This window comes from Pantherophis guttatus, chromosome 1 (genome assembly GCF_059756535.1).
Source record: "Pantherophis guttatus breed Tessera chromosome 1, ASM5975653v1, whole genome shotgun sequence".
Lineage (NCBI taxonomy): Eukaryota > Metazoa > Chordata > Lepidosauria > Squamata > Colubridae > Pantherophis > Pantherophis guttatus.
This window is the reverse complement of record NC_142063.1, coordinates 284,261,354-284,549,711: the sequence shown is the minus strand read 5'-3', so window position 1 is coordinate 284,549,711 and position 288,358 is coordinate 284,261,354. Positions and strand designations below refer to the sequence as shown.

The window sequence follows — 288,358 nt, the reverse complement described above, 5'->3', positions numbered from 1 at the left end:
CAGCATTTTGAGCTCCCTGATCTCAGTTCGAAGAAAAAACTCAGACATAATAAATATTTGCAGCAGGGAGACAATTCTGTCATATTTTTCAAAACTGAATGAATGAGTTTCCCCACACCTACTGTCAAATTGAGGAGTTGGTGGGCAAACTTATACTGCTATTAGTATAAACCTCCGATAGTAAATATTGCCTTATCTGTCCATTGTTTTGGTTTTCCACCCAACACAATATAAGACATTTTTTTTCATATAAAGACAAATGCAAAAAAATACGTTCATACATTCTCTTTAACCATACTCATGATAAATTGCCTTTTATTTATTTGTATCCTGCCTTTATTGTTTTTACAAAGAATAAAGCAGCAAATATATACAACACACCTTCCTCCTCCTATTTTCCTCACAACAACCCTGCGAGGCGAGTTGGTCTGAGAGAGAGTGACTGGCCCAGGTGGCTTTCATGGGTAAGGCAGGACTGGAACTCATGGCCTCTCGCTTTTACTCAATTAAAAACTTTGAATAAATGCTTTAACCTCATTGACAAAAAGCTATTCAATAGTTTAGGATATTTCATTTGCAGAAGAAAAGAAATCACCATGTTCTGCAGATTTCAAGTATGGGTAATTAATGGCAATCTTTCAATAAATTATTTTGCCTCTTTAATGGCTTGTTATTAGGATTAAATTACATCATGAAGGAATGTCATATACATTCAATTAAATTCATTTTGTGGGTCAATTTCTTCACCAATACTCTTTTGTACAACTACTTTTATTCATGGATGTCTTTTTAAAATATAAACATAAAATTTTAAAAAAAAGGTCAATGCCATTATTTTTGCACATTTTTCCACTTCCTCTTTCAAACATGTAAGATAATTTTTGAGCATCAAAGCCCTGCCAACTATCTATCATGCTCAATGTCTATTCTTGGCAGAGATGTGAAAGATTTAAAACCATTATATCACAATAAAGAGGAAATGATCCTACTTCCTTTGTAGACTTGTGTAACACATATTTCTATTGTTGGAACTTTACTAAAAATGAGTTCACCAATGATAATGTAACATAATCACTCTTGCAAACAATATCAGGAATGTTCGCACACTGGGCCCAGCCTAACATTATCTAAAGGTGAATGATTTATCAAGAGATCCATGACCAGATAACAAAGAAAACTAAGGTAGCTCCATTGAAAAGGGGACCATTCACCTCCTTTCTCACACCTTGTGACTTTATTTCCTTGTTCTCTGTTATCTGGAAGCCAAAAGAGTCAGTCACATTAAAAGAAAATGCAGTTCAGACAATTCAGGATTTTAACCAGAGAAGTAATTTTGCTGTTAATATTGAGTATAAAAAATATTTCAAATACTTTGTCTCAATTGTATTCTATTGTATTATTTTTCCGGTCACCTGCTAATGCTTAGACTACTGTTTTATTTAACAAAAAGTTTCAAAAGTTTTAGGAAACCTAATCTACCTTTCTAAGAATTAACAACTAAAAAGATGCCCATTTGGCATCCTATTCAACGAACTAAATTATAGAAATATTTGCTCAAAATCTGAATTGAACAATTATGATTAGCCCTATAGAATAGGTGCTGAATGAAAAATAGAATTATAGTATTTCTAACTTTTTATTAGTATCATCAGGAATGATTAGCAAAAATGTTTCTATAGTGAGTAAGCATTTGAATCATGCCTGAATTTCTTGTTGATTGAAGTAGCTATTTATATATCATTCTAAGTATTTATGGAGAAGGTTTCCTATATTGTATAGTATGACAGCTTGGGCTGTTTGATTTCAGCTATTCAAATTTTATAGTACTTGTTTAAATTCTTCATTTAAGGGGAAGAGCATAAAGCGAAGAATATTCTATGTATTTTCTACTAGTTTTCATTAAAAGTAAGACAAGTCTCCATTATATGCTGAGTACCACACTCTGGCCAGCCAATCTCCACTAAGATGAAGCTGGAGAAGATACAAATGAACAATTCAGTACTGTAATCAATAAAAATTGTGGGCTTTGATCTATGAAAGAAAAAAGCAACTGAGCTGGAATATCTGGACAGGATATGAATACAAAATTTGGAACAAACAGTAAATTTAGGACGAATACAAAAATTACTTATTTGTACAATGTAAATCCAAGTTACAGAATTGATCACACAAATGCCAATATATTTTTGTAAACAAAGAGGTTACATTAATGGCTGTTAATTACAATAGCATAAAGTTTTCACATTCGGCAGCACTATAGTTAGAAGATCAATTGTTAGAAATAAACAAATAGAATCATTGTATCATGCCAAGCAAGGAAAAGCTTTTTGTACCAAGCCAGAGAGGCAGAAATGACAGCTTATGGGATGTATGCAGCCTGACTCTAGTCTAAACCCCTTTTACTACTCCCACAGATTTCCAGATCAGATTTGTTTTTTGGCATGGGGCAAGATTTTGCCCTTAAAATAGCTACTAGCTATCAGCTCTGACCCAATCCACTTTTGAGAGAAGTTGCACATTTCTGGACTAATCAAAATGTACTCATCTTTTGTTATGTAAGTCACAATTGGTTTGGTACATACCACATATTAAGCTAACCCATGGCAACTATATTAAGGCTGAGTGTGGTGGACCAATCTAACAAAGGAGACCTTATCTTCCATTTTTAGATGACTGAAGATACAAAGCTAGTATTCAATTCCAGCCCAGGCAAAGCTGCCGATATTGGTGTTGCTAGGTCCGTGCTTGTGTTCTCTCTCTCACACACACAAATACACACATACACATACACACACCTAGTTTATGGAAATGAAGCTATAAGTGGTCTTGTACAGGTAGTCCTCAACTTACAATAGTTCATTTAGTGACTGTTCAAAGTTACATCAGCACTGAAAAAAGTGACTTATAACCGTTTTTCACACTTACGACCAGTGCAGCATCCCATGGTCACGTGAACAAAATTCAGATTCACATGATCAAAATCCAGATGCTTGGCAACTGACTCATTTTTATCATGGTTGCAGTGATCACCTTTTGCAACCTTCTGACAAGCTAACTCAATGGTGAAGCCAGATTCACTTAACAAACTTCTTACTAACTTAATAACTGCAATGATTCACTTAACAAATGTGGCAAGAGAGGTCGTAAAATGGAGCAACACTCACTTAAGAAATGTCTCACTTAGCAACATAGATTTTGAGCTCAATTGTGGCCATAAATTGAAGATGATTAGCACTAACTTTCTTGGCAAGTGTTACTTTGTGTGTGAATACTTGTATTTGAAAAGCATAAGCTAAAGAAAATACAACTGGGTTCTCTTGCTTTAAAAATCCCAGAAGACAGTTGTTTCCATTTTTTATTCCCCCTTCCCTATTTCCAGGTTCCTGTTGACACAATCAGATCAAATAGCCCTTTCCTTCCCAATTCCACCACGAACAGAACTCTCCAATTGTTCATAGCCATAAAGTGCACAACTATGGACAGAAGCCAATTACTTTTGCAGAGGGGCAGATCTAATCTTAAAGAAAAAAGGATCCTAAATAAAAAAGCAGGCACAAATTGTTCCATAAAATCCAAGCCAATGCAAATCACACATAACTGAGAAAGAACAAATATAACCAGAAAAACTTGTTGGCAAATAGTAATGGTTGTATGGTATGGAGAAATATTTATTTAAAAGATGCTTTTGAGTCTTTGATTTACTGAATGCTCATCAGTATAAGCTAAAACTGGTGAAGCGTGCCAGCCGTGCCCTTCCGTCTTTCCAAGAAATCGGATCTTCTTTTTCTCAAGTCTGATTCCTTAGCTGGTTGCTAACTTCTTGCAATTCCATCATCAAATTCTCCATTGCTGCCATTTCTTCAGCGAGGTCACTGGAAACTTCATCACTTACAGCATCTGCAAAATTTTGCTACACAAGAAAGTTAAAAGCAATTTTTACGGGAAACCTTAGTCTAAGTAAAGCACAAGATTAAAAAAAAAAATTCTAACCACAATCGTTTCCATAATTTCTGTGATCTCATTTCTTTATGGCATCTACACAAGATTACTTCCATTCCAAAGGCAGCATGCTGGAGTTCCTCTGTGCATAACAGATGAGGAATATTTCCCTATCCAATGTTAACCTGTTAGTTTTCAATCTGCAACCCAAATGAAGCGGATTCTAACATTTGTGTCAAAATTCTAAAAAAAAATGGGAAAAAGAGCAAAACTCTATTGCAAGGCACAGTTTGAACCAGCTTTCAAAACAGATTGAGAGGTTTCAGTGCTAAGCTTTGAGCAAGAAAATCTACTTGATGCACTTTGGGTAAAATTCAGGATTTTTATTGCCCAGCAATCTGTTTCATAAAGGAGAGTGCAAAACTGCTTTCCAGGCTTAAGGTCTCACATAGCTTTGAAGTGCTTATCATGGGCTTTGCTATAAAAACAATAGCAAGGCCAGGGCAAACATTAACATTCAAAATTAAATTACCATTTACTCTCTATAGTTAATAAGATTTGTTCTACAGCAAATTAATAATTAGTTCACTCCTACTATCAATTACACATTGCTGACAACTTTAGGAGAACTCTGAGGACCTTACCAAAGCCACTGGAGGCTAGATATATAGTCCTGGGTCTATACATTTTTATAAAGTCCTTGGGTATGTAATAGATGTTTTTGTCAACTGTTCAGTAACCATGCTCTGAACACTGACATCAATGAAAGACAACAAAAATTTAAAAATAACAGAACTGGGCATCAAAAGATCCCAATAATGGAAATGCTGGACTAGAAGTAAACCTTATCAATGGCAGAGAAATATCTCATCCACTTGGGATTGAAGTGAGAATCAGGCATTTTCTTGGATCGGTAGATAAAAAGGAACATGGGCAACAGTGAAGAGCAGAAACTATGACAAGCTTCAGAGGTATCATTTCTCTTCTGTTGTAATTTTAGTTTGCAGGTCACCTGTATCTACTGCTGATAAAATTTGAAAGGTAGGCAAGAATGGATGGGATGAATGTACAATGAGATGACCAATGAACAAATGGAAGGATGCTGCACTCATGATTTTTTTTCTCATGGAAGACCACAGTAAGAAATATGCTCCTAAGGGAGCAGTGCCAGAAGTTCTTCCAACTCCTGATCTTCTCTTTAAAACTGTCGAATACTGCATTCCTACTCTACTGTATCACTGGAATAAAATATCATCATGCAGATGTCATTCAAAACTGCTTTCTTAAGAAGTAATCTGTTCTTTAAAGATGTACAATAGAAAGGCTTTTGAGTCCAATACAATTCTCCCAACTAATTCCATATTACAAACTGGGATACCTCTCCACCCAACCTTTCAGTGTAAAGAAGAGGTAATAAAATTCCTCCCATCCTAATGCCTTCCAGATGTGCTGTAATGCAGCTCCAATTTCCTAGCCATCTAGCCAGTCATTGGCCATCTGATTAGAAATCCTGGGATTCATATTCTTAAAATATCTGGGGTGCAAGAGGTTGAGAAAAGTTGAATTAACAAAACCAATAGCTCTTGAAAACATCAGCTGTAGCTCCTGGATCAATCGCTCTCTCTGTTCCAGAGAACCTTTTAATGAAGTCTATCAGCCTTACCTTTGCTTTGGCAACCAAACCACGCAAGTTGAGTCGGGCAGAAGACAGTATTGGCAAGGCTTCTTGGTAATTAGTTTTCATTTTGCTGCATTTCATAGCGACTGGAGTTTTAAAAGGCAAAACAAAGTTGAGTGAGTTCCACAATAATAGCATGGTTGTTATAAATTACTACTCAGCTCTCAGTTAACTTTGATCTGGGGAGAAAAAGCTTCCTAATTCATTAAAAGGATAAACATTAAGCATAAGGCAATAGTCTGCAATGGTTATTACAAAAGCAATTACTGCCACTAGAGCAATAATTTTATTCCCTCTAAAATACGTTGACTTTACATGTAGTCCAGAAGTATTACTGGAATGTAGAATTTTGTGATGTCATTTAAGGTTGCAGCCTAAATTGCTGACTTGCCAGAATTATTTTTAATATCTCTTATTTAATAATGCATACAAGTAGATTGCTTGCAACGAAACTTTGCAATGGTCCTATTCAGAATTCCAGCTAGCCCTGTCCTCTTCTGTGATCTATCAGCCAACATTGATTGCTCTCAAAATGTGTTTCCTGTCTTTTAACAAAATCTGCCAATTATCATGCCAGTTAATACTTCTCTGTTGTTTGTAAATGATGCTATTTTGACTACCTAAGTGTCAGTGTCACAGTATTGGAATCTGCAAGCAAATGTTACTGTGTGGAATAATCAATTTTATTCTTCCAGTCAGCCATGTCCTCTTTCACAATACTTCCTTCTCACCCCATGTTTGTTTTTACTCTTAGCTAGTTAAAACTTACAATCAAATGTCAAATGTGTTCAAGGCCTGAGATTATTTATATCTAGCTCTGCTATAGTGTAAAACTAACCTCTCTTCCTTTCCCTTTCCTTCCTCCATCCATCCACTGCGGATGGATGGATCAATAGAGCTTGGAAGTGCACATTTCCGTGCTCTCTCTTCTAGGAGGTGTTTGGGATTTTTTATTGTTTGATTTTTGTACACACCCATGCAAATGCAGAATATAAAATAAAATGCAAGCAATGTGCTTTCTTTCTATTTTCCATTTCATGGGGTTAAGGACATTTTGATTATTGCAAGACCTCTGGTATCTTGAACCAAGAAAAGAGGTTGTTTCATTTTGTTCTCAATATTTTGAAGTTAGAAAGGCTGAAGATGATGGCACCCAATTCTAAGTAGCATGACTATCCAATTTTTTATGGCTGCTCTATTCCATCTACCATTTCATTCACTGTAGGGTAGTTCAATGTTTTGTGCTTCTGCATTCTTAATGAACATCAATGGCTTTCGATGGTTGGAAGTGTCATCAGAGACATCTGTAATCATGATGTCCTCCACTTATTTGCTTTATCAGGACTCATGACTATCATGTTGCATCATGGCATTATGTTTTATATAAAGTCTTATAAATGAGAAGAGAAAACCAAATGTAATGCAATCATTTTCAGAATCAGATGGCCATTTAAATGTCTGGCTTGTGCCCTAGAAACACTAGAATCTTCTAAATTCATTGTCATTTCCCCATTTTTAAAAAATGAGATTTGAAACTAATGTTGAAACATGCACATATCAAAATCTCTATGCTGTGATGTCAATATCCCAACATTTAGCTCTGTGATCACACTAGATTTCAATGTCTAAAACCTCATTAAACTCTAGAAAGTGTGAAGGCCCTAATTTAAAAAAATGAAAAAAAGTTAAAAAAAAATATAAAGATTCAATGCCTTGATTCAGTATGCTAGAATAAAAATATATTTTATGCATCCCATCCCCACTCCCCACTGTATCTTCTGTTCCTAATAACAAGAAAGGACCAAGAACTGTGCTGCTTTCTCAACTTTTTGAGGCCTGGAGTCAACTTTTAATTTCAACCTTTTCATTATTGCTTACTTTCTGAAGTGGTAGAAGAAAAGCAGGTAACTCTGCCCTTGAATCCAGTACAACTTATGATGACTACAGAGAGAAAATAACGTGGTTTTTGTGGCAATATAACAAAAGGTTTAGCAGATCTGCTAAGCTTCCAATCACTGACATGGCTGGCCAATTTTTTTTTTTTTTTTTACTTCAGATAGTTGCTACATCTCACTTCCCCTTCCCTCAACTATTTCCCTGGAAATTATATTCAGGTGTATGGTCTGCTATGTCCACTGCTTATTGTTTCGATAAAAAGTACTTCAGAAATAGGTAATCAGCCATGATTTATGTCAACATTTTCATATAGGACATACCGTGTGCAAGTTCTAGAGCATCTCTGGCTACTTTCTTAAAAGAGGAAGTATCTCTGTCCCAGTCTCCTGATTGGATTTCACATTTGTATGCTTTGGTGAGATACTGCAATGCCTGCAATGATAGAGATACTGTGAACCTAAATGTAAAGTTGCTTTATTTTTATGCATACATGCAAATTCCCCCTCTATAAAGCATACTGACTGATAATATTTTATTAGTTCCTCAGTTTTAAAGCAGTCTCTTTCTTTGCAGCTGTAACACAGATGTTTTAGTTGTTTTTTTTCTCTCAAGTATGACAGACATATAAGTAGCATATGGTTAAGAGACAATTTTTAAGTTAAAAAAAATCTGTCTAGACAGATGCATGTGACCCATATTTTGCTGGGTCATCGTATTTAAATGTATCTGAAAGTAAAAAAGCACTTGTATTTTCATAATTAGAGCTATTGTGCGCCTAAATAAGGTGCCAATTTTATTCTGAATTAATTTTGCAATTTGGAAAGAGCAATTCGGACTCTAAGGATAAGTAGAAATTTAAGAGAAAAGTCTAAAACTAAGCAGAAACACAAATGAAGAAAGTTGCCATTTGGCAAGATGGGCAGCATATAAGTTAAATAAATAAAATAATAAATAAAAGAACAGCAATAAAATAAGTCTAGCAATTTTCTAAATCTAAACATTTAGTCTGTATGCTAAAAAAAATTTCAAATCCTTCTCGATAATGTTTTCAATTTTGGCAATCTATTTTATTTGATTTTTGAATTTGGTATTTGATATCACTGCTGGTTTATGTTAGTTTTCTCATAATTAATTGAACAGCATGCTGTTCCGATTACTCTGCTTCACAAATTGAAAAAAAAAATGTTTACAGCAAAAGGTTGTATCGGCTGAGGCGATTAACTTAGAAAGAAAGTGGGCAAAGGGGAGATCAGAAAAAGACATATATATATCACACAAGATGCAGAAAGTGTGAACAGAGATAATTTTATTTACCCTCAATATTAGACCTCCTACTCATTCATCTAAGTTAAATATGAGGAATTTCAGTACAAATAAAAGGAACTTAATTTTTATACCTGGTGCTCAGGTGGTGTTAGCTGATGACACAGATAGCGATCACTATTAATTTAATTATGAAAAAAGGGATGGACTAGGGCACTAATAACCTTGGAAAAAGGCTCTAATCTCTCCATAACTGAAAACATGACATGAATTTGAGGGAAATTGACCTGGTTCTGCACATTAGACATTAAACTATGAACTGGTAAGTAGTTTTTGTGCTGTTGTTATCTGGTTTGCACACTTTAAAGCACGGGTGTCAAACTTGATCGCATCATGTGACGTATCGTAACATTTTTTGCCTCACAACATTTTGTGGCCTGCACATGACACATCCAGCCCGTGGGCCGCCAGTTTGACACCTGGGCTTTAAAGTATACAAATATGTTACATTTTTCAGAAACCTAGTTAAGTTCTTGATTCCTGCTCATAGGGACATTTAAAAATTCCTGTGGCTCCCCAGAAAATTCCTGCGAAGGAATTTTCCACTGTGAAATGACTTCATGTTCTTCACACTGGGGGTTAAGAATACCAACTTGTTCAGTTTTAGCCTGGCAGTTCCCATCTGGAATGTGACTGCTGAATACCCAAATGAGTCTCTTATTTTATTTCTTTAGCCTTAAGTATGAACAGAAAACTATGGCTTGTATCTTTCCTAACAAGAAGTTTCATAAACCAAGATGAAGTCACAACGTATGGCTTTGACTTGTTAAGAAAGAAACAAGTCAAGAGTTCCCACTTCATGCATAGTGCTAAACATACCATGGTTGGAACATGTCAGCTGTATCTGCTGGCAGGAAGAGCCAAGTGGGAGCAACTGGGCAATGTGCACGAACAGCTTATTCATTAGAAATGTCGCACATTGTGATAACTTAATGTAGCCTACAAATTCCATTTCCTGATGTTCTACATGCCATCAATATTTGAGAGATGGAGATGATGGCAATCAGGATACAGACATTGGAAAAGCAAACAGTGACACACTCTTGCATCAAAGCAAAACAGAATAAAATCAAACAAAACAAGAACTTACAGTATTATGATGTAAGCCACACAGCTATTTCACACTTTCAATTGACACATTTTGATGCTCAACTAAATACAGAAACAGTCCGAGTGGCAAAAATAAACCAACCATTCTTCAACAAAAATAGCTTGGTTCCAGATGCTTCCCTGACTTAAGAAACATAAAATGACATATGACTTTGACTCTTGGGAAATGGTTCCCTGAAATGGAATTCACAAATCACCACGGAGGATGTCATTTGGGGGAGGATTAGGCAGGCTGGCATGGATCTCTACAAGGAACAGCCGCATAGTGTGATATAGATGAGAAGAGTTATGTTACCAACATGAAGCTAGCTGACAGAAGATTTGAATTCAGGTAAAAGATTCAAAATGTATATAAACAAACATCCATCAGAGCTCATTACTTTGGTGACACAAGGGTTTCTCCTCCCCTTCTTATTGCATAATATCTTGATGAGCAATTCAGAAATTTTTGCAATTGGATCTAGGGAACGATTCATGGAATCTTTGATATCTCATTGCGACATGTTTGCAAGTCACTCAGTTCCTCTCTGAAAATAACAGTGATAGCAGAGATCTCCAGAACAATGTCCACTCCTGTTTTATTACATGTTTTCACTCATTGGTGCTTGAAGATATGGTCAAGGGGATTTCTGAATGACTACTTATCTCTTCCTGTCTTTCCTCTTGTGCCTTATATTACCGAGGGGATGAGAAACTGATTTTAGAAAGTTATAAATGTCTCTGGGAAAAAATGGAAATAGTCCAGAGAATGTATCTATTACAAAATATAGCTGCATGATTATTAATGGATATGGAAAATGAGATCAGATTATGGCAGTAAAATTATGCCCTTTCTGGGTTCAATGCAAAGCACTGGCTTTAATCCTTAAAACCTCTTGCAGTTTGGGACCAAGTTACCTGCAAAACCAATCCACCCCCATAGATCTATTGAAACCTTAAGAATCTCCGCTGAGATCTTCATCCAGGCCATCTCATAAATATATAAGGTGGTTGAGTCCTTCATATTCCCTCACACTTTTAAAAATTATGATTTTAGGGCTGTAAATTTAATCTACTTTTTAAAACCTGCCATTAAAATAAAATAATGATATGTAACGAGGGAATGGGAGAAATCTACAGCCCTCAAGCTCTTCTTTATGATCACCATGGCTGAAAATTGATAGAATTATATCTCATTATGTTAATGAAGGAAGCAATATGAAAACTGCAGCAAAGGATCTGCAATAGATTTAACTAAGGTTTAAAAACATGTCTAAAACAAGGAAAAAGGCCACATTTGCATCCTTGTCCTGCCTTGTGGCCCTTCTGATCTTAAAAATGTTAAGTATGCCCCTGACTATCAAATGCTGTTCAAGCTCTCTTTATTATTTGGCTATTATGTTTTCCTTAATGTTGCATGCTGCAATGTATTGTTTTTATTGTTTATTTTATTTTGATGGACTCTATTGCCCATCAGTCCTATATGGCCAAACAAAAGAAGAATGATACTTCATTATCTGTTGGTACAGGTATTTCTTTTCCCTGTTCTATTGTAATGGAATCAGATAACTTAGGGTAAGCAGTGTTTCTCAACCTTGGCACTTTAAGCAGTGTGGACTTCAATTCCCAGAATTCCTCAGCCACCGCAGCACAATTCTGGCAGTTAAAGTCCATATTGCTTAAAAGGTTGAGAAAGGAGTTAAGTTCCACAATATTTTGAATGCTGCAAACATCACTTTCCATTCAGTTTAATGCTTCTTTTATATCAAAACCGCGAGGGAGTAACACCTCCCCCCTCCCACAAGACTAAAGGAGAAATTTGAACATGTCCTGTCAATTTGGATACTGGGCAGAGTCTATTAGAACTCAGGAAAATCAGATGTTCAAGGCTCAACTCTCTTTCTCAGGTGGTCTTTGAAAAAGAGAGGAGGGAAATTCAGATTTTGCTTTTGATGTTTTGTCTTTCATTCCAAGAATAAAAAGGCTCCTCTCTTCTCAGTCTAATTTCTGCCAAGTAAGAAAAGCAGCCCAGCCCAGAGGAAAGTTGGAGAATCATCAGAAAATAGTTACTTAGGAAAATGTGGAGCTAATTCAGATTATGATAATTTTCTTTATGTTACAGATTGATCTGAGCTGTTTCTCTGCATCCTTATTTCTATCTGAATTTTGTGCATGTATGGATGTATATTTCTGCCAGGAAGATTAACCATTGAGTTAAGGTCTGTAGAAGTAATGATAATTTGTCACTTTTCTCCATTGTCTTTAACACTTATTTAGTTCCTTAATCTTAATACTGTACAGGTAATAAAGAAATCTGACTCTACTCAACTAACTCATTCATTCTGAAAGGTCTTTAACTTTAGGAATACTGTCAAATTTTCCTGAGAAAAAGAAGTGGGGATGTTTTCCTACTCTGCTCTCTGCAATTCAAACCAAAACAAAGGGGACTTGGACTTGTATAAGATGGATGATGGCAACAAACCAAAATGGTTCTCCATTTGAAAAAATAGGGAAAAAAAGAAGGAAAAAAAATAGATCGAGGAAACTACAGACCCATCACCCTGACCTCAAACCAGGGAAGATTCTGGAAAAGATAATCAAGCAACAAATCAGCGAACACCTAAAAGCAAACAAAGTAATAACCAAAAACCAATATGGGTTTCTCAAAAACAGATCATGCCAGACTAATCTTATTTCATTATTTGACAAAGTGACAAACTAGTGGACCAGAGGAATGTGTCGATATAATTTACTTGGACTTCAGTAAGGCATTTGACAAAGTAGACTATAACCTACTAGTTGATAAAATAGAAAAGTGTGGGTTAGACAGCATCACACCAGATGAATTCGTAACTGGTTGACCAGCTGCAATCAACGTGTAGTCCTCAATGGAACTGGATCTACATGAAGGGAGGTATGCAGTGCAGTACCCCAGGATTCTGTTTTAGGCCCAGTACTCTTCAACATATTCATCAATGATTTGGACGAGGGGATAGATGGGGAACTCATCAAATTTGCAGACGACACCAAGTTAGCAGGAATAGCCAACACTCCGGAAGATAGGCTTAAGATACAGAAGGATCTTGACAGACTTGAACATTGAGTGCTATCTAACAAAATGAAATTCAATGGTGGAAAAAGTAAGGTTCTACATTTAGGGAAGAAAAACAAAATGCACAGGTACAGTATATGTGGTATTTGCTCAATAATGGAGACTGTGAAAGGGATCTTGGAGTCCTAGTGGACAATGACTTAAATAGGAGCCAGCAGTGTGCTGCAGCTGCCAAAAAAGCCAACACAGTTCTAGGCTGCATAAACAGAGGGATAGAATCAAGATCATGTGAAGTGTTAATACCACTTTATAATGCTTTGGTAAGGCCACACTTGGAATACTGCATCCAATTTTGGTCGCCACGATGTAAAAAAGATGTTGAGACTCTAGAAAGAGTGCAGAGAAGAGCAACAAAGTTGATTAGGGGACTCAAGGATAAAACATATAAAGAACGATTGCTGGAACTGGATGTGTCTAGTCTTATGAAAAGAAGGACTAGGGGTGACATGATAGCAGTGTTTCGATATCTCAAGGGTTGCCACAAAGAAGAGGGAGTCAAACTATTCCCCAAAGCATCTGAGGGAAGAACAAGGAGCAATGGATGGAAATTAATCAAGGAGAGAAGCAACTTAGAACTAAGGAAAAATTTCCTAACAGTTAGAACAATTCCTTCCAACACTGGAAGTTTTTAAGAAGAGATTAGATAACCATTTGTCTGAAGTGGTGTAGGGTTTCCTGCATAAGCAGGGTGTTGGACTAGAAGACTTTCAAGGTCCCTTCCAACTCTGTTATTCTATTCTATTCTATTACATAATTTAAAGTCATCCTTTCTCTATCTTAATACTATGCTGCAGCCAGCGCCATTTAAAGGCTATTCTTCAATACTAAGTGAAGGACTGATAACCCTGGCCTGTATTTCATGTCACTCTGGGATCTAATGTCCAGTATCTATGAGAATGGAGATTTCTGCATACTTTTAAATATGATGCACTTATTATTTTTAAGAAGTTTTGTTATTCCCCTAGATATTTTAGCAAACCTAGTTTCAGTGTCAAAAAAATAAGGGATGGTGTGAGGGGTTCTCAAATTGTTTAGCAGATTTTATGAGTATATAGTGTAATTTTGAAGTTTTGTATTATTCTATACTAAACTGGGGAACTGTTTATATTTGAGTCTGACAAGCTCTCTTTGGTCATCATGAATTAGCAATAATATTAATTTATATTTTGTTGCTGGGATACTAGAACTCAACAGTTTAAAACAAGAAAGCTGAAGTCACATCAAGGAAACGATTCATCTTGAATTCTGAAGTGAGAAATTGGTGTTATTTATGTGAGATTTATGAAATCTGGGGAAAAAAAACTGAGAATAATTTAGCCAAAATAGATAGCCTCAGTGGAAAGCACATGGTTTAGCTATTGGTTTCCTTTGGCAGTGGATATAGATGCTACAATATTTAATCAACATCACATCACAGGAACAAATGTACATTTTTAACTTTTTCACTATTTCTTCATCTTGCTTTCTTGATTATTGCTTTAGAAAGCCTTCTAACTTTTTTATGGGCAATGTAAGGGCTACAACAAAAAGAAAACTAAAATTTAAAAAAACTTTATTCAGTGAATGGAGGTACTGTAGGGAACCAAGTTTGTGATTTACTAATTTGAGGATCTCTATTTCTGAAATAAATAGAAATGACTTTTTTTAAATTACTAAACTAAATTAATAATTATCTTGGTTTTATTTCACAGAATATATGTATGAAAAGAATACCGGAATGGGGTTACATGACTGCATCACTTAACAAAGACAATTTTAGCAGTTCTGGATGCCACCATTAAGCATTGACTCTGTGGGTCGTTAAGTAAAGACATCACATGATCGTGACTTCTGACTTCCTAACACATTTCTCATTGACTTTGCTTGTGGGAAGCTGGAAGGGAATGTCGGAAATCGCAATCAGACAACCACAGATCATTGTGATATCATAATCACAAGATGGGTGCCAGGATGGCGATCATGTGACCACAGGGATGCTCCAATAGTTGGAACTCCAAGGACCAGTGAAGTCTTTGTCCAGCACCAATGCAAACTGGAATAGTTGCTGAATTATAGTCACTGAATATAACCCGACTACCACCTTAAAGTCTATTATAGTATTTTTTTATTGCTGTATCCAAAGCTGGGCTTTATGGTAATACTGAAAGCTAATCATATTGTCAGTAGCTTCAGTAAAGCAATGGCATTATTGAATGCTCGCAAACACAAAGACAGGGAGACAACTCAATTGATAGAACATTAAAACATAATGTAGTTTCTATGCAAGAAATCAAGAATAAAACTTTCCTCTGTTATTATAAAACACACCTTCAATAGATTCAAGCTCACTATCTGATGTACTACTGAATATTTCCAGGTGACTTATATTTATACAAGATGGAAATGAACTTTGTTTCCATCCCCAATCTCAGTTTCTGACCCAGGTAATATAGCAAGAATGGATAAAGAAAAATAAAGAAGAATTTACAAATGTCATTCTCTAATGGTAATTTTGAGAATTCATGCTCAAGATTGCAACCTGTTATTTTTATGTATTGGGCACATGGCCAATGTCAACTTTTAAGATGTCCACTCTTTGTTATGGTAGAGCCTACATTTTCACTGCAGATTATGGGGGTTTACTACTAGTCCTGTTCTTTGTGTTCTGTGCCTCCTTGCACAAATGTCAAAATAATCCTAAATACAATAAAACATTTTCACGAATCAAGGGTGAACTCTTTTGTTGTTGTCCATAATGGGCCCCCAAGAATTCACAAAAATGATTGAATGATATACATTTAGGGAAGTATTGCCCAGTATAAACCCATGATCATGAAACAATATTTTGACAGTGTTGCAGTTCTAAAATTATACATCTGAAGGAAGAGGTTTTTTGGAACCCAAGAGTTGAAATAGGCCATTTAGTCCATCAAATTTCAATGCAAAAATACAAATTAATTTACAAATAAAACATCTTACAAATCCCTATCAAGCCTCTGATTGCACATCTCTCACTAAGAGAACCCATTAGCCCATAAAATGAATATTAATCAGTTATAGGAAAGATAAAACTATAAACCATTATGTCTGTCCACTGCAGGAACAACATCTGCCAACAAAATGGATGACTTCTCCTGCTGTTTGCACATATACCTAAATCTTCTCCAGATGGTTGGGAGATTTCTGGAGTTGATTTAATGGATATTGGAGGATACAGTGGTTGGGTAGAGAGAGAACAATGGAAAAATTATTTTATCAGTAGAAGTTCACTTGTGTAACATTGGATACAGGCCACAAGCAGAAACACTCCTTGTTTTAAAAGAATATTTATTATTTCCTCTCTTATATGGGGAAGTCTCTTCCAATGGCAATCCTGCTGTCTCAAATGTAGCCTAGGAATGCATTTAAAATGGAAGGGAAAGTGAAATTACAGAGAAAATATAATGAATTTCTAGATTAAGACTTGGTGCAAAAAATACCACCTACTAACTTTATTTACTAGGTTATGAACAGGGAAAAGCTCTACAGTTTGAAAGGGAAACTAATTGGAATAGTGAACAATTTTATTTTGCCTCTTTCAGATGTTTGCCTAAAATCAGGACAATACATTTGCATGATTGCCACCAGGAGATAAGAACTTACATGGGGAGAAAAAAAATTATTTCCTCGTGGAAAGTATGTACTCCACTACCCCCGCAAGAAAAGAACAGAACAGAACAGAAAAGACAAAGGAAATATAAATATATGATTGTAAGGGAGACAAAGTAATACAAGTAAAGAAAGAACTGAAAATTGTATAGTAAAACACATACAAACCTTTCTTGTCTTTCCTGATTAATCTCTTGTCCATCTCCCACACAGGACTCTCATGTCTACCTAGCATTTCTAATGTTATTTATTATATGTTTCCTTTCCATTTTCTGCATTCTGCTAAGTCTCTCGTTCTACTCACATATCTGTTTCTCACTCATCTTTCTTATCTTTGTTCTTTTTTTTTCTATGGTTTTCTCAGTCCTCTCCATACATGGAGGAAAGGTGTCTCACACAGTAATCAGAGAAAAGTACAGCTGCAGTACAATAGTTATGTGTCGGTGATGCTAAAGGATCAGACTGACCTCATCAAACAGCTTAATAAATGATCCCATACGTGGGACTTCTATTCCATTTATACTAAATGGTAACAGTTTAATAATTGGAAACATTCTCTTCCGCCAAAGGCTGCTGCATTGAAATAATGATTCAGCTATTGGAATTCCAAAGGAAGCCCGAAATGTATAAATCATTCTGCAGAAGACATATTGCTTAAAAGTAATATTTATCACTTAGGTAGAAACCCTAGAATGAAACTGGATAGACCATTCCCTATGTCTAATAAATTCTGTGATTAGTACATCTAAATAAATAATTATCTTAAGCAAGTCTGGAATCACAAGAAATTATTAAATTCATCTCTGCCTGAATGTGTATTTTTCATGCAAGAGGGAAAAGTCTATTATTTTATCTTGCTGCTCCCGTAATTGTTTTTCCTTTTTATCAATCTTTAAAATAAATAGCCTTGCTAATCAAGTTACCAAACAAAGAGCTTCTTAATGGAATGTGAAATTCAAGCAAAGGATATTTCACGAACCAATCATATTCTCACAAAGGATACATCCAAAACCTTAATATCACCATGAAAACACACGTGTGTCTTTTCTGATACGAGAAGCATATTCTGCCATTAAGGTTTACCTTTTCTATGTCTTCGCAGTTCTCATTCTGCCCATTTTCGTAAAGCTTGGCATATAATCTCCAGATTTCTCCATCACTTGTCACTCGAGAAGTCACTCTGCCAAAGAGGGCCTGCAGTTTTCCTTTTAATCCTTTGGCTGTCTCCCCATTTCGGTCACTTACGCCATCCATGACTACTTTTACCAGAATCTTAAGCACCTTAAAGAGAAGTAAAGTCGAGTGGAGTTTCCAAAATGTTTGCTAATACTTCATTCAATTGATCAGAGCTGGAATTAATATCTGAAATGACTGGATTAATGTATTAACATAGTAATCTATTTGAAGATGGCACAAGATGTTATAATTGCATAAGAGCATTATCTACCGAATTTTTCGGAGTATAAGATGCACCTTTTTCCTCCCTAAAAGGGGGTGAAAATTTAGGTGCATCTTATACACCGAATGTAGCCCCGCCAACCCACTGGCCCCCACCCTTTGGCCTGTGCCTCCCAGCAGTTTACCTCCTTGCAGCAAGCAGCAAGAAGAAACAGCTCCTTTCAGCTTCACCACAGCCTAATTAGCACAAGTTGATTGGATTGGCCTCTCGACTCTCAGCTGTTTTGCTCTCAGCTGTTTTGCGTGGGCCTCTGCTGCTTGCTGCAACAAGGTAAATTGCTGGAGCAGATTTTTTTTTTCTTGTGCTAATCAAGCTATGCCGAAAACGAAAATGAAAGTAAAGTAGGCTATTTGCTGCTTGCTGCAACGAGGCAAAATTGTTGGGAGGCAAAGGCAGATTTCTTTTTCTTGTTTTCCTCACCAAAAAAGGTAGGTGCATCTTATAGTTCGGTGCATCTTATACTCCAAAAAATACGGTAATTAATTCCTCTGAAGATATTTGATGAATATTAAACCAATATAATTATAAAACAAAGGAGCTATCTCCTTAGCTGCTGCATTTAACAATATTTAAACCTGAATTCCATGTGTCTCTTTGAAGTAATATCAACATCACAAAAATATTGAACTGTATGACAGCACAATTGCTCCTTCCTTTGACTTTCCAACATATTACTACAGAATTGTTTCTGTAATATTAACATCCCACACTCCCCACACAAACATACTTTTACCCCACCAGTAAAGGCAAAATCAGTATGGAAGCTAGAATGCTACCTATCCATTATGAATGGAGGTGGGAAGACCAAGTACTGGCTTGGCTGATTTCCATCCCCTCCAATGCCTGTACTGTCTAAAGCTGTGATGGCAAACCTATGGCACACGGGCCGGAAGTGGCACGCAGAACCATCTCTCTGGGCACGCGAGCTGTCACCCGTTGCTCTTCTGGGTTCTGGAGCACCATCCAGCTGGTCTTCTTGTGTACGGGAGCGACAGAAACCAAAAGAGCAACTTCCTAGTGTGCATGTGCGCACCGGGAAGGTGATCTTCCGGTTTCTGGCACGCATGAAGACCAGCTGGCCAGTCGGTGCTGAAAAGGTTTGCCTTCCTGGGAATACATTCTCACTCTCTCTCTGTCTCTGTCTCTGTCTCTCTCTCTGTCTCTGTCTCTGTCTCTGTCTCTCTCTCTCTCTCTCTCTCTCTCTGGGTGCTGTAAAAACATGCACCTCACATCTGGTTCCTCAGAAGCCACTGCATTGGCTTGCCTCTTCAGGGGTACAGAGGGAAAGTGCATGATGCTACGAAGATAGAAGCTGAGGACATCATGTGCATTTGAGGTGACAGCTGAGAGGAATTCTTGGGTAGTACACTGTTAATTTTCAGATCATAGGGCTAAAGGCTCCCCAAGGAAGGCAAATGCTAAGAAAAGTAAAAAGAAAGTACAAGAAAAAGAAAGAAATTTTGCAACTGAGGTAGTTAGTACAGAGCTCAGAAGTATATGTGTTTTCTGGGGAAAGCCAGGCTAAACTGGGTAAGGCTGCTACTTCCTCCCATCAGAACTGAGGGGAAAGAGGTATCCACTGCTTATGCTGTAGAAAAGAGTCATTTTTACTAGGTCTTGATACAGCTTGAAAGTTATGGCAGCAGAAAAGTTATATTTGTAATTACTTTCTAAGAAATTCTAAAACAGGCAACTTAAGATACTTACCATGCTTTGAGTTATTATTCTTTGCCATGAATCACATTATTTAAAATTAGACACATGAATAAAAATGATGGGCATTGTACCTGGACATCTTTATATTTTTCTTTTAAGTCCATAAGCCTGTGATAAGCTTTAATGGCTTCTGAAAATTCTCCAATATCTGTACTGGTTAGAATGTAATTTTCCCAAATCTGCCAATGCTCATAATTACACTTGAGAGCTTCCTGAAGAGTCCGGAATGCTTTAATTCTAGTTTAAAAAAAACAAAGAAAAAATAGCAAGAATTAATTAATTATAAAATGGACATACTTTGTTTTTCCAGTAAAACAAATTTGCTCATTTAGAATCTTTTCATTTTCTTGTCATATTGAAAAGAAAAGTGGTGAAAAAAATTTCTTACTTTGCCACAAAGCCATCATTAACTGGGAGGGGGGACTATTATATATAATTTTATATATAATCACAGTGATGTGAGAAATACTTCCTCTAGTGGAATCCAATACAATTGATGAAGCATATCGACAAAATCATTTAGAAGGTGTCTAAAGCGGAAGACACAATAATTGGATGTCCTCGTATGGTGGGATCATTCATATTAAGAACAGGTGACTCACACCTGCCTTTAGCTGTGAAGGCTCTAACACCCTCAGAGGAAAACAACATGATATCAAATTTATCCTTTGCCAAATGGAATTTATCCTTTGCCAAATGGAATTTATCCTTTGCCAAACATTGAATAGAAATGGAAACCAGACTCCTAGCCCAAAAGAGACGACCACCTCAGCAAGATGTTCTGTATAATTTGGGGGAGAGAAAAAGGCACAAAGGCATGAACATTGATTTCACTAATACATAGTCACTGAAATTCTTTCACAATGGCTTAAACTTTTCTAAGATGAATATTTGTCAGAACTTCCTGGGTTATTGTGCATCAATTTAATTTGTTCCTCCTCACTTAGCAAAGAGAAACCCAACAGCAGAACCAATTCATTTTTGCTGTCCTAAAATCTCAATAAGGTACACCTGCCAAAAAGGAAACCAACCAAGCAACCAAATATAGTTACAAAGCTAGAAAAAAATACTGTCCCAAATCATGCCATCCTGGAATTTGAGACTGATAGGGAGCTAATTTGGTTATGGTAGTTATGATACTCACCAAAACAGGAGACTATGAGTTCTAGGCCTGACTAGGTGGCTCAGTGGCTAAGTCACTGAGCTTGTCGATCAGAAAGATTGGCAGGTCAGTGGTTCGAATCCCTAGTACAGGTCTCCTGCCTGAGCAGGGGGTTGGACTAGATGACCTCCAAGGTTCCTTCCAACTTTGTTACTGTTACAGTTCATTTGAATATAGGCTTCCTTAGGCATGAAATCCAGGTGGATGATTTTGAGCCAGTCATACTCACTCAAACCAACCCACCTCACGGGGTTGCTAGAATGCGGAAAATAGGAGGTAGGTTTGCTGCCTTGAGTTAACCAAATATTATTTTTAAGGCAGGAAATAAAATAGTGACAATGATGAAGATGAGATGATCATCATAACCATAGTCTTTTGAAACACACTGTCATTGAGCCATGGTCTTGTGGCATCTGAAGTTTTGGAGCTGCAGCCAATGAACTTTTATCCTAACAACTGAGCTGAATATCAGATGCTCTCTAGTCATATTCTCAAAGACTATCATAACTGGTTTGGACTGAGCAAATAAAGGCATCGGTTCAAAGATATCTAATGATTACTTCTAAAGAGGCGATTAACTGGAAAGTTTCTTTAGGGTATTTCTATATTAACATTGAAAGTTGCTGAAAAGGACATTTGTTTCAAGAGGACACTTGAGCATCTTGGAATCTCTTTGCATCTATTTTCTGTTCCTTGCAATCTCTGAGGCAACTGCATCTTTCAGTCTGCTTATTCCATAAATACGTCTAAAGACCTCTTGAACTTATTTATGGCTTTTGGTTCAATGCACCCTCTTAGCAATTTGTTTCCTGTGTATACAATACTTTGTAAGATCCCTACTGGTTTTCTCATTTTTAGTTTCTTTTGAGAAAGCTGATAAATTGTTTTTCATGATGTAAAGAAAAAAAAGAAAGATAAAAATACCCTTTAGATTGTTTTTTGAAGATGCATTCCTTTGAGCAGAAGATTAATGGAACACAGTCTAAGCAGCAAAAATTATCTTGACAAGTGAGTTATGTTTCTGAAAAACTGAAAGCCGTTTTATCAAGAAGATATCCAACCAAATTATTGTTACATAAATGAAACAACCATACAGAATTAAGGTATCAAGCCCACTCATAAGATTTATGAAAGGTACATTTCTAGGAAAATGAAAAGATAACTTAATATTGAACAGCCAATTTTCACAATGAATATCTGAACAACACTGCAATGCAAATCATTAGCTATATCACCTGTTGAAAACAAGATACAGTTTTGTTTTAGGACAGGATTCTGGTTTACATAAGAATGGTGCTATGCATTTAAATATCAGTAGCCACCTTCTCTTGCCAGCTGCGCATTATTTGAACTATTTCATAACAAAAATAGGACCCTGAAGTACACATTAAACCTCATTAGCAAATAGTCAGATTAATTAGCTAACATGAAATGTACAGATAGACTTCGACTTACAACGGTTCATTTAAGTGACTGTTTGAAGTTACAACAGCGCTGAAAAAAGTGACTTAAGACCAGGGGTGAAATGTAAAATTTGTTGCTACCGGTTCTGTGGGCATGGCTTGGCGGAGAAGGGTGTTTAATGTGACCGGGTGGGCGTGGCCAACTTTTTTTTTTTTTTAACTTTCAAAGCATTTTTTTCTAATGCTTTGAAAAGCCTCTGCCAATCAGGCAACTCAGCTGGGATCGTCAGAGAGGCATTTTAAAAAATACCTCTCTGCTGATCAGGCAACTCAGCTGGGAGTTGCCAGAGACTTTTCAAAGCATTTTTTTTACCACCTCTTCGGCCAAGAGGTTGCAGAAAAAAATGCTTTGAAAAGTCTCTGATGATCCCAGCTGAGCCGCGCGATCATCAGAGGCTTTTTTTTTTAACTTTTAAAAGCATTTTTTCTTCGGAATAGGTTGTAGAAAAAAATGCTTTTAAAAGTAAAAAAAAAAAAAAGCCTCTGATGATTGTGCAGCTCAGCTGGACATGGAGGGACGGGGGTGGGGGGGCCCGCGCGGGGATTTTTGCTACTGATTCTCTGAACCACCCGCCATCGCTACCGGATCAGGCGATCCAGTCCAAACCGAGAGCATTTCACCCCTGCTTAAGACCAGTTTTCACACTTATGACCATTGCCACATCCCCATGATCATATGATCAAAATTCAGATGCTTGGCAACTTGTTCATATTTATTATGATGGTTGCAGTGTCCGGGGTGTGTGTGTGTGTGTCATGTGATCATCTTTTGTGACCTTCTGACAAACTTAACAACCGTAGTGATTCACTTAACAACTGTGGCAAGAAAGGTTGCAAAATGGGGAAAAATTGACATAATTGTCTTGCTTAGCAACATAAATTTTGGGCTCAATTGTGATCGTAAGTCGATGACTACCTGGAATGACAATGGTAATGTTGTACAGTACAACTAGAAGAGGCATTGGCTCCAGATATGCTGATATGACAAAACATTACTTCCAAATTGGTTATGGGTTGGACCTATGGGAAGTTTAGTGCAACAAATCTGGAAGACACTATAAGGGGTACAGTCCTGAATGTGGATGCTTCTATAATGCTTTGCTTCCTGGTCCTTTTTCCAGATTTGTTGCACTAGAATTCCCATAGTTCCTACCCATAACCAATTTGGAAGTAATGTTTTGTCATATCAGCACATCTGGAGCTAATGCCTCTTCTAGTTGTATTGTATGTGTGTAATGTATGTACGTATGTGTATATGTATGTATATGTATATGTATATGAAAAATATATGCCACGTACAGATAGCCCTCCCACTACGAGCTTCACTGTGAACCTGAAATCCTAATTAATTGTACACCATGCAATAAATTTTTTACTAACATTCGTGAGCGCGGTAAGATCTAAAGAGCTGCCTTTCTTTCCAAAAGTTTTTTTTCATGATATAATCTCTGACATTCTAATGATATTTATAGTGGGAGGCCAAATGAGAGAGCTTGGGTTTGTGGTGATAAAGAGGATCCTGAAGGCAGTATGTTCAGAAGCTGAATGTTATTCCGGAAAGGCCAGTGTGAGAGGAAACCAGGGCTGTTTACTTTGGATGGAAAAATTACAAAACCGCTTTGATGCACTTACTTCTGTTTCAATCTGATATATGCCGTAGATAGATTGTTCCAAGCCTCCGCATTCTACAATCAGAATACACACAAAAGTGTTAGCATTAAACTTTCACAGAAGGGATAAACATTTATAAGCAAATACATAAACACGCTTTTCTCCACAAGCAATGCTGTGCTAATAGCTGATATTTATGCAAACACAAATATTGAATTTATACCCTCCATCAATGTGCGCAAACCAACCATTTATAAGAGGAGAGTTTCAAACATGTACCACTGACACCTGCTAGGATATGCAAAGCTCAAGTACCCTGAAGGAGTTCCCGATGCAAGCAACAGATGATGATAGAAGAACAACAGATCAGCATAAACAATGGCAATGTGGCCACAGAATATTTTATCATTGTTTCTCAAATAATGATTTTGGGAAGTCTTTTTACAACCGATACCTGGCAAAATGAGGTGGGGGGGAGGGGGAGAGTATTACCTAGGACTTATGGTGCAATATCGTATTTCTTATTTAGAAAGAAAAAAAGTTACTTAAAACCAAGGAGGAGCAAGCTTTCAAATAGTGAGCACCATCATGGAATTTCTAGAACACCGTAGGCACCAAAATGTAAGAATAAAAAGTTAGGAATTTTTAAGTATGTTTTTCAGTTTTAATTGACAAGATCCCATATGAGAACACGGAGTTTTAGTTTTGGCTACCCTGTGAGCATTTGGCACTTTTAAATTTGTCCATTACATAGGTGTATGTGTATAACTGGTGCATTGTAATGTATGTTGTGCATGCATATACAGTGCATCTGCACATAATTAGGGCACAGGTAATACATTCTGTAACATATATGCACTATGTAGTTGGATTGGTACAGTGAAACCTGAAGAACTCAACTGATCTCTACAGATAGTCCTTGACTTATGACCACAATTGAGCCCCAAAGTGAATTTTGTCCGATTTTACGACCTTTCTTGCTACATCTGTTAAGTGAATCACTGCAGTTGTTAAGTTAGTAACACTTGTTAAGTGAATCTGGCTTCCCCACTGACTCTGTTGGTCAGAAAGTTACAAAATGTAATAACTCGACCCCAGGAGGCTACAAACATCATAAACATGAGCCAGTTGCCAAGCATCTGAAGTGAGCGCAGGGATGCTGCAATGATTGTAAGTGTGAAAAATGGTCATAAGTCACTATTTTCACTGCCATTGTAACTTCAAATGGTCACTAAACGAATGGATGCAAGTTGAGGACTATCTCTATAACAATTTCTCCATGGTTGTTAACTGCTGCTTTTTTTTCTGCAATGAACCTTTTTCTGACTCTCAAACATAAACTCATAGAGAGATCCACTAACTTTACATATTCCATAAAATGTAGGAAATGATAACAAAAGGCTATTTAATCAAAGCACACCCGAGTGCTGCTTTTCCTTCATTTACTTACATCAGGTTCCAACATCACACAGCGCTGAAAAGCCCGGGAAGCACCTTCATAGTCTTCCAATGCTAAATAGGCACAACCTAAGGAAAACCACACCCCCAACTGAAAGAAAAATAAAACGAAATGGATCAAAGAAGCATTTTTCAACTTAACATCTCCCTGCCTCATGCATAGACTACAAGATAGCTAGAACCATATTGACTGAGAATTATGGAAGTGAAATGGGGAGGATTGAGAAACTATAGGACGGTTTTTCTCAACCACCTTAAAGTCAATTCCCAGAATTCCCCATGCTGCCAAGATTGAGATAGACTGCTGTAGGATAACAGTGGCAACTAAATTTTGACATAAACCAAGCAGGGACATGTTCTAAAGAGGGCACTGGATCTCTTTCCTGTTCTCTTCTCCCAGATCATTACCCTGATGAAAAGATAGTGAAACTCAAGAGCACCACAATGATTAAGTAAACTTCAGCTGGCTCTAGGAGTTTAGGTTTGTTTTCTCTTCATAACCAATAGCAAATGTTTATACAAGCAAGATGAGGCTGATATTGTCTGGGCTCTCAAGCTAAAAGGACAAAAACTGAGGAGGAGGAATTCTATAATTTTCATGACAAAGTCATTTATTTGTAAGTAAGGGATGGATGGCATAAACCTTCAAGGCAAGTCAGTAGCTACGTAACTATTCAAACCTACAAGGAAATCAGCAGCTACATAACTGTTGAAACAAACAGGTGGGAAAAAGGTGACTAGCATTTAAACCTGGGGGCCAATATACACAGCAGGCAGGATTTCAGATGCTTTTCAAAGGAGAATTTCTGTAATTCTCTAAAATAAACCTACTTATCTTACTTTGTTGTGCCTAATTTGGAATGAGGAGGAGCCACAAAGTTTAATGCTATACTTGGTGCAAAGTCTTGACAACTGAACCTGGTTAATTCTTGAATGGGCAACTATTCAAGCAATACTAAGGCTAGAGTAAGAAGTGACAAAATATGCCAGAAGAGGCCCTACACTACCAAGAAAATTGCTTGGAATTATCCATGAAGTCACCAGGGGTTGACCATGACTCAAGGAGACATTACCTTGCTTTTCTGTAAACATAAATTCAAACAGTCCCTGTATTTTTTATTTTTCTTAATTTATATACTTTCATGTTTATATTTTATCTTTGTTATAATCTACTAAAATTTATATATATCATGTATAATGTATATGATATCATAGCATGGTTGGAAATAAAATGGAACCTGTAAATCAGATATAAACAAATTGAGGACATTTAATTTTGTAACTTCAAAGGAATTTGTAGTCTCACTAACTATCCAATTTTTTTTGAAGTCACATACTTGGGCACAAATAGGTCCAATAAAAAGACAGCCCCTGCACTTCCTCATTCCTTGATATGGATTTTCCCATTGGACAAAAACTCCCTATTTGAAGCATTAATTTCTAGGTGCAGAGTTGGGTTCCCCAAAAGGGAACATTACATATATATTCTATTTCAAGTTACATAATGAAAAGCCTAACATTTTATATGCAGAATGGCCTGGTTCAGATATAACAACTGGGGTCTAATAAACTAGGAAAAGGCAGGTTTCAGGTTAGTTGGATCTACTTTGTTCTTTTTCTAGAATATCTAGATGATTCTTGAGTCAAATGCAAAAATATTTATTTAAAATTAAAAGTACTCTGATTCCAGAGGTTTGCTCTAAAAAACCAGAACTTCAATGGCACGAACACTTTTAGGGAAAGCATTATATTTTTCTTCAGCAATTTAATTTAGAACAAAGTGATGTTATCTTGTCATTATTGTGAAGCTATTTAGAATTTTTAAAAAGACCCTTTACGGTACTATCTATTGGAAATCATACAGAAATAAACCAGAAATTTCCAGTCTACTCTCTGCAATAAATCTTCACATTTAAGCGATGAAACAAGTGTGTGTTAGCTGGTTCCCTCTCCATCCCTCTTTTCATCTTCCTACTGGCTATGTCAGTTTTTTAAGTCATTGCTTCTTATAATCTCCACACTGTAAGATTATGGCATCTTTTCACATCAAGAAATTAAACATTGAAATCCTAAAGTAATTCTTGGTAATGATCATGGAGTTGGACTGATGCCCTAGGGCAGTGATGGCTAACCTTTTTCCTGTCACGTGCCAAAAGTGGGGGCAGCACTGGGGGGGGGTGTCACACGCGTGCGTGCCCACACCCATAATTCGATGTGCCTCCCCTCCCCCTGTGCTCCCCTTGCTTTTGGCACGCGATGGCATGGTGGGCCCAGTGGGCCCATTTTTAGCCCTCCCCAGGCTCCAGAGGCTTTCTAGGAGACTGGGAAGGGCAAAAACAGCCTTCCCCATCCCCCCAGAGGCCCTCTGGAGGCAGGAAATGGCCTATTTGCCAACTTCTGTGGGACCGGAAGGCTCTAGGCTCCTAGAAAGCCTCTGGATCCAGTGGGCCCGGAGGGTCCGAAAATAAGCTGGCTGGTGCACACATGTGCACTGAAGCTAGCTAGGGCAACGCTCGTGTGCCCACAGCTATGGCTCCGCGTGCCACCTGTGGCACACGTGCCATAGGTTCGCCATCCCGGCCCTAGGGTATGCACCCTTATCTTTGCATATAGTAATGTGAATCTCAAAAATAAATTTCTTGAGATGTACGAAATTATACCACTGAAAATTTAAGAGAGAGAGAGAGAGAGAGAGAGAGAGAGAGAGAGAGAGAGAGAGAGAGAGAGAGAGAGAATGTGTGTGTGTATATGAGTGTGTACAGTATAGCTACAGGTATCATTGATGATTTAATCACTCCATAGAACCTAACTGTTCTTTTTAAAGGATTGGGTCATATATGGAGTGCATCATCCCAGATTACTAGCCATGCCACATAGCACTGATGTAAACTGTAATGCAGTAACGTTTGTAGGTTTTATCCCATTGTACAATATAGGACTTGAAGTGGTTCTAGTTCCTAGATTTATGCCACTTGTTTTTACTCCTGAACTGATCTCAGAAGGGAGCTTGCTTCAATCACCTTAATTATGAAACAGACAACTGACTTTTCTCAGGCTGTTTTATTTGGAAATGGAATCCAGATTAAAGGACAATGCTTTTCTTTTTTTTGCACTTTCTATCTTCTTAGAAGCAGCAGGATTAGAGTAATTTTATAGAAATATGGGCATTTTTCCCATGATAAAAAGGGTATGCCACAGAACTGCAGGAAATGTGTTTAAGTTATCTTTGCACATTTCAGAAGGAGGCCTTAGAGAGGGCCAACAGAGAGAAAATTGCAGAAGAATATCAGAGTGAGAGAAGCCATAACTTCCAGAGGCAATTATGGAATGGAATCTGGTAAATCACTCAAGAGCTGTGAAAAACCAGAGGCCTTTCATAACCACAACTTTTAGAGAAAGGGTTCTGATAGGAAGCTGTTTCCCTGAATCTATTTTATTTTATTAATTTTTATTTTATTATAATTTTATAATTATATTATTTTTATAATTTATATTTTTATTAATATTATATTATAGTACTATAATTTTATTATAATTTTATTAATTTCCCTGAAGCCAGCATGATATTTTATTTCCAATAAAATCCTCTTCCCAAAGCAAGCATCTTAATGTGTTTGTGAAAAAATTGGCTTAATACTAAGATCCTCATAAAGATAGAATCATTAATTAAAGCTTTCTCCCAAGAATCCTGTTCCTGCCTTTCAGACTGGGAGCTACTTTAAGAAGATGGCATTAACAGCTTGCTTGCTTGCTTGTTTGTTTGTTTATACTGCTGCCTACTCACTCACGGAGACTCAAAGAGATTTACAGGACATAAAAACACAATTTAAAATAAAATAAAATAATAACCCACCAATCCCCTCACCCTGGCAACAACCTACACACCAGCCATTTAATGGGCTCCATCCCACTCTGCATTCCCCAGGCCCACTGGCAGAACCACATCTTCAGAGCCTTCCAAAAGGGTGTCAGAGGGGGGGGGGGCTGTCTAATTTCCGGAGGGATGATGTTCCAGAGGGAGGGAGCCACCATGGAGAAAACCCTTTTTTCTGGGTCCCGCCAGATGTATCTCCTTAGGGAACAAGACTTGCAACATTCCTTGCCTCCCCCGCTCAGAACATCTGCCCACAAAGGCAAATGGCAGCTGTATTCTCAACATACTTTTCTGTATTTTCAGTCTTAAAATGCTGTCAAGGCACACCTGTCTCTCACCCTCAAGAACGTACAGGGAAGAAGGAAGAACTAGAGGCTGCCCTTTCCTAAATGGTCCCTCAGGGGACACTGAGGAAATAAAGGCTGAGAACAAGATATTCAGCTGCTACAGTGTAAGAGAACGGCAAACTTTGAACTGAAAGCTTTGAGTTCAGAACTGAAGGGACAGCATCAAAATTTAATTTTTTCATTAACGTTCAAAAAATTTTCAGGATGTTATCTACTGAAAAGGGGACGATGACCCTGGCACTTATGCTTTTTTTTTTCTTTACAAAATGTATGACACCTGATCTCCATGAACCAAAGAAATTCTGTGTTATGGAACTTCAGTTATCAGGCAGAGTATTTACAAAACCAAGTTACAAATTGTTTTAAGGAGCTGAAGTTGCTTACCTGCATTGGGTTAATCTTCACAGAATGCTCAAAGCACTCTATGCATTCTCTGAAATTCCGGTTGCGAAGGTAAAGGAGGCCCTTTGAGCGCTGAGCCCTGGCACTGCGGTGATTGGACAGTTCCCAAGCTTTGTCATAATATGAATGGTCTTTAAGAACATCTCCAAGCAGGCAGTATAATCCTACTGTCTCTTTCTTCTCTAGCTCCTGTCTTAAAATTTCTTCTGCCTATGGAGAGAAAAAGAAAACAGGGAATGGAAGAAGAAATGGAAGAAGGAACCTAGAATCCAGGCACTGCTAGCATTCTACCGTTAGCCACAAATGTAATTTATTTCAATTTTCTGCAAGCTCTTAGGCTGGAAATGCCTAAGACACTGCTTATCTTACCCTTCCTAGCATCCATTTAAGGTTGCTGACACTGTTTAGTAATCGTTCCACTTTCAAGTCACTACTGAAAATCTAACCAAGCACTGAATTGATGTTACAAATAAAAGAGTCTTACTAGGAGGAATTGGGGCAGCAGCTTCAGAAACATGACTTCCTCTCCCTTAGCAGCTATCAACAGTACTTCGTACTAGCTTTGAATTCATAACAGTATCTGTAACTGTTAGACTATCTTTGGTATATTGTCCCTTAATAAGATGGTTGCAGAAATGTGCTGGCCCTAAAATACATTTTACAACTAAGACAACTATGGAAGAAAAACAAGCAGAAAATGGGATGCAAAGCTTACAAAATAAACAGGAGGATTATTAAAGATGAAAACTGCACAATATGCACCAGACTTACTTGTCAGGAAGTATTATTAAGCTTTGCAATCAGAAAGAAAGAAACAAACCCCAGCATGCTAGTACTGTGAAGAATTTAAAAACCTACAGATACTCTTTTTTTTCTTGTTTTCTCTTCTGCTTCAGAGCCATAGTCTGCACTGTAAATAAACATTTCAGAGGTAAAAAGTACACTGGGAGCTGCTTCTTTATCCCATCTTTGCAAAACACTCTCAAATTTAGGTCAGGGTATTTTAGAAGAGCCAGCCAACACAGTAATAACGTTTTATGTTCAGGTTCACAAAACTACATTTTCAAAGCTGACCTGGAACTAAAGCTCTGTAAATTCATTACCAATTCCAAAGGAAAGAAAATAGGACATAGTTCAGTGGTACAGCTAACAGGGATTAAGAAAATGTCATCCTTTGTCTTGGCATCGCCAAGCAGAAGGTGATGAAAGCCAGAGTGAGCCCAACCAGAAAGAAGAGGAAATTTACAAGATTATTTGGCAAGAGAAATAATCATTCTTTGGTAATATATTTGTTCAATACAACACAGGAACACATTCTCAAGTGGCTCAAAACCTTGCTGAGCTTGACTTGTTGAATGATATGAAAGAAGGTAACTAAGCACTTGGGAAAATATAATTCTTCCTATATACATTTACATTTTGGATGGCACTAATTCAGCAGCTTCTCACTCATCTCCCTCAGTTTGCCACCCTCCTCTCTTCCCTGATGCTGCTTGTAACTTAGAATCAAGAAGGCCACCTTTAAAGCCCCACATAGCTTGGTACTAGAATACTTGCTGGAACATCTCCCCCCAAGTTCTGATTTGTCCAACCTAGACATACTTTGGGAACCTACTTATGATACCCCATTCTCCCCTCATACTTCTGTAGGGTAAGGAGCTTATAGGCATATATGGATGCACCTATGTTTTGGAACAGCATCTCTAGAAATTCAGAAATTCAGTTTGCCTCCTATGTGTTGGATTTGTAAACCTACCATGTTTCTCCGAAAATAAGACCCTGTCTTATATTTTTTTGAACCCTGAAATAAGCTCCATGCGCTTAAAAGCCCTTATTATCAGGAGATGTTTTATTTTGGGGGAAACAGGGTATTAAAAACAGAATTGCTTCAGTGCCTTTGGGGGAAGGGATTGACATCATTAGACTGACTGATTATTGTGTTGCTTTTGACTGCTTTTTTTTTTACCATGAACGATTTACTCTATTCTTATTGATATATATCAATTGCTGTGTGTCTTTTTGGCTGTGACAGAATATAAATCAAGTCAATCAGTTAAATAACTGTTGTGAGAATACTTAAATGAATTTAACAACTGCTTAGCAGTTTGCCATTTTTTTTTTCTTCTTGAGAATATTAATTTAAGATAGCTGAAAACACTTCTTGGATGAGAAGCGAAACGTCTTCGAAGAAAAAAAGTCCAGTTGCCTCTTGAAAAAGGGACAACCATGACCTGGATGACTGAGAATCTCCACAGACATTATGAATACAAGGCTCTGCAACAGCATCCACATGCCTATCTCACCTTATCTATGCCTTTTGGATACCCTGCATAGCAGCTCTTGTCCTGGCAGTGCCAGGGCTGAGGTGTAATGGATGCCCCAGAAGCTGGCTTGGACAAGGAGGAAAAGCTGGCTTTAGGAACTTTGGACCAGGGCACCGAGGAGCATCTGGATTCTGAATCAAGTAGGGTCAGGCAAGAGGAGGAGGAGAGGCCAGGAACCTCAGAAAGGCTGGAGGACGATCAGATGAGCGTCTAGCTGATACAGAGAGGGTAGAGCAGAGTTACATCCAAGAGGCTTGGAAGACCAACCAGAAGCAAAGAGCGGAGAAGGGGCTCAGCTGCAGCCATTCAGCAGGAATGAGGAGGAACTGCCTTCCCCACCGGATCCAAGGGTATGCAGAATTGAGAGGACAGAGATGCAATGGAGGTCAGCAAGGCTACTCACAGGGAGGCAGCCTTATTCCTCCTAATGAGCTCCACTGGCCGGTGGCTATTTTAGCCCAGCATGTGGAGCAAAGTGATGCTGGAAACAATTCATCCATTTCTTGCCATGTGTCTGAAATGCAATCGTGCCTCTTGCCTTTGGAATTAAGCCTTGTCCCTGTGACTGGACTTTGGATTTTGCTTCTCAAACTTGGACTTTGGTTCCGTAATTTGTGCTCAGACCGTGGACTTGGCTTGAGACTCTGAACCTGGTGGGTGACTTTAAGGATTTGCTCTGTGTTCTCAGACTTGAGGATTGGACTCATTGGTTTTTACGCTGATTCCTGCATGGGGTGAATCCTGGGGAATACTATCCAAGGCTGGTGAAGCCTCAATAAAGACTTCAAGCCCTCGTGGTGTATGTGTGTATGAGTCAAACCAGACATGGGACTATAGAATCATCAGGCCATCTATAGTCTCATCCAGCTGCCACTGCCTCCACGTCTATTTCTAAGCAGTACATATTGAATTTATCCAAATAAAAAGAATTCATGGCCTTCATGTTGACAGGATTTCAGTGTTGGCATTTTAACCCTTTCACAAAATTTTTGATGAAAGAACACCATAATTTTGCATTGACATGGATTCTTTGGTTTGTAATTACCATACTTAGGAATTGCAAATAATGGCTACAGTATGTTAGGCAGACTTATATGGCTGTCAATAAGTATGTTCTTAAAACCAACAAGAATCACCCAATGTCTGAAGTACGAAAATGCACACTTTGTTGCTCCACATACCCAGTTGTTTGGAAAGCAAATTGGGTGGATATAGATGACATTGGATGGGTGCCCATGACATCCTGTCTGGTTTCCAAAGAATCTACAGTTCCTGCATTTGGGGATTGTTGGGATGGGATGGGGTGTATTTTTCTGTAATGTTTTAAACATCACAGAATTTGGGTTTCTTGTTTTGGTGGTCTGCAACAGTCAGGATGTTACATCCTAAATATTTATTAATTTCTCACCCAGCACAGTCTAGAAGGTTGGTAAAAGATGCTGGAGGAAGTGCTGTGTCTGGCAGCCCACACTAAACGAAGTGGTTTTGAGATTACTGTGGCAGCCACAGCATGGTCTAACTCTGATCAAATACCAGGGACAACATGGAGCACGTATGGTTCTATGGTACGCCTTCCAACCATAGCACTGTTTAGAAATGGAATTTGAATCAGCAGTCCATTGGGAGCAATTGGACAGGAGCATTTTTCATATCCAGACTGCCTTTTTCATTTCAGCGTTCCTTTCTATAAGAAACTTGGAAATACTGCAAATATATATCTCGAGCTTCTAATTCTTGCAGTGATTTTGTTAAAAAACCTATGAGGTTTAGAGCTGTGCAATAAAAACACTGTTTAAAATATTAACTCTCTAGGCACTTTTAAAAATATAGCATAACTGAGGTTCCTATGGATTAATATCAGTGCCAGCCTTCTTCTCATATCTTGACAATGGCAGTAATATAATTCAATGTTGGTGAGAAATTGAAATTATCATGAGCCTAGAATTAATAGCAATAGCACTTAGACTTATATACTGCTTCACAGAGCTTTACAGTCCTCTCTAAGCCGTTTACACAGTCAGCATATTGCCCCCAACAACAATCTGGCTCCTCATTTTACCCACCTCGGAAGGATGGAAGGCTGAATCAACCTTGAGCCAGTAAGAATCGAACTACGAAACTGCTGGCAACAGTCAGTCAGCAGAAGTAGCCTGCAGTACTGCATTCTAACCACTGCATCACAGTGGGTCATTAACCATCTAATTCTGAATATTGGTCTAACATGTGATATCCTATCAAAACATACAGATTGCTAAGGGAACACCGATTATCAAAGATAACTAGGACAAAAGTACAGAATTAAGTGGAAAACAAGGGATAATATCAGAGAAAAATAGCAAGATGACACCTGCAAACCAATCTGGAAATGATTTACATACACACACCCCAAATCCATCAAATTACTTTAAGGAATCATATCAGAATATTTATGTAGCTCTCTCTTCTCTCTTAGTTCTCCATTTCTTTGCCTTGACCCACAGAATCACAGAACTGGATAGGGCCAATTAAATGAGCCGTCCCTTGTTCAGTGCTACATTTTGATTTAAAGCAACCCTGAGAGACAGCTCTATACTTCTGAACGAAGAAAAATCTGTTACGTCCCTTGAACTGCTTCTGCATTAGGAAGCTATACCTGCTATTCACCCAGAACCTATTTTCCCATGACCTATTCTCTGTTCTGTGTTCTGGAACAACAGAAGACAGGCCTTGCCTTTATTCTGTGGGAGTCCCTTCCCTGCCCCAAAATTTGAAATGGGCTATAATATTATCCCCTCCAGTGTCTTTTCTGAATTCTTCCAAATTGTCTTTTAAAACTTAGTTTCCTATGTCCTGATTCTCTAAGTTGTCTTTTTTAGTATCCATCTGAATTTTTTTTAAAGACTGGTGTTCAGAACTAGACACAGTATTTTAAGGTGGAGGCTGTTCAATGCAAAAAAGAATATTTCATGGGGCCCATGAGAGAAATGAAGCACATGCACAGACACACAAAGGCACAGCCTTCAAAGGCACCATGTTGGCCTTCCAAACAACATAGTGCCTTTAATGTTGTGTGAAGGAGTGCTTTGCTCATCCTGGCATTAATTGTGGAGTTCCCCTTTTAAATACTTTGCTCAGCCTTGGATTGAAGCTTCCCAGATCCTCCTTTTTTTCTCTCACATAAAGGAGGAGAAACATTATTCCTTCTCTAGCCATCTGGTACCTCATTATCTAGGATTTTTCAAAGACAGTGAGTAGAAGTTTGGCAAAACCATTAGTAAGCTTTTTCAGTAAGGTAGGAGGCAAACCCCCTTTTCCTGGAGATACGAACCCTGACTATGTTTCTATCAAGCTAATATTAGGATCCTGCTTCTCCAACCTGCTCTTAAATTTGTTTGAGATGGAGCAAAAATAGGATTTGAATGCTTTTTCTCTGGAATTTATTGCCATTTTCAAATTTATTGCCATTTTCAAATGTTCACTGAGCAGATGTTATTTCCTTTGCTTCTTTTTCTTATATTGAAATATATTTGAAGAAAGCAGTTTTGTTCTTACATACCTGAGCAAATTTCTAATACCCGATCTACCCCTTCCACAATTTTCCTCGACAACATCTCCCCTTTTTCATCATCTGTATACATCCTTTCTGATCTTCAAGACTCTGTTGTGTGTGTTTTTTTTTTATGAAGCCACATTAGCTTCATTTGCTCCCAGCCCCCCTTTGCTGTTAGTGTCTCCTTTTTTTAGGAACTCCCACCCAATTTCTGCTCATTTTCTCAAGAATGTCTCACCCCATGGAATCCTACTTATCACCAAGTTAATTATACTTTTTTTCTTGAAGACTAATGTAAACATGTAGCTACATTCAGTTTTGGTTCCCTCAAAATCAAGAGATGTAATTTAAAAATACCTGTCCTCATTTCTCTGTCCCCCCCTTCATTTTCTTTGATCATCTTTTTTGTCTTAAATGCTACTGCGTTATTTTTAGTGTAAGTAACATATACAACTTTAAATAGTTTTGAAGTGGTAGATGTTGATGGGAAGAAAGACATATATGTACAAAAGGTACAGCATGTTAAAAACATAAAAACAGTAATCAGAGTAGAAGTACTCTACCTTCCCATGCTGGCCTGCTCTTTCATAACAGATAACAGCATCTTCCCACATTTCAAGCATTTTGAAGAGCTGCAGAGCTGAAGTGGTACATCCAAGGTCAAAGAGTAAGCTTGCAAGTTGACGCTTCAAAGTAGAATATTGAAAAATTCAGTTACGTATTTTTCTTTAGAGCAACATTTAGCAGTGCTTACATGAATTTAGATTATAAAATAATTCAAAATGCTCAAGACATTTCCCAAAGGTATGGAAAGCTTTCTTTCTTTCTTCCTTTCTTCCTTTCTTCCTTTCTTTCTTTCTTTCTTCCTTTCTTTCTTTCTTTCTTTCAAATCTAGAAAAGTCTATTAATTTTTCACTTGTAAAAATTAGTAAAATTGGCTGTGGATTTTAAAAACTTTACTCATTCAAAATTACCCTAAACATGGAAGTAATGGCTCTTTCTCCATTTCCAGGTACTGGAACAGAAAGAAGAAATCAGGATATGCACACAAATAACCAACAATAAGGCCCATTGATGCTGGCCAATATTGACTTTATCTGTCTAGAGTCTGGGTCACACTGACATTCTGTGATACAATCCAAAGACAATTAAGAAGGCTAACTGGGGACAGAGGGAAGAAAGACTGGCCAATTCGTGTACATAAACCAGCTATCAGTTAATGAAACAATTGAAATTAAATCCTGGACAACACATTCGAGGGGATTAATTCCAAGTTTATGTAGTAGTTACTCCACTTCCATATCCAGCCTTAAAAAGCAAAGGAAATCTGATTAAGAGACAGGCAAATTAAAGCAAAAGAGCAGATAGGATATGGGCTCATGGTGCATTTTGTTTTAACAATTACAAAATATGCTCTTAAAGAAACCTAATAACTAGTAAAGATTTACATCTGTCTTCCCCTAACAGATGTACTTCAGATATACTGAGTTGATAGAGCCAATATATTTAGATAGGCTAATTTATCCAATTGCTCATTGCTGGCATGAGGCATGATGAGAATGAAAAATATCTACCATTTGAGCTGCCTGATAAGCCCGCCTCTCAGCAATGTCATTCAAATGGGGACCCAATTGGGTAATTCCATGCAGAAGGTGGCTGCTGGATTGATGGCAGACTCCCCCTGCCCCTCCTTGCTCTCTGCTCTCCACCCTTCCATCTTTTTCTTATCCTATTGCTGTTTTCTTGTTGTTTTCTTTTCCATAGTTTATTTTACTGTTCTATTATTGTACTTTGGTTTTGTTTACGCTCCTTTCATATCTTCCTTTTCATTGCTGTAAACTGCCAAGAGTAGCCCCATGGTGAGATACGCATTAACAAATAAGTAAACAAAATAAAATGACATCACCTTCCTACAATCTCTCACCCATTCTGGGCAAAATGCTGCAAGAGACAAATTTCACCAGTTATGACTATGTGCAGGCTAGCTTCAGTGCTACTCCAAAGCTTGACAGACTTGGACACCTCAATCCACAACCGAATATAGCTGAAATTGATCTAGCTGCTGTATACTGTACACTTGAGTTCATCTCTGTGGGAAAACTGTTGCCAAGTTTTCCCACAGCAACCTCTAGTTATTTGAAACAGATTAGTACTGAAGCATCTTAAGAATCTCCCCAGAGTCTTAAATGCTTTTTAAATGCCAAATCTTTCCATTTCAACTTAATCAACTTTCATCTTTTACCATAATCTCATTTCATTACTGATTCAGTGGCCATGAGAAGCCTGAAGTTTCAAGGCCTACCTCTCCAAAGTATTTGACATTACCTGTGTTTTGTTGAACTATGGGTTATTTAGTACCCATAGAACCCGTAGGAGAATTGTCCTCCATTCACAAGTAGGGAACAAAAAAGTGCACATTGGCCTATAAAGATCCTTTTCTCTCAGAATCCTTATATGTTTCTTTTCCCTCTTACAACTCTCTCTATGGGGCTTTGATTCCACTTTCTGAGCCTGCCCTTGCACCTCTAAGGTTTATTCATTCTTAAGACTTTTTCTCTCTCCAAAAAACCAGACAGAACACAAAAACAAAATTTGGAATCTTTCCAGAAATCTGGAAACTTCTAAATTAGAAAATGCAAATTAGTATGATTCAAATTAGCATATTTGCCTCAGTATTCATAGTCTATGCAATTATGCTGTATTATTTACTGTGAAAAAATTAGATCTAACTTTTTTATGACATCTGCAAACTCAAAAAAATTCTGATGTGTAGTGAAACACTGTTTGAAACGATGTTGGGCAATATGTAATAAAATAATAAAGAATGAATGTTTTCAATGTCTTCAATGAATGTTTAGCTTATACCTGGAATAAATACCTGGAAAGCAAACAACTTTGAAACTGCCAGGCCAGCTGGAATTCACATTTTTCAACAAAAATGTTGAGTCCATAAAATTAGGCTCTCATGGCAATGGTTCACTTCTGTCTTTTTCTACATTATCCTGCAATGTCTTCTTCCCTTTCTCTCACTCTCAAAGCTCAGATTATCTTGAAGAATTACACACCCACACAAACACCCACCCACCCCAAGACTAATTTCTCTCCTTCTCAATTTTTCTCCTGGGAGATGACTGCATACAATGAAATTAAACTGTTTAATTTTACTTGCTTGATAAATACTTCAGTTTTAAAATGAACATTTCTTCTTTTTGGTGACCTTTTGGGGACTTTATATAGTACAGGGTATAAAATTTAACCTGCCTTGCCCCAACTTTGCTAGCCCTTTCCCTCAGTTGGTGACTAAATGGACATTGTTGTTTGGAAATGGTGCAGCAGTGATTGGACACTGTCTTCTTATAGGATGTTTTTTTCAAGTTTCCATCCTAGCTTCAAGCTTGGAGGTTTCATCTCAGTCTCTCATGACATATTACCCAGATTCAAGCGTGATTAGCTTTTTTGAAATCAGCCAAATTTGATTAGGAGCTGCCATCTGCTATGACTTCATCGCAACCTTCACCCCTACCCCAACATACACTGTGTGTGTGCGCATGCACACAGGCACAAAATCTGTTCTGGAAATAGTGGAGAAAAAAATCTATACCAAAAATAGATAGCTCAACTGGACATAGCTCAGAGATTTTAAGATGTATTAAACGTTTGAGGAGAAATTAACATTTTATCCAGGCCCATAAAACAACAACAAATGAATTGTTTTCCAAAGAGAAAGGGGCCACATTTCAAGGTAAATGCCCCCCAAAAATCACTGACAACTCTAATTGTAGTTTATTTATAGCAACACTATATTCTAGCCTCTATTGCCAGATTGCAAATCTCCATCTGTTTGAGGACCATGCTAGCTCTGAGCTACCCATCCAGGACTAAATTCTAAAACAGGCTAGGCCAAGAATGATTTTGTGCACTTTTGAGGGTGGGATAGGGATTTAGATAACTAAAGTGAATTGTGACTGAATAATTTTCTAAACAGTTTCCAAAGCTTTTAGCTTCACCCATCTAGGTAAATACTTGCAGATGAGCAGATTCTAGATGAAGAAGAGACAAATATAAATTATATAAATGCATTTTAGCAAGCTGACCATTTTTACTTTAACATTATTTTCAGCTGCTCTCTTTTAGTACATGAATGACATCTACAAACAATATAGTTGATCTAGGATTTACCCAAGATTTACCCAAGATCAAGGAAAAACTATGGGCTGACAAGTAGGAAACAAGCAGACTGACAAGACAGGATTTCTGGAGACAAAAGACACACCAAGATGAGTAAGATAATTGGATCGCAGCCAAAAGTCCTAATGGATGCTGCTGACAAGATTTTGCTAGTCCTTTTCTGTGTTTTTTTGTTTGTTTTGTTTTTCCCACTTTGGGCTTCTGGCTACAAGAAGAGACAGAGAAGAGCCTGCTTACCAAGGTCAGCATGAGAAGACATGGTCCTTCACAGCAGCAATTCATATCTGAGATTTATATGTAACAGTTTTGAGGGTAAGTATAAGAGAAATAAAAGCAAGGACTGTGCTACTTAAGACAGCACTTCAACCATTGTCAATAATAGATCACCAACAGAGCTCAGAAAATTGGTTTGGCTTGGAGGAAAAAAAATCAAAGTGAAAACCACACTGGGTTTTGCGAACTGGAAAGATTTCTGAAGGATTTTAAAGCAAAAAGAATGCAAAAATGGTTTCTCCTGCGTCAAAGACAGACAAATGTGTTGGAAAAATTATGGTCAAATTTCAAGGAATTCTCTTGGCCAATCTCTTGACAACTGACCAAGATTTTGAGCAATTATAATTGTAATTGGTGTGGTGACATTTGGTAATGTGGTTAATGCACAGTTTAAAAACACTGCCAGCTGGAATGCACCATATTAATACAAAGCCTACTATTTTTTATATAATAACCAAGGTAAATAGATTTGTTATAGTACTTCATATAAAAATACAACAGGAGAAATTTTCCCACTTTAGCATCTCAGGTTTCATGCTTCATAAAAATGACATCTACAAATCAGTTATTTTATACCTGAATGGCCCAGTGTGGAGGAACCTGGCAACTGTAAAATATTTTCATACGTTCACAAACTGATGTTTTCTTCTCTTCAAATTGGTCTGCAAGTGCCTGAAAATCCAAAACATTTAAATATGTAATGCAATATAAGATTTTAGTAGGATCTGGCTAACACAGCAGCTGAATAAAATAGCATTATCTGCTTAAAGCTACTAACATAGAAAACCTAAACACATCAGTGTTTCCAAACCAGTATAAGAACAATAGACTGAACAAATTAAAGGGCTGGTTTGGTATAGTGTTAAGTGCTGGCCTGGAAACCAGGAGATTATGAGTTCTAGATCTACTTTAGAAATAAAAGCCAGCTGGATGACTCTGGGCCAGTCACCATCTCTTTCAGTCCAATCCGCCTCATAAAATTGTTATGGGGAAAGTAGGAGGAGGAAGGAGTTTTATCTATGTTTGCTGCCTTGAGTTATTTACAAATAATAAAGATGGAATAAAAATCTAATAAATCTAAATAAATTTATAATGTATAATTATAAATATAATATATAAATATAATGTATAATTTAATGTATAAATTTATAATATATAAGATGTCACTGTAAATGTCAAAATTTCAAAAGACCTATGAAATAACAGACCACTTCATAGACAGAAAGTTAGATAGCATATGTACAGTAATCCTTCATAGATCACTTCATAGACAGAAAGTTAGATAGCATATGTACAGTAATCCTTGACTTTTTACAGTTCATATAGTGACTATTCAAAGTTACAATGGCACTGGAAAAAGTGACTTATGACTGTTTTTCACACTTATGACCATTTCAGCACCCCCACGGTCATGTGATTGTTGCTGTGTTCCAACAATCTTTTGCAACCTTCTGACAAGCAAAGTTAATGGGGAAGCCAGATTCTCTTAACAACTGTGTTACTAACTTAACTATGGCAAGAAAGGTTGTAAAATGGGTTAAAATTCACTTAACAACTGTGAGGCCTGCACGTTGCATCCAGATCGCCTGCCTTTCCCCCCACCCCATGCCTCTACCTCCATCTGCTGCTGGTGCCGCCGGGCAAAGACAAGCCTCCTATGGCCAGCCGGCCGCTTGAGCCCACCAATTCTTGGCTTTCCCACGGCCCACACGGCATGTCCAGATCGCCTGCCTCCCCTCACCCCTCTGTCTGCTGCTTGGACAGGTAATCAATTTACCTGTAGCGCATGGGCTCCAGCTGCTGCTGGACATTGTCGGCCTCCATGCCCTCACACCTCTGGTGCTTGCCCCGCCCCCCTGACTGATGATGATCTTAACTGTGGCTTATTTTGGTGTATATATTAGGAGCATGCTAAAAAGTCAGGCTAGGGCTTATTTTCTGGTTGAGTCTTATTTTCGGGGAAACACAGTATGTTTAATTTTAATTTAATTCAGTAGTGGCAGGCTCCTTGTATCCCTCAGATTTTTGGATTTCAATGTCTACTCAATGTAGGCAGCATGGGAAACACCAAGTAGCTATGGAGCCATGATATAAAATTCTGAAAAGACTTCAGCTATTGCTATGTCCTTCTAATTTAATTTTCATATTTCACTTTATTTTTAAGCCAATGCTACTCATCTCCAAATCCTTTCTTGGTATATTCAACTGTAATTCCTAATTTTAGGATGATGGAAACTGTAACTCAATATTTATTGAAGGCATCTTCAAGGGGATGGAAGTCTAGTCTAGAAAGTATAGATCAAGGATAATTTCTAATTGTTAATATATATAAAGCAATCAGGTAATAAATAATAGTGATGCATAGTAACATGCTGTCTTTTATCCTAAGGATATTAGTGTTTATTCCTGGTGAAGAGCAGTACTGTGAGACCATCTGACAAATCGTTTTAATGAAAGCATTTCTCATCTTAAGTTTATCATCTTAAAATAATTCTTTTATGTTTCTTTTAGTGTGTAATATATCAACTATTACAGCCATTCCTAACCTGACACTACCAGATGCATTTGTGGGAATTGTAATCCAATAAATCTAGTGGACATTAAGTAGAAAACCGGGTTAATAAACCTAGCATCAGAGGAAATTACATTAAGTATTTTAGAATATTTTAGAATTCCACATGGATATGACAAATTAATGCACCTTATAGAGACATCTTGGTTTACATAGAAAGTTTTATCAATTGAATATTCTTCCTGCAAAAAAAGTTCCTTTTCTTATTTGCAAACCTTCTCAAAGATTTTCCTGGGGATCCCAGAGAAAAACAGGCAGAAACAGTTTGATATGTTTAATCTCTAATAAAATTGGTTGGGGAACATGGTTGAAAATTAGTTAGCAACAGGATCATTTAAATGTATCAATTAGTAAGTTTTAACTGTTAAATCTCAAGAAAACTTGACAACAATTTAAATTTAAATTTAAATGATTCCTCCTGCCTCATAGAATGTTAGTATTTGAGAAATAACAAACGTTCTCTTAAGCTCTCTGAACTAATTTTTAACAATGTTCTCAAACCTGGACATTGAAACAGAGAAAATTTTGCTCAACTAAATGTACAAATATGAGTAAAACTAAAAGATAAAGAAGGCAAAGATTAATTGGAGAAAGATATAAAGAAGGAATGATGCAAATATATGCAAGAACTGCAGAAAAATGATCCCCAAATTGATGATATAGTACTTATAAAGGTTTTGATTAATGGCCACATATTTTGGGAATTAAAGTTAAATCGTCCCTAAAAAATATTGCTAAAAAAAGCACCAGGAATTGCTGAAATGCTAACAGAACTTTTTAACACTTACTAAATGATACAATTAAAATAATACATGCCGCATGTAAGCAGCTGTAAAAACACAGAAATAATCAAAGGATTGGAAAAAGTCAATTACTATTCCAATACCAAAAATGAGCAGTACAAACAAATGCCTAAAGTATCAAATAGTTGCACTTATCTCTTATACTAATAAGATAATGCTCTATATTGTGTACTTCAGATTTCAATAAAAAGAACTGCCGGACAAAGAAGATGGATTTAGAAGAGCAAGCACACCCCAGATAACGATGCTAACATTCAGTATATGATGGAAAATGCAAAAGGATTCAAAAGAAACATCTACTTTTGCTTTATTGATTATGCTAAAGCTTCTGATTGTCGAGATCACAACACATAGCATTTAAAATATGGCTGTAGCAGATCAATTCATCTACCTATTGAAGAATATGCCTGATGACCAGGAAGCAGCAGAGAACAGAAGATGTAGCAACTAAACTGCTTAACAACTGGAAAAGAAGTCCAGCAAATCCACAAGATTGTATAATGACACCTATTTAACTTACATGCTGAATCTATCATGAGCAATTCTGAACTAGGAGAAAAAGAAATAGGAAATAAAATTGCTGTGAGGATCATCAACAACTTCAGATATGTTATAATACCATTCTCCTGGTGGGAAGTGAGGAATCTCTTGCTGAAGGTGAAAGAATGGGAATGTAAAAACCAATGTGCTACTCAGTACTAAAAACATCCAAAGATTATGTCAACAGATCATTTCCATCCAATACAAATATGAGGAGAAGAAGCTAAAAGCAGAGTTTATCCCTCTGGGCTCAGTAATTCATAGGGATAGTGACTACATCTCTATTTGCAAAGAACGACTGAGACAGAAGAGCCCGACAGTTATTCTTAATCATTGCTTCTAGCAACCTGGATTAGAAATGGCTAGTCCCAAAGGACAAATTATTAACATGCATCAAGAAGATATTTAGGTAATAATAGAAAAATTCCATCAAGTACTGTATTTTCCAATTAGAAAACTGTATATAGGCATATTAAGACAGCAAGTTTCTAATTTTTCTCTAGTTTTTCTTTTACAATAAAGTGGGGAAAACATTCTTTTTTATTAAGATGGGGAAGTCTACACCTATTAATTTAGAAAAGTCTATTACACTTTTCGTGAGAACCATCTCTCACAGTTATACACTTACAATGTTCTTTATGGTCCTGCTTTTGGGGCATTCTTCCATATATATATTTCAACATATTACTATACTGAAATTAAACAAACCTGAAAAATCTGTCTTTTGCTCAAGTTTGATGACTGCTCACTCCCCAAGTTCCCCTTCAGGTGCAACTATTATGCAAAGACACATATAAAGTAAAGGAGACAATTCTGCTTTTAGATTGTAAAGCAAGAAACTGTCATTAAAATGGTATATCCAATTACCAGCTCTCTAACAGTTTTACTTGGCAGCCAGTTTGAATATTGCCCTGCAATTTAAGCACTCAATAAATCTCCTTGGATTCAGACAGTTTAATTATCCAGCTCCTTGTATAAAAGTTTGCTCCTGATAACTAGAAACAGCTTTCTGAAACAAACTCTGTAGCAGAAGATGAGCTATTACAAAAGAAAACAAAAAAAATAAACCCTGTTTTTCCAAAAGGGGCAACAATATTCTGCTTTACCCAAAAATAATAAATTACAATACATGTAAGCAAAAAGAGATTAAAAGCCAGTCTGATATATGTAATTGTAATGGACCAGACTGGCTTCTGCAAATACAGATGAAATTCTTCCAAGGGTATCTGGGATTAACAACCTTATCACAAATATTAGCAATCTGAGAATAACGCTGCCTAGCTAGACTGCAAGTTCCTAACAAATCCCAATTAATTCAAAGTATGGCTGAATGTGTGCCTGGAAAATGGAGCTTCATATCCCATACTGTGTAAAGTTCTCTAATTTGAATGCAATGCGGATACTACCTAGGGTTCAGATTAGCAATATAGAATATTAAATAATGAAGTTATAATGACCAAAAAAAAAAAAAATCTGCTGGAACGACTGGCTGAGATTGAAATCCTTCAATTATATGCTTAAAGGGCATGGAAGAAGATACACAATTTTTCTTCTGCCTATCAATACATCAATTCTATTCTGAATAAAATTACAATAAATTTAACCTCTGATCACTAAACATCTGTATTGCATGGAGAGGCTCCAAAAATTCAGAATATTGTAGGGCTTAAGGGAATATTGCCTTCCTATTCCCAACTCTAGCTGTTGTTTTGAAAACTTTACTAGACTTTTTATTGAAAAAAATCATATTCAGAAATTATCTTTCATTTGTATTTCTTCAACTGATTTCTCCTAGTAAAAGCTATATAAGAACTGCAATCAGCTTTAGCTTCTTCCTTCCATGTTGGTCTTAACATGGCCTAGGACATATTGAAGGACCAGGCACAGGAGATTCTTAAGTCAACAGTTGTGATTAAGAAGCATGCCTTGTTTAAAAATACTATAGTGGTGGAATTAAAAAGTACAGTGGAATCCTCTGCCATGTGCACAGGATGAAAAAGCACTGCCTAAGGCATAAGAATTGAATCAAACTATATACAAATGAATAGCCACAGTCACATTAGTCATGGCTTAGAAAGTTATCAAGACTTTTATGGACAATCTTGAAGGAGCAAAGAGAACGTTGATTAACTTTCCAGTTCAAGAAACCCTACGTTCCTCAGTATTAATCACAGAATAAGCTGCATATGATACTTTATTTGGTATCGTGTCTGCTGATGTCAACCCTGTTCACATTTTAAAAGCAACAGATTCCTGATGTCTGAAGGAATCGTTTAGCCTAAAGTTCTTAACCCCAGAGGTCTTCTAATCAAGGCTGTCAAGAAAAAGACAAAATTGAGCTTTCAAAAATTTCCTGGAGGCCAAAATATTGGCATTATCTGCCTCTCCTCCACTAAAAAGAACAAGAACACGATAATAAAGAGAATACAAGAATGATTTTGTTAAAGGATATGATTTAATTATTGGCTAACAATATGTGGATAAAATAGAAAGGATAAGGAAAACTACTTAAAATAAAGTACATATTCAAATTATGAAGAGTAATATTTCATGGGGACTTCTCTAGTAAAAACAGCATGCAAGTTTATTACGTAAAAAAACAGCTCTCTTCCTGTTCTTATTGTCCCATGCACTACATACTAAATCTTTACACCTTTAGGAAAGCTACCTTATAAAGCACAATTGCTAATTAAAATGTATATCCATATTAAAGAGTAAGGGAGAAGCTAGTATGATGAAAACTTATGATAATTATGGACAATCATGTTAGTGGATGAATTAATGTGAAGTGTAAGATAGCCAAAACAAGGCAGGGAAGAATGACTGGTAAAAAGAGAGCAACTAAAAAAGGCAAATAAAATCCATGGTCAAAAACGAGCCAGGGCTGGGAAGAAGATGGAATGGAATGGAATGGCATAGAATACAGAATAGAATAGAATAGAACAGAACAGAACAGAACAGAACAGAACAGAACAGAATTCTTTATTGACCAAGTGTGATTAGACACGCAAGGAATTTGTCTTTGGTGCATATGCTTTCAGTGTACATAAAAGGAAAAAAAGAAAAAAATACATTAATCAAGAATCATAAGATACAACACTTAGTGATAGTCATAGGTTACTCAAATCATACTAGGAAATAAACAGAACAATATAAATCGTAAAAATACAAACAACATGGTTATAGTCATAAGTGGGAGGAGATAGGTAATAGGAAGGATGAGAAGAATAATAGTAATACAGTCTTAGTAAATAGTTTGATAGTGGGAATTAGTTGTTTAGCAGAGTGATGGCATTTGGGAAAAAACTGTCCTTGTGTCTAGTTGTTCAGGTGTGCAGTGCCCTATAGTGTCGTTTTGAGAGTAGAAGTTGAAACAATTTATGTCCAGGATCTGAGGGGTCTGTAGATATTTTCTCAGCCCTCTTTTTGACTTGTGTAGTATATAGGTCCTCAATGGAAGGCCGGTTGGTAGCAATTGTTTTTTTCTGCAGTTCTAATTATCCGTTGAAGTCTGTGTCTGGTTGCAAAATGTGAAGATTAAACTAATGATGAAACCTTGGATCAGTTCTGACAAGCAAAAGAGCCAATTTTAAACAAAAAGGCCCACACAGGCTGAATACGAGACCATAGAATAGAAGAGATAGTCAGTTTCAGATTGTTGTAGGAAAAGATGACACTAAAACTTTACTCAACTAGGGTAAAAATAGGAGGTGGTGATAAAAGTCCAAAATGAGTACAGGGCCACATACTGAAACTCAAAGTACAGGAGACAAACAGAGAATCAAGAGAGTGAAGAGATTTAGAGAGTTAAGAGTTTGGTGGGATGGGGATTGCATTAATATACGTGAAGAGGATTTGGGTTTTTGAGTATAGTGTTTCTCAACCTTGACAATTTAGGATTCTTGGAGTTAAAGTCCACACATCCTAAAGTGTCAGTGTGAGAAACATTGTTCCAGTACATCACTAAGTGAACATGAGACAACCTTGTGATGCAGCTACTTAAAAGACAAATGCTACTTTGGGATGTATGAACAAAAGCTGAGCGTTCACAGGGAATAATTATCTCATACTTTCTGTCTTAGTTAGGCCCCACTTGGAATACTGTGTCCAGTTCTGAACACCACAGTCTGGACTAACTGGAACGAGGAAGCTGCCAAGATGTAAGAAGTCTAGAAACCAAGTCCTATGGAGAACAGTTAAAAAAACTGAGTATGTTTAGCTAGGATTTTTTATTCCAGCCTAAATACAAATGTTATCTTCAGTCAAATACACATTTCAAATGACTCATTTAAACGATACATTGAAGATAAATTATGACATAAGTCAGCTTAACCACAACATCACTTCTCCTTTGAAGAAGCCACAAGAAAGAGCCAGCTGCGGCCAATTCAAAAGAAAAACTGGCTAGCATAGGTTGCAAATGTTAAATTACTGGCACCCTCTCAAAATTATCCATTAAGAGTTTTTCATTCAGCAACAGGAATCAGATGGTGGCTCAGGTATTTGTCAATGAAGGATTTCTCAGTGGTTAATTTTACTTCATTGAAGCACTGGAAAAACATCAATGGGGATCCAAACCTAGCTCATTTCTTCTCTTGTACTTTGCAATATTCACTATGACTTTTTTGGTCCCGTTTCCTCTGCAGATTAGGCCCTCTGCAGCTTCAGAAGTAGTCCCTCTTCTGAAGTGGGTTCATGAAAAAAATAAGTTGCTCTGATCAGAAGATGAGGATCTATTAAAACATTCTAGCAATTTTCCTTACTCCAAAGTAAAACCACAAAGAGAATCAGCAAAACTGTGCCCATCAGTTCAATGTTCTACAACTATATTGAACTGAAACTTCCATTAGTGCTGATTGGCAAAGCTGGTGATGAATCTGAATAAATTGAATACTAAGATTAACATTTTGGAGGAGAAGGAGAAGAGAAACCAAGAAAAATGATACCTGGGTCTGCTTCACTGCCCGTTCCATTCGACGAATACTTCCCTTCTCAAGTTTTGTTCGTAGAAGAAGAGCAGAGGTTTGGATTGCCCAGAACTTTGGTTGTGAGAGCAGATACTGAGAAAAAGGAAAGAAAAAGTATTTACTTATTCATTTTTTTGAAAAGAAAACATTTTTCAGCATAGTACTACAATCCTATTATAATATATTATTATTTTTGATAAACAGTTAAAGAATTGAAAGACGTATATCAATGCTATCAATTCAGTTTACAGCAACGTAACAACCATCCATTTGTATGAGAACGAGGAGGATGAACTGGCTACGATGCCAAAAATGTCACCAGTTTTTACACGAGCTTTCCTATATAAATTACTAAAAGAAAAATTAGAATATTGGATTCCATGTATTATTTAAAAAGAAGCAAACCAAATGTTCAAACAAATGTTTCAGAATTACACTGGTTTGGACCGAGCAGGATTCTACAGAAATGGAAAGACATTTCTGTTCCAGCAAGGTTCCATTCTCTCAATCTCAAAATTTTTGGTGAACTTCTTTTTACATGGCATCAAAGTCTTGATATAAAGATCCAAATAGGAAAGGCAAGAAAAGCCACAATGCACAAGAGGCATTTGGTTCATACTTTTTGACATTCTAGTGATTTTCTCAAAAGCACTTTAACTCTCCCATGAAATATGACTTTAAAATCTGACTGAGGATAGATGGTTTGGTGTTTTTATTGACCGAGAACTATGATAGCTGCTGTACCACAGAGAGATCTATTATATTGTAAAAAGTTTCAAATAAAAGTCTATCCAATATTTATTGCATTTACTGAATTATACTATTATAGCCTTCATCTAATATTTAAAACATTATAGCAATCAACAGTAGCCACAGACAGCATCCTTTCACATATTCCTTGCTAGTCTTATTCTGATATATGTTTTATGGTCAGAGTAAGTCTGGAGGATAATGTGCACTATATTTGATTGTCATCAGAATGCCTAGGATTCTGATGGATGGAACAGGAAAGTCTTGAAAAATTATTTCAAACTTTTCAACTTTTTAAAAACGGAAAATATATGATCATGTATCTAGACTGGTTAGGCCTTTTAATTATCTTTTAATAGACTTTGTAAGAGGAAGAGAAGTATTAATCTAGGCAGCAGGATGACAGCCTAGTTAACATATCAAGTAGAGGCAGAGACCTCTATTAATGAATAAGAGAAGATTATTATGAATTATTTCATTTGGGAAACAAATTCTATTAATCTTAACATGCATCTGTACTGGGGAAGAATTTACTGGCCAAAACCATCAGTCACAAAGAAACTAATCCTACAAGTTCCAGATTGTCCTGTTTCTCAAACAATTGTTAAAACTAGGAAAGATATTTTGTATTTTAAATCTTGTAGGATCCCAGGAGGCATTCCAGGATGTGTCCAAGTTCTCTGCCACTGCCAGATTCAAAGTAGATCAAGACTTCCCAGCTTTATCACAAAAATGGTGATCTGGAGTTGAGGTATCTATACTGTGATGCAACTAGCTGATTTTGGAATCAAACTCAATGGATGTATCGTTAGTCCAACTTCAATAACGTTATACTATATTTGGAATTAAGCACCTTTTTTTTAGAAAAATAAAGAGTTTTTAAAATAGACCATCTTCTATACATCATAAATGTTCTGCTTCTTTATCTCTCTTTCTCTCTGTAAACAGAAAGGATTGTGTGCTGGACCATAGAATGATCTCAACAATCCATGTATCAATGGCTGGTTGTTTGTTGCTGCTTGCTGCTCCCTAGTGGTCAAGATCGGTCCAGGGATTTAACTGAAGTTGCACCATTATATCATCCTATTATGGCTGTATGACTTTCTACCAACTTTTAAGTCTTCCAGCAGTGCTTATCTTCTTCAACTGACTATTTAAATGCTTCGCAGACTAAACCAGAAAACATAACTGGAATTCTGAGAGCAGGTTTTGGCTTCATTCATAAAATAGTAGCCATAGTTGCTATGAGCAGTCACTAAACAATAACCGTTCAAAAGTCGAACAAATAAAAGAGCTCTCCATAAGCCTCTCTGGATTCCCAGGATATTTCCCACTTCCCTAGCCCTTTTATTTTGTCCTGAGCAAGTTGTTGTGCTTCTAAATTATCTAAAGAACATTTATAATTGGATAGTATACAAATCCTGAAAAACATACACGCAGTTCTTCTATTACTTTAACTATCTTTAGGTTAAGAGTTAACTATTTTTAAAATTTAATTTACATCTTTGAACAACTCACATGTAAGAGCTTTGGAAATAGACATTAAGAAGAATACGGGAATTCGGTATTTCCACTAGATATTCAGATTTTATATATTCCACAGAAATGAATGCAGTAATTTGCCATTGGTTAAAGATTGATGTCTTCAGAGCTATTTTATGAATACATAGCAATATACTATTTCATAAGATACATTTGGAAATAAAGTAGAAGGAAACAAATATTAAAATACTGTAATTTGGGCTTTTGTATTATGAACAGATATAATTTAATGTAATAAGAAAATTAGACATTTTAAAAGATGGAATCAAGTGAGAATCTAAGCTCCATTCAGTACCGATGATGTTAACTAGTTTGGGTAATTAAGTGTCTGCAAGAAAACAATCAGGGATCACCCAGGACCTTCATGTCAATCCTGAGCCTCAAATATTCTCCTTTTATTGATTCCATTCAGATAATTAACAGAAATATAATAGAACTATGGAGAAAATATGTAATTAGCCACAGTTCTGACTTCTTCGAGACTGAGGCAATTTAACTAAATTAAGTCGCCTAAGGTCCATGTTTATTAGAAAATATCACAGATGCAATTTTATCATTTTCCCTGCAAAGGATTATAAATCAGAGCAGCTCTTTTCAGTGAGTTCTCCTAGAATGCAAGAATTTTGTAGTGTAGCAGGGGAAGTCTTAATGATATCAGTGCTGGAAGAAAAAGGGTATTCGTCAACTTTATTTTCCCCCCAAGACAAATGCGACTAACATCCAATCAGACTATGCTGCCATTTCTGCCTCTTGAAGCCATGCTCCTGCACTATTGAAACAGCTTTTTTATGCAGCAGGAGCAGCGTGCAACTTGCTACAACTAGCTTGCTCGATGTTAAAAAGCAAACCCAAGCTAAGTCTCCAGCCTAATCTGCACAAAGGGACAGTTTAATTAGAAACAGTGCTTTTCCAGATTCTGCTTTATCTAATCTTATAGCCACTGTGCCAGACTTCTAACATTACATCATTAAAAATAAATCATAAGAATTGCCTCACTGGATTAGACTAAAGGGTCTTGCTATTCCAGGACTGCAAAAAAAAAAAAAAAAACCGTTCAAGAGGAACTTTTTAAAAATATCTCTATCTATATAGATAGAAAATACATATTTCTAATATTTTCAGGTTAGCGACCTATTTGGGTTTTTTTTAAGCAATTTTTTTTCAGCAAACGGTTCCATTTGTAAATTTATCCAAATGAAAATGATGTGTACATATATACAGTTTTCCTGACTCTATGGCTGATAAATATAGACTTGACCTCATTATTTACAACATTCAGTTCCACGTATCTGGGGGTTTTGACCTGATGTTTTGAGCACATTTTGCCACATTTCCCAAATATGCAGATCTGATACTGATCCCACTCAATTTCCCAGTGACCTGCAACTTTCTTACCCTATATGGTCATCCTCTCCCTGCCTGTTACTCTCTCCAGTGTGAAGATGAGGAAGCACATAGTTTGGGCCAGGGGTCTCCAATCTTTAAGACTTGTGGACTTCAACTCCCAGAATTCTGGGAGTTGAAGTCCCAGAATTCTGAGAATTCTCCCAGAATTCTGGGAGTTGAAGTCCACAAGTCTTAAAATTGCCAAGGTTGGAGACCTCTGGTCTGGGCTCAGTATATCCGATCAATCTTTGGGCATTCTGCAACTGTCTTTAGAAATAATGAACCAAGCTGAGGATATGTAGGAGAGGGCTCTGCTGAGTAAAACGGCACATTTGTGAAAACAATTATCCTTGTGCGAGACATATTGCCTTGTGGTGACAGTCCAGTATCTATTGCATGATATTACACAATTAAGAAATCTGCTCTCCACTCTGTACAGAAACAAGACCAGGTCTCTCTGCAAGTGTGAGAATCTCAAGGTAATTTTCCATCCACGCAAACCCCACCTGCATTGGGTGGAAAAGACTCAAACTCCAAGGAATGTACCATTGATTAGAACCATAATCTGTAAGAAAAGACTGTGGCTTGATAGATGGTGGAGTGACAGAAGGGGCTAAGAAATATAAATACTGATTTAAATATGGGGATTTTCTGCTTTTAATCTTATGGGAAAACGAGCAAATAAACCCAAGCCTTCTGTGATGGCTTTCTATTGCTATCATTTTTAAATGGCTATGAGCAAGCCATGATGGACTTAACCCAGAGGTGCTATTCAGCAGGTTCTGGAGAACCAGTAGTGGAAATTTTGAGTCATTTGGAGAACCGGCAAATACCATCTCTGGCTGGCCTCAGAGTGGGGTGGGAATGGAGATTTTGCAATATCCTTCCCCCAGGAGTGAAGAGGGAATGGGGATTTTGCGGTATCCTTCCCCTGGAGTGGGGTGGGAATGGAGATTTTGCATTATCCTTCCCCTGCCACTGCTACCAAGCCACGCCCACAGAACCGGTAGTAAAAAAAAATGAATTCCACCACTGGCTTAACCTATATGCATCTTAAATTTATGGCAGCCAAGTATTTTTCATTATAATTCACTGCCTAAGTATGTGGATCTTCCCACTCCACATACATAGGATATCCCACTCCGACACAGGAACTTTTCAAAATGATCCTGAATTCCTCCTAGTTCATAAGTAGATAGATGCCTCTGTTCTTATATACAGATTGTACAGATTCATTATTCGGTTCGCTATGTAAAACAACCGAGGGAGGAGGCAATGGCCAAAATTTCTCTACTGTTGTCAAGACAAATCAATGGAGGTGGCCATGAACTCAGCAGAAGTCAAGCTCAACTAAACAGAAACATTTATTGTTAACTCTTGACAATATCTGAAATAATCATTGCTTATTTCGATAATCAGTAGGAGGTTTTCTTTCAAGGACTTCTAAAATCCTTCCTAGGCAGCCAGACCCATACCCAGTTTATGGGCATTGACAGAAGCTAAAGAGGCACTGCACATATTTTTATTTTATTTCTCAGCTGACTAGTATAGAAACTAGACTATTAAGAATGGACAGATATGAGCAGTTTTCAACATTTACTTACCGTGTTTTCCCGAAAATAATACCCTGGCTTATATTTTTTGAACCCCGAAATAAACGCTTGGCCTTATTTTTGGGGAGATCTTATTGTTTTGGGGCACATGGAGCAAGATGGGGCTCCTCTTGCCGTCTTATCTGATTTCCAGCTCTGCATTTAAATATTTTTGGGGAGGGCTTATTTTCGGGGGGAGGCTTATTTTAGCGCATGCACTCAAAAGCCCGATTGAGCTTATTATCAGGGGATGTTTTATTTTCGGGAAAACAGGGTATCTATTTAATCAAATATCAAAAGAGATATACAATTAGTCATTTTTACATTTAAAAAAGAGCCTGCTTTACTATTTCGTTTTAAAAATGGGTTTTAGTAATGAATTAAGTATAAAACAGGACTTTCCCTTTTCACTTCAACTGGAAGAGAGTCATGCTGTTCACATGTATCTTATTCCAAACGTATCATTTATTCTGTGGGGTGCTGAAAACGGTTTCAATTGTGTTTGATTGAAACACTGTCCTTATACACAATTAGGTGTTTAGATTGGACCAAGTCCTAAAACCAGGGACGTATATAACATTCCATACCACATAATAATACATTAGTATGTATTTCTGAGGGCCTCATCTCAATATCCATAAATCAGGAATTTGGAATATTATGAAAAGGGCTTAGCTTCTCAGTGTCAGTGTTCAGGGAATTTCAGATAATAGCTGGCAGCACAGCAACAATGTCTGATAGAACGCCATTCAAGAACTAATGTAAGATTTATTCCTTGGTGAATTTACTGATAAAATAATGAAGCTATGGATTTAGAAAGAAAATGCTATCATATTAAAACTATTAAAATTAAGTGGTATTTTCTGAAATATAGACAGAAGGTTCTTGTTGTGTGTCTTGTAGACAGTCAACTGGAAAAATCTACATGCATATGCATTCCAAGAAAATTAGCCATATTTCATGTTCAACCTCTACTTGTAAACTTTTGGTGCAAGCCGTATCTCCTCCTTGCATTTATCATTATTTATCATAATTTTATCCCATTCTCTCATCAAAAGGGGACTTGCATGATAGGAACTTATGAGTTTCTAATAGGGAAGATTGTCAGTTTATTTAAACGGGTGGGAAACATATTTGAGATAAGCTGGCAGTAGCACCTAAGGAAATCGTGAGACCAAGGAACAGAACTAGAGGGAGATCATGGGAATAACAAAGGAATTTTAGGCCTTCCCAGCTATACTTTTCTAATAGCACATTATGGGCAACAACACAAACTGGTGTTCACAAAATACAATTTATCAGAAGGCAACCTGATGAGGTGTTTTGCTGCTAGACTCTTCAGATTCTAGTTTCTATTTTACCTACCTTAATTATGTCTTATTTAAATTCTGGGTGGGTTAGCCTTACAAATGAAACCTATTTTCTAAGAATAACTCTAGAGGCATACTTAATGTCCAGGTCTGCAATTACGATTTATAACATGCTGGTTTCCATATAAGTTTTTATTTTTTTATTTTATTTTTTTATTGTGAAAAGTAAAGTTTCCCTTTAACTCAAGCACCGCTTCTTATGAATCCATGATTAAATCCAAGTAGTTTTCTTGGTTACAACACATAAATACTAAATGGGTCTATAAATTCAGGGGAAAACACTTTCTTCCTTAGTAAGGCATGAACTGAATACAATGACTAGTTCCACACAAAACACATTCTCCTTATAGTATATAATTCTACTGTCTTGTAGGTTACTATGACCTACATTTAAGAGATGCTAGTTTCCAAGCCAATAGCAGTGGAATTTGCATAGGAAATTCAGGGCTGTTCAGGAAACTGCCAAGAAAAGCCCTCAAACTAAGCATAATAATGTGGTCACTATTTAAATCTAATTTCATACTAGAACATTGTGGCTTTAGGCTTCCTAATATAACTAACTGTTATAACTGTTCAGTCTTCCCATCACTACCACAAGAATCTATTAAATTCAAATAGTACCTGGATATTATCCTTCCAACACTAATTTCAAGAGGCTTAAGTCTTTTCTCCCCCCGCCCCCCAAGTATGAAGCTAGAAACACCTGTGTTTATAGTATTTTACAAACTGTCCATAACCAACGGAGTTTTGCTAACATAAAGCAAATTTTATCTTTTCATTTTCATAGCTTCTATCACTAAGACTTAACAGTGATTTGATGGCCCATAATCAATCAATTCCTTACCTAGCATATCCTGTTTTCCCCACATTTGACATTTTCTGTCTCTATTATTTGAAGGACTGGAAACGTATGCGATAATGGAAATTCAAGCTAACAACCTTTTTCTTCCTTCGTTTGCTTACGCTTGTGATAAAGTCCTTGATTTTAATTTTGCGCTAATTATTCCCCAAGTTGAAAGCAGTCATTGTCCACTCACTGAAGTATAATACACAAATCTGCTATTTCACACAGTAGTTCCAGCAAAATATTCCTGCACAGTAATTATACAGATAATGGAATTAAAAAGTTAGGAAGATGAATTGATACATTGTGGGCCCATCATTACATTCATTTGTCAGTTTAAAAAAAATCTCAATATGAAGAAATATATTCCTCTACATGAACTTTATGTACATTTTGCTCAATTACTGAAATAATTGACTATTTGATGGATGATAGACCACCAATGGTAATTTGGTAAAATAATAAATATGTGACTCAGCTTCATGTATCCCAGTAAGATGTCAATTTTCAAGACAGGACATATAAGCTTATGGTTTCACAGCAGGCTAGGTAAACTAAGATGAAACATTGAAAAACAGACATTTTATAGAACAAACTGTTTCAGTATTCTAAAATCATATGCCAGATCAAACACCAATCTGTTGTAATCCTGCTTTTGTGCCATAAAAAACTCAGCCCTCATGACTCACAGAAGATACAGCTGGCCAAAGACAAGCAAGGGAGACAATCTCTTTGGGCACTCACCACCCAGTTGTTAACAAGGCTGCCAGAAAAAATAGCACTGAGATAGAAAGAAAGAAAAAAAGAGGGAGGAAACTAAAAGTTTCATCTGAGGAGCTCTTATTTCACATACCAAAATGTTCTACTGCTAAGGTTTGTAAAGTACAAAACTGCCACTTTTTTTTTTTTAACTGGCACAGCATGTAGAACAAAATATAACAAAGATGAAGGAAATAAAGCATAAACCAACAGAATACAAAGGTGATAGATAAGGTTCACTATTTACTATAATAGAACACTTTATATTAACAATCCGTATTATATCAACTTTGCAGGGAATAGATTGTTATATTTTCTGAATAACTTTTAATTCAGGGTACCTTGACCATGATGGTAAAGTACACAAAGAAATATAATAATATATACTTTATCTTGCCGACCTAGAAGAATCGGCTAATTCATATCTGAATTTTATTGCAAAAGAACTTTTACAGATTATTCTATTTTAAATAGTATTAATATCTCCTTTTACTCGAGCTTGATTCATGGACATATAATTTTCTCTGCAAGGATACAAAAATGATTGTCATCATCTTTTTTTAGCAACTATCTTACTTGTCTACAGATTGGTATTTCCTAGTCATGTCCTGCTTGAGGAATAACAAAGTTCAATTATTTTTTTTTATATAAAGTTTGATTTTTCAAAATCAAGCCAACTTGCCTAGATGCTACTACTTAGGCAATATACTTATGTCAGGGTAAATAAAGTGCTTATGCAAGCTCTTTCACAACAGCACTAAAAACTAATTTGTTCATGGTTCTTTGGAGTCAACCCTAAACCATTTTCCTTCTATCTTGCCTATAATAAATAATTCCAAGCTTCAAAGCCAGAGCCACGGGGGAAATTATGAGATGTGTTAGATCAGTTGAGGTGCAGAGGTGAGAAAAAGGATGAAATGACCTTTCTCCTTTCTTTACGCCAACATGTTCTGAGCACTTATAAGAAATAAGGATAAACAAGAGTGGAATGCAGAGCATGCTTTACCATCTGGTTCACCTTCAAACCAGACAGTATTCTTTCATTTTTGACAGTATGCCACTTCCTTGATCAAATTAATCCTGTTTTTCTGATTTTGTAATGTTTTCTTACTTTGCTCCAAACAAATGAAGGAAAGCAGCAAAAGATGAACAGAAAAATTATTTCAGTGGAGGATGATTACATGTTTCTTCTATAACTTGAAAATATTTAAGGAGCAAATATTTGCAACTTGTAATATGAAAAGAGAATTTATCCAAAACAACAGCTTTCATCCCCTCTAATGCTTTAGAAACTGCAGAAAAGGCTAATATTAATTATTAATTAATCTGCATTTCTGCATTTTCACTTATAGCCGCTTTGAGCTAACCTCTTTATTAGCTCAGAGGTTCCCAAAACAAGCTATTTTTGAAGTGAAGGGCAACTGTAAAAGCAGCTGTGATGGTGATAGTAATATTCTAGTGTTGTCAAAAGTCCATCTGTTAAGCCTGTTCTTGAATGTGCCTTAGGTTGGTTTTAAACTGTGGCCAAAGGAAGAATCCTGTATAGTCCAAGAATTTGTACTCAGCATCTTTCAGAAAAGTCAGGTAGGTGGACTGTACTTCTGGAGCTATAATCCAAAATATCTGTAAAGCAGAGCTTGGGAAAGAGCTTACTCTTGAACATGAATGTAATTCTAGAAAGTCTCCACTGAGAAATTTTACGAGCTGTGATGGTGCAGTGGTTAGAATGCAGTACTGCAGGCTACTTCTGCTGACTGCCGGTAATCTGGCAGTTCAATTCTCACTGGCTCAAGGTTGATTCAGCCTTCCATCCTTCCGAGGTCGGTAAAATGAGGACCCATATTGTTGGATATGCTGACTCTGTAAACCACTTAGAGAGGGTTGTAAAGCATGGTGAAGCGGTATATAAATCTAAGCGCTATTGCTATTGCTATTGCTATTGCTATTGATTAAGACTATTTGTGTACAATTGAAACAGAAAATATAGGTAGTCCTCAGTTAATGATAGTAATAGGGATTGGAATTTTCATCACTAAGCAATGCGGTTGCAAAGTGTGATGACACATGACTGTTAACTGAGCAAGGATCTCGGTTATTAAACAGTTCCAGATGCCTTGGAAGCAGGCCAGGTGCCTTGGAAGTAGGCCAGCAGGCAGACAAGTAAGCCCAAATGCATGAGTACAACAGAGGTGGCTGATGCCAGTCAGGGAGGCGTGCAAACAATTTATTGTAATGACTTGCAACCTTTCCTGCTGGCTTCCCCATTGACTTTTCTTGTGTGAAGCTGGTAGGGAAAGTTGCAAAAGTCATATCACTGTGGGATATTGCAATCAACATAAATTGAGCCAACTGCCTAGTGCCCAAATTGCGATCACATGTCCACAGGAGTGTTGCAACAGCCAAACCTTCGAGGACCAGTCATAAGTCTCGTTTTTCAGTGATGTCATAACTTAGAACAGTTGCTGAATGAATGGTTGATACTATGGTAGATAAAATTTATCTACCACAGTACCAGTGGTGGGTTGCCCCCAGTTCACACCGGTTCTATAGAACCAGTAGTAAAATCAGCGGGAGGCTCTGCCCACTGACCCTGACGTCATGAAAATGCTTCTGCGGCCCCGTTGCAAACCAGTAAAGGTAAGCAGAACCCACCCCTGCACAGTACCGACCATTTTTTAAAAAAGAAACAGATTTAAATTTTTTAGAATGTTATAGTTCTACTGAGGTTTTTATTGCTTTAATTTAGGTCACCAAGAACAACTATAGAGACACCACAGATGATACATATATTTTAAACAAGAGTCCAAATTACATAAAGGTAAAGGTTCCCCTCACACCTATGTGCTAGTCATTCCCGACTCTAGGGGGCAGTGCTCATCTCCATTTCAAAGCCGAAGAGCCAGTGCTGTCCGAAGACGTCTCTGTGGTCATGTGGCCGGCATGACTAAACGCCAAAGGCGCACAGAACCCTGTTACCTTTCCACCAAAGATGGTCCCTATTTTTCTACTTGCATTTTTACGTGCTTTCGAACTGCTAGGTTGGCAGAAGCTGGGATAAGTAACAAGAGCTCACCCCATTATGCGGCACTAGGGATTCGAACTGCTGAACTGCTGACCTTTTGACCGACAAGCTCAGCATCTTAGCCACTGAGCCACTGCATCTTACAAATTACATAATACCCTGTAAATACTCGACACCCTGTTTTCAAGTGAAGGCATTCAACACATTAGAACAAATGCATATTTTAAAATGCAGTGGGTCCCCCAAAATACACTACACTCCTTGATCAGGAATTTCTGAGATGAAAGATGATTATTAGGACTCTGACCTAAAATGCCAATGCTAAGATTACTTCAAAGTACTGGGAAATGTCTCCTTTCTTGAGAATAAGTATATTTTAGCAGATATCTGATGAATGTATGACAACCATCTAACCAGCCTGCAGATTTAAGAATCCACATGTAGGCTGAGAAGATGCCTGCTCACACATACACATAGCAATATGTTGATAGAGGAGAGGAGGTCAAACATGGCATTAACTTCATTGACCAATACTCCTTCCATATTTGGGTTTGGTTTTTTTCTTTTTGTATAAACCAAGCAAATAACAATTTACAAATGTTGAAGAAGCTCTTGACAAAAAGTTACCTCAGGGCTTGAAATTTTAACTCTACTTTTGCGGCTGAGACAAATGTTAGGAATTGCATTAAGTGTTAGAAAATTCACTCAAAGCTATGACACTTTAAAACTATTTTCTCTAATTTTTATCATAAAACACATTCACATAATAAATATTCAGTATTAAATCTATCAATGAATATTATGGCCCACCCTTAGCAACCTGTAAACCATGCATACCTAAAACTTTGGAAATGAAACAGTTCAAGTGATACTACTGTACAATTCTATTTTTTAAAAACAATCAGCCACTAGATGGCAGACTAAACTCTTCCACTTGCTTCCTTTACAGTCTATTTGCCCCAACAAAAAAGATGACTTCAAGAAAATCCAGAACAAGTGGCAGAACATACTTCAAAGCTGCCCTTCAGCCACTAAATGCACACATAGTGATTATAGTTCTTCCCTGCTGAATGCCCCAACAGCAGTGCTCAAATCTAAAAGATTTGAGGTACCAAATTCAACCGAGTCTTCATAAATCCAGATTCTTAATCAGGCCTTCTTAGTATAATAAGGAGTAGTATATTTTGGGAAGAATGGATTCGTGTGTTCTGGTGATGGTCTTGGTTGTATCTCCTGAAGTAACGAGGGGCAGAGCTAAGATGGTGATGGAACAGCTACTCATCAGCTGAGTTCCTTATGATATTTTCTTTGTCTTATCTATTTTAGAAATAGTTTACCTACACATCCTGGCATAATAAAAGGATATCAAGAGAATAGCTAGAAATTCAGACAAAGAGAAATTCCTGGCTCAGCAATTCTTCAGAAAAATTAAATCCATCTTCCACCGTCTCCTTCTCCCCATTATTTTAGACTTCAACCTCCACTCTTCCCTGTAGCCAGGGAAGCCTGCTCTACATATTTCTGGATTTCAGTCATGAAAATAAACCATTTTTTAACTGACAATTTCTGAAAATAAGGATAGTCCTCAACTTAAGACTGCTCACTTGGAGACCGTTCAGAGTTACAATAGACGCCTCCAAAAGGAACTTACGATCCAATTTCGAAGGTCCGATGGCTGTACACACACCCAGTCATGTGATCGCATTTTAGGTGCTTGGCAACCGGCTCACCTTTATGGCCGTTTGCAGCATCCTGCAGTTGCATGACTATGATTTTTGACATTTTTTGCTGGATTCCATATTCACTTCCAGCAAAAATCACCCAATGAATAAAACAGATTCATTTAACAACCACCATGTTTGCTTTAACAACTACTGTGTTCCCTTAACGACTGCTGCAATCGCGTAACAACTATCAGAAAAAAGTTGTAAAACCCATTTAATGACCACAACACTTAATTGCAGGCTCAATTACTGTTGTAAGTTAAGGACTACCTGTCATGGATTCTAACATATTAGATGTATTAATAAATACTTACATTCTATTAATATTTTATTATTTTCTGGGAAACAAAAAAAAAAAACGAAACGAGCCATAAAATTTGTATCATCAACAATTGCCTTGCAACACTTATAAAATGAATCTGGAAGCATGTCAAAGTGATCCAAGGAAACACTTTGTGAAGGCATGGACTATATTTTACTGACCAGAACAGTTTTAATTCAGCAGTTGTTGATCAATCCCTATTGTTTATCATAATTTGTATTCTTGGTCAGCAGGGATTCAAGGGCTGAACTACAGTAATTTATTCAAAACAATTGTATGAGAAGACAATTACCAAAACCATAAAATTATGGTTTCATAGTCAATACAGTAGAAATGCAGCCGGAAACACTGCGAAATCCATTTTATTACTTTAGATAACCTTCAATTCGCCAGGCAGCCTGTTTCCATCTGTGTAACCCATAACAAATTGCAAAGCACAAAAAGTTGTTCGTATAAAGTAGTGGATAACAATACCACTATTTTTTTTTTTTTAATTTGATTTATATGCCGCCCTTCTCCGAAGACTCAGGGCGGCTTACAATGTGCTCAGCAATAGCCTTCATCCTTTTGTATATTTATACAAAGTCAGCTTATTGCCCCCACAAACTGGGTCCTCATTTCACCTACCTTAGAAAGGATGGAAGGCTGAGTCAACCTTGAGCCTTGGCGAGATTCGAACCCTGCAGTAATTGCAGGCAGCTGGTCTTAATAAGCTTAATAACAGGGTGCCTTAAACCCCTGTACTACCAAGGCTCTTTCACTTAAAGTCAGCTTAAACCAGTTTAATAAAATACATGCAGCAGAAATATAGGCATTTATGGCAGTAACACAATTTAAGTTCTAGCAAAAAGATCAAATAGAAGCATTTTTTATTATATATGTTGGGAACACTGTTTATACTATTCTAGTCACTAAAACTCAAAAAGAATATTATGGATTTGGAGACGATACAGAAAATTGTATCTCACGTCATTATGGCTGAAGCAACTCTTGCTATGAAGACAGATGGGGACACAACTGAAGCATGTGAAATTATATAGAAGGTTTAGGACAAATTAAATCAATCAAATGTCTTCATACAGAGTATAGCAGACATGGGGAGTATGTTACTATAAGATTTCCTGGGACCAAAAAGGGAGAAAGACAAATTTATACAGAATAAGGCTATCAATATATTATCTCTAGGGATAAAGGCATCAAGCCTCTTGATATTAATTGCGAGAAAATATGAATGGAAGGGAGATAGCACACTTATGTCCTGTCTGTGCACCTGGATAGGAACTAGAAAATGGATTAGATAGGTCTTTGCTTCTTTCTATATAATATTCCCCATGTACATAAAAGCTCCTTCTCTGAGAAACAGTCAGCAAATCAACATGTGATCCATTCAATAAACACATGAAAACATTTTTAGAAGGAAAAAACTGGCCAGTTACTTACTGATGTAAAAGCAAGCAGCTCCTCTTCTGTGAGCTTATGGACAGGATTGTTTTTCTGAAAGTCTATACTGTAAAAAAAAAATAATAATAATACATTTTTATTTATGTAGCTTTCTGAAATTCCAAACATTCAGTTCTACTCAGCTAAGCATTTAGGAAAGTATGTGTGCGCGCATGCGCGCTAGTACTAAGCTTGCAATCCTTGCAGATGGTTAATTAGAGGCTCAAAACATATAACAAAGCTACCAAAACTAATGTATATGTTTAGTTTTGTTCCTGCTATCTTGCCTTTCCTCCAGAAACTCAAGGTAGTATAGATAGCACTCCCAGTTTTCCCACATCAGACACAAAAGTCACCTGGTAAAACATCCATAGAGAAGGTAGTCTTGAACCTAGATTTCATTGCTCTTACCACAATAACTTGTGCACAAGACTAGATTGACAAAATATATGCCAACTCTCAAAATATCATCTTTTACACATGATGGTTAAAGATCTGAACCTCCTCTCTCTCTCTTCAAAAATAGGCCATTATGTATTCCTTATTCCAATCATTCTGGATTCAGAGAAGCATCTAACATGAGTTAATATTTCCAATTCCTCCCACATTTGATGGCTTCAACATGAGCTTCTTCCCTCAAACCACATACATGGACGTACCCAACATTTTTATATTATTTATCATCACATAATTTAAGAGGTTTTAGAGAATTCTAAAAGCTGGTACACTGTGTTTGCTTGCCCAATAGAGATATTACTTTGAGGTGTGTTTTTTAGCCTTTTCTTAAAACCAGCCTCGTGACTTTTGCTTTTTCGCTATAACTGGGCACTGACAATGATGGAACCAAGTTTATCATCTTACCAAACGCCAAGGATTACAGCAAGTTCTTCTGCACAGAGGTCAGGCATCTGGTTCTGATGAGATTCTTCAAACTTTATTTCATTTAGTACGGTGTCATCATCTAAAGCATAATTCTGTGGGGAAATATACACAAGTGATAAATTACATCTAAAGTTGTTCATCTGTTTGGAAGTTGCAGTAATAACATAAAAAATATCTTGAACAGCAGCATTTGATTTTAGCTTTGCCAGGAACATAAATTCTCCACTTGACTAAGCTACAGAGAAGGATTCTCTTGGCTAGCACAACAGCAACTGTGTTGAAGATGATTTAAGCAAAAACTAGGAGAGCTGACAGAACACCAGGGCTGTGGCTAAAGAATAAAAAGTTCCTTGAAGAAACAGAATGGTTTGGAAATATATTCCAGTTAGTGGTCTTCAAACTATACTCCAGAAATCCTGAGTTTTCTTGAAAACTTATGAAGAATTTCTCTTGAGAAAATTCCTATTGCCACAAATAAACTTTACTGGAAAGCGCTTTACCACATTTTTCCTTTGTAATATATATCCTTCTCTCCTTTAAATATGTAGCCACTATGTGTACAATAATTATTGGAAATTCGGCAGGGGATAGATTCTTAGGATTTTTCTTTCCACTTGTGCCCTTGATGAATACAGTTCTACTGAAATCGAAATCTGTATTGAAAGGAAATCTTGACTGGGGTCTTATTTGAATGGAGGTTGGTTTAAGGTACCTGATAAGGTGTCTGTTAAGATTGTTAACTTAGCTGTCCATTTTAATGACAGGTAAATCACTTAGAATTTTTGGGTGAGGGGAGTGCAAACAGATGCAAACACATTCATACTTATTTCCAGGTGCAGAACAGACTTAATCTCATAGTCAATTAAGTACTGGTTAATTAAAGGATGGGGAAAACAAAACTGTAATTGAAGGAGTACAAATAGTTCACAAAACAAGTGACAATCCACACAAAGGCAGACCCTTCCAAAAGATACCAGTGTTTTTCCCAAAATATGACCTACCCCAGTGGTGGGTTGCTCCTGGTTCTGTCCGGTTCTTGCAAACTGGTAGTAAAGGATGATTTGCGCGTGTGCAGAAGCTTCTGTGCACGCACCCATTGTGAACTGGTAGTAAAGGTAAGTAGAACCCATCCCTGACCTATCCTGAAAGTAAGTCCTAGCTTGATTTTTACACGTGCACCCAATATAAGCCCTACTCCTCCCCAAAATAAGCCCTAATTAAGACTCACCCACTCCAGGGTGCCCGGGTAAAAATTAAACTACAATGGGGGGGTGGAGCTGCCCTATTACTTACCTTCGGACAGTTGCAGCCAAGCCTCACACACCCTGACATCTACCTTGCTGGTCATTTCTTCTGCAACCGGCAAGGCTTTCCTGAAGGCCTCTCCAGCGCACAAGTGAGGTGAGTCAGAGGTCAACCCCTCCCCCCCAAAAAATAAGACCTGGTGTCTTTTTTGGTGGCAAAAAAATATAAGACAGGGTCTTATTTTCGGGAAAACACGGTAGTACTTTTGTTTCATTTCAATACCTTAGTTAAATCTTCTAGTGGAGTAGGTGTTGGACTAAGTTCTCGGTAAGGAAGGAGGATGTTATCTTTCCTCTGAACATCTAGTATCAGTTGGGCTACATATTTTTCCTGAAATCTTGTTCTTTTTCCCAGAGCACCTGCAAAAAACCATTAAAATAAAACAGAAATTCATCATGAGTACAGAATATAAGGATTTGAGATATGCCTTTTATGCACCCAGAATTATATGGGTGTTCTCTGAAGGCTTCTGATCAAAGAACTTTACTTTTTCCAACTTGTTAAAGACAATAATGCATGTCTTAATTTTAGGACACGTTAAATGCTACCAGAAACTTACATTGTAAGATAATAACTGGGCTGAAAATAACTTAAACCATTTTGAGTTCCAGGATATGTGAATGATGATGATAAATCATAAAATCTGTATAAAGTATATTAATAGACTGTGCTCTGTATTTCATGATTTAACCAGCATGGTTAAGCAAAATAACTGAAGATTAAGATTATATACCTGTGTTTGTCCAAAATAAGACCGGGTCTTATTTTCTTTTGATCTCCAAAAAACAGTCTAGGGCTTCTTTTCAGGGGGGTCTTATTTTTTCCTCCATGTACCCAGTATGAGGTGGGGGTGGGGCGAGCAGCCCCTTGTGCCAGGTGCGGGCTCTGTCTGCGCAGCCATGAAGTGGGATCAGCATGGCCGGTTCTTGCCCACAGCTTTGGCGGCGAGGATCAGGTCAGAGCCGCCGCCAGCCAAGATCAGCAGGCCACACTCAGTGAGCTGGAGGCGTTGTGCACACGCAGCCACTGCCCAGGAGGAGAAGAGTGCACCAGAGCCCAAACTCTGAGCCTTGCCAGCCTCGGAAACCAGGGATCTTGCACGCATACTGGCCACGTAAAGGCTGCCCAAATCCCTGGATTGTTTGCAACTCATGAGCCGCGCAGCTGTCCGCCCCAAACCAAGTGGCAGGGAGGCTTCAGGAGGACGCTTGGGACTGCCCAGCTGAGGACAGCACTCTTTTAGCACCTGCCGCCCTGGCAAAGGTGAAGCAGAAGTAGGCGGGGGCGGCGTGGGGCTCCTCCGATGGCCTCCCCTTTTCCAGTGCTATGCAAGCCCCAGAGTAGCGCCGGGAAGCTGAGGGTAACCCAGGATTGCAATGCTGAAGGCTTGGGATGGAGCCTTTTGTGCAAGCCACATAGAGCCAATCGAGCGAGCCACGCAGCTGCCACCCAAAAACAAGCAGTGGGGAGCCTTCAGGAGTACAGGCAGGAAAATCCCCATTGCAATTTTCCTGCCGAGCGTTCAGCGTTGCAATCCAAGCCTTGCTGAAGGCTTGAGGAGGAGCCTTTTCGGCGATTGGCAGGAAAATTGCGAGTGGGATTTTCCTGCCTGTACTCCTTTTCCTGCCTGCCTGCCTGGACACACTTGCTGGAGGCGGCGGCCGGAGCAGCACTCATGGGACAGTTGTTCCATGGACAGAATTGCCTGCTGTGACTGTCACTGTTAGGTAACGAGGGCGCAAAGCGTGTGGGGTGTGTCGCTTGGCCTCCGAGTTTTTTGCAGCCGCAATTGGCTACAAAAGTGGCCACGCTTACTGGAGGCAGCGGCCTGAGTGGCTCAGCTGATCAGCAGGCCCCGATTAAGGGGCCGAGCAGCTCTGAGGTGACTGGGGAAAGGAAGGGCTGCCACCTGTGCTGGCCATGCCCACCCATTTCAATAGGGCTTATTTTTGGGGTAGGGCTTATATTAGGCCTACCCCAAAAAAAATCAAGTCAAGGCTAGGCCTTATTTTTTGAATAGATTGTATTTTCAGGGAAACATGGTACATTTTTATGTTTTTTAAGAAGAAATGCACAGCATTGAAGAAATGGATGTGTGTGTGTATAGATATATAGATGTATATCCATATATAAATACGGATGTTATAGTGATATAGAAATTTTAATTTGTATTTATTAATACAGAGTCATAAAAAGGGAGGGTTTTTTAAATACCTTGTTTCACCTAAAATGACATCCCCTGATAATAAGCACAATCGGGCTTTTGAGCGCATGTGCTAAAATAACCCCCCCCCAAAAAAAATAAGCCCTCCCTGAAAATATTTAAATGCATGCACAGCCAGTCCCCGCCATTTCCTCTGGTTAGGGTTAGGGAGACAGAGCTGGAAATCAGGTAAGACTGCAAGAGGAGCCCCATCTTGCTCCACATGCCCCAAAGTAATAAGACATCCCTGAAAATTTTATTTATTTATTATTATTTATTTATTATTCAAATTTCTATACCGCCCTTCTCCTTTCGGATTCAGGGCGGTGAACAGCCAAAATAAAACATTTATACATAAAGTACGATTAAAAATAGATTTAAAATAATTAAATTTGGCCCATAGTTTAAAATTTATCAATTTAAAATCCATATCAAAATTTAAAATCAACCATAAAATCATAAAATCAAGAGAGATAAGGCCAAGTACTTATTTCAGGGTTCAAAAAATATAAGACAGGGTCTTATTTTCGGGGAAACACGGTATATCTGTAAAGATGAAGGTAATTCTTAGGGAACACTTTGTTAATAAAACTAGTACAAATGGAACCAGTTTTCAATAATTATGAAAGTCAATTTGTTGCAGTGGTTAAGGCACCAGGCTAGAAACTAGGAGACTGTGGATTCTAATCCCTTCTTAGATAGAAAGCCAACTGAGCCCTGGTCTGTTTCTCTCTCAGCCTAGGAAGGAAGCAGTGGCAAAACACTGTTGCTGTTGTGTTATTTTTTTGGTGACATTTCCCCATGCAATGATAACAATTCATCAGAAAAAATATGTACTTAGTTTCCAATGATCTACCAAACTGAGACTGAAAACTAATATTGTGTTCCTTTTTTATGTTACAGTGCTTCAATTTATTAGTCTTTAAAGATAAAAAAAATATTTGATAAGCTTGAATTGCAGGCAGAGTTATGGCAATGTGGCCCCACGAGAAACTCTATGGTTTAAGATTGGATTGGGCAATCCATACATCTGCTTTCTTCCACTGGAGTCTATTATGCATAGAGAAGCATCTGGGGAGTCAGTCTCTCCCTGTCTTGTCTCCATAGGTATAACATGCCAGGAGTGAGCAGGATAGATCCAGTATGCCATCTCTTTCCTGGAGAACACCCTACAGCTGCTTTTCTGGTGCCCATTTGACTAGCTTTTGACCAGAGATTGTCTGTCCAGGGTTGTGATTGCTGCTACATTTTTGTGCCTTAAAGCAGATTTAGTAACAGTATGGTGTTGCTTTTATCATGTTCTCTCTCTCTCTCTCTCTGATATCTTGTCCTCTTTTAGTTCTTGAATTGATCTGAAAAGTAGTGATTAACTTAAAGTCTTTATTTAAAAAAACAACAACAAAAAAGATACAGGTCTAATTGGTTTAAAATCGCCAGGGATCAAAATTCTGATTAAAAAAAAAAACAAAAAGCAAAATGTGAGATAAAATGGACTGACTTTTGTATAAATGTTGCTGTTGCTTGCATCATTTTGCTCAAATTGAAAAGCTGTGCAAGCAATTTGCTCAGGCTGAAATATGGATAAAAAGCTGAACACATTCGTTTTCAAATCCTGATGAGCCAAATTTCAGATCTCTTTGCACATTCAGCTGCTAGAGTGCTTCCGATAACATTCAGCAATGAAGCTATTTTAGAATGCTGGGTCTTGGGAACTTAAAAGCAACAGCCACAGTTCCTTGGTCCCAGCCACAGTTCCCTAAAATACTGGTAGCAGCTGGAAAGAATTTGGCAATTCAACTTCAAATAAAGAAAGAAAAAAATTGCTTACTGGGGAGCAAAGCTTATAAAATAATATTACAATAATAACAATAATTCTGTCAAAATTGAACTCCATAGTAAAGAATAAGTCATGGGGCTAATTATAGCACCACAAAACCCTTAAATTGTAAATATTACTGCTTCCATTTGAGTTCTTTTAAGTACAGATTTAAAACAAACTTTTAAAATATTTACACTAACAAAGCTTGTTTAAAACCCAAATTGTAAAAACACTTTTGTCCCTTTTAATCAGGTTGCTGGTTGAATACTACTGTATACACTTTCTCTGTCAAGCAGTTTAATCACTGTGTTACATCAAATAATCTAATAATGACATATCCCATTTAATTTCCGTAATCAGGATACCATCACCACAATTAATATTCCATTTTCTATTATTTTGAATAAAAATGTATGGATCCTTGACCAAGATTTAAAGTACAATTCTATTTAATTTTTGATGGTATATTTCAATAATATGGATAATCCACAATGCATTTTAGCTAAAAACATAAATTTGAGATTCCACAGTTGGGAGTTACAATGTACTTCAGTACAATAGTCCTTATACTCTGGGTTTACCAACTGTGGTAATCCAAAGCTTGTCTAACCATAGTTTATTTGAATAACCGTAACCAAAGCAGCCCATATTAAGATTTAATATGAGTGATTCTAATCAGAATAGAATATGAAAATGTTAAAATATTCCACACTAACTACATTATTGGTTCTGAAATCAAAGGAAACAGTACTATAATGGTATGTTTAGAAAGCAAGAAGAAAAGAAAGCGAAGAAGAAAAAATAGGAAGAGTTAAAAAATGAATGTATGTGTCTCAGAGTCTAAAGACAAATACTGTTCAAGGAACAGATATTTGCCTTTAAAGTCATTTACTGAAGGCTCACCAACTCTAGTTTAGAGCCAAATCATTTCAAGCCTTTATTATTTCCAGAGATCCATCTCAGGCATGATAATTATAAAGATTACATCAGAAGAAAAGAAAAAAGTGTTAACCCTTTCCTCCCCCTACTGCAGTTCTGCAGAACATCCTTTCCCTTAAGTACAGTATGCTGGGAAGAAATCCCCATTGTATTATACCAAATGTTAGAAAAAATACAGAGCATTTATATACCAGTTGGCCAACTTCAAGGAAAATTTTTGAAATCTTGTAGAACATTAAAATACTAAGGGCTGCTTTTTTAAAACACAGTTGGTGTAGGAGATTGAGATCTTCACACATTAAGCTTATTTTCCCACTGTCTACAGTTTTAATATGTAATTCATTTTATAACATCACCAAGAAATTTTGCATAAATTGCTCTCGACCGTGTTGTGCCTTTGCAGCCTCTGACCCGGTGCAGATCCCGGTTGGCCCCTCGGTTTACTGAGAAGCTCCGGGAGTTGAAGCGCCGGAGGAGAGGCTTAGGGAGCTGTTGGAGATCCAGTTGATCCGAATCAGACTGTGCACAGCTAAGATCTTTTACGAGGTTTTATCTTGTGACGATGGAGGCAGCAAAGCGTTCCTACTTCTCTGCCCTCATCGCGTCTGCAGATAATCGTCTGGCCGCCCTGTTTAGGGTGTCCCGCTCCCTCTTGAATCGGGAAGCACAATGACCCTCTGAGGGGCCGGGCCGAGGGGTTTAGTCAACATCTGCTGGACAAGATTGATCAGATCCGGGCCAGTCTGGACTCTGACTGGGCAGGGTCGGACAGGGGGGAGACGACCGGTCGTGTTATCTGGGAGGAGTTCGACCCTGTTACTCCGGAAGAAGTGGACAGGATCATGGGTAAGCTGAGTGCTGCCACGTGTTTATTGGACCTGTGTCCCTCCTGGCTCATTTATTCGGCTCGGGAGGTTACATGAGGCTGGATCCAGGCAGTGATTAATGCATCCTTGGGTGAGGGAAGCTTCCCTACCGCCTTGAAAGAGGCGGTGGTGAGGCCCCTCCTCAAGAAACCTGCTTTGGACCCAGCTATTTTAAATAACTTTTGTCATGTCTCCAACCTTCGCTTTGTTGCGAAGGTTGTTGAGAGTGTGGTGGCACGTCAACTCCCATTGGCACTGGATGAAGTGGAGTACCTGGATCCGTACCAGTCGGGTTTCAGGCCCGGGTACAGTACGGAGACGGCATTGGTCGCGCTGGTGGATGATCTCTGGAGGGCCCGGGACAGAGGTTACTCCTCTGTCCTGGTCCTATTAGATCTCTCGGCGGCTTTCGATACCATCGACCATGGTATCTTGCTGCAACGCCTCGAGGGAATAGGAGTGGGAGGCATTGTTTTACAGTGGTTCTCCTCCTACCTCTTGGAACGTTTGCAGGTGATGTTGGCCGGGGGACAGAGGTCGGCCCCGAGGCCCCTCACTTGTGGGGTGCCCCAGGGGTCGGTCCTCTCTCTTTTGTTCAACATCTATATGAAGCCGCTGGGTGAGATCATCCGGGGTTTTGGGGTGAGGTACATCAGTATGCTGATGATACCCAGCTTTTTATATCCACCCCAAACCAACCCAGCGATGCCCTCGACGTGATGTCCCGATGCCTATATGGCTTAGGCCCGGGATATTTGGGGGACCAGCTGCAGCCAGCAACAGCTTCCCATCGCCCGGTGTGTTCCCCCACAGAGGGCCTCCTCAGGGTGCCGTCGGCCAGACAGTGTCGGTTGGCGACCCCCAGGGGGAGGGCTTTCTCTGTGGGCGCACCTACCCTTTGGAATCAACTGCCCCTGGAGCTCCGGGTGGCCCCCGACCTCCGCTCTTTCCGCCGCGACCTGAAAATGTGGCTCTTTCGTTTGGCCAGCCTGGACTGATGGGGTTTTAATTCTAATTTAATTTTAACTTGTTAGTCTTAATTGTACTTTTAACTGTTAAATTATGAGATTTGGAATTAATTTTTTAACTTTTTATTAGATGTTTCTTAACTGTTGTGAACCGCCCTGAGTCTGGCTGGAGATAGGGCGGCATATAAATCTCATAAATAAATAAATAAATAAATTGTCATCCAAAATCAACACTCTAAATAATTTAAAGTACAGATGGTGTCACATGCACCTCAAATTAAGTTACATAATTCCTAAAACTTACTTTTCTAGCACAACATTCATACAGTAGGTGATGACATTATATTAAGATGAATACCCTTGTAACTTATTCAAGACAAATTTAAACAAATCAAAAATGCATAAAGACTATTTACCTTTCTTTCGGTTTCAGATTAAAGCTGTTCATTAAAGAAGGAATTCATGCATGGAAAGCTGGATCAGTTTTTAGATGTACATTAACTTCACTAAATGAAATTCAAATACTTTGGCCACCTAATGAGAAGGAAGGACTCACTGGAGAAGAGCCTAATGATGGGAACGGTTGAGGTCAAAAGAAGAAGGGGACGACAGAAAATGAGATGGCTGGATGGAGTCACTGAAGCAGTCAGCATGAGCTTAAATGGGGTATGGTAGAGGACAGGATGGCCTGGAGGAACGTTTTGCATGGGGTCGCAATGGGTCAGACACGACTTTGCGACTAACAACAACAACTTCACTAAATAAACTCTAATAAGACATTATAACCATTGCGGTCTAAATAGTTCATACTGGGATGGGGAATCCTTGGTTCAAATCTCCATTTGGCCACAAAGCTCCTTGTGTGACATTCGAGGCTCTGTCTCTTAGATGATTCTACCTCTCAGGGTTGTTATAATGATAAAATTGAGAGGCCTTACTCGGGTACTACCTTAAACTCATTGAGAAATGGTAGGATTAGAACAATAACAATTAATAGATGGATTAAAATATGGTTGAACTGTGTGTATAAAGGTCAGCTGCTCACATTCAACCATATGTAATGTATTACAGAATGTTTAATCCAACAAATCATAGGAAAAGATAAAAGGAAGCCTGCATATCATCTAGCCAGACAAAACATTGGCTCTTAGAGCCTTTTAATCAGCAAAAGAATGGCATACACACAGAGAGACAGAAAAAAAATATTTCAGTTAATATATCATTAGTTTTATTCATTGTCTTAGAATAAAGAGTCAAATCAATAATGAGGCACTTTCAGAAGATAGGGAGCTTTGTGCTCACAAAAAACAACAACCCTGTACATAGCTTTTTGTGTCAGAGAAGCTCCAGTTCTGACAAAAAAGATACCATAAAAACAGAAGCAAATAAGCCCAGCAGAAAAATGCCTTCCTGAATAAACTGCCTCAATCCAATTTAAATATTTGTTGTAGTTAAGAATATCAATGTCTGGGTGTTTTATGTCCCAGGATTCAAGGTATGGTGATAACTAACAAAACAGGTTTCTGCTCCTATATACAATGAAGGAGTAATTTGGACCTCGCATGACCACACCATCTCATTTCAGACTTCCATTGTTTTAAGTAGTTGGCTCATAAGGCAACTTTCAATGCAGCTGCAACTTTTTCATGCTGGCACAAGAGAGCCTGGGAAAAAAAGAAGGTTTATTTAATGAGCAGGAGAAAAGTACTATGGTCATGCAAGGTCCAATGAACTTCTTCAAAAAAAAATTGGGTATGTACTCTTAATGCACAGTATTGTTGTCATGATGAGTCAGGGTTTTTTCCTTACTTGATGCTTCTTTAAGTGAAGGCACCAATTAATGATAGTTTTGGAGGGTAAGAGTAGAGTATGTATATTCTAAAAGGCATAAAGGTCAGTTCTATTTATTTTGCGCAATGTATGACTTTAAGGTAATTTCCATGTAAGGTAATTTAATTTCCTTAAATGATATTTCTACCATTTGTCAGCAATTAACCTTGTTTCTATTTACCTAAGTAAAAATGACAAGTTCATACTTGTTACTTAAGTCAAGACCATGGTGTTATTTTCTGGATTTTCCTTTCTTCTTTTTGTTTTTTATTCCTCCCTCCCTGCTGTTTCTCCCTGCTGTCTGAGGAGCCCTGGTGGCACAGTGGTTAGAATGTATTATTGCATTCTATGCAATATGACTCTGCCCACTGCCAGGAGTTAGATCCTGACCTGCTCAAAGTTGACTCAGTCTTTCATCCTTCTGAGCCTTACAAAATGAGGACCTAGACTGTTGGGGGCAATATGATGATTCTGTAAACCACTTAGAGAGGGCTGTAAAGCACTATGAAGTGCTATATAAGTCTAAGTGCTATTGCTATTCTTCATATACCATTGTCACACAAACATTACATACAATAAAATTGCAAAAGTGCCCATTAGGAAAGAATGGCTATAAGTGGGCATCTAGTTAGCTAGGCATCATCAAGAATGGAGACATAACAATATACTCAAACATAAAATACTTCCCTTCTAGCTCATTTCTGTCAGTAACATCCTCTGATTGCAAGCCTGTGTGATCAGTTATTTTGTACTTGAATATGACATCTATTTTTCAGTGCTTCAGTGCTCTTTGGAACCTTGAGTGGTGTGGACTATAACTTTGGAACTGATGCTTTTTGTCTGTTTCCTGGCCACAAGTGATCCTTTCATGAAATTAGGACATCTATAATCTGGACATCTATATTTTTCCACTTTCAGTTCCAAGAAATTACTATATACATCCAAAAACTATTTACTGAAGTGTGTTTGAGTTTCTATTAGCAATACACCTGGAATCTTCAGTAGGTGTCCTAGTTTTCTCTCTCTCTCTTGCTCTCCCTCTCCTTCTCTAATAGGAGACTATTCTATGCCACTAAATAGATGTTTTCTCTCCATCCTCTTGCAGCTATTTTGTGAGAATACTGACGATAAACTCTTGACATTCCAAATATGCATGCAGACCAGTGGTGGGTTTCAAAATTTTTTACTACCAGTTCTGTGGGTGTGGTTTGGTGGGTGTGGTTTGGTGGGCGTGGCTTGGTGGGCATGGCAGGGGAAGGATACTGTAAAATCTCCATTCCCACCCCACTCCACGGGAAGGATATTGTAAAATCTCCATTTCCTCCCCACTCCAGGGGAAGGATACTGTAAAATCCCCATTTCCTCCCGATCAGCTGGGACTTGGGAGGCAGAGAATAGATGGGGGCAGGGCCAGTCAGAATTTTTACTACCAGTTCTCCGAACTACTCAAAATTTCCACTACGGGTTCTCCACAACTGGTCAGAACCTGCTGAAACCCACCTCTGATGCCGACTTAAAAGGTTGAGAATGCCTACAGAGCATTGCTTCTATTTAATAATGAGTATCTAAAGATCAAATTCATTCCAATACTATCTAAATCACTGTATCTTAAAATTCAACTATTGCCATTGTTCTACAAATATCAACATCCATGATATATGATTCAATTTTACAATTTAAACACACCGGAAACACTGCTGGGAATAAAGGCACATCTATCTTATTTAGCTTCAGGCTCAGTAAATAAGCTTTTTAAAATATCAACAAACCACCAGTAGATATATTGGAAGAAGAAAATATTTCATTGGAATATCAGAAATAACCATAATAAATGCAATGCAAAAGAATAGTGTCTATGCAAAATTATCTGCTTTTCCCACTGTAAACGAAAGAAGATAGATTTCATGTGATAGTCTACAGATGTGTTACATTAAAAACTACTTATTTTTATAATACATTAGCTCTTTTATACTGGAGCCAATCACATCTCAGAATGCGCCCAGATGTAATTTCATACTCAAGGTAAATTACAAAAGGTGCCAGAAAATAAGAATCTCTCTACATGTCTATGCAAGTTTGAGAATTCCAGGCATATTGCTAAACCAACTTTGCTATTTTGTTGGTAGTGACTGGGTGAAAAAACTATATTCACAGAATCGTTAAACTGGAAGGGACCTCAGGGATCAAGTCCAACTTCCTAGTGTAAAATCAGCTAAAACATTTCAAATATATGACTTTCTACCTCTCTTTAAAAACCTCCAGTAAAGGGGAACATGCCATTTCATAAGGCAATCTCTTCCACTATATCCAACCTAAATCCATCCAGTTTTAGTCCATTTGTTCTGGTTGTGGCAGAAAACAAGTCCAGGTCCTCCATTACATGACAACTGTTTCGATGTCTCAAAACCACTGTCACATCTCCCCTTAATCTTCTTTTCTACAGGCTAAACACACCCATCTTCTTTGTTTCTCACAGGACTTTGTTTTCAGCCCCCTGACCATCTTAATAATCCTCCTCTGAATGTATTCCAGTTTGTCCATATTCTTTTTAGATTGTAGTATCCAGAACTGAACTATTCCAAATGGGCCCTCAATAAGACAAAGTACAATGGGACAATTACTTCCTGTGGCCTGGGCTCTATATTAATACATCGCGATCTACTAGAATGTGATTATTTCTGCACAGCTAAAGCTATTCTTCTTCCAGATAGCCTTAAAATTGAACTCTGTTAGGAGAGAATGGAAGTCATTTAGTTGGAGTCATAAACTCTACTCTCTGCCATATTAAAGTCAATTGACACTGATAGCCCTGCCAAGAATGCCTGGTGGGACAGGCTGTATGCAATGCAGGAGGCAGATCAGGTACAAACTGGAACCAATGACACCTCTTCTATACCTTCTGCTATAGATGAGATTATGGAGAGCTTTTCAAATGAGGATTAAAGTCTCAGCACTTGAAGGGAAAACACTTATTTGTTTCCCTGAGACTTAATTCACACCTCTAGCCTTCCAACCCTATCTTCTGGTTAATGAGTTGTATTGGTAGCATGTTGTCATAGTTTCTCTTGTGCATGCTAATCCTTCCCATTTTCCATCTTTTCTTCCCTGTGGACCACACCTTAGAGAAATGTGCATATTCTTTTTGAGTTTCCTGTAAAAGAAACTCTTTGGCTATTATCCTTAATGCTGTTTTCCTTCTGTATCAGGCAGCCATAAAGTGCAGAATGGCTGTCAATGGCCAAATGCAATGCACACAATTACGTACCCATGCTTTTCAAAACTCTCACTAGAGCATACAACATTGTCAACATAATGTGTAGCAACTTAGGTGTGACATAGCAGGGCAAAATCTTGCTATGTTCAATTCGGTTTCTAAGATTTAATTTTGTTTTCAAGGGTTTTTGAGGCTACAGACTGCAGATAAGTGTGTGGATTATTATTCCAATGGTGTTTTTCACAATAGCATTCCTCTTCTCCAGGCCTACTAGAAATATGCAATGCACATTATATTGCTCTTATGACAGGGTATCTGTCTTGCATGTCAATGAAGATAAATGGCATAAACTGGGTTATGGGGACTTCATTAAACTCATTAATCTTTGGAAAAAATTCCAAGAAAGAACAGATTCTGTATAGGTGTGTTTTATTGTAGTTTTTTATTATAGTGCTGGAATTTTCATAATAAATACTGGGTTCAATCAAAGAGACTTTGGAAAAATTAGAAAATTTGCAACTTTGAAGTCACAATGCCATGTATGAAATTATGTTTGTTACATTCCAAACAAAGGGCTGGATGGTTCCCTTCCATTAATGAAAGGAGCCTGGATTCAGCAGAAGCTTCTATAAATGTAAGGTGGATTTTCTGCTTTCTCTGACTTCTGTTCTATTACACAGGATCAGTGGTGGGTTGCCCCCGGTTCAGACCGGTTCGCAAGAACCGGTAGTAAAACTGGTGGGAGGCTCCACCACCGACCCCAATGTCATCAGGAAGCATCTGCGCGCGGCAGAATCGGTAATAAAGGTAAGTAGAATCCACCCCTGCACAGGATGATTAAAGAGGTGGTATGGAGATCTAAAAACACTTACTTTTTCTGAATGAGATTCTATTCAATCTCTCTTAAGTGAATCTATTCCGCTTTAAGGTTCTGCAAACATCTGAGACAGAGATTCAAGGGAAAACTTTCCCTGTCAAGAGATCAGCTACCTGTCTTTTAACAACTTTCCCCTCAACAACATTTAAACACATTTAAATTAGATTATGAGTCAAGAAACTATATGCAAAGTTATTGCTATAAATAGTTTTTATTAATTTTTGCAATGCTTGTGCCTCTTTTGGTTTTATTTTATTTGCCTTTTATTGCTGTTTTGTTGGTGTATTGGTCCATCTTTTGGTGAAGAATAAGATGCAAATTTAGCAAATCAATACAATTCAAAGGAGGGATGGAGAAATGCCATTTTCTATTACAGAACTCACATAGCCACAAAATTTACTCCAAAGTGTTTCCATGACAGATTTGAGAGAGCACATGATAGCAATAGGAAATCCCCCTGCGTGTATAAGACTTCAGCCTTCCACAGATTTTCAAATTTTTACTGCAATTTTAGTAAACTGTTGAAACTAATCTAGAATTTCTCAGAGGCACACCACAAGTATTATAGAGACTGTTGCCCTCTTCAGTGTTTTGCCATTTTCTTTCTTTTTTTAAACTGTCAAGTGATGCAGACACAGTTAGGGTTAAAGATTAATATTCAAGAACTTGGAAAAGAACATACCTGTCAACTCAATCTGTAACTTAGTTATGTCTTTAGCTGCAAGGAAATGTTCTTTGGCTTTTTTATACTCGTAATAATTCAGAAATGTGTAAGCACATTCTAGATGAAATTGAACAGCAAGATGCCAACATTCATCATCGTTGAATAAAGTCTCAATTTCAAAAACTGGAAAAAAGGAAAAGAAAGATTAAGAAACAGAATGTGAAGAAAACATAACAAAAAGCAGAAAAATACATACCAGATTCACTACTCCCTAGGCAAATAAACTAAATTTAAATTGAAAGCGGACCTGCTTAATCTGCATTTTCATACACTGAGTTTTAACTACAAACTTCCCAATTTGGCAACCTCCAAACCTCTGGTGAAAGATGATACATAAATAGCCAAGACACACACACACACACACACACACACACACACACACTTTATTTTCTGTTTTAACTTTTGATGGTCAGCATTATAAGACTATAAAGTCTGTAACCGCCTTAGGACCTGCTGAGACCTAGTTTGAATACCATCTTATTCAAATCCACATTCCATTTTTCTGTATAACTTTAAATATTTGAGTAGATGATTTAACTCTTAGCCCTATTTCCATCTTTCTCCTTCCAATATGTACTACAGATTTTTGCTTAAGGGCAAACATTTCTCTCTCTGAGAGATGGAGATCCTTATTTGTTGAGACCAAAACCAGTGACTATGATGCTTGGTAGTTGGTCTGAAGTTGGTTCTCTAAACCTGGTTTCAGAAAATGACAAGTAATTAACTTCAGAGCAAATATTAATCTAGGAAACAATTCTGAGTATAGAAGAGACCCAAGGGTGAAATGCTCCTGGTTTGGACCGGATCGCCCGATCTGGTAGCGATGGCGGCGGGTGGTTCGGAGAACCAGTAGCAAAAATCCCTGCGCCCCCCCTCTCCCACCCACCCACCTTACCCAGCTGAGCCACACTATCATCAGAGGCTTTTTTTTTTTTACTTTTAAAAGCATTTTTCTACAACCTCTTCTGACGAAAAAATGCTTTTAAAAGTTAAAAAAAAAGCCTCTGATGATCATGCGGCTCAGCTGGGATCATCAGAGGCTTTTCAAAGCATTTTTTTCTGCAACCTCTTGGCCAAAGAGGTGGTAAAAAAAATACTTTGAAAAGTCTTTGACGATCCCAGCTCAGCTGCCTGATCATCAGAGAGGCATTTTTTAAAAAGCCTCTCTGACGATCAGGCAACTCAGCTGGGATCGTCAGAGAGACATTTTTAAAAAAGCCTCTCTGACGATCCCAGATGAGTTACCTGATCGGCAGAGGCTTTTCAAAGCATTAGAAAAAATGCTTTGAAAAGTTTTTTTTTTAAAAAAAAGTTGGCCACGCCCACCCAGTCACATTACCCCCCCAAGCCACGCCCACAGAACCGGTAGTAACAAATTTTACATTTCAGCCCTGAAGAGACCAATATATCAGTGATAAAATATAATCATAAGCGAAGGTGAATGGAAGGGAGAAAAACTGAAGGGAGAGAAAAAAAGAATCTGTTCAACATATGTAATATTCCTAATGTCAGTCTTAATCAATAACCGAAAACGTCTTCATTGCTCTATTGGACAAAAAATGACAACCTTGAAAAAAAGGCATTATTGTCCTGCTTAGAGTTTTTTCTTCAACCCACATGCAATCCTTTGTACCAGAAGCAGTATTTTTTTTAAAAAAAATAGTCTTAAGAATTGACACTTGACATAAAATTCACATCTCTAAGAAGATGAAAAAAGGTTTATTTTTAGAACAATTTAAAAGAGTGGATGAATTACAGGCATACATTCATCTCCAAATAATCTGTTTTCCCAGAAGTAAAGCAATTTATTTTTAAAGGGTTTAAAAATTTTTTCATAAGCATTTGGTCAAGGACACAGATAAGATAAAGAGTAATAAAATTTTATTGTAGTCAGAGAATAGAAAACATATGGCTTTGTATCTGTTTTCAAATTTAAAGGGGAGCTGGATGGGTATGCATACCACACACACACACACATCAGCTGGATAGTGTAGTGATAAGAGCACCAGTTTTCGATGCAGGAGACTGAGGTTCAAATCCTGGGTGGTACTTACTTTGCCTGCCTACTTCAAATATCACTGTGACTTGAACTAAGAGAATCATGCCAGCTCAGTCACCGCCCAGATTAACAAGGTCTGCATCAGACATTTGGAAAATAGGACAATCTGACAATTAGTGGGCTTCTGAAACAAACCATACATGGATGAGACAAGAGAACCTGGATTTGATAGAATGCTACCACAACAGTAAACCTAATGAGAGAGGGGATATACGAAACCTATGAGTGGAAGACCTACAAACACACTAATAGAGAGACAGCTGGTTAACCAAAGCTTCAAAATAGTGAACAGCAAGCTGCATTCACAATTTGAGATAGACCAACTATACATTACATACTGGACTCAAGATGACCTGGAACAATAACCACATGAGCAGCCACATGTTATGCAGCCAATATTTCTGCCTCCCCCTTCATTACAAAACACAGCTGCCTTTTGAGGTATAAGTTCCTGGACAAACTACAATAGCTGCAGCCAATCCTCAAAACTGATTACCAAGACTCAGGGGAGAAGTACCATCAGACAGTATGCTAGAAGATGCCAACAGAGCTCCACTGTAACTCAAATCAATGAACTGGCATATGCTATTGCTGCTGTAACCCTACAGATGCTTGGCTATACGATTGTTGTGGCCCGTCAGCAGCCTGTGCAGCTGATTCCGACAGCGAGGAGGCTGGTTTTGTGCAGCGCCAGCAGCCTGTACAGCTGGCACTCGAGTCAGACAATGAGGAGGCTGGAAAAGATGTGGTGCCAGAGGCGAGGATTCAGCCAGGGCCTTCAGAACCTCCAGAAGCTCCGTTAAGTGAAGAGGACAAAGAGGAGGAGCCTCTTCTTGATGCACGGGTGTGCAGAGTTGCCAAAAGGCAGGAAGAGGTCTCTTCGAGAGTAAGGCTTGGGGTTAATTGGCCACTCCCTTAGCCTATTTAAAGAGGAACGCCGATGGAAGCAATTTGCAGGGAACAACTTCGTTCACATACCTTCGTGTCTTGTCTTGCTTATTTTATCAGCTTCCTGCAAATTGCTTCTGGGCATTCTGCCAACCATAGTAAGCTTTCAGTTATTATTCTTTGAATTCTTGGCAGCTGTTAATGCAATTAATTAACAGCCGTTGTTGTAAAAGACTGATTTATTCAGTAAACTAAAGTTTGAACGGACTTTGTATGTGCTGCTTTCTTTGGGGTCCGTAGCTGGGGCAGAACAACGATCAAGAACAATAGTATATAACGTCCCTGGAAATGAGGTTAAAGGCTAAAATTAAAGTAACTCAGAGTAATTAATCAACTTGTAGAACTATAGAAGGGTATGGAAATTAAGGAAATAGTCTCACCTACTGAAAAAATATAAGACTCCATCCTTATATGGAGTCCTAAAGACTGCTAAATAAAAACTCATAGCACTGGTTACTGAACTAAGGAGATACACTAAAGAAGCAGAGGCCAATAAGATAAATGTCCTGATCTCTAAAGAACCATCCAAGGTGTACTTCCAACTGCAGTACAACACCACAGTAACAGCAAAGTCACCAACAGCAGAAACTGAACAGTACTGAAAGAACACATGAGAGAAAGAGAAGACACATGATACCAGTCAAAGTGGCTGCAGGACCTGAAAGCAGATCACAGCAATCCCCCAGAAGAGGAACCACTCACAACCACAGTAGCAGACATCCAACAACAGATCAAGAACATGAAAACTGGGCAGCACCTGGGCTGAACATGATCCACATCTCCTAGTTAAAGAAACTAACAACAGCACATTAATGCCTAGCAGCACAGATGAGCCAGCTTCTAGCAGCAAGCTCCCACCCAAATAGGCTAACACAAGGAAAGTCAGCACTGATCATGAAAGACTTCCACAAGGGAACAGTTTCTGTCAACTACCAGCTGACAACTAGCCTTCCCACAACATGAGAAGTCCTATCAGGCATCATAATAACCAAGTCACAGGACCATACGGATCAAGTACATGAACACAGCTCAGAATGGCATTGGGAGCAGTATCAGAGGTTGAAAACACCAATTGCTCAGAGATAGACACGTCACCCAAGACTCAAGGTCTAGACACCAATCTGAGAAGAGCCTGGATTGACTTTAGGAAAAGTCTTTAATTCAATCAGCAGTAACTCATATGCCAAGGGAGGGGCTTCAAGAGATCCCAGGAACAACATCAGAGCATTCAGAAGAGTTAAGTGCTAAGAACAGCTAAGGTACTGCACAGAACCCTTAAATTCCCAGGCCTAAGGGGACCCAAGATTGAAGAAGACACATACTACAGACAGGGTGAGAAGGGATTTATTTTTATTTTTTGAGAAAGAGAGAGAGAGAGAGATTGATTTAAATATTTTCTATTTATGAAACAAGTGTTTCATGTTTTTAAAATGAAAGTCACAAGATATTAGTAATAGTGCAATGATGTAATTTCTATAAAAAGATGCTTAGTATACTGACAAATCTAATATGGTTATGATAATACGTTTTTGAATATGAGAAATCTTGGTCTAAAGTATAATGTATTATCTTGCAAACCTAATTTGCTTTATTTCTTAATTTGCCTTCATAGAAGCATTAGTCAGCATTACTACATCTTAGTTTAAATCAGGATTAATGTTATTTTGTAAAAAGAAAAATAAACAAGTAAATGGTACATTACCTCAAGTAGCAGCATCTTATTTTTTTAAGAAAGGCAATTTTTAACATTTATCATCCTGCAAGCAGAACATAAGGAGAATATATTTCCCACCCATATAATGAGGCCACACAGAGTCTTTTATCAACTGTTTAAGAATTGGTGTTCTGTCCCCGTCTCTCACACACACACACACAAACAGTCAGCCAGGGGTTAAATAAAACTTGCAGACAATAAATTCCTTCGATAACAGGATTGGCAGCAACCCAGTGGCTGCTTGCCAAGAACTTTACTGACAGAGGGAGGTGTTCCTCCTCCGTCAGATAAACCAGAACAAATACACAAAGTCAAAGAATTGTCAAGTCCAGTCCGTATTAAATCCAAGGCAGGCAGTTTCAGAGATACAATGCGACTCGCTAGTTGTTTAGTTTTGTCCGTCACAGAGCCTGAAAGGCCACCACACCCCCTTTTATCCCCTGTGGGGTGTGGTCCAGTGACTCAGCTTAATCTCTGGCACGGCTCCTTTTCTGCTGTGTGCGCTTGTCTCTCCGACGCTGGCGTGGATCCAGCCAAGACTTATCTCCGTCACTGTCCGACTGTGACTGCTCGGCGATACCTGGCTCCTGGCCAATCTCTTCTCCTTCAGGAGACACCCGAGGCATTGCCAGAGAGGAGGGTCCTGGAGAGGGAAGCCTGGCCAACTCCTCTCCTTCACTTTTGGAGCCTTCTCCCTCTGATAAGATGGGCTCAGGGGTCGGAGTCACAACACTTACCAACATCCAATCTTGAACACTGTTATTTGTGCAAATCATCACTGATTTGAGATAAGCCAAAATGGGATCAATTTTGGTATGTTACTATTTTCAGAGGATAACTAGAACTGCAGAAAAAACAATTACTACCAGCCTGCCTTCCATTGAGGACCTGTATACTGCACAAGTCAAAAAGAGGGCAGTGAAAATATTTACAGACCCCTCGCATCCTGGACATAAACTGTTTCAACTCCTACCCTCAAAACGACGCTATAGAGCACTGCACACCAGCACAACTAGACACAAGAACAGTTTTTTCCCAAACGCCATCATTCTGCTAAACAAATAATTCCCTCAACACTGTCCAACTAGTTACTAAGTCTGCATTACTATTAATCTTCTCATTGTTCCTATCACCCACCTCCTCCCACTTATGACTGTAACCTCATTGCTGGTATCCTTAAGATTTATATTGACTGTTTCCCTATGACTATCATTAAGTGTTGAACCTTATGATTCTTGATGAATGTATCTTTTCTTTTATGTACACCGAGAGCGTATGCACCAAGACAGATTCCTTGTGTGTCCAATCACACACTTGGCCAATAAAGAATTCTATGCTATGCTATGCTATGCTATGCTATGCTATGCTATGCTATGCTATGCTATGCTATGCTATGCTATGCTATGCTATGCTATGCTATGCTATGCTATGCTATGCTATGCTATGCTATGCTATTTCTCGGTCACTATAGGAAACGGCAGATAGGTCTTTGAATTGATCTTGCAGCACTTTTAAGCCTAAGGAAATGTAAGTGGATAATTATTCAGTGATCCAATTTTAAAATTCAGAGTGCACATAGGCATGCATGTTGTACCTGCCAGCCATTTGTTAATGGACCTGTATCTTCTCATAAGATCACGGTGGAGAAGCCATTGATTTAAGGAGAAGCAATATGCGCACATATGCATACTCTAAATCAGTTTTCCCCTTTGAAATTGGAACACTGCACAGCCTTATTATATTGCTTAATTTGATACAGAACAGACCTGGTTTACATAGAATGCTAATCCAGGATTTCATCAGTTTAACAGGGGATTGGTTGAACCTCAAATCATACTTTTTATTTTTTTTCTTCCTTTTGGACTTGAGTTTATAAATCTCAACTTGTTTTAATCATGTTTTTATGTCCAGGAGCAGATCTCTGGCTTATTTCTGGTTTGTCTGGATGTTCTTACCAAGTCAAAACAGCAAAGAAAATGCAGCTAAAAATAAGACTGTTGAAAATTAGCATGGATTCTGTTTCTTGCCTTCTCCACCAAACTTCTCATCCTTAAGGAAATAGTGAGAATTAGGTTTCCAACTATGAAATTGGACATTTGGTCCCACAAAGCACAATCATTTTTAATTCCATAAATAGGGAAGTGATGTTGCTGAGAAAGAGACTCAACATCACAGAGACAAAGCAAGTTGTATCAAAGATCTTTCTGCACAAATACTGCACCAAGCCATAGTATTCTACTCTGCCAAAAATCTTACCAATGCTATCCAAAATGTTTCTTTTTAAAAAAAAAATAACAAAATAGACACACACTACAAAAACCTGAGAGCCAGTGTGAGGTAGTGGTTAAGGCATCAGGCTAAAAACTGGGGGAATAAGGATTCTATTCCCATCTTAAGCACAAACACAGCTGGACCAGTGCCTGTCTCTCAGCCCTGAGAAGCTGGTTATGGCAAACCACTTCCAAAAAGCCTTCTTGAGAAAACTGCAGGGACCAATCCAGGCAATTGCCAGGAGTCAATAATGACACAAAGACAATAGCAACAGCAGTTGGACTTATATACTGCTTCACAGTGCTTTACAGCCCTCTCTAACCAGTTTACAGAGTCAGCCTATTGGTTACCTCATTTTACTGACCTCAGAAGGATGGAAGGCTGAGTCAACCTTGAGCTGGTTAGGATAGAACTCTTGCTAACTCTATAAGCTTGTAAGCTCTGTAAACTATTGTAAGCTTCAGGACTTACAATGGTTCATTTAGTGACCGAAGTTACAATGGCACTAAAAAAAGGGACTTATGACTGTTTTTCACACTTACAACCACTGCAGCATCTCTGTGGTCACGTGATCAAAATTCAGATGCTTGGCAATTGACTCATATTTATGACGATTGCAATGTCCTGGAGTCACGTGATCCTCTTTTGCAACCTTCCAACAATCAAAGTCAATGGGGAAGCCAGAGTCTCTTGACCAGATCACTTAATAAGTACAATGATTCACTTAACAATGGTGGCAAGAAAGGCCGTAAAATGGGGCAAAATTCACTTAACAAATGTTTCACTTAGCAACAGAAATATTGGGCTCAATTGTAGTCATAAGTCGAAAACTACCTGTACTGCATTCTAACCATAGTGCCATCATGGCTCCTTACACACAATCACACACACACACACTCTCACACAAATGTAAATGCATAGCTACTTTGTCCCCATTAAAAACAACAAAGAAAAAAAACCTACCTCCCCATACACTGCTAAAAATACATCCCCAAAGAAATAATATCGAAAGGCAAACATCCACAAACATAATCATAATAGTCCTTTAAAGCTGCTGATCAGGAATGTAAAGAAATTATCTTAATATTGCTGAACCACCAGCATATCTTAATATTAACATGGTAATTTCACAACATCTGGATTTTCCACTGCTACACTATGACATTTAGGAAAGCACTGTGATATTTTTCTTAGGCTTCCTCTAAGTGGAAGAAGCCAAAGTCCCTAGCTCGGATGATATGCTAGATAGACAATCCATGGACAGAACTGATTACAATTCATTAGTCTCATCCATTTCTAAGAATAGCCAGGGACTATGATTTTAAACAAGATGACCCTCTGAATAAGGATTTCCTAAATCAGAAACAAAATGCATTGAAAGTCATTTGCTCCTAGGATTTTCTCAGATTAAAGAAAATCCTAAAAAATAAAATAAGAGCCTTTGGGGCAGCAATTCAATCCCTTTGAATTGAATGAATCTCCACTAATAGTTGGTAACAATGTTGATTATACCTTTTTGTATACAGGCCTGGGCAACAGCAAAGAGTTCAGGTGATTTTTCTTCTAGCAGCTGCTGGTGGAGATTAATACATCGCAGTGTCCACCAGGGCAATGTCTAAAAGTGAGAAATATATATATATATAGTTTTAAACATCACGTCCTATTATTTCTATTTGGTTTTATTTCATGCACATGGCAGTTAAACAGTGTTTAACAATGAGAAGATCTGAAAAAAGATCATGGCACCTGTAGTCTAGATTAAATATGGGGTGGGGTTTTTTTAGTATTTGCCATTTGAATTGTCGCTACCTTTTGTTTTAATTTGTACCTTTGTATTTTTACATTAACGCCCTTGAGCAATCCCTGAACAAAGAAGTGAAATATAAAACCAATCAATAAATAATGACACACAACTCAGAGGCAGAACAATTACTTTTTTGTCGGAAAATGCCAAGTTTAGTCACTGCCCAGGGAGAACTCAGAAAATCTCACCAGGATATGAGGTATGATAGTGAGCTGCAAAGGCAAACGACTCAATCAAATTCAAAGAACCTTCCAATATTCAAAACATTGGCATTTATTATGGCATTATTTGGCATTTACGTACTTGCATTAGTTTTATTATGGCTGTGAGAGAATAAAATAACATCTAAAAGAAGAATAGCCTGAAAAATATGGCCTTGACCTTTTAATGGTTCCTAATCTAGAAAGAATAATAATTATTCAATCATGTTTTTCTTTACCTGAATAACTGAATAGCTTCTAGCTATTTAGCAATAGCACTTAGACTTATATACTGCTTTACAGCCCTCTCTAAGCGATTTAGAGTCAGCATATTGCTCCTAACAATTTGGGCCTTCATTTTACCCACCTCAGAAGGATGGAAGGCTGAGTCAACTTTGAGCCTGGTGAGATTTGAACTGCCTAATTGCAGGCAGCCAGCAGGCAGCAGAAGTAGCCTGCAGTACTGCACTCTAACCACTGCGCCACCGTGGCTCATATTTACCTGAATAGCTTCTAGCTTATTTCTGGAATTCACAAGGATGACTCTAGCCAGCATCAACAAGATAGGTTGGGAGGCCAAGCTGTATATTGATTCACCATCTAGAACCATCATCCCTAAGACAGCAGTTGACAATGCACTGGCCTGGAAACAGTAAAAAAGAAAGTCATATTAGGCAGCTTCACATTATTTTAGAAGACACAATACAACATCTGTGTGAAAACACTGCAGTTTAGTGGATGTCTACAGGTAGTCCTCAACTCACGATGGTATTTGAGCCTGGAATTACAGTTGTAAGTCATGGCATCACTTAACCAGATCTGATTTTTTTTTTGACATTCTTTGCAGCTACTGTTAAGTAAACACCATGGTTTAATTGAACCGATTTTCTGCAATGGGCATTTTTTGCCAGAAACCAGCATTGGAAATAAGCAAAACAGAATGCAAATCACAATTGCATGACCGCAGGACACTGCAAACAACCATAAAAGTGAGCCAGTTGCCAAGCACCCAAAACGCAATCAAGCAACTGTGGGATACGTATGTGCAGCCGTCGTAACTGCAAAAATGGGTTGTAAGTAGCTTTTGGGAGCATCCATCATAACTTTGAACAGTTAAGAGACCCGTTGTAAATGGAGGACTAGCTGTAATGCTTTGGATTCAGTTTCAAAGAGATCCTTTGGATCAACTGGAAGACAAAGGCAGCATCTGTCTGCAGCTCAGAAATGACAGGTAACTGCTTCATATTGCTACATTACTATGATAATTACTACAGGTCATCCTCGACTTATGACCACAATTGAGCCCCAAATTCCTGTTGTTAAGCGTATTTTGTCCCATTTTACAACCTTTCTTGCCACAGTTCTTAAGTGAATCACTGCAGTTGTTAAATTAGTGATACGGTTGTTAAGTGAATTTGGCTTCCCAATTGACTTTGCTTGTCAGAAGGTAACAAAAGGTGATCACATGACACGGGACATTGCAAACTTCATAAATATGAGTCGGCTGCCAGGTGGCTGAATTTTGATCACGTGACCATGGGCTGCAACAGTTGTAAGTGTGAAAAACAGTCATAAGTCACTTTTCAGTGCCATTCCAACTTCGAACGGTCACTAAATGAACTGTTATAAGTTGAGGACTGACTATGACAATTACTATATTCTATACTATTGCTGTTCAATGACAATCGCTATTATTTTATTACAATTATCTATATGCTGTACTCTATACTATTACTAGTAGGCATTAATGTTTCTTTCTTGACCTTGTTCTGTCTTAAATCCCCTTTCTCTGAGATATCTTTTTCCTGCTAATGGCCAGCATATATAGAGCTCTTGCCTCTTTCCTATGTCGTGCTTTTGTTTCACTGGACCTTTATACTTCTTTTCCTGTCTTTTGGACCACCTGCTCTTTCTGAAGGAAAAATACTTTCATTTGTTTGGCTGCTGTTCTCAGTTGGCTAGTGGTTGCAAGGGTCCAAATGAGCAGCTGGACCAAGCTTTCTAGAGGAGGGGACTGTTAAAATGCACTGAAAATGGGCACTTTGCAAACCATCCCTGCAAATGCTCCGCGTAGCCCAGGGGTGTCAAACTCACTTTGTCACGGCAGCATCATGTGACTTATCGGGACTTTTTTCCCCTTCACTAAACCGGGCATGGGTGTGGCCAGCGCATGACACATCTGGACTGTGGGCCGAGAGTTTGACAGCCCTGGCATAGCCTATTACCTGACTTACTCTGAGTCACCTAGCTTTGGCTACATCCAAAATTAGTTAACTTCCCCTTGCACAACAGCAATCTCTTTGCTCCCCAAAAGACAGATTTCACAGGGAAGGAGAATCCACCAGCAATGAGTGTTCATCTAATTTAAATGTTGGTGGTGAGGAAAACACATCTGGATGACATTAATTAAGAGCAAGAAAGAATGACAAATAATGACAATGATGGGATTGTACAGTTAAAAGAAAACTAAACCTTCTATTGCATATTCTGAGATAATTCAAAGCTAAGTAGAATCAGAGAATTCACCCAGAAAAAGCACCTGTCCCACCAGCAGAACATCACTGGATCCAATCCAAATTATCTAGTCAACAAAAACAGACCAGGAAACTGTCCTACATACCACCAACAATTAATAGTGCACTTAGGAATTGTAATAAATGAATTGTGACATTGTTTAACAACTAAACCTTGAAATATAACCGAAGGAGAATGTACTGTAAAGACCAAAGATCAATCTATATAGTGTACTTATAATTTATGTTTATGACTTTTCCTTTCTTAGCATCATATATAAATTTATATAAATTTAAATTAATATTTAAAATCTGAAATAAATAAAAAAGGTATGCATAACATTAACCAGCAATTTGCCATTTCTCTAATACTAAAAGAAGCATTTTTCAGTCACACAACTATTTGGAGTTGGGGAAAAATACCTCATTATATTGTTGCAGTATTTCAAGTGGAAGAAAATCCTGAGGTTGTAAGTCAGCAGGAGGTCCAGTCCAGTTGCTCTGGGCAAACAGCTGTAAGCTCCCTACACCAAGGAGGAACACCACACTTTGCCTGCAATACACATGAAGACGTTGTGTTTATATATACATGAATACAGAACAGAAATTTGTCATTCTTTAATAACCAACCTATAGCTTACATAGAATATTTTAGAAGTTGTTGACAAAATAAAACATTTGGTGAATGACTAAGAGCAGAAAGTCAGTTTGAGTAAATACAGGTAGTCCTCAAGTTACCATTCATTTACCGAGCAATTGAAGTTACAATGGCACTGAAAAAGTGACTTATGATTGGTACTTGCAGTTAAAGCTGTTACAACATCCCATAATCACATGATCAAAATTTGGGTGCTTAGCAACTGGCATGTATTTATGATGGTTGCAGTATCCAAGGATCATGTGATCTTCATTTGTGTCTTTCCCAGCCAGCTTACGACAAGCAAAGTCATTGTTCCTCTTTAAGTCTCCTGATTGCTGAGAATGGCTTGAGGAGAAATCTCTTCTGGCCTCCATTCAGGTATCCTTGGATACAGTTGATTAATGACAATGAATTCAATTTCCTAAAATTTCAGAAGTACTAGAAAAGCCAATGATTATTTTGGCTGTATCAAGAAAATTGAAGTCTGTCTTTCACTAATTAATGTGGAAGAAGAGCAGGCTAAGATGGAAGGTGGGGGTTAGACCTGTCAATAAGTTTGGAATCGTTGCACTGCCACAATATTTATTGCATTTGAAACTTTAGAGCAATCCTAGCTCTGGGCATGTATCTCATTAAACTTCAGTCTATAATGAAATGAAAGATGATAAATGAAATTTAGGATTTCAGAACTGGCAATATTTTATTTTTTTATTTTATTAAATTTTTATACCGTCCTTCTCCCGGAGGACTCAGGGCGGTCTACAGCCAGAGATAAAACCCACAATATAAAAGTTAAAAAACGAATTAAAAGTATTAAATAATTTGGCCGAAAAAGCTAAAATAAATACAACCCATTAAAATAGCATTAGGCCAGCCCTGCTTGGTGAAACAATAGCGTTTTGAGGTGCGAAGGTCAGGAATCCTACGAATCTCCGGGGGCAGCTCATTCCAGAGGGCAGGTGCCCCCACAGAGAAGGGTCTCCCCCTGGGGGTCGCCAGTCGACATTGTTTGACTGACGGCACCCTGAGGAGTCCCTCTCTGTGGGAGCGTACTGGTCGATGGGAGGCTATCAGTGGCAGAAGGCGGTCTCGTAAGTACCCAGGTCTTAAGCCATGGAGCGCTTTAAAGGTGGCGCACCCAGAAGACCACCGGGAGCCAATGCAGCTCGCGCAGGAGCGGTGTTACATGGGAGCGTTGAGTCGTTCCCATAATCACCCGCGCGGCCGCATTCTGGACCAGTTGGAGCCTCCAGGTGCTCTTCAAGGGGAGCCCCATGTAGAGAGCATTACAGTAGTCCAGTCGGGAGGTGATGTGGGCGTGACCATGCGCAAGGAGTCATGGTCCAAAAAGGGACGCAACTGATAGATCAAGCGGACCTGATAAAAAGCCCCCCTGGCCACAGCCGTCAAATGGTCTTCTAGGGCCAGCTGCGAGTCCAGGAGGACACCCAAGTTGCGAACCCTCTCTGAGGGGATCAAGGTCTCACCCCCAATAGTCAGTGATGGAACCAGCTGACTATGAAGGGACACCGGAAACCACAGCCACTCGGTCTTGGAGGGGTTGAGTCTGAGTTTGTTTCTCCCCATATGCCTTTCTTTGTGGTAATCCACCAAGAACTACTAAATCAGAATGGTGAATAAAATTAAAACATCATGCAACTAGGCAAGGCATAAAAGGAACCTTTGAAAGTGTATAAAAACAACACATCTCATATCTAAGTCTCCCTTAAGAGTTCTTTCAGACGTAAGATTAATATCTTGAGTTACTATAATTAGTACAATTCATTCAAATCATTAAACCACCAAATACTAATGTGACAGACAAAATTCATATCACACCTAGTTTTGAGTTACTGTGAAACATGTGACTAGCCATTTATTAAACCGTGATTAAACAAATTATGTCTTGATGTCATGCATGAACCCAGACAAAACATCTATCTTTGACGTGAATTTTTTGTTTTGGTGAGAACAAAGGCTTGAATGTACAAGAACGGCCAGCTGAAAGACAGCAGAATGAAGCTAAAGGGAAAAGCATCTTCATTCTTTTCAGTAATGTTACAGGTGAAATATCAAGCCCAAACCATAAATTCAACATACAATATTAAGAAGTATAAACAAGGAATGTTTGTTTATTCAATGGTATTTTAATTACATTTAGTATAGTCTGGACAAACACCAACAAATGGATATAGTGACTGAAAAGGCACAAAACTCAGAAACCCTACATTACTAAAGTTTTCAGGTACAGTTTCCAGTCAAATGTGAAGATATGAACATGGCGTATCTCCTTTCAAAATTTCTCCTGAAACTCAGAGTACTAAATAGAAGAAAAACGGAAAAAGCAAGATGGGAAGCCTACTTTGGGCATTTAAAACAAACATAATTTTCTATTATGGCAAATCTTAACAATGCATGTCCTAATTCATTCCATGAAGCTAACTCCTTGGCATATTATATTTTTCATTACTATAGTAACAACAGAGAGGGAATGAGCTACTCCCACGTTACAGCTGAAGCCAATAAAAAACAACACTGAACACAATACTTTATTGTATTGTATTATTACACATTCTGAATGTCCCAAAGGTGCTTTTCCAAAAGGAAACTGGACTTTCTTGTTTTTTTCCTTGAAAACGTTTCACTTCTCATCGAAAAAGCTTCTTCAGATCTGAAGAAGGAAAAAAACCAAGAAAGTCCAGTTGCCTTTTCGAAAAGCATCTTTGGGACAACCATGACCTGGGTGATTGAGAATCTCCATAGACACATTCTGAATATTTTCTGAGATCATTTGAAATTGGGCTTTGGAGGGGGGATATATTGTGGTTCAAATGCAAGCAAAGCATTATTCTTTTTCCAAAACAATTTACCTTTCAATAGAATCAATGTCTGCTGAAGAACAATCTAGGTAAGCTTGTATCTGCTTTTCCAGGTAGTTTTCAATGGTGTCTTCTTTTCCTGAAGATATGGTGAAGACATTCTGGACTGCTTTACTTAGAAAGATGGACTCATAATTCCCTTCCAACAACAACTGCAATAATGATCCACTTTCTAAAAATTAAAGTAATGAGAGTGGGCGACTTATATGTGTCCTGCATTTTACATGGTTATCTGACATTTGGACATCTCCCAACAGGAAAAAGAATTGTATATAGTTCTCAAAAATGTCCATTCCTATCAACTCTATTAGAAAACAAGTCATATCTAATTTTTATCCCATATTTACTAAACAAGTAATAAGTCCAAAAGGAAGTAGTGGATAAACAAGAGCATCCATAAATATCAAGGAGTCTAATAAATCTGATCTGTCATTTCATTTGTTCTTAAATGTTTTTTGCAATATTAATTATTTTTTCAAGTTGTATTATTCCCTCCCCCCATAGGGGAAAATCTTCAATAAAACCAATAATTATATAATCAAGCACAATAATCATGTAGGTCTGCCAATACTAGTACTCTGGAAAAAGTGTAGATGAGGAAGTTTGCATTATGAAAGCAAAAATACATTAGAAATGCAGCCTGAGATCCAATTATTGTCATCAGAGTTGGTGCAAAAGTACTGTAAACTGGCCATACTCAATATACCAATTCCAATCCCACTGGTCCCTGATGTCCAACAGAAGAGTGTTTATTAGATCTATTAGAACTGAAATGAATACATTCATTTCAGTCAAGAAGAATCAAGAACAGTTTGGATTTAAAAGAGATTTCTATCACAGATTCAGTAAAGAGGAAGACAAATGTTTAAATGCAACGTCAAAAAGCATTCTTATGCACTTAAGTGTAGCAAAAAAAAGGAGGGTGGTGTTATCTAGGTTTAGAAACCTCAACATGACAGTCATATTAGTCACTGAGGCTTTGGCACATGAATTATCTGTCTTCTTTATGGGAGGAGGGAGGGAAAAGAGAGAGTGGAATGGACCCTGATGGGCTTGGCCTTGGATGGAACAGTCTCCAGTATACACTGGAATAGAATATATTCTATTAGAATATGGATCGATAGATCAATATAGATATATAGATATATATATGTATGTGTGTGTGTGTATATAAGTTTTATATATATATATATATATATATATATATGCACATATACACATACACACGTGCATACATATATATACTGTATACTGTATATACTATATATACACATATACTGTGTATGTGTTTGTGTATGTACACACACACACACGAATAGAATATATTTTATATATATATAGAATATATATATATATGAGCACAGTATCTGCCTAGCTAGAGTCAACAATCCAGACCCGTATCTGTACGGCATCTATCCCCATCCCCGTTCTATCTCCGTAAACCTTCCCAACTTTCAGGGGAGGGATTAGTTTTCCCGGTGGATTAGCTGCTTTTTAAGAAACCACAGGAAACACCTTGCCTCGGCAGGATGCATCGAAACCCAAAGGGGTATTATGGAAAGAGGAAACGGGAGGAGGAGGGGGGGGGGAATAGAAAGAAGAAAGGCCCTCCATCCCTCCCTCCCTCCTCTCCTTCTGCCTAAATCCAGAGCAGCTGTGGAAAGAGCCACCGCAGCAAGCAAGCAGGCAGGCAGCGCGAAGCAGCAAGGAAGGTGCCCGTCCTGGCTTACCTGCCGCCGAAGCCGCCTCGCTCTGTTTCCACCGCGGGGATTCCGCCGCGCTGGGGAAGCCCCTGAGTAACACTCGCTCCAGCGCTCGCATGTTCCCCGTTATTCGATGCCTGGAAAGGAAAAGGAGGCGGGGAGAGAGAGAGAGAGAGAAAACGCGCCCGCTTTTCCCTAAGCGAGGCGAAAACCCATGTGCGCCCAGCGGCTGCTGGGAGCCGCCATACCAAGCCGCGCTAAGCTCCCTGGGAGAAGGAGGCACCTCCGTAGCAACCCCGAGCGGACACGCAGTCCTGGCGGAAGAGCTTACGGGGCAGGCTTGCGGGCTCGGCGCCGGTTTTTGGCTTTTGTGCGTGTTTCCTCCGAAAGAAAGTCGAGCCTGAGCTCCTCCCGGGGACCCCGGACTCTCAGGAAGCGGGACGCCTTGCTCTGGAGCAGCGTTGTCGTTCCCTCGTTTAGCCACAGCCCTGCGGTGCTATTTCTCTTTGAAAGCGCGCCGGCAGATCCCCCACTCCTTTACATCTGCTTCTGACTTTCTTGATATATTAGTAAATATCAGTTACTATATAGGCAGCTCCACAGCCCTAAACAACTTTTCAAGGTTGAAAAAAGGAATACATTGGAGCTGCATTTGAGGGCCAGCCTTTATTGTTCGTTGAGGCATGGTAGATATATATATATATATTCCTACGTAAACCAAGATTTTCATGCAGCCCTAGTTCAGTGAAATCACAATCCACTAGTTTCTAGGTTCTAAAAATATAACTAAAAGCAGCAGCAGTAACGTAATATTGTATATATCTGCCCCCAAGCAGGGCTCTGCTATATTGTTTTTCTAATAGGAATATGTGATGTCCAATAGTAGCAGCGACGGATAACTCAGTAGCAAGTCTGAATGCGTAAAATTATGGGAAATGTCTTCAGTTATTGGAGAAGGGCTCCAGTAGATTTATTTAATAAATTTGTATGCCGCCCATCATACTGTCCAGTGACTCTTGCGAATATAAGTGGGAAAGTCCTCAAACATACAAAACCTGAAGCAATTATAATTATGCTTAAGGGAATGAAATGTGTTCATCTATTCTGGATTGTTTTTCTCAAATCTCTCAATAAGAGCCAGTTTGGTCTAGTTAGTTAAGGCACCAGACTAGAAAGCCAGAGACCATGAGGTCCTCTTTACCCATGAAAGCCAGCTGGGTGACCTTGGGCCAGTTACTCTCTCTCTCTCAGCCCAATCCACCTCGCAGGATTGTTGTAAGGTGAACAGAAGGAGAAAGGAGTATGGTATTTATAAAAATAACGGTGGATTAAAAATAAATAATGGAATTATAACATGTAAGATTTGGAAGGGATCATTTGTTCCAATTCCTGCCCAGTGAGAAATCATTGCTGCACTATCTCTGACAGATGAGTATCAAATCTCTGTTTAAGCACCAAAGAAAAAAGAGTACATCCCTTCCCTTCTTTTTCATTGTTGAACAGATCTAACCATTAATTTTTTTTCCTTAAGTCCAGCCAAAACCTATCTTCTTGTTCTTTAAACTCATTAGTCTTGTCTTATCTTCTGGAACAACTCTGAATAATTCTACCCCATCTCCATTTGACAGCCTTTTAGATTCTTCAGAAGTGATCATGTCTTCCTATAGCCGCCTCCTTTTCAAACTAAACATACCTCATGCCTTCAACCATTCCTCTTTTGTTCGTTTGTTTCAGGACCCGTATTATAATGACTGCTTTGGATATATTGTCATTTGTCAATGTCCTTCCTAAACACAACTGAACACAATATCATGGGTACAATCTAACATTGAATAGAGGGGAAATATAATTTCTGATCTTGACGTACTTTTGTTGATACAATCAAAGATTTGAATTTGCATTGTCAGTAGCTGCATTACATTTCTGGCTCATGACCTACTAAGGCATCAGACCATTTTCACATGTATTGCTGCTCAGTGTGATTCCTCTGACCCCAATATTTTGATTTTAACTTTCTTACCAAAATAAATACCCTCCTGAATCTTGATAATGTTCTCCATGTTTATTTGTTAGCATCTTCCTGTCTTTCTCTGATCTGCAAAGTTGATAATCATATTTTCTAACCCTCCAAACAATTTATGAATTTTGAACAGCATTCATAGAAAGAAGAATTATTGATGCTACTCTTCTTCTTGACATGAATGCCTTTAATGGTAGCATAATGCAGCCCACTTTTTATTGTTTTCTTTACTAGGATCTCATGGGAGACATTGTTGAATATTTTGCTAAAAACAGGGTATGCTGTGTCACTTACACTTAAATAGTTCATTCTGTTAGAAATATTCAGATTGGTTTGGCATATGGCTCTTGCCAAGTATTACATTCTTTTTTTAATGCTCAAAAGTTGACTGTTTAATAATTTGCTTCACAGATGAGCGATATTAATATTAAGCTAACAAGCTTGAATTACCTGGATTTGGGGACTTTTTCCTCCCATTTTTGAAAATAGAAATATTTGCTTTTTTTCAATCACCTGGCAATATATTTATGATTTCTCAGAGATCGCAGATGAAAGAAGTAACTCTGAACAAAAAATTTCATATCGAGGCTGATTAAATTAAATTTCTTATGATTTATTGCTATTTTCTATCTTGGATATACAAGTAGAAATCAATTATAACGAGAAATGTAATCAGTCTGCTTGGCTGCTAGGCATTCATGAACCAGTTTACTAATATAGATGGCAGATCTACTTTTGGAAGCTGAGGGAAAACGGGGAAGGGGGTCTTGCAGATGCTGAAAAGCAGTTACTGGTGATGAGAAATGAGGAAAACAAAACTGTCTATATGCACCATGAGGCCTGTTCTGTAATTCCAAACCTTGTCCATTGTTTTCCGTGTTGAGCCCTATTCAAATGCCTGTCTGATCTGTTTCTGCAGTTGTATGTACATCTTGGTTCTTTTTTGCCTCAGGCAGGAAAATTCAACCAGCCCTCAACAGGAGTTGATATTTGGAAAGGCTATAACATTCCATCTCCTGTCTTTGGAGGCAGCATGAAAGAGCATGATTATTCCCTACTCCCTCTCCATTACCAAAGGAAGGTCTCACAGGGACAAAGGAATCGGAGCATCTGTTACATGTGGCCAGAGGAAACATTATTGTTGTAAGAACTGTGGTACTGGAGATAGAAACCACCTTAAAGCTCTACAGCTTGAGCCAACTTTTTTTCTTTCTTTTTTTTCTTTTTCTTTTAATTTGATTTATATGCCGCCCTTCTCCGGAGACTCAGGGCGGCTTACAATGTGTTAAGCAATAGCCTTCATGCTTTTGTATATTTATACAAAGTCAGCTTATTGCCCCCACAAACTGGGTCCTCATTTAACCTACCTTAGAAAGGATGGAAGGCTGAGTCAACCTTGAGCCTGGCGAGATTCGAATTTACAGTAATTGCAGACAGCTGGTGTTAATCACAATGCTTTTAGTCTGCTGAGCCACCAGGCTGAAATCAGTTAATTTAAATCAACATTGAATTGTGGCTTTTATCTACGTAGCAATTTTAACACACAATAGAACCTTCCAATACAAAGCAGTGGTGGGTTGCCCCGGTTTGGACTGGTTCGCAAGAAAAAGTAAAACCGGTGGGAGGACCCGCCCACTGCCTCGCAATCCCATTCCGAACCGGTAGTAAAGGTAAGTAGAACCCACCCTGATACAGAGGTATCTGCAACATCCAATGTTTTCATCAAAGTGACAAAAGCAGTATTGGGCCATCATGACACAAGCTCCACCTCTTTTGGTACATACGTCATGGCTGTGGTAGAATGCAGTCCAGATTCCAGGAGGGAGGAAGTGCATTCCAGAGAGGCAAGAGACAGTGAAATTGTGTGAGAGAGAGTCAAGATAGCTCCTCCCTAGAAGTTCTCGGAGTGTGTGTTTAATGGTGTAAGTAATCGTGTTTACTATGGCAAGATTTTTGTCTATAGGTGAGAAACAATAAAGTCTTTCTTGATTTGTTTGTTTTTAAGAGCCTGGCAACGACATGCATACAAAAAGAATGAAGATTACATTGTGATGATGCAATGCAGCTTTGGTCATTTGATTCCACCTCTCCAAATATCTCTCCTTACAGAGTCCTGCGTATCTCTTACTTTCAGAAAAACATGTAAGAGCCTTAATATAATCTCATCAGATGCCAGACTCAAAAAATGGAACTTGGAAGGATTTGACCCTCTTCAGTCTGGCAGATGAATATAGGAGAAGATGATCTCGTAGATAACCAGATCCAGACCTATGCAGGACCTTAAAATTTAATTAGCACCTTGAATTATACATAGAAGCCAACTGGCAATCAGTGCAGTCCTGAAGCAGCCAGGTTATTCTGTTATACTGGGATATTCCCATCATTGCCAGGCCACTGAATTCTATACCAGCTACCGCTTCCAAATGTTCCTCAAGGCTGCAACATATAGAGTACAATAATCCAATTGGGAGTAATGTATGAGTAATTGTTAGCAGTTACAAAATGATGTAACTCTGCAAAAGCCACATCATATTTATATTTACTCATCCAGCAGGAGCTATGAGTCTATACTCCTAAATTGTTAACCATTCATGAATGAGGGGATAGACCTCCATTCAGAATCCAAAATGGTATTTCTCTGGAGTTGTTTGATCCATAAACACGAAGCCACTCTGTCTTGGAAGGTTTGTTTGAATCTGTTCTTCCCCATCTAGACCTTGACAGTTTCCTGGCACTGGACCAGCACTTCTACCACATCACAAGTTTGGCCTGGGATGGTACTGAACCCCGTACTGATGAATGACCTGCCCTACCAGTTTCATGTATTTATTAAGAGAAGTGGAGATAGGGCAGATGTCTGAAGCATTTCAAAAAGTAAAAGTCTCTAGATGGATCCTCATTCCCATAGCCAACTGAAAGAAATAGGAGAACCTGCAAGACAATATCTATCCCACCACCTAAATCCCTAGAAGCTTATCATGGTTATGATATTGCAAGCCAATGAAGAGTCAAGGAGAATAGAAAAAGTTGCAGTCTCCCAATCCCAGTCTCTCTATTGATCATATGCAAATGCAACTAATGCCATTTCTATGCTACACCCTGTCCTGAAACCTGACAACTATGGATTAAAATAATCTACTTCCTCTCTGGAGTTGGAGAACCACTGCCCTCTCTACAACCTTTCTTAGAAAAGAAAGTTGGAAGCAGATCTAAAGGTATCCAAAAATCAAGGAATGCTGCTTGAATAGGAAGCATGACACCACCTTTTTTATGGGAGAGAGAAACACACACTCACTCAAAAAGCATTCATTATTGATCAAGTCTAATCTGCTCTTGCCTTACAGGAGAGGCAGAGATCCAAATAGAAAATTGTAGAGCTGACCCCCTCAGAGGCTACATTGATAGCTGGAATCAAACTCCTTTTGCATCTGATCATTTTATCGACCAAGTTGCTGTGAAAATTCATTCCAACAGCTTTCAGATGGTCTTAACAATCATGTTTTTCTTGAGCAGACAACCTGCTGGGCAACATTCAGTAGATGAAATAACAGCAGCAAACATCTCCTTTTTGCTGCTTGAATTGCTCTATATAAGCTTGAACATGTACTCTTACCAATCTGCCCAAACTCTCAATCAGTTTTCCTCCAGCAACGCATCTGCTGCTTCATCTCTATAGGTTCCTCAGTAAACAAAGAAGCTGCAATGGATCTGTGGGGGAGACTGGGGGTGGGGCTGCTCTTGTGCTACCATGTCTATGCTCCAGACACCCCCTTATTCCAGAGTCTTAGCCAAATTGCAGATATAGACTGTATTAAAAGGGCCAAGCAAACAGAACCATGCTCTTGCAAGCCAATCTCCAGAGTTATTTCAATGGCACAGAGAGCTTCTACCATAAAGTCTGATTATGGAGCTTGTAATCCTCAGCTAGCCCTGTAGGTTAGAAGCTGCCAACCTAAACCTTCCACAACCAATCCAATATCATTTTGGAAGTCCCATTTGCTTTCATTGCTGGTAAATTCAGGCATCCCAGGCAAATAAACTTCCAGAATGGTGACCATCAATTCAAGGGCACCCAAAACTTCCCCACCAAGAAGTATCAAACTCTCTGGAACCTGGGATAAAATCTCCTGGTTCAATTCAAAATGCAGCACCACATTATTCAATAGGTAATCAGGCCATCGGTGGCCTTTGGAGATCCACTACTATGCCCATCACTTTATATGTCTTTATAGTCTTACTGGTAAATTGATCAGTGCTCCATTCCAAATGCTGTCCAGCGATCCAAACATTCTTCAGACTTTCCACCAGATCTTTGCACTTACTTAAAAAAAGCTCAAAATAACCAAGAATAAAGAAAAAAAATCAGTTAAATTATATGTCTAATTAGTTCATTTAAAAACCAAGAACAGATTTAACAGATGATGTCCAGCACATATGTGGACAATAACAATAATAATTAAAATAATGCAGACCATTATTTGATTATTCAAAAGACTACACTACAAACAATAACAAGTGAAATTCAATGACAACTTAATTACATTCAATGTAACCATATCAAATTTGAAAGACTGGGAAATTTTTAAAAAAAGCTTCGCTTGGCACCAAAGAAAGAACAGAAAGATCTTATACTGTGAAAGAGGATGTACCACCTGCAGAGTTCAATTTGGATGAGAATACTAGAAAATCTAATGCAGAAAATCTCTAAGAAAAAACATTTGGTGACAATCCAATGAAATGACAGGCAAATTTGACAGAAAACAACTTATAGTCATTAGTCCAACTCTGAACCATATTAACCGAACAGTGAGTTAGGGAGGATTATAAAACCAGATGAATTTTAGATAACGTAGGTAGATGTTTAGAAAGTGATAGAGGAGTTGTACAGATTGTACAAGTGAGTCAGACATTACATTATCTTTATACTTAGTTTAGAGTTACGGTAGGTCTAGATCAGAGGTGGGTTTCAGCAGGTTCTCACCAGTTCTGGAGAACCGGTAATGGAAATTTTGAGTAGTTCAGAAAACCGGTAGTAAAAATTCAGACTGGCCCTGCCCCCATCTATTCTCTGCCTTCCAAGTCCCAGCTGATTGAGAGGAAATGGGGATTTTGCCTTCCCCTGGAGTGGGGTGGGAATGGAGATTTTACAGTATCCTTCCCCCTGCCACACCCTCCAAGCCACACCCACCAAGCCATGTGATGCCCATCAAGCCACGCCCACAGAACCGGTAGTAAAAAAATTTAAAACCCACCACTGGTCTAGATGTTTACATTCAATAATTAGATTTCTTGTTAGACCTTGCAAGTCTTAGCTATTAGCTATTAGCTAATAGCTATTAGCTATTACTTGACTATGAATCTAATGCGTTATACCTGAAGAGATTTTGACGAGGAAAGCTATCAAAGCTTGGGAGTGTCACACCAAATCCTTCCCAACTTAAAAAATGGAAACTAATGTCAAGTAAATCCAAAGGAATATATAATAATACAATAGAATAATATAATAAAAAATTGGGGCAAATAAAATTGCAAAGGAATAACAATAGTAAAAAAAATTGTGACTGATAAAGGAGAAAGAGATGAGAATTAGAAGAGGAAATTCTTTTGCAATGCTTAACCTCTATGTAAAGAAACCCATCCCCCTCACATTCAGAAGGACACGTGTGCTTGCCATTTGCTTGGTTTATGCTTTATTTATGCACAACTTGTAAAGAAAGCAAATATTACAGAGAAGCTAAAATTGCTTACTTTAATACTAGTTGAGATTAGCTATTACAAATGAATTAGGCGAAGTTAGAGAAAATAAAGATCTATCACTGGCAAGGCTATGAAATGATGACATTTTATAGTAGAGGACCAAAGTAGCCAGACTCCCTCTCAGTAAATGTTTCTAAGCAAACATGTCATAAACATTCTGTTGATATTTTAGATGAACCAGGAAAATGAATAAAACAAAACAATGATTACATGGATCACAAATCAGTCAATCAATCAGTCGTCAGCCATTGTAACTCATTTTACCTAACAGCTCAGATTTATTATAATCTTATTTTAATTAAAAAAATTGAAATTAAATCAGTGAGCAGGTTGATTTCTGAAACATTTCATGATAAAAATGACCAATAAGTTTTATCATTAAAAAGCTGGGCCTCTGGCAAGAAATACAGTACTGGTGTTTGAAGCTTTAGTCCCAAGGCAGTTTTACTGCTCAATTAGAATGCAGCTTTTGTTCATGTTAAAAAATAAAATTTCCAGAAGAAACACAGATAGGGTAAAAAAAAAAAATCCTCTAATGGGTTACCATGTAATCTTGAAATGAGAACATTGCGTCTTAGGGGGGAAATGATGACAATGAAGCCAAAAAGTCCACATTCCTGGGCTCAAACAAAATTAAGTATTGACCTTTGTCGATACAGTAAAAAAAAATCACAGCGACTTTTTTTTTAAAGTGATAATAGTACATAATCTATCCATGAAGGCAATATACTCTTGCCTTCTGGACAAAACCTCAAAAACAGTTTAGGGGTGTGGGGGGAAATAAAGTTCTATAGCTCAGTAATAAAACAGCAACAAATTTTACTAAGCTCCAAATGTCCCTTTTGATTCAGCTTTCCTCATTTCCCAAGGACCCAGTTTTCACAAAGGGCTGTCTTAGAAAAGTCTGTGACCTCTGTTGTGTTCCACACCTGCCCTTCCCACCCCCATTGAATATATGACTCATTAGTCAATGATACCAGACAGCCAACCTTGAGATGCTCTCATTTAATACAGAGTCATCTCCCTATCAACAGGAGGAGGCCCTAGACATCTTCTTGTCCTTCTTTAGTCTATCAAAAAGGACAAATAAAGATTGATTGATGTAAGTTGGCTGAATGTCAACAAAGCTGGCTTTTTGCCAGGGCAGTAATTTCTGACTTTCATTCCCATCTAGAGTTTTTGACAGAAAATTTTGCAGATGCGCAACAATAGGGCAATTCTGACTAAGGCACAGGAATTCACCGAGACCTGGATACATGGAGAAAATAAATCAGTGTTCAGAAGACAGAAGACCGCTTTCACACTGCCCAAGCGCAATTTCAGCCCCAATTACTAATGTCTTGTTTTGAGAGATAGAATGTGTGCCATTGAGGCAGGGATAGAGGAAAGAGAAAAGCAAATTTGGGTCTTTGTTTCGTATCCTAATATAACAATAGAGTATAACAATAGAGTTAATTCAACAGCCATGCTTAATGTATTTGCTTTGGCGTTTCTTTTCCAGTCTTCCTCAGTCAAGACTTACTGTGCCGCACTTTTCTGAAAGTGATTAAAATGGATCAGCAAATTTGAATACATAAGCACATCTCTTTTTGTGCTTGAAGTGTTTTTCCTCTTTGCGTCTCTCACTCATACTGCATGGCAGATTAAAAAAAAAACTAACTAGGCAAGGACTTAAATATTCTTGATAGCCAGATGCTCCTTCATTGTGCATGCAGAGCTTCCAAGTCTTGTCAACTTGACAAATGAACTTCGTACTAAATGTGTCCTTCGCTTACTTTAACAACAGTTTGTTCCAGTACTCCAAAATATGTGCTCCTTTGATGCGCTGAGTCTAAGAGATCTGCTATCAAAAAAGTTTGTACATTTATTCATTGAGTGTATGCTATATTGTTGTGTTTTTTTGCTATCGGAAATTGTTAAAACAATAGCCATAAATCAAGACATTGCACTTGTAGCTTTTCTTTCTCTGCTACTTGCACCCACAGTTTCAAGAACTGGTTTTAGATTACAAATTGATTTAAATCTGGAAATATTGTTTAAAATCTCTTTCCAAGCTTCTCTTTCTCACACCTAGCAATTCATTATACAATGGTTGCCAGCTTCATAGGTCCCAATTCTTTTTGAAGAAGCATGGCCAAGATTAGTGGAAGATCCAAAATGCAGTGTTCCAGATTCCACAACGTAGACATTGTATCATTGCCTACAATAAGGAACAAATGGAAATGGATTTGCTGTGCTAGGATTGGGCAAGAAAATATGTGCAGTTGTATGTATGTAACTTGCAAGGCGTATGTTTTACAAAAATAATATAGGATTTTTCTCCAAATATGTGACGGTGTGCACATGTTCATTAAAGTATAAGCTGTAATTTGTGGTTGTTGGTTTTGATCCAGGCTTTGTGGCAGATACTGTAGATAATAATGTGTAGTTTAGGGGGATGAGACAAAGGAAGAGTCATTAAAAACAAGCTGTATCTCAACAATGTATGAACCCAGGCACTCTGTAATACTGTGTGTCTTCAAACAAATTAATCTCTTTGTTTCACAATAAATAATAATGAAAAGAGGCAAAATATGTAACTGCACTCCTAAACATATTTAGTTGGGAATATATTTATTGAATCCCACTAAATTATGGCTGATTCCCAAAAGATAAGTAGAACCTGATCTGGTTAGAATTTGAATGAGAATCACAAGGTTGTAGAATAGTTGAAGAATAAATCAGAAAAAGCAATCTAATTTTCTATTATTGTTTTAAAAAAACTAAGACAAGTGTGTCCATACTGAGTTAAGCTAACCACACAATATTCTAGGCAAATTGCAAACATGAACAATGTACTATATTACACTTAATTTTCCTTACAACAAACTGCATTTGCTTATGAAGACAAGTTAAACCAGCATAAACAGTTTAAACCAATCCACACACTTTAAAGTGGCCAAACAATGGGTTAAACAATTTTTGTAGTTGACCAAGTAATGAATAATCCATTGTTCTGTTCCAATTATATGTACTTATTAATGGACCCTGGGTTGCTTTCTTCTAACTGAATGCATTTAATTTTCAATCATTTTGAATACTTACCTTCAGAATGTACACAGATTGCCAGCTAAGTGTATATGAACAATTGTTACTAATTCCTAAAATATAACTCAGACAACAATGCATGGCATTTATATTATTTAGAAAATTCATATGCCCTGCGTTTCTTCTTTGTTATAGTCAGTTGTGACACTGGCAATTGGAAATTATATTGCTTCAGGTTGGGAAAATGGCATATACATCAGGAAAACAAAGAGAGAGGAAAATAGTAAATTATCTCATTGACCTATCACATTTGGTAATTTAAAATCTGTATTTTGGGACTGCTTATGAAAGTAGATGAATAAAACTGCTATAAATCTGTTAGCCACTATCAGGAAATATAATCACATTATTTAAAACATTAAATAAATAATTTTGTTACAACTATACTTACTTTTAAAGGAAATGGGAGAAATCCTATAGGACCAAATATAAACTACAGTATATCTGTGCCAAGGACAAACTGGAAGGATGCCATTTCATCTCCAAGAAATAAGTTTCTTGACAGACAGTAAAAGTTATCTTCACAATCAGTTTTGCTAACACAAATACATACTACTGCATTGCTTTGTATTCCAGAGTACGTTTCTCTGTTACTCATCATTGTTAAATAAAGCCAGCAAAAGCAAAATATTTTCTTAACAAAATCAGAGCAGAATATGTAAATGATGTTTGCAACTAGTGGAGGATGTCAGTGAAAAATAATAATGTCACAATATGGTGTTTCCAATCCGAGAGGCACTTATACTGCCTCATCCTGCTTGTGGACTTTTAATTGGCCATAATTAGAAGAGAATGTTAAAATATACTGTGTATATCTCTTGCTTGATTCAGCATAACTCACATGTGTTTTATGTTGGTGACTCTCCTTAAGATTTCAGTTTTCAAAACAGTGAGGAGTTTTGAAAAGCGGTTTTCATCCGAGGTCAGTTTCTTTTGGAGCAAAATCATTGATCTTCTATGACACTTTCAGTTCTCCATTATGATGTTCTATCAGAAATGTCGGCCACAAAGGACAATCACTAATATTCACAGGGCGCCAAGTGGGGAAGTCTGTTGTATTCTTAGACCTGCAGAGTTCTAAAGTCTTTTACAAAGGAGATTTTTTTTTTTTTTTTTGTAGAAAACTAGGTAGGTCAGAAGGGGGGAGCGGGGAGAGAAGGAAGAGAACAGCTGCGTTGGATTACAAAGATTGATAACATACATATCCTGAATCCATTCCTTAATACCAGGAAGATAAGTTTCTTTCCATTTACGTAAGATAAGTGGATCTCTCCCTCTTTGCCATCCCCAAGCTTGAGAAATTCCATAATTTAGGAACATGGAATTTAACATCACATTTGAATCTTTAATTATTATATTTCTTTCCATAATTGTATTAATGTATGCTATGTAAAATGAATATGATGTTGGTCAATGATGGCAAAAAATTGGGAGAAATTTGATGGCATCTTTTTGGACTAATAAACTTTATTAAAATGCATAAGCTTTTGTGAGCTGCAACCCATGATAGAAGCTACTACCATATTCCTTCTAATTAATGTATGCTGTAACTCAGGTGTCAAACTCATGTTGTCACGGCATTGTCATGTGACGTATCAGGAGTTTTTTCCCCTTTACAAAACTGTGGCCAGCACGTGACACATCCAGCCCATGGGCCCGGAGTTTGACAGTCCTGCTGTAACTGAAACCAAGCTGAGCTAAGGCTGGAAAAGACCAAATCATAGGAGTTAAAGAGCCCTCTAATTTCTTACTATATCAACACACACACAAATACCTCATATCCAACCTTTTTCATACATTAGAGACAAAACAATATTTTCTGATGCATTTATTCATCTGGTCTCTCAGTGTGCACCTTAGATATGCCCCCAAACCTGTATCTCTCATTCTTTCCTGCACTGATTCAAGGCTACACTGATATAATTCCTCTAGCTCAGGGATGGCAAATGTTTTTGGCTAAGAGAGTCAAAAATTCAGAAAATGCCTAACATGACTCTGCCAGTGTATTGCCCAAACAAAAGAAATAAAAAATATCCCCTCATCTAAGTCACCCTGAACTGCAGCACTTGGGGCAAAATTGAGAATGAGCCCTAGCATCACCGCTGCCACTTAAAGAGGACACGTTCCCCAAGGCAAGTGTTGTGGCCTGCCAGCGGCCTGCGCGGATCGTGGCTGATCCCAATGATGAGGAAGCTGGTGTGGTATTGTGCCAGCAGCTGGCGCAGCCGGCACTTGCATTGGACAGCGAGGAGACTGAAGAGGATGTGGTGCCAGAGGCAGAGACTCAGCCAGGGCCTTCAGAACCTCCAGAGGCTCCTTCAAGTGGAGAGAGTGAAGTGGAGGAGCCTCTTCTCAATGCTCGAGCACGCAGGGCTGCCAAAAGGCAGGAGTGGCTACTCAGGAGGAGGCGGTCTCCTCGAGAGTAAGGCTTGAGGATAATTGGCCACTCCCTTAGCCTATTTAAGTCACACGCCGTTAGTAAGTTTCTTGCTAGAAACAACTTGTAATTATCAACAGAGCATTTTTGGAAAAGTCTTATCTTGCTTTCTGGGCTGGTTGCCAACCTTTACCGGACTTTGGTTTATTCTTCATTCTAAATTAGATAAGGACCATTGGTGTGTGTCTATATCCTCAGGAATCCGGTGCTGGGGCAGAACAGCAAGCGAGGAATTGCCCCTGTGGCCCAGTGCTCCCCAGGATCTGCTGCTCACCATTTACCTTCAGGAAGTGTTCACTTTCTCTTGATAGGCCCCTGCGGCCTACCTGAGGCTGCTCCAGATCACACAGGGCCTTTGTTCTTGAAGTGGCTTTGGAGAATGCCCTCCTGCAACCTTTGCAACTTTTGAAAAATGGTTGTGCACAGTGCACAATAAATGGGATGTGCTCTCGTGCTCTCCAAAAATCGTGGGAGAACAGGGCATGCTTTCAAGAATGGTTGTTGCTGCATGTTGGTAAATGTTGGTGTATTAACCAAAATGTTATGGTGTGTCACTATTGACATGCATGTCATAGATTCACCATCACTGATCTGGTTTATACCATTCATACTTCTTCTTTCGTGGGACAGAACAACTAGTAGAAGGCTTTTTCTCTCAGTTCCTAGTTCATGAGCTGTTAATCTGAAGTCAGAAAATGTGTTGACTATTAGCTATGGTTAGGATTTGAAAATTATTTGAACAGAAGTCCATCTCTATTTGCAGCTGAAATTAAAGTATAATTAAAAAGAGATTGACTCTTTTGGATGTACTGGGAGAATGGCTTGACTCATGCAAAAAGGATCAAAGATTAATTCTTTGATATCTTCACAAATAGCTGATATAATTTCTATAACCATGGTGGAATTCCAAACATTTGTACCCTGCATGGATTTAAGAACAAGACAGTAGAATTAAACTAATTTAAATAAAGCTGATGTTTGTTGTCAGCATATACTTTGCAGCTATAATGAACCATATGTCCTTGACAAAACAAACTTTATTGGCAGGGCTTCATCTAAAAGTCACTATTGTTCAAAAAACTCTTTCTGAAGAAACTGTTAGGAAGTTACTAAAATAGAGGTTACTTCTCTCTTTGATTTTATGAGAGAATCTATACATTTCAGAGAAATTTCTAAAAAGTATAGGGCTTGAAATTTTTATTTTCAAATCATGAGCATGTGCCCTACAGCATCCTAGACATTCTTGGAAATATCTTTATGGTGTGTGTGTGTGTGTGTGTGTGTGTGTGTGTGTGTGTGTGTGATTTTCTATGCCCTCCTTTCTTCAGGAAATTAGGACATCTTACATGGAGACCTTCAATTTATCTCCACTTCCCCCCTGTAATGAGGGATGACCTGCCTAAAGGGACCTAATGCATTTCTTGATTGAATATGGACTTAAGGCTGGATATTGCCTGACCTTAAATCCTTTAAGCATTTCACCAAACTGGCACTCACTCAATACGCCTGGAGATTAGCACTTATGCCTGCCTCCTGTGAAAACCATTTCCATCTTGATTATATCTATATTAGCTGTCTCCTTTTTTTCCTCCTGGTGTATTTTCTTTTCTTGTAATTTTTATCTAAAAGCCACACAGATTTGTTATGGAGTTGGGAGTGGCCTAAAAGGGAAATGATATCTATAAAATTGAATTGGTAGGGAGCTAGCAGTGACCGAGGGAACTCCGTTGTAGATCAAGAGTTCAAGAAAGATTAAGTACCAGGACATAATAGCTTATAATTGGAATCCGTGCTATTAAATTGTATCTTTGGAAGGTTTTCAACATAGGGAAATCTGGAAGACTTTATATGGGATGTGTGTGTCTGCTGAAGGGTCGAAACGAGTCTGGATGGCAGCTATGATTACATGATTGGAACCACTTCCCTTTTTTATGTATGTTGTAAGAGAGCTTTGATTATATAGTCATGACTGCCATCTTTTTTTTTTACCTGTTCCTGAAATGGGGAAAAAATATTCGGGGCATACTGAAATAATAAAATGTCATATATAATCACCTTTATAGATATTTCTCTTATGCAGTTAATTTGTTTACTGAATTGATGGGGTATCTTTTTCCTAAACTTTCACCTGTTTTTTTCTCTGAAAAAAATGTTTGATCCTATCTTCAATAACGGCTGTTTGCCATTTTTACCATTCCTTTCCCTGTTCAACAACAACAAAAAAGGAAAAAGCGAATAAGTGAAAAACTCTTGCACAATTCATCTTTGCAAAGATAAAAGGGCTCCTTTCTTTCTGTTTGTCTTGGCCTATCTGCCTTGGAAACCTGCTTCTCTTACAGCATCTCCCTGAATTCTTTCTGGCTTGCTTGCACATTTCTCTGAAGTAGCTGCTAATATACCATTTTCTTTTCATCCAGAGTGCCTTTGTCATTTGCCTGGATTGAGTTTCAGTGCATTTGACTAGAAAACATTGGCGATTAGAGAGGGAAAAGAATTTTAATGCAAATATTAAAGAGGAATATGTTCAGTTTGCAATACATTGTAGATGCTGTGGGCTCTTTCATTCAACAGTGGACTGTTTGCTTTAGTATAATTTGGTGCTCGAGGAAATGGGAATGTGGCTTTGGGTGGATTTTCAAAGCCTGTCACTTTTTGTCACCATCAAGAGAAACAAAAAGGCAAGAATGGACTGGGACAGTACTGCTTCGTTTGCAACTGTAGACTTGATTTAAAATACATTCCTTGGGATTACTTTGCTATCGTTGTCAGATTCCCTCTCCAAGCTTTGAAAATGATGGAAGGAACAATCCATCAGGGAGTTCCCCCATGGCCTTTTATATTACATGGCAACTATGAGAGCATTGCTGCCTCAGAGATGACACCATGTGTAGACAGAAAGCCACCATTTGAGGAAACAGGACCCTCAAAACTAGAAACTCTGTTAGTATTTCCCCCACTCTTCTTCATTTTTATGGTACAATTAAGAAAAAGAAAGGTGGGTTCCCTGCTTTACTCCATGCCTGAAAATACTTACATCGGCTTCTTGGAGGAGATCTTTGTGAGATGACATCTGTCTTTAGTAGTTGTGTTAGATCAGGCGCAGGGAATGAAGACGTGACCAGCTCGATACATTAAGTAACTTTATTAGCTACAAAATATAAGACAAGACTGAGGGCGCGCTGCCGGAGCTCTCCTTATATTCGCTCCGGCAGTCGCACCGCCCCTGACAGAGATTCAAACTTTCCCGCCCGATGGCTGGCAGCCAATCCGGGCGGATGTCCTTATAAGGACATAACAAGTTGTTTCCTGAGCAGTGCTACATCTAGTTCAGCCTTGTTTTTTGCTGTACTTTTTTAAAAATCTGTTTTAAAAATGTGATCAATATGGTAAAGAATCCTGTAAAATGCCGGCTATTAGTGAAATGCTGAAACCAGAAATATCTGATCTTTATGATCTCCCATGTAACAAGACAACCCTACATTCTGTCAGCTCAGAATGTAGATGGACTGGGCTCATTTATGTGTTAGTGTTCATCCAAGCAGCAGGGTCTCCATTTTTAAAGCCCAATTTGACCTTATTTAAAATAATTGTGGTACAATTCACCAAACAGCACTCAGTGATTCAGTTATGAGTTTGTACAACAAGAAGGCTCAAGCAAAATACTTTGTTAATTCTAGATCAAAATATTTCAGACTCATTATAATCATATTCCGAGAGCATCTTGTTCTAGAATCTATGTTGTGACTCTGCATTCAGATTCAGATGTGTGTGTTTGTGTGTGTGTGTGTGTGTGTGTGTGTGTGTGTGTGTGAGAGAGAGAGAGAGAGAGAGAGAGAGAGAGAGAGAGAGATCCATTTTGATATTTTAAGAGTATTATTTTGCAGAAATTAAATTCAACACACAGCCCTTGCCAGCAATTGAAATGAAAGAGACCCATTCCACCAACCTTCAAAACAAACTGTGTTCCCATGGGAGGTATTTATTAGCATGTCTATTTCAGTAAACTGATATCAGACAAGGCAATAAAGTGATTTACATAGAACAATCTATTACTACTGCTTTTAGACAAAATGAGTTTATGGTGATTAATGGCTTTGCTGTAAAGATGAAAGTTGCTTGAATATGGTTGGCAATTTAAAAATCTTGTGATTTGCTTGCATTGTTTCCCTTTTTAATTAACTGAAGGATAAAATATATTATATTTTAATATAAAAAACAGGAAGCGGGTTTAAAAGAAAAACAACTTGGGAAGCCTGTTCTTCACTGACAAAATTCATTGGGTGACTTTGGACCAGACTCTGGTTCTTAGGTTGATGTATCTCATGAAAGTGATGTGAAATAGAAATGAGGAGGAAATACGATATATGTGCTACTGGATCTCCTGAGAAGAAGTTGAAAACAACAACCTCAAACAATCTAATTAAAGAAGAAATACTAGACTGAAGACATATGGAAGAAGTATTTGTAATTCACCCTGAGTGCACTTTGCATTTCTCAAGTAGCAAGGATATTGTATGACAAACTTTTGAAATGTAAACATTCTTTGTGAGACTACTACGATGTATGCCCAAAACTGGAAAGACTCCAATATGCCCACAACAGAGGAATGGTTGAAGATGATTGAACTAGCAGAGATGGCAAGATTAACTTGTCTGCATAGAGAAAGATGAATTATTACATTTATTAGTGACTGGAAAAAAAACCTACAGACTTTTTGCTGAAAACAAAAAGAAAAGAACTTGTGATTTATGGTTTTGAAAACTAGAAACGGTAACTTATGGATTTATGATGTAAACTTATAAATGCATTTATAAGATCAGAAGCATCTTCTTTATAATATTTTTATCTGTTTTCTTTCTGACTTATGGTCTAGTCTTCCTCAAGTCTCTCAGAACACACATTTGGGAATACTGAAAGACTTGAATAGCATCAGAAAAATTGATTTTATTTGAAGAAAGTGTTAATTTATACCCCCCCAACTCTTGCAAGATGATTTTTTAATGTTTTTGTTAGATTTAGGTCCTGCCTTTTGCCCAAGCACTCAAAGTTTTGCATTTAACACTCTCTCCTTTTTATTTTCATTTTGTAAAATATATGGAGCTGAGACCGTGTGATTGGCTGAAGGTGGAAGAATAACTATACAAAGAGAGCTAGCATGTCTGGTATTTTAAAATACAATTGCACTGGGGAGCATATAGATGAAAGTAATACAGGAAATGAGAGAAGAATGACTTCCTTTCTTTTGAAGGGTGATTACAGAAGGCTAAGTCCTATGGTGAGATGGAATAGCAAAAGTAACAATTCTCTAAAACGTTCTAGCAAATGTTACCTGTTTTCAAATTGAACTAAATGGTGGCACTGGAGAGTGATTTACTGAACTTTGACATAACGGGATCATATATGATGCATTAAAATTGTTCTGATGCTGAATCAACTGTTATCCATGTAGTATTTAACATTTCTGCTTAATGGGAAAAGAATTCCTTTTGCTACAAAAATGCATTCCTATCCTGTCAGGTTGCACTTACTAGAAGAAAGATGTTTAAATCCCCTATGACATCTGTCAGGAAACAGGGTTTTTAAAATAAAAATGGGAGAAGTAAATACAGTTTCACTAAAAAGTTCAAACTTTTCTACAGGCTTTTCCTCATTGAAAGATAAATAAAACCATGTCTGTTACAATGTTAGGTGAAATGTGAAAATAATGTAATTTTACTTGTATGGCTTAAACCAGTGGTGAAATGTAAAATTTGTTATTACCGGTTCTGTGGGCGTGGCTTGGTGGGGAGTAATGTGACTGGGCCAACTTTTTTTTTTTTTTTAACTTTTAAAAGCATTTTTTCTATAATCTCTTCGGCCAAAGAGGTTGTAGAAAAAGTGCTTTTAAAAGGCTCTAACGATCCTAGCTGAGCCACGCGATCATCAGCCTTTTTTTTTTAACTTTTAAAAGCATTTGCAGAAAAAATGCTTTTAAAAGTAAAAAAAAAAAGCCTCTGATGATCGCGTGGCTCAGTTGGGCATGGGGGGGGGCAGGGATTTCTGCTACTGGTTCACTGAACCATCCACCGCCATCGCTACTGGATCGGGCGATCCCATCCAAACCGGGAGCATTTCACCTCTGGCTTAAACACACACAAACATATGTAGACTTCTTGTTGTTTCTGTGCATTTCCTAAACCCAAGTTTCATACATTTTGGGAATATGGATGAAATACAAAGGCTGTATCTTCTTTTCAAGCATTTGGATACTTCAGTAATATTGTCCAGGAAAATGGAAGAAGCTTCTATGATTTGGACCTGCAGTGACAGGGACATACTGTTTAGAGTGCAACTTCTGGAAAACAACAGTTTGGGCAAATCCGCTCTATATCAATACATATTATGCTGATTTCTAAGTTTAATCTGGTTTTTTGTACATTCCCCAAAATGAGTTGTGACTTAAAAAGCAGGCCATGCCATAAACTGTTTCTATCTTAAAAGTACCAAAGGTGCTTTTTTTCCAAGAGGCAACTGGACTTTCTTGTTTTTTTATCCTAAAAGTGTTTATTCTTGTTGGTCGCTGGATGCAGACCAGTGGTGGGATTCAAATTTTTTTACTACCAGTTCTGTGGCCGTGGCTTGGTGGGCATGGCATGGCTTGGTGGGTGTGGCAGGGGAAGGATACTGTAAAATCTCCATTCCCACCGCACTCTAGGGGAAGGATACTGTAAAATCTCCATTCCCACCCCACACCAGGGCAAGATTATTGCAAAATCACCATTTCCTCCCAATCAGCTGGGACTCGGAAGACAGAGAATAGATGGGGTGGGGCCAGTCAGAGGTGGTGTTTACCGGTTTTCCAAACTACTCAAAATTTCTGCTACCAGTTCTCTAGAACTGGTCAGAACCTGCTGAATACCACCTCTGATGTAGACCAAACTAGAAATCAACTTTGCTTGAAGGCTAAAATTACTTTTATTAATATCGGCTATAACAACAGGATCTTGTAAGTCTGACTGACTATGCTTTACTTCCTCACATCCACCCCATTTATGTTCATGTAAATTAGGGAGGGAATTCAATTTTTTGTACATCCCTTCTTGTGTTTTTGGACTTAAACCATGGTTTTCCCCTTATCACTTTGGTAACGGATCTGGCCTATCTCTGTAAAGTTCATCTTCCTAACTCTCTACAGTTCTAGAACTTAAGGAAATATGCAGATCCAAACACTAAATTGCATTTGCTCATTTGCATTTGGCATCCAAGCTATTAGGTTGTTTGGCTTTCCTCTTAAAGAGATATGATAGAGGCAACCAAGAAATCTCAGGGTTCTGGATGAATCTGGGGGGGGGGAAACAATATTCTAGAACACTGTTATGACAAAGTTCTACAGGTCGTCCTTGACTTATGACTACAGTTGAACCCAAAATTGGTGTTGTTAAATGAGGCATTTGTTAAGTGAGTTTTGCCCCATTTTATGACCTTTCTTGCCACAATGGTTACATGAATCACTGCAATTGATAAGTTAGTAACCCGGTTGTTAAGTGAACCTGGCTTCCCCATTGATTTGTGAGAAGGTCACAAAAGATGATCATGTGACCTTGGGACACAGCAACAGCCATAAATATGAACCCGGTGCCAAGCATCTGAATTTTGATCACGTGATCATGGGAAGCTGCAAAGGTCATAAGTGTGAAAAACGGTCATAAATTATATTTTTCACTGCTGTCGTAACTTTGGTCACTAAAGGAACTGTTGTAAGTTGAGGACTACCTGTACTGCATCGCCGCCAAGATACCTAGAACAATGAGTCTATCAGACATGACAAACTGGGCTTGAACAAGAGAAATTATCTCCTGAGGTAGAGCTCATGTATCCTGTTGGTTTGAATGCCAATCTCCTAAAAAGCTCATTATTCATTACGTTTGAGGATTAGTTTTAGAAATATTTCCAACAGCTTTTGTCAACCATGTCAGCAACTCTCTTAATGTATTGACTCAAAGCACTATTAACCAACATAAACACTCTCTTCATTCTGAATTGAACTGCAGGATTGAGTTAACCTTAAATAACGGATGTTCTTCTCTCTGTATAAAACAATCCTTATTTACTTCTAAAAGGAAAAATAACTTAATTCATGTCCCCAGGCTTTGGATTGGGATATGCTGATCTCACACTGCTATGCAATAAATACAGCAATATTGAATTCTTTGGATGTTGTAAACCAAGCCTTCTCTCAGCTAGCAGAGCAGTGAACTGGAATGGTGGAAGGTACCCATATTGAGAAAGGCTGCTTTAGACAAAGGAAAATTGTTGCAGAGATGGAGAACAAAAGAGCACTGCAGAACTATTTTAACTCCTGGAGATAAATAAGCACAAAATTGAATGTATTTAGGGTCATGATGATTAAGAAGAAATCATGATATTTATGTCTTTGTCTGTTAACATAATATGACAATGATCTGAAACCTTGGAAAATAAATCTAGTTAATATATGATAAAAGCATCAGCTATGAAGCAAAAGAATTTTCTTATTCCATCTACTGTTTTAAAACATCCACGTTAGGTGATTTGTTTTATATTTTTGTAAGGCAAAACTGTATTATGGAGATTTGAAGAGGCAAATTCAAATTTTGCATTCATTTACACTCTTAAAATATGTATAAAAGTACTGAAGATGTATAATCTGCTTTTGCATATATTGTTGGAATATATTGTTGTATATATGTATTGGTGTTCTTCATTAGCAAAAAGGGAAGTTTGTAAATTCAATATGAACCAGTTTAGTATAGGGATAAAAGCATCAGGCTAGAAACTGGGAGACTGTAAATTTTAATCCTGCTTTAGGCACACAGCCAGCTAAATTACCTTTAACCAGTCAATCAAAATGTCAAACCATTTCTGTAAAACCTTGCCAAGAAAACTGCAAGGACTTGTCCAGCGGTCTCCAAAAATTGGACATGATTGAATGAAATAAAAAAAAAGTTCAATACATCCTTCAAAAACATTTTATTGTGAACATAATCTATTTTAGATTATTCCCAATCTGGTCCCCTGACGATGCCTGGGATGCCAGCTCCCATAAACTCCAGGTGGCATAATAAACAGTCTTCTAGAGGGCACCAAATACTGTGGAACTCTCCCCTAATTTACGGCTAAAATTTTACATCTCATTAGATGGATAATCGTGTTTTCCAGCAATCAACCCTGATTTCATTAAGCATAAAATACATGGAATAAGATACAGAAGCATGTTAGTTAATGGCAATTAATCAGCAGTAGCTGTGCATTTTTAGAACAAACTGGTGTGTCAGTGTGGCATGCCAAATGCAAGGACAAAGCTAATAAATAAACATCAATATTATTTCATGCCTTTAATGGGAATGACATATTCTGCTTCAAAAATATCCAAGTCAGGATGACTTCACAAATCTTTAGTTTAAATAAAAGTTTACTTAAACAAAATTGCTAAAAAAGGTAATTTGTCCCTCATAACAACATGTTTCACAAAGGGAGGGAAGGAGGGAGGGAGGAAGGAAAGAAGGAAGGATTACAAATTTCAAATACAGAGAACCAAGAGAATAAGCTGCAATTCTGAAAAAAAATTCTTTCTGAAGTTATGAGCTTGTTTCTCACACTGAACACATATCTTGCGGTACAATGTAACTCCATCAGATATTATGAAGCTACATACAATTGTAAATCTATGAAGAGGAAAATTCAGGGGAAGAAGGAAAGAGATGGCAAATGGAAACTTTGGGGCAAAAACAGTTCAAGGGCTAACAGGTAGAAGTAGCAATTTGGAATAAAGTAAGAATGCTGTGTATAAGAATCAATTCATGTTGTTAGCCAGATCCTTTTCTCTACCTAGAACACAATTATTTTCTAGTAGGCAGTTTCCAGTAGAGTGGTATTCAATGACAGTGTGTGAAGACAAGGGTTGGCACTGTGACATTCATGGGAGCTTCTCTTGACACTGCCAAGATTGCTGTCCCACCTAAAAATCATCTTGCCAAAGTTTGCAGAGCATTCTCTAAAAATAGAAACAACAGTTTCAGAGACTTGTCTGGAAGTGGGTCTACCAACTCAGGAAAAAAAGGCAAAATAGTGGAGGTTGTAAGAAAGCATTCTAGAGAGCTTTTTCTAGAAAACCTTCATTCCTTCCTTCCCCCTTTCCTTCTTCTTCCTTCCCTGTTTGCTAAAGATGCTTTTTAACTAATTCCCTTCATGGTGCCCCTTTTGTAAACATAGAAGCCTTCCCATGAAAGCTCTTTTGTGAAAGTGCCCATATATTTTTAAGCATTGGAATGTTTTACCAACCAAAAAAAGAGGGCCTATGAAAAGGAATTGCATTGTTGAGCACCAATGTTTGCCCAGAGTTGAAGATGGCAGCAACACTTAAAACAACCCTGATGGATCAGGCCAAGGTTTGTCTAACTCAGCATTCTTTGTGGCTGAATGGCCAACTAGAGAAGCGCAAATATTGGGCTTAGACCCAATAAATATATATTTGATTTTTTGAATTTTTGAAACACATGCAACACTTGATATTTAATTATCCTTAGCGTAGCTTTTACTTTAAAGCCAATTCACTCACTTGGAAAGATATTCTGGGAGCCTTTCATAATTTTTAAAAAATTTCCACTTTGAATCATTTTGTAATGATACAAACTTGGCCACCTTGGATTTCAGAACTATTATCAATAAATTGAAGCATACCAACTCTAACAAGTCCTTGGAAGATTCCATTTCATACATCAAACAATCCATCTATTACTCTACTCTGATTCTTGTTTCTGAGATGCACAAAGTCTCCTTCATACATATGGCTTGGGGAGGCTGCTTTAGAGTGAAACTAATTCTGAAGTTTGGTCTTTTTATGGTATATTGTGTTGTCTATTTATAAAGCCATACTAGCAATGTTACGGCTCTTCAGTGGGCTTTATTTAGGAGAGGATAAAAAAGTTGCATATTCTGGATTATGCCATAATTTGTTCTTTTGTGTCAAGAGCCACAGACACAAGGACAATCAGTGCTAATAATGAAATGCCTTTTCCACAGGACAGACATATTTATATAACTTTATGGTCAAAAGGAAAAATTTGTGTAAGTTTTTCCACTGTATTAAATGCTGGTTGAGTCAAGAGAAGATCCAGTACAATTGCATCAGTGGTCTAAAAGCTAAATCATGCATTGAATAAATTCACCTTCCCTCATGGAACTTGTTTAAAAACATTTATGGCTATTTCTTCTATATACTTTTCAACCCATTTTTTTTCTTCTTTTCCAGTTGGTGACATTTTGAATATGAGACATGTTACAATCATGTTACCAGAGTAAAGGCAGGAAATGTTGACCTGTGATCAAATAATGTTATGTGGCTAACATGACATTAGGACAAAATTCATTCTGCGTAAGGGCAAACAGCAAAGTTTTGTTGAAGAATTTACTATTCAGGCAATATAAAAAGTTTCACTATTCATTTATAGCTCTCTCTTTCTACAAATGAAAGGAAGAAGTTAGCACCCAACACTAGGAATGAATATATTGTAGAAAAGCTTTTAATTGTACCATGTGACTGCATTTATAATGGTGTGAAACCAAGTTTGTTGCTGTAATAATAGCAATCTCTTTGTTGCAATCACAGCTTAGCTTTAAAGCTTTGAAAGACGATTCCATCCCTGCCATAGGACACATCAAGAAGAGGTGCTTAATCTGAAATACATCTTATTTTGGGAAGATGATGGGGGATAGTATTAAATATTAAATAAAATATTGCCAACAAGTATTTGTAAATCTGTTTCACCTTCCAAATATAACTCTCCTTCTGTGTTTCCAAATGTTACACATATTGAATCTAGTTATCCATTAGCTTTGAACCATCTGATTACAAAAAAAATCACCATATCCAAATTAATATTTGGAAAATAGATGACAGGACAGCTCAATCATCTGACTCAGGGCAATTTATAAACCTCTCAAATGAAATATTTGAGATAATATTTCTAAATATTCAACTAGTATTTTTTGCTTATTTTAACTCATAACCCCATTTTTTAAAATACCTTTTAATAATGGGCAAGAAATCTTCAAAATTCTTCTGTTCTATTGTGCAAAATGTTTTGTCTGCTTGAGTAAAAATCACTGAGTTATTAATAAAAATTTTAAAAAGATTAATTCAGTAGTCCACATTTTGGCTGAGGTAAAACCATGTGCATTTATTTCAACTGCATTTTAGAATTAGTTAAGCATAAAATTAAATATGTTGACTGTAATAAATTCAGTCATACAAGTGCAAGTCTCCAACTATAATGTATTCATGGCAAGATTATTAAAAAAGGTACCAGTAAATCATAAGACGGAGCATGTCCATTTGATCTTTATTGAAGTATACAGAAGGTTCTCTTTAGAAATCAAATATGAGAATGGAGATATGGCCAAACGTAAAATCTATCAAATTCAGTGAAAACTGTCTGACTTTAAATAGTAGCTGTAAGAATGACCAATATATATTCTGTTACAACTGCCCTCACTCTACAAGTAAAAAAAAAATAATAAACATTCAGTAAACATTCTTTCCTAAGGTAGCTTCCCTTATATAACAGTGATTTATCCATTCTTGTATACATAACTTTTAAACATACCAATCAGTGGTTCTCACAATTGGAAAATAAAAGCACAAAAAAGTTTACACTCTTGTACAGGTAAATAAAAGATCATCTTGAATTAAACTGTATATCCTGAAGGGCATATTAGAGTTTCAATTTCTTTACCTATTACATAATTAGCTTCTTAGATACAAATATTGACATATTTGGCTTGTGCTTCAAAGCCTTGTGTGTCTATCAAGTCCATGTCAACATAGCTCATAATTTGAAGTCACTTGGGAGGTCTTTACTGCTGCTTGGTTTGACTTGCTCGTGCAAGAGAGTGTCCTCAATACTAGTCATGGCACTGCACCTCTCGTCAGGATCATCCACATCTGGATCCAAGCCTTCAGGGCAGGGGAGTTTCTGAAGCTCTTCCCGCAGCTGAGCTGTGTGACGCTGTGCAAAGAAACATAGATAAGAAAGATTCCCTTTCACAGCAGTTTGAGTCTGAGACCCCATTACAGTAAAACCATTATACATTTCATATAGTGATAATAGCCGACTGGTTTGTTATTTGCCTGCTAAAATTACGGACTAGCAAAAGTTGTACAGAAATGAATAGAAACCAGTCCCATTGAACTGGGTGGGATTTATTTCTCAGAATTGTATTAAAAGAGAATAATACCTAGAGTGATTTATCTCACAAACCAAGAGGCAGAGTTTAAAGAAATTTACTGTACCCACCTTCAGCTGGTGGGGTCTAGGAGAAAAGCTTTTTACTCCCGCCCTTTGGAATCTTACCATCAGTGGTAAAATCCACCCCCACCCTCCTGGCCTTCCAGAAGGGCCTCAAAACTGGCTCTTCTGGTTGGCTTGGAGTCCCGAAGGGAGGCACGCTCCATGATGGAGGTGGTTGGTGGAATAATCATACCACCATACTGTTTGTGCTCTTGGTTTTCAGTCTTGATCTAATTCTTGTTAATTTTAAAATATTTTTTATATTTACAATTGTATTGTATTTTAAGCTGCCCGGAGTTGCTTTGGATAGTGAGATAGGCAGCGTGTAAATTTAATAAATAAACAAACAAATTGTACATTCTAATGCTATTTATTGACGTCATTTGATACCGTACTTTAAAGATTGCTTGGATATAGATACGCCATCTTTTATAAGATCTTTCTAATTTTCTTAACTTTTAGCATTCCTAGGAATGGAACATTGTACATTCAAACAGATGTAAGTGCAGAATCAAGAGAAAAATTGATTAACTTACTGTACCTGTAACTGAAATTATTCAAGCATTTATGAGTGAATTCATATTCATGGGTTATATGCTTATGCAAAACCAAGTGGAATTTTCTAGAATTTATGGGAAACACCATCCCATGCACTGTACACATGACTAGGCACAGCTTTCAAGAAGTGCCTTCAGTTCCTGAGACTCAAAATGGTGGCTTCTGAGAAGAATTACAGCTGTACTTAAGTAACCATTCTTCTCCATCATACTTTTGGTAAGTTATTACTTGGAAGGGGATCTACTTCGCATAACTGAAAAAAAAAGGACTACATTTCTAAAGACTCATGTCTGTGGAGCAGAGGTGCAGACAAGTTTATACTGTTTGATAAAACAAAAAAAATCTGGGGAGAAGTAGCTGCCCTACATATGTCAGAAAATAAATTCTACACAGAAAGGCCAAACATATGGATTAATTTTTATAAGGTGATCATGGTTCTGAAGAGGGCAGTGCTGCTCAGCTAATGCATAACTAGTGGGCTACTGCAACTATCTACTTGGAAAACACTGAAAAAAAAAGATCTAACTCCAGGATGGGCCTTAAAAAATTGGAAATGTGTGTGTGGCACTGGAATGAAAGTAGAAAGCAGGAATAAAAAAAAAAGTAATGACTTGTTATGGGAACAGAAACAAAAGTTCAAGAACAAAGGGATATTTGGGTGAAGAATTACTTCGTTCTTGAAAAGTGAAGGCAGGCCCTCTTGTCCAGCAAGCCAAAATTATTCCTACTAAAAATACCGTTTTCCATAAAAGGAAGTGATTGTTATTTTAAAATGCTTCAACATTAGTGTGGGGAGAACCAGGAAAATTCCAAATGGGGGCTGGAGTAGAAGTGGGCAAATCAAATGAAATCCTTTATGTTTTGCAATAGGAGGAAGGCAGGAAAGTAAAGGAAGAAATGGATACAAGGTTGGTCTTTGTGGAGGAAAAAGTGAAGCTTCAAAGATTTTGTCCAATTTTCTGTAGTTTCACTAATCCTTGAAGAATGAAGGCTAAATCCAGGAAGGTGACTGAACAAGGAGGAACAGATTGCATTTTAAAACCGTTTATGAGCAGAATGGACAGTAAATAAATTAAAATATATTCACACTAAATAAAATAGAACAAGATGGAAAGAATGAAGAATTTAAAAGAACCAACAAGGTCCAAGAATTAATATAAAATCACTGTTGGGCAAACACATATTGAAGGAATTCAGTGACAACTGTGCCTACGCATCTCTCCCTCCCCCAAGAAATTATGTTAGCTCCAGCAGATTCTGAATGAACTCCAGGCAGACATTACCCATGTCTGTGAATCACAACAATCATGAAGAAGAATTTTATTAATCTGATAAATACATTTTTAGTTTATTTCATGTGTTATATTTCAGCAGTTGTGATGAATAAAAGAATTGTGCAGTTTAGAATTAAAGTTTATATTTTAGACAGCTTGCAGAATATTATACATCTGCAAATGCCCTATAGCTTTTGGGTACAAGTAAGCAAAATTGGATTCATTAACCCTAACAATTACATCTTGAACTGTAGGATGATTCAGGAATGCAGGCATTTCACTTGATTTTTGCTACCTCCAGCTAAATATGTGAAATGACATTGAAAATAATTGGGTTTTAAGTGACATTCAATTTCAAATTATTACTTGGTTTAAAAGAGTCAAAGCAAGAAATCTGCATGTATGAATCATAAAAGGGTCATGTCTTTAAGATAACTTCATCCACATGTTCAGAATGCATAAAGAAAGGAATTGAAAGAATTAAGATATTTTGTTTCACCTGACTTTGGTGTGGCAATCTAATGGGGAATATTGTAGAAGATGTAACACTTATTTCAAAATATAAATGTTAAGAAAGTGTTTATTAAAACTTACATACTATGCCCAAAATGTGATTATGCTAAAAGCAATAGAACTCAATTTTCCTTCCTATTTCTCCATAATATTTAGTCAGGGATATGTGAGACACCAAAACACTACAGGTTTTCATGGCCCCTTAGCATGGGTGGAAAAACATATTCTATTGATCTTCAGCATTATTAATCACTATTGGGAGAGAGGAAAAGGAAACATGGAGCTGCTTTAAGACTATAGTAGCCAATTCCACTCATAAAGATAAATGACAGGAACATCTTGAATAGAGAAAGGTCTGGTTTAGAGAAGGGTTGTGCAATTTAACTGATATTTTACAATGTTTTCCAAACCAAAAGGAAGAAGAAAAAAGACAATAAAAACAATTCAATCTCGCTTCCGGTTTGGTTCTGTGGTGACTCAGTCGGGGAAACCCCGACTGTCAAACCGCCGTCAACAGGTCTGCGGACCGAATCTGTCCTGTAGGGACAGGGGAAAGAGAGGGACACCTTGGATGGCCGAAAGGAACAGGCAAGTTCCTTGGAGGCCGGAAGAAACCCTCTGAGCCGGCGGCAGGGGTGCGGCAGCCATGGCGGCTGCCTCGAAGCCGGGGCAAACCGGAGAAGCACTGTGCAGGAGGAAGAAAGAAGAAAAGAGCGAAGTGTTCGGAAGCCGGGTGAGTGACACCAACGCAGGCAGGAACAACGGTACAATATGGATTTTTACAAGGAACCCCCTAGCCTTAAACAGTGGCTATAGATCTGTGGGGTAAGAAGATTTAGTAAAATTAATGTGCAGGAGGAAAAGACCCATTAAGGAGTTCAATGTATCACGGACCGATTTGGAATAATCTGCTTATTGAAACAAATTAGAAAATTGAGGAACTTTTTTTAAAATTGGAAAGGATTACTCTTGGAGAAAGAAAAAGAAAAAAGCGACAAATAGAAACCTGATAACTTTAAAAGCTAAAAGCTAAAGGAACAGAGACAAATGGATGATCACATAATTGATAAAATGGAGAATTGCCGTGACTAAGTGAAAGTGTGAATTGTAGATTGCTTTTGGCTTGAAAGAGAAACAATGTGTTTTGTTACTTAAATTGGATTACTTTGAAAATAACCAAAGGTTTTTGACTTTGGGGATGAGAAGCATTATTTCGGGATTTAACATCTTTGGGAAGTTAAAGAAGAGAGACAAACGTAGGGTTACATAATAGCTATAAAATGGGGATTGCTGTGACTAAGCAGAATGTGGATTGCAGAGATCCTCCTTCTGTTTGGAAAAGAAACATTCTGAATTGTTACCTACTTTGGGTTACTTTGAAATCAACTATAGACTTTTGGATTTTGAAGATTCCTATTCTGTCTTTGGGTGATTTTACAAAGAAAGAAGAAATACATTCGATTTATTAAAATCGAAACTAACTGGCTTAGCAACAAGGAGTGGTGCAGGATTAAAAGAAAGGAAGTTGATGGATTTTACATGTAGCTGATGTTACAAAAGAATTAAAGTGATATATGGAGTTTTTAATATGGAAATATGAATCTTGAAGTGGAACATTTATGGACAGATAGGGAAATGAAGAAATAAAGCAGATAAAATTAAAGTGTAATGTTTAAAAGCTAAATGTACAAATGATTTTTAGATAAAAACAGGAGGGTTCCTGAAGTAACAAAGATGGGAAATAAAAGAAGGTATTTAAAATAGAGGATTGATGTATAGGTGGTTAAAAATGATATTTTTGCAAAAACATAAGAGTATATGCCAATATGAGATAAACGTAAGAAAATTTATTGTTTGATGTAACATGTTTTAATTCTAAATTTGTAAACAAATTTGAGAAGTAAATATAACTGATTAATGTATTATTGGATGAAAATATAAGATACACAGACTTAAGTAACGAATTGTGACTGAATTCAATATATGCTGGAAATGATTAATATTATGAAATGTGTTGAGAATTAATCCAGAAGAGTATACTGGGAAATAGCTAAATAATAGACAAATATACTGCAAGGAAAAAGTTAAAATAAGAGATGCTGGATACCAGCGAAATAAGAGTTGGTGTTCTGGAGGAGAAGATGCTGGAAATCAGCCAAACAATAGTTGGAGGCTTGGAGGAGATTTTGCTGGAAATCAGCCAAAATAAAATATACTGGAAATCAGCCAAAATAAAAGATGCTGGAAATCAGCCAAATAATAGTTGGAGGTACGGAGGAGAATATGCTGGAAATCAGCCAAAATAAAATATGCTGGAAATCAGCCAAACAATAGTTGGAGGTATGGAGGAGATTATGCTGGAAATCAGCCAAAATAATAATATGCTGGAAATCAGCCAAACAATAGTTGGAAGTATGGAGGAGAATATGCTGAAAATCAGCTAAAATAAAATAAGCTGGAAATCAGTAAAATAATAGTAGGAGATATGGAGGAGGATATGGATTTTGGGATAAATGTGTGTAAAATGAAATGTGTAATAGATGATAAGTGTGAGAAAATTAAAGTTAAAGTGATAAAGTCTAAGATTTAAAGATTTGATGGAATGTGCCTAGAGATTAAGAAATATGGATAGAATTTTGTTCTATAAATTGAAATAAAAATAGAGTTGTATTTAATTTGAAAATAAGAATTGTGGTGATAAAATTGTAAATAATTAGATTTAAGAGGTTAGAATATTTTTTTAAGATTAATGTTTTGATATTGAGGTTAAAAGAAAAATGAGTTAAGTTCATTTGGAAATTAAATTCGTGATGATATAATAGAATGGTTTAGATTTAAGATGCTAGAATTCATGTTAAAAAAAAATTTGTTTGATTTTTAATTTTAAAAAATGTAATGGGAAATTGTTAATGGAGCTGGTTAAAGAAATGTAAGCGATTGTACCTATCTATGACCGGATTGAGACTTCGTTCTTGAAAGATATATGTTTATGTTTGAAAAAATAAAAAAATATTATTAAAAAAAACAATTCAATCTCACAATAGTTTTAGAATGCATAAGGTCTAATTTTTAAGGAACTTCCTACTTTAATATATTCATTCATTCATTCATTCACTCACTCACTCACTCACTCTTGGTGAAAATAGCCACGAATGCATATGATTTTAGCTTCTTACCTTTAGAGCTGCAGCGTGATGAGACATAGTTCTGCCTACCCGTTTATCGCTGCTGTACTGCTGTATATCTGCTATCCACTCCTCACACTGAGCCATTATCTCTATCCTCTTCAAGTAGAAGTGTTTATGTATAACCTATAAAAAAAAAGAATAGGAGCAGAAATAATAGTTAGCTATTAATGTATAGTTTTGAATTATCAAAGTGTTTAATATATACAGATCTAATATATCTAAGTGTCCATCCTATGCATTAAGAGCAATTACAACTTCACAATGCTTCTGATGTTCATGAACATGGAAGGAACTGCTTCATTTCCTAAGTTCATCAGGCAAATGCAATGGGAAAAGATATGGCTGCTTTAAAGCACTGCTGATAGACTGCTGATGTTTGTGATGAGATATGTTTTTTGATATAAACAACTATCTAAGTAGGAAATTAGTTAAGAGCTCTTTAACAATCTTGAGAATGGAATTAAATAATTACATTGGTTTAACTAATTGGTTTGAATGTCATTATTCAAAAAAATTCTCACATAAACTTATAAGATAAGAATACAACTGTTTTAGTTACGAAAATATAATTCTGTACACTATTTACATTTAAATTTGTTTTGTTTAGCAATCTTCAAAAGGTGTGAGTTTACCATACATGAACCTGAGTATCTCAGAATATTTTCTATTTACCAATTGGCCTCATATGACCTTCAATATCTGAGTATCTGTGAGATTAATGGATACTGGTGCAAATTTACTCTCACAAGTGGTGGAGGGAGAGCAACCATGTGGCTTGATCTTTTACTTTTTAGGGTCAACAAAAACCAGTTTGGTCTAGAGGTTAAGGTACCGGATTAGAAAGCAAGAGATAGTAACTTCAAGTCCTGCCTTAGTCATGAAAGCCACATGGGTGATCTTGGGCTGGTCATTCTTTCTTAACCTGACTCACTTCACAGGGTTCTTGCAGTAGGGAAAATAAGAGGAGGAAGGTGTGTTACATATGGTTATCGCCTTGAGTTACTTGTAAAAATAATAAAGATGGGATATAAATAAATAATAAAAACCTCCATGTTGAGTAGACTTACTTGTGCTCAAGTTCACATTCTTAGTTAAATTTTCTTTACTGTATTTTAATCTGATGTTAAAGTTTTATTACAGATTAAAGAATTGTTAAATGGATTTTAATATGTTGAATTGTGAGTTACTTCTCCTATTTTTTTTCCAATTTACCAGCCATTCAATTGAGAGGATTTTAAAGAACTGAAAGGAAGGGAGTTCTTTATTGAATTTCATGCAGTTTTAGTGCTTATCAATTAAAAAAAAATAATTAAAATCACATTTAACTAGGAGCGTGAAGTAGCCTTAGACACTTGTTCTACATTTAAAATATAAAGTCTTGATAATCAATTACATGAAAAAAACTTGTATTTATAAACCATATCTTATGTAAAAGAGAGATGCTTCTATTCTGATTTATCATGATAGCTCCTGGTGCCTCAGAATTAAGATAGAAATGCAATGATTGATATGAAATTATCTTTCTATTGTTTTTATTTTTGTTAGTGTTTGTATTTGGTTTTAATTCTGTATTATTCACCCAATCTGATAGTTGGATGGTCATATGTAATAATTAAATAAATAAGTAAATAAAGAAACCCAAATATAACTCCTACTGGCTTTAAGTACAGTTGAAGTCATTCATGGTTTAAAAACAACCTCTCTGAATATTATTTATGATTGATTAAGATTACAAAAAATATAAAAAAATTTGTTAAGAAAATGGGAAGGTTTAGGAACATGTAGTTTTGTGGTACAATTCTCAAGCCTTAAATACAATTGAAGGAATGTGGGCACTCTATGCACTGATCTATTTATTTTTCTGTTAGGTTAATTTAATGCTACTATTGGACAAATTTCATTCCAAGGGACCAAAAACCATTAGGATTTTGCAGTAAAATATGCCAATAGATACATCTATTAACTGCATGCAATACTTTAGAAAATTTTGCAAAAAATACTTGGCAATAGTGTCTACTGTATATACTACCAAAAATCACAAGTCGTTAACTAAGCACTAATGTATTACAATAATGGGGGTAATATGACTGATGGACGATGAGAGATAGACACATATATAATTTTAAACAAGGCCAGGGCTATGCATGATTTATTTTGGCTCCAAATGGAAGCTTGCAAGGTCACTTCCAAGTTTAGCAGTAAGTAAAGAAATGTACAGATAATAAGAGGAGAACAGGAGCCAACTATGTATTTCATTAGAATTGTCTTAAACATTTCATGGCCTTAAAAAGTGGAAGCTAGTGGTCTGGCTTGTTTTCATTGTATTTTAAGTATCAAAGCCCTTTTCTGTGTAATGTTCAGCTCACCATTGTTTTAATTATAAATCAGTAATTCAGTTTCTACTGCCAACTTCTACAATTGCAAATGCTTTAGGAATGCTACTCCCAACAAAGCAAGTATAGTGCAGAGGAAAATTCAAGGAAGCGAAGGATTTAATTCTTACTTTGTTTAGGATTTAATTCTTACATTGTTTAGCAAAAACATAATTGGCCACCTAATCTCAAAAAACAAGATATTCCTATTGCTTTCTTTGAATGCATTCTTTCTTTAGGATGTCCTCTAAACTCATATGCATAATTTGATGCGGAACACTGAGCAATCAAATAAAATGGGAAAAAAAAATAGTGTTCTTAATTTAAAATGTTTTTCCATAAGATGGTTGTTTTTTAAAAATATTACGTCTTTGATTCTATTTTTCAAATGTACATGTTTTTCAATTGTACAAATAAAGTCATTGCAGAAATGATATAAATTGGTGGCAATGATATAATTTATTTATTTAGATTTAGATGTTGCCTGACTGCAAAATGACTCTGGCTAGCTCACAATATAAAAACAAGCAACAATATAAAAAATAAAAATACATAATACATATAAGTAAACAGTCAGAACCTGCTGAAACCCACCTCTGGTCTATTCCCCACCCTGCTGAGTGAATGAATACTACTCCTTGAGGAGCAACAGGAAAAGTATGACTGGTAGGCTTAGCAAAAGGCATCTAGTTGAGCAGTGCGTGAGAAATGGAATGATGGCTTCTTAATCTATATGCCTTACCTCCATGATAAACATGTATTTTAGGTCATATCCTTAGCTAGCTTACATTATGGTGATTTACAACAGTTAGATCGTCTAGAAAACCACAAACACAAACCTCTTTAAAACATGGGGAAGGATTTCTGATTTGTTCAAGCATTGCCCATTTAACTGTTGCTTGCCGTATATTTCCATCATATTCTCTGGAACTCTGTGTGCCACTTGGAGTCCCTCTAGATCTTTCGTAGCCCGGTTCATTGAAATAGGGCTCTGCAACTAAAATGAGCGATTGCACAGAGACCAGTACCTATAGAAAGAAAAGTTTTTATGTAGGCCAACATTAGAATTAATGAAAACATAAAAATAACTGAAACTTTCCAATAACATTAATCAGGTCAAGGTTCTGATGGCTCAGCAGACTGATAGCACTGTGATTAACACCAGCTGTCTGCAATTACTGTAAGTTTGAATCTCACCAGGCTCAAGGTTGACTCAGCCTTCCATCCTTTCTAAGGTAGGTAAATTGAGGACCCAGTTTGTGGGGGCAATAAGCTGACTTTGTATAAATATACAAAAGTATGAAGGCTATTGCTTAACACATTGTAAGCCGCCCTGAGTCTCCGGAGAAGGACGGCATATAAATCAAAATTAAAAAAACAAAAACAAAAAAAACTTTGTCCCTTTGCAGGATTGCAGAATCGATTCATGTTAACAAAATGATACTCTGTTCAGTTTAAGTGCTTATATGCTATCATAACAGGTTAAAAAGTGATAGTGTGCCTTTAAAATGTTTTTAAAAGGCTCACAAAACAGTTGGTTCTGTTCATGGGAGGAGCACTTTGCTTGTGTTTTTGCCACTTTTTTCTTGTCAATATAGATCCATTTCCGTTTTGTTTCTTAACATAAAACAATTAAATGATTAAATATTTTTCAGTAAATGTTTTCTTGTTCATCCACAGGCTCTTCCATATGCTGTTTGATAACCTACTGCAAACCATGGCTAAATATGTTTATGGTGGACCCGAGTAACATGCATTTTGTAATAGAACACTAAGATTTAACCATCTTAATGTAAACACTCTGCTTACCAGCTTGATTTCAAGGCATCTGGGGCTAGACACAATGATGGAAAAATGAAAATATTCATGCAGCGATGTACTTGCTTTCTGACATTAGGTGCAAATGTTGTATGGTTTGTATTGCAACATCATGAAGAAAGTGCATCATGAAGCACTAATGAAGAAAAAGTTACATACTTGTAAAAAGCTTGATGTCTGGGGATTCCACTTCTCTTCTGGTCTTCCGTGCCAGGTATTGAGTATACTTAAACAAACCTGAAAATAAAAGATTTTGAACCATTTAGGACTCCAATCCGATAGGCTTCATAAATGCTATCACAACCTTCTCTCCTCTCCAAAGCTGATGAGTGCTGTGTAATTTAAGAAACGGTAAAGTGTCTTCCTCTGTCGTCAAGGGGTGACTGGTATATATTGAAAACCCACTATCATAGTCTTCTACTGAAAATAAACTCTGATGTTATACACTGAATTCAGAAATACAGTCAATATAGAGAGACTGGTTTCTACTTATTGGTGGATCGGAATATGTAAATATACATAAAACCCTAATAATATTTTATGGGATCCCCACCAGGCAATGGTATTTTATTTTACACAAAGCAAATTGTGATCTTAGTATATTTTTCATCCTACTAAATTAAAACTGTAGATGCCAACTTCACCAAGGATGACCAGAAGATTTGCTTCAATCACACTGGTCTCCAATGAGTTTAACAAACCATTTACCTTGCCATCATTGTATAGGTTTGGATTGAATCTCACGCTGTGTCCTCCAGTTGTTTCCAGGTTGACAAGTGGAGGTGAGTTAGGATAGTCTTGTGGAAAATACACATCAAATTCAAAACAGCCATTTGCATAAGGTGTGTCTGCTGGGCCAGTTATCAAAACCTTTTGAAAAAGTTAAATTCGGTTATACTTAAGAATCAAAGGAAACCAGATCGCAATACAATTTGCCACAGAAATTACAACTGGTTAATTAGCTAATTTATTTTTTAAAGCAATAGTCTTTGGCTAAATTTACCTTTATCCTAACTTCTGAATGGCTGTTTGGCTTCTTTCTCCCAAATAGATGGGCACAGCCTCTTTTATCTACAGCTAATGATATTCCCTAGAGTTTTCACTTCTCTCTGGTTTTTTATTTCAATGACTTGTCTCTCCTATTTCCTTTTTGCTCTTCTGTCATCTTTCCATTCATAAAACTAAAACAAATTTAGGAGACATCTTCTGGCAAACCTGTTTCCATAAGAACTTAAAAACTAGACCTGAAAAGTGAACTAACTGAACTATCAAATTCTATCAGGTGGGAAAGAGATGTATAGAAGTAGTGGCCTAAATTGCCCCTTGCCACTTCCAGGGTCCAATGAATTCCACAAAATAAGTATCAATATTACTTAACTAGCATAATGGATATAAGTCTGGCTTTACCTTCATGATATCTAGTCTCTCCTCATCACAGCGAACAAAAACACTGGATGATGAAGAAAGTGGCAGTGATGTAGAAAGCGTTACAGCTTCTTGAGCAAGACGTCGGGCTCTAGCAGCACTGTTTGCATCAGTGGCATTTTTCACCTGAGACATGTAGTGGTAATTTACTTTAAACACAAGTTTCCCATCATCATCTTCAGAAACCATCTCAAAAGTATCTAAAAATAAAAAGCGTTACATTCTTACTTAGGAGAGCAAAACTGCATTTTAACTGGATAAAATAATCAAATTTAATAAAAACAAATCAGTAAATAAAAATATTTTCACAGTTTTAAAAGATTAAAATGTCAGTCCAAATTCCCTGAGTTTATATCTACACTACCTCTGCTTATTGTGTAATTTAAAACTGTGAAGTTATTCTACCTATGTATTCTTCCAGAACACAACAGTAATGATACGATAACTATAGGAGAAAGTGAGTAAATTATCATGTTAAGTTTAAGAACAAGGATAGCTCCCCTGGTTTAGGATACCTTAGTCCAGCACTTTTCTCACAGTGGCCAATCTGATGCCTATTGGTGCTTACAAGCAAGAAATAAAGACATACTCCTCTCTTTTAAGTGTTAACTGTGCTAGTTTTTCCTCAACATATTTTCCCTTTTCCCTCCAAAGTAGAATGAAACAAGTGTCCAACACTACTATTTGCCATCAGTTCATTCCCCTCCCCTCTGTGTGTGTGTGTGTGTGTGTGTGTGTGTGTGTGTGTGTGTGTGTCTGTCTCACAAATACATGGTTTATATGGCTGCCTATCCTATATACATGACTCTGGGCAGCTAATAATTTAAAAAAATAGAAACAAAGTAAAACAAAACCAGTGATCAAAAACATAAATAATGCAAAAAGCATAGAATAGCAATAGTTTCCCTCAAACTATGATACTGTTTCTGCCTCACTAACATTTATTCTTGGAAATGCCTCATATCTGCATAATTACTTTTCTTGCTTATTTCAAATTTATTTGTCAAAGTTGCATTTCCCTTGAAAGTTTTGCTAGTGCTCCTGGTTTTCTCTTACTCCATTACAAGTACTAAATTTGTACTAAACTTCAGGTAATTATATCTAAAATTTTGGCAAATATTTTTGGGCAAATTTTAACTTATACTTTTGGGGATAATTGCATCTTCTCGTATTGTCTAAATCATTAAACACATTCTGAAAGGACTACAAAGGAGTAATAAAAATATCACCTTTGTCAGTGTTTATATAGATATTCCATTAAAAATGTTTTTGAAATTAAATCTCAAAGCAACAAAAGCCACAAAAATGCCTTTGGGATTTTTTTAATGCTATAATATAGATTATTTACTTACCAAACTGGAGTTTTTTCATTACAGCTACATATTTCTCTTCAAGAGATCTTAAAACTGACAATGGCTTGGGTTTCATTGCAGCTTTTTTAGAGGATTCAGCCAATTTTCTCTCTGTTGCAATGGTTACAACAAAACATATAACATTTAATAAAGTACTGTTAAATTTATCTATAGTATTTCTTTACTGCAAAATTCAGAAGTTCCATTTTGCATCATCAAAAAACAGGCTCATCCTAATTGTGGAGACACTACGCTGATGGCCCTAAAGTCAAACATAATGGCATTTTTTTGGATCCAACTTTGTGCTTGGTCCTATTCTATCTGTGTCACAGGAATTTCTAAAGAGAAGCACAATGAATAAAAGCTTCAGTAGTTTTGTATTAATAGCATAGTCTTCTTTGATGGATATTCTAGACTCTAGCAAAGTAGTCCAGATGGAAGGAAGAAGTATGTGTGTAAAGTGAGTGGCACAGCCTGTGGGCAGAGTCAAAGAGATCAACCTAGAGCTCGGGTGTCAAACTTGTGGCGTTATGTTGCCGTCATGTGACGTATCATGACGTTTTTCCCTTGGTGGAGGTGGGGTGGGCATGGCCTGCGTGTGACACATCCAGCCCATGGGCTGCCAGTTTGACACCCCTTGCCTGGAGTCTCTACATTGCCACAAATGGACACCAAACAGACCTTTCTTAATTCCAACCTTTCTTGAATTCCCTTAACCCTCATCTAGCACCAAAATAATGCTAATGGTTAGTTGACTAAAAATCCTGTGCACAGGCAATAAATCAGTTTAACTGGAACTTCATGTGTGGCCTTGATCTTCCGCACCTGAGACATGTATGCAAAAGAACTTGGGATAATGTTTCATTTTTCTATGTCTCAGGAAGAATGAAAAAGTTCTTGCCCAGGTATATTATTAGTTAACATTTGATCATTTTTTTAACGTTTTAAAAAGATTGCATGTTATTTTTTATCTACTTGTCCATAGTTTTTTTAAGGTTTTCTATTTCTGAACTCATTGTTACCTCAGTCTTGTTGAGAATTTGTATATTGCTAAAAGATAGAATGCAAAAATTCAAGATCATTTACCTTGATTAGCTTGACGCAAACTTGTTGTTGCAGCGTAAACAATTTCAGCAGTCCTTTGGATATCTGGCACCAAAAGAGTCAGCCCCTCTGGTTCTTGATCTGAAGTCTCTGACTTTACTCCAGGTTTTGACTTGTCTTTTTTTGATCTACAGAATAGGTCAAAATTGGACAAGATTTAAAAAAGAAAAACTTTGATAGAAGTGAAAATATTTACAAAACATGCATTAAATATAATGTCTTGAAAGATTAACCAGGTGTATGCCTTTAAAATGAGGAAACCATATAATAAAAATAAAATTTAATATGTAGAATTTGAACCACATTCTTCTTGAAACTGATAAACAGGATATCTCTAACATTGAAGCAATAAAGCTACATCTTTTGCAAGGCTTATGAGACTGCGTGAAAATTGTCCCTAGTTTTCCATATGTGCATGCATTGCACACTTCTGCTAGAACTGCTAATGAAACAAAATAGTTTGTCTACCTATGTACACACTGAGACAACTGGGAACAGATTTCAAAGCAGTAATTTAAGTATCTAAAGAACAAAGTTGTTAAAAAACTTCAAGTATAGGTGCTAAAAGTTTTGCAAAGCAGCTCTTTCTAAAACTTTGTATAGCCCCAACAAATGAAGGTTTTGTGTAGGCGGGTGTGTGTGTATACACACATGTATATATACAAATTTTCTTTCCTTTTTACTCTATCCAAATTTTCTTTCCTTTTTTTTTTTCTATCAAGACAACACTGATAAATAAAAGCTTCTTTAAATTCTTTAAATACAAAGTGTATAAAATCTATTTCAGGAACTAGAATAATTAGTATGCTGAATAAGCTAAATTCCAAAACATGTACATGGAATATTAGTGTAAATATCAGCATTTAAATTTATTCTGAGTACCTCGTGTATGATTAATTTGACTACTTTTCTTCATTTATTTTTCTTATGTTTAACTCAACTTGTCATCTAACTCTTAATAAAGCTAATAGGCTGTGTCTTTTCTTCTTGTTTTTACAGCTTTTATTTATCAGATTTTAATTTGTCTTTCATCTAAAGTATAACAAATAATATTTTTGTTCAACATAAAACCTTCTTCCGGTAAAAGCTTTTTTTATTATCTGGAGTCAGGAGAAATACTAATGATAATTTGATCTGATTTTCTTAATCCAACGTCTGGATTCTGGATATTTTTGTTGTATTTTCTTTATTCTGAATGCTTGCTTTAACATAACATTTTATTTTGTTCTTTTTGCTCTGAAGTATTTTTGTCTGCCCCCTTTTCTAGTTATTTTATAATTCATGGGACAGGCAAACATGTTCCCTTTTAATATTATTAATTTCTATTTTTATTGTCTGATTATCATTTGTATTCTTTTATTTGTATTATATTCTGTCTGCTCTTCTTACTAAACGTTTAAAAGACATTCTTTTTCTTGACCCAGATTTTTGCACGCTTTTCATTCTAAAACTTAATACAAGCTGCTTTTCTATGATAGCCTATATACCTATTTGTACTTCTGTTGGCAATAATATTTTTCTCCATTATCATCATTATTTTCAAATTCTGTGGAATCAATGCAATAACTTTTCTGTCTTAATATATTCTACTCAAATTATTGTTATAATAATTTTTCATTATATTTTCCAATGTTTTCTGCTTGTATTATGTTCTATTCTCAATGAGAAAGATGCTGACTACTTTTTCATTTTTTTTCTACTGTATATTTTGGGGATTTATTTTATTTCTTTAGTTCTCTTATTAAAGTTACTTTTTCATTTTTTCCCTTTAATGTTGGGGTTCCTAATGGACTTATTTAAGATGCTCTTTGGAAAGGTTTGACTCATTAACGACCTAGTTATATCTGAAGAACAATGACAAGATGTCACAAGTATCCTACATCTGCATGAGTTCCATTATGAAAGAAAGAGAGGTTAGGAATATACCAACACAAATCTTGGTTTATTTAAATCTTATTCTTTTTGCCCAAATTTAATAATTAAGGTATCTTTTTCCCCCAATTTCTTTATACTTTAAAACAAATTAAAAATTAGGGGTGGCTTGATAAATATTGTAATACAACTGAAGCACCAACTATGAAGATAATACTTAATGTTCAGTATGATCCCAGGACATGAGATCTTAGATTAGAGCAAGATGGATTTGCTTAAGAAGGTGTAGACAGTTGTTATGGTTATCGTCCCTATGAAGTGCAGTCCTATTATTTAAAACATTAAATTTGGTTCCATAATTTTGAAAGTCTTGACTTCTATCAATTCACTTGTTTTGGAATTCAGGTCAACTCTGAATTTTGGTGTGGTCATCTCAATTTATTAAATATTATTGTTTTAATGTATCCAATATTTCTAACATCTGTTGATTACAAAAAGAAATTTCCTAGAGTTATGCAGGGAACTTCTCAAATGTTCAGTTTTGTTTATTGATGTCTCTTTTTGTGTATGTTTGTCATATGCTAACATTGAATAAATATACTAGGTATAGTTCTCTGCCCATTACTATATATTAAGATGGATTATATCTTGCTTTGTACATAACATTAACTTTGTTTTCCATACCTAACAAATTACCATTACTCAAATATTGAGGGGAAATTCATGTTTTGGAACACTGCCAAAATTCTTGTCATTTTTGCCTAATGTTTCCTTCTATTTCACTGCATTCTTGGTTTTAAAAGAGCTCTATATGGAGAGCTCTTTTAAAATTGGAAACATTTTTTATGAGAGATTCCCACTTTTAATCAGAAGTGATTGTTGGAAGGAGAAAAGTCTCAACTGCTTGGGATTTATTACATGTGACAATATTCTTTCCAGATTCTATTCTAATGGGAAATAGGGGTTTGTAGCAGGAGTCATTAAAATCAAATTTGATGGGCCAAATCTGTTTTAAAATAAGAACAAACCAAAGTTGTTCTTATTTAAACATTTTCTGCTCTAAGTCACAGAAATAAATGGAGGTTCCCCTGCATTTGTTTGGGGAGTAGTTATATTATGCTATTTCTCAAAATCAATCAATCTCAAAAAATACCTCAATCGATTAGTGTAAGTATCCACACATGTCTTCATTTTAGCTAACAGAGTTCCAACCGAAGCTTGGGATTCTAACTGTTCTTCTTCCTCTTCTCCATTTTCTCCAGTCAAGGGAAGCAACAATGGTACCATAGATGTGCACGAAGCAATGGCTCGGAGAAGTTCCAAAAGAGCTCTATAGAGGGGGACATGCCTTGCCATATCCAAAACTAGTGAAGAAAAGGAAGAAATATAATAAAATTCCGGCTACTTACGTTTAAGTTAGATTCTATTTAGTTAATAAAAATATCTATTTATGAATATGTGTTGAAAAAAAGAGGCAAAATTAGAATGCTTTTGGTTGTTTTGAACAACAGTAACTGTAAAATCAGAACTTTATTCATAAGACAGTATAGAGATTGACAGTATAAAAAGAAACCATCTAAAAGTGCAAATTCAACATAAAAAAAAATTCAAGAAAAAAAAATTCAAGAATAATAATAAAAAAGGTTTTCTTTGTACAACACACAGTTATGTTTCCTTCATCGGATATCATAACAGCCATTAATTTTAACAGATTTAAAGGGGAATTGGCCAAATTTGTGGCTATAAATGGCTATGTCAGGGTTCCAAGTAACACCCCCAACAAATGTAAAAGATGGCTTCCAGGTCTGACAGGCTATTAGTCTTGAAAGTTGCTCACTTTCATGCAAGTAGGAAGTATTAGATATGACATGATAATTTTATGAATGAATTATGACATTAATTCATGGAATGAATACGACTTCAAAATATATCTTAATGAGTATGTCTCCTAATTCTCTTCTCAGATTATGTTTTTTTGAGAACAGTGATTTAGTTTCAAATATTGAATGCTGATACATTTCTGATCTTATTTGTGTTTTTGAGAGTAAAATTTACCAAGTATCATTTTTTTAAAAAAAAGGTAGTCTAAAAGTACAGTTCATATTTTGCTATTTCACTATCTATAAGTCATCTTTGAAGTTAAACTACAATTTCTTCACCTTCTGTTTCACTTTCCTATGTCGTGCTCACTCATTATAAATTATTCTTAGGCATATCTGCACTGGTGTTTCTGAAAATTCAGAAATTCTTCCATTATATTTCAAGTTCAAGCTGAAACAGTTGTGAAAGGGGCGTTGGTCCTACCTGAGACGCACCTTCTCGTTGGGTGGAGACAGCAGCCAGGATGGGTTGTGCCCGTCTGCTAAGCTGATAGACTGAGCCCGTCAAAGTTGTTAAGTCCCGCCCTTGTCACTGGGCAGACCCAGCTTTTGGTGAAGACTAGAAGACAGGCTCGGCGTGTGGGACACCAATAAGTGAGAAAGGAAAGACCAGAGATAGAGACCAGACTGGTAAAAAAAGGGGGGGTCTGGCTGCTGTCTCCACCCAACGAGAAGGTGCGTCTCAGGTAGGACCAACGCCCCTTCTCCATTGTGGGTGGAGACAGCAGCCAGGATGGGACATACCAAAGTTCACTGTCCCTACAATTGGGAGGGACCAGGCTGGTCCGAAGCACCCTCCCCTTGAAGAACCTGCTGCAGCACCCGACGACCAAAGGCGGCATCTGCCGACGCAAATTTGTCCAATTTATAGTGTTGGATGAACGGAGAAGGCGAAGTCCATGTAGCCGCCCTGCAAATTTCGAGGAGAGAGGCTTGAGTGGCCCAGGCCGCCGACGTCGCCGCGCTGCGGGTAGAGTGAGCAGTCAGCCGAGGAGGTCTCGGAAGGGAGCGTAGCTCGTAGGCCTTAGCAATTGTTTGGCGGATCCATCGTCCGATCGTCGATGATGACACCTTACTACCCAAGGAAACCGGCAGGAAGGAAACAAAGAGGGATTCTGTTTTACGGAGATCCGCGGTTCGCTTGATGTAGATACGCAGCGCCCGCCGGACATCTAGGTTATGCCACTGCCGCTCAAGCCTATGAGCCGGATGAGGACAAAAGTTGGGCAGGACCAGTTCCTGCATGCGGTGGAAAGCGGTATTGACCTTAGGCAGAAACGTAGGGTCCAGCCGAAGGACCACACGGTCCGTGTGAAATACGCAAAGGTCGGCACGGATGGAGAGGGCGGCCATCTCTGAGATGCGGCGAGCCGAGGTAATCGCTACCAGAAAGGCAACCTTGCACGTTAAAAGCCGAAGGCTGGTTGTCCGCAGAGGCTCGTATGGGGCAGCCGTGAGAGAATTGAGGACAATGGAAAGGTCCCAGGTTGGATATCTATGTAGAACTGGAGGGCGCAAATTGGTAGCGCCCCGCAAAAAACGGTGAATCAAAGGGTGTTGGGCCAAAGAAGACAACGACCCAAATGTCAGAACCGAGGAGATAGCTGCTACCTGCCTTCGCAACGCGTTAGGAGAAAGCCCGTTAGAAAAACCCTCTCGTAGAAAGACCAGTACATTGACAATCGAGGCCTGGAGTGGGGGAACCCCATTCCTATCACACCACGTACAAAAAGCCCTCCAGGTGGCTGAGTAGATTCGCTCCGTAGAAGGTCTCCGGGAAGCCTGGATGATGTTTATCACGTCTGCCGGGATATTGGCCTCACTTAGTGCGCGCCGCTCAACCGCCAGGCGGTCAGACGAAGCCACTGCAGGTCGGGATGCAGTATAGCCCCTTGAGTCAGAGCGTCTGCTGGCTGAGGAAGCTGCCAGGGAGGGGCTATTGACAATGACACTAGGTCCGCGAACCAAGGTCTGCGAGGCCAATGCGGCGCCACTAGAATAATCTCCGCCCGTTCCAATAACAGCTTGCGAATCACACGGGATAGTAGCGGGATCGGAGGGAACGCATATAGGAGTCCCGGGGGCCATGGGGAGCGGAGGGCGTCGACAGCCTCCGCCTGAGGTGACGGGTACCGCGAGATGAAGCGCGGGAGCTGAGCATTGTGCGATGTGGCAAAGAGGTCTATCACAGGCGCACCGAAGTGAGAGGCGATTTGATGGAAGATGCGCGGGTGAAGATGCCATTCCGCATGGTCCAGGCGTTGGCGACTGAGCCAGTCTGCTTGTATATTGGCGACGCCGGAGATGTGCTCTGCACGTAAGGAGGCCAGGTGGATTTCCGACCAGAGTCCCAACCTCAGCGCTTCCGACATCAGAGAAAAGGACCGCGTGCCCCCCTGGCGATTGATATGGGCTTTTGCCGTGATGTTGTCCGTGAGGACCAGGACGTGAGATCTTGAGATGAGGCGATGAAAGGCTCGAAGCGCTAGGTATACCGCCCGTAGTTCCAGCCAGTTGATTGACCGTCGGGTGTCCGTGCTGGTCCAAGTACCCTGAGCGACGTGATCCAGGCAATGGGCCCCCCAGCCCTGTAGGCTGGCGTCCGTTGTCACCACTACCCTCTGTGGATCGAAGAAGAGAGAACCTCTGGATATTGCCGGAGAATGCCACCACCTAAGGGACCTGAGTACCTTACTGGGAATGGGAAGTGAAGTGGAAGAAGTGCTTCTGCCCGCTTTCTGCAACGGCAAAAGGAACCATTGCAGCTCCCTTGAGTGCAGTTGGGCCCAGGGAACTATCGAGATGGCGGAAATCATCTTGCCCAATAGCTGGGACAAGACGAGGGGAGACACCGCTCTGGTCCGGACAACCTTATTAATAAGGCCCCGCAAACTGTCCTGGCGGTCATGTGAAAGATAGACCCTCCCCTCCACCGAATCAATTAGAGTTCCCAGATGGAGTAAACGAGTGGACGGGACAAGATGGCTCTTCTCTAAGTTAATAGAAAAACCATGGGCCGCTAAGGTCTGGATAACCAGTTGCAGGTCAGACGAAGCCTGCCGCTGGGTGGACGACAGAATTAAAATATCGTCCAAATAGCAGTGAAGTCGGATCGATTTAGCCCTAAGGGATGCTGCTAAAGCCGCCAGCACCTTCGTAAAGGTACGAGGAGCAGAGGAAAGGCCAAAGGGCAAGGCCCGATACTGGAAATGGCGTCCCCCGTAGCAGAACCGCAGGAACCTACGATGGGACGGCAAGATGGGGATATGGAGGTAGGCCTCAGTGAGGTCTATGGAAGAGAGGAGATCGCCCCTCCGAACACCGTCGAGAATGGACTTCAAAGACTGCATCTTAAACTTCCGATAAGCGACGTACCGGTTCAAACGCTTGAGGTCCAGGATAGGTCTCCACCCCCCCCGATGACTTCGGCACTAGAAAAAGCCGGGAATAGAATCCTGTTCCCTGTTCAATCTCGGGAACCGGTTGGATAGCCCTGATTGAAAGGAGATGCTGAACCGCCAAGTCCATAAGGGACCGTTTCTCGATGTTGGTGGAAAGCGGACAGCGTACAAAGGACATCGGAGGAGGGGAGAGAAACTCAATGGCCAAGCCAGATCGAATGGTGGCCAGGACCCATTTATCGGAAGTGGAACCCTCCCAAACAGGGGCAAAGAGGGCCAATCTGCCCCCTATAGGAGGTTCCAAAGTGCAGTTAGCGACGGCGTCTGGAGAAACGACCTCCTCCCCCTCGAAAGGGCCGCTTTGAAACAAAATTCCTACCTCTCGACGCCCTGTCCTGAAAGCCCCGCTGTCTAGATTGATAATTTCCTTGAGGCCTCAAGAAAGAAGAGGGATGGTTAGCACCCTCATACGAACGAGAAAGAGGCCGAGACGGATATGGATGGAATCTCGGTTCCCCCCTACGGAAAACAGCTGGAAGGATCTTCCGTTTGTCCTTGGTCTCGGTCAAAAAAGGCTCAAGGGGTTCTCCAAACAGTTTAGAGCCGGCAAATGGAACCGACGCCAGGCGCCATTTATGCCTGGCATCGGCCTGCCAATGGCGGAGCCAGACCAAGCGGCGAGCCGTAACGGAAGAAGCGAGGGACTTGGCAGCAAACCGAGCAGCAGTGAGGGAAGCGTCCGCTGAGAATTGTGTTGCGGTGATAATTTTATTCAGTTCCTGTTTCACCCGGGCATCCTCTGTAGATAAAGATTCCTGGAGATGACGGAGCCATAGGAGCGTTGTACGATTAAAGAAAGATGCTGTAGAAGCCGCTCGAATGGCCCAAGCCGCGCCCTGATGGGCTCGTTGCAACACCTGCTCCGCCCGGCGCTCCTCCGGGCGCAGGCCTTCAGCTGGGTCACCGGGAACAGCAGTATGCGGTAAGAGAGCGGCCACCGGAGAGTCCACGGACGGGACCTGAAGAAGGGAGGTAAGATCCGCAGCGACGTTGAAGTTACGTCGGTCAAATGCTGTAGGCGCCGGTGTCGAACTAGGTGAGGACCACTGCTTCCGAATCACATCGAGGAACAATGGAGGGGTAGGAATGGTGTCTACCGGCCTGGATGGTTCCGCAAAAAGGGGGTTGAGAGCCCCCTTAGCCGTACCTGACGTATCTGGCGACGGGGAGGGAGAGCTGAGCTGAGCCGTATTAATGGCTTTGTGAAGCAGAGATTTGAACAAGGACTGGGGAAACAAGCCCGTAAAGGCCGGTTGGTCAGGGGGAAGGTCCTCGTCCTCGGAAAGCTCCAACTCCTGAGATTCCTCATCAGCCAGCAATGATGCACGGCTCTCCAGGGATGAAACCGGAGAATCAGGGGCGGCTATTGAAAGGACATCGTCCTGCTCGACATCCATCCGGGACAGCAACGCGTCAGACTGAACTGAAGCCGCCCTGCTGGTTGGTCGCACTTGAGCCGCCAATGACTGTTGAACCGTAGTTGTTATGAGTTGCTGGATTCGCTCAGGAGACCAGAAATTAATAGGCAGCGCCGCCCCTGCCTCAGGAACGGATGTTGAGAGATGTGCAGATGCTGAGTTGGCCACATCCGATGAAGAAAAAATCGGAGGGGAAGGCCCCACCGGGGCTTCCAGAGCAGGGGCCGTGGAAGAACCCCAGAGATCGGCAGTCTGAATAACAGCAGGGCAGTCCTGAAGAGAAAGTTGGTCAGCTTGCGCCCCAGAATCCTGGGCCGAAGCAGCGTGAGGAGCTGTCGTAGCGGACTCCTTAGCTGATGGATGCTGCCTACTAGCTTTAGCGCAGATCTTTTGAAGAACTTTATCCCTGCGGGCCTCTGCACGAGATGGTAGTGAATGAGAAGCCGATTTATGACGGGCTTTTGCTGGATCCGCCCCCACTTGTTTAGAGGAGACATGCTCGATGTCTCGCCTGGGAGGGGAAGCCCTTTCATAATGAGGGCTATCTGAGCGCCCTGCCCTGCGGCCGTGCTTTGATTTGTGCGAAGCTTTGGGCATGATAGAAAGCAGGGAAGCTACTAGCTGTGACAATGCCAAATAAACTCCTGTTGTTAGGAGAGTCACAAAGGAAGGAACTGTCGTTAAGAGGTACAGACCGAAGTCAAGAGGTCCTTGACCGGACAGCTGGAACGGGGAGCGTAAAAACTCCACTTAGACTAACTGGCTCGTTCAGACAGCAGCTATAAGGACAGTTCAGAATGGAAGGGGGGGCGCGAAGCTCCACCAGCAGAATTGTCACAGACTGTCTCCCGGGTAGAGATGGGGGGGGGCGCGAAGCTCCACCTTTCAATAAGGCCACACAGAGGCAAATGACCGGGCCAATAAAGAGGGCGCGAAAACTCCACTAATAAAGTTGTTAGAGAGGCTCACCAGAGGATCGCAAAACTCTCCAAATTAAAGCGTTCTCCCCCCGGCGGCACTGACGCTGATACAATTGGGGGGGGGCGCGAAGCTCCACCAACTCCTCTCTCCTCCCCTTCGGCGCTAAACAGCTGGTATGATGACAGGGGAAAGCGGCAAGCCGACGCTCTTCAAAAAGCCTCTTCGCGCCAAAACCGGGCGTCAGTGCTCAAAGCGCTCCACGGCCCGCAATCCACTTAAACTAACGGCGGCTCCGCTTGCAGGCTCGTGATGAGGGAACGAGGCTCCGCTAGCCGATTCCACTTGGAAGCTGCAAATAGTAAGGCAAGATGACTCGGGAGCGAAGAAATTAGCAACGGCCGGCAGCAATACAAAATGGCGATCGGGAGATAAAAGTGGGAGCGCGAAAACTCCGCAAACGCCGATTTAGGCGTTGCTGAATATAGCGGCCAAATGAACACAAACGGGGGCGTAAAGCTCCACAAATACCCAGAAAAAAACCTCCCAAGGCTTGAATAAGACCGAAAGAAGAAAGAAGAACAAACCCACCCCAGATAACTAGCAAAGCCAGTCACTGGGGTAGAGAACTCACTATCTATATAAATAAGGGCAATCCAAGGCAATCCAGGTCACAGTCCAAGTCGAAAAACCAGTAAATCCGCACTAAATACGTATCGAGAAAGAATTAGATACCAATAAAGAGAGAAAAACTAGCAAGAGGAACAGTCCCACACGCCTGTCTAGGCTGACAGACTGAGCCAAAAGCTGGGTCTGCCCAGTGACAAGGGCGGGACTTAACAACTTTGACGGGCTCAGTCTATCAGCTTAGCAGACGGGCACAACCCATCCTGGCTGCTGTCTCCACCCACAATGGAGAATAATAAGGCTACTGGTTTCCAATCATATTTTTCCCACTGGCAAAGCCTCTTGATTGGTCCTGTTAATGCAAATCTCCCATAGCAAAAACTACAAACCATATTTTGTGTCACTTATAAAACCTGAACTTTAATACTCATAAGGGACTTTATTTAGTCTTTAAAATGATGTGTATTAAATTAGTATGACCTTATTATTTATAACTCATGTTGCTACATTTTGGGCCAGTTGCAATTTCCTTCTAGGGGTTGCCTGAAGGAGAATGCAATGCAGTAGTCTAAGCTCGTGAAAAGCGGCACATGCGTCACTGACATACCAATGTCTGTCTTTCAAGAACGGGAGCAATTTTTTAATTAGCCAAAGCAGATAAAAGCCTCATCTCTGGTGTCTATCCAGCATCAATGCCAGATCAGAATGCAGAGGAGAGGGCGACGAAACTGGATTGTCCTTGTGCGAATGCCTTTCCTGCAGCATTCTGAAAAAAATTACAACTATCCTTTAGGCTGGTTTGAAAGAACATGACTCGGTAATGGTGATCCAGAAAATGCTATCATTTTATTGAACATCAGAAACTGTATCTTCTGGATCCAATCCTAGCATTCCAATCATTATATTTGATTGCCTTACTGAATGAAATTTATAAAGCAAATGCAGACAGATTGGCTAAAGGTAGTCCTCACTCCCAAATGGCTGCATATAGTAACCTTTTTCATAGGTATCACTTTCTAAGTTTCAATGTTCTGTCTATTGCACTATTAAAAGAAAACTAAGCTGGATTGAACAATTTCCTTTTACTGCTGACCATTCCAAGCAAAACTGCCTTTTTAACTGCATTTTGATTTTGACTGCAAGACACTGTCAAAATAAGTAAGGTGGAATTTTGTGATTTTGTCTTCCACTGCTGTATCTGTTTTTATACTCCAATACAATCAATTTCTAGTAGCAATGTTCATTGTATGGTTGGATAAGGTTTGGAAGACTTGGAACTGTGATATTCTCAACTGTTAGCTCTAATGTCACTAAGTATGGCTGGGAGTCCAAATATTCAGTCTCAATGTATTTCAGTTCAATGTTTTGTTACATATTATAAATGTTTGCATAGTAAACTGTTTTGTTAATACTGTATAGAATTGAGAACTGTATGGAATGCCCAGATTTATATAAAAACGCAATCTTGTCATAATTAAAAATTGGTTATGTGATGTTCTCTAAATTCTTAACATTTTATTGGGGGAAGACAAGAAGAAATTTGAATACATCACTTACTACAAAACAATAACATTTGTCAATGGCCTTATTATCTGGGAAACTCACATTAGATTTTGGTATTCGTGCAATCGTTCTTTTCTCTCACATAAGATCCTGAGAATCTGAACTGACACTATGTTTATAATAAACAACTCCAATCCTAAACAACTCTATCCATAGTATTTCTATCTCAAAAGTTAATGGCACATTTCATTCAACAAAAAAGTTGGCTCAAGCTATAGATTATCTAACTCCATTAATCAAAATATTTATTTCCTCATCCACTGCAAAATTTCCAATATACTTAATATTTGATATTTACATTAATTCTGGCCAAAGTTTATGGAGAAATGTCTCCTGAAAAAGAAACTTTGCCGTAAGCTATACATTAATTGGAAGCATCCGTATTCCTAAATTCCCTTTTACTATTCCAAGATACTCCTAACTAAGAATAACCAAACCCGATGAACCATTAAATAGATAATATTAAGCAGCTCTAAATTCTTTTCCAAACCATTTAGCATTCCAAGTATAGCTTAACCAAATACAGATGACATTAAAAAACTCCTTTTTATATTATCGAAATGTGCTCTCCAAGAACACAATGAATAGAGCATATGCAACCAAAATGGAAAATGGATTGTTATGCAATATTTCCCACGTGCCTCAAAACAAGCTAAGCAAAAGAACCAACTGGAAGCTACACAAAGTATATATAACAATTTTACAAACATCTTTTATAACTTATTCAAAGGATATAATGTTTTTGTTTCTTTCATCTTCATCTATAATTTGAGTTCAACTCTGAATGTTACACTATTAAATACGCAGACGAAGATAAAAACGGTACACACACAACCCATTCAACTTGTAACATGTGGCACTTCATTTTGGTATTATGAGATTAGGATGTTCTCCTGTGACAACGTAAATTGAGGCTTAGAATAAAAGGTGGTGTTTTCAACTGTCAAGGATATATTTGTGATCATAGCTGATTTCAAATAAACGTCTTTTCTATGTTAGGAGTTCCTTCTTCCCATCTTTATTAGCTGACTTCAATCAGCTCTGTATCATTCATATCTTAAGAAATCATAGAGGCCATAACATTTATTCAGACAGTAGTATTTATATCCTGCTTTTTCATCAATTAAGCTTCTGATGCTGCAAACTCTCCTTGACGACTGAACCAGTCTCTTTTTTTCCAAAAAATTCTACCTGTAGCCTTCATATGCAAATTCAGTAATAATTTCACTGAAATTACCACTGAATTGGTAATTTCAGTGAAAATACCATCCAAAGATTATTAAAAAGTACTACTAACAACACTGAATCCTGAGAGTGTCTTAGTTAACAGGACGTGCAGGAATCTCATTAACTATCCAAAGAATAGAGGATAGATACTCCAGCTATTCAATTAAAATAGCTAGAATCCATTTTCTTGCTTTATAATTAGTCAGTTTAGATCTTCAAAACATAAAATTATTGCCAGAGGTCACATTTTTGTTCTCATAATGTCTAAGCAATTTAAAATTTTAAGCTTCCCTTGTTTCTGCTTTCGTAATACATTTTCTTAAACATATGATGTTAACAAACTCACTAAAAGACATGGTCTCAGTTTCAATATTTCAAGTGTTACTATGGGGTCTGAATCTAATAAGACAGGAAACAAAAAGCCACAGACTAGACTTGACCTTATGTAAATATGGCGCAGTGCCCTCTGTATTTTAGGTTGGGAAAGAGAGACCCAGGACTGAAACCTCAGAAGACAAATATAATTATACACTCACAGAGAAAGATAGATTACTATATTTTTTAATAGCTGATTTTTTACATAGTCATTTCTCCTTCTAGGTGCAATCAAGTTTTTATGTAACTATACTGAGTCCTTGAAGGTTTTACTGTTGGATAGTTACTGACTGTAGTATATATATGCATGTTTGTGCATCTGAAAAGTACAGAATTAAAACACGCCTGCAACAAGTTTGACAGCAAGTTCAGTTCCTTACTCCTACACTATGGGAAGACATCTCAGACTCTAACCCCAGTATTTAAATAATGGCTCTGATTCGTTTGCAGCTCTGCTGATGTTGGATTAGATTACAGTTTTCCCCCCATGCCATCACTCTGCTAAACAACTAATTCCCATAACACTGTTGAACTACCTAGTAGGGCTGTTTTACTATTATCCTTCTCATCTTTTCTATTAACTGTTTTCTTATCTTTTTATGACTATAATTTTGTTGCTTGTATTTTACAATTTATATTGTTTTATTTAGTATCTAGTATGATATAATCATGAATCACTGCCTTGTCGTGGTGAAGGGGCTTGCATAGTCCAATGAAGCTATGAGCTATGCTGTGCAGGGCCACCCAAGACGGACAGGTCATAGCAGAGAGCTCTGACAAAACATGATCCACTGGAGAAGGAAATGACAACCCACTCCAGAATCTTTGCCATGAAAACCCCATGGACAGTACCAAAAGGCAAAAAGATACGACGCTGGAAGATGAGCCCCTCAGGTCAGAAGGTGTCCAATATGCTACTGCGGAAGAGCAGAGGGCTAGTACTAGTAGCGCCAGAAAGAATGAAGCAACTGGGTCAAAGCCGAAAGGATGTTCAGCTGTGGATGTATCTCGTGGTGAAAAGAAAGTCCGATACTGTAAAGATCTATACTCCATAGGAACCTGGAATGTAAGATCCATGAATCAAGGCAAGCTGGATATGGTCAAACAAGAGATGACAAGAATGAATATCGACATCTTAGGAATCAGTGAACTAAAATGGACAGGAATGGGTGAATTTAATTCAGATGGCCATCAAGTATACTACTGCGGGCAAGAATCCCTCAGAAGAAATGGAGTGACCTTCATAGTCAATAAAAGAGTAGGAAAAGCAGTACTGGGATACAATCCCCAAAATGACAGAATAATCTCAGTTCAAATACAAGGTAAACCATTGAACATCACAGTAGTCCAAGTCTATGCCCCAACCACTGGTGCTGAAGAGAATGAAGTTGACTGGTTCTATGAAACCCCACAACACCTTCTAGAATTAACATAAAAAAATTGATGACCTTATCATCATGGGGGATTGGAATGCTAAAGTAGGAAGCCAAAAGATAACTGGAATAACAGGCAAGTTTGGCCTTGGAGTAAAAAATGGAATAGCAGCACAGGCTGGTAGAATTTTGTCAAGAGAATACAATGGCCATAGCAAACACTCTTTTCCAACAACCCAAGAGACAACTCTACACATGGACATCAACAGACGGTCAACCCAGAAATCAGACTGAGTATGTGCTTTGCAGCCAAAGATGGAGAAGCTCTATACAGTCAGTAAAAACAAGACCAAGAGCTGACTGTGGCTCAGATCATGAGTGTTTCGTTGCAAAATTTAGGCTTAAATTGAAGAAAGTAGGGAAAAGCACTAGGCCACTCAGGTAGGAACTAAATCATATCCCTGATGATATAGTAAAGGTGACAAATAGATTTAAGGAATTAGATCTGATAGACAGAGTGCCTGAAGAACTATGGATGGAGGTTCGCAACATTGTACAAGAGGTAGCAACTAAAACCATCCCAAAGAAAAAGAAATGCAAGAAAGCAAAATGGCTATCTGAGGAAGCCTTACAAATAGCCGAGGAAAGAAGGGAAACAAAAGGCAAGGGAGAAAAAGTAAGATACACCCAATTGAATGCAGAATTCCAGAGAATAGCTAAAAGAGATAAGAATGCCTTCTTAAATGAGCAGTGCAAAGAAATAGAAGAAAACAATAGAATAGGGACCAGAGATCTCTTCAAGAAAATTGGAGATATGAAGGGAAAGTTTCATGCAAAGATGGGCATGATAAAGGACCAAAATGGCAGGAACTAACAGAGGCAGAAGAGATTAAGAGAGGTGGCAAAATTACACAGAACAACTATACAAGAACGAGCTTAAAGTCCCTGATAACCACGATGGGATGGTCAGTGACCTCATACCAAACATCCTGGAATGTGAAGTCAAATGGGCCTTAGGACGTCTGAGCAACAACAAAGCTAGTGGAGGTGACAGTATTCCAGCTGAGCTATTCAAAATGTTAAAAGACGATGCAGTAGAAGTGCTACACTCAATTTGCCAGCAAATTTGGAAAACTCAACAGTGGCCACAGGATTGGAAAAGGTCAGTTTACATTCCAATTCCAAAGAAGGGCAATGCCAAACAATGTTCAAACTACCGCACTATTGCACTCATTTCACATGCTATCAAAGTTATGCTCAAAATCCTACAAGCTAGGCTCCAGCAGTATGTGGACCAAGAAGTACCAGAAGTACAGGCAGGATTTCGAAGAGGCAGAAGAACCAGAGATCAAATTGCTGGATCATGGAGAAAGCTAGAGAGTTCCAGAAAAACTTCTACTTTTGCTTCATTGACTATGTTAAAGCCTTTGATTGTGTGGATCACAACAAATTGTGGCAAGTTCTTAAAGAGATGGGAATACCAGACCATCTTATTAGTCAAGGTTATGATTTTCCCAGTTGCAATGTATGGCTGTGAAAGTTGGACCATAAGGAAGGAAAGAATTGAGGCATTTGAACTATGGTGCTGGAGAAGACTCCTGCGAGTCCCTTGGACTGCAAGGCAATTAAATCGGTCAGTCTTGGAGATCAACCCTGACTGCTCTTTAGAAGGCCAGATCCTGAAGGTGAAACTCAAAATACTTTGGCCACCTAATGAGAAGGAAGGCCTCACTGGAGAAGAGCCTAAGGCTGGGAATGTTTGAAGGCAAAAGAAGAAGGGACAACAGAGAATGAGGTGGCTGGATGGAGTCACTGAATCAGTCGGCGTGAGCTTAAATGGATTCTTGGGGATGGTAGAAGATAGGAAGGCTTGGAAGAACATTGTCCATGGGGTCGTGATGGTTTGGACACGACTTCGCGACTAACAATAACGATTTATGTTGATTGCTTATTTAGTATCTTATGACTATCACTCTGTGTTGTATCTTATGATTTATGATGAATGCATTTTATGATGATTATGATCATGATTTATCACTTGTTGCTAGAATGTACACTGAGATCTTATGCACCGGAGACAAATTCCTTGTGTGTCCAATCACACTTTGATTGGCCAATAAAGAATTCTATTCCTATTCCCAACAAGAGAGTAACACATCACTATTTACAAGTCAAACCCACATAGCTAAATGCTAACAAAACTCCAGTTTTTCTCCAAAGAAAATGTGCTGATAAACATATGGAAAGAAATAATGCCTTCCAGTTTCCCACGTTGAGAGAGCAGGAGAGGGAGATGCTCCTGACTGCTTCAGCCTTAAGGGAGAAGAAGAAAAAAAGAAAACATGGTGGTATATAAGGACAAAAAAGTTGATAAGGTGAGAAGCAAAGGACTGAAGATCAGATTGCTATGTAAAGATATTTTTTCCTTTCTTTTTATCTTGTTCTATTTCATAAAATAAATAACCCCACCACACAATAATCATGCTGCAATTGATCTCCCTATTGTAGTCTGGTAAAAAAAACAATAAAAATGTCATTGCCACGAAAGGAATGGCAAGAAAGGATTACACTTGAGATCACACACATTCTAGCACATATGCCATGCAGCTGGATTCTGCCTTCTGTAATAGTTGATCTTCTGCATAGATGTTTCTTTTTCAATTCTGCAATAAAGCTTTAATCTAATCATGCTGGGTCCTCGAAGATACTGCTGTTAGCTAGTTACTAAGCACAGGGGGGGGAGGGTGAGTGTGTGTGTAAATGTCTAAAGACTCATGAATCAAGCTATGCCTGCATGAAGTCTGACATCTAATGACTTTTGCTTTTTCTATTTAAACAATAACTGGAGGCAGATCTCTTATAAAATGTCTAATTAACACTCAATATTCAATTGCTCTGCAAAGAATTGATTGCCTGGAGAGTTCTGTACAAGAGATGGAAAGATTGTTTTTAACAAAAGGAAACAAATAATTTCAGACAGTTTGGTCACAATGACAAAAGGCAGGTTCTAACCCTGGAATGAAAGCTTTGGTCCAGCAATATGCTTGTTTAATGTCATTCCCCCCACCATATCTATGATTTTAGATGTTTTCGTTTTTCACAGATTGCTTGTCACATGAATAGTAACATAGTATCAAAACACTGAGTAAGCATTGGTAAAATTGATGTTTTTTAAAATTACAGGAATTTCATCTCATAACAGAATAGGAAAGGGGCTTTGGAGGTCTTCTAATCCAATCCCTTGCTCAAGCAGGATTCAGGGAACCCTATATCAGTGATGGCTAACCTTTTTGCTGTCGCGTGCCAAAAGCGGGCGGAATGGGGAGGATTGTGCGCGCGTGTGCCAACCATAATTCAATGCGCCCCATCCCCCCATGCATGCACACATGACCCCCCCACTCTCCCCCGCTTTTGACACATGACACGGTGGGCCCGGTAGGCCCATTTTTCCCCTCCCCAGGCTCCAGAGGCTTTCTAGGAGCCTGGGGAGGGCAAAAATGGCCTTCCTCCCCCCCCTCCCGGAGGCCCTCCGGAGGCCCAGAAACAGCCCGTTTCCCGACTTTCAGTGGGCCCAGAAGGCCTGAAAATCAGCTGGCCAGCACGCACATGCACTCGCATGCCCACAGATATGGCTCCGTGTGCCACCTGTGGCACGCGTGCCATAGGTTCGCCATCCCAGCCCTATATCATTTCAGACTTCAGGTTGTCCAATCTCTTTTTAAAAACGTTCAGACAACCATTCGTCTAAATGGTATATATAGGGTCTTCTGCTTGAAGAGGAGATTGGACTAGAAAACCTCCATGGTCCCTTCCAACTCTGGTATTCTGTATTCTAAATATAATTAGAATAATTATAGGGTCTGAATTGTATAAAATTAAATCCTACAGAATTAGTCTCTTTTTTGCTCACTTTGCAATGGAAGACATATGGCAGAAACTGACATTCTTGAATATCTATCATTTTTCCTAGCTACCTCTGCTCAAACTGGAAGCCAACCTACTTATTAGTCATCAAATTCCCACACTTTATGCATTCTAGCCACCAAGTACTAGATTTACAGATCAAGTTTAGTCATGGATTATTGAATAAATCATAATTCATCAAGTTTAAATAGTATACTAAGTCAAAACTACATAAACCATTGTATGTTTTAATGTGATAGATGAATCCTAACTATGTTTACCAACTTTTGATTCCTACAGTTGACATGCATTATATCTGAATGATTCTCCTAAATTTAGCAGAATCTCCCAACAAAAGGGATCAATTATATTCCAAGTCTCTCTTTTATTCTGCACAACAGCGGCCCCCAACCTTTTGGGCACCAGGGATTGGCTCCATGGAGAAGAGTTTTTCCTCAGACTGGATGGGGCGTGATTTTGCATGCTGCCTGCATCCTGCAGATGGGAATTTGCTTGTTTGCGTGGACCGGGCTGCTGGCATGTCACAGACCAGTGCCAGTCCATGAACATGCCAAGGGGTTGGGGAACCCTGCTCCACTATGAAAACAGATTTTTAGCCATACAGGTAAAAAAAGATTAAATAAATTATTTCTACTTTATTTTATTTATTTTACTTTACTTTATTTTATTTTATTTTACCTAATAGGAGAAATGATTAAGAGAAAATCAAGGATATCTAAGATATTAGTTGCTTTTCTTAGTAGTTCAATGTAGTTCTAATAAAAACGTAAATATATTTGCTCGTATTTGGCACATATATTTTCCCCCACTCTATTCTACATAATTATTTCTGCTTCTGGCATTTCATAGGAAAAAAATACAAAGCACCCCTCAATAATTCTAGTTTCTGAGATGTCATTAAATATCACCCATACTTTGACACATTGGTTATACCTGGACACGTCATTATAAAAATGAGCAAAAGGGGGGGGAAATGAAATTAAATTCTTAGAATATGAAATTATGTCAAGTATTGGGCTCCTATGAATTGTTATTTACATTCATAGTTCTGCATATAATCATTCCTTTATTGATTCCTTTTTACTACCACTGTTTATTTAATATTGCTCTTCAAATTCATCTAAATCACTATTTCTGGAAAATAGCCAACTAATTCTAATCCTATTCAAATTAATTATGATGTGTGGCTGCTGAGTTTTAAAGTGAGGAAAAAAGTGTAAGAATAATTATGTTTCATTTAAACTTTCACAAGTCGTAGTATTTTTCAAAGGGATTCTAATAAAATAAATGATTTTTAAAAACTCTAATAGATGGAACTTTAAAAAGACTTATTGAACCATACTACTTAAATTTTTCAACTACATTTTGTTAGGTTAGTGCTTTAATTAATACAATTTATTTAAATCCAAATTCTGTTTCCCCTTTTCTTTGAACTAGATATACACAAGTTTGGAATACTATTACCAACATAATGCTGAATTCCAATAGATTATTTTACATAACCAATTTTAACCCTTTAAATAAAGCATTTGGATTAAAATATAATTAAAATGCTTGCGATTTATTTTTATATTTCTATTATAAATGTAAATCAAATTTATTAATATCCCTATGTTAAATCACCCCATGGAAAGAAAAGCTGATGAACGTGAAAATCAAAATAATTTAGGACCGATAACCTTTTGAAATTTCTTCAGATAATGCCTTAAATGCTCTGATTAAAGTACCTCAAAACCATTGGAAGGTAATATGCTTTTCATACTATAAATTACCCTCTAATGACAATGAATGTTTCTTGCTTGGTGGTATATGTTAAATAAAACAGAAAACCATAATAACCACTTGTAGGATTGTTCCTCTTAAAAATGTAAGGATTCCTTTCACAATATGGAAAAGAAATTATTTATATTTATAAATATAATTATTTATATATATATTTATATTATAACATAGTGGAAGAGAGAGTTGATTGCCCTAAGTTATATCTATAATGCAGAAATTTTAAGACCACAACCAGCACTAATTTAGTTTCTTATACTGTAGCATCAAGAACTTTGTGTACTTCATGGAAGATACTAAAAGCGCCTGTTGATTTTAATATTTCCTGCATGTATAAAAAATTACAGTGTTTCAAAATGCAAAGCATTCAAACAAGAATAGGTAAAAGTAGTCATAAAAAAATGGTAAGAAAAATAGGAAACAGTCATCTATACGTAGGAAGAATATTGGACATAAAACAGAAGTAGTCAGATCTACTGTAGATTGAGTAATCAAAGTTTCTAATAAATATCTACTTCTATTACAGCATATAATTTTATTGGATTATTGTAAAATAATATTTTCAAATGAGTAGCAAAATATTATTTCTAAAAAACACATCACACATATACCAGTTGTTATTGTATCTTGTCAGATAGGAATCAGTGAGGGATCAACAAGAATCAGTCAGAGATCAACTTGTGGAGTCAATAGCAGAACTCAATATAAAAATGTACAACTTTTGTTGAAAATAATAAGAATTTTTGAAATAATATAAAGTAATGTGAACAATAAATGTCACCACACTCCCCCAGATGTCTTCAGATTGGAAAATATTTTACGCCAAGCTATGTAATAATCAAAGCAATTTGTCAATCAAATAACTTTTCCTCAAAACAGCCCTACAGTTAGTACATACTAATTCCAAAATTATTTCAATGCTGATAGAGACCATTTGGCAAATCAGGCTTTGTGCTGTAATATGCTCTGCTTTTATACTAAATACATCGCTGAGGTTTTTAAAGTTTAAAGAAATACCATAAAAATACCACAATTTACCTGAAAGAAATTTAGTGAAGAGACATTCACAGAAATTTTTTTGAACTATCCATAAAGGATACAAACACGCAAGCAAAAACTGTTTTCATTCAAAATCATTGTCTACCAATTTCTTAATAATGAAATATGTCAGTTAAGAAAGTATTCATTATGTTTTTATCTGAAAAAGGTATTACACACAACTTAATACACTAAATTGCATTAGCACAGATCTGTAATTCCTGCTCAGAATATGAGATAAATACCTCCTATGACAAAAGGCTGGGAACATTTCTTTTGTACATGGTGTTATTTTCACACTGACCTGTATTCTTCAAAGAGAGAACAGGAGGGGAATGAATAGATTTCAAAACGATAATTCCATTTTGAATCAACAGTCTACCAAAAGCTGTTGAAATGAAAAAGAACTTAAGAGCAAAAGGACTGAAAACCCTGTTGCGGTTCAAATGCCTTAAGGTTGTTATTTGTAGCATAGTACTTTGTCAATTTGGCTTCCTTCTAATCTACACAGCACACTTTCACAAGTGTTGCTGGATTAAAATGTGCCTAGCCTGACAATGAAACAGCAGAACCATCATGCATTGTTATGCAACTCATTGTCTGCAAGGGGGACTTGTAGCTGTTCTTTATTCAGCAAGTGCCAACTGCATGTTTAATCAATGTCACCACTCACTACCGTATGCAACTGAAGCCACTGACATTCCACTCCTCAGATCTGACTGGCTGCTAAGTTATGCAATGCTCTGAAGAATGCCTTGGGATTATTTGTCAGATGCTCTGAATGCAGGTGTGTAATACTCCTATCCTTGTCGCAAAACAACTAACTTTGTTCCTTCTGGATAAAAATCTAAACAGGGCAATATAACTGCATCTATTACATTTGGATTTACAACTCAGCAACACGAAGAAAACGTCTTCAAGAGAATTAACAAGACCGAGAGCACATTACCAAAACATGCCTCTGGAATGTCTTGGGTTAACAGCTACATGTATATGACAAAGAGTGGGAGATTAAATTTTAACTGGAAGCCTCAGCTGTGTATCCACTGTTGGTACAGAATGTGCTTCGTCTGATCGAAGATTCAAAAAATTTAAAAGGGGAACAAACATACAACCTGGATAAGAAGAGCAGGGTTTTCCTTCCAAACATAACATTGTTTCAATGGATAACCGACATAAGGCCTGCATTTCTTGGAAGATATTATAACATTATTGCATCTGCAGCCTAATTTATCAAGAAATTGTTCATGCATGCATACAATTTCTGCTCTGACTGAAAGGAACAGCCCTCCATGAAGATAAGGCTGTTTTTCCACTGCAGTGAGGAGTAAGCAGCATGTCTGATGAGGTTTTATTCCTGATGCAATGTAGGGTAAGAGAGGCTTTTACAAATCTTTAAGCGTAAATTAGTTTATTAATTTTTGATTGCTGCAATCACTTTAATTTTAAATGTAATTAAAATATGCAAAAACATGTAATTTCGATAGGCATTCAGTTATATGCCTTTCTGGATATTGTGTGTAAACTGTCTGGCATTCCATTCAGATTAGACTGAAAATATATTTTTCCCCAACAGTGTAATATTTAAATACAACAAATTACAAATCCCAGTATAAATATATCTTCATTTTTGACACCAAAAGATTATAAGGTGAACCATGCAACAAAAGTCACATTAAATCTATATTAAACACCACAAAACAAAAGGGAAACAAAAGACAATAGCTGGTATCTTCCATAAATTGTATATATAGCACTTTTTCAAAACCTTCCTAACAGCATCGTGCTATCTGTTGCCACACTTCATGGCAACATTTATACAATTTTCTCTTTTTTTCTTTCCAGTCTAAATGCAGATTTTTAGATATAAAATGTACTAAAACCACTCTACCTTTTATATAAAAGGCTAATCTAATTTGGGTTATGTGATCAAACTTGCTTATTGACATATCAACGTATACTAATTTAACTACCTGTCTATTTCCTGTTTATCTTTTTTCAGTAAGCCACATATGTTTACTATGTAAAGTACAGGTGCAGACTCTGGAGGGGGGGGGAAACTATTCAGTTCAGAAATTAAAATTAGATTGGAATGAACTATACATTTCTCTTATTTTACTATGAAATAAACAAAACAGAATACATGTGCATTAATATGTGGGTTATGTGCTGTTGGATTTGTGTTTATATGTATATGTGTGAAGGGGAGGAAGGATCCACAAAGTAAGTAATTTTTTTCCTTTTTTCTAGCCAGCAGTCCAAACACTGGTGAAGGTCTTTGCAGAAAAAATGAGGAGCGCTGCCATTACAACGTTAGAAGATGTAAAAAGGCAAGAAGAAAGTGAGGAAAAAGAGGAATCTGTTTTAGCTATGTTGGGAATAATTGGAACAGTGCTTAATCTATTTGTAATAATTTTTGTGTATATCTACACAACACTTTGATGGTTTTCTAGAAATCCGGAAAAGCACATAGTGCAAAGGCCAGCAATGACAAATAGGATCAGTGAACTCTATCCAACAGGAAACAAAGCCTCAAAAGAAAATATACATTCCAGACAGAACTGCCCAGATAAAGGCCCAGCACCACTGACCGTATTCAAATATATCTTTGAATCTAATTAAGCTTGTTACATGTAAATGAAAACAGTATTCAACTTCTAAATGATGAGTGTCAATATTCAATCTCTAAAATGCATACAGTGTTCTTCTGCCAGTGAACATGGGGGACATTGATAATATAAGCAGGTTACAAATAAAGATAATGGTGCCATGAAACCTACTTGTTTTATTTACCTGATCCCCATTAAGATTCTGGATTCATTTAAATTACATCTGGGTTAGAAACTTTCTACCATTATTAAGTGCTAAAATTTATACAACTATACATGAAATGTAGAAAGAAGAACATTGTTAAGCACCATATTATGAATAAATAAAATCTTCATTGATTAGCTTCCATGATACTTTTATTTCTTATACTGCTGACAATTCTGTCAGGTACTGCAATATAATGCTTGTAGGTATTAATTTATATCCATGCTTATAAGCTACACTCTATACAACATGTAATTGTAAAACAATGTTTGTATTGCAAATTGTTATTTCAAGGGCAATTTTCATTAAAAAAAAAAGAGAAGATCATGGTTTGAGGGAAACACAGTAATCGCAATCTACTATAGAAGTCTGACTGTAACAGAATATTGGAAAGAAATACATTGAGTAATTGAAATTTGAATCATGTATGATTTAAAAACAGATGGTTTTAAAGTATTATGGTATTATATTGGTTCCAAATAATATATTCTCCATGGCCAATAACCTGGGGAAACATTTCATGCATTTACTTAAAATTCCACTTAATTGATCTAAATAAACATTTTTACAGTTTTAAAGTGTCTCTCGGATTATAATACTTATTGGGGAGGAAACCATAATGAAACCAATGGGATTTATTTATAATTTTTTTTGAAGAAAGAACTGTTAAATGTACATCAACCACACTGTTTTCCTATGCCATGTGCTAACTAAACCAATCATTTAAAGAATTATGGTCCATGCCGTTGCCTTTCCTATTTTGCCTGTATTTTTAAGAACATTTTAATTATAAGAAACATCATTAATATTTGAGTAAATAATCTTTGAAAAAATGTAATGTCTTTTAATACTATATGTGACAATATAAAAGGCAGTTGTCCTTTATTACTGTTTAATATTTGATGTAACTCTAATTTCTAAAACAGGAAATAGGACACTAAACAGATGAAAAACTAAGTCCAACGAACCGGTAGGCTGAACCTAATGTCTAAGCTGAAGTCAAAGTTTTCATCCACCATAAGGACCCATTTTTAATTTAAAACATGACTGTATATTGCTAAGAACTAAATTAATGCTTGGGAGACTGGCCAAATGCTCAGACTTATAAAAGGACATTAAGAAGACAAAAAAGTTTTATTTCTCTGAAATGCAAGGAGACCTATATTTGGACATCAGATGCAAACAAAGGGTATGGAATATGGATACAAATAGTAATTGGACATGAAGAACTGACAAAAGCTAACAGGACTGAAGTAAATGAAAAGAAAAACGGAAGAGTATAAGAGCAGAAGTGAAAAATGAACACATGGTGCTTGGGCAAAGATGCATATATAGGATAAATAACAGTATTAGGGCACATATATTTTTTATGAATATTTTTGAAAGGAAGTCCAAGATAAGTAATGAAAAACAGAAATCAGTAAAGTATAGATTATAGCAAGTTATTTGTCAATCGTTGTCAAACTATCAGGTACAATTAAATGTCTCTTCAGATTAGCATTTGAACTTGACAATGGTTACGATCAATTTAGAATGTTTACATTTTTTTCCAGGCAGTCTCAAGAGGTCTTAAAGTGACTTAAAGTGGCATACCTACACATGCATGGGCACACCCACGGTTCTAGCAAAATAACTTTGTTTCAAGAGATTTTTAAAATATATGTGCTTACATGTAATATTTGCACTCACTACAGCAGCCAGGAAGACTGTGGAAGGATATTCAAATGTCATGATGTGTCTATACCTACAAAGATCAGAACTGTTTAATCAATGGTTCTTTGCTCTACGAAAGTGAAAGCTGGACTTTAAAAAAGTAGGAAAAAAGAGCACTGATATGTTTGAACATTGGTATTGGAAAGGACGATTGAAAATATCATGGGTTGGTAAGAAATCAAACAAATGGATCATAGAAATCAGTTAAAGTTCTCACTGAAACAAATGACCAAATTTAGATTATATTCTGGATACATTATGTGAAAACCAGTTCCTTTGAGAAATTCATGATGCTTGGATAGATGGAAGGAAATTGCTATAGAATTTGCTGGACCTGAAGCACTTGTTGTTTAATTAATTTGGCCCACTGATCCCTATAATAATCTGACAACTGAATATTAAGAATCAAGTTCTTAAAATGATGTCTCTGCAGGTAGTAGCTCCAGGCTACTAATCTGGGCCCATAATTAACTGAGGTTGGACCTTCCTTCTTGAGAATATTACACTGTTGGCAGAATAAAAATAGCATTGTTGCTTTTGAACATTGGTGTTGAAAAAGACTTCTGAGGATACCATGAACATCTAAGAAAACAAAATAATAATTGGACAAATCAATCTCGAGTTCCCATTCAAGGCAGATATAGCCAGGTTCAAATTATCTTATTTGAGGCACATTATTGGAAAAACCTAGTTCTCTGAAGAATGCTGGGAAGAATGGAAGGAAAAAGAAGATGAGGATGATCAGCAGCAAGGTGTATGGACTCAGTTACAATGCCAATAAACGCACTGTTGGAAGACTTGGAAAACCAGATTAGAGACAGATCATCATGGAGAAAATAAACCTACCTATGGAGTTCTTAAGAGTTGATAATACCTTGATGGCACATAATCAGTGACGAGTTTAATACCACATTTTCTATTCAGCATTGCAGAAAATACACTACTGAGTGGCTTAGATGAATATTCTAATTATCTATTACAAGAAACTTTTCTAAAGGGCTATCATATGGTGACTATTTAGAATACTTTTGAAAGTTAGATGCATGGGTGACCTGGAATTAGGGAGGAGGTGGAATTTGTCACAATAGAGACATCCTTGGGATATAATGACTATTCACTATATTTCTGAAAGAGCCCTCATATCACAACACTTGGTATAAAATACTTGGAAAGAGATACAGTTTTACATTGTCCTAAATTAATTTGAACTTTAACAGCAAAATTAGACAAGCTGTGATCCCCTAGATCAGTGGTTCCCAACCTTTTTTTGGCCATGCCCACCAAAGCATCTCTAAAATGCTGATGCCCGCCCCCCGTGACATATAATTCTTACTATTAAAAAAGTGAACTCCTACTCATGTGGAGGAAGCCTAAAAGGCCATTAACTTGGTTTAAACAAGGTTCCAATTGCCCCCATTAAAAATCACATTGCCCCCCTGTGGGGCGTGGGCCTCACGTTGGGAACCACTGCCCTAGATCATGCTTTCAGAGATATTTCTTACCAGATTCCTCAATGTCTTCAACAGTGGTAGAGCTTTTAATGTATTGCCATTACTGGAAAAACTGGGATACATTCAGAGATATATATCTATGGAGTTTCTCAGTCACCCAGGTCACGGTTATCAACCTTGAAGTTATTTCACTTCTCATCCAAGAAGCTTCTTCAGTTCTGAAGTTTCTTGGATGAAAAGCAAAATGTCTTCAAGAAAAAACAAAGAAAGTCCAGTTACTTTTTGAAAAGCACATTTGGGACATTCAGAGATGTATCTGCCTTGAAACTAACCCATTTGTACCATATAGCACAGTCAAACATCAGCAGACCAAATGTTTTATGAACATTTGTATTATGTCATAAATGTTTTAGGATAATGTTTATACCATAAAATGTTTTATAAAATTCACCAAATTTCAATCTTATGGCAGGCATGGATCTTGGATACATTCTGTAAATTATATTATTTGAAATTATTGTTGAGTCGTCAAGTCATGCCTGAATCCTTGTGACCCCATGGATCATAGCATGCCAAGCAACCCTCCATTGTCTCTCTGAGTCTGCCCAAATTAATGTCCGTTGCATCAACATTGGGGGGGAAAAAACCCTAAGATCATGGCATCTGGCCCCATCACTTCCTGGTAGATAGAAGGAGAAGAAATGGAAGCAGACCAAGGTCCAGAAGAACATCCCAGAGATTACCAAACTAGATTATGCACTGCTCTCCACTTTAGTTTTGGAATTGACCATCTTGCAGTCCCTAGTAATGGAAACTAAGGAGCAGTTAAAACAAGCTGATGACACAGTTCTGGACTGGAGAACACAGATATGTTATCCATCAGTAAAAGTACTTAGAACTGGGAACTGTTGTAGCAATACAACATATGCAAACTGACCACTTGTTAGCTTTACAGATTTAACAACTTAAAACCAAATTCTCTCCTACTAACAGAAAATGGAATGGTCAACCACAGGATGAAATTCCATATACTGTCCACTTTTATTGTAAAAAACACAGATAGAAATCTTAATGTCTGGAATGCAGAGACAATACTCATAAGCCATCAATTTTACATTCCTATACCAACTCATTTCCAAATTACCATGTTTCCCTGAAAATAAGACCCTGTTTTATATTTTTTTGAACCCTGAAATAAACGCTTGGCCTTATTGCCATGAGCTCAAAAGCCCGGTTGGGCTTATTATCAGGGGATGTCTTATTTTGGGGGAAACAGAGTACTAATATTTTGTCTCACCCTTTATAATTTGAAACTCTAAAGGAAAACTTTAATCCTGCTTTTTTGCACAGCCAAGGCCCTCTTTCTACTTTTGATCAGTCTGGTCCACCTTTCTTAGGATTGAATACTTTGTTAATACATTCAGGTGCAACTTACTGGGTTCTGCAAACCTTTTTCTTGTCCTTTCTGCCTCAGTGAAACATGAGCATGGAACATGGAAGCAGGGAGACTACATGCTTCTTATTCCACTTCTGAACTAGAATAACTTAGATTTAATATTGCTTTTTATATTTTAATAAACTTATTAGGGCTAGGCATTCATTAGGTAAACTGTAGTTCAGATGGGGTCTCTCTGGATGTACCAGAACATGCTTTGCTGAAGATTCTCCTTGTTATAGAGGGGGAAACCAGAGGTCACTGAAGTGGTCAACCTGAAGATAACTTTGATATTAACTCTTCTCTGTGAGCAACTCCCCATGAAGTGAGTCTCTTCAAAGTAGGTAAAAATAAAAGTGCTTTCCAGTGGAAAAATTCTTCTATTTTGCAATATCAACTATCTCTTCAAATAGAAGAGGGCTAGCACCTTTAATAAACTTCTACCTTGTCCAGGGAATCTTAGCTTGTACACTTATGTAAAGATCCCTTTTCCCCCAATCCAAAATATGGCAGGATGGACAAACGGAGAAAAAATTATGTCACTTTGTTTGGGATTATAGAACCATTAATCACTATGCAATTCCTTTCCCTCCCATTGTTCCAAATACTACTGTAGCATTTGTTACTATCCCTGCCAAACCACATTTTACTGACATAAATCTTTGTTCTGTCTCCTTTGTTGTATCTTTATCAACAGATTCTTGATTCGGATAGATTGCAATTAATGTGAATTCAAGTATTATGGTATTTGATTTAGTACAAATTATAAATTGATGCCAGGTTGTGTTTAAGGCAACCCAAAATTCAGTTACTGTCAGGCTAGCACATGCACAATTGAGGCTAGCACATGAGCAGTTATGGCTGGGGTTTTACATGCTGCTAATTATGGATGCTGACCCTAACCTCAATTGGAGCATGCAAATTCGCTGAGATGTGGCTGGAGCACTCTGCATCTACCAGCATATTATAAAGATTTAAATAAAGGGAAAATAGTTCAATTTATGCTGCTAAAATATTTTGAGAGGCTATTAAGATATTTTTGTCAGGGTAGGTTTACCTTTAAGAATAATATTTATATATTTTTTGTTTTTTAAAATTATCCTTGTGACTTTCTTAACCATAGATTTATATTTTTACCCTGTACTATAATATTTCATTAATATAGATATAAAAATTGTTTAAATAATTTACTGTGTATTTCTACTGAGCTGGAACCAATTGCCACATTTTCTATAGAAACATCACTTCAAATAATGCAAGGCTTAATTAGCCACACTAATCAAAATCCACTTGTACCTGTTATTTTTACCTCTCAGAGAATCAAGTACACTTGGACATGTTTACTCCAGGGATTTTGGATATTTGCAACATTATTTTGATTAGGAGCCACTCAGAGTTAATTGAAAGATGGGCAGCTATATAAATGTAATAAACAAACAAACAGGAATGAGTTCAGAAGAAACACTAATCCTTCCTGAAGAAGCAAAACTAAAACAACCTGCTAGTGGTAGCTCTTGAAAACCACATTGGAAGGCATTCTTGTCACATATGACATTGAAGGGGTATAAAATATGCAGCAAAAAACTGCAATTTTACTTCTCAGGAGCTTTTTACTTGACATACCTAATTTAGGAATCTAATTTAAAACCCAGTCATTACTTGTACAGTAACATGTTTCATAACTCTATTAAAAAGTTCTGAGAATTTTTCTAGGGACCATTAACTTCTATCATCAACAGATCCCTAAGTATTCCACTTTGACTAAGCCTTTTTATGCTTCAATCTTTATTTCTGTTCCGGATAATTTACTTCTCTTAAGCAATTGCTTTCTACCATTTCTGCTTTGGAGAGACCTGATTTCAAAAACCTATTTAAATTATATAGTCATAAAAAGAGTGAACTTCTTGGTATAATGGATGGATGCCACACAAAAACCTATTATCCTATGGAAGTTATCCTATGGCAAATGTCTTTCACCTTGCTTGCATGTTGTTGCAACTGCTGCTTTACTAAGTGATAAATCACAAAGCCTGATATTAAGAAACCCTCCTACAATAGCTGTTCTTGCCATATTAAAAAACCCATATAGATTTTTCTCCCCAAAGACTTCTTGTTATGAAGTAATCTTATAAACTGCCAAAAGTGTTATTTTAGCCCACTCTTGAAGCATCCTTTCCTTTTCCTAATCCAACAGAAGGCACCTTGCCCAAATTATCGCATGAATGTCAGTTTTACCAGAATTCTTTCATATTCTCCTGGCAAATCACGACCTGATGGCTTCTGTCTCAAAGGTAAAACATTTTTTATATTTATATAGCTCCTCATCTCACAAACATGTGATTCTGGGTGGCAAACAACACAACAACAGTTAAAAGCCTCAAAACAGTCTAAAAACAAAACAAAACAAAGCAAACAAATAAATAAAATATACTGTATAACATAAACAAACCCTCCAAAAGTGGGAGACTTCACTTAATGTCATGCAGCCAACTTTATAAACCTTCCTTTTACTTTTAAAAGTCATAATTATTCCTTTCAAATAGTATCTCAAAATCCAATTTCTTTCTTCATAAATAAAACACATCTCTTTTGTTCAAAGAAAGTTGTCCATGACCCACTTCTGAGTTGAAATCCACACATCCCAAATACTCTTCTGTTTTATTAATTGTATCTCCCTTTTAGCTATTAAAACATCAGCTGATTTAATTTGTAAACCTTGTATAAAATCAGTAACATTCTTGTATCTAGTCAATTTTAAATTCATATTCAAAATAGTCTATTTCTGAATTCTATCTTCTATCTCCTCTTTTGGACCCATTTTTATTGTAATAGACAATCTTAAAGAAAGTTCTGAGTAGATTGTTGCCAATTATCTTTGAATTCTTCCAGAGTTAAAATTCCTTTCTCCATTCTGAATTAGTGGATCTTTTCCTTTAATTATAATCTTTAGGGTTTTTTTCTACTAGTCTCTAGTAACCAAATTCAAGGTCACCTCTTATTCTGTTTTCTCTAAGCCACAACATTTTCCCCAGGGAAAGATCTCTTACACTTAAATTGAAAATCTTCATGTATTTTTAAACAAACCACCGGAAGTATTCTTATAATTATTTCAAAATCTTATCCAGAATCAATCTGACTTCTTAATCTGTTTAAAACATTCAAAAGTAATCATTCTAATCACCCATTGGGGCTTATTTCCGAATAAAAAACGTTTAAATTCTTAAACTTACATGAATTTTCTTTAGTTGAGATTTCAAGGAAAATTACCCAGTATAATAAAATGTGTCCTTCTGAAGGCTCTTACTATGCAAAAAGCAACTTACAAACAACTGCTAGTGAAAGTGATTAAGAGATAAAGTTGGTGAACTCAATGTCCTTTTAAAAGCTCTGAATTGAGGCTTGGGGAAAACTGATTCTTGTAACAAGAACATGCTTATAGGTAAACCTCAAAGCATATTAGAACGCAAAACTTTTCTAGGGAATGCATGCTATGCATTCTGAACATTAACACCAGGCAAATATCATGCCTGTTCCCTAATGCACAGGTACCTTACTTATACTTTATAAAAAGTTAACTGAACAAAACAAAGTTTCCATGGACAGTATAATTTAGTCCAATGTGACAGGAATCAGACTTCTGGCATTTGAGAATCTTTTGACAAAGCCAAAAGGGCATTCAGTTTCTCAGGGCAGGCAATTAAATAAAATTAAGCTGCATAAGAAAGACTACAAAAATCAGTATTGAACAGGTTACATTGCCTATTAGAATCATTCCTTATCATTTCACTGAATCATAAAATCTTTTATAACTGATTCTTGCAAGTTGAATTGATTGGACAACTACTGTTGTTAGTTGCTTCTTTTGACCACCTATATCCTTTATGAACTTCTGCCATCCCTATGAATCATAATGTGCAAGTGAGATTTAAAAAGACTGTAGGATTTGTAAGCACAAAAGATAGAATCCTACTTTACAACTGAGTAAATAAATTTTAGATTTTTGACAAACTGTACTGAACTGGATTCAACTTTGTGCACTTTCAGCTAATACTGAATTGACATGATGAAAAAATAATTGTTATCATGAAACACCTCTAAGCCACACTGCTGTAGACAGGATCATACTTTATAAAAGCTTTAAATATTCATCTTTTACATTCACAAATGTCTATTATACACAATTTACAGAAATTGAAAACAAAAAAAGATATAATAAAAATAATCTTTTTATAAAATATAAAAAGATACACAATATAAGAACATGTGATAAAGAAATGAATATGTATAATCTACAACTTCCAAAACACAGAAGATAAATTATACATCTCATGGTTTGAAGTGTAATTATATTCATCTTCAAGCTGCTAGTTTCTCACATATTTTACAGAAATTTCAATGCATTTGAATTTCATGATTTCATAATATGTTTTGATGCATATATAAAAACCCTAGCATTTCTACATTGGATTGGAAAACAAGCTGCTTTGAAAAACAAAGAGCAATACACTACCTGAATCATTGCGGAGGTAAGATGACATTGCTGGAATAAGACATGATTGACTAAGAAGCTCTAGCAAAACTGATGGAAGGGCACTGCTGTTTTGTCCTCTACTTTCATGACTGGACTGGATATCTCCATTTGATATGCTGCCTGCAGGATTTATGTAGCTAGCTAGAACCTGAAATTTAAGAAAAAGAAATTAAGAATTTAACTGAAATGTGCACATAAAAGATATGAACTACAAGATAATAGTATTTCTTACTATATACAATATGTAGGAAAACTATTTTAAAACCTCTTTTTCATTACTACAGAAAAATAAGATATTTAAAATAAAATTAATAAGCGTTTTTCATCAACTTCAAACGTCCATTTAGTGAACAATGTAGGCACTCCTGATATAAATATCGCTATAGAAATGATCAGATTTAATTAAACCTCATACTTCTCTGCTCAAAACAGATCCCAGATGCCACATGTTAATGTCAGAAAGTTTTCAATAATGGAAGAAATGGTACTCAATACCAATAAAAGGGCAATTCAATGTAACTCCCAAACGAAAGATTTACTTTTTGGTCAAGTGAATGTATATAAATATTATATATTGTTCTAATACCTGTAAAAGACACGTGACATGCTCTTCTTCCAGTCTTTGTTTAGTTAGAGCTTGTTCCACATCCCATCCTGAAGCAGTAGAACCAGTTCCAAATCCAGTGCCTTTAGCCCAGTAAAGTTGCTGTTCTTCTGTTGATGCACTATTGTGTGTGCTTGACATCTGCGGCTAGTTAAAAATAAATTATTCTGCCATTTGGAATTGCATAGATTCATATTCTAGAGCAAAATAGTCAACAAAACCCTACTGAATAAGCCCTCCTTATTTTGGTATCTGGCTTATGGATAAGAAGGGATATGTTGAAAGCTTGCTCAGCAAAGATTCTAACAGGTCTTTACAAACAGTGCTTATCCATTGTACCTGAACTGTAGGATATCATTTATCTACTTTGCTGAATGTAAATGCTTTACATACTGTATATCAGTAAGACAGATCTGATTCTATTGCTTAACAGTGACAAGCACAGACAGTAAACAAAAGTTAGATTAAAAAAAATCTGCTTCCCTATCTGCTGAACAAAAATGAGGGTGCAGGTTTTTATAGAAATGTCAACCAGGTATAATGGCTTGTGTTTCTGAGAAAATACTTTTTTTTTTCATCTGATGATTCAGAAAGCTAATTTACCCATCCATCCATAAATTCAGATTATTTATTGTGTTACGTTAAATAACTACTTAAATCATTTGTGGTATTAATTGGAAAAATACAAATTCCCTGGAAGGTTGATCTGAATGACTATTATGTTCATGAATATTCTTTATCAATAGCTTTCAGTTTTGAGAATAAATTGATAATCACAACTTATCACCTAAGTAGCAAACATTCTGTTCTACATCACAAAATACTTTGTGTGTACAAAGTTATATTATCATGTGTCTTTGAAGCAATTATATTGATTTAAAAGCAAGACTGGACAGTTTCCATAATGTTTTACATTACCATCAATATCTGTATGTACTAATTGGGTCTGCACCTCACAAATAGGGAAAAATCACAACATGAAAGGCTATGTGAAGCTAGGAAATATTATCAGTCAGGGGTTTTTTTGGAGGGGGGGAGGGACTCCTTATATGAACTGGCAATTTTTTCTGGAACTCAGACAAAGTTGACATCTTTCCACCAAGTTCCAGGCCACTGAACTTCCAAAAAGCACACAATGCTTATGTAAGCTTTGATTACAAAAACTGGACATAATAATGCCTTTATAATAAACAAAGAACTGCTATTAGAAAGACTGAAGGAATTTGGGATAGACACTTCAGGACATTGCAGATAAAAACACTGTATTCACTAACAATGAATTAATTAAGACTTGTTCTCAAAGAACCTGCTGAGAAAGCTTCATGTTGACAGCTTCATTTTGTAAAATAATCTTGAAAAACAATCCTCTAGCAAGCACACTACTGTGGAAATTGATTACTGTACCATCTTTTCAATATCATGCTACTCTTCTGGATCATTAAGCAAAACAAATATTATTTTAAATGACTAGCAATGCTCTGAAATCCATAGGGGTAGGCTTATATGTTTAAATAGGTTAGAAAATTGAGATCCTTGTGTTCCAAAAAGAGCTGTAAAATTAAAACCTTTGAAAGCATTATTTGAGCTACCCAAAATTAAAACAGAAACATTAACATTCCAATTTCCCTTTTTATAAAATTTAGAATAAGCATTATCTGGAAGCAATTATTTGGGCAGTCAACCATGCACAGAATACTATTGCCAAAATCTTCATAGATATTGATAATAAAAGACATAAAGTTGGATTATTTAAAAAAAACCCTCCAACATCTTTATAATTCGGAGATGAGAATTCTGAGATCATTATTCTGGAGTCAAACCAGGGGTGAAATGCTCTCGGTTTGGACCGGATCGCCTGATCCGGTAGCGATGGCGGTGGGTGGTTTGGAGAACTGGTAGCAAAAATCCCTGCCCCCCCTCCCATGTCCAGCTGAGCCACGCGATCATCAGAGGCTTTTAATTTTTAAAAGCATTTTTTTACAACCTCTTCGGACAAAAAAATGCTTTTAAAAGTAATAATAATAATAATAATAATAATAATAATAATAATAATAATAATAATAGTTGGCCACGCCCACTTAGTCACATTACCCCCCCCCCCCCAAGCCATGCCCACAGAACCAGTAGTAACAAATTTTACATTTCACCACTGAGTCAAACACACCTCTGTTTGGTTGGAACCAGAATTGGGAACTCTTGGAGCGTGGTGGCTAAGAGCAGACAAACAAGCAAGAATAAGGTGAACTGCGCCAATTTCCAGGGCCATTCTCCTCAGAAGTACTCCATCATCAGTAGTCAAAGGCGTAGTGCTAAATAAGCTGCGCAGCACGTGAAATGGAAGAGTTGGAAGAACATTAGCTGAAGGAGACTGGAGAATGTGACCTAAAGAAAAGAAAGAAATAAAACATTTCAATCACAATGGCTTAGCATTATGCATTAATCTTCAAATACATACCAAATATTTTATTAGGCGTCTAAAATACTGCTTTTGTTTTATTATACATTTAAGCATTACTGACTGCAGGACTTGTGGAAAGCAATGGAAAACAGATACATCGTCTTTCCATTATGAAGTGTATCTAGAATATAGTGTTAATATGCTTGAAAATGCCGCAGCAGGAAAGGAAAGTGCATTCATTAAATTATTTGCTGTATGGTAAGTAACAAAACATGGCTCTTCTTCAGTTACTAAACCAATTAATGTTTTTCACACATCCCAGGTCATCATGAGTATTATACTCTTTGCATGGGACTATTGTCTAGAATATAGGCCAAATTTTTAGAATGTTTTTTATATGAGAATATTTCTTACAAGAAGATAAAATAGATCTTCCCCAAAACCGTCCATGACATTAAAAATTCAAAAGTGTTGCCTTGTTCCTTTGGGAACATAAATTTTGCACATACAATAATATATAAGATTTATTTCTGTATATGAGTAACTTTATGAAATCATTGAATATATGTTAAAAGATTTATACCATAAGAACATTTTGGTTGCATCAGACTATCAAATCTCTTTTTAACAAGCTGAAAAATGCTTATTAAAGCTTCAAGCAGCTGTACGTGGCTATGTTACTTTCCCTTTGTAGAAATGAGAAAACAACTGAAGATATAATAGTTAACTAGAGCTTCCCATTAGATCTGAACTATCACATATGGCTAATAGCTTCCATACAAGCCGGAATCAAAGTACCAAATTTAAAAAACAACACTGTATTTTGTATGAGAAACTATTGATTGAGAAGGCCTTTCCCATCAAAGGGAGGTGTTCAGGTCAGTTGTGGGCTTTCTGGGATCAAACAAAGTCAAGCACACCTGCGCAAAGCTACAGTGCCTGACACCAAAGTAGCAGTACTATCATTTTATACTTAGCTACAATTATTTATGGGTTTGAGAGATGAATAGTCTTAGTCGTAGCATGATGCTAGATCTCATTTATCTTCAAGAAGTTCACGGGAAAAAAAGCTTACTTCTCCCAAAGAAAGCATCTATCAGTGGTTGGGGATTGATCATCATTGTCTGTAACAGATACCCATAACACTGGGGTTATAGTATTAACAGTGTGTTCTTTGTCATTAAGGCTGCCTTGAGCCAAGGGGCAGGACACATCCCTACTTCTTTCTAATATGCAACCAACAGTAGTGAAACTGAAGAGTATCCGTCAGAATTCCTAGGCATTGGCAGTAATAAGGGATGTGATTCACTTCTGTGTGGGGTGGTGATGATGGAGGTGTAGGTAATAGTATTAAGACTACAAATGGAGTGAAGTTTCTGTTTGGGAGGAAATCTTGATTTCTTTCTTTTAGTAGTGGGGGGGGAATTAATTGTGTGATCTGGGATAGCTCAGCAGATGATTTCTTGCTGCTGGATATCAGAGCAATCAGCTGTGTAAACCACCTAAGATGTTCAAAGCATGTAATGTTTTGTTTGATAAAAGCACCCTATTCCAGAGCAGAAGTTTCTGAGTATATTTTGTGACAGTGGATAAAGACACCCATAATCTGATCCTCAGAAAAGGCAAAAAAAAGGAAATGTCACTGACCATGGTGTAGGTACAAAATACAGATTTACTGCTGTGTTTTGTATCTATGCCATGATGGGAAAGGCAACATGACAATTTTGCTTACCTACAAATAGGTAATCTTCCTTCCTAGATAAAATAATTGAATAGAGAAGGAACAGAAAATATGAAAGAAAAGCAAAATGACTTTGAAAAAGAAAACCTCAACACTAAATGGGGGATACTCCCAGTCTGATTGCTGCAGCAATGGAAAAACAACTGAGGAAAAAGTAAGAGCTCTAGTCACATAAAATGGGGTAGTTTTCTGACCAAAAAATATCTCAGATATACAAGATATGGTTGCGTTTCTACACAGATGCACAACCTATTAATTAAAGAGCAAAAAAATTGATTCGTCATGCCTATTAAGTATCCTAATTTTACCTGAGAATTTTTTTATTAAAATATAAGTGATATAACAAAAGATTTTAATAAAAAATTCTCAGACAAAATTAGGATACTTAATAGGCATGACAAATCAATTTTTTGCTCTTTAAATTAATAAATAAAATAATTGTTTATAAAATTCAACTGTTTTTCCTGTATTTTTTACACATGGGCCTCTCAAAACTCAAATCTCCAAGTCATAGAAATATTGATCTTTGCAGCAAAGGAAGTATTGTACCACAAACATAATCATACATCCGGTCACTCAAGGAAGAAGATTATTAACTAATACCAAACTGGAGAAATCTTATATTGTTTTGAATTCCATCAAACAATAATTTCTCATAATATGTAAAAAATAAGACATTAATAACAAGCAGAATGACAGTGGTCAAGAAGTGGGAAATGTTTTGTCTATAATCAAGTATTATAGGCAATACCAACTGCACACCAACAGAGAGAATATCCACACAGCAACTTTCTGATAACTTTGGCTCACACTGTCTCCCACTGTGTGCATAATGTAAGAAAGCTGCAACACAAACCTAGGAAGCAAAAGCAGATCAAGGTGCCAGTTAAGTTTAATTTGACTTATTAATTATGTGAAAGACTGTTTAAACCTGGTTCAGCTAAGAAAAAAATAATTTTAATAAGTTCAAACAAGAAAAAGTAATTCAGATAAAAAAATGAGGCCAATGTGTAGATATTTAATTTCTGCAAGGCTACTAATGTCCTTATTTAATACAAAAAGACAGGACAAAGCCAATGATACTGAGGATGTCAGTTACTGCTATTATTCAAAAATCCATGAGAAGCCCTGGAAACAATAATAATTCATTGTTTTCGAAAGGAAATTAATTGTTTTAGCTTGGAACAATTTTTACCCTGTGCAATGAAGGAAGAATGAAGATATATGTTTTTAAGGACAAGTTTTCAATGTCACACGTTTTGCTTCCAAAGCCAGAAAAAATCCGAAATTCCACGGAAAAGCCAGTTTTATCTGTTTCAAATACTTGTCTAATTGCACATTCAGAATAATTGTTTAGCAGTAGTCCCCAAATATACTTAGTAGTTACAGTACATACTTCCTTCACCATCATCTGTAACTCCTAGCACCAATCTAAGCAGACACTGGGCATGTTTCCTTTCTTTAAGTAGCACCTCAGCATAGCCTGGGAGGCGAAGAAATAATCCAAAAGCAGCCAAAGAATGAGCAGGTATGGGAGACATAGTTTGGACTGTTGATTTGATTGGTGGCGGTTCTGCTGCAATTGTTTCTGGGGCTTCATAAACCAGTTCTCCTGATTGTTCAATGGTAACCCATTCAAACTGATCACTGTCCTTCTGCTTCTCCTGGGTGGTGGATGTAACCACTGGAGCACTCACCTTCAGAAAGAAAAGAAGATGCTTAATACTATCCTCTAAGATTGACAATTAAATAATATGTTTAAGGTGGAAACTGTATCGGTAAATAATTCCTTGATTGATTTACAACATTCTTGACAACTGAATAACAATAACTGAAAATTAAATTGACAATCAAGATTTACTTAATATGTAAGTATTTTTGAAAGTTTCTATGAAAATATCTGCCACATATTTTAAAAACTAAGCCATATATTCAAATAAAACATTTATATTTTTATCATATAAGAGGAAGTAAATATACCAGTAGGAATTTTCTATTATTACTTCCACTGTTGCGATTTTGAGACAACTCAACACAGTATTTTCTAAATACTTCTTTTTTATCACATAATGGGGACAGACAGCGCAATATCCATAGAAACCACCTTTGACACTCACCAGACTCTGCTTTTTGTTTAATGTACCTAATAAGTTTAATTTAGAAGCTTAAGAAAACTTAATGAGAAGCTGGCATGCTGCAAAACTTTCCATATCACCTTTATTTACAACAGGAATGCCTCTTGGCCTCAAGACATAATTAGTTCCATAGATATATTTAGAAAATAGAGGGGGGAAAAATAGAGAGCCAATCTGGTATAGTGGTAAAGGTGTTGCCTTCAAAACCAGGAGACTAAATTCTTGTCCTGCCTTAGACATAAAAGCCGGTTAGGTAACTTTGGGCTGGTCACTCTCTTCAGCCCAACCCATCTCACAAGCTTGCTGTTGTGGAGGAAGGAACATTATCTAAATTTCTTGCCTCGAGTTATTTATATTAAATAATAACATTTTTAATGGGATTTTAAAATGTAAAACAAAATATGATTGGAACTTTTACCTATTTAGAAATATAGAAAAAAATAGCTGGGGTGATAAAGATTATCTTGAAAAATACAAGGATGATGTAGTGAATCTCACCAGGTAAACTCATATTTTATGAATAGCAACATACACTATGACAATTTTATGAATTACAAAAGCATTTTTATGGCAACCATTCACAGAAAACACCCTTATCACCACCTCATATATCCAAATATGTCCACGGCCTCCATAAAATCGCCTGGCCTGTTTAATACAAGGGGTCAATAACTACTTTTTTTTTTTTCTGGCCAAAGCTACATTTTATTTATGTATGTTTTAAACTTATCTTTGTGGACAATACCTGACACTGCACATTGCTGTTATTTTTTTCACCTAGGAGGATAATTTTTAAAAAGGACTAAAAAACATTTTTAGATTTTTTTAAAAAAAAAAGCTACCTAAATTTGGTAGTACACCTGATGGGTCCCTGAGGGCTATTATCTTAATCATTTCTAGTTTGCTCTGTTCCACAGGGAAAAAAAGCTGTTTTGCTTGAGAAAGTCCTATGATATATCAAATTGCGCCAAATAAATATTTTAAAAATTATGGTCACATAATTAACATTTTATGAAATACAGTCCTAGCTTTATGATGTTTACTAAAGATCTGGAACCCTACATACTGAAAAGTAGAAAGAAGGAATTCAGAACCATTTTTCCTGTGAAAAGGGCCATGACTTTAAAAACCTGAGAGAATTACCAAGAACAACATGTAAAATCAGAATTCTCCATTCAATCAGTTATATAAAAGGGGTTATATATTTGCAAAGTGCAAGCTGTACCTAATAGTTTTACTTACATAGTTAGTGTACAGATATATGACTGTATACATGCATGTCTCTAACTTTAGTTCTCCTGTAATAAGACACTACTGAAAAAAGAAGGGCCTTATACAAGTAGTCTTTGACTTACAATAATTAACAATTGTTTGAAGTTACAACAGACTTTTAAAAAAGGTATCTATGACCGTTCCTTGAACTTATGACTGCTGTCCCCCCATGTGATTGCATTTTGGGCACTTGGCAATAGGTTTGCATTTAAAACCAGCTGCGGCATCCCAGTCACATAACTGTGAGTTGGGATTTTTTTTGATTTGTCAAAAAATGCTCATTTGAAAGAATAATTTGTTTAATGATGTGATTCACTTAATGATTGTGTTTGTCTTATGACCATAGTGACTCACTTTATGACCATTGTAAAAACGATTGTAAAATTGAGTCTGGTCATGTGGTGCCTCAACTTATGACCACAATTTTGGGCTCCATTGTGATCATAAGTTGAGGACTAGCTGTATTCCTTTTTCAAATGGAAGGCTGATCTTATTTCTGTTAAACCTACACTTTCAGTAGAAAAGTATCCCCATAACACTAGTGGAAAACAATTCCTTTTGTAACTTGAAATGTGCAAATGTGCCCACTTCATTCACAATAAAAAAATATGCAAGGAGTCAAGATGTTGTTTTACTGAGTACATGGGGATGAATTATTTTAGACAATAATTTTCAACCAAATACAAATTTGACTCACGATTCTGAGGATACAGGACTACTTAAGTGTATAACATTTGAATTTTTAAACTTTCTTCAATACTATGTTGTGAAATTTTCATCTACGTAAATTGATTGGAATCTTTCCATTAATGCTTACTAGAATAGAAGAGAGTGGAGTGGAGTGGAGTGGAGTGGAGTGGAGTGGAGTGGAGTGGAGTGGAGTGGAGTGGAGTGGAGTGGAGTGGAGTGGAGTAGAGTAGAGTAGAGTAGAGTAGAGTAGAGTAGAGTAGAGTAGAGTAGAGTAGAGTAGAGTAGAGTAGAGTAGAATAGAATAGAATAGAATAGAATAGAATAGAATAGAAAACAGATTTGGAAGGGACCTCGGAGGTCTTCTAGTCCCCTACGTAGGCAGGAAATCCTACACCATTTCAGACAAACTAGTAAAACCAGTTATTTTTGAAAAATAAACCCAACATACGTATGTTAAGTTATCAGTGTATGTACGATAAGTTATGTTCCAGGGTGAAGTTTCATTTTTCTGATTTTTAAATATATAAATGAGAAAACAGGGGAATAAATATCTCATTGTGGTGGAAGAAGTTATTTGGAAATCCAGATAAAGTTTAGTAAGAGGATGCAAGAGCCTCTGTGCCTTTCCCTACAAAAATAGACATTAAGAGATCTGGAGGCAGTTTTCAATATTGAATTTCTTATTTTACATTAATTCAAAGTTAAGAGATATTTTCCAATATACCTGGGATAAATATGAGTTTGAAATCATGGAATGTATCAATAGCAACATTTCTCATTTCTACAATATGAACAAATAAAACTGAGACAAAGTGCTTTAGAACATTCTCAGATTCTGTACCAGCAAGCCCTGAATAATTCCAGTACTGTTAATCATTATATTAATCCATCTCTATACAAGTAAAATTCACTAGATTTTTTTTAAGCAGGGTACATAGAGGTTTACAATTATATGTAATAATTCTTAACTGGAATATTGATTCCAATGTTTATTAAATGACAAGATAGAAACAACAATGAACACATTTTAGTACCTTAGCCACCATTAAGCCCATCCATCTGTTTCATTCTTCTCATAGATTTTAAACTTTTAATTAGGTCAATTACACACATATCTTTTGACTTACTTGTTGAATGACATCTGGGTAAAGCATAGGAAGTCTTTCTGCAATGAGGGCCAACCCACCCATTCCAGCAAAAACTTGCAATGGGGACTGGAGAGGGCATGCATCAAGAAAAGATTCATCCAGCACTGTATCCATGCATTCTTCAACTGGAGTGACTGCTTCATCTTCAGGGCAAGGTCCCAATAAATCTGCATGCTCTATTTGTGCACAACATAATACATAAAAATAACCAAACTTATAAAAATAGTATTAAATAACATTTATTTGGAGAGATTATAGACTTACACAGCCTAGCACACTACCTTTTAGCTATAGTATACATTAAATAGGAGAAATATGTTTGGACAAATAGAACACTTGTATATCTCTACAGAATTAGGCAAAATTAGAAACTAGTTTGTCAAAAATGATGAAAAAAGCACGGAGGAGATTCTAAAATTCTATACTTCTGAGGCAAGATAAAAATACTAAAAGTACTTTAAGTATTCTAATTCTGTACACAGAATCATTATCATCATCAATTATTTTTAAAGTCACTCTATTTTACTAAAATAATAAGAATTGTCATAATGTTCTGGATAATTTTTTTTTGCTAGGCATGAAGTATGATATATGCACAAAATGGGACAAGAATAATGTATAAAATGTTAATAAAATTGAACTGATTTGAACTGGAATAGTTTTGTGATCAGTCATTTTAGACGTGTTTCATGCCTGAAATAGTATTTTGAAACAGAATTTTTAAAATCCCTATTAAAAAATAAGGTGAATAATTATTACTTTTGACAATTTTTATATAGGTCGGCTTCTAGGAAACAACATAGCCATTTCACTTATTCTTGGAATTAAATTAGGTCAGTAAGAAATTCATTCCAATTTTTGTTTTCTGTGGCTTCAACACTGAAAATGCTTCAGGTTTTCCGCCACTGGAATAGACTCAGCTTTTAAAATGGAGCTGTCTTGTTCAAGCTTTCCCCCATACCTGATCCAAGCAAAAACAACAACAAAACTCAAAACCTTTTCTAGGGTTGAGCAAAATGCATTGAATGTGTACTGTCTTGAACTTGAAATACCCCATTTTAAATTCAAAGTTGTTGTCCACACATGAAGCCAGCTGTTTTTATCATTATGACAAGCGCAGAACAAATTATTTGAAATTCTTAAAAATTAAAAAAGCAGGACACAAGACATTCAAATAATTAATTCACAAGAACTTTTCCCCCATAGTAAAAACATTCAATCTTGTAATAACTTATCTGCCTGGCAAACATATCTACAGTTGCAAGAAAACTGTATCTTCTTCAGCTCTGACCATATACTTTGCAAATGTTGCTTAGCCCTTGGATTTTACCTCCCTCCCCTTTATTACCCCATCCAGTCTAAAGTAACAGTGGCACAAAAATTTACAATCACAAGACATAAACCATATGCAACACCTGAAATTTGAAAGGGCCAAGTTTTATTCTGAGTTTAGTTTGCTTTGCAGCAGTAAACAGCAATATGAAATTGTGTTAGATAACTATCTTGAAATCTGCATTATGATTTAACAAGTTATATAAACAGAACAAAAGTTTTGTTTCTGTTTTCCTCTATTAATTCTGGTGTTTTCAACAATCCACAAGGCAAATCTTTCTCCCTCTCTCTATTTTCAATAGAAAGTCAACTATTTTTCCACATTATGTACAAATCTCTCTCTATATCTATATTTACACACATACACACACACAAACAAACAAACACACACAATAATACTGAGAGTGGAGGTTCATTCTCCAAGCTTGTGGGTTGGTTTCCAAACGTTTCATTACCAGGCTAGGTAACATCTTCAGCGGATGTTATATACTGTGTGTGAGTATATATATATATATATATATATATATACATATTTCACACACACACATACAAATATACTGTGTATAATTTTCAATAAGTTTATGTAATTTTCCACATTTATGTACCGTTCAAACAACCAGAACAAAACAAACAATGCCCATATAAAGCCAATTCTAAGCATACCTTTTTCAGTATGTAAGCGCTTGAATGAATCTGTTTTTGAAAGGCTAGGGTCTGAGATGACTTTCGAGCCAAGCTTAACTGCCAAGTCTATAGATCGGTATCCTTGAGGAAGTTTGCGGTCATACAACAGAGTCAAAAGCTGGGCAAGGGTCATCTCAGGTGGCAGCGGCTGACCTAAATCACATGAAGTTACAAGAAGCTCTAAATCGGTATTTAATTGATAAATTCAAACCATAACTTAAATAAGCAATTATCATTAACATAATGAATAAGCAGCTTCTGTTTTTTTCATTTTCTAGGCAATCAGTTCCTATAGTTAGAGCACATCCTTAAGCGCGGTGAAGCTTTCTTTCTCAGATTTTCCAGTAATATTGAAAAAAAATCTCTGTTACAGTTAATCCTTGATTTATAACGACAATTGGGACTCAAATTTCCATTGCTAACCCATGTGGTCATTAAATGAGTCACACCCAATTTTATGACCTTTTTTGCCAAGGTCATTAAGTGAACCCAGCTTCTTCTTCTGACTTTGTCAGAGGTCCCCTATGAATGTTGCAAATGGAAATCACATGACCCTGGGGCACTGCAAATACATGCTAGTTGCCAAGGATGAATTTTGATCATGTCAACCACAAGGATACTGTGACAGTTGTAAGTGAGAGGATTGGTTGTAAGTCACTTTTTTCAGCGCCATCATAACTGAACGATTACTAAAAGAATGGTTATAAGTCAAGGACTTCCTTTATAAAACTACACATACAATATTAGTCTGGATAAATACTTAAATGTTATTACAATACTTGTTTAACAAAATCTGATCAAGACATATTTACCCAAACAGATTACTACATTATATCATATGTTGAATCAAATAACTGATTCAACTGTAAGTTTATCCATGAACACTAGATATATTTATAATGCTAAGGTTGCAGGCCTTATAGATACAATGTTCCGTAGGACTATTTCATATAATTAGAAAACTTCTGATTTCAAATCAAGGTTTCTTTATAGTGATTCTGAGGAAATGTGCAGATTCTTGTTAAGTCTTCAACCTCATGTTATGTACTTTAGCATTCTTGGAAAACATGGTCTAATTAAAAAAGAAGCAGCAGAAAACTACCTGGTAGCAGCTTATGATATAGGTGAAAAACAGGAACACTAATAGTTTTGCTGGAAGAATCATTTCCTGTGGAGGAGCTGCCTACTTTATCTGTCACCACTCTCCCTCGTCTTGAAGGTGGACGAGGTGGTGTGGACGATACAGCCCTTTTTGACTGAGATTTCAAACCTGTAATGAAAATGAAGTGTTACATTTTATATCGTTTGCAATGCAACTGAACAGTATTTACACCGATGCTTAAAAGTTAGTGAAGCTTTTTAAAATTTTCAATGTCTCTGCATAAATATAACCAAAACAGGATCTGTTCTCCATACAAGTAATAAAACTAGATAAAGAGAGCTCAATTCAACAAAACACATTATACTTATTTCTTTATTTATTCAGGATAATGATCCAAGGCTATATATTTATGTTTGGCAAAAGTATGTGAACCTCTAACAAGATAGCAAGGGAAAATTCAATCAATTGGATGATAATCAAATGTGAGTGTGTGAGAGCCTGCCTTATTTAAAGAACAGATGCCTGGGTGTTCACTATTAAAGCTATCCTTCACAACACAGGTACATGGGAGTATGTCATGGCCTGAACAAAGGAGATATCTGAGGATCTCTGAAAAACAGATGTTGATGGAAAAGGCTGGAAATGGTTATAAAACTATTGCCAAAGAGTTTGGACTCCACCAGTCCAATGTCAGGCAGATTGTGTACAATTGGAGACAATTTTGCACCATTACTACCCTCCCCAGGAGTGGTTGGCCAACCAAGATCACCCCAAAAAACAAGGTGTGTATTTGAGCAGAAATATTGAAAATTCAAAAGGGTTGCCAAACATATAAGCACCAGTGAATTTGTAAGAGACAATATCCTACATAAGTACTTTTGAATAGACAGAGGCATCATGTTATATCCTCATAACACAGCAGATTCTGTTGCAAGGTAGAAGCAACTTCTGCCTCACCATGCTTCACTGCAAAGCATCTTCTATCCCAGGATTTTACATACATTTTTGTAGAGTCATCACTCTCAGCTTTTCCTTATGTCTAACCTCATTGAATTCAGCCTACATAAGTAAAGGGCAAACTGTATTTTTCTTCCATATCCAATTATTAATATCCCATGCCCCATCTTCATTTAGTTTTGTTATCCCTCTTCTCAGCCTATCTCCATTCAGATTTTTTTTGGTCTTTTCTGGTATTTCTTCTGGAAGGCAGGAGAGAGTTATAGACTCTAGTGATAATGAAAAATGTTTGGGATTCCCTTTCTCTAATACTACACCGAGTGCCTCATTCATCTTTGCTTGAACACATGGCATAACTTTAATTCAGTAAGTTGTAAATTACCATGCTCCAATCTTCTGGTCAATGAATGCAAAGCATCAAAATGGCTGACACTGCTTTAAATTTAATATTAAAGTTAGCTTACTGTTCCTCATACTATCCCAATCAGGTATGATAACTTGACATAAAATTAGACATACCAGATGCAACAACAACACTGTAATTGTCCTGAAACCCACTGTCTGCTTTAACTTTCTCTTTTTCTTCGTAATTCTTTTTTTCCTTGTCTTCTTTTTGTTCACTAATTAATTTTGCTGTTATGCTAGGAGTATCTGGAAACAAAATATTATATTATGTAGAAAGCATTACTATTTAATTATTTATGTATCTAAAGGTGTACACATACACATACTAGGGCTGAAGAAAGTATTTGAAAGAGATGCTTTGCAACAGAATGAAGTGGCTGTATGTGGACATGCATGCAGAGAAGGCCAAGAACAGCTTTCAACATAGTCACATAAACCTGCAAAAGATATACTAGTCAAAGAGAGGTGGTGTGTTTGTGTGGTGTGTGCATTGTGAAGTACTTCTTTTGCATGTCTTGCACAGCACTAATATGCACACATGTACAAGATTCATTCAGCATTGATATCAGTGATAAACATGAAGAAAATAAGGTGGAATTGGTGCAACTTGAATATATTCATTACATTATTGTATATTCTAAAGCCAGTCAAATTTGTTCTGTGCAAACCTGACCTCTGTCTTGTAACTATGAATAATGGGTGCCGTAATTCAAACCAAGAGGTCCCATGTTGCTATACTGCCTTCTAAATTAGTAGTAATTTATTGGTGAAATATTTTTCTCTATTTATAGCATCTTTCTAAATATGACAGTTTTGAGCAGTATCTGGTTCTTAAATGTTAAGTCACTTTAATGAAACTGCTGTAAGACTGCTAAAATAAAGACTATTATAGAATAATACAGACATACTCTTCAACTCTAATATACAGCAAATACACCTTTTTATTATACATTCCACCATGGAAAATTCTGTATTGAGCAATAAATTTATATATGAAATAAAATAATATTTACTTTATGTATAAATCCATCAATGAAAGGCTTTTCTCTTTCTCTCTCCCTCTCCCTCCCCCCACCCAAACACTTTCCATAAACTAGAATAAAAAATACATATTTAATAAAAGCAACTTACCTGATACACGATCAAGAACCTCTGCCAGGGTTGTTGAGACTGGCAAGAGAAGAGTACGGAACTTATGTCCTGCCCCATACATTGGATGTTGAATTACATGGCTGGTAGCATTAATTCTACCTTTATACAACTAAAAGTTAAGAAACATAAAAATTGTTTTAAGGATTTTGAAATAAAAAGGCCGTAGACATTTCATAGTGGGTCTTTGTGAAGAATCTGGGATTCCCCCTAGATTCACAACTCCTGCTCAATGAAACTGTGGCTGGGAGGACTTTTGCACAGCTTCATCTTATGCACCAATTATGCACCTGCATTGGCAGGCTCTGCTTACAGTCACTCATGCACTGATCACCTCCATACTGGATTACTGCAGCATGGTCTACATGAAGCTGTCCTTGAAGAGTATCCAGAAGCTTTATCAGCTACAGATGCCCATTCTCTTCCTGTTTTTGCCTCCTCCCCCATTTGTGTATTCACACTCAGCTGAGCTGTGGCTCCTGTTCCTGTCATCTCCTTTCCAAACCTGACCAGGCACCCAGCATGCAGATCTGCCTCCCCATCTCCCTCTTTTTGCACTCTCTCTTCTCTTCCCCTCTTAGGAGCAGCACACCAGCAATGAATAGCATGTCCCAAAGGCTCAAACCCCAGCAAACCTAACATTCCAAGACCTGAGAACAGATGGATGGGAGCTTTTCTGAATCTCTTCACTTTCCAAAGCTTGGACAAAAATAATGAAGGGGAAAAAAAAAAAAGAAGGCAAACAGGGAGGCAGCCTCTAAAATGCTTGTGCCCCAAGCTTCAAGTTTGGAAGAAGCTGCACATGGAATACCCAATACTCTGGTTCCCTTCCTTTTTCTTTAAAGATCTTTTGTTTTGAGGATTCCTGGACAGGATAAGCTTTCGGGAAAGGTAGCATTAAAGTTTGTTTTGAAGAGTGGCTGGCTGGGGTGTGGGAAATTGGTTCTTTTGGTCAGATAACTTTTTCTTTTTTGGGGAAACCTGTGACTGGACATATTTGGTAATAGCAATAGAAAGCGTATCCTGTCCAGGAACTCCCCAAAACAAATAATCTTTACATATATATATAAAAAATAACAGGTGTATGATATTCCAGGGACAGCTCTCTAAAGACAAACACCTTCCTCCAAACTTGATTCCAGGCACTAGCATCTCAGTGTGCCAAGCGCCTAGGCGGGGCAGAAGAGACATAACAGGAACAAAAGACTTGCTGCTGGACTGTTGTAGCTCCATCCCTTTTGTCATTCTGGAAATCCCTAAAGACCTGATTATATTTATCAGGCCTGGGCACGGGAGACATGCTTAGATGGCTCCATTGCCAAAGCATTACCCACTCTTTGCCTAGGGGTTATATATTCCTTTTTACATTTATCTCTTAATGTGGATTTTATATTTTTTCATTTGTTCTTTTATATTATTATTGTATGCCAGCCAGAGTTGATTTATGTGAAATGGAAGGCTATACAAATTAATAAATAAAAATAAAATACATAAATAAGCTGTAATGGATGCTAGTTATAGAATGCAATTTGATTCAAGGGATTTCAACAGCTTGCAAACAAGATGAGAAACATCTAAGTTATGACATTCTCAAAATATCATTTTGTACAGTATAACTGAATTCTGCTCCCAGATTTTATCTTGAGACAGTAATTAAACAAAGAGTCCAGGACATGAACATCAACCATAGCTTCTACCACCTCTCTGTTTGCCATATTACCTAATTAAGATTTCTGAAAAGCATGGAATCTTTGTGCACAGTTTTTGTGACCTTGAGTAATTAAAAGAAATAGGGTATACTTTTTCTATTAAAGCATTACCAAAAAAAAAGTTCAGAAACAGATTAATTACAGTGATTTACAGTGAACAGCTACCAAGATGAAACGGATGTTCTAAACTTCTTTACTTGAAAAGGAAAAAGAAAGGAACAGCACACGCTACACAACAAAGAACAAAAGCAATAGAGATGATCCCATTATTCAGGAGCAATGAATGGCAATTGGATTAAGTAATTAACATGGAAATGTATTACACTAGCAACTGAGGCATAATAAATAATAACAGATGGTAAAATATAGGATTTGTCAAGATGTGAGAAGTATATACTCCTTTTGCACCTTATGATTTTCAAGGTTATTATCTAAATTTTAGTATAAGGAATTATATAGATCAGGATTATGCATATGGACAATTTACCGAATCAATGATTATGAATAAAATTGGAATAACTATATATATTGTAAAAGAACTGTGTAATATATAGTTATTGGTTGAGCAAGGCTAATCTATATCACCAGGGCTGGAAAAATATATTTTGATATTTTCTTTTTAGTAGGAACAGATATGATGAAGTTTTATTTTTGTACCTACCGTGAGTTTTACCTAGCAATGAGGGTAGGTAGCAGTGGTACTAGTGAATGTGGAGAGATAACTTACTGGGCAAGGTGACTGAAGAAACATTGTCACTTTTTCATCCTCCAGCATCAGCTGCAAAAAAAGCCTTCTAATAAACCCTGAAATATTTCCAGATGTTGGGAGATTGCTTCTTTGAGGAGAGGAATGGAAGAGTTCACAAAGAACCTATGAAATGAATGGAGAAAAAACATTCAGACACAGTTATAAGTATTCATGAGCTATAATTATGAATATTTATTTAGTTGTATCTACAATAGAGCATACATTTGTTGATCTATCGATTTCACCAATTTTTTCCCTTTATAACTCTTAAATCAGGTCTTTCAGAGTATACCTACAGGAACTTCACTAAACTCACATTCCACTGTTGGAATGAGTTATTCCAACCCTACCTCGTGCCTAGACCTTGAAACAGACCATTCTCGATCCCTAACACAGTTAGAACCCATTCTGATCTGTAGTAAAAATTGCTATTGCTATGTATGTTCTTGAAGTTGCTTGCCATGTTATACAGTAGCATAAGAATCTCAGCAGTTCCAAGATCTTTATTCTGTAAGGTTACTGTGTTGTTCTGCACCACAATTACTAAATTCTGATCTCATCATAGGTGCCAGAATAGAAGAGTTAGCCACACCACAAGGAAATCTCAGAAAAAGAAGCTCTCAACCAGTCCTTCAAATCCAACTAAAGTGATATTTTATGCTACATCGACTATTCAGATTAATTTTTATGTTACCTGAGCCATCAATCTTTGATTATTTGGATGGCAAGAAATACACTGCAAGAAAAATGCAACGGTAGCATTTTCAATTGCTGTTCTCTGCTGAGTAGTCAGTCCTGCTCCTGAAGCTGAAGTAAGCAAAGTAGGTCTAGCACTATTTTGTTGTGGTGCTGCAGCATGTCCTCCAGAAGTAGCACCAGAATGGCAGAGTAGAAATAAAAGTGCTGTCCATAGTGGATTGACTTCAGAGCCACCTAACCAGTCCTTCATAAGGTTGCTGTTTCCAACCTCTGTCAAGAATCTGAGTACAGGAGCAACTAAATCTGCTGTGATGGGCATTTTATGAAAGTGCTGTGGAACGTGGTGTCTTCTTATCCTATCTTGGGAATTGTCTGTTGATGGACTACTGAAATCAGAGGCAGAAGTATGGTTAAAGCAAAAACTTGCAAGGCTTCTTACAAGGAGGGAGGGCAACCCTGAGTCCAATAGCTGTTTAATAGCTTCAGGAGACTGTGATGAGGCAGCAAGAGTGGCCAAGTGTGATTCAGTTAGTGCAAGGGGAGCTTGTGCATTTTTAGAGTCATCTGTTAAAGACGAAGAAAGATCCTGTTTTTTGCTGTCATCTGTCATGGACAGTCTGTGTTGCAACTGGATAGGGGGAGGAGTAATACCCATCCACCCCATGAGTAACGAAAAATAACTTGGATGAATATGGCACATAGAACAAAGGAGACTATCAACAGCTTTCTTCAAAACCACATTGCATGGAAGAGACATGGACCAATTAAACAGAGACCTAAGGAGAAAGAAAAAACTAATTAGAAAACCGTATATATTAATGACACATAAGCTAGCCTTGAATTCAATCATTCTGTTTAAACACAGATAACAGAAAAAGCAGACTGAATGACAAAGTATTGATAATATGGATTTTGAGTCACTGGGGAAGTTACTGAGGCCAATAGCTACTAGTTTGCCATTATAGTTGAAGAACAACAACACAAGAGATTTCTAAAAAGCTTATGTCAGCAAATAAAAAGGGAGACATAAAATCAAATAAAACTAATATTTCAGGTAATTTTCAAATTCTAAACAAATTCTTTTTTTCTCAAAGTATTATTGTCTCCAATTTACATTAATTTGAGGCTCTGGAACTATAAATTCATCAAATTTATAGTTCCAGAGCCTCAAATTAATGTAAATCGGAAGTTTTCCTGTGGTTTAGCTACAGATCTTGACTGTCGCAGATTCCTTCTTCATTATCTGAAGATACTGAAGATTCAGGCCAAACCACCCTATTTCTGTTCAGGACTTGGGGTTTATTTGAATGCAGATCCTACTGAAAATATTTGTAGAGTTAAGTTTCTTATATTTTTTTAATGACACAAAATAAATTACTGCCTTAAGAGGGACTAGGCCTGCCAATTAAGAGAGGTAATTTTTTAAACTGAAATTCTAAAATTAACACTTCCTAAAAAAAGGAAGTTTTTGTAGGTAAATAGACCTGTTCTAGAATCAAAGCATTTACTGCATGCCCACATTTTAAGTGAAAAATGAAAAGACTCTTCCACAAGAGATATAGACATTGTCCAAACAAACAGATTAGATTATGAATGTATATGGAAAACTAGGTTCCTATTTCTGAATGATAATCATTGTAACAGACAGTCACTTAGCTTTGTGCATTTAAAATTTTTTTTACCATACAGGGAGTCCTCGATTTATGACAACAATTGAGCCCAAAGTTCTGTTGCTAAGCAAAAGTTAAGTTAGTTTTGCCCCATTTCATGACCTTTCTTGCCACAATTATTAAATTAGTAACATGGTTGTTAAGTGAATCTGGTTTCCTCATTGTTATTCTTGTCAAAAGGTGAACACATGACCTCGTGACACTACAACTGTCATAAATACATGTCAGTTGTCAAGCATCCGAATTGATCATGTGACCATGGGGATATTTGCAACCGTAACAAGTGTGAAAAACAGTTGTAAGTCACTTTTTTCAGTACTGTTGTAACTTTGAATGGTCTCTAAACGAATGGTAGTAAATCAAGGATTACTTGTATCAGCTTTTTGTCAAAAATGTATGAAAAAAAAATCAGTAAAACATACATATAGAGAGCAAAGAATCTGTGAGAAAGCCATTTTTTGTGGATACAATTTTATTACATCAACAATTTATGTTTAAGTACTTGAGTGTTTGTGGCACTCAAGCATTGCAGAGATTTAAAAAAACACATGAAGCTCTAGTCCAGACCTCTATCACTTAGTAAAACTAATGCATAGGCTACTTACTCAAAGAGTTCTCTGTTCAACAATGCTGGCAAGTCATATTCTACAAGCAATTCATAGCTATGCCATAAAATTGCTGCTACACAATGCAAATGTGAAGGAGACGGCATGAGAAGACCATATTCTCTTGTCGAACTGTTTGGACAGACATAGTTAACTCGGCCACTTTTTTTCATAGCTGCAACTCTTGCAGAATCACTGACCCATTTCAACAAAGCTTGAATTCTAGAAGATGGAAATACATTAAGAAGGCATATGGTAGGTATATTTATTTATTTGTAAAACTTATATGGCTACTTGTCTTACATATAATAATCCTAAACAGCTCACCAAAAAATCAATTTAAACAGTAATGTCACTCATACACTCCCCACCATGGTGACCTAATATCCATCAGTTCCTCCCCATTCTAGCCTAATATCTGGGATAAATGACAAGTTTTTACAGCTTTCTGAAAGGCTACAAGGGTAGGAGCCTTTTGAGGTATATTTAGTGAATCTATTTCTATGCTGCCGCTGTTAAAATTACTCTTGGTGGCACAGATAGAAAAAAAACAAAACACAAAAAACCCACAACAGCACTACAATAATACATAGTAACAATACTGTGAAACAGTTTTGAGAAAATGTGAATATGAATGTAGGAGAAAAACAAATTTTAAACCAGCACACAAGCTAAAAATAATCTCAAACTGAAAATTATTTCAAAACAATTCAATAGCAGTATCTGCCTATTCTAGGTTCTTGGGGAAGACTTCGTAGGTAGATAAACATGTCAAATCCAGTCTAAACATCTGGCTGACTATGTAATCAACCACAATTTATTAAACTTGTAAGGTGCCTGACTTTCAATGACTCTGGGCATCTCACAACAATCAAACAATATCACAAATGTCTAAAATTAATTTGCTCTGGTTTTTATATCTTGTCTTTATGTTCAGTGATTCACACATACAGGTTGCCTTCACAGAGTTTATCCACTCCTAACATTTGGGATTTTAGTATACTTTACAACAAGAAACTCAAAATAAAAAAGGAGGATGCTATCTGTACTGCTGAGTAAAAGCAAATTTTGTTCTAATTACCAAATGCCAAATTTATTAGTTTTCCTTTCGTGAAGCTCAAATTTTTATATCTATTTAAAAAGAAAATATTTACGGTACCTTTCTTTTGTTCCAGGGTCCTGAGTAGTCCCAAGCTGATAGAGAATGTCAATTGTGGAGTCAGAAGACAGGCCATTTAATCTTCCAAAAAGTAAGGGGCTATTCAAATCTTCTCATATAAACAAAAGTTTAAAAAAATTACTAAGGACGATACACATATAATTCACTGGTCTGCCAAGATATTTTAATAGTTTTTAATTAAGAAAAAAAAACATTTTCCCAAGTTTCTACTTGTAATTACAGTTTGAAAACATAGCTACCAAATTGGAAAAATCAAGACACATTTTCAATTCTCACTATATCTAAATGCATGATAATCTACTAATACAACTTCCTTTTTGTGAGCAGAAATCTCACCAAGCTTAAAACTATAAAGAGATCAAACTATTCTCTTACCTGTAGGGTCACTTCCAGAGGCAGAACAATTTCTTAAAAGAATGTCAATTAGCTTGAGGCCTATTTTAGTGGACTGAAGTCCAATTTTTACAAGTACTGCCTCAATATTTGGAGAATGCATGCCACAGTATGGTGACATCAGGAGAGCAGCACATGTCTGCAACAGGTTGGCAGTAGGTGCTGCAGCACTAGCCATCATTCCTTCTAAATCACTTATGTGAGTGAGGCAATGATGCAGCAGCCTTAACCATCCAATGCTGGAAAAGACAGAAGCACAATTAAAACCGATTCCATCTTGACTTCAACACAAAACTTAATTATTATGTAAGTTGGAGTGCAAAATTGAAAGTACTGTCCCCCCGCCACTTTGCAGGTTTATCCAATTTATTAAAAAAAAAAAGAAAAGAATGTAGTATTTATTTTGAAAGAAAACCCCTCTGTTGAGATATGTAGACTTCAAATTCAGAAATTAGGGTTAACCCTGTTCACAGCTCCTCAGATCAAAATTACAGGCTAGGGTTGTTTATGTTATAGGCCACTTTGGTATGAGTTACAATGAGAATGATATGAAACTTCAAAATCCAAATTTTAAAAGTAAAAAAAAACCTCCTCTGGACTTGCTTGTCAGAAAATTGATTCTTCATGACTTCCAAATTGTCTGTGAGGCCTAAATTTATAATCCAATGCTTCCCGAACAGAAAAGAATTATTTACGGTTATTTCCCAAATCTAATTAGTGGAAAAGATATAGATTTCAGAAAATGAACAAAGGTATAAAAGGAGGGGCAATAACCATTAAAGGCTTATATATTAAGCCAACAAACTTCAAAGAAATTCAAATGTTTGTTGAAGTCTAGTCGCCATAGGGGACTGTCAGACTCACTAGGTAGACCAGACAGGAGATTGATCAGATAAGCTATTTCTTCATTATAAAACTACATTAACAGAATCTTGCAAACTTGAAAATACACTTCTCCCACCATCTTTGTTATTGCCTGAGAAATTAGGGAGGGTCTCTTCTCAGCATCTTGCCCTACCCACTTATCGAGTTGTGGGCTATGCAGTCTCTTATCTGTTTATTCCCTAGGCAGAGTCTCTTTGCTCTGTCTCCCAAAATCTTTCTCAAATATCATTACAGAAACAGGTGCAATCTGTATAAGAACTGCAACTGGAAGTCTATTTTCAAGCCCGACTGTCATACTTGGAATGATATTTAGAGAAATGTGAGTCGGCATATCTCCACACAACTCCCCCTCCCCTGCTAAGCCTGAGGTTTGCTGGAGGGACAGTATGAATAATAATATCCATTAAGTCTTATAATATAACAAAACTGTTTCACATAGGAAAAAATGAATTAATCTGATATCTCTACTGATAAAACATACCTTGTTTTAGATACCTGGTCTTCAGAAGGAAGGAATGGATTATTGACTGTTGCAGACGAAGTGTTACCAAAGGCAGTGAGTCCAAGTAGTTTAATCTGAGATAGTCCTAATGTGCTAGCATCCCGTGGGCGATGAAGGCGAAGACACACAGCTGAGGCAACTTCAGCTTTCACAAGCTGTATTTTTATGTAGGTAAGACCACTTGTGATAACAGGTGTTGACAAAGGTAACATGTTCACCCCATCTGCACTTATTTCAACAGACACTGAAGAAGGGCATGCTGTAGAGATAGAAAAGTTCACATGTATTTATATATAGAACAAAATTTACAGAAATCAATTTCATTACTTTAAAACATAAAATAAATACAAACATATGGAATGGCAATAGCCTTCCAAGTTCAGTAAAATAAAGACCCAGATTGTTGGGGCAATATACAAATAATGCTTACATTGTAACCCACTCAGAGACTGCTGCAAAGGACTATAGGGTGATATATAAGCCTATATGCTGTTGCATAAGTAAAACCATGAAATCTTGTGGCATATGTCTGCACACACTCATAGCACCTGGAACAGTTGGTTATGGAACTAACAAAGGGAAGAGGGAATTATAATCCTAAAATATTAAGCTTTGTAAAAAACAAGTATTGAGATTATCCGAAACAAATGGCTGCTATTAATGTCTGCAACTTCTCAAAATGAGGAAGTAGATAAAACTATAACGAGAGGGAGGGCCAAATAAGATAGCTTTTAGGTTACTCAAAACCAATAGAGAAATAGCTGGTATGTATAGGTCAAATTAAAAAAGGTACAACAAAGAATGAAGTTATTAAATGTAAGGAGTTTCTCTCTCCAAGAGAAACTTGGAGATCTTAAAATCTCTTTCTTAACTAAATTAAGAAAAGATCACAAACTTACATTTAAAACAGTATAGTGCATAAATATAGCAGAAGTATGGATGGCTTGGAGGACAGAAAGGTGTGGACAAGTACTGTATGGTGAATAGTTTTGATGTGAACTATTTATAGCTATGTTTCTTTTTATCTTATGACTTTTAATTTATTTGTTTTCCACACTCTATATAATGTCGATAATAAATGTAAGAGTTTTGAAAGTTGTCCACTTTAGCTTCTAGAACTTTGTCAGTTCTTTTAAGACAGATCCTTTCTTCAAAGTTTGAATTTTACAATAGATTTAAAACTGTACATCATTTGGCATAGACCCAGCATGTTTTAAGATCTTTAAGATGGAACTTAGAATCAGATAGTGTTAACAGCACTCTTATTTTCTCACAGTAATACCACTTCAAAAGACTTTCCTTACTGTACAACAACAACTGAGGTATTGTGAAGATACCTACTTGCAAGAGAGGCAAGATGTGGCTGAATATGTATTTCTTTTAGCAACACTGCAGCAGGGAGATGAATTGTAAGGTCACACCAGGCTTCCTCAGGTAGAAAGATGTAAGACCAAGCGGCAGATCGAGCCCTTCGATGTGGTGGAGTTGCCTGTAGCAATACTTCAGCAGGCTGGGCTGTAGGACTACTTGACGTAATTGAGCCTTCAATAAATAATTGCCATTAATTTAAAAAATATGCCAGATAAACTTGCAAATGATCAAAAAGCCAAAAGAGAAAAGAAAATATTAGTATCTGTGTTGCCCATGGGCAAGCAGTTGAACTCCATTTGTGGCTAAATATATTTTAATCACTGTTCTTTATATGCAACTAGAACAAATAAATATTATACGTGTGCTGTCAATCACTGAGTATTTCACTTCCATTAAAATGATAATGCTACACAGTTCATGTGAAGGTTCCTTCTGACTTGGTGTGAAAAAGGCATCATAAGGCTTAACTTTATTGCGTAGATTGGCAGAGATAATGTAATTTAGATCTTTACTTTAGGCTTTGTGCATTTACATTGTATCCTTCCAAGTACTGACTGTGGCTGAGTTTGAGTGTATGCATAGTAGAAAGATACATTGTTAATCTAATCAGGCAGCAAGAATGAGAATGGATAATTCTCTATACTCTATTCTCCAGAATGAATGAAATGGTAACTGATGAACGATTAGAGAAAGAGTGACCCACCTCTATTGTAAAGAAAGAGACTTTAAAATTTAATTTTGAAGGGTGATCTCTATGCAAACCTGATATACTGTATAGAGAAAGCCTGTAAACAATGACACTCTTCAAGTAAGCTCTCCTGGCATCTTTCACCCAGGTCTCTAAGAAAAAGCCCTCCCATTACTTTAGAAAGGAGGGCTGTCATAAGACCATCTATCAGATATAAGAAATGTAATTGATAATGGTCTTTGGGCAGAATATATAGGCCCACAAAGTGTCTAACAAGTTAAGTATCTCCCATCTTGTTTCTGCTGGAAGTAATTGTCTGTGGAACTGACTGCCTGAACAAATAAGAAAGTGTAAACTTGATTTTCTGGCCATTCCGGAGAAAGGAAGTATTATAGAGGATAGCTATTGAAAAAAATGCTGTCTTCGGTGAAAGGTAAGGAAGATTTGAAGTTCCCTGGCATCAAGCCCAGAGTGGATAAAAATCGATATTTTTTAAAAAAACATTTTTTAAAAATTTAAATTGGATTTTTAAAATTTAAATTGGATTTTTTTTTTATTTTTATCAAATTTATCTTAATAAAATGTTTCTGGACTAAAAATCTATCTAAAGATAGTTTTCTATTTAAGATACATTAATAATTTAGTTTATTCAGCATGAAATGGAGCTTAGTTATGTAGCATGAGACTGTATATTCTGCAATATTGGGATGGTTGGTGAGTCAACAGCAGGTCAGAGGAGGAGCTATTGCAGGACAGAGATGACAGTTGCTCTTTAAAAATTATGATTTAAATCAAGTTGATTTAAATCAAGCCATTTTACTAGTGATTTAAATCAACTTGATTTAAATGAAATCCACCCGGAACAAGTCTAGGACAAAATATGTCACATGATCTTTGCCCTTACTAGTTGACAGAAATTGCCACAATAGTAGATGCATTCCTCATAACAACAGACAATTTTTATGTATTTCCCACAGAGAGAGTAAGAAAGACAGAAACTTAATACAAATGTTTATAAATTGTGATTGGCCTAAATAGAAGTTCTTAGTTTTCAGTCATGCTTCATACTGTCAGAGAAATATTTGTTATCTCAGGGGAAGATAGAGCATCTAATTACATGGTCTGCTCTCATATTTAAAGATACATTAAACAATCAAAAACACTTAATATAAATTTGAACTACAACTCTCTGGAAAGGCTTTTACAGTGGTGTTGGTGGTGGGGAGATACTAAACAGTTTTTTTAAAAAATGTTCCGAAAGTATTTGCAAAGATAAGATTTTTGCTAATGATTATCACATCTAAAGTTTCTGAACCAAAAAGCATAATGGGAGTTTTGGTCACTGTGAGAAGCGAAATCTTTAAAAAACGCTCAAGTGTTTAAATTTTCTTTTAGTTACAATGAAACAAGGAACATCTAGTGATTTTAATTCAAAAAAGCTATGGTTAAATGCAATGACTTTAAATCATGTTCTTATCTGAGCTGCTATACAACTGAAGCTCTAAAAGTAACACTTATTAAACATGACTAAAACATATGTAAATCAAATTTAATGGTGAAACGGTTACAATGTAAATCTTTCCATATTTTTCTTTGTGTAAGAGATTGGTATGATATAGAGTTTCCTGCTTGCGCAGGGGGTTGGACTAGAAGACCTCCAAAGTCCCTGCCAAATTTGTTATTCTGTTATATCAAATCTTAGCCAAAGGCTAGATAATATATACCTTTAACAATTCTGTACAGTTCTTACAAATTTTAGAACTGTGATATATAGCAAAATTTTGTGGCAAACATTCTTGTTCAACATTTCAGAAAACCTATTTCATGATACCTGAAATGATCATGACTCCCTGCATAGTCCTCCTTTCTATACTAATGTAACATTTTGTACCTATTGTACCAAATATTATTCCTTCTGTTTTCTCTTGTTGTTGTTGTTAGTTGCAAAGTCGTGTCCAACCCATTGCGACCCCATGGACAACGTTCCTCTAGGCCTTCCTATCCTCTACCATCCCCCAGAGTCCATCTAAGCTCACGCCTACTGCTTCAGTGACTCCATCCAGCCATCTCATTCTCTGTCGTCCCCTTCCTCTTTTGCCCTCAATCTTTCCCAGCATTAGGTTCTTCTCCAGTGAGTCCTTCCTTCTCATTAGCTGGCCAAAGTATTTGAGTTTCATCTTCAGGATCTGGCCTTCTAAAGAGTAGTCAGGGTTGATCTCTTCTAGGACCGACTGGTTTGATCACCTTGTAGTCCAAGGGACTCAATGGAATCTTCTCCAGCACCATAGTTCAAATGCTTCAATTCTTTGACGCTCAGCCTTTGTTATAGTCCAACTTTCACAACCATACATTGCAACTGGGAAAACCATAGCCTTGACTATATGCACTTTTTTTGGCAGGGTGATGTCTCTGCTCTTTAGAATGCTGTCTAGATTTGCCATAGCTTTCCTCCCCAGGAGCAAGCATCTTTTAATTTCTTGGCTGCAGCCCCCATTCTGTTTTCTCTAGTAATTTAATATTATTTTGCAAAATCTGAGTTTTCCTCAAAACCTGTCAACACATTCTATTCTACTGTGTTTCAAAATAATACCAAATATAGGGATACGTAACTTACCCAATGGTGCAAAATTGTGGATCCCTTCTGCATTATCAGGCTCAGAGGCTAGTACTCTTGCTTTCAAAGTACCATCTGTTGCCTTGCTAGGGCCAGAGTCTAAGAATTTCATAATAGTTGAAACCATGCTTCTCGCTGTGTTTACAATGGCTCTGGTACTGGTCACCATGTTATTGCAAATGAGCTGAACACCTCCTAAGAACGAAAGTCAATAACAGAAAGAGAATAACAATATGATCGGTTACAATTTAACCAGTTTTGACAAAAAGCCGAGAACAGTTTATTAAAAATCTGGAAAAAATTATGCCTATACAAAGAGAGGATGTTCAAAATTCTTTGATCAGAATTTAAACCATATTTGAGACCAGCCATTTTGCAACTATTTCCCCTCACGTGGTCCCTTCCTTTTTCCTGTTCTCTTAATAATCAAAAACTCTTAGAGCAAAAGTGCAGTCTGAAGTACACAAATTGGGAAGGCTGGGTAGGGACACAAGGAATCTTTTAGCTCATGTACAAACCTGTTTTGATTGAAATTTTGATTGCTTTGATTGTAATTTCAGTATATTTATAGAAAATGGAAAAGAAGATCCTTACCCATATCATGAAAAGCTTTCAGTGCCTCACTGGTATCCAGCACTCTTAAAATGAACCATAGCAAGGGTTCAGACAACTGGCAAGTGGCAAGAGAACCCTAGTGGAAACAAAAAAACAAAACAAAAAACCATTTACCTAGATGTACATAATCAATTGATAAGTTAACCATATAAGTTGGCTTCATGCTACAGAGGAACAATGATTTACTAGATCATTTTTCTATGTTTTTTTCTGTTTTTATTTTAAACAATTAAAATAAATGAAATAACACAATTCTCACAATATCTGAACAACTTTTTTTCTGAAACTAAAATTCAGTTTGAAGTTAACTGAAGAACAGTGAAACAAATCTGCCAATGCCCATTATACCTATTGCAAAGAATAATGTCTACAGCTTATATGAGTAAAATATGAGTTAACATTTTCATCTCAGTGTAGTTTAAAGGAGTCCTCCATGTTTAATAGCTGGGCTGAAAAAAGAACTTACTGAAAAGAACTACAAGAGCAACTAAGTCAACTGACCAGATTTAGATTAAACATTCATTGCTTCTTTTCTTCAGTGGATCCCTATTTAATTCAGTTCAAGTTTATAACACAAAAAAGGCTGTCATCAGCAGTCCAAACAACTTCCCAAAGTCTTCAGCAGAGGGAGAGAGAGGATAAGAAATCAATTACAAGGTAATTCTTTGAACACTTACTTGTCTCCCCATATATCCACAGGCCATATAGGTAAGAATTGGCTGAAGCATCACTTGCACCGTTGTAGCTTTTTTACTGAGTGTTGTTAGTATAGTAAATAATCCATCTCCAACTGATATGGCATCCAATCCTCCATGAAAATTCTCATGTTTTGTAAGATGTAAACCACTGGCCCCTAGGATATAAAGAATTGTATAAATCTGAAGGCACTGGGAAACAGTGAACTATTTAAGATAGCATTATCCATTTAATTCAGGATGATCTTTCAACCTTTCCAAAAAAGTACTATAAAATTATCAGCTCATGTTTCTTATTGAAGGACAAATAGCATACAAGACAGTAAGTTTAGCATACTCATATTTCACTATTATGCATGTTAATGACAAAACAGAAATGCAAAAGCTGATTTATAATGTCATTTTCAGTGCATTTTTGAGGGTTCAATGGGCAATATAATATAATATAAAATAGCAATAATAGTAGATCATTTTATGTTCTTCACACTGTTATGAGAGTGGGACCTTCCCCCCTCAAAAGCTATCTTCTTGAACTACTTTCTGAAAATGCACAAGCATTACAGACTACTGAGACAAACATACCCATTCACATATTAAGACATCATATTCTGAGTCAATTACGTACTAAGTAATTTGATTTAGTATGGATGGAAACCGAATTTTCTCTCTCTATAGTGTGTGTGTTTGTGTGTGTATGTATTTCATAGAAATCAATGACACTTTATATAGTAAAACAACTCTAGAATGTTTACAAGAATGTTTGACTGCTACAAACTCTGCACTCTTTCCAGTGCCAAATTAAGAGACAATATGGTATGGTGATTAAACTGGTAGATTAGGAATAGGGAAATACATTCAAATTGACTAGAAACCATGGAGGTTCCCTTGGTGACTTTGGGCTGGTCAGCTCAAGTTACTTCACAGGTAGCAGCAAAGTTGTTATTGTGGATATAAATTGAAGGATGAAATGCTACATATGCCATTTTGAGTTTTTGGAGGAAAAGTGGAATGTGTACCTAATGAATAAATATATACGTTTGCTAAAGCATTTTAAAGGAAATGTTATTCAGTTTCTTTTTCTGTTTCAATTGTTTTGATTTTCCTTAAATACATTTATTTTGCTGCATTTTATTCTATTATTTGTATAATATTTCTAATTTGGTATGGATATTTTCCAATTATTGCACACCATTCTCCATTTTTTAAAATAAATTTTAAAGGAGAATTTGAGATTGATTGGTATGTGGGAAGAATAGGGTTTAACACTGAGATTTTTATTTGTGTCATTTCCAATTCTTTTGTTAGTTTGCTGAAAAATATACAATGTTACCCATAATAATTCAGGGATAAAAAACATGTGTCATATTATCTGAGCTTATTCCATCTTATCCGTCTGTGTTGTTGTTAGGAGTCAAAAATGTCTTGATTGCACATGACCATTCATTCATTCATTCATTCATTCAGGTTATATAAAAATATTTGAAATACAGAGTATTCTTACAAACAAAAACTCTAGCGCCAATTTATTTAAATACTGGTGTAGCTGAACGACAGCAGGCAGAATTATAGATTACCTAAGAATTGCACAGAAATTGCTCTGATCTTTTGAGATGGTTAAGCAGGATACAGAAATTATATAAATGCATAATTAAAATACCTACCAATGATCATTGCCATAGCACTGCTGTTACACTGGCCCAAAGCAGACAGAATCTGGCTCATAATTTGTTGGTTTGCTAAGACTAGGTCAGCTACATAGACAGTGGAGCCTTGAGTATTCCCACTGTTTCCATTGCTATCTTTTCCACCAGAAACCTTTTCTTCATCGGAGACACTGTCCATGGTGCTGCTAGCCACCTGAGCCCGAGCACTATACTCTCTGTTGCTTGAAAGAGGCAGCTGAACCAGGATATTGACCAACTTGAGCAAATCAAACATGAGCTGATCCCTCGTCATCTCTCCACAGACTGCTTTGGCATCCCCTGGCCGGATGATATTAGCAAAGAGGCCTCCAAAACAAGCTCGAGCGCCCACTGAACTATCAGAACCACTACGAGACATCACTTTATCGGTACACGTAATGTAATGGTGCACTAGAAATGTGATGGATTCAATGACAGCAGAAATGGTGCTCACTGAAACGACTTCAAAATTCTGCTCAAGGGTAAATTCCAAAAGCTTCACTTGTGCATCCAGAGGACCCTGGCCCGTCTGGAAAGCACCCCTAGAAATAAAGGGAAATGAAAATTGGGGTTATTTCAGCTGATGAAAATCAAAATACATGCAGGTATACATACTGCATATTTTGTTATATAAGCCTAGCCAAAAAACCGCATAGAAATAAAAATAAATATCAGAAGACACAAAAATAAAAAAAAGGAATGAAACATAAGAGAAAATAGTACAAACAGGTTTCAGTAACACACTCTTCCTCTTTTTTCCCATTTTTCAACCATTAACCATTATTTAAATATTTATGATTTATATTGAACATTAAACATTGGAGATTGTTGCTTATATTTTAAGCAACAATCATTTCATCAATTATTTTTAATTAATCTTTTAATTTTTTCTTCTAGAAAACATATTCCAAGTGCATAATTTTGTCTTGCTGTGTAGCACGTCATATATAAATGAACCATTCCTGCTTGCATAAACTTTTTATGAATAATACTGTATATTGTCAGTTTTCCCATTGTTCATATTCTTCAATTTTGGTCTCCCAATCTTGTATCATCATCAAATTTTCATTTTACCACCTTTTGCCATTTTTAACATTGTGTTGTTACTATTTGAGTAAATCGTGATGCTTTTTATTTATATTTTAAAAAATATTGTTAATAAAAATACTTGTGGTTTTATTCAAATTTACTTTTTAAAAATTCTTAACGCTTGATTCATTTCTAATACTTCTGAGATTTTTGTTTTTTGCATTACCATCACATGATATAATGTTCCTTTTTGACTATGGCATTTCCAGCACTTACTATATAATTTGTCCACCTAGTTAATCAATGATGGAGTTACCTACAGTATATATCTTCTATAACACATTTTATACCAATTTTTCCCTAAATTATAGGTTGGAATGGATTTTATTAATTTTTCCATTTTGCTGCTGTAATTACTTCTTTAACGTTTTGCATTCACTTCAATGAGAAATGTTTACTTTAGTCTGTCTCTGTGTCATATTTCAACAACTATTTATAAATACATTCCAATAGTTTCTCTTGATTCTAAGTGTTTCAAATCCTGTAATCTTTCTCAGAGTCACGTCTTTCTTTCTTAAGGTCACTTTGTACCATCCCATCAATTTGTAAATACATTAACCGTGGTAAATTCCTGTCTTCCTTAACAAATTCATGCTGTGTCTTTAGTCTAATTCCTTAGTCTGAATGTGCTACATTAATCTTTCTTGCTGTAATTACCCTCAATCTAAAATATAAAAACATGATGGTGATGGCTAGTGGTAAAAGCCTTGGACTTATCCTAATTCTCAGAAGATTCCACTTTGTCTTATAAATACGTTCCTTCAAATTACTTTCTTCTTTTGTTTCTTTGTATCATAATACTTTTGAAGGCCTTTGATACTTTTGAATAGCTCCTTATGGGAGCTGGGAAGAGTTCTGTGGCAGTTAATAGAACTCACTAAGCCCAAAATGTTGGCCATCATTACACTTGATGAAAAGCTTACCCTCCCCACCCCAGCTGCTTCAAATGATTCAAAGAACAGCAATGTTGATAGGATCTTAGTATTATTGCAACTAGGGATTGGGGAAACAAGTCCACCAAACTAAAGGGCACTCTGCAAAGCAGGGGTGCCTGAGCCAATATGGTTCATAAAGTAGCCCTTTCCTTTGTTTGCATACACCTAGTTTCTGATTCATTTTCTGAACCACTGCTCATTTTTATTGTAAACTTCAAAGAACAATGCATCACTAAATAACTTCCATGATCTTAGATACCGTCTTTATTGTTTACATGTATTGCTCCTGTTGGATTTTTTTATTTTATTTTAATCATTCTCTTGGCTTGCCAACAGAATTTCATGCTGACGGCTTTCAGTTTTATTTTGCATGGTCCAAAATAATTATGGTTAGGGTTTATTGTTTAATTATGAATTCAGATAAAACTGTTTTTTTCTCCTCAATTCCTGTTTCCAGGAATAGTTTTAATATGTTTAACAAGTCAGAAACATGGTAATTTAATATCCATTTGCTGAAAATTGACAAATTCTAAAAATAAACATATGCAATGTTTCTATAGTCCAAAACTATAAATTTTGGTATTTATAATAAACATTACCTCTCAATTGAAAGAATATGTATCAACTTTAATAAAAATTCACTGAACATCTGAGGGCATGCTGAAGAAAGATGCACTTGTAAACGAGTAAGGAATTCTTGCATAGCTTGGGTGGCTGTTGGGCCAACCTGAAAGAGATTTAAAGAAATATTTGCATTATATTCTGAATAACTACATTGTTCTGAAATAGTTTGTGATTAAACTATTTAATGTGATTAAAATTGCATTCCATTCTGATTTCAAGGAAAGAGAGATCTACATATTCACATTTAAAACTGCAATGTTAATTGGTAGGTTTGAATACTCATATTATTTCTCTTAAAAGATTAACATACATGCTTCCAACTGACTACCCGAATAATACAAAAATAAAGATAGTATATAAACCAAATCAGCAAACAAAATTAATATGAATGAAAAATATTACCTGTGGACTATGTTGATTTGTTCCATGGGGATTTGTTCCAGAAAGAAACTTCACTAAAATATGAATAAGATTAGGATCTGATACCAACAGCTGGGCAGTACTTTCCTGAGATGTAATGGCACTACTAGAACCAGCTGTAAAACAAATAAGAGGTTGGCTCTTCAGCTTAAATTATAGTACCTGATATATGACTCTGAAATGTTCATTCTATATATACAGCATTCTGAAATTCTGAATTTTAAAATACATTCCTTTCTAACTATCAGAATTAATTTGCATGTTCTAGGCAGTACCTGAAGACATTCCTAAATGTCTTCATTTAACAAAGTAGGGATTTCATTCTGTTATTTAAAAGAGACCCTAGTCTCTAGTTGCCTTGGTGAATGTCTTAAATACTTAGTCATAAACTACCGGATCTCTTTCATAGCTCCATCTGCCACTTTCAAAACAAAAGAAGGGCCGCCAGTTTCAAGCAGCCAAGCTGTATGGGGGAAATACATGTAGGAGAGCAACAGCTGTGTTTATCAAGATTATTTATCAAGGTTATAAAAACTGGGAATAAATAATGCATCTTTGGGGCTTACAGAATTTGGAAAGCAGATCATGGATGCTTACAGATATTCTCACAAAATGGCTACTATGAGTACGGTAAGTCTTTAACAAAGTATTTGGTTGGACATAGTCACAAAACACACAAATATCAGAAGACACAGTAGCCCCTAAGGATGCATATGACTATTCCACTTTAACATTGTCTTCCTTTTCTGTGTATGTGACCATACCACACAAGCAGGAATCTATATCCATCCAGTTTTCACTTGCTAAGAATGCTTATGCAGCCTATGCTAATAAATGTAAGTGATCTGCAAAATGTATCAAATTAAAAATGTTTTGAATTCTCAGAAATACTTTGTTTCAAATCCATAATCTGTATTTTGGGCTGGAGACAGCTGTTCTGACTTCACTGGAAGTGTCCCAGCCCTTTCTTAAGTGTTTGGACTCAATCTGAATTTAAAACAGAATTATTGCAAAGTCAATACATTTCAGACTAGAACGGTATGGGAACATTTTTTGCTTAGAACAACTGTTTTGAACCCCAAACAGTCATACAGTCCTAATAAATGCATTTAGAAATTGATCTTTTCTTTCAAGTATGTCAATTTTTCAATTTGCTTTTTAAGAACAGATTTTTAAAAATTAAGTGCTGGATGCATGAAAAGTATTTTCAGGTATACTGCTGCTAATGGAGATATTCCCTATCCAGTCATTGCTATCCACTATTCAGTATAAACTTATGGAGTTGATATGGTCTACACCAGGGTGTCAAACTCATGTTGTCACGGTGACGTCATGTGACGTATTGGAACTTTTTTACCCTTTGCTAAACCGGGTGTGGCCAGTGCATGACGCATCCAGCCTGCAGGCTGGGAGTTTGACAGCCCTGGTCTACACAAAGCATATGTTGTGAATTGAAATCTAGATTCATTTGATCAGTAATTCTCCATGTTCCATACACTGAATTAATATAAGAGGTTCTTATTTTATGCTGATATTTTAACAAATACACTGATTAAAATGAGGCATCAATCTACTACTTTTAGGCAAAACAATTTTTAAAATATCCTATTTTATAAAACGATAACTACATTTCAAACTTAACTTGAACTTACAATTGAACTGCATGTTTGTCATGAGAGTTAGGCTGTGAAGTACAAGGCACCATGTTCGCAGCAAGGTATTAGGATACCATGCCAAGACTGTCAGGAAGCTAGTTACTGATGCTGAAAAAAACCAAAGAAATCAAAAATAGCATATCACAACGATAAGTTGCAGTTTTTGGTATTATTGTTGAATTATTTGAAAAGGGAACTGATCATTTTTTTAGATAAGGAAAAAAAAATCATTATGCCAGACTCTTTAGTCTTTGGATCTCCCAAGCTAATAAATAAACTACGTATGTCACTTAGGAATAACATGCATGAAACTGGAAGAGTGAGACAGGAAAAACTGTTATAATTTCATCAGCATTCAAGATAAAAAAGTAAAATTCTGGTTTTGCTTTGGCTTCATTGTTTCCTCTCTGTTGAAACGAAGACCAAGACTTATTGGTAGTGGTCTTATTTCTGTATCCACAGCAATTAACAGAGTTGCTGTCATAGACTGTCTACAGGCATACTACCTGGCATCATTTCACATGTTGTCAATGTGTTTAGAATATGTCAAGATATGCATGCAGAAATCAAGCAATTTTGAACATTAAAAAAAATTCAGTGTTGGACATCCATGCAAGAATTTGATGATATATGAAGCAGCATTTGTTGTCTTATTTAGATAATGAGCATATAGCATATTAATGACCAAATTAGCCAACTGACCCTAGGATAAGTATTATTGCTCTTTTTCTTTACAGACTAATAAAAGGGGATAGTAATATATTCCTAACCCTCAAGCTTATGTACCTGTATATTGTGCAGCCCCCAGAGATAGAAAAATGGAAGAAAGCAGGCACCAAATCTTTGGGGGAGATGAGCAGTCTAGATATATGAAATATAAATGTGTGTGTGTGTATGTGTGTGTGTGTGTATGCATACATACATAGGTAGTCCTCAAGTTATGACCACAATTGAGCCCAAAATTTATGTTGCTAAGCGAGACAATTATTGAGTTTTGCCCCATTTTACAACCTTTCTTGTTACAGTTATTAAGTGAATCACTGCAGTCGTTAAATTAGTAACATAGTTGTTAAGTGAATCAGACTTCCCCATTCACTTTGCTTGTCAGAAGGTTGCAAAAGGTGATCCCATGACTCCAGGACACTGAAACAGTCTTAAATATGAACCAGTTGCCAAGCATATGAATGATGATTATGTGACCATGGGGATGCTGCAACGGTCATAAGTATGAAAAATGGTCATAAGTCATTTTTTTCAATGCTGTTGTAACTTTGAACAGTCACTAAATGAACGGTTATTAGTCGAGGACATACAAGCAATCAAAGAGATTAAAAGTGCCCACGTTTATTTTGAAGACAATTGATTGGAGATTCTACATGTGTTAAATACAGAATTTCTTTCAAATAAAAGAAACCCAGGAATTTATTTATTTATTAAATTTCTATACCGCCCACCTCACCTAAGTGACTCTGGGTGGTTTACAACAGCAGACAACATACTACAGAATGAGAAAGCATTCACTTATGCTAACTAATCTAAGGTATGAGAAAGAAACCTGATTCTGTAATCTGCACATTTTATCATTTTAAATGCTCCTTAATTGCTTAAGTGTATTATGTTTTACCCTAAAGGCCATTTATCTCTCTATCTCTCTATGTATTCACCATTTTACTGTCAGAATGACTTTTGGCTGTCTACCTAATATGGAGATCACTTAAAACAGTGTTAGAATTAACTCCAGTTGAAAGCTTAATTCATTTTTTAAGCATACTTTAATGTGAGAAAAAGGTATTCCAATATGTTTTATGGTAGAAAGAAAAAGTGGATTCAGGAATTGGTTTTCAAATACAAAGGAACAAAGGATATATAAAGGACTCAAAGTATCCATCTCCTATCTTTTTCTTTTTGGCAGTTAATTTTAACTGGAGATATTTCTTCAATTTACCATACAATCTAACAAAAAATCCAATCTGAATATATAGGTAGTCCTCAACTTTACGATCACAATTGAACTCAAAATTTCTGTTGATAAGTGAGACATTTGTTAAGTGAGTTTTGCCCCATTTTACGATCTTTCTTGCCACACTTGTTAAGTGAATCACTGCAGTTGTTAAGCTAGTAACATGGTTGTTAAGTGAATCTTGCTTTCCCATTGGCTTTGCTTGTCAGAAGGTGGCAAAAGATGATCACATGACCCAGGGACACTGCAACCGTCATAACTATGAGTCAGTTGCCATGTGTCTGAATTTTGATCACACAACCATGGGTATGCTGCAACGGTCGTGTGAAAAATAGTCGTAAAGTTACTTTTTAAGTGCCATTTTAACTTCAAAAGGTCACTGAATGAACTGTTGTTAAGTCAAGGACTACCTGTAGTACAGTATACTGAATACAGAAGAATCCCAGTATTTTTAAAACTACTTATTTAGATCAATGCAGCAGTGCACAGTGATGCAGCTCACCTTGGTTTAAAGGAATGACAGGTGTCCGGTTGGCATTGTATAAGAAAATGTCAGTACAGTTGTCTTTAGTTCCAGAAGTTCCAGAATTCAGGCTTAATGTGAGCCATAACTGTAGTAGGGACTCAAGCTAGAGAACAAATATTAGCAGCTGTTATTCAAAAGGCAGACTGTATTATTTCTGTCATATTTTAATTTGTATGGTTACTAAAAGCAGATTAATAACCAGTTTGTCAAAGCAGCAACATAACATCCAAATTAATGTTTGCTTGTGTTTGACTTGTTGTTTTTCAAGAAAATATTTTTGTTTGTTTTATTGGAGCTTAATAATTTCATTTGTTCCCCTAAAGTTCCATTGCTTACTTGAAAACTTAGGTAGGTACTTATTTTAACAATATAATTGTATTTACTAATGAAACCATCTCAGAATCCAGAAGATGACATTATAAAAATGTAATACTGTAAATCACAGCTTAAATATATATTATAACTGGATATGTTGGATGAATGTTATGTGCAAACTCATCCCACGAAACTACAGTTTAAAGCACCAGTGCATGGCTTCATAGAATCTACATAAAAATGTATTATATTATGTTTTAGTATAATATGTGAGTGATGTGAGCACAAATGCATGCCTATTTTTTAAAATGATAAAAACAGCTTTTAATTAAAATTATGCTATTAATATTTTGTTGTTAACTAGCGCTTTACCTATAAGAATTATCTCAGCCTTAGAATATATTGTTTAATTTGCAAAAGTACATCATAAATGATATTCATCTATGTGTATGTATGTCTGTTCTGGAAATACGTATCAATTTATTTTCAAATACAGTATATTTATTAAAGTAATATGGCACAGTCACAATACTTTTATTAGAAACATCAACTTGAAAATACAAACAGCAGACTAGGCATCAACACAATAAATTATAGGGCTGAGCGAGTGTACATTTCTTGATACTAAATGCCAACACAGTATATGAACTTTCTACAAATTCCAACAGCAACAATTATGTACCTGAACATGATGGACTTGTAACATGGAAAATAGTTTATTGAAGCATGTGCTTAACACTGGAATGGAGGACAACTGGATAATAAACTGATTGTTTTGATTTGAAGTATGCAAACCACGAAGCAAAGAATCATCTGTTCCACCAGGAGACTGAGTTACTAGCAAAAAAAGAAAAGCCAAGATATTTTTAATTACAAAAGAGAATCACATAGTATTTGTCACTGAATGTGTTATTCTTCCAAAATATTGTGATCAGTTTCCTAGAATTCAAACTGAATTAAATAACTTGAAAAAACAGATGGATGTAACAATAACTTAAGGTCAAACTGTAATTAGTCTGGCAAACATACTGCTAGGAAATTTATTTAAATTCTTTGCATATCCTATGTCAGGGGTGTCAAACTCATGATGACACATTGTCATCACGTGATGTATCACAACTTTTCCCCCCTTCGTTAAAAGGGGGGTGAGTGTGGCCAGTGCATGATGTCCTATTTTCTAGAAAACACCTATATTATTTAATGTTTTGCTATTGTTTATGTCTGCATGCTTATTGTTATATACTGTAAATAACCACCAAGTTGATAAATATTAGCTAGACAAATTGACACTTGTTGAAATAACATCTTAAGAACATTCTAAAAAGATAAATAGATTTCCCAAATAGGGAACTCCAATATACTTCAAAAGCCCTCTCATATATATAATATATTTATAATGAACTAAGAAATTAATAGGGTTTGTAAAACTAGGTGTATGCTGGGAAGTTAATATTTATTTTATTTATTTATTTTATTAGTTCGATTTATATGCCGCCCTTCTCCGGAGACTCAGGGCGGCTTACAATGCATTAAGCAATAGCCTTCATACTTTTGTATATACCTGCTCAGTAGGGCTTTTTGGCCCCCCCGAACAGTGTTCTATTTTATACAAAGTCAGCTTATTGCCCCCACAAACCGGGTCCTCATTTTACCTACCTCGAAAGGATGGAAGGCTGAGTCAACCTTGAGCCTGGTGAGAATTGAACTTGCAGTAATTGCAGGCAGCTGGCAGCTAAGTGCTACTTTAACAGCAGTTTAGTCCGCTGCACCACCAAGACTCCTTGGTGTACTTAATATGTAATTATGTCAATTATACCTAATTGTTACTAGATATAATTGACATAATACAACCACTATTCAGCTACAAATTCCAGACTATCTACAATAGCAAGAGAAAGATTACCATAACATTCAGAGATGCTTAGGTTTAACTGTGCAAAATTACATGTAGGAGATGTATTGGTCAGGGCCTGCAAAATGGAATCGGCTTCCAGAGTAGACATCATTTTCAGCATCAGTTCTGCTTGATGTTCCAATCCAACCTCTAAACGTGCATCTAAAGCTTTGAAAAGAATCAAATAGAATCAAATAAACACATTTGTAAATTACATCAAAAAGGTAAAACTCTACATATTTTAATATTGTATTAAACATTAATAAGTTATTAAATATTTGTTTATTCTTATATAAATGTTTACACTGATTCATACATTTGGAAATACTTTTAAAATGAATTAAAATAGAAACTAATTATAAAAATGTGCAAACATGAGCAAAGAGTTAAATACATCAAGTCAGAAAGATCTTTATTCTAAGTAGCAAGACATGGTTCCAAAACAGAAAAATGTCCAGTTCTTTAATAGACTTTTTTAAAAATGCAACATTGTACACCTCTTGTCTAACAGGATACTGAATCAGAGTTTCCTAATTATTATCTCTAAAAACACTTTTTAAGCATAGTTTGCATAACTGAAATTGTGCAAAAGAGAACATGTATTTTTTTTTACCACAAATACAGTATTTTCTGAAATTGGGCTGCAAAGTAAAACTAGCTTACCTTGAGAGACTGATACACTCACAATCTGTGATCCATTCTTCTCAGTTGTAACTGGTGGTTTTGCCACAGAAATTCCAACACCTCCAATATAAGGATTGTAATTGTATGTACCATAATCAGCACCCCAGTAATCATACCAGGTGCTACTTATAGGCTTTATAAAATAGAAAAGAAAAAAAAATGGTCTGAAATTCCTCAAAATAAAATAATTTTTTATAACTTTTTTTCTGTGATTCTCAACTAGATCGTGTTTTCAGTATTTGTATCCTAACATCATGATCTATATTTATAAGGAAATCAACAGTCTTTTATTTTTGCCATATAAGCTGCCAACTATACTGGCAGTTTTCAGATCAATATGTTCTTTCACTGAACTATAATTTTGACAGTATAAAGGGAATGGCCCAGCTAATATTTACATCACTTTTTCCCAACTCATTATTGGACCATTATTTTGTATTATCACTCCAATCACCTGCTAAATGGCCATGTTGAAAGGAGCTGAAATTCAAAGTATCTTTGAAGAAGATTGCTTTACATGATCATATGCCCAGAATGGAAACAAATGAATTATAAAGTACCGTGTTTTCCCGAAAATAAGACCCTGTCTTATAATTTTTTGAACCCTGAAATAAGTGCTTGGCCTTATTGCCATGCGCTCAAAAGCCCGATTGGGCTTATTATCAGGGGATGTCTTATTTTGGGGGAAACAGGGTATCAAATAATTCAAATTCAAAAATTACAATGGTGTATAAATAGATCTATTACTATTATTCTCAAAATCAAATTCTAGCACAGACATGTTTCCTATGATGACCATTAAGTCCTCTGAATGTCCCTCCTTCCAGAGTTTATTTTAATCATACGCTGTGACACATGAATGTAAAGAATCTAAAGAATCTATACTTACAGATCCAACTATAATTAAATGCTTAAGTGGCCTCTGTAGTGTGACATGTCTAGAATCTGATCTGTAGTTCAGATTTACAATCTCAGATCAATAATGTGTGCCCACTTTCTGCTTATGAATTGGTCCTACCAATATAATACTGAACAGTACTATAATATTACTCCATGTGTTCAAGTTTTAATGATGTGTTTAAAACACCTGATTTTTGTTATAAGCAATAAAATATATTTTTCTCCATTATTTTTAAAAATATATTTATAAGTTTTTTTCCCCTCTTCCATTTCTTTACATACAAAAATAATAAAAATGCTTAAAATGATGCATTTTACAATCATTAGGATTTTAGGGAATGTCTAGAAATACCACTTACACTTTAACTATGTTCTTTGTATTTGTTACTCTTAAGAATATTTGTTAGAATGAAAATATAACTTGTATATAAAAGTAATCTCAAAACAAACCTAAGAAGTTTATAATGAAAATGGTATTGATACCTGTGTATTGTACAGGATTCTATCATGTTAATATCAGAAACACCCATTTGGAAAAGAGCTAAGATGGTGTCATAGGGTTTTGCAGCTATTTTAAAAATGCATTATGTTCTATACCTTGAAGACTTTTGCTGCCAGAGGATCTTTTTCCAAATCAATATCTAGTGGATCAATGTCAACTTCCATCAGGTCTTGTAATAACTCAAGATCAATGTCTTTGTCTTTTTCCAAAGATGACAGAGGTGGAGTACCTTTGGGTGATTCAAACAGTGTATTTATTTACTGAATTTATAGACTACCCCATTGTCATGACTCTGAGCAGCTTACAACAACAAGTACAACAATAAAAACAGAAGCTTACAAAAAAATACAGGCAGTTCTTTTCTTCTACCTATAATTGAGCCCGGAATGATGCCAGCTGTGCCTGTTATTAAGAGGGCTGTTATGTGATGACCCAATCTTACATTTTTTCCACAAGCCATTAAGTGAATCACCATGGTTGTAATCAAATCTATGGTCATTAAGTGAATGCTGAGGTCATTAACTGAATACATTGTTTGCAATTGGCATTTTTTGCTGGAAACCAGACGTAAATGCAGATTTCTGGCAAAAACACTGTAAATCATGGTTACATGAATGTGGGATTCTGAAAACGGCTGAACACCAGAGAGAGGATCCAGGCCTCCTGGGCATGGGGCGGGGGGTGGGGAGAGGAGAAATTGTGAGAACAATGGCATTTGCTAGTGTATTTGCCAGATTTGACGTCTGTTCCTCCAGTGTGCAGAGGGATTGCTCTCCCCAGTGGGGATGGAGAGAGTGTCTAGGCCTCTCAGGTACAGGAGCCCTGGCCCCTTTGTCTCCATAGCATGCACAGGAAGCCTGGACCATTTCTCTGGTGCTCCACTTAACAAGTGCAACTGGGAGAACTAGGATCATAGTTGGTGAATGAAGTGTTAAAACTACCAAAAATTCTGGGCCCATTTGTGGTTATAGGTAGAGGATTACCTATAGTTTGCAACAGAAAATAGAAATTCTTTGTCTATCTACTCACTAAGTCTTGGAATGTGAATTCTGAATTTCTATTATGCACAAAAATGTGGGGGAGGAAAGTAAAATGAGGCTTACATTATACACTCTAGAGCAGTGATGGCTAACCTTTTTGTTTTTGTTTACTGGCAGTTTATTGATTGGGGCATTGCAAACTATGCAAAAGAGATAATCAACCAGCCCAAAAGAGAAAAAGACTCCAGCTCCTCTTCACCAGTAATCAGCATTCAGATCAGCATAGATTAATTTCAAGGTTAACTTCAGACCAACAATCAAATAAGCAATACCCCAGTCAAAAAACTGCCAAAGGGCCATCAGTAAACAGCCCAACCAAAGAATCTCTAAGACCACCTCCACCCATACAGGCAGGCAAGGCACCAGAATATAAACTGACAGCAAACCACACTCCTTACTAGCACTGGTGATGTTAGGTGACTAGTTAGGTTAACGAAATATCTGCAAGAAAACAAGCAAGCTTAGAAGGCAAATATATATGTCCCAGAATAACCTTGCAAAATCCAATATGGGGTTGGTCATCGGGACCAGAGATTTATTTTTCTGAGCTTTCAGACTTGAGCTGGAGCCCATCCTCAGGGAACTTCTCTCTAGCAGACTGTGTGCTTTGGGCTATTTTGTGTGTGGCGTTTATATGCTGCCTGGTTGTGTGTAGCTTTTTAGCCGCTGAGTACTGAAGTTGCTTAGTACTACTTGACACCAGCAGAACTGTATACTTTCCCAACAACTACTGGAGTCCAAGAATGTTTAGCAGAATTGCCAAAGCAAAAAAAGAACAGTTTTAAACAATTCAATGCCATTATGCAAGTTATATTGATTTACCTGTAATGTCATGTGATAAAGGCTCGTCAATAGTTTCCACTAACTGAGCTGCAGACTGCTGAAGAGCGTCATCTGAATCTACAGTTGAAGTTCCTGCCTCCTCTCCTACTGCAGCCTCCTCCATGGCTTCAGCAGCTATTGGAGCCAACAGTTCTCCTGAATGGTACAAGGAAGAGTTACTGGCATAGACAAAGATGGGTATCATTTTTAAAAGAAGCCTGGTGGAGGCTGAGACATGTACCAAAAAATTATCTAATCTAAATATAATTACCCAGGTAACTTCCCCCCCCTCCCACATTGAAAATATTTAGGGCAAAAAATAGTTCCAATGCTGAGGTATGGCGTGGAATTGTGTGGCCTTACAAAAGTTTCCTCACTGGAATAAGTTCAGATCCATTTTTTAAAGAAGCATACTGGGAATTGACAAGCACATGTAAGCTTCAACGGTCAGAGCAGAAGCAGGTTTTCATTCCATACAGTCACTCAATAATTAGTTAAAATAGTTTTTAACCTATTGGCAGAAAAGCCATTCAATGGGCCCTGATAGACTACCCAAAATATGTTTAGTGGAACAGTTTAAGATACAGCTTAGCCTATCTCCTGCATAAACTGAATTACCAAACTTGTTTCATAGCATGGGTTTTCCACCTAATATTTACTCTCAACTGCCTCCCAGGAAAAGGAAATTTTCAAACAGAGTCCTAGATATCAGTATCCAAGGAAACATGGAGTTATTGGCAAAAAAATAGATCTTTAATTTGATTGGCTAAGAATGAAGCCATTTTCCAATGTGGAAAAATACCTGCCAATGAATTTGATGCGATTCTTATGAAGGGCCTATTCTGGAGCAGGATTTGAGGTGCTAGATTCCATGACTAAACATAGGTGCTTCCCTCACTTACCGTATTATAAAATGATGTATAGAGAAGGCAGTTCAGCTAAGAACCCGTTATACCAAACAAATTGGGATATTATATACAGACGAAATATTTTTTCTCTATTTACCACATACATATTTTATTGTTGCATTTTTTATCTATTTTATCATGGAATTAGTTCCTTTATTTTACCTTTATTTTATTGTCTTTGATATGGTTCAAGACTAATTAATTAACTACTACTCCTTCACTGTTCCCACTGCAGGTAACCAAAACATTTTCCATAGATAAAATATAATTTTTAACAAACCTGCTAGAATATCTTGCAGCATACATGTCAGAGAATATTGAGCCCATGCTCCTCCCCAAGAGATATCACCTCTGTTAAAGTCTGTTCCAACCAGAAGCAGTAGCAGCCTTTCTAACTGAGCTTCATTCACAATTTCACACAAATGAATTGTAGGCCTTGTTGCATTTGCAATTCTAGCAAGAACCTGAAATAAAAACAGGTAGACAAAATTCTCTTTGCCGCAACTTGTTTCATATCTATGGAGAACACAACACTTCTACAAAATAAAGATTTGAATATTTAGCAATTGTAATTTACACATGTATTTATAAATAATGGTAAAGGAATTTAGAATGATACCAGAAATATTGATAGATCAAAAGAAGAAATAAGACAATCCTTCTGGTTTGAGAGTATATGTAACTTTAGTTTGATGTCTTCCATCTGTAGTTGGGGAAGTTGTTCTCATATAAAGAGTCCCCCTCCCCCATTTCTAATTTCTTTATTTTTAATTTTATCTTGGAAATTGCAAAGTTGAAAACTATAACACAAGAAAATATAAATTACTAAAAGTTATTGTGCTGTAACCAACAGTGTTTCTATCTAAGTGAACAACACTTTCAAAAACTCCCAACAAAATTTTGGTTTATTTCCCACCACTTTTGTGCTATAATGATTCAGATTTTTGCCAGTTATAAGGAACACAATGGCAACTTTTTTCAGAGGCTAAGTCTGAGGGTTAGTCTGAGGGTTAGTCTAAGTCTGAAGGCTAAGTCAAGAGGGGGAAAGAAGCAAAATTTAGGTGCTCTGGTTAGCATAAGTTAAAGGTTCATGTAAAGCAAAACTGCTATTTGATACAATCCACAGCTTTTGCTTCAGCACAGAGGATTAAGAAAAAACATAGATGATTTTATATAAACAACAGCTAGGAAAAGGTACACCGTATTGATGGAATTATATTTAAAGCCCAACAACCAGCTTCCTTCTCTTGTGGAAACTTACTTATTGAAATCTAATCCTACCAGAGCAAAACTCCTCGGGATCAGAACAACAGTGGATGTTTTAAAATGTTTATCATCTCAAATCATGCTATTTTATTATTTCTTCCTCAAGGGGCTGAAGTCATCATACTTTTAGATGACAAATAATTATTGGGAAAGAATTTTGTGAGAACTGCTGATCCAACCTAGCGTACTGAAATGCAAGCTTCAAGATTTATTTCTATTAACTGCATTGCATAATTCATACCTTGCATACAAATAACAGCAAATCCGCATGACAAGTAAAATCCATTGACAACAGAAAGAGGGCCAGTTTCTGCACTACTGAAATACAGCGCTCATGTGCCAATGTAAATGGAAGGGGCTCAATTTCTGGAGTTTCTTTTGCAGTTGATACTTCAGTGTCTAACGTAGAACGAGGCCACTCTGCAGTCCGTCGTAAGCGTATCAAATCCTTAAAGTGCTACATAAATTATAAACACAAACACATTTGCCATTATTCAACTATTCATTGAATCATATGAGTCGATAATTTCACAAAGGAAAAAACAACCACCACATAAATCACTAGTATCAGTAACACAGTATTTCAATCAAAAAGAAATAAGAAAACATTGAGTTCTCTTATTTTATGTAAGCCTTAGATTACAATATTACACAATTAGTCCAAATAAATACATGTCTATTTAACTAAACATACATAAGATTATTTCCTAAATCACAGCACAACATTTGTTGTTTTCAAATTTATAATTCTTGTAAGAATCAAATTAACTGATTACATAAACTATTACTCAACTATTATCACACTGAACCCTTTGGATAAGACACTGGATAAACCTAATGTCTTATCAGTAAGGGATAGTAATTGGAACATATTACTATCTAGATTAGATGGTGTGAAAACACAAACATAATGTATGATTATTGGACTTCAAGGGAGGATTTCTCAAAACTTTGTACAACTTGCCTCAAAAATACAAAAATAAATATTCCTAAAAGAAATAACTGAAACTGATAGCCAAAACTATTTCAGACAATTCTGTGGACCAAAAAGTGCTTAATTAAAACACCATTTTATTTGAAGAGCATCCTATACCACATAATAAAAGAATGGATAGTGAAGGGGAGTTGTTTGAAAAAGACAATTCCAACTTCCTTTGCCCTTACTTAGTAGCATAATTATTTGGATACAGCCCATGCACCTTTTCTGATGACTCAAAAAAAGAGCACAATTGGAGAATTGTTGAAATATTCTAATTTAATCTTAATTTTTTATTATAAGGAAGTATTTTGATGTGAATAACCCACAGCATTATTTAGAAAGCAGTTTATAATATATGTATATGTATATGTATATGTATATGTATATGTATATGTATATATATATAAACATACACACACACACACACACACACACACACACACACACACATACATACATATCAACAGATATCTATGTTAGAATTGATTAGTTCTAAAACCAGAGATATAGCAGGTAGCTGAATAAACAAGTTAGGCCTTAAGAGGCATAACAAAATCATATGTGGAAAAAATGAACCCAAAACATATTTTTAATTTGCAGAAAAAGATATTTCTGCGCGAGACAATAAATATAATTGCAGAACATCATACCTTTGACGTGGCCTGCTTTAGTTTTGCCTGTTCTACTAAAAGTTTATAGGATGATCCTTTGTTGCTTTGTATTTTTTCTTTTTCCATCTGTTCCACCAAAGCCTTCTGTTTTGCTTTTAATAAGTTAAGTTGCTAAAAGAAAATGTTAACATTATATAAAAATGTATATAATAAAATGCAAAATAGATATGCACTTTCATAGGATGGTCAAGTTAAAGTTTTTTTTTAATTTTAGTTTTTATATTTACAAAACTTTAACAGGCTGCCAACAGACCTGAATTACTAAGCCAGTTTCAGTAACAGATTTAAGGTTGCAGAAACTGGTGAGGCTTCAAACACTATATATAGGACCAGATATTTGCCAAGTGTTTGTCCTCACTGTCAAGTTTTCCAAACGTTGTATAATGAGCAAGTTAAATAGAACAGTGGTTTCTCACATTACTCCCTTCAAAGTTTCAGACTTATGTGAACTCAACTTCTACCAGGATGGTGGAAATCTCTGATTCTACCCTGCAGGGCACGCATAGGATTTCCTTAGATCCCTTGTCTGCAATTATTATATTGTCAGTATCAGTCACACTTTCAGTTAGGTTCATGGTTGCTGTGGGAAAGTCAGGCAACTGGAATTTCCTTTAACTTGCTTCAGTGCATTCCAGCTATATGCTACCTAACTTATAAAATATTGCTCTGAATATAAAACATGAATTGCATCTCAAAAGCATAATATCCTCCTATAATTTAGGGAAAAAAGAAAATCATTAATATGAGCTAGAAGTTACCTGTTTGTGATGAACAAGCTGTTTCCTGATCTTTCTGGAATATAACCTATCTAAGCTACTGTTGCCTTTTGAAGATCTATTGAGGCTCTGTGTATGTAAATTATTGTTAATGAAACTCCACTGATTGCCTGAAAAGCAAAACAAAATGATATTTCAAATTTGGTAGTCAATGTTTTACACACAGACCACATATACACACGAAAATCAGTACACGTATCTTGAAAAAAGAAAAAAAAAGTATTTTGTTAGTTTGTTAAAGGGTACAAACATTGATTGAATTATTGTTATGGATGCTAGGAAAATAACTGATTTAGCTTCATTGAAAGGACCACAGATGGTATTTAGAAACAGCTAGTTTATATCTTTCAAAACAGGGCTTTTTAAAAATGAAATGTTAACTGAATGATCAAACAAACAAACAAGTCTTTTTTAAAATGAAAGCAAAAAAGACATTAAATGTTGCACAAGAAAATCAGATGAGAAAGGAAGTCCTATGCAATAAATCTGTATATATCAGCCAGTGATAAGCTTTCAGGCTGAATAACCTTGCCCTCATCTTATATTATCCTAACATTTCACCAGCATTTTCAGAGCCAGTGTGAATCGTTTTGTAGTGTACAGGTAGTCCTCGACTTCATTTAGTGAGTGTTCAAAGTGACAATGGCATTGAAAAAAGTGACTCATGACCGTTTTTTCAGACTTATGACATCTGCAACATCTCCATGGTCATATGATTAAACCAGTGCATATTTATGACCGTTGCAGTGTCTCGGGGTCAAGTGATCACCTTCTTGTGACCTTCTGACAAGCAAAATCAATGGGAAAGCCAGATTCACTTAACAACTGTGTTACTGAATTAACAACTGCAGTGATTCACTTAACTGTGGGAAGAAAGGTCGTAAAATGGGGCAAAATTCACTTAGCAACTGAAATTTTGGGCTCAATTGTGGTTGTTAAGTCAAGGACAACCTGTACTTCATGGCATCTCACAGGCAACTGAACAGGAACTGCTTGATTGGCACTGCCTGTAAAAACTCAGATCAGCCTGAAACTGAGTGGAGCTTAGAACATTCCTTTGTAACAATTAAGATCCCAAATATTTCTTTTTATTAAGAATCTATTCAATTACTTTATAATCTGTATATCTTAAAATTAAACTTAACTGAAAGTTTGTATCTTTTAATCAAACCATTGGAAAACTATCCAAAAATCTGAGAACCATAGATCTGTTACTACAAAGCGTATGATACAATTCCAGAATTTTTTGAAACGTGTATGGCAGGGGAAGGGAGAAAACAGCAGCTAGCATTTATGTCAATTAAAAGCCTACTAACCCAGAATTCAACTTAAACCTGGGCTGCTGTGTTATTTAAGGTGTGGCTCATGCTGCTTTATGGTTGTTGCTTTTGTCAGTTTGCATGATTACCACCAGTTTTATTGCACTCCACTCTGGAATTCATTTTAATGAAAAGCAGGCTAACGATTCAAACAGGTAAATAAATGGCAGTCAATTGTTTTTCTATAATATAAAATTATAAGCAAACACTAGTGAACAAAATCCCAAACCAAAAGACTCTCCCAGCCCTTATTCATACTTATTTATTCAAGCGGGAAGGATTTCTATCCTGAATAATGAAAAAAAAGAAAGGAAAGGAAAGGAAAGGAAAGGAAAGGAAAGGAAAGGAAAGGAAAGGAAAGGAAAGGAAAGGAAAGGAAAGGAGGAAAAAAGTGGACTAGACATGGGTATAACTGTTGGTAACTCCTTAACTCAAATATACACTTTACTTGGATTGCATAGTTACTGCTTTACTCCAGGAAAAGAAGAACCTTTCTTTAAAAGTAAATGTGTATACACTTATTGCTACTTTGTATCACCTTTTCAGCTCTGGATATCAAGTGCTGCCCATCCCTATGTTTTCCCTAATGGCTTAATCCAAAGGGAATTAATATGCCTGCAGGTATGTCCCTTGGCATACAGCAGGTTTCCTGCCCCGTCTGATTATTAAAGCATTTTTTTAAACAGATGAACAATTGATAAATTGATAGATGGACAGAAATGAAGCTGGACTATAATATTCTTATAGGAATAATTCCAAATATAACACAGATCTATAGATAATCTGAGAAAATGAAAGTAGGTGATTGTTGCTCAGGGCTTTCTCTTTGGAAATGGGGAGATACTGGAAATGTGGCCAGGAAAAAAAATAGTGAAATGGTAAAGAGCAACCTGAGAAAATAGCAGCTGGTGGAAAAAATCCTCAGGCTGTGTTACAGTAACTCAGTATTTTTTGAGTGGCCATGTATCTTGGCAGTCATTTTGTGAATAGACAAGTCCCACCAAACTTTATTCCTACTTCTGTCTAACTGTTAATGAACACTGGGAATATTATGGAACAAGTTAAATTTATTTGTAAATACCGAAGAACTGATTAGAAGGGTGTGACTAAAAACTATTCTTTACAATGTTTACTCTTGCAAGTATTTGACATTCTGATTTTCACTTTGTAGCCTATTTAGAAACAGAAGAACAAGACCAAGTGATGATTCTGAAATTTGTTGCAGGACCTAGAGGCTGTTTGGGTCTGAACTGGGAGAAACAGGTTCAGGTTCAACCCTGGCAAGATGGTGTGACTTTAAATACATGGTCTTCCTAGTTCTGGAGAGTTCTAATTTTGATCCTGAATGGGACTGCATTGGCCAGTGAAGAGCTTGCAATTTAAGGCTCTTCCTGGATTCTCCAGTTTCTGCTTTAGAAGCTGGTACTACCTGTGGCATTACCGCAAATCCAGCTTCTGCACCAGTTATGCTCATTTCTGGATTGATAGGCTTTCCTTACAGTCAAGCCTTGGTTATCTTGTGGTTGGAATACAATAATGTTTTCTACATGGACTGTCCTAGAAAAAAATGATAGATTCAGAATGCGGCAGCCCAAGCAGTGACAGGCAAACCTCACTATGTCCACATGAAGCCTTTGCTATGTTAGCTGAACTGATTACCAGTTGGTTTCTGAGTGCAATGCAAAGTGTTGGTTATTACAGGTACTCGTTTAATGGACATTTGTTCAACAATTGTTTAAAGTTACTATATTGCTGAACAAATGGTACCCTGGAAATTTGTCAAATAAATAATTTTTCCAACACAATAACAGTGCTCCTAGACTGAGGAGCAAGGATGTCCAGCACACACAACTCCCCCCCCGCCCTTTGTTTCTACTTGCCATTGCAAGTATTGAACTAATCAAATAGCTAATCAGCAGAATGCTTAATTCAGTATCTGAGATTGGGATACTGGTTCTCTCTAAAATGGAAAATTAAGATTATTTTGTTTTGGAACAACAGTGCAGGACCTTCAATTCTAGTAATATTCCAAGGTGTAAATGCAGGGGTGAAATCCAGCAGGTTCTGGAGAACCGGTAGCAGAAATTTTGAGCAGTTCGGAGAACCAGTAGCGGAAATTTTGAGTAATTTGGAGAACTGGCAAATATCACCTCTGGCTGGCCCCAGAATGGGATGGGAATGGGGATTTTGCAGTATCCTTCCCCTGCCACGCCCACCAAGCCATGCCCACAGAACCGATAGTAAAAAAAATTGGATTTCACCACTGTGTCAATGGTTATATTAGCCATTGGACTAATTAGACAATGATTGAATGGAGTAAAAAGATTGTAAAAGGAGTGGCAAAACCTGGGGGTGGAGTTAAAAGAGAGATCAGTCTAGAATCCCTACATAGTTACAAGCAAAGTAAATCTCCCACCCACCCACCCAAATTCTATTATTTAACCCCAAGCAGATGCTAACCATTAGTTGAGAAGATTCCTGTGCAAAGGGATGATTAACAATAAGTCAGTTTAATTGGACCTTCATGTGTGGATTTGATCTTTCATGCCTGACAAACAAGTTCATAGCTGTTTACAATAAGATTTATCAAAAATTGTAGTTTATTATTCTATGCAAACATGACTGCCCTTTTTCAGGTACTATATGCTCATTAATATGTTTTACCATCTTAAGTAGTATATACTACACCTGTCAAGAATCTTTCTCTCTCTTTTCCATTCAAAGGCTTCTTAGATGTAGCTGCTTCATCTTCCACTGTTGCCACATAGTCTAAGAGTCTAGATACCAACATTACAACCCAGCTAATCATAGGAATGTCCAGAACGCCTTCAAAATAAGAGAATTTGTTTAAGTAATTATTAAGACAAAATATACTAACAGATTTTTTTCCCAGAATCTCAAAATAGGTTACATATCTCTCTTCTCCTCACATAGAAAAGCAGAAAAAAAAGTGCTTAAACTTTGATAACCATGAGGAAATTATTTGCTCAACTACTTGGGAATAAATTTTAATACCTAAAATGAATGCTTTGAAATTAGATTCAGTCAAATTAGTGTGCAATGGTTGTCTGTGATTTTTTTTTCCTTCTAAAGCTCATGTGCATGGGCTTAAAAAAAAAAAGCCCAGCTCATAACAGACAACCAATAGATGGTAGCCAAGAATTAAGGTTTTCTGTTATCTGTCTGTTTCCATCTAATTGTGATCTGGACTGTATTTTACAATCCTGCATAAAACAGTTATATTAATAGTGTTGGACTGACTTTTTTTTAAATCTAATATTATTTTAGAAATGTATGGTACCTTCTGAGCATCTGTGGATAGGTAATTGAGGCTGAAGAGGAGACAAGAGATTATCCAAGAGATTCAACAAACTTTCTAAGACACCAGTGTTGCTGAGTGATCTTTGACCAATGCAAGAAAGCAACATGAAGACCCTAAATATAAAAAGCAAGTAGTTTAAAAGTATTCCTGGCTTCTTTAATAAGTAGCAATACTTCACAAGAGAGAAAAAAAAGTTGATCCTAGGGAATCAATCATTTATTTCTCTTTTGTTCTTCAGGCATAAAGAACTAAATCATACTGATAGCATTAAATATACAGATGACAAATTTTTTTTTGAAGGTACGTTATAGGCTATGTATAGCAATATGCAGATCCTAATACGAAAAGAATATATTTCAACCACTTACAGACTTAATTATGATGATGGTCTTCATTTATTACAATTGCAAATTATTACAATTATTATAAGGCTTTTCCCCTCTTATCTTTCTATATTTCAATAATATATAGACTGGATGCTGCTTGATGATATATTAAAAGTAATGTGAAAAGTACCTGTCTTGTGGAAAAATAAGAAGTTGCTCTGAATTATACAATTCCTGCAGGACATTTGACAGAAACTGTCCCCACCATCTTTCACCTCCACATAGCTGAACGAGTAAAAGACCTGTGTGCAAACGTATTTTGGGAGTCCCACTAATACACAAGTGCTTGAATAATTCTTCACAGGCTTGAGCATTAAATGTACTTTGTAAAACCACAGGAACAGAGTGCCCTTAAAAAAAGGAATTAAGTATGTTAGATTGGAAAAAAACTCATCCTATGCTTAGTTGATTGTGAGTCTAGAAGTGAATACAGATTACACAGGTTTGTTTAAGACATTATCTCTCAGCAGTGACAATATTACTAGCAGTCTCACAGGTTTTGTTGTATTAATTAATTAAATTTCTATGTTGCCCATCTCATAATACTGCAACTTTGAGTGATTTACAATATAGTAAAAAGTTAAATATGCTATCAGTTATTTAATTTAGAGGATTTAGAAACCTTTCGTCTTCTATTTTTATGAAAAGGTGAATCACTAAAAAAACAGAACACATGGATACTTGTCTAAAAAATACAGAAGCTGGTTTTACACATCAAGATCTCTCTCTCTCTCTCTCTCTCTCTCTCTCACACACACACACACACACACACCCTTTCTTATGCCTGTAGATTAGATCTCCCTCAACTCATTTAAGACTTAGTGAAGAAGACTGGTTGGCGTTGTGGCGAGAACGGCTAGAAAATAGCGGAGTTCTACCGAGCTGCATGAAAACCAGCCAGTATCTGCATGTCAGGAGACCCTATGGGGTCAAAGCCGCCCTGGAGGGGTGGTGAAGGAAGGAGAGGTGCTTCGTTGACCACAAGGAAACTGCAATTTCCTCTTAGGTCTGAAGAAAGCTCTCCCGAATGGCAGCAGGGACGATGGCCATTTTTGGCAAGTCACAAGCTGTGACAACCGGGACAATAAGATTTGTGCTGGAGCGGTTCGTGGACAGAGCATTGAAACTGGGTGAGACAACTTCCAACTTTTATTCTAGAGACCTAACCCAAGTAAAATAATTTTTTTAAAAAATCTCCAAACGTTAAGAAAGTGGCAATTGGATACATAGAGAAAGAGAAAGATTAAAGACCCAGATGTGAAAGAAATATTTAATAGAAACTTTAAAATATAGAAAGCCTGGAAAAGATTTAATAATACTTTGAAAAGTGATTATTGGGAGAAACTGCTTTTTTTACTTATATTTCTAACCCCCACTGATCAGTTGACAATCAGCTGTTGTTTTTTCACAGGCTGTTTAATTGATGGAGAGCCATCTACTGGAGGAAGAAGATTACTGCAGCGTGGGAACTTAAATGAAAGTGATAATTGTTTAAGATACACAAAAGAAAAGGAGTGAAAGTAAATAAAACCTGGAAGGCTATTTGACCTTGATTCTATTTCAGTAGGTGACTTGGATGTTTGGAAATATCTTGTGAACTTTTTGAAGATCTTTAAGCAAACTGAATTGCAAATAACTAAAAATCTACTGAAACTGTTTACTGGATGGTGGATTTGAAAGACTTGAGGGAACTTAGTGGGCCAATTTGGAATTGGATTACTAATACTATTTGATAAAACATTCTATGAGGCAAAAGAAGAAAGGTGATAGAAGGAAAAAAAGAAAGAAGAAAAGATAAAAAAGACTTTAAAATTTGAACAATTGGCAAGGTGTTAAACTGGAAAATTATAAAGATTGTAAATTATCTATTTATAGGCCTTAAGGAATAGTAATTTAGGGGATTTGGAGGAATAATTCTGGGATTGACTAAATTTTACTAATAACTTCTTTGGAGTTTTAGATATTGGGATACTGGAATATTAGAGGTATATTGAGTAATTTTTAATATATTAAATTGGTACAAAATGACCCAACAGAAGACAATAAAGTTCTATGAAGAAATGTTAGTGATGTTTAAAAGTATGTATGAATATTCAGTTGTGTAAAAATGTTAGAAAGAAGTATAGGATCCCAAGACAGAAATATAAAAAAGTTACCAAAAAGTCAATAAATAAAATTCTAAAAAGGCTATGAGATGATTGATAGACTAAAATATCTTGCAATATGGTGATTGTATTAAAAACTAATAGAAAAAAGTAGAAAGTATAAATTGGGAAAATAGCAGCACACATATGGATATATAATAGAATTTATTATAATCACAAAGGCTATTATAAGGCTAAGAAGTGGAAGACTATGATTAGGTATATTTAAAGGTATTATTATTATTAACAGTGTGTAAAAATATATTGAAATTTATAGCTTTCAAGGACTATAAATTCAGGAGATTTAGAGATATAATCCCGGGATTGATTAAATTTTATTAATAATTTATTTTATTGGTGTTTATAGAAAATTGAGATATTGAAATTATGAATATTAAAATATTAGTGATTCAGCAGCGGTCAACAAATACATTGTATGAAGAAATGTTATTGATTTTTAAATATATTTATGGAGAAAGTGTTAAAGAATCATAAAGAGAGAATGATATTGTTTAAGGGCAAAGATGTGAATGTAGAAGAACCCCAACAAATGGGGGGGGGGAAATAAGTACAAATTGGGAAAGTAGTATTATATATATTGATACATAAAAGAATCTATTATAATTACAATGAGCATATTAAGGTTAGAAGTTGGAAGACAAAGATTATGTATATTTAATTGTATTATTATTGTTAGCCCTGTGTAAAAAATATATTGACCCAGCCAATACACTGTCCACAAAATATGTCGATTGTTAGAGGAAAATTGCAAATAAAATATATACAACCCCCACCCCCCTAGTGAAGATTTCTTTCCAGTTCCTGAATAAAGGCAGTTTAGATATCACCTGAAAGTATTTTGGTTGACATGTCTTGGCAGAAATCAAACTGAATGACACATTCACATGAAAGGAAATAAGTTTGTTTTTTTAATGTGGTCCTTTAAATTTTTTATTTTATTATTTACATTTTAATTAATTCTGCATTACTGCAAATTATCTGGAAGTCTTTTGACTGACTTATCACAAGAGCCCTGTCTGTGAATAAAATTTAGGCCATTTCCCAGTTAAAGATGCTACACCATCAAAGTCCATATATTTATATATCATAAATTGGAAGGTATTCTAAATATCAAGATGTTATTAAAAATGATGGCAGCTTGAAATAATTTCTTGCAATAGATCAGTTCTTAATGCAATCCATTATTTTTGTTTTGAGTAATTTATAAACCTATTCTGTCTATGAAATGACTATTATCACAAATTTTCATGGTCTAACTTTACAGGTAGTCTTTTGTTTACAGTAGTCATTTGTTCAGTGACTGAAGTTGAAGGCACTGAAAAAAATCATTTTTCACATGACCAAAATTTGAAAATTGGCAACTAACATATATTTATGACAGCTGCAGTGTTCTGTGATCATTTTGTGACCTTTTGCGACCTTCTGACAAGTTAAACAAATCTCCAGTTCCTGTAAATTTAGAAAATTAAGAGACACAGTTGCTGAAGTTTTCAGATTAACCTTAATTTGATGCTTTTTATAGTCTTACTCTCTTACTCCTTTGCCTCATTCATTTAATCTGGAACATTCTACAAAGCCTCAAAATCCCCAGTGACACTAACACATATAATTTCAACACTGACAATCAATTAGCAAGTTTGTTATTTTATTAATAAAAATAATTGATCTACCAACCATTGGAAGAATGGAGTAAACTAAGTAAAGTATCCAACAGATATCGGATAATTGTGCGCAACTGTTCCGTGGAGGACATCTGAATTAATTCTTTAGGATCACTCTGTTCTTTCAGGATCTTCCTGCTTGCTCCTAGAGCTACTCTGAGCCTTTGTACAGCATGATGAGCCAAATTCAATTGAAGTTGTAGCTGAATGCAATCCTGATAAGCAGAAAATACTCGACTGTCTTCCTCCACTGCCTTATCTGGCTTGCGTAAAAAATACTGAGCATTGTTAGCACTGTTCAGTGGTGGAAGGTCAATACTTTGCAGAAGTGTTTCAAGTCTATGGCAAGCTAAATTATACCTGTTAAGTGGAATAAGGAAAAAAAAGTCATAACTATACATACATTATTAATAAAGATCACAAACATATTTATACTTATACACAGTTAAATAACAGTGTTTTAAACAGGGTAACATTTTGCTAACATTCGACAACTTGCATTATTTCACTAACACATCAACATCAACAAAACAATACAACAGAAACAAAACATCGCATTTTACCTGCACTGTATATCTTCCTGCAGTGCAATCATCATAGCTAAATGTTGATCAATTTCTGGCTGGTTTGCAGATTCAACTTCACCTCGCAAAGGATCGTGCATAATCTTCAGCTCGCTCTCTAAAGGTAAGATGTACGTATGTCCATAGTAAAATCCCAAAGGAATTTTGGCTCTAGCATTTGTACTTCCATAGCGACCAATGACCGTAATCTGAAACAAAAGACACACAGCCTTTCCATCTCACTTCATTCTTTGAAAATAGAAAATATATTGTAAAATTGAGCATTACTTATTATGAAGAACATTTACCATATTGGAGTATATATTCATTAAAATATATTATTTTTATTGACAGAATTATTACCTTCATGAATCTGCAGACTGGTGGTGGTATTAAATCGTGCAGAATAAGAGAATGGGTGCTAATATCTGTAGCAACAACTAGTCTTCTTCCATCAACTTCTTCACCCAGTGTCCAAATATCAATCGATAAGGAAGCCAAATCCCCGCAAGTTGGAATCAACACATCTGTCAATAAGATGGGTCTACCAAAGTCTAATGTCACAAATCTCCTTGCACCTTTGAACAGAAATAGTCTTGATGAAATACCAATACAATGATCTCAGTCTGCCTTTGCCAGAAAGGCAGTCATGGTCCACAACTTAACAAACAGAACTCATGTTGCCAAAAATATGTAATTTTAACTAAGAAATATTTACAGTTTAGTTACTGCTGGCACAGTACAAATTATTCTGGAATTTATGGCTGAGACATTGATAGTCTTTTCTACCCAAATGCCTGTGTCTTTTGGTTCAGCTCAAACTACAGCCAGAGAGGTGTCAAAGTCAACCCTATAAACCTGAATCAGGACTAATGTTTTTAAATGTAATGTAAACCTTAACTACACTCCCAATCCCTCTTCCCCTTATTTGAAGAATTACTAAGTTATTTAATAATTATTTCAAAATTGGTAGGAAAGTGGCTCACATAATTCCCTTCTCACTTTTTAATATACATCACCTACATTTAATGTGCAAATCTTTTCAGCTAAAACAAAAAAATACTGACTTGCACCTACAGAAACATAGAGTTTCTGTATAACTCTAATCCATAGAGTTGTATAATAAATCACAAAAAACATATGATTCATTATACAACTCTATGGATTTTTAAGCAGCTTTTAGGCTACATAGCAAACTTCTGAAATGGAGGGAAATAGAAAAATCGATTTGTTATAAAACACCAACTGGAATTTAAATCTAAGAATCCCAAAGTCACCCTTTGGGCCTTGGTTACACCTAAACAGTGGTATCTCAGTACTTGTCCTTAATTGGTTCCGGGAGGATGAGTATTAAACAAACCATGTGACTTACCATGTAACTCTTTGTTTTGGCCGGGAAGAACTTCCTATCTGTCCCTTTTTTTATGACCTTCCCAGTATGGCTGACTTCCGGTTCACCCTCTACAGCTGTCCTCTGCTTCCTTCTGCAGCAACCTTCCCAGCATGGCCGACTTCCTGTCAGCCCTCTACAGCTATCCCCCACTTTCTTTTGCACCACATCCAGTACCAAACATCATCATCAATGTTGAATACCGGGAACAACATTTTCATGTCAAAATGCATCAGTTTTGAAGCAGTTGAGTACCAAGGTACCACTGTATCAGCTTTGGAATCTAGTTATTATATTAGCTATCCAAATCAAGTTAACTTAGAAAGAATTAACCTACAAACTACTATTTTACCTGAATGCATTCGCTCTATGATGATAGACTGATGAGGAGGTGGCTGAAGAAAATGTGAAGCGTGAGATATTGCAAGAGCAAGGCCAGTTCCAAGTGGATTCTGAAAGAAAAAAACCTGATCAATATATAAATACATTGTATTTGGTATTAGTCACTTGCTACTGCACATGCAAAAGTAAAAAAGAGCAGACTGAAAACTCAAGGTTGAAAAACTGATCACTCATATTGTATACGGATTAGTTTTTAAGCATACCAATAGAAAAGTTCAAAGCATTAACAAGCTATTTGCACTAGCTTCCTTATATGGAATGTAGGTTTAATAGATTTGGGGCTATTATATAAGAGGTTTTAACAAAACTCCCTGTCAAAATATATTCTCAACACTTAGATAAAAGGCAAACTATCAAGCAGTCAAAATAGTTCCTGTCATTAATGATCGTTAGATTGGAATTTTATGAAAGCTCTTTTTCTTTTTCTTTTCTTTTCTTTTTCTTTAGTTACCGTTTTGGACTTGTGTGCATTTTTGTTGTGTGCAGAAAGGTTAACTGGAGGAGGATCAATGACTGAACCCGGAAAAAGCTGTGCAAGCTCTGCATTGATAACAGCAGAAACTGCCTCATTAGGTGGTGTAAGAGGCGGAGTCATGAACAGGGGGGTTGTTTTAGGAGTGGGTGGGATGACATCCGACGGATGAATGAAGAACCCTGGGGCTGCTACTGAGTTGGAAGGCACAGAGTTGTGAACAGGACCAACTGCTGATGCTGCTGCAGCAGCTGCTGCTGTTGTCTGATGTAGTTTGGCTTCCAGCTTTGCTTTCTGCAGGGGAAATAAAAGCAGCATATGTACTGTAGGCTGGTGCTGCCCGTGAAGGCAGTAGCAATTAAAAGCATTAGCAATAAGCAGCATGAACAAAACAAACAAAAAAGCAAATAGCTTCAGCTTTCATTTCACACACCAAAGGTTTTTACCAAAAAAATGCAAAAAGGAGCACAAAAAAGTGAACAACAGTGCAAGAAATGAAAGTAGAACACTTCAAGACTCACCTAATTTTTTTTACTGAACTTGTCTCTTAGAGATAACCTGTTGCATAAACCATGCAAGCTGAAGTTGTCCAGTGCAGCCCAATTGTCTTAAATATATTTAGTATAACTACATTCAATAGAATATTATATCTACGAATGCATGAAACGGAAAGCTTTAATCAAAGTCCTTAGTTCACACATTTGTAAACATCTAGTATCCCATTATGTTCAATGGGACAACAGATGTACATCCTTCCACTGTGAATACACCCTGAAATTCTTATACTATGTGTGATGGTTCTTTCATATTAAAAACATTTTAAAAAACGAATTTGCATATTCAGGGAAGTTCCATTTTAATAGACTACTCAGTGTAGGAATGTGTATTACAAAAATCTGTTAAATACAAAAGTATGTCATTGCACCATATGATCTAAATTAACACAGATATCATAAAATTAATGTAAATTTAAATGCTTCATCCAGGTTGCTTCGGATGCATTTCTGAAGATGTTAAGACTGAAATTTGTTAACGGAAGATCTCTTGAGTTTTGAGCTTGACAAGCACAGGTTAGAATGATTAAGATGGACTGGAGTTAAACATACACTTTAGAAGGAATAGAATACAACTCTGTATCTTTTCTTGAGTGCAATGAAAAGAAGTTTCTGCTTTTATGGCTCTTAATCAAACAGCAATCTATTTGTTTCTAATTGAAAGAAATCCAAGTACATTTTCCATTTTTTCACATTTTTTTCATAATCCAAAATAAGGTGGGTTTTTTTTGAAAATGGAACAATAACATATATAAGAAAGGTTTTTCTGCACCAATAAAAAGCCCATGTGCACTTTCAAGGTCAGAATGTTTGTTACATTCTAACCTGTTTCTAAAGATGTACTTTTGATAATTATGCCTGATTTCTTTTTCCCTTCCTTTCTCTCTCACAAACAAGAGAGACTTTCTGCAATTAAGGGAACCATTCTCTCAGCTTTTGAAGTTTAGAGACATCATGAAAGAGATGGCCTCCAACCTGTTGCTGAAGCTTCAAAAGCTGCTGCTGTTTCTCTTGAAGCACCTGGAGCTGCTGCTCGGCTGAGGCCATTGCATGAGAGAGAGACTGCAAAGCTACCTGGGCTGCTGAACTCAGGGCTGTCGAGGCTTCCCCTACTGTCCCAGATGAGAGGCCTCCAACTGCTGGGGTAACCCCAAAGGTACTCACTGGCATGAAACAAAGAAACAAAAGAAAAAGACACGTATGAAGAAAAGCAAGACACAAAGTATTATCGCGAAAACAGTACAGTTTGGGTAATGAGCAAGAAATCAATCTCAAAAGGAAAAAAAAGTCACAAACGATCTAATTTTTAATGGAACTTTGATTCAACATTCACGGTGCAAATAGGGAAATCAAAATATCGGTTTCTTAGGCAGTTTCTCAGATTTTTCTCATCATTAAATTAAACATTGAATTATGTGATTAATTACAATGTGTTAATATCCTTTGTTTAATAATTAATAGTTCAAATTTATCATAACTTTCTTATTGGAAAAATTATATCACATTATTAATACAGTTTGTCTTACATAGAAAAAAGTAATAAAATATATATATACCAGTAAACGTACTTGCATCGTCCCTTTCAATTCTTGTTCCATCACTAGTTGAAACACAAGTAAAGTGTAGAGGTTCAACTTCTAAAAGTCCAGTGAGGGAAGTAAAACTACCTTCGGCTGCTGTACAATTACTGATTTTTCCATTCCCTGAATTGGGAAAAAAAAAATAACATAATTCAGTTTACTCATATTATAACTAGAAGTAACTTTTGATTTTTATTGCTATCATGTATGTAAAATGAGGAGGGAAAGAAAAGATAAATGACTAAGTACCCAATCCAAACAAAAAAAAAACCCTATGTATGTAATTAACACATATGAGAAAAACATATAACTTGTAAATCTCAATCCTTGCTTCTTCCATATCTCAGTACAACTCATATGGCATGAAAACACAAAGAAACCATAGCAGAAAGAAGTACCATAGAAAAATCAGCAACTCCTACTCTCTTTTTAACAGCTAAAATGACTTCCACGCACAATTGGACCCTTTAGATTCAAAATTTTAAAACAGTTTAACATACCTGTTTGCATGATTGGTCAAAACCAAATTTATCAGGGTTTTTTTTTTTTTTTTCAAAGAATGAACTGGGAGTCAGCTCAAGTTTTCTCTAAAAATGGAGGGGAAAGAATTGTCTCCAATTTTCCTATAGTCCTAACTCTTTTATTCTGTTTTTAAGAATGCTGCAACCAGGGGTTTGCACAAAACAGGGAATAGGTTTTGTTTCAAGATAAAACTCAACGTTCTGTCAGAATGTTCCATTGGAATCAAATTCAAAGCAACTAGAATATTTTGCCCCGATATAAAAAACAAAATTTGTTTTCCTTGGGAAATTCCAAATACTAATTTTAAAATTGCTTCCTCTGATCAAAACATTCAGAACAATGCCACCGATTGTTTGTTCTGATCTCAGAATACTCAAAACTGTCATACTGACATTTTTACTGACATAAAAAAAAATTGTACATATTCCTAGAGACCTCAAGAAGAATTCCTAAAGAAACTCAAAATTGCCTTGCCTGGATTCTCTTGGATATAAGATGAGAGACAAAGGAACTCTGTCAAGTTTTCAAGATTTGGTTATTATATCCTGCACTAACAGAGTTCCAGATGTCCTTACAGATTCTGTATCCCACCCTGACCTATCTCAAAGGCTAATCTAATCTGAAGAAATAACCATTTCCTTGTGGCAATGCAACTCTGTTGAAAACAAAGTTCAGCCTATTTTGAGGAGGTTGATTTTCTTCAATGGCAAATTGCAACATGAAGACAATATAACCATGTTGTTGCCAAAAGCAAACAATACTGACTATAAAAAAAACCTTTCGACTCACAGTTACAAGTGGATACATGGGCTTACCTGAGAGAACATCAGATAAATCAATTTCATCTGACTGAACGCCAATGCTGCTATTATATATATTCTTACAAGAAGAACCACTCATTTCCAAATCAAAGAGCACCGGATCAAAAGGTGAACTATATAATCCATACCTGAAAAAAGAACATAATGCAGGATACTAGGCGATGTGAAGAATTTGGTTAATGGGATAAAATCAATCGAATATATATAGCTTTAAGGATATGAACGAACAATACTATTAAATATTTTTCTCAAAGCTTTAGCATTTTAAGAAAAAAGAAACTGACATTACCATCAAGTATATTCAGCAAATTGTTATTTAAAAACAATGCAAACACAAAACAACATGCCTAATATTACTTATTTCAAGCACAAAGAATAAGTACTAAAAAGAACGAGTTTAAAAAGTTCACAAGGGGTCCAAAATGTAACAGTTATGGGTGTTGCTTGGTACATGTATTACATTTAATGCCTTATGTTAATACCTCTTCTTTGCAAGCTACAGTTCATTAGTTACTAGTGGGCTTTGGTGTATAAGCAAAGATGCTGGTTGTCATTAACAAAGCCTGTGATACAAGATCTGGGTATTTGCAAGATTGCATCTTCCAATTATCTCTGACTGTAAGGACCTGACAGTGCACACATACTTCAAGCTACTGAATATTAAACAATGTCATACCCATGAGATAGGCCTTCCATGTCATTGCATTGCCTTTTGAAACAGCAATTCCTTCCAAGGCCCTTATGACCCCAGACCTATCCTTTAAGAAAGCCTGAAATAGCTGGCTTGTAACATAGGCATTGAGCTAGGACATTATTTTATTTATTTTTATTTATCACATTTAGAGACTGCCCAACTCACTTTATGTGATGATGCCACTTCTGACAATTCTGCTTAATTGTTGTGTATCCGCCACCCTCCATAGCTGTTTTATTATTGTTCTTAACTGACTGATATTATTTCATTTTAATCCTTTATGAGCACCCATGGTTGTTGATGAGTGGGTAACCGTAGCAATTGAACAAATGAATAAAAAGTGATGCAGTTTTTCCCTTGTTACCTTGTTTGAAGGAGTGCTTCCATGGGTGTTAATCGGTCCTGTAATTGTCTAGAGACTGCAGTTAACAGGGAAGCACAAGTAGTACTGCAGCCAGCTAAATCTTCATCCTTTACATAATTCAGCAAAACAAAATACCAATACACAGAACCTAAAAGGAACACATATAAATGTTCAGCATTAAGTAGACAGAAAAGCAATCTTTAACTATATGTTTACAGACACCTACAAAATCCATTCAATAAAAATCTATGAAGATTCTCAGTCATCCAGGTCATGGTTGTCCGAAAGGTGCTTTTTCAGGAGGCAATTGGACTTTCTGTCGAGTAGCAAATCTCAACACACACGTGATGAACCTGATGGCAAGAACCTTACCCATGCATGGAAGGGGTGTTCAAGAATACATCCGGATTCAGCAACAAAGCACGGTGGAGGGGGATGCGCATCTAGGAAACACATTGATGGTGATAGGTGACGGACGGTATAGGAAAGAGGAAACCAGCGGGGGGGACCCAGGCAATCTGAAGCAAAAGTGGTGACGACAGCTGATGACATCATTCACCAGCATTCTCAGCCTTCGAATGGGAGGGGCGGGAGCTGGCGGTATATTCAAAGATGCTACAGCAGTAAACTCATTTACAACGCCTATAAAACCGCAGCAACTGAGCAGCCAGCTAACTCCGTCTTTGAGCTGAAGTCACGGCGCCAGCGTTTTCTGTAAGTCCATCATGTTAACCGAGATTAAACCCTGGGTTGTATTAGCCAATTTTGTGTGCGTGTTGTGCTTCACCCAGCTTCGGACAGACAGTTCCTGGAACGCTGAGACTTACTTTCTTTTTTCTTTGAAGATGTTTTGCTTCTCATCCAAGAAGCTTCTTCAGCTCTGATTGGATGGTGGGGAATGGAAGGATTTATATTCCTTGCAGACAGCTGGTCATTTGCATTCTTTTAGAGAAACGTCTTCAAAGAAAGTCCAATTGCCTCCTGAAAAAGCACCTTTGGGACAACCATGAACTGGATGACTGAGAATCTCCATAGAGTTTAGCTATGCACCTTGGGATGAACACCCTTCAAATGGTGTGTGGGTATGAACGGATTTCCAGAACAACTGCAGACTACAGAACCATTTGCACTTCAGTTTGAGATGCAGACAACACAGACTTGTCCCCAACAGCCTGCTCCTGTCTTCAATGGTGAAGGGACATGGGGCAGAAAACATCCTGCAGCCAAGAAGGCTCCACACCCACTTGCACTACTCAGGTGACCCTGAGGACACAGATAAAACTCCAAGTGGCCTCAATGACTCTCTAAAACAATGCAAATGACCAGCTGTCTGCAAGGAATATAAATCCTTCCATTCCCCACCATCCAGTCAGAGCTGAAAAAGCTTCTTGCGATGAGAAGCGAAACGTCTTCAAAGAAAAAAGAAAGAAAGTCCAATTGCCTCCAGAAAAAGCACCTTTGGGACATTCAATATAATATTTCGTTAATCAGATTGTGGTAAGTTTGCATTGATAACTGTTCAGGCAATATTCCTAGGCTATATTACTCTGGGTGTATGTTTATAACATTAACAGAGTAGAATTGACTAATAAGTAAAACGCAAGATTAGTATTAAGACAAAAAAGAATATCAAACGAAGAAAAACAGGCAGAAAGTATCAGAAGAAATCAAATTTGATTCCAAAAACAAAAGCCTTAATCTTACCTCCAGTTGCAGCTGCAGGTAAATAAGATATATTGCCAAGCAAAGCCTTCAGAAGGACCGAGCTAAATCCTTGTTGACTTGGTTCAAATTTCCCATTACTACAAAAATATATAATCAGTTTTATTTTAATATTTTATTTTGTTCATCGGCAAACATTATTCAGGATTGTTGTTTTTTACATCCATAGGTCTCAACAGAGAAAGGGCTTAATCAATGTGCAATCCAATTTCCATCTATCTAGAAATACTAAATTAGGTGGAAATGGCTCCCACATAGACACAGCATTGAGCTACAAAATATTAATTTTTTTCTATAAAAGATCATCTATGTTAACATATTTTACATCATGTTAGCTAGAATATTCAAGTAAAAGAAAACTTTAAGCTGAAAAAAACAAGTAACATTATTACCTTATGCAAAGAGCTAGAAATCGTGCACATTTATGTGCTATGCTTCGCCCAGCTTCAAAGAAGCATACTCTAATTATGTGGAAAAGACACATCCTTGTTTTAGACAACAAGCTCTCATTTGTTTCTCTTGAACTGAAACATTAAAAACAAAAGCAGACTTTACAACTCAATCGTTACTTTTGAGTACATTTCTAACAAAGGTAAGAAATTTATTTATTTATTTATTTTTACCTTCCTGGTCCATTGGATTGAACTCCTGCTAGCCAACACAGGATATCTAATACAAGACTTTGAGCATGTTCTGTCACAACTCCATCTTCTGCCTTTTTGCAAAGGCTGTTAAGAAGTCTTTCATGAAATTCTGAAAACTGTAACATGGCACACCTCTGAACTCTAGAAAAGAAATAATATACAATAAGAAAGAAGTAAGTTAATCAGTGAATTGGGGATAAACTATTCTTGCTTTTTATTATAGCAGTGCTAAGGTTTTTCAAGAAGGAAGAAAAGAAGCTTAGGGTTTCTCTCTAATGTGGTTTTAAAAAAGTCTTGAAACTGCTTTTTCTCTTTTAGATTTGAAATTCAAAACTTGTCGTTATAGAAATCCATGTTATTTAAACAACCTGATGAAACTACTCTTAATTAGATAAGAGGTAATGCTCAACTTACAACCATTTGTTCAGCAATCATAATTATGATGGTGCTGGAAAAATGGACTTGCAATCCATGCCCAAAGTTACAGCTTTTGCAATGTCCCTGGGTGTCACAGGATCAAAATTGGCAGCCCACCTGCACTTATGACTACATGGGGGATGCAAATCTGCCCTACGTGGGTGGGTGGGAGTTGCTACAGCCTACAGTCATAAACACTGCTAGGCTGGGTGGGGAAGCTGAGGCTTCTAGGGGCAGCTGTGGTTTTGCACCAAACTGCAGCACCCCAACTCACCTGCCTACACCAAGCCTTCCCCATCCCCATGGCACATCCGCACTTCACCAACCCATGATTCTTGGGTGATGGTAGCCAGGAGTGCTGGGATTGCAATTGCTAAGCAACTGACATCTCACTTTACTTAGTATTCTTACTTTACTTAGTAAAGCGAGCACACTGCTTAGTAACTGAAATTCTGATCCCAACTGTGGCCATAAGTTAAAGACTACTTGTAATTTGAAGATGACTATGGCTATTAAATTTGTCTTCTAGTTCAACGGGCAAAAGAAGCTAGGGTAGAAAATCTTAAATGTGTTTCTCCTGTTTACTATTTTACAAATGCTTTCTAAAGATTCTGTTTTCATCAAAATGTTCTACTATACAGCTAGTCCTCAACTTACAACCTTTTCTTTTGTAACTGTTCAAAATTATAACGGCATTGAAAAAAATGACTTATGATTTATGGTTTTTACACTTACAACCATTGCATCATCCCCACGTGATCAAAATTCAGGCACTTGACAACTGGCATATATTTAATGACAGCTGCCATGTCTCAGGATCATGTGTGATCACTATTTGTAACCTTTCCAGCTGGCTTCCAACAAGCAAAGTCAATGGGGGGAAGCCAGTTTCATTTAACAATCACATGATTCAATTAACAACTGCAATGATTTGCTTTACTGGCAAAAAAATGTCCTAAAACAGGGCACAATTCACTTCACTGCCTTGCTTAGCAATGGAAATGTTGTGCTCTATTTTGGTCATAAGTCAAGCACCACCTGTAGAGTTAGCCAGTTTAATAATTAAAGTGCTGGACTAGGAGCAGGACATTCTGATTTTTAGTCCTGCTTTAAGCATAAAAGCCAACTGGGTGATTTTGAGTCAGTCACTCTGTCTCAGTTGTAGAAAGGCACCAGCAAACAACTATTAAAAATGCTATCTATAAAACTGCATGGACATGCAAGTATAGTTGTCAAATCTGACTTGAGGGGAAAAAAGTTTTGTTCTAATTAAGATTTTGCTATATATTTTTAAATTATTTTAATTAAATCTAAATTAAATTAAACAGTTAAAAATTAAATCCTTATTTTTATATTCAATATAGTTAGCCTGTCTTATATATTATTGTTTGAGATACAATGTAGTTCAATGAAATAATGTTAATAATGCATTAACCTACGTTCTTTTTGAATGCATGTTTAAAAATGTATTTATGAAATATACTCACTGATAACCAACTAACCTTTCCTTTGAAATAGATGTTTTTTTAAATCTTCTAATCGTTACAGAGACTTCTTGCAGCAAATCACATCCTCGTAGGTTGTCAGATTTCCGTGAGGAAGTACTGGCTTCTGCTTTATTAGAAGACTTGTCCTGTTTTTTAAAAATAACAACTCATATATTTGAAAAGTCATACTCTGCATGCATACAAGTATTTTTCATTTTGCCAGAGTATGAAATTTACTTAAATTATTATCAACTAATACCAAAACACATTTTCTCAGAATTTCAAAATCTTGCATTATACAAAAATTTGAAACATCAACATAAAAGTTGTCCTTTGTTTCTCAATATGTAAGCATATTATATATTACAATGTTCTTAATATTGCAAGCATGAAGATAGAACTATCAAAAATTAAACGAGGAGAGAGGGAGAGAGAGGGAGGGAGAAATTAGTATGTTGCTTATTTTATCAACTACGTAAGGGGAAATGACTAGAAAACAATACAGCTGTATTATCAAAAATTGTCCCATGTCCTACATGTTAGGCTTGCATATCATTTTAAACTAGGTTCAGCAGTTAGGAATATTATCAGGAATATCAGATTCTGAAAAGTATAATGATAATATTTGTATGTCATGCTAAGCATGCTAGTGTGTTGTGAACAGACTGCAATCCTGCATTTATCTTCTATCCTCTTCCTGAATAGCCAGAAATGTTTAGTTTGAAACTTCTATTATATATTAAAAGTAAAATTGCTGTGTGGAGAGGTTAGAACTGTGGTTAATTTTGATTATGGATAACTATATTTTGGAGTACATAAATAGGATCAGACAGTTCAGATCAGGACAAGTAGCTATCCCACTATTCCAGGGGCAAACATGGCTGAGGAATTCTGGGAGTTGAAGTCCACAAGCCTTAAAGTTGCCAAGGATGGAGACCCCCTGCCTTAGACCATGTATGGAACTCTATATCTAGTTCTGGACATAACAGTTCAAAACTAATAGTGACAAACTGAAACAAATTCAGAGAATTTTCAACATGATGTAGAATCTGAAATCCAAACTTCATGAGGCATGATTATAGGGTTTGGATACGTTTAGCCAAAGGATTAAAAGTACCGGTTCTTTCTGACTATGTGACTGGAAATAGAACAAATCTCCTTTGTAGAGATATTTAAACAGAGGCTAAATGGTATCTGTCAATGGAATCTAGTGGATGTTGCCCTGAGCAAGTATTTGGATTATGACTTCCATGGTATTTTCCAATTCCAAGACTACCTGATTCTATAGTTTTGCTGATGGATAGTTCACCAGGCAAATTTCACACACAACTATTTTACTTCTAGCATTATCAATCTTATATTAATTATGTATCTACATTGTCATTACACCACTTGACACTTCAATCTTAACAAGATGGCCTTAGGTGACCGATAAAAGGAAAATATTTTTGACCATTCTTTGTTTATATATCATTTAAATACCTTGCCTGCTGCAACTTTGGCTAAAAGTGATGCAAGTGAATGTCCCTTGTTATTTTGAGGTTTCAGAGATGGTATCCTTAAAACAGGCCAGATTCCTCCATTGCAGATTTCCTCTGTTACTCTGTCATTCACAGCTTTCACATGGATTAAAAATGAACGGTATTTGCCGCCTGCCATGCCTAGAATAAAACAGACATAAGGAAAATTAAGTAATTCTTGAAAACTTGTATACATGCTTACAGTAGAAACAATTACTGGCCAACTTTTTATCAGAAAAATATTCACATTTTAAATGTCAGGAATCAATTCTAAATATCAGGTCTGCATCTAATCATTTAAAAAAACAAACACATTTTAGATTTTGTTCCCCAAAATATTCTGCCAAGAGTATTACCTTTTACAAGCTTTGGACTTGTGAGTGTCAACATTCCAGCATGTCCGGATAAATCAAGTCCAGTAGCCAACCATACAGGTCCACACAAAATATCTTCTTTATGATCCTCTAAAAAGGGACATAGCCGAAGGCCTTTAAAAAAGTATATAAAAAAGTAAAATTACACTGATCATAGCAAACAACTTTATATATATAAAATAATTATTGTAAAATAATAATATTGATAGTAGGGTATATTCTTGAAAAGCCAACTCTTGACTCATTTTGCTTTTCTATTTAGTGAGATTTTTTAAAATCTAAACAGAATTGTCTTCAAGTACTTCCATGATTGTAGTATAGAATGTTATGCTCTATCAAATTTCTCTTTTAAATTTATCATTCATGAGCCTAATGCTTTTAGAAAGTTACTTCTCTTACACCAAGTACAAAATTAACACATTTGTTGTCTCCAATGCTAGCATACCAAGTGGCCTTATATTCAATTTATAATGCCTCCATGATTATATTTAAGAGCTAGACATTCGGTTTATTCCAATGTTCATTAATTTATTTTAAAATTAGGATAAACTAAGATCTCCCTGGAACGTTAGCATTTAAAAGAAGTGGACGGCTTCATCTATTCCCTCCTCTAACTAGACATTCAAATTGCAATTGTTATACCACTAAGTAACAGAAATTCTTCATGCATCAGTATAATAAGAAAATATAAAGCTACAGGACAATATGCGAAAAATTTATTTTTAGAACTTCATTATTGTTGCACTGGTTTTTTGTGATTATGTAGCAATTTATCAGGATTTGCATTCCTTTCAGTGGGAGGACACATTCAAAGAGTTATAGTAATATAATACAACAAGTCTGTCAGAGAAAATCATTCTTCAAAGTTACCAACTTCTCAAGCAGGAAGTAAAACTTGGTGACATTTGTAATCTGACTACTGTAATCCCTTCCTGGATTGTTTTCAAGGAACCAATAAGACTTTTCCATTCTTTTGATTTTCTGAGTTACAGTAATTTCTGATGGTTCTTTCTGGCAAATAGTAGCACTTGGATGAATTGTTTATGGAAGGATTTCTGAAATTCCAGTATTTAATTACCAACTATGATTATCAGAATGAATGTAAAGTAATCAATTCATTCTAATAAATTCATTCATATTTGAATGAATGAGGTAAAGCAGATTTTAGTCAGTAAAACCAGTATAAGTAGGATCCCAGGATAAGAGAAACTAAGTTTATCTAGTTAATTATGATTTATATAATTTATGCAGCCACTGTCTTCACAATTGTAATTCTTAATGATGACTACAGGGTTAAAACCAAAGAACAATATAACACAATAAATTAATTAAATAAATGAATATCTTAGCAAACAAACATCTCTTATTAATTAATTAATTAATTAATTAATTAATTAATTAAAATTTATATGCCGCCCTTCTCCCGAAGGACTCGGGGCGGCTCACACAAATAAAACAACAACAATGACACCTAAAGCCAATATGAAAATTAAAATCTCCAAAATTAAAACCTTGTAGTTGATCAGGGAGTTTGCTGGAACAGCTATGTCTTCAGGCTAGCGCGGAAAGTGCAGAGATCGGGAGCCATCCAGAGCTCGGTGGGTAACCCATTCCAGTGGGTCGGTGCGGCCACAGAGAACGCCCTCATCCTGGGGATCGCCAGCTGACACTGTCTGGCAGACAGCACCCGGAGGAGGGCAGCTCTATGTGAATGCACTGGGCGGCCGGTAGGAGATGGTCCTGCAAGTATCCCGGGCCCATGCCATGTAGGGCTTTATAGGTCAATACCAGCATCTTGAAGCAGATCCGGAAGGCCACCGGCAGCCAGTGCAGCTCGCGCAGGAGAAGTGTTGCACGGGAGTAACGGGAAGCTCCCGTAACAACCCGCACGGACGCATTCTGGACCAGCTGGAGCCTCCGGATGCACCACAACCGCAGCACCATGTAGAGGGCATTGCAGTAATCCAACCGAGAGACAATGAGAACTTGAGTGACTGTACGGAGGGCATCCCTGTCTAGGAAAGGCCGCAACTGGCGCACTAGGCGAACCTGTGCAAAGGCCCCCCTTGTTACGGCCGTTAGATGATCCACCAGGGACAGCCGTGAATCAAGGAGGACGCCAAGATTGCGAGCCTTTTCAGAGGGAGTAAGTAACTCCCCTCCCATCAAAAGTGATGGGGTAACTAGATCAGGCGATGCCGGGATCCATAGCCACTGAGTCTTGGAGGGGTTGAGTCTGAGCCTGTTTCTACCCATCCAGACCCGTACCGCCTCCAGGCACTTAGACATCACGGAAAGGGCATCCCTGGGTTGGTCCGAGGTGGAGAGATACAATTGGGTATCATCAGCGTACTGATGTTACCTCACCCCGAAACTATGAATGATCTCACCCAGCGGCTTCATATAGATGTTAAAGAGCAGGGGGGAGAGAACCGACCCCTGTGGTACCCCACAAGTGAGGGGCCTAGGGGAGGATTGCTGACCTCCCGCCCAAACAAACTGTGTACGGCCCAAGAGATAGGAGGAAAACCACTGTAGCACAGTGCCCCCTACTCCCAACCCCCGGAGCCGTCGCAGTAGGATACCATGGTCGATGGTATCAAAAGCCGCTGAGAGGTCAAGTAGCACCAGAATGGAGGAAAAACCCCCACCCCGGGCCCGCCAGAGATCATTCACCAGGGCGACCAATGCCGTTTCCGTGCTGTGGCCGCGCCTGAAACCCGATTGGTACAGGTCTAGGTAATCAGCTTCCTCCAGGAATTGTGGGAGTTGGTAAGCCACCATGCCTCAACAACCTTCGTTACAAAGTGAAGGTTGGAGACAGGACGAAAGCTGTTTAAGGAGGCCGGATCCAGGGCTGGCTTTTTGAGGAGGGGATGAACCACTGCCTCCTTGAGTACGGCAGGGAAGACCCCATCCCTCAAAGAAGCATTAGTAATCGCCTGGATCCAGTCTCCAGTCCCCTCTCTGGTTGCCGAGACAAGCCAGGAGGGACATGGGTCCAACAAACATGTGGAGGCTCCCAATCTACCCACTATCCTGTCCAAATAACAATGTAACATACATCCAGGGCCTAAAACCATTCCTTTTTCAATCAGTAAAGACAAGCACTTGAGCAGTGGTAGCAAACCTTTTACTCACCGAGTGCCGAACAGGTACATGCTTTGCACGCGCGTGCCATCTTTTTTTTTTTGATTTATATGCCGCCCTTCTCCGGAGACTCAGGGCGGCTTACAATGTGCTCAGCAATAGCCTTCATTATTTTGTATATTTATACAAAGTCAGCTTATTGCCCCCACAACTGGGTCCTCAATTTACCTACCTTAGAAAGGATGGAAGGCTGAGTCAACCTTGAGCCTTGGCGAGATTCGAACCTGCAGTAATTGCAGGCACCTGGTCTTAATAACCAGCTTAATAACAGGGTGCCTTAGACCACTGTACTACCAAGGCTCTTTAGCGTAGGCATCTACACTAGTGCGCTGCTCCCCATGCGCTGTGAGCGCAACCGCACCATCTGCGCATGCACAGGTTGCACGCAGGCTGTGCACTGTGCACACAATCCTATCTGTGCATATGCACAGGTTTCGCACAGCTCCCCTGTGCGCTGCATGCGCAATTACACCATCTGCACATGCATGTGATTTTCACACTTGCAATGCACATGTCATTTGCACATGTGCACACCAGTACTCTCCTGCGAATGTGCGAATGCGCAGGAGAGTTCCAAAGACCAGCTGGGTCCCCTGAATTGCGGCATACATATTGGAGGCCCAATCACCATCTGGGGCGCACATGTATGCACAGCTGCAGGTGCATTGGGTGATAGCTCGCGTGCCTGGAAAAATGGCTCTGCGTGCCACTTCCAGCACGTGTGCCATAGGTTCGCCATCACAGCACTAGAGGAAACTACTAATGGAACACAGAAGCAAAAGTTCACTAGACTTCCTTCTAAAACATATCTAGCAAACTTCTATGTGGCAAATCTATTTAAAAGAATGTTATACTTCAGCAAAACTTACACTGTGACTCTTCTACATCCATGTTTTGCATTTCTTCATTCAAATCGTCCAACCCTGTTTTTCCATTTCTTTCCATTTCATGATGAGCTGGTGACAGCGGAAAAGTTATCTGTCTATCTACAGCTGCTTCTGGGGAACAAATACATAGATAAAAGACACTTTCAGATTTTTTTAATTAGCACAACCTCTTTTGGAGCATAGTTTTATTACATAATATGTTGTGGATGTGTTATACAAATATTTTTAAATATTTTAAAACTATCATGAACCATGAAACAATTGGTGCTTGAAATTTCTTGGCTTTTGTGTGGTATATCAATACCTATGCTCTAAGATTGAAGCATGGCAAAGATAAAAATTAAAATAGATTTAATTACTATTAATATGATCACCAATGCTATTATGATGTTGATAGAGAGTGGGCTTGTGGGGCAATTATTAGCAAAGTGCTAAATCTGAGAAATGGGAATTACCATATTATCCTCAAATCTTAAATTTCACAATATTCTTGGTTATTTAAATAGTATTGGCTTTGTTTTTACTTGTTGTGAGCTGCCCTGAGTCCTATGGAGATAGGGCGGCATATAAATTATATTAATATGCCGCCCTATAATATAATTTAAAATTATATTATAAATTAATATAATTTAATAAATTATATTAAATAAGTATCAAGACAAATATATCTGTAAAATGCTAATAAAATGAAAATAAAAAAGGATTGTTTAAAAATAGAACTGAAATGAATTCCTGCAACACAAAGAAAAAGTATCGAAATCAAAGTTAGCATTTAGAGCATTTCCTCATTCTTAAAACAAGCAAAAATATTTATTGAAGGAGATACTATCTCATTTTAACATTCAGTGATACCTACTGCTTTCTGTTCACCATGGAGCACTGTTCACCCATTATATTTCATTTCATTTGACATCGCTTTAACATGTTCAAGCTACTGATGGTTTAATAATGCCATTAAAAATATATAAATATTACTGAAAGCAAATTGTTCAGTTATTTTCTTACCATTGACTTTCCCTAAGCCAGGAGCTTTATTTTTCAATAAAGTCACTTGAATCTGTGGAATGTTTGTGATACTTGAATTCAAAACAAATTTGAAATCCACATGCCCAACCATACAAGCCTTTGGCAAAACCAGTTCAAAGACATGTTCATCCCAGCTGTTGCTACAAAGAAAAAAATGGAGAAAGAAATAATGTTCAATGAGATAAAGAGCTCCAATTTATTTTTATCTGAACAATAAGAAAATATGAAAGTTTACAACTTTCCCATTTCTCTATTTTAGTATGAACCTAATTTTTAAAGCCTATCTAATTCAGTCACTTAAGATGCAATAACATTTTCAAATTGAAATACCTTTAGGAATGTATAGAACATTTTGAATTTGCACTGATTTTGATTAAAAATGCCCAATTTCAAATGTTTTACACAGCATGATTAACTGTAAAATGGTCTGATCATTTTGCAAATGTTAAAAAGTATCTTGAACTCAGAGCACTTCTAAAATGAAAAGCAACATGGTAGCATACGTGACAGGGCATTTTGAGTTGAAATGGCTCAAATTTGAAATATTTGTACACCTCAGGGACGTTGTCTTCTATATAGATGTAGGCCTCCTGAAAATTCTGGATTTAAAATCAACTTATAGAACGCATCAACTTCCAATCTTTATATGTAATATAATACAAATGAAAGCCAGTTTATTCTAGTGGCTAAGGCACCAGGTAAGAAAGCAGGAAACTGCGAATTCTAGCCCCGCCTTAGGCATGAAAGCTGGCTGGGTGACTTTGACCTACTTTCAGTCCAACCCACCTCACAGGATTGTTGTTGTGGGGAAATTGAAGGAGGAAGGAGTTTTAGGTATATTCGCAAGCATGAGTTATTTATAAAAATAATAAAGCAGGGATTTAAAAAAAATAAATATAAAAGAAGGTTCCTACTAGGGAATTCCATTTATAACTCAAGATAACAGGAGATTCAATGTTTAAATAAAGTAGGGAGGCAAATGGTCTATCAAAAATGATTTACCTATCAGTTTGCAATTTCCAAGTCCGGGTATGTTGAGCTGCATCCCCATGATGCTGCTGGTGCAAGTGTTGTGGATGTCGCCTTTGTTGCTGTTCTTGTTGCACTTCAACCCAGCATGGTGGAACTGTAGCTGAGAATCGTGGTGTCAACGTTTCAAAACGAGTAAGCTCTACTAAAGATGTCAAAGTTTCAAGCGAGAATGGCTGGTCCACCAGAAGATCAACTCCTGTTTTTTAATTCGAAGGTAAAAAGATTTTTTTAAATATTTAATTTGTCTTTTGGTTCAGCTACACTAAAACTAAGTACACACACATATTTCATGGCACCATGTTTTCATGCAAGTTACGTTACAGAGCCTCTAGCTGGCATTTAGAAATAAAACTGATTAGCCATCTGCTGCTGGGAGAAACAATCTATGAACATTCTGGGTCAGGTTTCAATATTCACTTTAGTTTGGAAAACACATTTCTGCAAAAGTAACACACATAAAAACAGATGAGAATTTTTGCAGCAGGCAGGAACAACCCCCCCCCCAAAAGTATACTGCTTATTTATGATTTTAAAATGGTACTGTATTGTGTTTCTTCAATTCAATAGTATACCTTCTGAAAATATGAATGTAAAATTGAAGACTTACCTGTAATGCCTGGACTTGAAGGATTAGATAAAGGCTTTGTGCCTTCTGTTAATTGCTCAGTCACTTTAGACAGAGATGCATCCACAAGAATATCAGCTTCATCAACATCATCACAAGTTCCTCCAATCTGGAGAAAATGAAGTTCTCCACCTAAAAGAAAAAGTTGAGAATTTAAATGGAAGTCCACAACAGTCCAAATTAAGCACATGCACGCACGAACTCATTTTGACAAAATGCTTCAATGGAGTGTATTTTCTTGGGCGAGACAGGTTTTTCGAATCAGGTTTTGAGTATGTTGTATGGCACAGTAATATTTCCTGATGGGATGATCTTTCTTAAGAAAATGGAGGAATTGTGATTCTTCTGACTCCCCTGGGTCGAGTTTTGATGAGCTGTTATTCTTGGAATACCACTGGCAGCAGTTCCATTGTTACTTGGATTTTCAGTTCTCATGGTGCTAAAGAACTGTTGTTCATTTCCTTGGACATTCATTCTTTCAGGTTAGCAGATGATCGTTTTTCTCCTAATCTACTTAATATCCATATAAAACATTAGGAGAGTTATGCAGAGGTACATTCTGAGATATCAACAAAAGATGATACCTAGCTCCACCTCTATTTTCTAATAATTTCAGATGAGCCACTGGGTATCCAGAAGAAACACATTAAAATAATAATGGTCTAAAAGATGAAAATAATACTTTATCCATACAGTGGAGGGATACTTGCTGTCCCTCTAAGTGGAATTTAACATAATCTTAAAAAGCATTTTAGTTTATTTATTTATTTATTTTTAAATTTATATACCGCCCTTCTCCCTGAGGACTCAGGGCGGTGTACAGCCAGAATTAAAAAACATGGAATACAAATATTAAAAAACAATTAAAATATATATAAATTTGGCCCAAAATTAAAAATACAAACCAATTAAAACATTTAAAATTTCTTCTTAAGCCAGCCCGGATTGCTGGAAAAAGTGGGTTTTAAGGGCACGGCGGAAGGCACTAAGGTCTTGGATTCTCCTTATCTCTGGGGGCTCTGGGGTTAAGTTTGCTCTTAGATTCCTTATTGCTAGGATGGCTTGTTCTAGCTTTTGCTAGCTTTTAACAGTCCTTATATCCAGAGCTGACTTGGTAGAGGAACTAGAAACTTAAAACCAGTTCAAATTAGAACAGCATGACTGATAGCAAGAATATATAATCTATACTGATTATAATCTACACTATATTTTATAATTTACAGTCTATTTCCAGTCCCAAATCAGCATATTGATAAAGTATCAAAAATATAATAAAAATCATAAACAATTTAGGAATAGATTGAGGAATCTTCCTTAATATAACATGCTCAGATTTTAAAATCATCTTCAGAAAAGCTTTGCTAGATTTCCATTCTAAATAAGGGAAGATGACAAATATGAGAGGAATAATCTTTTCAGTACTGGTCATTTCCTGTCATTCACTTCCTTTGATTTTTCACATTATCATCCTGTTTGCAGTGAGATGCTATATAAGCATTAGATTTTCTTTAATAGTTTTTAAAAATTTAAGCGTTCAATTACTATTAGCTAAATGGGCACTAAATCACCATTATGTGTGTGTGAGAGAGTGAGTGGGACAGCACAAAAACCCTATGATGGTGTATGAATAATGAGCTTGATATTGGAAAAATTCAAAAGGTATTACTGACATTAGAGTGGATCTGTCTGACATACTGGATTAGAACTAAATAATTAATTTGAGACTTAAAGGTATCAGGAAAGGGAAAAAAACAGAAAATACTAATATAATTGGAAATCTTATCTCAAACTTGAACAACAAACTACCAGATATACAGCTTTCAAATAGATGAAGAATGCATCCTTAGAGTCATCTGAGTCCAATGAAATGTAAAAACCAAGAAATATATAGTAACAAGATTTGTACACAGATAAAAGAAAAAATATGCAAAAAGCTTGTGAACTAAAGAAATTAAATTGGAGTGAAGATAAAATGTTACTTTTTCATATTAATCCTGCCATGTTACAAAAAAGAAAAGTCTTCAAACCTTTAAGAGATTTATTAAAAAGACAAACAAAATTTAATTGATGTTTTCTTTCAAGTTAACCGTATTTCAACCACAAGGAAAACAAACATTTCTTCCCTTAAATAAAGAGACGTTGTACTAACTTGTATATAGTTTGTGGTATATTCCAAGCATTTTTTTCATAACAGATAATGATAGTAGCCATTAATTACTATTACTGATTTAAAACCAGGGTGGATTTGATTTAAATCATGATTTAAATCACTAGTAAAAAGGCTTGATTTAAATCAACTCGATTTAAATCATAATTTTTAAAGAGCAACTGTTATCTCCGCTACTCCTTTGACCCACTGTTGACTCACCTATAGTCCCAGTATTGCAGAATATACCGCTTTATGCTACATAACTAAGCTCCATTTCATGCTGAATAAACTATTTATGTATCTTAAATAGAAAACTATCTTACAATAGATTTTTACCCCAAAAGTTTTTTATTAAAATAAATTTGATAAAAATAAAAAAAATCCAATTTAAATTTTAAAAAATCTGATTTTTTTGATTTTTTTAAAAAAATAATTGATTTTTATCCACCCTGTTTAAAATTAAAACAACATCAAAAGAATAGGCAGCAAAACAGTTTTACTAAAATGGAATTAGTTCAATTGGACATAGAATATTTCTTAAAACAAGTAAAACAACTGCATTGGGAATACAGAGAAAAATCTGGAAAATCATTGCCTTCTCAAATGACATATTTACAATGAAGTAAAATAATAAGTCTAATAAAAAATTCCTTGGGAACAATGCATACCAATTATAATGCAATTAATTTTCATTTTTTTGGACATAGCAGGCAAGCAATTTTTAAAAAATATCTTAAATCCTCCAATAATTTCAGATGTACACTCAGAGGAATTGGCCGCACCCTTAATTTTTTAGGAAATCTAGGATATTATTGATAAGATGACATTTGGAAAGGCCAAATCACACCTCAGGGTGGTGAAGACAGGATTAAAACCAATTGAATCATAATAATTATAAATAATAAATAATAACAGCAAACTACAATTAATATTTCTCAAACTCCAATGTTATACTGTAATCATAGACTTGTCAGAGAAAAATCACAATAACAAGCTCACCCAACTAATACAACATGGAATTTATTAAAGTTGTCCTTTATTACATTTAACTTTCAATCTGGTGTTGGAACCCTTGGCATGGTTTACAAGACAAACATGTGAAATAAATGGAATATGCTAGATGAATTTGAAGGGAAGCTATTGTTATATGCAAATAACATTCAGGGTTTTTCAATGATCACCACTGCTCTCTATCTAAATTTGTAGAACTTGCAAGATTTCATAAAATAAATAAAATTAATTGGAAGTCAAATATAGCTAATGGTTAAACTATTATTGTTTTGTTTATTGCCCAGTTATTACCCAGAGATTATTATTTCCAGGAAAATATATAATTTAGTTGATAAGATTATTTTAAAAATGTTAAAATACCCAGATGAAAACAGGTACTAAGACAAGAATGCCCTCTAGGCCCAATAAACAGATTTTTATTTTAAACATATTGCTAAATTAATAGTTAATATTTTATGAATTAATTAAATAGCCAGAATTTCTTTGTTAAAAATTGTGTTACTCTTATGACAATAATAGTTTTTATCTTCTTCATTTTAATCAGTATCATTGGGCTTATCTATTAACCTCAATTATGTATTGGAATGGGCGTAATATTGAATATGTAAGCATGGCTTCAAAGTATGATTTAGTGTTCTTGTAATTTTGGCAAGTCCTGGGCACTAATTAAAGTAGGAATTTGGTTATATTTCCAGCACTGAAAGCAGTTGTTAGACATATCTGGGCCCTACCAGGTGGAAAAATTAAATTTGATCTTGCTTCCTATGAGAAACTGACTGAAAATGGCTGGTAATAGATTTTTCAAAAAACCCAAAAACAAAATATCATCATAACAAAATCATTACCCTTAATCAGCAATTTAAAGTTTTAAAGGTATTGGAAATGGCGCATGCAAACTAAGACAACAATGTATTATTAGTAAACGTCTTAAAAAGATTTCAAAAATAAATTTTTACAAACTTGGTTAGTTCAGGAAAAAACTTCTCTTCAATCTTAGTACTATTTTTGTCTCTAATATATAATTAGTGCATACATACACACACACACACAGAGTTACATTAGATACTTGTGTGTTTTGCATTATTATTTTGTTCTATATTATTAAGTGGAGTCTTATTTTCACCATTTTTTTCACTGAAATTTTACCCATAAAATAAATTATGTTTTTATTCTGAAATAGATAATAGTACAAAATAATATTTTAAATTTAAATAAAAACATAAAGAAAGAAATTAATAGGCATCTATCTGTAGGCTCTTAAAGATCAGGACAATAGCTATGACTGTGAGACTGAAGCCCATATATGTGCAGAAGTTATGGATGACAAACAAACAAGACGGCAGGATTTTGATAAGATGGTCATGGCTACCATTTTGACTTTTCTTTCCCCAGTTGACACCCCAGGGTATAAACAGAGAAACCTGGAAAAATGAAGCATTTTTTTAAAACAAACGAAAATCTTACCTCTAGTGCATGCACAGAGTCTATCAGTGCCTGAGCAGTATATTACTGAGACAAATTTGTCTGGTTCTTCAGTACCTTCCTTTTTAGGTGGCTCCACTTTGGCCAGGATTTCAAAGTTTGAAAGATCTAATATTTTAACATAGCCTCCCTGAGTGGTTATTACTAGATGCCCAAGAGCAGAGATTTCCGATCTTTTTTCTCTCTCGCTGCCATTCTTAGAAGTTAATTGTATTTCCTCTGTAGGTTCCTCACAGTCATCTTCTCTATTATCCAATATGTCTGGTGGGAGCAAAATCAATGAGGTAATGGTATCCTGGGGGTCTTTGATGTGCTGAATTTTTATAGGTTCCTCTTCCAGAGTCACAATCCTAGTGGCATAGTTCATTTTATAAAGCACTAGATAACCACCACTAGCACTTCGTTGTTCTGGCTGGATTATTAAGGGCGTCTGTACATCTGCTGGTGAGTCATGTTGGATCATACTGATATTTGCACCATTCACTACAGTAAGATTAGATTCTATTTCTCCTTTCCTTCTATTACACAGTGCCGAGTTTAATTTATTTAAATTATTCAAGGCCTCTACTTGATTTATTGCACTCAGGGATTCAACAGGACATGTCCGCAGTCCTATTAATAAATGAACTCCATCTGCACAAGGAGTGATTGAATCTACACAAAAATTCTCCTCCTCTGCAAACTTTGGCAGTCTTAGGCACTGAACCAAAGTTCCAGGTTTGGGAACCATTGAGTTCCACTTCTCAGAGTCCGGAGAAGTTAGGCTGGCTGTTGCGTCTGCAAACTGCTGAATGTATGTCACAGGAGGATCTTGCAACAGCAATTGCTCCTGGCTATCCAGCTCCATCTCTATGATTTGTGGGACTGTAAAACCATCATCATGTAAACTTTTACTCATGATATTGTTCATCTGTGAAAAGATTTTTCCTGCTTTTTCATCAGATTCCTTAATGCTGTAAAGCAGTAGTATAGGTGAAGTCCTCCTTACCAGAGGAGAATTCAGTTCTGAATTAGTACAGGATTCATTGTCAGTTGATCCCAGGTCTGATATACTACCAGCTTGAGTCCTGCTTAAATCATCCAGTGATCTCTGAGAATTACTACTAACAGGAGAGGTAGCAGGCGATTTGTATGTTAATAAACCTCCAGCTAACAAACAAGGAAAGGGAATGTTGTGGTGTTCCAGATGCTTTTCCTTCATCTTTTCACTTTTACAGTTAGTTAGGCAAGGGTTTGCCCCAAGTTCTTCTAAATCTTTCACTGTGTCTTCAAGTACGTTTGCAACTATTTCCCACTGAAGCTTCTCAGGCTGCTGAAGAATGCTGAGAGCAGTTACATCAAGGCTGACCTCCATGGTTTCCTTTTGTGATGTGTGTCCTTAAAGATAAAATATACAATGTAAAAAACCAAATCTTATCCATTGTGTTTTTGTAAACCTTTACATTTTATTTATTTAATTTACACACACACACACACACACACACACGCAAACCAACATCTAATGATATCTTCAAATATTTCTATTTTATCCAAACCAGATAATTATAGCTTGCCAAAGCTTGAAGATGGCAAAATATGCTTTGTCATGTGAACATCAGACACCTAAAATTTTTACAGAATAAAAGTAAATTACCAGGTAGAGAAATGCATTTAAAATATGGTATAAGACATTTGCATAATGTGTTAATATAGGATCATCACACGAACAGGTATAATTTCGATACTGGTAAAGTGAAATATAAGATATCCAATGCCTAAAGCAGAAATAAGAGAAAACCTATGCATATTTTCAGCATCAGTGGTAACCTTGAAGGAAAATAAGGGGCAGTCAGAATGATCTATCTCCCACCTCCAAAACATTTAAGGGTTTCAAATACATTTTGTCCTCAGAGAATAGCATGAAGACATTATTCTCAATCAGCAGCCTTAAAAAGATATTGATTTGGGGGCTGCCCCTTCTTTGTTGAAAAGATTGCAGGGAGGAGCAGAAGAAAAAGGATCATGAGGCACTCATTCCTCCTGCCCTGTTTCTTATGTTAAAAAACAGGTTTATTTCTTAATTCTAAATCAAAGTATTAAGACTAATACCAAGGTATATAATCCTTACTCTTTATTGACAAAAGCATTGCAAATAATTGCAAGTAATGTTATTACTATTTCATAATAAAATATTGCCTACCAGTCACTGATTCTGATCTGGAATGCTCCTCACTGTCTGAATCTTCAAGCAAATCATCACTAAAGTTAAGAAGATTAGAGAAATTAAGCCAAGAAAACAATTTAATACAATATACCTACTTCTAAACATAAATTTTAGCATTAAAACATGTTAATATACCAGCATATTATATATGAATATTATGAAAAAAATAATTTTCATAATTAGTTAGGTAAGCTACTGATGAGTTCAGTGATGATTATACTTATTTTAAATCCATTCTGTGATTTAACCTATATAATCATCTAATTCAGAAGCAAGTAGCCTGTATTTTTGCTTTAGGAAGTATATGGGAAAGAATTTGTTGAGGACTACAAGTTAACCATAAGGAGGGTCAATTGACCTTAAACTCTCATACTTGTGAGATCATCAAGACATATACTCTGTTTTTTATAAATCAAGAGAAATCAAGAGAAAACATACTGCAAATAGTGTCAATCATGTAGTTTCTGGTTCTTGTTGAAAAGCGAGCATTTTGCTATTCAAACATTACGACAAATATGTACTAGTAACAACTACTATAGTGGTTAGAATGCAGTGTGCAGGCTAACTCTGCCCACTGCCAAGAGTTTGATCCTGACCGTCTGAAGGTTGATTCAGCCTGCCATCCTTCCAAGATTGATAAAACGAAGACCAGATTATTGAGGACAATATGCTGACTCTGTAAACCTGGTTAGAGTGCGTTGTAAAGCACTATGAAGCGGTCTAACTGCTACTGCTACAAATACAAAATAAACTTTATATATAAGAAATATATAAAGACAAAGGAGGAAAGGCAACTCATGTCTGTTCTTTCAATCTGTAGTTGGGATTGAGCTGTATTGGTGACATTCAAGTGATAAACTAAGGTTTCATAAACTAACATGAACTATGGGCTTCTGGATTAATAATTAAAACCAAGACATTATATCAAATGGCAAGAGAAGAAAAATGCAAAGTGGCTTAACTGAACTTATTCTATAAATAATTTGATGTATTAATTGTTAACAGTTAATAGAAACTCATAAATTTAAATTAATAGTTAATATAAATTCTGAAGTTATTAGCATCCTCAGATTTTATAAATTTATTAATCATTTTAAAATGGACTATTCATTTGTTCTTCATAAATCTTACAACAGTAGTTAAATTGCACCGCAATTCATATAAAATCACTGTTGAACTTAATCTCTTAATGTACTTCATTTACTGTCTGTATTACAAACAAGTTGATATTTTAATGTTAGCTTTCAATTTGTATTTCTAAAAGCTTTTAACACAAACCTTTGCAAGTACTATTTATAAGTAATGGGGAACAAATGACCATTTTAGTTCAAACACTACGATGTTTTCCTTCTCCAAGTACACCATGACTAATGTCCTCTTCCAAAGAAATAAGCACACTCACATTCAATCAAATGTTTATTAGCATACCTGTCTCCTTCTAATTTTGGTATATCTGAACAGCTAGATGAATCTTCTATCCATGTTATTGTTGGTCTTCTTGAATCAACCCCTGAGCTCTGTTCCCCAGACAATACAAGTTGCTGTACAATTACTGGATCATAAGCATTGATCTCAAACTTTAAGTGCACCTATGCAAATTTAAAAACATAATTAAACTTAGATGCAAATTCTTATTTATATAATTAGCATTACAACGCTAGACAACAAGGTACCTTCATAAGTTTTGAAATATCCCATATACAGATCTTTCCTCGTTTTGTTGCAGCAGCTAAAAAATGAGGGCAACTTCCAGATCCAAAGCAGACTATTCTGTCTGTGCCATCTGTACAAGGAAACTGCGCTGGACTTGTTGCCAGCGTGACCGAGAGGGGCACGTTCTGCGTGTGTTCACCTTTCACAAATGGGCAGTTAGGGGAATGTCTTTCATGTTCAGACCTTAATGAATTAGAAAGATAAGTGTTAAAATATAAGCACTATTTTTTTCTCATTAGTAATTTTGCTGCATATAAGCTAAGGTGTTTGGCTAATTAGCCTGAAAGATAAAAGCATTCACCTAGGTAAGTTAAAGAGATAAAATATAGATTCCAAAGTTCCTGTGAGCAAAACCCTATTCATAGCCACTTTTGCAGAGAAGGAGCAAAGGTGATTTTTGGTCATTACTCCTCTACTGCAGCTCTCTGTACCCCCAAATAATCTTATCTGGAAAACTGAGATTACCCTCTAGGACTTTATAGCCACTGACATAGATAGCTGTACTTCCCCCATCTTATCTTTCACAGTATAGATCCAGAAAGTATTAAGGAACTCATTCACTTTTAATTTTTACCTGAATGTATGTGAAATTTGGGATTTTGAAGAAAAACATTTACATAAAGGTTCACATAACATGAATTCATACACAATGCATCTATTGTACATGTTAAAGTTCACAATTCAGCATCTTGAGATGTAATTCAAAAATGAATAAAATTTTAGGGAAAGGAGAAAAAAACCAATATATTGCCAATCAACTGTAAACATGCATACTTCAAAAAGTGTATAAAGATGAGCGATTAGAAAAATAAGATACTTTCTATCAACATTTTTCTCTCATATTTGTGAATTGATATGTAAATAACTTAAAATCAACTGACAATTTGGAAAATAAGAAAGGGAGTATTGATGTACTCAGTTGGATCCCTAAATTCCAGAATAATAATGGGATGATTGGTTCTAAAATTGTTATGATTTCCTTACAGGTATTATTTAAGAATGATGATTAGGAATAATGGCTGGTTCTTCATTCCATTATCTAAAGACATCATTATTTAATCTAATTTTTAAAACAGTCTTATGTTCTTTTTAAATAAGAGAAAAATTCCCCAAATGAAAATTATGTCTATTACTGAACATTCAAAAATATTTTATTTAATATTTAAATATTAAATTCTAAAAGAATTCTATGCTACATTTTGATGTTTTTAATTACTTAAATACTGTAATCAAATTTGAACCTAAGTATGTCAGAAAAAAATCTAAATTAATAGATCTAACCCAGTTTCTAAGGTAAGCCTTACATAAAGAACAGAAAGCAGTGCAGATATGTTTCAAATATTACATTCTCACCAAGGTTCATCTGTTGGCTCCCAGCATACCAAACATACACTACACGTAAAACACATGGCTCTATCATCTCCTGATGATGCAGGCTACAGAATTGAAAACAACAAATGAAAATTTAAATGTGACATAGTATCCCATATATACAAACCCACACATAGCAGAGAACCTATCTTTGCTACTATCTTAGTTATTTTTAATAATAAAATAACATAGTATGACATCCTGTCCCTAATAATTTGTATATGCCATCTGTATAATTTAAATAAAGTATTTTATTTATTATTTCTCTATTTAGAAATATTGGCATACTAAAATAAAAATATGGGAAAGATTACATATTTCAACAATTACCTAACAAAGAAAAGTCAATACTCTTGCCCCTCTTTTTAAAATATTTTTAAGTAATAAAAAACCCAAGAAACCATTAGGATAACATATTAAGAACTGTCTGCCTCAGGGCTCTTTTTACTTCTAGAAAGCTCTTATATATTAAGCCTCAGAGACTTTTGTGAATACAGTGAATAGATAGGAGGCTGCAGGATTGCAGGTTGTTTTGAAACAAACCCAGTTACCCAGAAAACACACAAAGGTAACCTCATGAACATGCATAGGTCACATGAGGAAAGAATTTATTTGCTAAAAGTGGTGGCAAAAAGCTATAATGGGAGAGTTGGAAAGTTGATTAGGGACAAGGGTGTTTTCCTCACCCATGTTTGAATGCATCAGGTTTTTTTAAAGTCCTATGATAAAACAGTCTTCAAAGAGTTTTCTCACCACTGACATCTTCTGGGATGTTTTCTACTTTGCAGTCTAGTCTATAGTTCTGGTATTCCTTGGAGTCCTTCCAATCAAGTAAGGCCCACTCCTATTTAATTACTGAGGTTATACAGAGGATGCCACTTACTGAGACTAAACACGACATCATTAATATGCTGGTTAAGTGGCTTATTTCTAAGTGGTTGAGTTGTGCTTCAGGGTCTAATATGGCATATACCATTTACTCCACCTCATGCAAAGACAGTTATGTAGTTGTTCCCCATCTTATATCCTTTAAGTTGCTTTGCAAATGGAGTCAAAATATATTTTATAAACATTTGACCAGAATGGCAGCATTTTTAAAATTAACATTTGTAATATTTATTTTGCCCCAAGGCAAACTTTATTTTTGAAAAACTGAACATGTGACTGCTTTAAAGGATTAAAGGCACAGTCAGGGCCAACAGAAAATGATCAAATGTATTTTCAGAAGACAAAGTATTTGAATATACAACACTAAAAATAATACATTGCTATGATTTCAGTTAGAAAACTATTTATTTACCTGATGGTAGAACCCAGCTTGAGCCATGGGATCTGGCTGCGCCCACCTATAACCTACATGAGGCCATGAGGTGAAGGTTTCCCGTCTGTTAGCTTCACTATACATTAAAGACCTTGGAAGAAGAAAAAAGGAATTACAAACAGTTCAAAGGCTCCCTAGCTGTTGTTAATTCTCCAATCTTGTGACCATTGTCTCTTCCAGAAGAAGCAAAAGTATTTACTGTTTGCACCCTGCTCATAAAATCACAACTTAAATAATCACCTGTATTTCTTCTGCTGAATTTCTTACTCCTTCTATCACCCATACTATAATTCTCCCTTATAGAATCTGTACTCCACTATAGATACATGCTCACAATTAAGGGTAAAGGGTAAAAAATTAACAGGTGAATTCATAGGTATATTACAAGACACAATGATAATGCAGCATCCAGTTTGCAAAAGTTAAAAAATGCTGTAGCAATCTTTTTCTTGTATCTCTGCAAGAAGATACAAGATGGAGAATTTGGGCTTTTCCCTTCATGAATTATTTCAAAAAACAGGAATGGATAAACCATAATCCATGTGGTTCCCTACAATCAGTTTTTTTTTTGTTGCACAGAATACATTGCCAAAACTAGCAGCACACAGAAGTGTACCTATTCACTGAGCTCAGTAAGAACACCCCCCCCCCGTATCAATCTTCACATTGGTTTTATATATCTAAAAACATATTTAAAGTACCTACAAACACAATACTAATTATATTCCTCGTATAGATGTAATTGCTTTCCACAAATTAAACAAACAAACAAACAAAACAGCATAGTGCCTAGTCTTTACAAGTTTTTCTGCATAAAGTAACTTGAGTATCTAAGATGTGCTATGATTAGCTATACAAGATGACCCAGAAATAAGTCTAAAACCATTCTAACTCTACTCCTGAAACTAAAACAGGAAGAATATCAATCATCAGACAAATTGCCAGTTCTCAAATGTTAGACATTTTGGAAATTTTGAATACTGTATCCTGGATGCAAAATGGCTTGACAAGGAAGCACAACCACTTACAATATATCAATATTCTAGGAAGAATGCTCCCTACTACCCAAATTACTTTAGCATTTTTCTTCCTGCACAGAAATGTGTATGCTGCACATGCAGCATTCTGCAGGTTTATTTTCAAAGAAACCTGTGGAGTCCAAGTGAAATTGAATTACTTGTAGAAATAAATATGATTCTGTAGGTTGGGGTTTTACTAATAAATATTAAGGAACATATCCACAAGGATAACATTATAACTGACACCACAATATATAGTCCTTGCCCATATATAGGCTGCTATAGTGACTTCTTTACATAAATCATGTGATACTGAGTATACATAGGAAACTTACAATTCCAAAAAGCAACCTACCATTTCTCTGCCTTCTTCCTCAAGCAAGTGTTCTTTGAATTCATTGAGGAACTGTCACACATAGCATTGAAAACAGCCAATCTGTCATCCCAATAACTTTGTGCTATTGCTTTAGATTGGACTAAAAATACACATATAAGTGAAACAAAGGTTTTTAAAAATGTGAATTAACTTCTCCATACCTATCCACTGATCGGCCAGGCCCCACACCAAGTTCCGGTCGTGCACTGGGCAAGAGGTAAGATAATCTATCCATAACAGATGAAGCTACAGGTAAGGCAGCAATGTTTTGATTTATTTTCTTGAGTTCACTTACAATGGCACTGGCAACAGACTTCAATACATGGTGAGGGAGATGGAACATAACAGTTGCCCACTACAAAAAATAAATAAAATTTGAGTTATTGAGTACAAGATCTCAGCTTCCAAAACACAATGGGAATGTATTTTTAGGATACAAATGCAATAAAAAGACAAGGCTAATGGGTATAAAAGGTCTTTAAAAGTAAATATGCTACCCCAGCATCTTTGAGATATTTTGCTTTGAAACAGAGCAAACATAGTACACCTCTGGCCCTCCAGATGTTGGTGACTTATTGTTCCCAGCAGCCCTACCTAACATAGCTACCATAAGGAGTTGCATATACTCAAACCTACAAATATAAACATAAAAACTAGATTTATGTTTGTTCTGAAAACAGTTCATTAAAAAAGAATAACTGTATAAAATGTTTCGAAGACTTCTCTTTCAGACTTTTGCTTACCATGAAGGAACCAATATCCAGCATTAAGACAGAAACAACAACGGTTAAAAAATGGATCCTCTCTGTATTATAAACACAAGATGGTAACCAAACACAAAGTGTCCAACTTTCCCTTCCCAACCCTTATATGGCATATTCATGTTCAAGCTTTGATTAACAGATTCATTGCAAGGGAAAACCACTATTAAAAATCAAATATAGAATAGCAACAGCAAAGCAGATAACTCTGTGGCATTAAAAAGAGTGATAAGATTTCTTACCTTTGCAACTTTGTGGTTCGCTGCTGTTTCATGTGAGGTATTTTTTAATCCATCTTTCAATTGTGCAAGAAACAAATCATATCCTTCTGTGCTTGACACATCTATCTTCTCTATACAAGCAGACAACAGTTGTTGAGCCTGAGATGCAAAAAGCAAATTTTTAACTTCTGATTAGCACTGGAATTATTAGTTCAATTTTTTACTTTCTATAAAGAATATATCTTTTGCAACAAATGTTTAAGGAATAAGGCATACATGGGAAAATATTTTAAGGCATTTACAAATAACTTAGTACTCAGAAAACCATTTGAATCTAGTTCCAGATAAAAATTCAAAGTAAAAATAGAGAAAATGCTTCTTCACAAGAAACATATCCAAATTACTTTAGAAATAAACTACTACTATTGGGATATATCAATATCCTAAAGATAAACAGCAAAGCCAGCATTATGCCAAGTGGTATTATAAAGTACCCATAGAAGTTAGTTAAAAAAAGAGAAGAAACTGATTGGTGTTCAGATCATATTAAATAATTAGATCCCTCATTTAAACTTACAACTTTCATAATAAAAATGATTATATATTCTTGGAAAGGTGCATGTGTGACACATTCTGAAGACTGGTTTAATGAAATCTTCCAGGTCTCAGTCTTGTTATTGGCAAGGAGGCAAGACAGCACAATTCTAAAGGGTTTTTTTCTTTCTGCCTTTTAGTTTTTAAAAATTGTTACTATTTCATATTCTGTTAAATATACATTTTTTAACGGTGGAATTAAATCATCAAGTCTTGTTTTCAAGTGGTATCATTTGCACTATATATTAAAAATTAAGAAAAATATAATTTAAAATGAGATGCATGTATCATAATGTACAATATAGTAAACACTCACAACAATAATAGTAAGTAGCAACATATCTTGTTTACTAGGTCACTTTACCCTTTGCAGTAGATGCAAAAACCAATAATTTGATTATTAGTAATAAAATATTATTAACCAAACAAGCCAAGTGATCATCAGATTTGTATTCACCCATGCTTTTAAAATGTTGTTTCATAGTGAACTATTACATTTCTTGTATTCTGTACCGATATGGATCCCGAAGTAACTTATTTGTGGTACATTACAAGCTTGAAAAACTTAAAACAAGGTTGTATGATCAACAACAAAGGAGTTCCTATTTGACTGTTTCATCCAGTTCTCATCATCCAGGCACAACTGGCAAAATGCTAGTGTGCACACATAATACTATTTCCTAGTTAAGTACTCTTATTCTAGTTAAATAGATCTTCATGACTGATTTTCTCAAAATATACCAATAGCTAAAATTCAATTAAAATACTTCCAAACAGAAAAAAAAGGATACTAATTAATGGTATATAGGTCTATGAATATATTCTCCAATCTCTCTATAGCTGACTTTAAATAGGGATAAAATATGCATCTCCTGTTACATAAATCTTATTAATCAAGGAAGGTGAACCAGGAAGATGCATTTCAAACTTTTAAAAGACAATCATCATCAACTTGAAATCAGTCTGAAAACAAACTGGGAGCCACTGGATTATTTAGGTTACATGTTCCTGAAATTTACCACCAATCAAGCATAATTATTCATTCCTTGACCAGATGAAGATCCTAGGCTACTTTGTGAGTATGATTACTGAGAGGTCCTGCATATGATGAAAATCAGATTCTGCATGATAGATACATGTAAATGAGGAAGAGACAAAGCCTTTTTTTCCCAGCATAGTAGCAGTATTATAATAAAAATACATATATTCAATGGAAAAAGTTAAAAGGGAATTAGATCTGGTGTGTGCGGTTCCTGTAGAAGTCTAATAGAAAGACTACTAATCACTTACCTCTGTAACTGGCAGTTCAAGCTGAACTATATCATCTTGTTTAGAAACAGGAGTTTGCAGAGCTGTGTCCAACAACAAGATGCCATTCAGATCCTTCCTACATCCAACTGCATAATCATCCACAAAGATGACTTTATCCACTGCAGAAATGTACTGACATTTCACCCGACCACCTGGCTTAGCTGTAAAATGTAAAAAGCAAAACAATAAAATAGAGATTTTAATTCAAATCAAGTAAGCATATTCATGAAATCCTGCTGAAATATACTGCAATCTCCTCTCACTGATCATAGAAGGGAAAGCCTATCATGGAAGGACACTATGCACGACTTCTGAGAAGATTTTACCGAAGTTTCTGCTCCTTAAACATTTACATTTGAATATCAATGAATGGTATTCTAACTTCTAATACTGTAGTCTCTTCTCCAGGTATAGAGATATTTATTTTCCTTATTTTAATACACTTTAAATTGAGAAATATCTGAAATAAAGCTGAAAAACCCAAGAAAGCTTGGATTTTTAAAAACAATATTATTCTAATTTTTCATAGAAGAAATGTTTATAGGTACAGACAAGTATGTTTCAACAATCCAAAATCTGAATATACCTATTCAGTATAACTTTGATAAAAAATATCTTCCAAACATCCATCTAATTCATAACCTAATGATTTATTTAGTACTATAGTAGTAGTTTTAGTACTAAATTGACCAAATTGTTCAATCTTTGATGAAAAATAATCTGAACAAAAGACAGAATTGCTATGCATTCTGAAAAAGAAAAGCACACACACATGTATGCACACACCTGTGACAAATAATGAACATTATCAAGAGTAGTAAAAGAAAATACATTCTTTATATACAAGAATAAAAACCAAGACTATGAGTTTTAGTTTTGCCTTTATTCAACAACCGTTTTAAGTGACATAGGAATTGAACAAGATTTATGACCAGAAATTATAGCCATTGCAGCACCTCTGTAGTCATGTGATTAAAATTTGAGTGCTTGACAACCTGCCCGAACTTGAGATTGCACAGGCAATGCAAGTCCCCTATCTACCTCCTCCATGTATGTCCCTTTGCCCCCTGCACTCCCCAGCCCCTGCCATCGCAGCTGACCTTTGCTGTCCTCTTGCTCCCACTGCTGACCAAGTATGCCAGCTTGAAATGGGGAAGATGGCCTCACATGGTGCCTTGTGAAGGGCCAGGGCTGCTACATCGTAGCAGAAGGAAGATGGTGAAAATCAGCTGAGGATCTCAGAGTACAGAGCAGTGAAGGCAACTGGGATGGGCTTTCTAAGGCAGAAGCTTCATGCTGCGGTGCTGGGCAGCAGCTTTGCTGGTTGGTGGTTTCACACTGCGCCTCTGGGACTTCCTAGCGTGACTTCATATTGCGGTGCTAGTGGCAGCTTTACACAGCACCACTGGGGCTTCTAGAGGAGGTGACTATGCATTGTGGTATTGTGCAGAAGCTTTGTGCTGTACTACTGGGGATTCATGGAGCACCTGCTTTGTACTATACTGTTGGGCCTGATTGGACTTTCCTTGCACTGCAAAAGATTTGCTGCTGCACTGTGGTCCAGTGCTTCTTTTGGCTCCAGAACTGCAGCACACCCAGAAGCCAGTGATCAATGGCGTGGCAACGAGCCTCAAAAGCATGAGGTTCTGGGGCTACTTACCACCTGCAAGGCAGAGTGCAAGGTGTCCAAAAGGGCACAGATTTTTTTTGGGGGGGGGGGGATAGATAGGTTGAGTGAGTTAAAAAAGCGATAATAGCTTACCTTACCAAGGGAAGGGAAGGAGGGACCAAGTATGGGTGGGTTGGGGTGGGTACTTAATGATCCATGATTCTTTGTTAACAATGGCAATGGGGCTTGCCAAGATTACATCACTAAGTAATGCTGTCGTGTGATGTTGTGCTTTATGACTACAAGACTTAATAATGGAAATTCCAATCCTGATTGTGGCTCTAAATCAAGGACTACATATGGAAAACTTTAATTTCTATACTGTTTCTGTATTTATGAAATTTATGGTTATCCTAGACTGCACAAGAGAAGAAAATTTCACCTTCTCTCTAGAATCTAAAGTAACAGTAACAGGAGCAATTAAGTATGCTTGCCTACTGAGCTCTTTTCAAATGGTGGCGCATCCCCTATTTGGAATTCCTAGAAGGGGAGGGATTGGCAAAGTTTCCTTGGTTTGCTACTATGAAATGAGATGGGTACTTGCTGGCTATCATCCTGTTGATTTACAAATTCTGCATCTTGTTGCTGTTTAAGACACTGGTGCTTTTAACAGAGTCCTGGAGCTCCATAGTAAACGTACAATCCTTGATCCCTTCCTTTTTGCTTTTTCTCTGGAAATCTTGGCTGATCCAATTTGCATGCCTTCTCTTCTGCTGGCTTCCGAAGAGGCTATTGGGAGAGGTGATATGGGGAAAAACAGACTGTAGATTCCCCTTACCATTTGTTCTCTGCCTTAACTCTTCCAGTCAATGTCTATTATTACACAATGCTGATGTAACTCTTCCAGGATATTCTTATTTACTTCTGACACCGCTTCAGCTCCCAGATCTTCCATCTTGTATAGGGCTGCCAAAGTGTCAGGTTTACACGAGGTGCTGGTCCTTCCAATATCAGATGGTTCCCTCAATGAATGAACTGCTGCTTCCTTCAGCAAAATTAATCCAAAATTCATTTTGGTGTGATCAATGGGAAAACTCCACTGGTCTGCCTGCCATAAACATATTGAGCAGTGAATGTCCAGAATTGATCCTGGTTCTGGCAAGCTCCTATGGGAATGCAGAAGCATTGCCTAAGATGCAATTTGTTGTGCTGCCATGGGTTGAGGCAAATTCTACCTCAGCTGTTGCATTAGTTTTATCATGGCATTCTGCAAAGTGGTCATTTGCCCATCTACTAGCTTCTGGGGTTGCAACGAGGCTGCTGCCAGATGCTTGGTGGATAGCAGAGTATCTTGACCATCAGAGGACATTCCTGAAATTTCTCTCCTTTGAAGAGAGTAGGAGACTTGCAAGATTGTTATCAGTCTTCTCAGGTAGACCAGACAGGAAACACAACCAGATAAGCTAACTTTACTTTATTGTGAAGCTACAGTAACAGAACATCAGGCCCAGCTCAAGAATGACATAGAGCAATCCAGTCGAAGTTCAGTTCTTTATTTGCTTGTACTCAACAGACAGAATCTTACCAGGCTTAACCTTTACTACTCTCACACTCATAGATATTCCTGGGACATTCTAGGAATTGGCTAGCGTAACTCTTTTCTCTGTCTCCTATTCAGCCCCAGGCTGCATTTCCTCTTTGTCTTGCCCCTCTCCCTTCTAACACATAAATGTAAACTGCTAAAGGCAATGTCTCCAACCCAGCTAAAGTGAAAGCCTTATAAAATTTCAATATCATAATGGATGATAAATAAGAGGGAAGAGTGAACCCTTACAGGAGAATATGATAAAAAATGTGGTGTGATTCCCTTGCTTAAATTTCTTTGGAGATCCATATCCCAAATTCACTGTTTGAATTTAGATCTAGATTACTGGACTGCAAGAAACCAATTATTCTTTGATTATTTAAGTTGCAGATATAAGTTCTAGACAAGAATTTCTTTCTCTATAGTTCTTTCTCTGCCTAATCTACCCCTCTCAATTCTTGTATTACCTGTTAATTGGTTTATGACAAAACCAGTAAAATCATTAGAAATGTGCTAATTGAGAACTGTTTGCTGCTCAACTTGTGCAAGACAATATAGAATAAAAAGGGGGGAAAGTACAAGAAGCAACAATGAAAATAGAACTACCACACAGGAAAATACAAGGCCTGAATGAAAAACTGTCAGATTAATATCCAGAGAGAATGAGTGAATGGATTTAATAAAAGAGGGTGTGGAAGAACAAAATGGAAAAATGTATGCTACAGATTGCTACAAGATATATGGAGAAGTTAATGAGCAATGTGGAATAGGATATCTGGTGGAATGATGAAGTGAAAGAGACTATGAATGCATAAAACGATTGGTGCAAAAAGAATTAAATATCATATTGTCTACCATACCGTATTTTCCGGCGTATAAGACGACTGGGCGTATAAGACGACCCCCTACTTTTCCTGTTAAAATATAGGGTTTGGGCTATACTCGCCGTATAAGACTATCCCTCTTCCAACGCACACCAAATAAAAATTAAAAAAACATCAACTGGCTCACCCACAATGTAAAAGCAGCTGTGCTAGACCCAAAATGGCCCCTGAAACAAGCAGGAACCTCACACAGCCCCAAAAAGCCCCAAAAAACAACTTTCACGCTTTACACACACACAACACAACACAACACAACACAACTGGCTCATCCACAATGTAAAAGTAGCTGTGCTAGACCCAAAATGGCCCCTGCAACAAGCAGGAACTTCACACAGCCACAAAAAGCCCCAAAACCCAACTTTCACACTTCACACACACAAAATTCCACATACAGCTGTGTGAGATTTTGTGTGTTTGTGTAGTTAGAGTGAAACACTACAGAAACACACTAAATCTCAGAAAGCTGCACAAATATTATTTTATTTTATTTTATTTTATTTTTATATGAAAGCTAAATTTAAAACTTCCTAAACTTTAAATGGCTAGGTCTAAAAAAGAACTTAAAAAAAACCCAATTAACTATTTTTTTTTAAAGATCCCAAAGGGGAAAAAAACTTACGTACCCAATAGAACAGGGGTCTCCCACCTTGGCAACTTTAAGACTTGTAGACTTCAACTCCCACAATTCCTCAGCCAGCTTTGTTTTGCTGGCTGAGGAATTCTGGGAGTTGAAGTCCACAACTCCCTGCCTGCTTGGTTGTAGGCAGGGAGTTGCTTGCTGATGGAATGGATTCAGGCAAGCGAAGCAAGGCAAGCAGCTAAGGCAGTGGTTCTCAACCTTCCTAATGCCGCGACCCTTTAATACAGTTCCTCATGTTGTGGTGACCCCCAACGATAAAGTTATTCCTAAAACCATCAAAAATATTTGTTTTCCGATGGTCTTAGGCCAGGGGTCCCCAACCTTTTGGACCTCAGGGACCACCAACTTCATAATTTTAAATTTCGCAGACCACTAATACGAATCCAGTGCCCCGCTTGCTGAAGCACCTGGACTCCCAGTACGGGATGGGGTCCTTCAGGCACTCTCCATCCTCTCTGTCTCTCTCTCTCTCTGTCTCCCACTCTTTCTCTCTCATTCTCTCTTTCTCTCTCTCTCATTTTCGCTTTCTCTCTCTCTCCCTCTCTTTCTTTCTCTCCCACTCTTTCTCATTCTCTCTTTCTCTCTCCCCCTCTCTCATTCTCTTTCTCTCTCCCCCTCTCTTTCTCATTCTTTCTTTCCCCCACTCTTTCCCTTTCTCTCCCCTCTTTCTCATTCTTTCTCTCTCTCTCCCACTCTTTCTCTCTCATTCTCTTTCTCCCCCCTTTCTCTCTCTCTTTCTCCCACTCTCTTTCTCTCCCCCCCACTCTCTCTCATTCTCTCTTTCTCTCTGTCCCCCTTTCTCTTTCTCCCTCCCGCTCTTTCTCTTTCTCTCTCATTCTCTTTCTCTCTCCCCCTCTTTCTCTCTCTCCCCACTCTCTCCCTCTCATTCTGATTCTCTCACTCTGATTCTCTTTCATTTTCTCTCCCTCTCTCTCATTCTCTCTCTGATTCTTTGGTTCTCTTTGATTCTGTCTCTTTCTCTGTCTCTCATTCTCTCTCTCTCACTCTCTCTCTCTGATTCTCTCTGTCTCTTTCTCTCATTCTCTTTCATTCTGTCTTTCTCTCTCTTTCATTCTTTGTCTCTTTCTCTCTCTGTCTTATTCTGATTCTCTCTTTCTCTCTCATTCTCTCTCTCTCTCATCTCATGGGCCAGCCAGTGTCTTGGGGCTGAGAGGAAGTCAAGCATCTCCCTGAGAGACTGAGGGCCGGAAGAAGTGTGGGAGCGAAGCACTACTTGAACTTGTGCGGCATGAGCATTCGCCTTGGTATATTTGCGCCAGCCGATGGCCAAGGCAGCCCTCATCTGTCTGCTGAAAGTGCAGCATCAGGATTCTGCCTTGCTATATTTGCGGCGCAAGGCAGCCTTTGTTTCCTGCTGCTTGGGACTCAGAGCGGTAAATAGCGTCTGATCCGGAGAGCTGCTGGATTTTGCTCTCTAATCCGGATGCCAAATCGGCCCCCTGCAAACTCTCGTCTCTCGAGGAGCGCTCCCTGAAGCGGGGCTGGAAACTTTGGTTGGACTGCTTGAGAGGAGAGCTTGCAGGGGGGCGATCTGGTGTCTGCAATGGAGAGCGGCATCCGGCTTTTTCTCTCCGCTGTAAGAGCGCTGTAAGAGTGGCAGCCCTCATCTCCTAATGTTTGGGACTCGGAGCGATAAATGGTGACTGGTCCAGGGAGCAGCTGGATTTTGCAGTCCCAAGCATTAGGAGATGAGGGCTGCCACTCTTACAGCGCTCTTACAGCGGAGAGAAAAAGCCGGATGCCGCTCTCCATTGCAGACATCAGATCGCCCCCCTGCAAGCTCTCCTCTCAAGCAGTCCAACCAAAGTTTCCAGCCCCGCTTCAGGGAGCGCTCCTTGAGAGACGAGAGTTTGCAGGGGGCCGATTTGGCATCCGGATTAGAGAGCAAAATCCAGCAGCTCTCCGGATCAGACGCCATTTACCACTCTGAGTCCCAGGCAGCAGGAAACAAAGGCTGCCTTGCGCCACTCCTGACACAAATATACCAAGGCGGAATGCTGCTGCCATACAAATGAAAGTTGTGCTTCACTCCCACAGCTTCCAGCCATCGCAAACGCCGCTTCTTCCCGCTTCTGCCGCCCCCTCCCCCACCGCCACAACAGCACCATTCATTCCGGATGGCGAGGGCTGCGCTCGTTTTTCTGTATTGCACCACCATCAAAACCCCTGTGAAAGGGTTGTTTGACCCCCCCAACCACTGAGCTAAGGTAAGCAAGCCAGGAAAATGCGCTGCGCACTCCCACCCTTTGCCTGCGAGCCCGGACGCTGATCCGGACGGCTGCAGAACGAACTGGGCACCGGCTGTCATGTCTTTTCTGCTGTGCGGGGTTCGGCACCTGGGCTCCCGGGGTTTAAGCCTCTGGGCCAGCCCGTGCTGCTCCAGGATGTTCACTTCGGGCTCCTTGGAATCGCTGCCGGGCAGTTCTTCCCGTTGGGGCGATGGTGGGTGGCAGCGATCGGCGTCGCTTGGACTGCGGGAGCCACGGCGGACTCCTTCCCCACGAGGTATTGCTCTGCATTTCACCACCTCTTCCAGGCTCGCAGCCACCCACCATCGCCCCAACGGGAAGAACCACCCAGCAGCGATTCCAAGGAGCCTGAAGCTAACATCCTGGAGCAGCACGGGCTGGCCCGGAGGCTTAAACCCTGGGAGCATAGGTGCCGAACCCCGCACAGCAGAAAAGACATGACAGCCGGTGCCCAGTTCGTTCTGCAGCCGTCCGGATCGGCGCCAAGCCAGGAAAATGCGCTGCGCACTCCCACCCTTTGCCTGCGAGCCCGGACGCTGATCCGGATGGCTGCAGAAGGAACTGGGCACCGGCTGTCATGTCTTTTCTGCTGTGCGGGGTTCGGCATCTGGGCTCCCAGGGTTTAAGCCTCTGGGCCAGCCCGTGCTGCTCCAGGATGTTCGCTTCGGGCTCCTTGGAATCGCTGCCGGGCGGTTCTTCCCGTTGGGGCGATGGTGGGTGGCTGCGATCAGCGTCGATCGCTGCGCACTCCCACCCTTCGCCTGCGAGCCCAGGTGCCGATCTTCTTGGACTGCGGGAGCCACGGCGGTGCTGGCCGGGCTGGGTCTGGTGCGGTGGGCGGAGATGAAGGAGCAGCCTCGGCGGCAGCAGCAGCAGCAATTACAACGGGAAAAGCCGTGGGGAAAGGAGGACGAGGAAGATCTGGCAAGGCGGTGCGAGCACTTCATGGCTCCTCCGGGGAGCGGATTGCGAGAGCTGCGCGACTGGGGCGGAGACATGCGAAGTCGCATGGAGCTTCTCATAATGGAGACGCAGAGCCAGGTGTGCAAGGCGCTGGCCCAGGTCGACCGCGCCGCCGCTTTCACCGTGGACTGCTGGGAAAGGAAGGAAGGTGACCCGAATTCCGGGGTAGAGTGGGGACGCGTTCCTTTCTCGTGGGCCGCGCACTGCCTGGCACCTCTTGTAGGTTGGAACTAATTCAGAGTACAGCTTCCCCTCAATGTTGCCGGCGCTCCCAAAGTGTCATCAGTCAGCGCCAGCAACTCAGATTCGGGTACCCGGCGTATAAGACGACCCCCGACTTTTGAGATGATTTTCCTGGGTTAAAAAGTCGTCTTATACGCCGGAAAATACGGTATATAGTAAAAATCGCATAGAATGATTACAATTTAAAAAGCAATCAAACTGCTGAATTATTTTGGTGGAAATAAAAAAAAGTGTTCTGGAAGTAGATGAAGATAGCTAAACAAGTAGGCTCCAGTAGAATAAACAGAATGTTTTTGCTTTTCTTGATTTTGGATGAAATTAAATCCAGAAAGCTCTCAGAATATTAGGTGATATTCAGACATATATGATGTGTGTTACACACAACCCAGGCTCTCTCCATTTAGCAGTTCCCAATAAGGTACTCCCATGGGCCTGCCTGCTTCTATGTCTCCCCAGCCTCTTTTCTTCCCTTCCTCAGCCTCAACTGTCACCAGTATCCTGCACTATTGATGGTCTCAGCAATAATGAAAAATCTGCAAGCATTGCATAGCCCACTGGCCCAACCATTTCCTTCTCGTGACTTTGCTCAGTCATTACAACCAATATTCATACATTGTGTCACTTAGGAAATCCATCAAGTCTCTTATTTTTTTTTCTCCTGTTTTTTCCCAAACCATTTTTGCCTAGAATAATCATGTCTTGGTCTGTATTTAGAATCTGTTTTGTTCCGTATATGAATCAACATAAATACATATTTCAGTTCAGACTTGGACTAATCAAAACTAATTGTTCTGTATATGAAACAATGCATGGAACATTTTGTACATCCCTATTAAAAATATTTTTAATCAAATTATGAAAAACTATCATAGATGTCATAGATGTCTTTCCTTATAAACCCTTCTTTCTTCTACTACCTGCATTCTCTGCTTCATACATTATATTCATTAACATTAAAACAGAAACTATTAAGAATCACTTTTCATGAGATGGGTGTTTATATACATTTGATAGATAAATAAATAAATAAATAAATAATGTCACTATAATTTCAGCACAGATGATGTAAAAATAAAGTAACAACAGTAATCACAACATACATCAACAGTACTAGGTATAAACAGCTTTGCTTCCAATCCCAATATGAAGCATTACAGAAACTTCCCATAATGGTATTTTATATGGCAGGGCTCCCCAACTCCCAGACCATAGCCCGCTACCAGGCTTTGAGCCGTTTGGAACCAGGCCACGGAAATGGCAGGTGAGCATACATGTGCATCCCCACTTGCGCGAGCAGCAGGCAAGTGCATGTGTGAGTGGAGCTATGTACACACCCTTGCCCTCTGCTTGTGTAAATGGAGCTGCACAATGCCCGCTTGCCCGCTACTCATGTGGAACCATCCACTCTCCCCTCCCCCCCAGCCAGTCCACAAAACTGGAAAGGTTGGGGAATTCTGCCTTATGGTACTGCTGAAGGAAGAAAAGTACTCTTATGCCTACTTTTAGTACAGCTAAGGAAATTCTTCAGACTAAAGTTATTGGTTTAGTCCATGGTTCAATGGACTAAACCAATAGTCTATTGCACCATGGGCTCTTGGTTTAGACCAATGGTGGCAATGCTGTCTTCATGGGCACCAATAAGGCCACAGGCATTTCCTGATATCTAGTAGGCTCTAAAAGGCATTAAAAAAAAAGCTTTCCATCCAAAATTGTTTTCTGCATGTTCTATATATATCACATACCTCAGATTGGTCATATGTGCTTGAAAAGATTTTACGAGTCTCAAATATTAATCCTGTTGCCACTTTACTTTGTTCAACCATCAAATACTTTGCTAAAACTATACATAACTTTTAAAAAGATGCACTTATTTCCATTTCTATCACAAATTCTAATAATAAAAGTGAAGGAGCACAGTGAACAAATAGGACTTTTCCATTGTTTTGCAGCCCTTCCCTATGGAACACCCTCCTCCATGAGAGCCAGCAGGACTTTACCCTTTTAACCTTCTTTAACCATTAAAAAAGCTGGCTTTCCCCACACTTTGACATAGAAGGAAGATGAAGTGTGATGAAGATGAAGTGTGAGAATGTTGTGGGCTGCATCAGGGAAGTTTGTTGTGATGGCAACACAACATGTTGGTTTTATTGTTCTCTTTTTTTATTATGTGCATGTATCCTTTTATTCTTTGGTTGTGAGTTGTCCAGAGTTTGGTTTTAAGTTGGGTAGCTATACAAATGTTTTAAATAAATAAATGAAACCTCAAATAGCAACTTCATATAAGGGAGATGGGCAGCTTTTGAATATGATATGGTATATAATAAATAAATCAGACTTCATACATAATACTCCCATAAAGACTTACATTTTGGCAAAATCACAAAGATGCATTTTTATCCAAATTTCATTAATAAATAGAGAAAAAAGTGTCAGAAAAGAAAATACAGATATATCCAAATACCACAAAAATATCTATTAAGCCAACCTATCTATTAAGCATGTGTAGCCTAGCAAACCTCGAGCATCTCTATATGAGATCTGAGAATTAGGCTATGACTAGATGGCAATTATGGTAACATGTTCTTTGCCTAGCTCAGAGGTAGAAAACATATGTACACTTTGTAAGTAAGTACAGAGGATGCTGAAAAGACATAAGGTGCATTCCAGGAAAAGGCAGTTTGGCATTAGTGGCCTAACCATTCACCTCAGCTTGACCTAGCAGATCCCCTTGCAACTGAAAATTCTGGTTGGCCAGGCCATGAAATCGATGCCCTGATGCCTCTTATGCTTCTTTCTGACAAGAATCAGTCTATGCAGCAGGAAAGCAGAAAGGTTGGGAAGTACTGAGGAAGAAAAGATGCAGTGGCCAAGGGGAAAACAGGCTCTGGCTACTCTGCCATACAGATCTCTCTGTCAGACAAGGAGTAGGAAAGACTGTAAGCAATTGAACAAGCAATCTCTCTCTGCTAGGCAAAAGGAAGAAAGGACAGATTTTGGTAAGCAAGAAGAGAAACTGAAAGTAAACAAGAAAAAATGAAAGAAACATTTCTCTCAGAAAGAAAAGGGAAAAAAGGTAAGAATGGGTCTGCTCACATTGGAATGCATTTCCTAGATTATATTATAAAGCAAAAATATTGGAATTATGTTAATGAAAAATATTGTATTCTAAGTGGCCAAAGTGAAGTAGCTGTTTCACAGTAATTTTTTAAATAAACAACTTTTATAAGATATTATGATAATAATTTTTTACCCACCAGAGTTTTACATCAATGCATGAAACATTTTGTGTTGCAGTCATTGCTCTTTTCAGCAAAATCCACCTCAATCAACTTTTCAGTTAGGAAAATGGAAAACCCACTCAGCTGATAAACTATATCAAATCTTCTAAGGTAAGGTAAGGGTTCCCCTCGCACATATGTGCTAGTCGTTCCCGACTCTAGGGGGCGGTGTTCATCTTAGTTTTTCAGATATTATGTTAATAATTTTTTACCCACCAGTGTTTTACATCAATGCATGAAAATAGCAAGTTAAGTGAGATACTTGTAAAGCAAGTTTTCCCCATTTATGACCTTTCTTGCCACAATTATTAAGTGAACCACTGCAATTAAGTTAGTAACAAGGTTATTAAGTGAATCTGGCTTCCCCATTGACTTTGCTTGTCAGAAGATCACAAAAGACGATCCCAAGTCACTGCAACCACCATAAATACGAGTCAATTGTCAAGCATCTGAATTTTGATCCCCTAACCACGGGGATGATTCAATGGTCATAAATGTGATAAACAATCATGTCACTTTTTTCAGTGATGGTGTAAGTTTGAACAGTCACTAAACAAACTGTTGTAAATCGAGGACTACCTATAACTGCAATGTACTCCACTCTTTATAGGAGTACTCTTGAAAACTATTTGAAAATTGCAATTAATATACACTAAATAGCTAGACTACTAACTGGTACAAAATTACCAAGATAACATGATAAGAATAGTTGCAGGTTGATAGTGAGCAGCAGAAAAACAGTGGGCACAACTAGATAATCAAAACCCTGCCTCTTTTAACATGTAACATATGCACATAACCAAGAGAAAGTTCTGGCTATTTTGATGTTATTGATGACCCTGCACAATGCAGATGTCCCATAACTTGATAATACTGAAAAATCTGCATTGGTTGTCAAATTGGGTTATTTTAAATTGGGTTATTTTAATTTACGGCCAATAATATTTAATTATTTTAAATTGTTTTTAAATTTTGTATGTATTGTTTTTTATTCTGGCTGTTCACCGCCCTGAGTCCTATTCTGGAGAAGGGCGGTATAGAAATTTAAATAATAAAATAAAAAATAAAAAATAAAAAAATAAAATGATTTTCAAGTATAACTAAAGACATTAGTGCTAATTACCAATGTTCCCAAAAAAGGTCATGATCTGACTAACAGAAGATTTTCCTCTCAGATCTATGGGAGATGATAGTCTTGCTTTTAGAGGCCTACCTACAGTAAAGAGAGCTTCACTTTCTTTGCCTTTAGACACTTGTAAAAACTATCTGTACTGAGGCCTTTAATATTATTTATTATTTGTGCTTTAATTCTTTTTTTTTGTACATTTTATGCTGTTTTAATTTATAAAGACTCAATTATTTATTTTGAACAGGAAAGTGGCATTTAAAACAAGTATGTACATAAAGCATAATTCATACAACCACAACACTTAAGTGTTCTAGTCATCTACCTTTTAAATTATTTTTACATAAAAACATTCTTATCCCAGGTATTTTTGGTTCTCACTATAAATATTCTTAGCCTTACCAATTATTCTTTTAAAAAAAACCCTACCACAACCTTCACAAAACACAATGCGTTCTAAGAAATGATAAACTAGGATTACATTTCCTTGTCTTCAACACATTTTTCAAATGTTGAAATATATTGCATTAAAAAAAAAACCTGACCAATATAACAAAATTCTGTAGTGGGTAATAACCTACAACTACTTCAACATGTTGCTATATTCCACTTCAAAGTAGCATTATAGGAAAAGCAGAAATCTGCTTAGTTGTAACATTTAATATACAGAAACACAGCATTACCACCTAATTGAATACCAAAACCGTTGAGGTTTTAAATCAATGGTTGTCAAATCTAGTTAAGGGGTGTCTGAATTTTTAGTATAGTAATACTTTCAGTGTTATTACCAATAGGCTACTCAAGCGAAGATTATGTACAATCTGTACCGTGTATATTATAATACTGTAGTCATACTTTGGTAAATTACAGCATATCAACACACGTTTGTAATCACCAGCTACCACATGGATACACCCATTTCTAATAAAGCATTTGAAGAAACTTATTTTGGTCAACCTTTCCCCAACTTGTCTCTCTAACAATTGGTGGAATCATAGTTTTATAGGAAGGGGTGGGGTGGGGGGGAATAAGTCAGAATTTGAAATAGTTTTCCAGAACTGGGATTCTGCCACTCTTGGCCAACGTTGCCCTTCCTTTCAGCACTGCCATGTGGAATGACAGCGGTGGGACTTGAGGTCTAGCATTTCCGGAGCACAGAGGGCTGAGGAACCCCCTGCTTTTAAAACAAACCATTTGGGGGGAAAAAGAAAGTAGGGAGCCGTTCAAGGAAGGGGGCCGGTACGGGAAGGCAACTTTGGACTTCCACTTCTGTCCTCCTCCTCCTCCTTACAACTCGGGCCGGCCTTTCTTTATTGGCTTCGGCTCGACGTCCCTCCCGAGTCACAATTCGAGAGAATAAAAGCGGCGGGTGCTCAAGAGAAAGAAAGAAAACCGGCTCGCCTTCGCGCTCTTGTCAGCAAGCAAACGGACTTCCAGGCCCCGAAGCCCAACCGTCACATTCACACACACACACACACACACCCGGGACAGATCGAAAAGCCACGGCGAGCGGGAGAGAAGAGACGAGGGGACGCGCCGGGCTTTTCCTTCCCTAAAACGCCGCCCGCTCTCCCTACACAAACCCGCCGCGGGCGCTTGCCGCTCTTTCCCCCGCCACCACCACCACCTCCCGCCACCCACGGGGGTCCCTGTTTTGGACCGGCCTCTGACCCGACTCCCCCCCCCCTCCCGCCGCCGCCTCACCGTTGAGCGCCGACGCCTGCAGCGTAGCTCCTGAGGTGCCGTCGATGACTTTGATGGCGCCGCGGGCGGTCACGGCCAGGATGGCGTTGAGCGCCGGGTGGTAACACAGGCTGCAAAGCCCGTCGGCGTCGCAACGCAGGCAGCCGTCCCGCAGCAGCAACCACTCGCAGGGGCCTGGACCCGGACCCGGTCCTGGACCAGGTCCTGGACCCGGCCCCGGCCCGGTCGACACCGGCCCCGAGGAACAAGACGCTCCCCCGGCCTCCTCCGCCGCCATCGCGCAGGACAAGAGGCCCGGCGGAGCCGCTCAGTGACAGTCCCGAGAGGAGCCGCCGCCACCAGTCAGCATCCGGGTCCGGAGAAAGGGGGAGGGAAAAAAGGGAGAGGGGAAGAGAGAGAGAGAGAGAGAGAGAGAGAGAGAGAGAGAGAGAAAAGGAGAGGGAGCTGAGCGTCGGCGTCCGCAGGAAGTGACGTAACTGCGCCGGAAGCAGAGTGCCGCTAAGAAACCGCTTCTCAAGTGTTCAGTGCATGTTCGAAGTGAAAGGGCGGAAGGAGAATGGACATGCGCCCTACCGCCTCCTGAGCCCATTCCTAAGGAAGAGCTCGCTTTAAGTCACCTGACCAGCAGATGCTGCCTATTCCTGCCTCCGTAGTCAGATATGTCTCCGCCCTCCAGCCTGGCTTTTAATGGCCGTTGAAGTGGCGGGTGTATTTATTTCGTAGACTGCTGGAAAGAAGAAGAAAGCAAAAGCAAAACAAAACCCAGGTTCCCTTTCAGATTTTGAGAGAAACCCGATTTGCAATTTTGGGCAGCCTTCAAAATTTGGAGCCTCCGAGTGCATTACTAAAACGTCTCGATTGCTGGAGATGACTTTTAGAGACCAGTCGGTCGAAGAAGGCTGACTGCAGACCGCTTCTTGATTCTCATGTAAAGCCTAATATAAGTTTATATATAAGTTTATTATAGATCCGGCCAAGATTTATAGCGTTTATTTTCACAGCCACAGCCTGACTGTGTATTAGGATAATGAGATAATGCCATTGCATTTCCATGTATTGAAAGTAAGTGGTACATCCCACTTTGATGTGTTTAAAAAGATACTTGGACTCCTGTTTAAGTTGTGGAACTTCTCCTTTTGAGTTGCTCTTCTATTTTCTTTACTTTTACTATTTCCAAGGAAATAATGAGGTCTTGAGCTGTTTGAGCCCTTGGATAGCAATATTTTGGACTGGTATGAGAAAGTAATTGTTATGGCTACCATATTTGTCTGTAATAATCTGCATACCACAAGATGTCAAAGAGCTTTCCCTGTCACTTTGCTGCTATCTAGTGGTAACCTGGATTTTTGCAGCCAAGATACATTAGCTTTAACTAACTGATGGTAACTCTAGTTGTAAAAGCTAGACCATTTGGAGGATTGAAGAAGAACTGATGCCTTTGAATTGTGCTGAAGAAAATAGTTGAACATACCACCAATTACAAAAAGAACAAATAATTTAATATTGGAGGAAATAAAAATCACGCTGCTTATTGGAAGTACTAATAATGAAGCTATGGTTTTTGGATACATAAACGCAAAAGCAATAGTCAATGGAGAAAAGTTTGATGCTTACAAAAATTGAATGCAATTGAAAGAGGCCAACCGAAGACAAGATCCAAGATACCATCACTAATGATATAAGCATGAGCTTACATGAAATCAGAAGCAGTAACCAAGAGACAGTCATGGTGGAATGATGTCCATCAGGCCACAGAATGTAGAAATGACTGAATGCAGAACTTCCATTATCTGAAATGATATAATCAAAGTGTACAGCAGTTGTCATGGTGGTGAACAGAACTAATCACCACTTCCAAGCCCAGTCTGGCCAGAAAGCTCAAAACCTCTGAAATGGATATGGTTTATCAGATAACCTGAAGGATACTATGGTCTGTGTTAGCAAAAGCCATTGAGACACTCAAAAGAATCAACAGACATGGGCTATCTACTTTCAAGTCCTGTATTTCAGCTTTAAAAAGCCTAGCCTTTTTGTAGCAGTGTATTTTCAAGGTATGAGAATTTTCAAATACATTTTTGATTTATTTGTGTACTGATACAAGCTCGGAAGCATTCAGTATAATGCTGAGGAAAGAAGCTTATTTAAGAGTAAAGAAACATTACTAGTTTCTTTCTTACAGACACCATTATGTCAAATGATAGGTTTAACATGCAAACATTCCTCATATTCAGCTAAAATACAGAAAGCGTGAAAATCTGAAACAGAGGTATTAAAATAGATAAGAACAATGCCCTACATCTCTGCCATTGATATCCAAGACTTGAATTCAGTAAGCAGAGCAGATAAATTTATTTGCAGAACTTATAGGGCCTACTATCGCACATAGTGATCCAACTAATAAAAACAGGACTAAAAGCAAAGCAATCTTTCCCATCAGGTGCCAGACGAACCAAACTATTAGCCTCCTGACTCAACACCCTCAGCTTGGCCCAGCACTTGGTCTTCACATCATTCTAGAAAGCTAAAAGGATAGGTCCCCTCAAATCTCAATTGGGAAGCTATTCCAAAAAGCTGGGATGGTTACAGAGGAGGCACATTTCTAAGGTCCCATCAGTTGATAGCATTTAAGGGAAATGACCTGGAGTGCACCTACCATACCTGACTTAGTAAAGGGGCAGAGATTCTTAGGTGCAGGTGGTCCCACAAATAATATGGCCCTGTGTAGGTGATAACAAGACCCTTGAATTGCACCCAGAAAGGAAATGGGAGCAATCCAGCTCATGCAACAGTGCTGTAAATCAAGCAAACCACAGGGTACCAAGAACTATGCCTGCTATTGCATTTTGGACTAACTGCAACTTTTGTATGGTCTTCAAGGGCAGCCCCATTACAGCATTGCAGTAATCCAAATGAAAAGTGACTACAGCACAAATGACAAAGAGTAAGCACGTTTTCAAAACAAGACCATAGAAAAGTGCCAACGTAAGCACTAGGAATCAGGCAGCATATAAATGTAATAAAAAACTTATTCTTTTAAACACAGTACAAGTCCATTGTGTAATGCTACTTCAAAATGGGTACTTTGGGGGGGGGGGAAGTAAGCTGCAAAAGGAAACTTTTTCCTCAAAACTAAATGTGAAATTGAAAGAAAAGTAGAATTAACCTCAAAATTTAAAAAATAAACTTATAATTTCACTTAAAATAGTTATAAATGTCTACTGCAGAGAAAAGTATGTGTATGGCAGAATTACTATTCTCAGGTTATAACATTCAGTAGATGAAACATGGCTGTAAATAGGCTGTGTCAAGCTCACGCATGGATATCCATAACTTTAGCTGATGGAAAGCTGTAAAATGAAAACCTTGTAATTATTTTCACATGTTTTCAGATGACAAAAGCTTGTATTTCAGTAATCCTAAAAATTTATTTACATTCTTATAAACACATCTTAAACATATGAAATATGGGTATTTATCGCTTGGATTAGATATTATACAGAAGATTTATATGTATTGTGCAAACAGACTGAATTCCATTTTGTATAAAATACATGTATTTACATATATGTTAGGCTAAAAGTAGGAGTTGATGCACTACTATAAATAGTTTAATTCACTGGGAAACTGTTGACAAAGCTTCTTTTATACAGCATATTTAAATTATATTGAACCTTGGAAACATAATGGGTTCTGCTCAAGTTTACAGAAAACATTGTTACATCCTAATATATACCTTAATCCAAACCAGTTTCTAATCAATTAAGACAACTATTTTAATGAATTAGCATTTGTACCAAACATATTTTTCTATTTAAGAATGCTTCTGATGATTGGCTGATTACATGAGCTAACTTTGAGGTCATGCTAGACAGAGTGGATAGAAGCGTTAGCCCAGCATATGTTCAGGGCGTTGGGTATGGAAAGTCTCAGATTGCCCTGATTGCCATATATCTGTGTTACCGCTAGGCAGAGCTATCTGCTTTAAAGCTGAATTTGATTATTAAGATTTAAAAAGAGTAGATGAAACTGAAATATTACATTTATATTTTAAGCAGAAATAATATTGTATAGTTTTCTTCCATTTTAGTGTTTTTATAAATCAAAGTCTGCCATAGAATTGGACATTCTAGAGACCATTTAATAATACATGGTTCTGAAAATGATCATTAATAATGATGATTATTAAGAGCCCAGGTGGCACAGTGGTTAGAATGCATTACTGCAGGCTACTGCTACCTGCTGCTTGCCTGCAATTTGGCAGTTCGAATCTCACCAGGCTCAAGGTTGACTCAGCCTTCCATCCTTCCGAGGTCGGTATGAGGACCCATATTGTTGGGGGCAATATGCTGACTCTGTAAACTGCTTAAGAGAGTACTGCAAAGCACCGTGAAGCGGTATATAAGTCTAAGTGCTATTGCTATTACACAGAAAAAAGCACAGGCTGTTTTTAAGCAGAAAGTAGCACTTTCAGAGCGTTTATAAGTACAGGCATCGCTTCATATGAAAGGTAGATATAACTTGTTATTCTTCAATTTTTATAATTCTGTAGAGGAGGAACTAGAAGGCACATGTTAAAGCCTTTTTGTTTTATTCCTGGCTTTGATTTCCAAGAATATGTTCATAAAAAATGGATCCAATGATCTGAGGGGGGTGTAGAAGGAAAGACTGATGAAAACAGCATTGCAGCACAAGCCTCACCCTGTTGCATGACACTCCTTACGTCATGCATTGCACACATGCCCCAAAGTGTTGGGGCTTGCAGTGTGATGCTCCTTTTATCATTCTGAGAAAAACAACCAGATCTTGTGGACGTGCTGATTAATAAATTCTAACATCAGGAATGGATTTAAGTTATTTTCCTAAATGCTGATAACTTGAAATTAAGTTCCATCAAAATAAGAATGTTGGGTCTAAACTTTATCTGCTTAATGATAAAAATCTGCTGTTCGACTTACAGACTTGGCAGAAATTGAGCATTTAATTTGTCAGTAAAATCAATGGATAGCCCCAGTAGTTTGTAGCTACTTATTCTTCTATTAAACAATGCATAATTGTTTAACTTATTCAAATACAATCAAATTTAATCCATATGAAAATGTTTAGAATTTCTGAAAAACAATATTAACAATTTTGCAAAGTTCCTTTCTTTCCAAGTCTCTTGGCTATTGTATATGTTATTCAATGCACATCCAAAAATTCAAATTCAGGAAACGCAGAAGTAATTGTTTCTCTATTTGGATGAGCAACTCAATGCAATTTATGCCTTTGATTGCCAATTTGACAAAAACTATTTGTATATCTGCTTATCTGAATAAGCAGACTAGATTAAATATGTGCCTTGCAAACAGGGTGAATTTGATTTAAATCAACTTGATTTAAATCGTAATTTTTAAAGAGCAACTGTCATCTCTATCCCACAGCGGCTCCTCCTCTGATCTGTTGTTGACTCATCAACAGTCCCAATATTGCAGAATATGCTACATAACTAAGCTCCATTTCATGCTGAATAAACTAAATTATTAATGTATCTTAAATAGAAAACTATCTTTAGATAGATTTTTATTCCAAAAGCATTTTATTAGAATAAATTTGATAAAAATAAAAAAATCCGATTTAAATAAAAAAATGATTTTAATTTTTTTAAATCGATTTTTATCCACCCTGCTTGCAAACGATAAATGTTGCTATGAAAATCCTTATAATGCAGAATGTCTTTTTCATCTCTAATATACAATTATATTAAAGAGCCATTTCAATAATATCAATTCATATTAAACTTGAATAATCAAATTGCAAACGCAACTTTGTGGCTAACAATTTTACCAACCCCAAAACCAGTTTACATAAACAGCAAAACAAGGTATTATAAAACAAGTTCAATTTTGAAGAAAGCAATGTTTATTCTATTGAAGAATTTTTTCAGAATCATACTATTTATTTAAACTTTTTTCACTTACCACTTTCATAAAGCTGCAGATAAAAACTTTTTTCTGAAAGATTTCAAAATCAACTTTGTAAAGCAATATTTTGCTATGACATATTTACAGTTCAACTTTTTTTCAAAAAAAAAAAAGAATTACTTCAAATACTACTAAATATTACTTCAAATATTTCATGTGATGGTAATAATAATCATAAATCCCCTTTACGATGAAATTTCCTAAACCAATCTTTGATCAATATAAAACTTTAAATCAGAACTAATAACTCAATAGCCAAGTCAAGATTGGACAAGATTACACATTAAAATATAGGAACGATGAGGATTGGCTGATGAATACATTTATGGGAACTATGGTTTCAAATGATCACTCATTTTTTTCAAGTTTCATGACAGTTGACCTATCATATGGACCTCGTGCTTTTGGCATAAGTAATAAGTTTCTTCAAATAACATATTTATAAATGTTACCATCCGTATTATTAAAAATCTAACAAACCTAAAACTCTGGTATAAATCTGCATTATAATTAAAAATGCTTAAATAATAATACATAGATGTACTTAAGGATACTACTGAAACTTTGTCCGCCTGATAGGATACAGTCACTTGCCTTTTCTATCCACCAACAGTTCAGTCTTCATGGTGATCAAAATGTCCTTGTTCGAATCTAGCAATTTTGGTCACGCCCCAGTATATAAAGACAGAAAATAAATGTACAATAAAAAGATGGGATAAATCAGAAGAGGCTTCTTGGTTTTAAATTCTTCACCAACTAATAAGGAAGCAGCACTGTATGCAGCCCAAAACACTCCAAAAAGCTGGCAGAAATAAAAAAAGAAAGAAAGAAATATTATCAAGGCAAGGAAAGTCCCAAACTGCACAGTAGAACTTTTTTTTTATCAAGAAACAACAGAATAAACTGGTTATGCACAGTAATCTGAAACTAAATTCCTACTGCTGTGTGGACAATCTGGTGCTGCAGTTCAACATATCTGGAAGGCACTACATAGCAGGAAGCTGATCTCCAGTTAATACAAAATCAGTACTGTAATACCAAATGAGTGTATTTACAAAATGAGAAAATTCTAACAAGATGTTTTTGTTTTGTTTTCCTCCCCTTACTTTTTAAAGTAGTCAATTTATTATTTGGAGAAAATAGTAATTTCATCCAACTGTTTTTGAAAGTTTCCTTTAACAAGCTGTTTTCCTTTTCTTTTTATATCATTTTTAATGTGAAAAATGTACAGCATGTTGATGTTTTTCTACATCAGTCAAAATATTTATTTATAGGAATATAGCCATTAAAAGATGGAGTACTGTAAGTCAAGCTTTATTATAAATCTCATACTGTATGTATCATATATTTTATATCCCTGCCTGAGTTGGGCTGTGAGAGACTGGCCCAAGGTCATCCAACTGATTTTCATCGCTAAGGCAGGACTTGAATTCATGGTTCCTTGCTTTCTAGCCATAATCACAAGTGAATTCAATTTACAGGCATAAATTAGCTCAAAAGCAAAGTAGAACATGAATACTAGCTGCATTTTATACTATTGTATAAAATTAATTGATACATTGTTGAGGTTTTGGTCTTCTGGTCATGAATGATATTGAACTTACTTTTATTAGAGTGGAAACAATTTCAAATGATCCAACAACCAGGAGTACAGGTGCTATTACAATAAGAGGAAGTAAAGAATATCCAATCACTCCAAGAACTTGACCATATGCAACCTGTAAATTTAAAATACTTCAGTCATTGTTTCCAGTAACTCAGTCTCCTAACAAAGATAATTGTTCAAACTTGAGTACGTAAGACATATATGTTCTTACAAGCCTAATTCCCAAATCCTCTTGTTCATGTAATCATTTTCTAAACAATCAAAATTTTGTAGAATTGTGGACACTCTGGTTTCATGTTAGAAATATTCCTAATAAGATCAGTTCAACAAGGGATATTGAAAAGGATATGCTAAAAGACAAGAGTTGATTTGAAAAAGGTGTTGAAAACAAAAACTATATTGAAAAGGATGTATTTGAATAGAGGTTGGATACCCATTTGTTTTGAATACTTTAATTTGCATTTTAGTGTTTAACAGCAGAATTGTCTCAGTGTTATAAACTGACTTTTCCAATGTTACCCTGTATCCTCTAAAATAAGACCCCCTGATAATAAACCCAATCGGGCTTTTGAGCGCATGCGCTAAAATAAGCCCCTTCCCCGAAAATAAGACCTCCCTGAAAATATTTAACTGCATGTGCAGCCAGTCTCCGCCATTTCCTCTGGGTAGGGTTAGAGAGACAGAGCTGGAAATCAGGTAAGACAGCAAGAGGAGCTCCATCTTGCTCCACGCACCCCAAAATAATAAGACATCCCCGAAAATAAGGCCAAGCACTTATTTTGGGGTTCAAAAAAATATAAGACAGGGTCTTTTTTTCAGGGAAACACGGTATCAGCTTTCTTTTTCTATACTTCCCAGCTTACTGTTGATACCTTCTGATAAACCAATAATAATGAGCAACTAGTATTCATCCAAGTTGTTCATAGATAGGACCATAAAATGAGCAATTAAGGAATGAAAATTCTTATAACCAATTTCGTTATACAATGTACAATGACAATAAAGGCTATACTATATAACTAGTCCCAATTTAAAAATAATTTAAGTTGAACTTTCAAATACCAAGTCAACTTTCACAAAATTCTTACCTCTCCTCCAAGAACCCTGGCCAACAGGAAGATTGTTAAGGATCCAAATATCCAAATAGTTATAATCCAGGATACCACCTTAAGAAATTGTTAAAAGATTCTAATCAACACGGTTATTTATGAACTGAAAAATTAATTAATTTCAACAAACAAAAACTTTTCCTTAAATTGGAAAAATAATGCCTTCAATCAGCCCATTCACTCTTGCTCATGCAATTGTGCAAGCCTTATTCTAGACAAAATCATCCCAAGTTTTCATAACATGGTTGCTTCATAATATGAAAATTTGTGATTATCCTAATTAAACTGAAGGACAGTAAATCCCAGAAAAGTGCTAGGCTTCGGGGTGGGTTTGAATATGTACATTACATTTATCAACACATCCTTAATTCAAATATGTACAGTATTTTCTTAAGATAATACAGCCACTCTGCAAACTCATGTTGATTTTTAAAGGAGATGCTGATAGAAGCAACATGTGCTCCTAGACTTGCTCCAAAATATCTTTTCAACTTCAGATCCAAAGTACAACCCTAGTAAATCCTGAGTACGTAACAGATGAACAAATGCAGTATTCTGTTCATTAACACACTACTGAATCCCATACTTCAATTAACATAATGATAAATTTTAAAAGTGACTAATTATGGATCAAATTATCTAGTGGTTCCTGGCTATGACAATCTATAACAGTAACAGGAATAGCAGTAATAGTTTTAGTTATTTTGCATAAATAAAATTTTCAGATTCAAAACAGTTGTTCCTATGAGCTGCTATTATCTGCCTATTAAATTCTTGTTGGCCACTATAAAAAACAGAATAGATTCAGCTTGATCCAGAAGGCCTCTGCAAAATTATAGTTCAAAAAGAAGCCAATCACTACAATGTATTATCAATGGATTAGGGCCAAAAAGTTCAGTCTGCAGAACACATTCCACTTTCACTTGGAAATAGTAAATTAAAAATAAACATAAAGCAGGATAACATAAGCACAGGCAATCTATTAAAGGAGAAATAAAATTTAAGAAAAAACATAACTAGATAAAAGAACCATATTCCA

At 36.9% G+C, this 288,358-nt stretch overlaps 4 protein-coding genes across 17 annotated transcripts in view; all 4 read right to left on the bottom strand.

Annotated features, from left to right (window-relative positions):
- Positions 1-298: 298 nt before the first annotated feature.
- Positions 299-96,969, bottom strand: TTC27 (tetratricopeptide repeat domain 27). Its single transcript, XM_034428128.3, has 20 exons — positions 96,489-96,969; positions 94,750-94,930; positions 91,663-91,792; positions 89,229-89,369; positions 88,235-88,337; positions 79,689-79,853; positions 66,513-66,649; positions 64,965-65,077; positions 64,104-64,170; positions 49,332-49,445; positions 41,047-41,142; positions 36,573-36,695; positions 30,139-30,366; positions 25,526-25,624; positions 24,097-24,149; positions 19,911-20,076; positions 17,748-17,945; positions 7,834-7,945; positions 5,603-5,703; positions 299-3,910 (listed from the first exon to the last, which is right to left on the bottom strand). The coding sequence occupies exons 1-20, from the start codon at positions 96,577-96,579 to the stop codon at positions 3,788-3,790; spliced, it is 2,541 nt and encodes an 846-aa protein (XP_034284019.2). The 5' UTR covers positions 96,580-96,969; the 3' UTR covers positions 299-3,787.
- Positions 96,970-122,098: 25,129 nt separating this feature from the next.
- Positions 122,099-279,183, bottom strand: BIRC6 (baculoviral IAP repeat containing 6). Of its 14 annotated transcripts, none has more exons than XM_034428129.3 (74): positions 278,645-279,183; positions 264,322-264,503; positions 262,459-262,596; positions 261,617-261,810; positions 260,040-260,151; positions 258,722-258,804; positions 257,329-257,551; positions 257,084-257,244; positions 255,632-255,690; positions 253,435-254,829; positions 248,793-248,942; positions 248,156-248,381; positions 247,133-247,293; positions 246,110-246,238; positions 242,073-242,204; positions 241,679-241,857; positions 240,197-240,342; positions 238,272-238,433; positions 238,041-238,172; positions 237,631-237,728; positions 235,927-236,074; positions 234,863-234,996; positions 233,502-233,648; positions 232,921-233,108; positions 231,371-231,685; positions 230,870-230,969; positions 229,491-229,705; positions 229,128-229,336; positions 228,578-228,924; positions 224,869-225,088; positions 224,332-224,465; positions 223,719-223,856; positions 219,694-219,821; positions 218,915-219,046; positions 217,527-217,742; positions 216,300-216,483; positions 215,112-215,267; positions 213,345-213,478; positions 211,827-211,980; positions 211,173-211,331; positions 209,952-210,106; positions 208,931-209,057; positions 206,466-206,576; positions 204,796-204,929; positions 204,369-204,496; positions 201,725-202,287; positions 200,046-200,221; positions 199,348-199,444; positions 198,754-198,948; positions 195,422-195,622; positions 194,060-194,339; positions 192,676-192,932; positions 192,280-192,388; positions 191,121-191,342; positions 188,841-189,621; positions 188,126-188,269; positions 185,672-185,801; positions 184,655-184,786; positions 183,179-183,346; positions 182,056-182,229; positions 180,040-180,236; positions 176,212-176,512; positions 172,841-173,058; positions 170,659-170,823; positions 170,052-170,220; positions 139,699-139,909; positions 136,656-136,801; positions 135,570-135,680; positions 134,200-134,417; positions 133,501-133,662; positions 132,952-133,029; positions 131,814-132,002; positions 128,591-128,725; positions 122,099-122,787 (listed from the first exon to the last, which is right to left on the bottom strand). In XM_034428129.3, exons 1-74 carry the CDS (start codon positions 278,919-278,921, stop codon positions 122,608-122,610), a joined length of 14,661 nt encoding a protein of 4,886 aa, XP_034284020.2. In that variant the 5' UTR covers positions 278,922-279,183; the 3' UTR covers positions 122,099-122,607. The 14 variants fall into 14 exon arrangements, with proteins under 14 accessions (XP_034284020.2, XP_034284021.2, XP_034284024.2 ...); XM_034428130.3 differs by having other exon boundaries at positions 170,659-170,817; XM_034428133.3 differs by having other exon boundaries at positions 211,215-211,331.
- LOC148116872 (uncharacterized) lies at positions 143,317-145,901 on the bottom strand. The gene has a single exon (XM_087881803.1). It carries the CDS (start codon positions 145,899-145,901, stop codon positions 144,138-144,140), a length of 1,764 nt encoding a protein of 587 aa, XP_087737929.1. The 3' UTR covers positions 143,317-144,137.
- A 5,013-nt stretch (positions 279,184-284,196) lies between the features above and the next one.
- Positions 284,197-288,358, bottom strand: part of YIPF4 (Yip1 domain family member 4) — a 9,146-nt gene continuing 4,984 nt past the window's right edge. Inside the window, exons 4-6 of the mRNA XM_034428139.3 lie at positions 287,299-287,376; positions 286,209-286,322; positions 284,197-285,406 (exon numbers count right to left, since the gene is read on the bottom strand). Coding sequence (XP_034284030.3) covers positions 285,269-285,406; positions 286,209-286,322; positions 287,299-287,376 — 330 coding nt within the window. The 3' untranslated portion in view covers positions 284,197-285,268. The remainder of the gene's footprint in view (positions 285,407-286,208; positions 286,323-287,298; positions 287,377-288,358) is intronic.

Coding starts and splice junctions, on each gene's coding strand:
- TTC27 (XM_034428128.3), bottom strand. CDS start 96,579: ATGCGAGCGCTGGAGCGAGTGTTACTCAGGGGCTTCCCCAGCGCGGCG. Junction 79,854..88,234: donor CCAGGCCTGTATACAAAAAG/GTATAATCAACA, acceptor CCTTTTTTCCAG/TTTTTGAAATTGAGACTTTA. Junction 64,171..64,964: donor GCTGTAATCCTTGGCGTTTG/GTAAGATGATAA, acceptor TTTTTTTTACAG/TATAGACTTTCAGAAAAACA.
- LOC148116872 (XM_087881803.1), bottom strand. CDS start 145,901: ATGCCCAAAGCTTCGCACAAATCAAAGCACGGCCGCAGGGCAGGGCGC.
- BIRC6 (XM_034428129.3), bottom strand. CDS start 278,921: ATGGCGGCGGAGGAGGCCGGGGGAGCGTCTTGTTCCTCGGGGCCGGTG. Junction 236,075..237,630: donor ACCTGCAGCTGCAACTGGAG/GTAAGATTAAGG, acceptor TGTTCCTTTTAG/GTTCTGTGTATTGGTATTTT. Junction 192,389..192,675: donor CTCTGGAAGTGACCCTACAG/GTAAGAGAATAG, acceptor TTATATGAGAAG/ATTTGAATAGCCCCTTACTT.